The sequence below is a fragment of the Phocoena sinus genome, chromosome 9 (genome assembly GCF_008692025.1).
Source record: "Phocoena sinus isolate mPhoSin1 chromosome 9, mPhoSin1.pri, whole genome shotgun sequence".
NCBI classification, from domain to species: Eukaryota; Metazoa; Chordata; class Mammalia; order Artiodactyla; family Phocoenidae; genus Phocoena; species Phocoena sinus.
The window spans coordinates 100,093,182-100,381,539 of record NC_045771.1 but is presented as its reverse complement, the minus strand read 5'-3'; the positions used below and the strand labels follow the sequence as shown (position 1 = coordinate 100,381,539).

Here is a 288,358-nt window from a genome sequence, read left to right as displayed (position 1 = left end):
AACCGTCTCAGCACAGCCCCTGCTTTGGATCTCTCCTGTCCTCCCACTTTAAAAGTACAAGGGAAGGACTTCCCTGGTGGCACAGTGGTTAAGAATCCACCTGCCAGCTCTATTTACAATAGCCAGGACATGGAAGCAACCGAAGTGTCCATTGACAGATGAATGGATAAAGAAGATGTGGCACATATATACAATGGAATATTACTCAGCCATAAAGAGAAACGAAACTGAATTATTTGTAGTGAGGTGAATGGACCTACAGTCTGCCATACAGAGTGAAGTAAGTCAGAAAGAGAAAAACAAATACCGTATGCTAACACATATATATGGAATCTAAAAATAAAATTTAAAAAAAGGTCACAAAGCACCTAGGGGCAGGATGGGAATAAAGACGCAGACCTACTAGAGAATGGACTTGAGGACAATGGGAGGGGGAAGGGTAAGCTGGGACAAAGTGAGAGAGTGGCATGGACATATATACACTACCAAACGTAAAACCGATAGCTAGTGGGAAGCAGCCGCATAGCACAGGGAGATCAGCTCAGTGCTTTGTGACCACCTAGAGGGGTGGGATAGGGAGGGTGGGAGGGAGGGAGATGCAAGAGGGAGGAGATATGGGAACATATGTATATGTATAACTGATTCACTTTGTTGTAAAGCAGAAACTAACACACCATTGTAAAGCAATTATACCCCAATAAAGATGTTAAAAAAAAAAAGAAAAAGAAAAAGAATCTGCCTGCCAATGCACGGGACACGGGTTCCAGCCCTGGTCGGGGAAGATCCCACATGCCGTGGAGCAACTAAGTCCGAGCGCCACAACTACTGAGCCTGCACTCTAGAGCCTGCAAGCCACAACTACTGAAGCCTGCACGCCTAGAGCCCGTGCTCTGCAACAAAGAGAAGCCACCACAATAAGACCGCACACCGCAAGGAAGAGTAGCCCCCGCTCACCACAACTAGAGAAAGTCTGCATGCAGGAACGAAGACCCAACGCAGCCAAAAAGAAAATAAATAAATAAATTTATTTTTTAAAAAAAGTACAAGGGAAGAAGGAGCTGAGGACTTCACACAGAGCGTGGGAAAGCACTGTTCTGCTTACCTTGTTTTATATTCTCTGAAAAAAGGAAGGAAGCCTGCTTGGGTTATAACCCGAGGAGCCACTTTCTTGGCAGTGAGAGTCTCAAGGTAGCCATTAACATGACTTACAAGCTTATGTGAAACAAACGCCAGGCAGACTGGGTGCTTCTACAAAAGGGCAATGATTCTATGGAAATGCGCTCTATCATTTTCAAAGGACTCATCTCCAAGAAAATCAGGCTTTGTAATCTACAAGCCCAATTATTTTCTCATCAATTCAAAGCAAATATTTTATAGAATGCCTGTTCCCAAACATGAGGAAGCCATACGCTGTAAGGGGACCCCAATGGTACGTACAGGATTATGTAAAATGAGATTCTCTTCCTATAAGTTCGGAAGGTGTACAAGTTGAAAGAACACATAGCTATCTGAATGTCAATTTGGGGAAACAAATGTGTTCTAGGATGACGCACATTCTCGTGAAAAGTGATAACCAAGTTATGACAGCAGAACAGTGAGTCAAAATTGAGAAGAATAAGAGGCGATGGCTGCCTGCCCTGCTTTCCCTTCCCCTCCCTTGTTCCCCTGTCGTCTGGCCATCACAGACACACAGTAGCGGGCACAGCCGCAGACGCGGGCCTGGGAGGCGGGCCAGGGCTCAGCCCGGGCTTCCAGCGGGTGCCAGACCAAAGCCCAGGGCTCCAGCTGGGATTCTGGAACAAGGCTGAGTGTCATTAGCTGATTTCCTGAAGGCAAAAGCGTCTCGACGAGGTGACAGGAGAGCCAGGTGGCTCTGTCCGTGGAGGCCCGCTGGCGGCCGCTCAGCCTCCCTGGACTCCGGCCAAGGCCTCCCACCGCCAGCCTGAGGCCCGCGGCCCGCGAAAGGCCGCGGAGGCTGGTGCCGAAGGGCGGGCTTGTGGTGAAGAGGCGCTTTCTCAGAAGAGACTTCTTGCCCTTTTCTCCCACCCACCCGGGCTGCCTAGTTCAGGCTTTTCCCACGTCCCCTCCCCCCGCCACGCTCTGCCCTCCTCTCCTTCCAGAAGCACGTGCACCGGGGGCGGCAGCGAGGAGAGATCGCCAGGCACACGTCGGGGCTGGAACCCTGACGCAGCCCCGCGGAGGACGTGTGCTCGCAGCCGCTCGTTACGCATTTCAGAGCGCGCTCCTTGCTTCCAACAAACAAGGACGGCCGCGGCACGAGCTGCGGCCATTCGGTGCGGACCACGGCGGCCTCCCGCGGCCACTGCTGTCCTGGCCGCCCAGCCGCTCCTCCTTCGGACGCGACTGCACCGCTCTCCACTCCCCGGCTGGCCCAGTGGCGTCCTCACAGCTGTCCTGGAGCACGAGGGACAGACAGTGCCGGCCGAGGGCTGCCCGAGTCAGAACGGCCCGGCGTTGCCACCTGTGCTCGGCGGCCTGTCTTATCGGCCCGATGCCAGCCAGCTCCACAGGCCTTGGCCCCGTGCCAGCGCCCGTCCAGCTTTATCCATGCTGCAGGGCCTCGTCTTTGTGATGGAAAACGGTCATAAGCCGGGAGCCACCAGCACACACCTGGCAGGTGTAGTGCATGTGAACGGCCCAGAGCAAGACCTTGTCTGTACTCGCAGGTGCCGGGAACTGTTACTTTCCTAGTTTGTCATTACTTCTTCACCCTTGTCCATGTTCAAATGTCAATGAAAAGTAAATAATAAAGAAAAATAAAAAGAACAAAATGCATTAACCAAAAGTTCCCCTCTTTAGGTGTATCTGCCATGTCTCTTTCGCAACTTACATTCTGTGAAGACAGTGACTGGTTCATTTGGTTTGGCAAACATAGCCATTAATATATTATAAACACTCGGTCTGATGTCAATACGAAGGAGAATTTAGAAACATCACCTCTACAAAAGAAACTCTTCTAGGTAAGCAACCAGATCTTGTGCTGAGTCAATAACTGTGGAAACAAACTTTTTAGTAGTACCTGGGCTGAAATTCCAAAATAATATAAATATTGATGTATCTCCTGAAATGAAAAGATTCCATTACAAACTAATTCCCTTCCAGGCAAAGGCCACGTGAAGCTGAAGGTTGAAAAAAATACCGTAAGTGACAGAGAAAAAGACATCACTTTCAAGCTGAAACGCGAGGAGAACTTGTCATGGCCCAGAGTCCACGTGGTCTCGCAGTTTCAGAGCTAGTGGTGACAGGCACAAGACATGAAGACCACGTGTGATGGGAGTGTGGGGCAGGAAGAAGCAGATGAGAACCAGTTTCAAGAGATTTCCGAAGCTATAACAATTTGAACAAGAAAATAAGTGATGATCGTAACAGATTATAACTCATTGAATCAATAGGAGTTCATGAGTCCATAGCCATGTAAGACACATAAATAAGGAGAAGTGAAAGTTCTTCGTTAAAGTAGAGCGCCAACTCAAAATACAAAATAAAGATGGAAACCTCACAGCGTTGACACACTGAGAGTGCAAACACAGTGCGCCTAAAGCCCGCTGGAGTCTTCGCACGCGTCAGCGCACCGGCTGCAAACTGCCAGAAGCCATGTGCTCTCCCCGCCAGGCACGCACAGTCACGATAAAGAAACGTTAACACCAGCGACAAGTGATGTCAGTTTCTCTTAAGAATGTTCTAGATAAACCGGTTAAAAAAAAACCCTATTAATTTCATTAAATCTTGGCCCATTAATACATGTCCTTTTACTACTGTGTGAGATGAAATGAGAAGGCGCGTGTGCTGTGTGCTGAAGGGTGATGGTATGAGTTTTGTGGGCGGAGCTTGTCAGCTTTCTCATGGACACCAGTTTTACTTGAAAGAACAACTGATAGACAAATATGTTATTCACACGTGGGTATTAGGCAGACATTTTCTCAAAAATGGACAAACCAAGCCTGATGCTTCAAGGAAACAACTGAGAGCAAGTGTTGCCAGTGAGAAAATTCAAGCTTTTTAACAAAAACTAGAATTTGGAAAACTTGAATCTGCCACCATGAGCTTGACCATTTCCCATGACCTAGTAACTTCTGTTAACGAGATCAGTGGTGATAGTAACAGATGTGATTTTTCAGTACTGTATAATGAAATGTGTCAACATTTGATAAATTTCACACCTCAAGGATCCAGCATTTTCCAAATGGCTAATGTCACAAAATGTGACAAAATAATACACAGATAAAACATCTATCCAAACTGCAAGATAGAACAATGGATTTTAATGTAACAGAGTATGAAAATTTAACTGACATGTTTCAAATTCCACATTGCAACTAACCTTTAAGAAACTACTACTGTTGAGTTTTGGTGTAGTATCAAAAAAGAAGACCCATAATTATCCAAAGTGGATATTTAAATACTCCTCCTTTTTGTGGATTTTCTGCAAACATTTCCACCATAAGACCATACTCCAACAGATCACAGAGACGTGTAAAAATACGAAACAGAGCCACTTTTCTCACTAAACTTCCTTCTGAAAATATTATTTTTCATAAAGTTGTTCATTTATGTTAACATGTATTTGGTTTATTATTGTTATTTTTAAATGAATTAGTAAATACTTTTAAAGTTTCCTACCTCTAATTTCTTCTTCAATAAATATTGATAGATCTAAACCATATTAACAAAAGCTTTTTGGAGCCCTTAGTACTTTTTTAAGAATGAAAAGGAGTCCTGAAATTAAAAAGCTTAAGAATTGCTACCTTGGGAAAAAGTATGCTTGGGGAAAAGGTGTTTTCTTTCTTGCCAGTTCCTCAAAAACATTAAACTGCTAATGAATTGGAACTCTGCAAGGCGCCGGGAGAGAGAAATGGGCTATTTAGCACTGTTCAGACTTATCTGACCCCACGGACACCACTGCACCGTGTGGGCATCTCTCCACAGACAAGAGCCCTGGAGATGGGAACCCAGCCTCTGCCATGAACTTGCCATGTGGCCTCGGTCAAACCCAAACACTTTCTAAATCCAAACGTAACACCCTGTAACAGTGGCACATCAACATTCCCACTTGCATGTGGCTTTGGACTCCAAATTCATATGTGGAAGCCCTAGCCCTGAATGTGGTAGCATTTGGGGATGGGGCCTCTGGGAGATGACTGGGTTTAGATGAGGTCATGAGGGTGGGGCCCTCATGGTGGGATTAGTGCCCTTGTAAGAAGAGACAGCAGAGAGCTTGCTTCCTCTCCCCTACACGTGAACACACAGCCAGAAGGCAGCCATCTGCCAGCCAGGTAGAAGGCCTCACAGGGAACCGAATCTGCTGGCACCTTGATCTTGGATTTCCAGCCTCCAGAACTGTGAGAAACAAACGTCTACTGTTGCAGCCCCCCAAGTGTGCTGTTTTGCGATAGCAGCCTGAGCTGACAAAGACACACACACCTACAACAAGGTGGCACAGCTAAGGAAGCCTGGCAGTGCCGTGCAGTTACATACATGAGCCCCGTGGTCCCCACTCAAGCAAGGCTTCTAACCTGAGCTCTTTTCCAAATGTTTTAAATGTATTTTCAATCAGAATAACATGTACACGTTTTCTAAAAGTCAGCTAAGGAGAGACACTGATAAAGAAAACCACTTGTCCCTGCCTGCACCCCTACCCTCAGCCCTGCTCTCCAGAGCAACCTGATTCAATCATTTCTGATCTGCTTCTGTGGCTGCCTCTGAAGTTCCCAATAACAAGCTCACAGAGCTACTTCTGGATTTATCAGCTCTACCTATTATCCACTGTTATGCTGAATGATGGTTTAGTTTGCTTACACCCTCAATCTCTTTCCCCATAACACATTCGCCTACTACATACATATGTATATGAAATATAGGTGTATAATACCGTTTCAATTTATCTATTTGTGACCTTTATAATTTTTAAATTGCATCTTTACATCTCTATTTCTTTCTTCATTAATTATAGACAGGTGGTATTTCTTTTTTAAAACATCATCGCCAATGCTCATTTATTAATCAAAGTCAAATGGGAAATACATCTGCTCTGATTTACAAATTAGGATTCCTAGTTGTCAGAGATGGTAAGCGTCAGCTGGACATCTGGTTTTCTTTCCATCTTAGTGTTTTTTTAAGTCTACTGCAAAGTGTACATTATCATAGTGGTGTGAGCTTTTGATGACCCATATGCATAGACTGGCCATCTATGGCTCAGCTCTTTCATGGAATCCTTTGGGCATCTTCACGATCTCCATGGCCTGCATTTTGGAGAAACGTATGCGTGTACTCCTGGAGCCCCCTTCTTCCAAATCTGTGAAGACGTGCTCTTTCTAGGACTGAGAATTGCTGTCTCCCAGGAACTCTCTTCAGAGCGCTCCTGAGTTGGACCCACTGTTTCCTAGACCCCTCAGCTCCCTTTTTTTATTTTCTCCTTGTTTTTGCTAGAGTACCGCCTTGCACTAGTTTCCCAGGACAGACACAGGAGTTGAAGTGGATTTACTGTGCTGTTAATGAGCCTCTTCCAAGGGCCTGGGAAGGAAGGGCCTTTGCCTTAGAGTCACATGATTGTGTGTTTTTATAAATTCTTCAAAAATTAGACCCTTCGGGCTTCCCTGGTGGCGCTGTGGTTGAGAGTCCGCCTGCCGATGCAGGGGACACAGGTTCATGCCCCGGTCTGGGAAGATCCCACATGCCGTGGAGCGGCTGGGCCCGTGAGCCATGGCCGCTGAGCCTGCGTGTCCGGAGCCAGTGCTCCGCAACGGGAGAGGCCACAACTGTGAGAGGCCCGCATACCGCAAAAAAAAAAAAAAAAAAAAAAAAAAAAAAAAAAAAATTAGACCCTTCAACAGCAACCGCTTAAGGCAACGTCTCTCTCCCGCCTGCGTTCGGTCACATTCCCCACATTGCTGGGTGGCGGTGGAGCAGCCCCAGTGCGTGTTTGAAATCTGGCTGAGGGGAAGCTGAGTGGGGAACACACTGAGCTGCGGCACCTCCACCCCCATGCAGAGCTGGGTTCTTGCCAAGCCAGAGAAGGAACGGCTTCCACGAGCCACCCCACTCACCACGTCACCTCTCTCCCCAACAGGCCATGCCCCTGCAGGCCCTGAGGTCATATCCCAATATGAACACGGAGTTTCCTATACTATCAGTAAGAAATAACAAATTTTGACCAACCATAGCAGAGGAAGGACTGAATGCTTCTCTTCTCTCCACAAAAATACTATAAAACTGTTGTCATATGAAGAGGCAACAAAAAAGTATGGGGAAAATATATGATCAAGATATATGATCAAATCAATATATGATCAGTGAATCAAATTTTTTCTGGATTTTGTTTATAATACTTAAGGCTAATATTTGTATTTAGTTGTGATTTCTCATATGATTCTAAATAACTATTCACTTTGTATCTAATTATATAGTAGTAATTTTTAATGTTTTTCTGAAAGAGAGGCCCCCCCAGATTTTACAGGCTTCACGCCCCACCAAACCTGAACCTATCACTGTACTGCAAGTACGTTTCCTGAAGCCTTGCAATTCTGAAAATAACTTGTATTTGATAGATAATGCGGCTAAGTAAAAAATTCTAGTTTGAATTTTTGTTTCTCAGACACCCAAAGGCACTGAATCAGTACTGAGAATACCATTTTGATTCATTTCCCTGCTTTGGTGGAGTGGGGTGGGAAGCAGGCAGGACGGGTAGTCAGCTGGGCCACACGAAACACAACCACACCTGTTGCTAAAATACAGAAATTCTTCTGTACCAGTTGGTACATGGTCAGCATCCTATGACCCCCAGCCCCAGCCCTAGCCCTGGAATGTCCCAGCATCCTGTAGATGCTCCTCTTGGACCTTTAGACCTTTCCACCATCCAAACAGCTAAAGGGCTAATACCCAGTATAGCAAGACCCCACTGGAGAGCTACTTCCAGTGGCATCCATTCTGATGCGCCAGTGCCCAGGCCATACCAAGTGTTAAATATTTTGAATCCTGCCACCGGGTGGTGGGATTTTGTTCTTATTGTTGGTATTTATTTTTCTCTGGAAGCCATTAATATTTTCTTTTGTCGTATGAGTTCCGAAATTTCACAGTAACGTGGGCTGTATGAGCCTCTTCCCTTTCATTGTGCTGGGTTCTCCACCCTGGAGATGTCCAGTCAGTCTGGAAATCGCCCTGACCCCTCTTCCGCAGGAAGGCTTGCTCTGACTGTGATACAGGGGCAGCCTGAGATGGGAGTTTTAAATTCTTTCCTTAGGGAATTGCCCTGAGGCTGACCTTCCAGTTCACTTCCAGAAAACACTGGGCACAATTAGGCAGGAAGCTGCGTCCTCCCACGGGGCCCCCAGCCCTGCCTCATCTTCACCAGGCAGCACGCGCAGCACGCGCTGCCCCAGTTCACACCCCACCCTCTTCTCCCTCAGCATCTCTTGCACTGTGGTCTCCTCACGTCACCGCCAGGATGTGGGTCCTGTCACTCCTAAAGCATCTTTGTATTTTGCTCTTGCTTCTGACACACACAAGCTCATCCATCACTTTTTTCTTCCAAAATTATACAAAACTGCCCTTTGCATGCAGAATATTGCCTGTAGGAAGTAGCCCCTGTCTGGTGTCTCGATCTGTGTGACACCATCCCCCCCACCACCACTGCTGTCTCGTTGTTTTGTCTAAGTTTCATCAGGAATGAGTAGAAGACCCAGCAACGACATTCTGCCCAGACAGAAACATTTGACCCGCTCTCGGAAAAGCAGGAACATGGAAAAGAACTGACTTTCTTCTCCCTCTGGGAATAACCCCCTGCACCCCTCCACCCTAATTTCTGTCTCCTTTGCTCCTCACATGTTGCTGTCAAGGGAAGTCTCAGAGTTCAGTTATTTTACAGAAGGCTGAACGGAAGCCTCAGTTAAAGATCTGAACACCTAGAAACAAATCAGGTGTCCAAATCTGACCTCTGCTGCCAGCACTCCAATAACCTTTTTTATCAGAACAGTGGAATATTTTAAGACTCAAATTATCAATTATTTTATTTATTTTCTTTGATATGAGAAAATAACAGAAGTCTTAAGAGAGAAACTAAAATTTTAAATAGGCCTCAAATCATGGAATTTAAGGGTTTTTCCAATCATAATGTATGAGGGAAAAAATACGATAAAGAAAATTTTAGGAGTTACTTTTCCTGGGTCTCTCCTATGTATACATGTTATTAAACTTTGTTTTGAAAAGAAAACTTAAAATTGTTTTCATTTAAATAGAAGTTTTAATCGTCTATCGGGGCCCATTTTTTCTCTTTTGTGGCACCTGCTGTCCTCAGCACACAGCTTTTAACTCTTCCTCCAAGATTGCTGTTCTAATTCCAGCCATAACATCCACATTCCAGGCAAAAAGGAGACAAAGGCAGGAAAGGGTGCGCCTCCTGTCTTGGGGGACGCCTCACAGAAGATGTGTCCACACTCGCCTACATCCCCTTGGTGCCCTGTACTCACAGAGCCATGCTCACTGGGAGATGGGGTCTGTTGTGGTGGCCACGTGTCCAGCTAAACACCCTGAGTTCATTTACTGTAGAAAGCTGGGAGAACAGACATTGGATAGTACCAACAGCATCTGGTACAGGGAGTAAATCCCAAGGAGAATCCTTTTTAAATCAGCAAAGGGATGAAAATGAAGATACAAATTATGGAGATCACGCTACATAAGAAAAGAGATGGTGTGAAGAACTCTGGGAAGACAGGGCTGAAGCCAGCCCAGCCAGAGGGGCCCAGACACACTGCCTTCTAGGTGGAAAGATGAGGCTGCTGACTCCAAGAGGGAGAAAAAGAAAAAAGGTAGAGGATTTTGTAGTGAGGGGGTTTCCATGTAAACTCCCTACACCGCCGTAAGTGTTGACATGGAGTGGAGCTGGACCTGTTTGGGAGAAGAGGCACATCCTGCTTTTGGGGAGGGTGCAGTAAAGCACAGCTGCTGGAAACACCAGAGTTTGTATGTTTTCTTGCAGAGGGTGATGGACACGTGCAGGGAGAGATCCTTGAGTGGAGAGCTCTCTCGAGGGCTGGTCCGCGTGATGAAAACAGGGTATGGAGCATGTCTGCAGCCCACACTGTCCACATGTGTGTTGGGGGATTCCATCTGGTTGGGTACAGGGTTCCCGAACATGCAAGGTGGCTGCTGCCCGGCATCCTGGAGGGTGTGGCCGCCGTCCCGCTGCAGGAAGCCGGCGGTATGAATCCCCGTACTCTCCACCCCTCCCTCCTGCGCTGAGACACGTGGCGGGGGCGGGGGCGGGGGGGGGACACACAGTTCAGAATTAACTTCCTAACTGGCCTTTATTAACAGTGATGTGAGTCAAAGTTTCCCAGGAAATTGGGGTAGGGTCTTCTTTTGCTATCACCCTATAGAGCTGTTTTCCATTTCTGTCTGCCGTGGATGCTCACGAGTTTCCTATGAGAAGAAAGGAAAGCGCGTTCGTGTTGTTCACTGGGCATCCCACAGCCTGAGGGCAGGAATTGCTGGGCTGTGGGGAGAGCGTTCTAGGCGGAAATAACAACACGAGAAAACGGAGTTAGGTAGGCAAAGCCCCAAATCAGGAATTAAGAGCAAAGTGAGGACATGGGGTGCAGGAAAAGGCAAGTCTAGAAAGATCTCAGCCTTTGTTCAGGTGCCAACTCATCACCTGGAAGCAGCTGCCCTCAAGGGTCTGAGGCTTATGAAAAAGAACACGGTGCTCAGCTAACAATGTTGGCCCCAGGGGTTCAGAAGGAGAAGAGGCAGGGAAGGAGCACGGAAAACCTCATCACAAATCTGAGACAAGCGTGTCCAGGGCCTTGGAGCCCCACGAGGAAGTCTGCAGTCTGTCTGAGGGATTCACCTTAGAGCAAGGGCCAAGTCCCTCTAAGGACTGCAAGGTCCCGGGCTGCTCTGGCCTGACGATTCAGCACCAACACCCCTCTCTTAACCGTCAGCCAGAGGAGGCGGTGCGGTGAAATGCAATCCCTGGGACTGTCTTTGCCTCTGAGAAGCCGGCAGAAAGGAACTGAAGGGGCACAGATAAGAAGTCGCATTTCAGGACTCCCCCCAGCATCTCCTCCACTTCCCCATGGTGGTTACAGGGGAGCTTTCCCACCCAGGCTTCAAATCTTCAAGTGACCTCAGGCATTTGAAAAGCAGCTTTGTATTCCGGTCCACTGTCCTTTCTGTGAAAGAACTTAAGGCCCACTGGGGTTGGGCTGATAGCACGGAAGTGTCGCCATCATGTTTCCTAAGTGTTCTTTCCGAAAGCTGGTATTCCTGGATGAGATCCATGAAATTCCATGTATTCCTAGAGATTCTCCCTCACGCTCAAGGGTAAAGCAGCTTTTATTGCCCCACCCATGTCCATGGATCTTACATCAAATGCCTGTGAACCCTGACTGTAGGTCCTCACACCCCCCGGGCCGTTTCTCAAAGACCTCAGGAGCTGCCATAGAAAACCTTCCCCTGGCAGCTTCCCTGACAGCTCAGGCTTCCTGAAATGTATATTCAAAAAAGAACCCTTGTATATATGTGCCACATCTTCTTTATCCATTCATCCGATGATGGACACTTAGGTTGCTTCCATGTCCTGGCTATTGTAAATAGAGCTGCAATGAACATTTTGGTACCTGACTCTTTTTGAATTATGGTTTTCTCAGGGTGTATGCCCAGTAGTGGGATTGCTGTGTCATATGGCAGTTCTATTTTTGGTTTTTTGAGGAACCTCCATAGTGTTCTCCATAGTGGCTGTATCAATTTACATTCCCACCAACAGTTCAAGAGTGTTCCCTTTTCTCCACACCCTCTCCAGCATTTATTCTTTCTAGATTTTTTGATGATGGCCATTCTGACTGGTGTGAGATGATATCTCATCGTAGTTTTGATTTGCATTCCTCTAATGATTAATGATGTTGAGCATTCTTTCATGTGTTTGTGGGCAATCTGTATATCTTCTTTAGAGAAATGTCTATTTAGGTCTTCTGCCCATTTTTGGATGGGATTGCTTGTTTTTTTGTTATTGAGCTGCATGAGCAGGTTATAAATTTTGGAGATTAATCCCTTGTCAGTTGCTTCATTTGCATGTGACACATATATACAATGGAATATTACTCAGCCATAAAAAAAACGAAATTGAGTTATTTGTAATGAGGTGGATGGACCTAGAGTCTGTCATACAGAGTGAAGTAAGTCAGAAAGAGAAAAACAAATACCGTATGCTAATACATATATATGGAATCTAAGGAAAAAAAAAAAAAGGTCATGAAGAACCTAGAGGTAAGACGGGAATAAAGACGCAGACCTACTAGAGAATGGACTTGAGGACACGGGGAGGGGGAAGGGTAAGCTGTGACAAAGCGAGAGAGTGGCATGGACATATATACACTACCAAACGTAAAATAGATAGCTAGTGGGAAGCAGCCGCATAGCACAGGGAGATCAGTTCTGTGCTTTGTGACCACCTAGAGGGGTGGGATAGGGAGGGTGGGACGGAGGGAGATGCAAGAGGGAAGAGATATGGGAACATATATATATGTATAACTGATTCACTTTGTTATAAAGCAGAAACTAACACACCATTGTAAAGCAATTATACTCCAATAAAGATGTTTAAAAAAAAAAAAGAATCCTTACCTAATAGTGTGACCTTAGAAATGTAACAATTGGAACACTTCACATTTCAATTCCTCTATCCATCCAAAATTTTGTTTGAAGATCAACAGTGGCTTCAAAAGTTTGCCTACCTGTCATCAGACTTCAATCCAACTACCTGATACTGGCAGAGTCCCTAGAAAAGACACTGAAGACTTCTTAAAACTAAGATGTCTTTTCAAATGAAAAGATGAATGGAATTCCTTGTTTTTAGTGGAAGTCACTCCCCCTTTGCCAACAGTGCCCTGTGGGACCCATTCGGTATCCGGGTCCTCTTCGCCCGGGTCCTCTTCGCCCGTCTCCACAGTGACAGGATCCCAACTGACAGCAGCACCTGCAGGTCCACCTTGGGTCCCGAGACCCAGTGTGAACAGGAAGTGGTCTTTGCGCCCTCTGCGTGCTCACCGCACACAGAGCCCGAGGGCGGCTGGCTGGGCTCTGGAGCCGGGTCGCTGACCCCTGCACTGCCCTGTTGTCCCACCCTCGGCTGATCGGGGCCCTCCTGATCAATCACAAGACTGTACCCAGCAGGCCTCCCACGGTCCAGGCGCCGGGCCTCCTGACTCTGAGGTCACATTCCAATAATTCGTCAAACACCCCAGGGGACTGGCTGCCTCCAACCCAAGCTAGTCCCTAAAGGCCCTCACCTGAGCACAGGTCCTCTTCACTCGGTCCTCCCTGCAGTGGGCATCGCGCTGGGCACCTTCACGCAGTCTCGTCTTGTTCCCATGACAGCCCTGCAAGGTGGTCTTCTTGCCACCAAACTGAGAAGCTAGAAGGTGCAGGTCAGTTTCAGTCCAGATGTCTGCTGCCCTGCCCTGGGTGCTGCGTGGAAGCAGTGCCCTGTTTTAATGTGATGCATTGCTCTGGAGAGGGAGTGAGTCCGGCATGTTCCACCTGTTTTATCTCAGCACAAAGGGAAGTGAGTTTTTGTGCCTGGATGACAAGGACAGAACATTCAGTGACCCCCGAGGAGCTCAGCCAACACTGACGCTTCTCTAAATCTGGTTTTCAAAAGAGCTCCCCCTTGTCCCAGCTCTATTTATCTCCGCATTAGAGCACATCGTGATGTTTCATATCCTTTTGTAAAAGTTAGCGTCTTCAAGTAGTTCTTACAATCCATGAAGGCAGTATCCCCATATTACACAGTATTAAATCTTAACGCAGTCTCCGTAATGCCTGGACCGGAAACCTAAGTTGTTGAAAGCAGCCACAGACTAATGGTGCCCTCTGCTGGTGGAGCGCAGCAGTACAGCACAAGGGATCCAGGCCGCAGTCTAAGGATGCTGAGATTCACAGTGTGCTCGCTTCTTCAGCGAAGAAGCTGAATTCCAGCCCCAACTCTTCTGCCGACTGACTAATTGGCACCGTGTAAGTGATTCCCCCTCCTGGGCCTCGGGGGTCTGTTCTGGAATGAAGAGCTTGAGCCGCTGCTTTCACATTCCTACGTTCCTGGATGGCAGGAGAGCCAATCCAAGGTTTGGGAACCGGACCCTTTCACAACCTGGCGTAGAAGCAATAAAAGTCCCCGTACCACCATCACCTCCAATCAATAAAACATCACCTACTTCATCTTGACTTTTCAACTTCCTACGAGAGCAGAGAGAACCTGGGGCAGAGGAGACACAGCTGCTGAGACGTCCAGCTCACATGTGGCCAGCACACCCCCAGTCCTTCCCGCTGTCGGAATCCCACTCCCCTCCCCCAGCCACGGCTGGCCCACTGCTGCTCTCTACTTGTTGCACTTACAAGTGTGCGGGTTGTGCATTATCTAAAGCCTGAGACTCACCGCCGGTGAGGGTCACTGACAAGCTGTCCTGGAGACAGCACTGGGGTTAGTCTCTACAGGGGGCATGGTGATGCCAGAGGCCAGAGTCAGGCTCCACCTCTGCTTCTGCCACGTTCCAGCTGGGTCCTGTGTCTCCACTCCTGCATCGCTGAAAAATAGGGGTTTACTGAGGACCAAAAGAGAAATGAATACAAAACTGCCTCATCAACCCTGAAGAACTGTGCACATAGATGTGACCATTAGGCTGCGAAGCCATCAAATAACAACCTGGCAGGACTTCCTTGGGGGCACAGTGGTTAAGAATCCGCCTGCCAATGCAGGGGACACAGGTTCGAGTCCTGGTCCAGGAAGATCTCACATGCCGCGACGCAACTAAGCCTGTGCGCCACAACTACCGAGCCTGCGCTCCAGAGCCCACAAACCACAACTACTGAGCCAGAATGCCACAACTACTGAAGCCCACGTGCAGACAGCCTGTGCTCCACAACAAGAGAAGCCACTGCAATTAGAAGCCCACACACAGCAACGAAGACCCAACGCAGCCAAAAATAAAATAAAATAAATTTATAAAAATAACAAAAACAAAAAAACAACCTGGCATAGTTAGGTAGTAAAGAATGAATCGAAGGAAACTGAAAAGGAAAATCCAAATTTATGCAAAAAAATAAATTAGGAGGTCTTGAACTAATAGCAAGATTATCTCAGGGCATGATTTCCCAAAATAAAACTCCCTTGAGATTGCTCCAAGGGAAAATAACGATTGCATGGGCTTGATTCCCTCCTGGGAGATTCACCATGCCTGTCAGATTTTGCTACCAAATTTATTACTAAAAATGCTCAATTTTTAGAGCTGTTTTGGATTTCAGAATTGCAGAATTTTGATACTTGTAAACCTATATCAAAATCTACAAAAAAATTTCCAGTCTGAGTGGCTCCTATATCTCTGGTCTCGTCAGAAGGAATTATTTCAATCTAGTTTTAGTTTATATCGTTGTCAGTAACTTAGTAGTCAAAATAATCCCACCAGCTAGGGTTGATTTAGGACTAACTTGCCCAATGTATACAACGTGCTTATCTGTAAGTAGGCACAAGAGGGTTTAATACGTGTGCTATAATCACCATCTGTAATAAAAGCATTCCTTCTGGCTCCAGGTCACTAGGAAAGATACCGCATGTACCAGTGCCTCCTAAGAAAGGACCCAGGCTGCCACCTCATACTGATATTCTGAACCTCAAATCAGGACTAACGATCTGACAAGTATAACAGTAAGAATCACAGGATAGACTATTTGAACTCAGGACTGCCACAGAACACGTAGGATGCATAGATGACATAAGAAATGCATGAGAAAATGGGATCAATTGTCTAACAACTGACCCATCCTGGAATGTCAGATTCCCATCTGTCATATAATTCTTACTTATTACACAGGCTGAAGGAGGACGGAGAAGGATGGTTCCATCAGTGAATACAGTGAACGGCTCTAAACTTTCACTATCACCATGTGCTGCGTCTTATTCTACAAATCAGGGTCTTTTTTCAGCCAGCACACACTTCCTTGTCCTGAGAACACTGAATACAGGATCAGGAGAACCACTGTTCCCCAGTCAGGTCGTGGTCATACAGGCGTGGACCCAATGCTCAGCTCCCCATGTGCTCCTTTGGCCTGTTTGTGGTTTCTCACGCCTGTACCACACCGTGTTGATTACTGTGGCTTTATTAGTGAGTCTTGAAATTGGGCCATGTAAGCCCTCCAGTTTTGTTCTTTTCTTTTTTTCAAGATGGCTTTGGATATTCTAGGTCCTTTGCATTTCCATATAAATTTCAGAATCATTTTGTCAATTTCTACAACAAGCCCTGCTGGGATTATGATTGAGATTGCAGTGAATATCTATTTGGGGAGAATTGATATCTCAATAATAATTTCTTCCAACCCACAAACATGGTATATCTCTCCCTTCATTTAAGTCTTCTTTAATTTGTCTCAGCACCATTTTGCAATTTTCACTATAGAAGTATTGCATGTTTTTGTTGATTTATTGCAAAGTATTGTATGTTTCTGTTGTTATGGTATATGGTTTTTTTTTATTATTTCATTTTCCAACTGTGTACTGCTATATATTAAGTACCCGTTGATTTCTGTATATTAACCATATACCCTGCAATCTATTATCAGTTCTAGTAACTTTGTAGATTCCTTAGGATTTCTCTATATAAACAATCACGTCATGACTATAAATTAAAAACCAAGCCAAGCCATACCCATAAAAGTAAGTCTCTCTTTGGAGCCTAAGAAAAATGAGGAAAAGTAAAACTTAAGATACTTCATTAATGAACTAAAAGTTTACATCTACATGACCCACAGAAATGAGTGCAATAACACAAGAAGGTGGACCAGATTATCAAATTTTATGTCATTTGGTTGTTATTTCCTTTGATTTATGGAGGGGGAGAGAGAGAGAGAGAGAGAGAGAGAGAGAGAGAGAGAGAGAGAGAGAGAGAGAGGGAGAGGGAGAGGGGGAGAGAGAGAGAGAGAGAGAGAGAGAGAGAGAGAGAGAGAGAGAGAGAGAGAGAGAGAGAGAGATGCTACTCTCATCTACATTTGGGTAAATTCTCATCTACTCCCCAAACAGTGTTACTATCAGTAAAGATATCCAGAAAGTATTTGTCATACATTAAATAATGACCTGCATTAACTGCTGTAAGATAATTTAAAATATAGGGACTTCCTTGGTGGCACAGTGGTTAAGAATCCACCTGCCAATGCAGGGCACATGGGTTCGAGCCCTGGTCCAGGAATATCCCACATGCCGGGGAGCAGCTAAGCCCTCGCGCCACAACTACTGAAGCCCGCGCGCCTAGAGCCCGTGCTCCGCAACAAGAGAAGCCACCGCAGTGAGAAGCCCACGCACCGCAACCAAGAGTAGCCCCCGCTCGCCGCAACTAGAGAAAGCCTGCGCGCAGCAACAAAGACCCAACGCAGCCAAAAATAAATAAAATTAATTAATTAAAAAATAATAATAACCACACAAATATTTTTGTGATCCTGTAACACAACCTCTCTTCTTCCGTGCTCTTGCTTCCCAATCAGCTCTGACACCATGTGATCATCTCCACGGTGGTCCCACCCACGCCCCCCAGCAGGGGGCAGGAGCCTTATCTCTGACATCGTGTAGAATCTCCAGCCCAAGGTGATTATAAAAAGCATGCGGACTTCAGTCCTTTGCATTACTGTCTGTAGACTCTCTGAGGCAGTACACCCCATACAGTGTGTGCCGGGTGGGCTGTGTCCCTACCGCATCCCCGAGCAACTACCTCTCTACCACCACCTCCAGCTGGGTCCGCAGTTTCTTTGCTGTGGACAAACTACCAGTGCTCAGAACCCCTAACTCAGCCCTGGTCCTGTTCACCAAACATTCCTGCTGGCTCAGCTGTCTTTGAAAGTGTCCAGGGCAGATTCTGAACTCAGAGCCTTTCAGTTATGGAGAGAGGCGTACCACCTTGGCTCATTCAAGCGTTCAGTGCAGGTAGGCCTCTGGTTTCTTTTTTTTTTTTTTTTTTTTTTTTGGCGGTACGCGGGCCTCCCACTGCTGTGGCCTCTCCCGTTGCGGAGCACAGGCTCCGGACGCACAGGCCCAGCGGCCATGGCTCACGGGCCCAGCCGCTCTGCAGCATGTGGGATCCTCCCAGACCGGGACACGAACCCGTGTCCCCTGGCATCGGCAGGCGGACTCTCAACCACTGCGCCACCAGGGAAGCCCCAGGCCTCTGGTTTCTTATGTGTCTCGAGTAAAATGAGAAATATTACTGCTCCCAAAATAGACTAAACTTAGGCAAAATTTAGACTAAACCTCTGGCCGACAGAATAATAGCCCCCCGAAAGATGCTGCCCTAGTTTGCTAAGGCTGCCACACCACAGACTGGCACACGGAAATTATCTCGGGTTGGGTGATTACACAACAGAATTTATTTTCTCACAGTTCCGGAGGCTGGAGGTCAAGATCAAGGTGTCAGCAGAGCAGGTTTCTCGAGGCCCCTCCCCTTGGCTGCAGAGGCCGTCTTTCCCCCTCTCTCCGCCCCGGATCTTTGCATCAGCTTCCCTCTGTGTGTGTCTGTGTCCTGATCTCTTCCTCTTATGAGGGCCTCAGTCAGATTGCATTAGGGCCACCCTAAAACCTTCATGTTAGCTTAATTAACAGTCACAGTCTGAGGTACTGTGGGTTAGGGCTTCAACATATGTGATTTGGAGCACACAGTTCAGCCTGTAACAGATGTCCATGTCCAAATCCCCAGAAGCAGTGAGTGTCACCTTACATGGCAAAATGACTTTGCAGGTGCGGTTAAGTTAACTTAAGGATCTGGGGAGGAGGAGCGGTTCACTCTGAATCATGCAGGTGGCCTCACTGTGCTCACAGGGTCCTCAGAAGGAGGCAGAAGGGTCAGGGTCAGGGTCAGGGAAGCCGTGTGACAACAGAAGCAAAAGTCCAAGGGAGACAAGACAGACGTGAAGGGGTAGGTTCCACGGGCTCTGAAGACAGGAAGGGGCCGCGGGGATACAGGTGCCTCCAGAAACCAGAAAAATAGAGGACACGGCTTGTCCCCGAGAGCCTCCAAAGGAGCACAGCCCTGCTGACACGTGGCTTTAGCTCAGGGAGACGTCCCACCTCCAGAACTGTGAGATAATAAATCTGTGTTGTTTTGAGCCGCTAAGTTTATAGGAATTTGTTACAGCAGCAAGAGGAAAACTAATATAACTTCCCAGTCTGGAAATACTTTGGAAGCTGTGAAAATGAGGAAACAAAAGGATTGTTGCAAAAAATAATGAAAAACTAGAGTTCAAGGGAAAATACCAAAGGAAATGAGGGAGGGGGAGAAAGGGGGAAAGAGATATCCAGGAATGCGACAGCAGAGAGCATAGGATGCCTACAGTGGACATGTGCTGGCCTGGAGAAGATTATAATATGAAAGAATTTAAAACACTAAGCCCATAAAACCAGTTGTGGAACCCTGAGCCTCTAGGAAAAGCAGCCAGCCGTGTGTTCAGCAACTCTTTGCATCCATGACTCTGACCACACAGCCAACGCCCCCCGCCGAGCTGCCTCAGAAAGACCAGACCACGAAGCCAGTCAGCCAGATCTGGAAATGGCCCCGGGCGGGCACGCTTCGGAGAAGCCACAGACATAACAGGACCTGGTTCTGAGACCATCCGGGTGAACAATGTGGGCACCCGCCGTGGAGGTGACAATGATAACAACAGCTACTTTTTAGAAGCCTATTACTATGTCCACGTACTTGAGAGGCAGAACATACAAAGAGACAATGGCCAGACCATATATAAGCATAGAGCTCTGAACCCCCACCCGCTGCAGCCCGCACAGGGAACCGACCTCTCATCCACAGTCCTCCACAGGAACCAGCCCAGGAATCAGCCTGCTGTCTCTAGTGACAATGCAGAAAGTCAAACGGTAACCCCTGCGGCATTCAGCCCCAAATGCCCAGGACCTGATGAACGAGTGACAGCATACTTTTGTCCCTACTTCCAGCTTAGGACCAACCAGAGGAAGCCAAATATGTCCCTCTGACAAATCGCATAGGATGCCCCCGCCTAGTTGCCGCCTCCAGCCAGGGCATGCCTGAAACCTTCCTTTTTTTTCCAGCATGAAGCTTTCCCACTCCTCTGCTTGGCTTTGAGTCTCTGACCAACCAGGTGATGGGGTGGTCGCCGCCCTTGCTGCAGCCAGCTCTGCGTAAATAGCCTTTGCCTGTTTTCACATGGGTGGTCTTCACGTACACGCTTAGGACACACCCACAGCTGCCCATGCAGTGATAACTTCCATGAGGCTATGCAGAAGCTAGAAGTCCCTCTCTGCTTGGCACCTGAGGCTACATGCTCATCACCTGACACTTGGAGCCCAGAGAAGTTTGGCTTCTTTTCCCAAAGCCTACCACTAACCATGTTTGGGAAAGACTGAACTAGAGTTTCAGAAGCAAAGCCGTAATTTGGAAGCCAGAAAGATAAAGAGTTGAATGCCAGAGAAGAAGGATTACACAGGGAAAACCAGAGAATGACCAACATGACGGTCAGACGTGTCTGGCCCTCAGCACAGAGGCACTTCCATTTGGAAATTAACACGCTTCAAAATGTGCCCAAGTATTGCTGGAGGTTCCTCCAGGGTCTGTCTCGTGCTGTCCAGTGCAGTCCAGGCCACCACTGTGCCCATATCGCCCTGGGTCTCACAGACTCTGGAACCTGAGCACTAACGCGGGGGCCTGCCTTCAGAATCCCGCACTCTTGCCCCAGAGCTGAGACCACTGCCCCCGCGGGCCGGCCTGCCCCCCAGACATCCGAGGCTGAAGCATACACCCGCCCTGGGAGACCAGCACGGCCCCTCACTCCTGTCTCAGCGCACCTCCTCGACCGTGTTTTGTCGCAGCATCACTGTCACCTCAAATGATTGACAGGAGAACATTTACTCCTTCCCCCCATGATTCTTAAAGACGATCACTCATTGCTACATTCCCATAATCACCTGGTTGAACTTGCAACAGTCTTAAAGTTATTTTCACAAACACTATTCATGCATTACACTATTCCTCTTTTTTTTTAACATCTTTATTGGAGTATAATTGCTTTACAATGGTGTGTTAGTTTCTGCTGTATAACAAAGTGAGTCAACTATATGTATACATATATCCCCATATCTCCTCCCTCTTGCGTCTCCCTCCCACCCTCCCTATCCCACCCCTCTAGGTGGTCACAAAGCACCGAGCTGATCTCCCTGTGCCATGCAGCTGCTTCCCACTAGCTAGCTATTTTGCATTTGGTAGTGTATATATGTCCATGCCACTCTCTCACTTCGTCCCAGCTTATCCTTCCCCATCCCTGTGTCCTCAAGTCCATTCTCTACGTCTGCATCTTTATTCCTGTCCTGCCCCTAGGTTCTTCAGAACCATTTTGTTTTGCACAGCAAAGGAAACCATACACAAAACGAAAATACAACCCTCAGAATGGGAGAAAATATTTGCAAATGAAGCAACTGACAAAGGATTAATCTCCAAAATTTACAAGCAGCTCATGCAGCTCAATATCAAAAAAGCAAACAACTCAATCCAAAAATGGGCAGAAGACCTAAACAGACATTTCTCCAAAGAAGATATACACTATCCCTCTTTTGGGAGGATGATGGACACTCAGGGGACCCTTGGTTTTCATCCAAAGAGCAAAAAATATTTAAATTCCAAAAAACCTCTCCTCAAGCTCCATGAAGCCAAGGACGAGATTTCAAACAAACCAAGTCACCCCAGCTGCCACCTACCTGGGCTCCCTTTGCTGGGTGGGCTAGAATCTGGGCAGGGGCTGGGGGACATGATGGGGAACATGTGAAAAGAAAAGGGTAAATCGAGGAAGACTACCAGGAAATGCATTGGCAGAAGGCCAGCTCGTGGTAAGCACTCTAGGGTCACAGCCCACAAGCGCAGCCCTCTGGCGTGTGGGAGATGGGGTGTCCCTGGGCCTCGTCCTATACGGCCCGTCATTCAGGACAGAGCTGACCCACACCCAGAGGTGGCGCAGACGCCAGGAGAAATACGAAGAACAAAGGATGAGAAACAAAGCTGAGCTGTTTTCTGAATGGAGACTATGAGAACCAGGCGGAGGGGAGCAGAGCAGCCCCCTCCACCCCTGCCGTCCTGAGTGCAACAGGGGTGACCCTGGCCCTCTTGTTTGGGCCAACGCACCCTGCCATGCCTTCACTTCGGGGTGTGCAGTGGAGGTGTACTGACGCTGCCACACATGCTTTCTTACAGAAACTTCTGCACTCGATATACGTAATGCTGTCGGAGTCAAGAACAGAAGGTTGTAGCCTCGCCCATGACCAGGCTGGCCTATCACTGCCCCATCCCTCCAGATACTGCGAGGGGTTAAGGGGGAGATACGAGCCCAGCAAAACCAATCAGAATATTCAGGGAGATGGAAGAGGTCACTGAGAGACGAGAGCTGTTCCTTATCAAATTCGGAGCTGCAGGAATACTATAACCGGGAGCCCCTGGAAGGCATCGTCCCTGCCACCTCACAGGTGCAATGCTGACCTGCAGACGAGAGGAAGTGGCCCCTGACAGCAGGGGCCAAGGACCAGCAGCCTGCCGTTGCTGTACTTGGGCTTCTGCCTCTCTTCCCAGCTAGAACAAAGGGAAACTGGCTGAGCCTGTACCTGAAACTAGGACAGATACTGAGCAGCAGAGCCCCTGCCCCTCCCCAGTGCCCGCTGAACAGTGCGACCCGGGAGGGATCAGGGAGACAGAGCCTTCAAGAAGCGCGGCTCCCACCAGAGCTGAGCCCAAGATGAGGCAGTGACCTTACAGTGTGTCAGGACAGCCAGGAGAGCAGAAATAAGGCCTGTTCTCCTCCAAAGGGGCCGCGGCCTCGGGCCCAGGCACGTAGCTCTAAGTAGCAGAACACACTCACTCCCTGACCCTAGGGCGAGGCTGGTCCAGATGCCACTGAGTCAGAAACTCCTCCTCCAGGGTGCAAACCACCAGGAACCACCTTCACTGGCTCCTTTTGCTTCCAGAGCTGGGACTGGGCAATCCCGGCAGAGCCACACTGAACATGCCTGGCTGCAGCCTGGTTTGGGACCCTGGAAGGGACACGCCAGGTCCAGGTGGGCCCCTTGGATTGCTCTGGATGGCACTGTGCCCCCTCAAAATTCATATGGTGAAGCCTTAATCCCTCACATGGCTGTAGTGGAAATAGAGCCTTTCAGGAGGTGATGAAGGTTATATGAGGTCATAAGGGTGGGGCCCTAAGCCCATGGAACCAATGTCCTCAGCAAAGAGGAAGAGGCACCAGAGATCTCTGGTGAGCACAGGGTGGGAAGGCAGCCGTCTGCGAGCCAGGAAAAGAGTCCTCGTCAGAAACCACATCCTCCAGCACCTAAATCTGGACTCCGCAGCCTCTGGAACTGGGGAGAGAGAACTTTCTGTTAAGCCCCCAGCCTGTGGCATTTGCTTCGTTGCCCTGAGGTCACTAAGATGAGGACTACAAAGATCTCTGGGTAGATACGCACCCGCCCAACCCTGTGGTTTCCTGGACAAAACCTCAGTAATGCTGAGCTCCACGTGCTGAAGGACAGGGCTGCTGCCTGGAGCTCCCCTGCCCCGATGACCAGCACGGCTGGGCCGTGGAGCCTACAAACCCGAAGGGTGGACTCTGGCCAGGAGCTCCGTTTCCTCACTGAGGAGGTCAGGGCTGCTGCGTAACCTTGAAGAAAATGAGGGGTCAGGCGAAGTCCTGGCTCAGGGCTCAGTCAACTGGCCCCGCAGTTTGGACGCTGAGCGGACACAGAATGAAGCGGGCCTTCCAATTCCAGATGCTTCAGCTGCATCCGAGGCCAGGTGGCAGGGGTCTCCTACTGACGACTGGTCAGCAGAGCAGCCACCCTGGACAGTGTGCAAAACAGTCTCCCTGGGCTCCGAGCCCAGGGGGGGCAGGGCCGTGTTGGCTGTGCCCACCTTCGGAAGTGCTGGGGCCCACGGACAGTGCCCAGCCACTCCCCTGTCCTTGCCATCACGGCGGCTCCTTCTGAGCACCACGGGGCCGGCTGCCCTGGATACTCAGCACGGTTTTCCCACCCTGCGGCTCTCTCCCCAGGCCTTTAGAGAGGAGGAAATCCCCTGCCTGAGCTCCACCCTTGCTGCACAGCACGGCCGTCCATCAGGGAGAGGGGCTGAGCGGCAGGTGAGATCCATCGCACGGCCGGGCGTCTGCTGGCTCTTCCCCTTCACAGTGTTACCCAAGGTGGGGTCCGGCTGCTCGTCCCTCAAAAGCCAGTACTCAAGAGGCAAGGTTGGTGGAAAGAAAGATTGCTTCATTCCAGAGCCCCGCAGCTGGCAGGGAGGGCGGACTCGTGTCCAAAGGCCAACTCCCCCCACCAACTATCAGGAGAGTTGCACAGGCGGAGGGAGGGAGCTACACATGGAAACAGCACAGTCGGCTCTGACGGTCATCCTGAAACTGGTCCTGCGGTGCTCTGACCAGCGTCATCGTGGCCGCTTTAAGTACACTTAGTCTTCAGTTCCAGGCTTGGTTTGCTCCCATTTCCTTGAGGCCAATTCTCAGAATTGCAGCAGCTTATGTCAGGGCTACAGTCTGGTCATCATGTAGTTCACTCCTTCCACCTGGTGGCGGTTTCAGTGTCTACGAGACAGCTCACAGGATGTGGCTCAGAATGTTTATCTGTAGCCCTTGAGGAGGAACTAAAGGTCTCTGACTTTGCTTAACGATTACACTATTATTATTTGGTCTCATTTGACTGTTTTCCTTTGTTTTTGCATTTTCCCACTTCTCTGATTAAACTTATTCTTTGACTAAAGCTTTTATATAGACAAAAGGCATGCGGAGGTCATGGTGGGGAGGGACCCCAGGGTCCTTCAATTTCAATTCAATTTCAATTTCAATAACCATCCCGGGCAGGAGACTGGGGCCTGCCTCGCCCAGTGATCCCAGCACATTTCTGGAATCCTTTTGCTCTCTCACTTCCCCGGGAGGTAATTTCACGATTTCTCCTGGCTGGAACACCCCACACCCCTCCCCCTCCTCACTCTCCACCCACAGCATCCCCTTCTGCTTCCCTAAGAACGCAGAGGCAACGATCTCCCACAGCCTGCCTGCAAGACTGCCCGCACCGAGAACCACCAGCTCCCTGTGTCCTCCCCATGGCAGCTGGTGAACTGACCTCGCTCCTTCTAACGCAGCCCCTGCCCCCCGTTTGTGCTCAGGACCTCACCCCCTCATGTCAACTCAAGGACCTTTCTCCTACGGTTGTCTCCTCTCCCTCTGTTATCAGCGGTTTACCCTTGTCTCCTGGACGATCACCATAAACGTGCAACATGTTCTAGGATCTCCCACCTTTTAAAAACTTCTCTCTCTAGAACGCATGCTCCCCCTCGAGCTGCTGCTTCCCTCGGTGCCGGTCGCTTGCTGTCTACACTGAGCCTCTTCTCTCTTGCGTACAGCAGCTGCTCGTCCATGGCTTTAATGACACCAAAATGCTCATGACTATTAAATGTCTATTTCCGGCTCCAACATGTGCCCTGAGATCCAAACTCAAATATCTCAGTGCTTACTCAGATGTCTAGTAGGTGTCTCAAAATTAATACAATCAAAACAAAACTCTTCCCAACGCCCCTCAAACTTGCAGAAGCCCATTTCAGCAAACGGCGTGCACATTGCTCCCATTTTCAAATCAAAACCCCAGGAATCCTCACTAATTCCTCTTTTCCACACACTCTGGGATTCATCAGCGGGTCACACCCACTCCTTCATGAATCCCAAATCCAACCCCCCCCCCCAGGGCCTGCCAGCCCCAGGGGCCCAGCTTGGGACCCCTCTCTAAGCTCTTGTGCTGACAGCCGCCAGGCCATGGGTGCTGCAGCCCCTGGGGCAGGACAGGTGGTGAAAGATAAGCAGGGGCAAGGGACATCCCCACCAGCTACCACACTCAGGACCAGGGCCACAGAAATGGTCATTACTTGCCCTAAATCACAAGACAGTAAGTAGAAGAGGCAGGATTTGAACCTAGGAAATCTGGCTCCAAAGTCTGGACTCTAAAATACAGGCGAGGACTGGACATGCAGAGTGTCCGGCGCACCTAAAGAACTGCCCAGCTGGAAAGAGTTGGACATATTCAAACCCCACCCACACATTCCCACGGATACAGGCCATCCATGGAGTGGGCGGTCACAAGGCCATTTTTTCAGTCTTCAAAAACACTCTCCTCCAGGGATGAGGGTCTAGTTAAAGGTCTGGGTCCATGAAAGTGGCCAGTTGGAGAAGTGGTGCAGCAAGGGTGAGGATAACGGGAGCGTCCAGGGAAGGAGCGACGTACAAAGAGGCGGTTCCTGAACTAACATGGGGCTCCTTTCCTGGATTGCAGGGTCCTCCTTGTGGCCTGGCTTGGGGAACAAAATCTAACAGGGGCCCGCCTCTACCGGAAAAACTAAGTGCCGACACCGAACAGGCCATAGGTTCCCAGCGTGATCACAGGAATTGCTTTGGAAGACTGAAAATACAGATTTCTCGGCCTGAATGAAGCAAAACATCTCGGGTGGCATCTGAGGATCTTTACTTTTAGAAGCTTCTCAGATGAGCTCATCCAGGTTTGAGAACCACTGGTGCAGAGTGGAAGAAGGAAGAGGGGCTTGGGGCCTGGTGTGATGGCGAGCTTCCAGGCTGACCCCCAGCCACGCCCACTGTCTGGCGGGAGCTCCTCCCTGGGGCATCTCCTGCCATGCACAGGCCTAACCGGGAACAAGTGTCCTGCAACAGGGCAGTGCAAATGGTGCTGTGAGGTTTGAGGCCAGGTCATAGAAGACATCACAGCTTTTCCCCTCACCCTCTCAGGATTATTGATGTGATACATGATGTCACAGGGACACTCCGGCAACCCTACAGAGGAGCCCCCGTGGAGAGGAACCCAGGCCTCCTGACAACAGCAAGCACAGCCACGTGGGTGCGCCGTCTTGGAAGTGGATCCCCAGTGCCAGTCAAGGCTTCCTGACACAATGACTCTGCATGAGACAGGCTCCGAGTCAGAACCACCCAGCTAAGCCACTCCTGAACTCCTGATCCACAAAATATATGAAATAATAAACGTTTATTGTTGTTTTAACCTGCTGAGTTTTAGAGTGACTTGTTAAGCAGAAAGAGAAAATTAATAGGCCTGGAATGATCCGGACATTTTGTGAAGGAAACTGGACTCTGGGCTCTGATAAGAAGAGAAGAAGGGAAGGGCATTAGATTAAAGAGTAATCTAGGTCCGGAATGATCTATTTCACTGCAAGTCAAATGGAGAAGGATAAACTTATCCCTTACCCCCGGGCCCAAATTATCCTGCCTTCCCAGCGACAGTAACAGTACTCCTCCGGGATCTGGGGCGGGGCCTGGATCCTCACTGACGCCGTCCATGGGTCTCAAGCTGGGTTACATGTTAAGATCACCTGAGGAGCTTTAAAAAATATTGACTCCTGGGCCATCTTCCCAAAGATTCTGATTTAACTGGTCTGGGCTGTAGCCTGGGCAATGGTAACGTTAAAATCTTTCCAGGTGACTGATATGCAGCTCTGGCTGAGGACCACAGCTGTAGATAAAGAGCTTCAGCGTCTTCCTAGAGCTGGACTAAATATACGTGCAGCAAGGGTGGGCAGAAAACCGTGCACCTTTGTTCTAATGCAGCCCAGTATGCAGGGGTGCTGGGACCATGCACACTAAAGTCAGGGTCTTCTGAAGGGCAATAATTTTTTTTTTAAATGTGTTTGGGGATTTTTTTTGGTTTGTTTTTTTGTGTGTTTTTGTTTGGTTGGTTTTTTCGTTTTGTTTGTTTGCTGTTTTTCCAAGCTGCTCAGCTTGCAGGATCTTAGTTCCCCGACCAGGGATTGAAGACGGGTCCTCGGCAGTGAAAGCGCAGAGTCCTAACCACTGAACCGCCCCGGAATTCCCATGAAGGGTAATAACTGAACAGCCAGTGAGGATTGCTGCTCTGGTTATCTATAGTTGTGTGGCATGAACCACAATAACCACTGATTGTAATTATCATGCTTGCTCTGGGATCGATGGAATTCATCTAGATGGTGCTTACTGAACTCTCATGCAGTTACAGTCAGACAGTGGCTGGGCTGGAGTCCTCTCTAAGACTGCTTCACACGATGGTTGACACTGGCTATCAGCTGAATCTCGTATAGGGCTGTTGGTGGAACATCTACATGCAGGCTTCCTATGTGGCCTGGACCTCCTCACAGCATGGTGGCCAGTTCCAAAAGTAAGCTTCACAAAAGAAACCATCAGAAGCTACTGGACCTTTTCTAAGCCAGCCTTGGAAGTCACGCAGCATCACCACATCTTGTTTTCTTTTTTTTTTTTATTGAAGTAGAGTTGATTTACAATGCTGTGCCAATCTCTGCTGTGCAGCAAAGTGACTCAGTTACACACATAGAGACACTGTTTTTTCTAATATTCTTTTCCATATGCCTTATCACACGATACTGAATATAGTTCCCTGTGCTACACATTAGGACCCTGTTGTTTATCCATTCTAAACGTAATAGTTTGCATCTACCAACCCCAAACTCCCAGTCCATTCCTCTCCCTCCCCCCGCTCCCCCTTGGCAACCACCAGTCTGTTCTCTATGTCCGTGATTCTGTTTCTGTTTTGTAGATAGGTTCATTTGTGCCATATTTTAGATTCCACATGTAAGTGATATCATATGGTATTTGTCTTTTTCTTGCTGACTTACATCACTTAGTATGATAATCTCTAGTTTCATCCATGTTGCTGCAAATGGCATTATTTTGCTCCTTTTTATGGCTGAGTAGTATTCCATTATATATATGTACCACATCTTCTTTATCCATTCATCTTTCAATGGCCATTTAGGTTGTATCCATGTCTTGGCTATTGTGAATAATGCTGCTATGAATATAGGAGTGCATGTATCTTTTTGAATTATAGCTTTGTCTGGGTATATTCCCAGGAGTGGGATTGCTGGATCATATGGTAATTCTATTTTTAGTTTTCTGAGGAACCTCCACACTGTTTTCTATAGTGGCTGCACCAACTAACATTCCCACCAAATGTGTAGGAGGGTCCCCTTTTCTCCACACCCTCTCCAGCATTTATTTGTAGACTTTTTAATGATGGCCATTCTGACCGGTGTGAGGTGATACCTCATTGTAGTTTTGATTTGCATTTCTCTAATAATTAGTGATGCTGAGCACCTTTTCATGTGCCTACTGGCCATCTGTATGTCAGAAATGCCTATCAAGGTCTTCTGCCCATTTTTTGATTGGGTCGTTTGTTTTTTTGTTGTTGAATGGTATGAGCTGTTTATGTATTTTGGAGATTAAACCCTTGTCTATCTCATCATTTGCAAATATTTTCTCCCATTCCATAGGTTGCTATTTTGTGGATTTTTTTTTTAATGATTTCCTTTGCTGCACAAAAAGCTTGTAAGTTTGATTAGGTCCCATTCCTTTATTTTTGTTTTTATTTCTATTGCCTTGGGAGACTGGACTAAGAAAACATTGGTACAATTTATCAGAGAATGTTTTGCCTATGCTCTCCTCTAGAAGTTTTACAGTGTCATGTCTCATGTTTAAGTTTTTAAGCCATTTTGAGTTTATTTTTGTGCAGTGTGAGGGTGTGTTCTGACTTCACTGATTTACATGCAGCTGTCCAACTTTCCCAGCACCACTTGCTGAAGAGACCATCTTTTACCCATTTTATATTCTTGCCTCCTTTGTCAAAGATTAATTGACTGTAGGTGTGTGGGTTTATTTCTAGGCTCTCTATTCTGTTCCAGTGACTCATATGCCTGTTTTTGTACCAATACCACACTGTTTTGATTACTGTAGCTTTGTAGTATTGTCTGAAGTCTGGGAGAGTTATGCCTCCTGCTTTGTTTTTTTTCCTCAGGATTGCTCTAAAAATTCTGGGTCTTTTATCAATTTTTGGATTATTTGTTCTAGTTCTATAAAAAATGTCATGAGTAACTTGATAGGGATCACATTAAATCTGTAGATTGCTTTGGGTAATATTGCCATTTTAACAATATTAATTCTTCCAATCCAAGAGCATGGGATAGCTTTCCATTTCTTTGAATCCTCTTTAATTTCCTTTAGAAATGTTTTACAGTTCTCAGTGTATAAGTCTTTCACCTCCTTGGTCAGGTTTATTCCTAGGTATTATTTTTTGGTGAGATTTTAAAAGGTATTGTTTTTTTACATTCTTTTTCTGATATTTCATTGTTAGTGTAAAGGAATGCAACCAACTTCTGAATGTTAATCTTGTATCCTGCTACTTTACTGAATTCATTTACTTGGTCTCGTAGTTTTTGTGTGGAGTACTTAGGGTTTTCTATATATATTATCATGTCATCTGCATATGGTGACAATTTTACCTCTTCCCTTCTGGATACCTCTTATTTCTTTTTCTTGTCTGATTGTTGTGGCTAGGACTTTCAATACTATGTTGAAGAGAAGTGAGAGTGGGGTAGCATCACCACATTGTATCATCAAGGTAGTCACAAAGGCACAAGATAAAGGTGCTACAGACTGAATTGTGTCCCTCCCAAAATCTGTATGTTGAAGCCCTAACCCCCAATGATATTTGGAGATGGGGTCTTTGGGAGGTGATCTGGTTTATATGAGGTCATAAGGGTGGAGCCCCCATGGTGGGATTTGTGCCCTTGTAAGAGACACCAGAGAGCTTGACCCCTCTCTCTCTCTGGCTCTGCCATGTGAAGATACAGCAAGAAGAGAGCATCTGCAAGCCAGGAAGAAGACCCTAACCAGAACCAAACACACTGGCACCTTGACCTCAGACTTCCAGTCTCCAGAACTGTGAAAATAAATGCTGTTTAAGCTCCTGGTCTATGGTATTTTGTTATAGCAGCCTGAGCAGACTAAGATAAAAGACTCTACCTCTTGTTAGGAAGAGTGTTAAAGGACTTGCAAGCATATTTTAAAAGCACCTAAAATAGAATGAACATAAACAACACCTCTACGATACATCAAGCCTCATGCCGGTGAGTCTAAAGCTGAGAAGTTTCTGGGATTTTACAGATGATCAGTGGTAGAACTATTTTGTAATCCATAGATTTCCTGGAACTGCAGCTCCCAGACCCTTTCTAGCCGAAATGGGAGGAATGGAGGTTGACTTGGTGGTCTCACCAGGAAAGCAACAGAGGAGATTCTCACTTATTTTAAAAATTCCAACACATGTGCTCTGCCTAGTACATGGGAGGTGAAGAATAAACACTTGGTGAACGGATGAATTCGGTTCTCAATTACCACCTCAGTCACAGCCTTGACAGCCCAACTGAAAGGCCCTGGGCTCGAATCACCTCCATCCTATGTCTGGCATTGGTCTGCCTGTTGGGAAACAGAAGACATTAAGTGGGGCCTCCCTGATGGCGCAGTGGTTAAGAATCCGCCTGCCAATACAGGGGACATGGGTTCGAGCCCTGGTCCGGGAAGATCCCACATGCCGCGGAGCAACTAAGCCAGTGCACCACAACTACTGAGCCTGCACTCTAGAGCCCACGAGCCACAACGACTGAAGCCCACGTGCCACAACTACTGAAGCCCACGCGCCTAGAGCCTGTGCTCCGCAACAAGAGTAGCCCCCGCTCTCTGCAACTAGAGAAAGCCTGCACACAACAACAAAGACCCAGCACAGCCAAAAATTAATTAATTAATTAATTAATTTAAAAAAGAGAACAGAAGACAATAAGTGGACAAGATGTCCACCTGCCACCCAGTGACAGAGATGGGAGCCAGCAGCAGAGGGCTGAGACTGTTTATAAGCAGTTATTGGGATAGATTTCTGCTCTGAGGAGACAGCGTGGGAATCTGTGAGGGGGATTAGGCTGGGGCTGAGATGCTGGAATTCGTTTCAGATGTGGATGACAAGACACAGTGGGACTGGAACGCAGGCAAACTTTTCAAGGCTGCTACAGCCCTTCGGCTGCTGTGCCCTGGCTCTGTGACCAGACGTCAGATACTCGCTAGAGGTGCCGGCCCTGGGCACTCCTCCCCGGGGCTCCTCCAGCCCTCACAACAAGAGTACAACGTACGTGGAATTTCCACAGGCCACCCTGTTCTTGCGTCCATTAAACTGGTGTCACTTGGGAGGGCAGATGGGAGGACGTCCACAGGGTGGAGGGTGCAACCTCAGCTGTGGCTAGGGCAGCAGGACACAGCGCCCTAATGCTGCCATCAAGGTGCCAGCCAGAGGGATTTGCTAACTGGCTGAAGCATGACAAGGCCACGAGGAAGGTGACCTGAGATGAGGTGAGAGGGGATTCCCAAAGATCAGGAGGATGTCCCCACGAGGACCCTCAAGAGCAAAGAAGCAGCCCAAGTGATGACTGTTTCAAGGGGTTACTATATGCCTGGCAAGAAGCCAAAGCATGGGCCCGTCCGGGGCTGTGGCTTGGCTGTCAGATGTGCCCACACAGCCATTCATTAGACATCATATCCGTCAATCTCCCGGCAGCCTCTGAAGTGATGTCTTCCCCACTCTGCATCTGAAGAAACTAAGTGTACTCCTCTCCTGTGCTGCTGTAAGAAACGACCACAAACTGAGCAAGGTGTTCTCTCCCAGCGTGGGCAGGCCTGCTCCAGCTGAAGGCTTCAAGGAGGACCCTTCCAAGCCTCCGCCTGGCTCTTGATGGTGCCTATGGTCCTTGGCGTTCCCAGGCTTGTGGACGCACCTCGCCAGGCCCTGCCTGTCTCCCCTAACCCACCCCACCCCACGCCCCGCCTCCTGCCGTGTCTCCTCTGGCTGCATCTCTCCTGATCCCCCTCCTCTTCTCAGAACACCTGCCATTGGGTTAGGGCCCATCTCATCCAGGAGGACCTCACCTTAGCTAATGACATCTGCAAAGACCTATTTTCCAAATAGGAGCACATTCTCAGGCTCCGTTGAACATGGATTTCAACCCAGTGCACTGAGTTTTAAAGAGGTTTAAGGAATTGCCAAGTTTCCACAACCCATAAGAAGGCAGTTGGAACAAGGTTTGAACCCACAGAGCAAAGCCGCTTGCACGCATCCCAGATTTGCCTTTGCAACAGAGGGCTTTAACGCTGTGAAGCCCCCAAGAAACATTCCCACCGCTGCCCTCACTTTTGGGCCACGAGGTGGAATTGGAAGACAAGTACTGTGCTGTCACTGTGAACCCCTGTGCCCGCACCCCTCAGGGAGCTGAGGGAAATTCTGCCCAGATGCCTGACCTCCCGACAATGTTCCCAGCTGGCTTAGGGAGACCATACAACCTGACAGCCCTCACCCCACCCTCACCAGATCACTGGGTGTGGATCAGATCCCAAACTCTGCAGGAGGCCACAACCTCGAGTCCCACGCGGACTGCCGTGACCCCTGGTGGCCTGGAGGAGGGGCACTGGAGGGAGTGTCAAAGCCTGGACTGGGGGGAGGAGGATGCTTACAACTCAGGGAGGGACCCCGGAATCCCAGAATCCCAGGAGAGGGCCTGGGTGTTCTTGAGCTGGGTGGGGGACTCCTAGCGATGGGTGGGCCCAGGATAAGAAACAATCCTTTCTTGGTCCAAAGACTCTGCACTGCACCGCAGCACGTGATCAGAAAACAGGAACTCAAAGCAGCACAGGGCTCAAGGGGCACCTGCTCGTGCACTGGACACCACGGACCTTCCTTCCCGCGTGAGGGTGGGTTTGAGGGAAGGAATGACAGAGGCCCTCTCGATGACCAAAGCCCCCCTCCATCCCCCACCAGGCCTCAGGCCACTCCCGGCCCGTGCCTTACTTGTGCCATCGTGTGCCTGGTCCTCCACCAAGGCGCCAACCTGCGCTGGGCTTCAGTCCCTTCAGTTCCACCAGGGAACAAGGATGACCTGACAGAATCGTAGCCAGGACAACGGTACAGCAACTGACAGTGTCACCTGCAGCTCCGTTTCCAAAGAAAAGGAGTATTATCGACTTTTTTAATGTTCTAGATAGCCACCAAGCGGGTCAGAAGGGCTGGAGCTGGTTCTGCATGGCGGGACCCAGGGACCAGGCTTGGCTGAGCCAAGTGGGTGTCAGGAGCAGGGCCCGGGGCCTCAGAGCCGGCTCAGGGCCCTGCCCGGTCCCCCAGCAGCACTGTGGCCTCAGCAGGATGCATCCATCCACTGAGCGCTGGGCTGTGGTGGGACCCGGAGGAGAGCACGCCCGGCGCCCAGGCAGCCCTGACATTCCCGGAGTCTCCACGGCCTCCCCAGAACCTGCCTCTCCCCTGGTCCTAGATTCTGCCACCACCTCCCATTTACTATGACCCACTTCACACCCGTGAAGTGCCGCAACTAAGACCTGATGCAGCCAAATAAATAAATATATATATATAAAAAAAAAAAATATATATATATATATATATATATATATTAAAGCTGAAAGATTTTCCTCTAAATTCAGAAACAAGACAAGGATGCCCACTCTCATTACTTCTATTTAACATAGCATTGGAGGTCCTAGCCACAGCAATAAGACAAGAAAAAGAAATAAAAGGCATCCAAATTGAAAGGGTAGAGGTAAAACTATCACTATTTGCAGATGACATAATACTTTATATAAAAACCCTAAAGTTTCCACCCAAAAACAATTAGAATTAATAAATGAAATCAGCAAAGTTGCAGGATACAAGACTAATATGCAGAAATTTGCTGCATTTCTATACAATAACAATGAACTACCAAAAAGAGAAAGTAAAAAAAAAAAAAAAAAAATACCAAAAAGAATAAAATACCTAGGAATAAACTTAACCAAGGAGGCAAAAGACCTATACTCTGTAAACTGTCAAACACTGATGAAGGAAACTGAACGTGATTCAAAGAAATGGAAAGATATCCTGTGCTCTTGGAATGGAAAAATATTGTTAAAATTACTACTGTGTACTACACAAAGCTATCTACAGATTTAACTCAGTCCCTACCAAAATATGACATTTTTCACAGAACTAAAATAAATAATCCTAAAATTTATATGAAACCATAAAAGACCCTGAATTTCCAAAGCAATCCTGAGGAAAAAAGAACAAATGATATGACCGATAAGGAGTTAATATCCAACATATATAAATAGCTCTTACAACTCAACATCAAAAAAAAAAACTCAATTAAAAAATGGGGGGCTTCCCTGGTGGCACAGTGGTTAAGAGTCTGCCTGCCGATGCAGGGGACACAGGTTCGTGCCCCGGTCTGGGAAGATCCCAAGTGCCACTGAGCGGCTGGGTCTGTGAGCCATGGCCACTGAGCCTGCACGTCTGGAGCCTGTGCTCTGCAACGGGAAAGGCCACAACAGTGAGAGGCCCGCGTACCGCAAAAGAAAAAAAAATGGGCAAAAGAACCGAATAGACGTTTTTCCAAAGAGGGAAGGCTAATGGCCAACAAGCAAATGAAAAGATGTTCAACATTGCTAACCAACTGCAAATCAAATCCAGCAACATTTAAAAGGGAGTATATACAATGATCCAGTGGAATTTGTCACAGCAATGCAAGGTTAGTTTAACATATGAAAATCATTCAATATAATAGATCATATTAATAGACTGAAGGACAAAGTCCACATGATCATCTCAATCGATTCAGAAAAAGCATTAGACAAAATATAACACCCTTTCATGATAAAAATATCCAACAAACTAGGAATAGATGGTACTTCTTCAACCTGATAAAGACCATCTATGAAAAAAAGTTAATATCACACTTAATGATGAAAGACCAGATGGTTTTTCCCTAAGATCAGGAACAAGACAAATATGTCTGCTCTCACCACTTCCACTCAACATTGTATTGGAGGTGCTCGGAGGGCAATTAGGAAAGAAAAAGAAATAAAAGTCATAGAGACTAGAAAGGGTAAAATCCCTATTTATAGATGACATAATCTTGTATATAGAAAACCCTAATAAATCCACTAAGAAACTATTAATAAATGAGTTCAACACATGTATTAGTCAGAGTTCTCAAGAGAAACAAGACCAATGTGGGGGGGAGGGTGCAGAAGAGAGGAGATGGGAGAAGAGAGAGGACAGAACAAAGAGGAGAAAGATTGAGATTTATAAGAAATTGACTCACACGATCGTGGGGACCGGCAAGTCCAAAATCTGTAAGACAGGCCAGCAAGGAAGAGTTAATGTTGCAGTCTTGAGTCAAGGCAGTCTGGAAGCAGAATCCCTCCCCCCTTGAGAAACCTCAGTCTTTTTATTTCAGGTGTTCAACTGACTGGATGAGGCAGTCCACATGGTGGAGGATAATCCACTTTACTCAAAGTCTACTGATTTAAATATTAATAACATCTTAAAAATATCTTCACAGCAACATCCAGACTGGTGTTTGACCAAACAACTGAGTACCAAAACCCAGCCAAGTTGACACATAAATTTAACCATCACAGCAAGGTTAATATACAAAAGCCCATTTTCATACACTGGCAATGGACATTCCAAAAATGAAATTCAGAAAACAATTCCATTTATAGTAGTACCAAAAAGAATAAAATATTTAAGAATAAATTTTTAAAAGTAGTGCAAGAATCATACACTAAAAATTGTAAAACATTTTTAAAAGATATTAAAGATCTAAATAAGTAGAAAAATCCCCATGTACATGATTAGAAGACTCTAAGATGGCCACACTCCCCAAACTGATCTGCAGATTCAATGTCAACCCTATCAAATTCCTAGCTGGAAATTTTGATAAGCTGATTCTAAATTTATATGAAAACTCAAGGGATCAAAAATTATCCAAAATAAATCTTGAAAAAGAAAAACAAAGTTGGAATAGTCCCAATTTCAAAACTTATAAGTTTACAGAAATCAAGAGAGTGTGATACCAGCATAAGGATAGAAATATAAATCAATGGAATAGAATTAAGAGTCAGAAATGAACCTTTACATTTATGGCTGATTTTCAATAAGGGTGCCAAGATAAAATGGGAAACAATAGTCTTTCCAATAAATATTGCTGGGACAACTGGATATTCACATACAAAAGAATGAATTTGGACCCCCTATCTTACACCATACACAAAAATTAACTCTAAATGGATCATTAACATATATGTAAGAACAAAACTATAAAACTCTTAGAAGAAAATGACCCTGGGTTAGGCAACGGTTTCCTAGGTATGCCACCAAAAATGTGTGATGAAAAAAATATATAAATTAGACTTCATCAAAATTAAACCATTTGTGCCACAAATGATACCATCAAGAAAGTAAAAAGTCAACTCACAAAAAAAGAAAATATTTGTAAATCGTGTTATCTAAGAAGGGACTCTGATTCAGAATATATGAAGAACTCTTACAACTCAAGTAAGAGTTGTAAGTAACCCAACCGAAAATGGACAAAGGGTTTGAACAGACAATTCTCCAAAGAATATATACAAGACCACATGAAAAGATGTTTAGTATCATTTAGTCTTTAAGGAAATGCAAAACAAAACCACTTCACGCCTCCTAGGACAGCTAGAATCAAAAAAGATAGATAATAACAAATGTAGATGAAGATGTGGAGAAACTGAAACCCCCATACACTGCTACTGAGAATATAAAATTGAGTAGCCACTTTGGAAAACGGTGTAACGGTTTCTCAAAGGCTAAACATAAAGTTACCATACAATCCAGCAATTCCACTCCTGGTTATATACCCCAAAGAAATGAAAAGCGTTATGTCCACACAAAGGCTCGCAGGTGAATGCTCACAGCTGCATTACTGATAACAGAGAAAAGGCAGAAACAACCCGAATTGTCTATAAACTGATGCATGTATGAATCATATGTGTTAGATCCATATGGGGGAATATTATTTGTCAATGAAAAGGAATAAAAGTATTTATGTGCGACAACACGGATAAATAAAAAGGAATAGTGTACTGACGTGCTACAACATGGATAAATCTTGAACACATAAAAGAAGGCAGGTGCAAACAACTACCTTATGCATAAGCCCATTTACACTAAATCTACAGAACAGGCAAATCTTCAGAGCCAGAAAAGAGATTAGTGGAGGGGGGCGGGTGGAATTAGGAGTGACTACTAACGGGTAAAAGGTTTCTTTCGGGAGTGACGAAAATGCTCTATAATTAAACTGTGGTAATGGTTGCACAACTCTGTAAATAAACCAAAAACCACTGGATTGTACACTTTACAGGGAGGAATTTATGGTAAGGGAATAATATTTCAATACAGCTGTTAAAAATTTAAGAGAAAAAAAGATTCAGACAAGAAGGAGGAAAGAGAAAAAAAAGGAAAGAGAAGGAAGAAGTTATCTGTGTTGTCTTTCCAAAGTCATAAGGAAAGCTCTAAACACATCCTTGGAATGAGAGAGACCAACCTAAAATCACAAGAGGGGTCACAAGTCCAAATGCCTTAGACATGTGTATCACGACTGCGGAACACCACACTTAGGAAACCAGAATATTTCATTAATCTTTTATTTGTTTGTTTATCTTTTATTTATTATACAGGCTGCTAGCAAACCTGTCTGACTTTTACCTTGAAGGGAGACGTTATTATACTAGACAGCAAACAAAACCCTACTCTCTGCTCCACAATGACACGAGTTCTCTATTTTCCAAGGCTATTCGCCATACAAGTGTTACGGAGCAAAGGCTCGCAGCCTGACACGCATAGGAGCCCATATCATGGTACTGGCTTTTGAGAAAAGAAAGAGCTTTATTGCAAGGTCGACCAGCAAGGAGACAGGAGGCAAGGCTCAAATCTCTCTCCCAATCCAGGGTTGGGACAAAGGAGTTAGGAACAAAGGAGTTAGGGGAATTTCAAACTTGGAAGCTGATTGGCTAGTCTTGAATCGGGCCATATAAGCTACTCATGCTGCTGGAAGCCAGATTCTCCCCCCATTGAAGGACTTCTTGCTTCATAAAAGGCTCTGGTGGCAGCATTATTTTTTTTTTTTTTTTTTTTTTTTTCCGGTTCGCGGGCCTCTCACTGCTGTGGCCTCTCCCGTTGCGGAGCACTGGCTCCAGATGCACAGGCTCAGCGGCCATGGCTCACGGGCCCAGCCACTCCTGCGGCATGTGGGATCTTCCCGGACCGGGGCACGAACCCGTGTCCCCTGCATCGGCAGGCGGACTCTCAACCACTGTGCCACCAGGGAAGCCCGTGGCAGCATTTTTATTCTTTGAGTTCCGTAGACTGAAGGTTCTTGGTTCCACGATCATGCTGGAGACACGGGTTCCCATCTTGAATATGCACAAGGCTGTCATTCTCTAGTCCCTGGATAAATTCTCATTTGGGTACGTTTTCAGTCTTGTCATCATCCCGACTCTTGCGTCTATGTTCCAGATTATTTAGTTTTCCAAACATGTGGCTTTCGGAAATGAACACACTACTCCAGGTGTGGCTGACCAGCACAGAGTGAAACGGCCTATCACTTTCCTCTTCCCAACTTCTGGACTTCTATTAATGCAGTCTGAGCTCATTCTAGCGCTTCTGTTCTTTGTGGATTTTTTTGGCAGTCACTTCACAAACTCATGACTCACACTGAGATAACTTTTTAAGAAAGGCACTAAACATCCAAAAGTCTACTTGACAGGAGATGCCGCAAAACTACATAGTCCACATTCTGCACTTGAGCAAGTGGGTATATGGATCAAGACCAGGACTTTTCCTAACTGCTACTTGTCACGATTCTTCTGAGTCCCGATTTCTGTCCCACAGCTCAGTGTAACATACAAGTGTGAGAACTGTGCCTTCTTTGAGTCATACTGCAGGATTGGCATGAGACATCATGCTTCCTTACAGCACCCTGGAGCAGGTGAGATCAAAGAGGGAGCCAGGACCTGAGACAACCTTTATCAAGAGTCAGAGGAGTAGACGGAGCCTCTGCAGAGAATGCTGTGCCTGGAGGGGCAAGCGAGGTACGGCCAGCCAAAGGACACGACCAACGTGGTCTTCAATCTGGCCACTGGTGCTAGGATAGTGAAGACGGTGAAATCCTTTTCTGGGGGGTTACAATGGAAGGGGCTGAGAATCTGATGGGCAAAAAGCCATGGTCCAGGGCAGCTCTCCGAAGGGCTACAATTATTTGGAATGTGCAAAGAAAAGGCTTGGTCCCTGGAAGTAGATCTAGCAAGAACAGGACAAGAAGCACAATGGGAAACCCAGTCCTAGCACACAGGGCCTAAGGAGAGCTTCTGCTGGGCAAGGGCATGGGGGCAGGAATAGCACTTCCTGACCCGAGTCCAGGAGTGACAACCTGCTGATGGACCTGCCTGGACAGGACTGGTTTGGAGGCTGGGATGAAAGGGGGTGGTGCTGGGGATGAATCCAGCAGGAGACAGTTGCAAGTAACGGAGAAGGCAGAAACTGGGAAATGAGATATCCGTGCCATCACTGAAGCCCCCAGTGAAAGCGCAGCAGAGGACTGGGCTAGACAGGGTCCTAACACCCACATGCAGCCACGCCACTCTCATCCTCTTCACTGTGAATTCCCCTTCTATGTAGTTTTCTCCATTTCTTTCTAAAATCTCACTTCATTGAGAGCAATTTCCCCCGTACTTTTTCCTGATGCTACTTGGCCCTTAAATAGGAAGATATGTCTTTAAATAATCGGGCATCAGGTATCAGCACTTACACCTAATTGCATTAGCATTTAACCTGCATTTTCCTCTTATCCAAAGGGATAATGTTTTTTTAAAAAATTAGGGGCTTCCCTGGTGGCGCAGTGGTTGAGAATCTGCCTGCCAATGCAGGGGTCATGGGTTCGAGCCCTGGTCTGGGAGGATCCCACATGCCGCGGAGCAACTAGGCCTGTGAGCCACAATTACTGAGCCTGCGCGTCTGGAGCCTGTGCTCCGCAACAAGAGAGGCTGCGACAGTGAAAGGCCCGCGCACCGCGATGAAGAGTGGCCCCTGCTTGCCGCAACTAGAGAAAGCCCTCGCGCAGAAACGAAGACCCAACACAGCCAAAAACAAATAAATAAATAAATAAATTTATAAAATAAAAAAAAATTCTCTTCACAAGGAAAAAATCTTTAAAAAAAAAATTATATGCCTTGCTAAATTTCAGCAGCAACGTTGACCAGTTTGCCAATCTCTCAATTTTATAACTGGATCAACAAAGGAAATGAAGCTACTTCAGTATAGTTTTTAATTGAACCTACTGCCAAATTCTAGTCACCTCTTGCTTATGCAAGTATAGACAAGCAAGTCATTTGCTAACCTATTCTACAAGACTATAGTCTATAGAATGTAGGATGTACCTTCTTTCCCTTGGAGAAAATGGAAGCACCTCTTCATCTTTGTTCTTCTTACATACTCCAAATACCTGTGATGTGGTGAGTTCAGCTGCTCTGAAGTTCAGCTGCTCTGAAGTTCCTTTGGCTCAGACCTATAGAACAAGCAGATAATCTCTCAGTAGAGCTCACCAACCAGCAGACCTCGGACATATCCAGACCACAGCTGTATTTGATTCACTCAAACAAGGTTTTAAAAACTATGAATTAGTTGCCAATGTTGAACATTGAAGACATCACATAAAATCAGGATTCCTGACCTCTCTTGAAAATTTGCAAGCTATGACACCCCTGGGCCCTCATTTCCACATGGTACATCAGGTGTCTTGGGGTAGCACGCGTTTCTAGTTTGCCTCTCCACCTGGCCCACCTGCTCCTCCATACTGGCTTGCTGGCCCCTTCTGGTGTGGCGTTTGTGATCCCTGATTTAGAGTTTCAACATCCACCCTGGACTCGGTTTCCCCCTTCCAGTTACAACCTTCCTATCTGAGGTTAATACTCCCCAGATGAGTACTAAGATGCAAAATTTGAGTTGAGAGCAACGGTAAATACCAACATAGCACCTGCCAGGCACCACAGACACTGGAACTATTAGTTCATGTCACACTCAAAACAACCCTGTGTGGAAAGTGCTATCATCCCCACCCGCCCTTACAGGTGGAGACACTGAGGCTCAGAGCTCTTAGTCAACTGCCATGTCTACATCTTCTGCTCAACTAACCCTTACACTCCGGATGTTTTCTGCTCTGAACCTAATATTCAGACTGTTTTTTTTTTTCTTGACCTCAACGTTTTGGGCTTAGCCTCAGCATATCTGGGGGTTAGGGTGCTAGCCCTCCAGACACTATTCATCCAGCTCTGTGATACTTCAGTCTCCCTTCTCTCATGTCCTGTGTTTGCCCACTTTGAAACTGGAGCTCATCTGAGTATGACTCCCGCCATGTCTTCTTGGCTCAGGAAACAGGAATCTGTTAAACAAATGAAGTCATTGTTTTGGATACACCACTAAGAATGCTTAACAATAGAACTGTCTGATAGAACTGTGTGTAAATGGCCTGGGAAAATGAAGCGTGGATGAGAATGGTAATTATTTCTTATGAGTCAGGGAAGTTTTAAATTTACTTTCTGAAGTCGGAGGGTTAGAGTGTCACCATTGCAATCTGGTGAGTAAGTGGTTTCAGCACTTTTCACTTGTCATTGTAAATAAACCTGAAATTGAAGGGGAGTGAAGAAACACGTTTCAGAAGAGCATGGTGTCTTTGACCTGAATTACTAGGGCAGGAACTGCACACAGACTCCTAAAACCTCACCCAGTAAAGCAGGAGAGCATTTAGATTCAAGGACATTCACGCAGTCAGTAATTCATCAGGTATGTATTAAGTGCCTACTATGTACCAGAAACTGTGCTAGGTGGGTACCAACAGTTTCATCCAATCGTTAATACTCTTTTGAGGGCCTAATACGTGCAAGCACCACATTAGGCTCTGGGATGTAGCCCAAACTTTGGAGCTTATGTATTAGCAGAAGAGCCAGACTGTCAACAACCAATTACACAAAGTAGTTAATTATAAGTGCTGCAGAAAGAAAACGCAGTATGCTCCCCAACTTAGGTGTTCCCGAACATCTAGTTCCCGACAACTAGTCTGGGAAGTAAGGAAAAGCCCCCTGGTGAGGTAAGGTTTGAGCTGAAATCTGCAGGAGTTGGAAGAATAGTGAAGTGAAGTAAGAGAAAAGGGAATAGAAAGTGCCAAGGACCTAAGGAGGGAAGGAGCCCTTGACTTCAAGGAACTGAAAAAGGCCAGTAGCAGCACACGTGGAGCACAAGAAGTGAGAGGAGAGGCACGGAGTAGGACCAGTGACCTGGGCAAAGATCACACCAGCTACAGCTGGTGGACCACGTTAAGAATTTTGAGATTTATCCTAAAAGCACTGGAAAACCAGTAGAATTTTAAGCAGGATGGTGATAGGATCAAGTTAGCATTCCTAAAGTTCAGCATGCCATTATGTGAAGAAAGGTCAGAGGCATGGAAGAGCAGGTGCCGTGGGTCAGTGATCAGGCTAACTCAGCGGGGCAGGCAAGGAGTGCAGGGTTAGGGACTTCCCTGGTGGCGCAGTGGTTAAGCATCTGCCTGCCAATGCAGGAGACACGGGTTTGATCCATGGTCCAGGAAGATCCCACATGCCGTGGAGCAACTAAGCCCACGCGCCACAACTACTGAGGCTGGCACTCTAGAGCCCGTGAGCCACAACTACTGAGTCCGTGCACCACAACTACTGAGCCTGCGCTCTAGAGCCTGAGCTCCGTGACAAGAGAAGCCACGTTAATGAGAAGCCCACACACCGCAATGAAGAGTAGCCCCCGCTCGCTGCAACTAGAAAAAGCCTGCGTGCCACAACAAAGACCCAACGCAGCCAAAAATTAATTAATTAATTAAAAAATAAAAAAGTGCAGGGTTAGTGCTGAGTTTCTCAGCAGCAGCACCACTGGCATTCTACACTAGATGCTTCTTTGCTGTGGGGCTGTCCTGTGCATTGCAGGATGTTTAGCAGCAACCCCGGCCTCCATCCACTAGATGCCAGTAGCACCCTCCCTTAGTCATGACAATCAAAAATGTCCCAACACTGTCAAATGTCCCTTGGGGAGGAAAGTCACACACAGTTGAGAACCACTGGTTTAGACTAAAGTGGTGACAAGGGAGGTGAAGAAATGTGGAGAGATTCAAGATGTACCTTGAAGCTGAATCAAAAGTATTTAATGGGGCTTCCCTGGTGGCGCAGTGGTTGAAAGTCAGCCTGCCGATGCAGGGGATGTGGGTTCGTGCCCCGGTCCGGGAAGATCCCACATGCCACGGAGCAGCTGGGCCCGTGAGCCATGGCCGATGAGCCTGTGCGTCCGGAGCCTGTGCTCCACAATGGGAGAGGCCACAACAGTGAGAGGCCGCGTACAGCAAAAAAAAAAAAAGTATTTAATGATGGATGCATTAAAAAGAATAAAATACCTAGGAATAAACCTACCCAAGGGGGTAAAAGACCTGTACGCAGAAAACTACAAGACACTGATGAAAGAAATTAAAGATGACACAAACAGATGGAAAGATATACTGTGTTCCTGGATTGGAAGAATCAGTGTTGTTAAAATGACCATACTACTCAATGCAATCTATGGATTCAATGTGATCCCTATCAAATTACCAATGGCATTTTTCACAGAACTAGAACAAATCATTCTAAAATTTGTATGGAACCACAAAGGACCCCGAAGAGCCAAAACAATCTTGAGAAAGAAGAACAGAGCTGAAGGAATCATGCGTCCTGACTTCAGACTATATTATAAAGCTAAAGTAAACAAAACAGTATGGTACTGGCACAAAAAAAAAGACACATAGATCAATGGAACAGAATAGAGAGCCCAGAAATACACCCACACACGTATGGTCAATTAATCTATAACAAAGGCAAGAATATACAATGGAAAAAAGTCTCTTCAACAAGTAGTGCTGGGAAAACTTGACAGCTACACTTTAAAAAAATGAGATTAGAACATTCCCTCACACCATATACAAAAATAAGCTCAAAATGTACTAAAGACCTAAATGTAAGACCTAAAACCATAAAACACCTAGAACAGAACGTGGGCAGAAAACTCTTTGACATAAATCGTAGCAATATTTTTTGCACCTGTATCCAAAGGCAAAAGAAATAAAAGCAAAAATAAACAAATGGGACCTAATTAAAATTAAAAACCTTCTGCCCAGCAAAGGAAACCATCAACAAAATCAAAAGACAACCTATGAAATGGAAGAAAATGTTTGCAAATGATATGACCAACAAGGGGTTAATATCCAACATATATAAATAGTTCATACAACTCAGTATCAATAAAAAAAAAAAAGATGGCAGAAGATCTAAATAGACACTTTTCCAAAGAAGACATACAGATGGCTAACAGGAACATGGAAAGATGCTCAACATCCCTAATTATTAGAGAAATGTAAATCAAAACCTCAATGAGATATCACCTCACACCCATCAGAGTGGCTATCATCAAAAAGAACACAAATAACAAATGTTGGTGAGGATGTGGAGAAAAGGGAATGCTCATTCATTGTTGGTGGGAAAGCAAATTCCAGCCACTGTGGAAAACAGTACGGAGGTCTCTCAAAAACTTAAAATAGAACTACCATATGACCCAGAAACCCAGAAATTCCACTACGGTATATATCCAAAAAACCCAAACTACTAATAAGAAATGATATACGTACCCCAATGTTCATAGCAGCATTATTTACAATTGCCAAGATATGAAAGCAACTTAAGTGTCCATCAACAAATGAATGGATATGGTATATATACCACATCATATATATATATACACACACACACACACACACACACACATATACATACACAACGTACATGTTGCCATCTGCAGCAACTTGGATGGAACTGGAGGGCATTATGCTAAGTGAAATAAGTCAGACAGAGAAAGACAAATACTGTATGATATCACTTATACTGAAATCTAAAAACTACAAAAAGCTAGTGAATATAACAAAAAAGAAGCAGAGTCACAGATATAGAGAACAAACTAGTGGTTAACAGTAGAGGGAGGGAAGGGGGAAGGGGTAATATAGGAGTAGGGGATTAAGAGATACAGATTATTATGTATAAAATAAGCTACAAGATATACTGAACCACACGGGCAATATAGCCAATATTTTATAATAACTATAAATAGAGTGTAGCCTTTAAAAATTGTACACCTGTAACTTACATAATACTGTACATCAACTATACTTCAATAAAAATAATAAATAATGATAAAAAAGTAAGAACTAGAAAAAAAGAAATTAATGATGGGTTTGAAAATGGACAGAGCATGGGGTCAGGGATGACTCTAACTTAAGCTACCAGTGGATGGCATGGCACCCAATGATAGAAAATATGAAGACCAGGTTTGAAGGAAAAGAGAAAGAGTTCCATTTGGGGTATGTGGAATGTGCAGTGCCTCTTAAGACCTGCAAGGAATGCAAAGAAAAACAAACAAAAAGTGCCTGTCTTCCAGGAGTTTAGAATCTAGAGAGACTGACAAATACGTTAACAAGTGCAGTGCACCGGGTCAAACACTGTGTTAGCTGTGCTCACGTGAGCGGCTGGGAGTGAGACACACACAGACGCAACCAGATGTAACTAGAGAGGGAGGCCAAGGGTGGCTTCTTAAAGAAACGAACCTCAGGGTGGCTTTTAAAGGCTGGGTTTAAAGAAACTGGTTAGAGACAGAGAAGGGAAGAGGAAAGCAAATGTGAACAATCTGTGCGGCAGCGAGCAGCCTAATAAACTCAGACAAGGTGCAGAGCAGCTGAAGTGAGGGCCTCTGCTAAGACAGTGAAACGTATACGGGGTGACTCTGAGGGGTCTCCTGAGGTCCATTCCTCAAGACCTCAGACCGACTGGCCGTAGGGGCGAGAGGATGGGCTGCTCCAGCATGACCTCCGGCTGGTGCAGCGGGTAACACCACCAGGACATGTGCAATACGGGACCACTCCCCTGGACAGAGACTTCAGGGTGAGAACTAGATTTCGTGTGAGATATTAGTGTGAGTTTAGGAAAGGCAATTTTGAGGTGTGGGAGGGAGACAGGCAAGCGGCAGCAGCCTCTAGCGCACTGACCCCAGGCTCCTAGACCCCTGGCCTGTTTCAGAGCGAAGTCGGCCCCAGCAGCGGTCCTTCCAACAATCGTCCTCCCCCACCACTCCCCACGCCTGCCCCCGGGCTCTGAGGCGGGTGCTGCCTACATCTCACCATGTCCACCGCCGCCCTGGTACACCTCGGACTTCCAGTCTCCATGAGTAAGCAGCCGGGGTCCGGGCGGGCAGGCGGAGGGTCTGCGCGACGCCGAAACTGGGAGCGGGGACGCTTCCGGCGCCAGCGCCGGGGCCTCCCCTGGAGCCGCTTCGGGCCGGCGCCGTGGGGCGGGGCTGCACTCGGAGGGATGCTGAGCCTCTACCTAGCCGCTCACGCAGCCCGCCCAGGTCTCGTCTTCCGTGAACATTTAGTGCAGGTTTCCGGCACTTCCGCTGAGCTGAACTGCAAGCACCATGGCGTCGACCCCGTTCTGTGAGGCTCTGGGAACTCCTTACGCTGCAGACATGGCTCAGGGCGTTTCAAGGGATGAAATAAATTGGTAAAATGCGGCAAGCTGGCAACGCGTATGAAATGGAGATGAAACTAGGTCAATTTGAAAACTTATTTTAAAAATTTCTAAGAAGAAAAATGCTTCCCCCATTATAAACCAAGACTATACTTCATCCCTTTTCATCAATCCAAAAAAATACTGTTATGGCTCATCCACTGTCTCTTCTGTCACTTGGTCACAGCTGAATTGAAAAGTGAAAAAACTAAAACGTTTTGCATGGAGTAGGGTTGCCAGGTAAGATACAGAACATTCAGTTAAATTTAAATATCAGATAAACAGCCAAGATTTTAGTATACTTATGTCCCAAGTATTGCATAAGACACACACTAAAAAAAACAAAAATAGGCATCGTCTATATAAAATTGAAATTCAGCTGGGCACCCTGTATTTTTATTACTAAATCTGACAGCTGTACTGTGGAGCAGTCTGAAATTGGACCTTCAGCCTCCTAAAAGAGGTATTTAAATGTGTTTATTCACTTGTCAGTAAGTCCCTCCTTGTTCCAGAAAGGACGGGAAGTGCCTGAACAAAGTTATGTCTTTCTGGGTGACTCTGTTGCCAGCTGTAGTCACTTACTCTTGATACTGAAGAGAAGGTCCTCCTCAGACGGCAGAACAGGTCCCCCCCGGGGCAGTCAGAGACCCAGGCAGGTTCTGAGAGACCCTGACACCCTCCCTCAGTGCCTCCTGACTATCCTCTCGGCTCAGGGCATGTATTTTCCCATCGTAAAGCCGGCATTGAACCTACAGCAAACGTGATGAGAATCAAGGAGGTCTGTGTGCTGGTGCCACCTTCCTCTTCACCCCCTACTCTTTCATCCTGGGGGAAAGCAGAGCCTCTCACTCCCCACACAGTGCTCCGGTTCATTCTGTTCCCTGAGGATGGGTTCCCAGCGAGTCAAGAGGAGTGTCCTTCAAGTGCCAGGGGTCCTTTCAGACCTGTTAGGTGTGCCATGGAACCAGCATTCTGAGCTGATTCTGTTTGGGTCAGAAGCGAAACCAGGGAGAGGGACACTCAGGCAGTGGCATCTTCTTAAGAGTTATGTGTCATCGTGACAGACACAAAGGCCGTGAGGAAGACTGGAGAAGTCCGAAAACACCTGAGAGAGAGAGAGACCAGGAGTGGTGCCATTTTAATGTCCTCGCTCTCCCAACCGGGCTGACCACAGGCTTAGCCTTTTCAAAACTAAGAAACTGGTTGAAACTCTGTGGTCAGAAGTGCCCTCGAAAATCTACCTTTTCAGGCCTCAACTCGGTCTGGTTTTGCTGGGAAGGGAGAGAGGCAGGGACATGGACAGCAAGGCTGGCTGTCCCAAGGAAGAAGAGGCACGAGCTGGTGTTCAGAGGCACACACGCACAGGGCCTGGTCTGAACTCCAGCCTAGAGCTCCATGGCAAGTCGCAGCTCCTAGGATGTCATCTTTAGTCACTCATTAGAAAAGTCTGAACAAATACAGAAGTCATATGCCTGGCCTACTCCAGATGGCTCAGAGCTCTTCAAGGCCATTATTACATGAATACTTTTTAAGATTCGCAACAGTCATATTTGATAAGTGGCTGTAAATATTCCTTTTTATAAGAGAGACATAGGGGCACTAAGTTTACTTAAGATCAGGCCAGAGAATAGTAATAAGACTCCTACATAAAAATGATTTTTTTCTTTTTAAAAAATATTATTTAAAAGGTTAAACATATACAAAGTAGAGAGAATAATATAGTCAACACCCATGGACCCATTGCTCAACTACAACAATTATCAATTCATGGCCCATCTTATTTCAACATCCACTTTCCCCTCTCTCATATTATTTTAAAGCAAATCCTAATTATTTCATCTAGAAATGTTTAGTATGGCTCTCTGAATGATCAGAACTCTTTTTTAAACATAGCCACATTACCAATCTCATACCTAAGAAAGAGTTAATTTTCCAGTAGCATCAAATATCCAGTCAACGTTTAAATGTCCATTGATCTCATAAAGGTCATAAATCTGTTTTTGGTTTATTTGAATTAATAGGATCCAAATAAGGTTTACACACTCGGATTGGTTGACATATCTCTTAAATCTGTAACTTCCCCTTCTACATTATTTCTTTCCCGGCAATTTGCTTGTTGAAGAAACCAAGTCATTTGTCCCGTGGAGTTTACCATAGTATGGATTTTTCTGATTGAATCCTGAGATGTCATTGAACCTATTTCTCCGCCTCTGTGTTTCCTACAAACTGGTAATGGGGGCTTGATCCACCTTTTTTTGGGAAAACTTCTTCACAGGTGGTGCTGTCTACTTCCAGGAGGTTATCTCTCTTTCTGCATCTCTTTTTCTGTCTCTCTCTCTCTCTGAAGTTATCTGCCACTTACTATTTAAATATTCAAAGCCTAGTTCTTTTCATTCATCACTGGTTGTGAAAAGGTGACATTCTGATTCAGTCTTTCCTTCTTTTATCTGTTAGCTAAACTACATCCACAGAAAGAAACCACCCTCTTCTACTATCTGGTTACCCACGGGTATAGTTCATAGAGGAAAAGTAGGTCAACTGTTTGATTTCTTCCCTTATGTATCATTTTCAATGTACCACTTTTCAAAATAATGAGGTGATCCACTAGCATTCTGCAGCTGTAACCAGCGAAGTTTCTTTTGTGTTTGTGTCATGGTGATCACAAATTAAGATATTGATAGACCATGAAATCAGAAGGTAATAGAAGATTTGAAAAATAATTAACAAGCTTACATCCATAATTGCAGAAAAAATATTTTTAATTGAAATATAATTCAGACATAAAATCCACCCTTATAAAGCATAAATTCAGTAGCTTTTAGTATATTCGCAAAATCGTGCCAACATCACCATTATTTAATTCCAGAGCATTTTTATAACCTCTCCCAAAACACCCTATAATCATTAGTGGTCATTATCTACTCCTCCCTCCACCCAGCCCCTGGCAACTCCTAATCTACTTTCCGTCTCTATGTATCTGCCCGAAGATATATTCTTTACAATCACATTTGTAACGTTTAAGAAAAGTTACTGTGTGAAAAGTCAGAAAGCAAGTCTCAAGGAATGTCAAAGCACTGATAATATTCTTTGGCTACAGTACAAATAAATTAGAAAAAAATAACGAAAAGATACCACATAACTGGAAGATCAACAACACACTTATTTGACTCAGGGGTCGAAGAGTCAATAAATCATGTCAATATTTACAGTACCTAGGAAATTACTTCCTCTGCAACTATTTAAACCTAAATGGAAAAGTATTAGATATCCACTTAAAGGTATGGAGAATTTTTCAAAATCCTTCTATGGAAGCGTGAAAGAAAGAAGGAGGTTAGAAAGGCAGGAAGTTCGCTGGTTTAGAGACCACTTAAGGTGCCTGCCAGCGGGGGTGGAGCCCTGCTGAGTGAGGTGGTGCTGACCTGGTGGGCGGGGTCATCAGCCAGAGGTGATGGGCCATTCCTGGCAGTTCAGAACAGACAACAGATGTGCTCTGGCTACAGGAAACATCCCTTTAAGCCAGGCACTGCTCTGCCGGAAGTGAGAGTGCTTACTAAATTGGTCACTGGATCATAGGTGCTTCCCCAGTAGCTCCTTCACTTGAAATCCCCTGCAGTAAGGACATACATCCCCATAGCTTCTTCCGGTTACCACCCAGACAATTGCCAGTCACTTCTTCACAGGTTGTGCGATGAATGAGAATCCCTCTCAAAAGTGAAACTACTTCCACTTTGCTGCACACCTGAAACTAACACAACATTGTTAATCAACTATACTCCAATATAAAATAAAAAAATTTTTTAAGTCCAACTTCCAACAATCCTATATTTCTGATTTTACGCTAACTCATCACTCCAGTAGCTCCGTAAATGTGCCATGAAACTTCCATTTTCACTTGCATTTCAAGTGCCCCTGGCATGCACCTGGTGGGCACATACAGCAACATCACTTGAGTGCCTTTTGTCAACCACCATGGATCAAAGCCACTCAGGTGAACACACAGCAGTGGCGGGAAGCAGGACCACAGCAGTGGAATAAACAGATCGGTCAGCACTTGGGAAGATGAGGAAACAACACAGGGACCCGCACTGGCCACGGGGGCACATCTGACTCTGTGCCATCACATAGCGGCTAATGTGATATGAGGATTGTGTTAACTGTACTCTTCAGAATTCTAAAATAAAAAATATTTCCGAGGGAAACCGAGCCATGGTGCCTCAGCCTGCACGCAGTCGCCGAGTGGGCATGATGGGACGGCGCGGCCTGGAGACTCAGCTGCAGTGCTCAGGTCTCAGGGTTTCGCCGAGCCCAGCAGTGGTACGGGACTAGAGGGAGGCCTGGGGTTCCAGCAGTTACTGGTTTTGTTACCAAGAAGAGGAAGGTCCATTCCTCTTTGCTCTGTTGTCCTTTCTTAGACCTGCGGCCGAAGGAAAAAATGTAACTTGTGGAACTTGAAAGTTGCTTGAAAGTTCAATATAAAATAGTAGTTAGTGGGGTTTCCTTCATCCAAAACCATCTTGCTAAAGCACATATCAAGGGACGGTCAGTGACTGAAGCCAGGGTATAAGGGTTCACAGATGGACAGCTAGGAAGCTGTTGGCTAAGGGCCCAACAGGACATCTGTTAGCCAAGAAAGTCAAACCTGAGACTAAAATATTTTAAAATATTATTTTCCTCTGGACTAGACTTACAAAGCATAACACAAGATGAAGAGGAAATGTTTCCAAGATAAACAACGTGGAGTAGAGGGAGGCCTGGTTATCTTTGTACTCTTAGTAAATCTCCAAGCATGGAGTTCACAGAGGAGAATTCCTGATCCGCCCAGATCACAGAGAATTCGCATGATGTTAATTTTCATTATTTTATGCTAACTGTGCTACATAACATTTCAGTGAAAGTCTAAAAGTGCTGGCTACAGTACGCCGAGCCAGCAAGCAGATGCCCTCTGGGAAGACTCGTGCAAGAAGTCTGCTCCTGGCCCCTACCCTCTCCTCCGTCACTGCTCTCCTGCAGTTCCCTCCAGGGTAACGTACACATAGGCATTTACGAAGGAAAGCTGTCATGTAGCATTGCACACAGACTTCAGGGTAAAATCATAGATATTTAAAATAAATTACAGCTACACATTTTCTTAATCAACCCAGGTTCTAAGCATTAATCATATAGATTTTCCAATTAAGGCCCAGCTACTTTCTTTCTTGAATAAGACAGCTGTTGTTTTAAAAATACATATAATAATAATAAGTGCTAATCATCAAAAGTTTAAAAAATTAAGAATTCTAGTGTATCAAAATCCTACCACCAGTGATTACTGTAATATAACACTGACTATAATACATATACACATACGTGAGCACACACACATATACACACATGCTGAAATCTTGGCATTCACGAGTTAATCATTTGCAGTTTTAGTGATTCACGAGTAACTCCAAGTTCAACAATGTACGAATGTCACTTCGGTGTGTGAGAGAATGTCACTTTGGTGTTATCACTAAGCTAACGAGCTATCTTGCTGAAGTTCCTGCCTCGACTACCTGGATCTCTGGATGTCATAAATTAATGCATAAGAGAACCCGAATTCAATCCATGTGAGTACATTTATTTGAAAACCCTACTGATATCAATAGAGATGCATTCACACTAAGTGTATAAAGGAAGAGGGTGGGATTAATAAGCAGCAGCCTCACTGACATACGTGGAAAGAAAGGGACACACATGTGGAACTCACAGGGAGTAGAGAAGAAAATTGGGAAACCAGAAACCATGGCTATTCTCTCTGCCCTGTCTTAGGGATTTACTTGCTTCTAGTTGGTTCTTTCTGTGCCTGTGTTCCCCTCCCCAGTTTTCTTTGCTTCCTCCTCTTGCAAATGCCTAAAAATGGCCACCTCACCCCCCAAGGATAACTGAATCTGTCTTATGATCCAGAGAAACTGTCACATTTTCAGTGTCTTATTTTCAGCATCCCTGGAGTGGAATCAGAATGGCACAGTTCATCTTTGACTGCCAGGCCAAGGCCTGCTAGTCCTTTGGAAGGACTGTCTTTTTTTTTGCTTTGAAACCATGTTTATATAATTCAGTAAAAGATAAAAAGCGGATGCATTCATCCATCAGTGTACTTATTTAACTGAGTGATTTCATTCTAGTGTGAATATGCGAAACTATTACTTCTCTTGGACATTTACAGTTTAACCCATTTATTTAGTATAAGTATAGATTGAAAAGTTTTATGTAAAGACATCTCAAGCATCAGTAACTTTTCCTGAAGATTGGGGGGAAGTGGTGGGTTGAATAAGATAAAATTCAAACTATGGCCTTAGAAGTGATCTGACATTGTCCTTGTACATGGCTGGATCCAGAAAGTCTATTTCAAATCTCTCTTGTGGGAGATGGAGCTGGTCTATTCAGATGCTGGAGGCTTATTCCCACAGGTATTTAGAGGCTCAGGGGAACCAGGACTCTTCCCTGTCTTCCAGGCAGAGGGCAATTCAGCAAGTTTACATCTTCTATAGAAGGATGGTCTCCTTGAGTCCAATACCTATCCTGATCTCGTCAGCTGTCCTCCCTCTCGTGAAGGGCAGCCTCCCTTGGAAGGGGCCATGGCCATCTTTGGTGTACAGATGCTCAGACCACCAGAACTTAGCACTTAGTCTTTAATGTGACAGTGTGATCTCCTTCCTTTGTAGCTATAAAACAGATGAAACTTTATTTGGGTCTTTGCAGTTGATTTTGTATTCAGGGAATGATTTATCTTCCCGAATATGAATTCTGACAATAATCTCTGAAAAATTAATGTTTGGCCTTGGGAGATTGGGTATATGGTGTGTGTGTATATGGGGTGTGTGTGTGTGTGTGTGCGTTTAAGCAAATCATCTTCTGTTGGAAGACTGGGAATAATGGAAAGGGTTTTACTCTAATGGGAAAACCTTCAAGGTCTTTGACTAAAGTGCTGAAGCCCAGGTGCTTTAGCAATGTTTTACTGACAGCTCCTTGATATTGGTATAGTTTGATTAAATCAGACTTTAGGAAGCATGCTAAAGTGGTTATTATACAATAAGAATGTACCAGTGGGATAGGAATGTACCAGTGGGTGAGGAAATAGATCCAACACCCAGAGTAGGTCACTTGGTCTGGGTTCCCCAAAATGCAGTTTCATAGGTGCAGCTAGTTTATTTGGAAAGAGGATCTCAGGAAGCAGATGCAAGAGAGTGGGCAGAGGCAGGGAAGGGAGAAAAGTCAGCAGAGGCTATATTTTGAGCTGTACTTGTTGTAGGCGAGTGGAGCTTCATCCACCTGGGAGCCTCTGAAGAGCCTGGGGGGAAATGCCTCAGAAAGGCCTCACAGGAAGATGGGAACATCTGTCCACGGGTTTCCACCTTCCTGAGGCTTGGGTTGCCCCCAGGGGCATTAGCTCCACTGCTCCTGGGTAGGGGCTGAGTGTCCTCCTAGGCCTTCACAGCAAGCCCTGAGGCAGGGCGACTGAGAGCCACTGCTGGTTATAACCTGGAGAGCCCAAGGCCTGCGGTGAGGGCTCCAAAAGCAATGGCTGGAGCTGGGGATGGAGTTTCTCTAGAAGATGGTGGAAGTTCCCACTGTAGAGGCGCCTGCAGGGAAGCTGAGTTCTCAGGACAGGGAGCTAGTCTGGGACCTGGGAAGTATCCTGAGAGGATCTCCCATGGAAAGTTTACCTATTACTTTTGTTTTCCCAAGAACTGTGGGACTAGTTGTATTTCCCAGAAGTGCTCAACCTTTCAATATTCTCTAGCTAGCATCAAACATCTGCATACAGTTGCCTAACTCCATCTGCGGTTAGTGTTTTGCCAGGTTTTCATTAACCGTATGTATATATCTATCTGTATGTGTATATAAGTATGTAAATAAAACTTCTGGATGATTTGAAAGTAAGTTGCAGATGTTACGTCACTTCACTCCTAAATACTTCAGCATTCTTAAGAGCGGCATTCTCCTGCATGACCACAATACCATTCTCATAGCTACAGAGATAATTCAATAATGTCATCTAAGAGAGAAATCATTTTCAGATTCCCCAACTGTCTCCAAGATGTCATCTAAAGTACTGCCCCACCCCAGATCCAATTTGGTTCACACACCGAAGCCGTTAAATGTTAGTTTCTTTTAGTCTAAAACTTACCCCTTGCCTTTTCTTCCTTTTCATGATAATTGACTGTTTTTTTAAGAATCTGGGCCAGATTCTTAAATTAACCACATTCTGCATTTGTCTGATGGTTTCCTTGTGATGAGATTCAAGCCAAATTCTTTTGGTAAGAGTATAAATAGAAGATATTGAATATTTCTTATTGTATGCACCACGTCAGGAATTCCAAAATGTCAGGTTTTCTCACTGTTGGTGCTGTTAAATTAGATCACTTCGATAAGGAACCAACCAGTCTCTCAATTCTAAAACCCCATCTTCCCCCATCTAATTAGTAATTAACCTGTGTAATCTGTAAGTCATCTGTGGGATGAGGGTTTTTGTGTTTAACATCCTGTTCCCACAACATTTTATCTCATCCTTTTATCATCTATCTAATGATCACTAATGAATCAGCAATTAATGATCACTCAGGGGTGCTGTTTAAAATTCTACCATTCTTTCTAAATTTATTCACCGGCATTTGTAAATAAGAACTTGCCTCCTTCTGCCTTTTCTTTCTTTTTGCTTTTGAATTTTATATGGACTCATGCAATTTTTTACTGTTATGACTTATTATCGTCATTATTCTTTTTGACGAACTGACCCATTTTGGGGCAGTGGGAGCCCCTTCCAGACCATGTGTTTGTTGGTTTTTTGGGTTTTTTTGGTAAGTGTTATTGAGGTATACAATAAATATAGAAAAGCAAATCCTGTGTCCTTTGACCCTGTTTGTCCTCCACTGAATTCTTCCTTGATTTCTGGTAAAACAAGATGATATCCCAGGCTCACCTCAGACTCCCCCGGTCCCAGGCCTAGCTTCAGATACTTCTTCAAGGAGTCCCGGTTCCTTTTTGTAAGAAATGGGATTTAGAAAACAAGCTCTTGCAACTAGAGATTATCAGACTAAGTGAAGTAAGTCAGAAAGAGGAAGACAAATACCATACTATATCACTTAATGTGAAATCTAAAATATAACACAAATGAACCTATCTATGAAACAGAAACAGAATCACGGATATAGAGAACAGACTGGCGGTTGCCAAGGGGGAGGGATGGCGTGGGAGGTTGGGATTAGCAGATGCAAGCTTTTATATACAGAATGGATAAACAACAAGGTCCTACTCTACAGCGCAGAGAACTATATTCAATATCCTATGATAAGCCATAATGGAAAAAACTGTTTTAAAAATAATGTATATATTGTATAACTGAATCACTTTGCTGTACGGCAGTAATTATCACAATATTGTAAATTAACTATACTTCAAGATCTGGTGTTCGTTGCTTTAGATCATTTTGGTATACAGACCCCCCCAAAAAAAAGATAGTATTTTTAAATGTTGATAAGGGCTATAGAGAAAAAAATAAACAGGGAGGAGAAGGCAAAGATAGCAATTTCAAAAGGGAATAAAGGAATTAGGACATTAAGAAAAAATGGAAGAGTAGAGCATAAAGGGAGGTGCGCTCCCTCCCACATCCACCCTCCAGCCGTTGAAGGCGGCCAGCAGATGGACAGGAAGAGGCTGGAGAAGTGAGGACAGCTGAGAGGATGGCTCAGGCGCAGACTCAAGACTGAGCACCCCACCCCACCCCCGCTTCTCGGCACGCCAGCCACGCCAGGACGTCAGGAGGAGCGATGAGTGGTGGTTGGGGGGCAAGCTGGCGGTTGGGTTACAGAATCATGGCCATTTTTTTAAGTAATTAATTTTTTATTGGGGTATAGTTGATTTACAGTGTTGTGGTAGTTTCTGCTGTACAGCAAAGCCAGTCAGTTATACAAACACCAATCTCCACTCTTGTTTAGATTCTATTCCCATATACGCCATTACAGAGTATTGAGTAGAGTTCCCTGTGCTATATGGTAGGTTCTTATTAGTTATCTATTTTACATCTAGTAGTGTGTACAAGTCAGTCCCAATCTCCCAATTTATCCCTCACCCCTTGGTAACCATGAGTTTGTTTTCTACATCTGTAACTCTATTTCTGGTTTGTAGATAAGTTCACTTGTACCTTTTTTTTTTTCTTTTGCAGTATGCGGGCCTTTCACTGCTGTGGCCTCTTCTGTTGCAGAGCACAGGCTCTGGACGCGCAGGCTCAGCGGCCATGGCTCACGGGTGCAGCTGCTCCGCGGCATGTGGGATCTTCCCGGACCGGGGCACGAACCCGTGTCCCCTGCATCGGCAGGCGGACTCTCAACCACTGTGCCACCAGGGAAGCCCCTGTACCCTTTTTTTAGATTCCACATACAAGCGATATCATATGGTATCTGTCTTTCTCTGTCTGACTTACTTCACTTAGTGTGATAATCTGTAGGTCCATCGATGTTGCTGCAAATGGCACTATTTCATTCTTCTTTATGACTGAGTAATGTTCCGTTGTATATGTACCACATCTTTTTTATCCATTACTCTGTTGATGGACATTTAGGTTGCTTCCATATCCTGGCTATTGTAAATGGTGCTTCAGTGAACACTGTGGTGAATGTATCCTTTCAAATTATGGTTTTCTCAGGATATAGGCCCAGGGGTGCAATGGCTGGATCATATGATGGCTCTATTTTTAGTTTTCTAAGGAATCTCCATACTGTTCTCCATAGTTGCTGCACCAATTTACATTCCCACCAACAGTGGAGGAGGGTTCCCTTTTCTCCACACCCTCTTCAGCATTTATTGTTTGTAGACTTCTCTGATGGTGTCCATTCTAACTGGTATAAGGTGATAACTCACTGTAGTTTTGATTTGCATTTCTCTAATAATTAGTGATGCTGAGCATCTTTTCATATGCCTCTTGACCATCTCTATGGTTTCTTTGGAGAAATGTCTATTTAGGTCTTCCACCCTTTTTTTGTTTGGGTTGTTTGTTTTTTTGAAATTGAGCTGCATGAGCTGTTTGTATATTGTGGGGATTAATCCCTTGTCGGTCACTTCATTTGCAAATATTTTCTCCCATTCTGTGGGTTTTCTTTTTGTTTTGTTGATGGTTTCCTTGCTGTGCAAAAGCTTTTAAGTTTAATTAGGTCCCATTTGTTTATTTTTGTTTCTATTTTCATTACTCTAGGAGGTGGATTGAAAAAGATCTTGCTGTGGGCTTCCCTGGTGGCACAGTGGTTAAGAATCCGCCTGCCAATGCAGGGGACACGGGTTCAAGCCCTGGTCCGGGAACATCCCACATGCTGCGGAGTAGCTAAGCCCGTGAGCCACAACTACTGAGCCTGTGCTCTAGAGCCCGTGCTCCAAAACAAGAGAAGCCACCGCAGTGAGAAGTGTGTGCACCACAACAGAGAGTAGCCTGTGATCGCTGCAACTGGAGAAAACCCAACACAGCCAAAAAAAAATAAAATAAATAAAAATAAATACATTTTTTTAAAAAGCCTTATTAAAAATTTTTTTAAAAAACAAGGACTCTTTAAAAAAAAGAAAAGAAAAAGATCTTGCTGCACTTTATGTCAAAAAGTGTTCTGTCTATGTTTTCCTCTAGGAGTTTTATATTATCCGGCCTTACATTTAGGTCTTTAATCCATTTTCAGTTTATTTTTGTGTATGGTGTTAGAGAATGTTCTAATTTCATTCTTTTAGGTGTAGCTCTCCAGTTTTCCCAGCACCACTTGTTGAAGAAACTGTCTTTTCTCCATTGTATATCCTTGCCTCCTTTATCATAGATTAGGTGACCATAGGTATGTGGGTTTATCTCTGGACATTCTGTCCTGTTCCATTGATCTATATTTCTGTTTTTGTGCCAGTACCATACTGGTTTGATGACTAGCTTTGTAGTATAGTCTGAAGTCAGGGAGCCTGATCCCTCCAGTTCCATTTTTCTTTCTCAAGGCTGCTTTGGCTATTGGGGGTCTTTTGTGTCTCCATACAAATTGTAAAATTTTTGTTCTAATTCTGTGAAAAATGCTATTGGTAACTTGATAGGGGTTGCACTGAATCTGTAGATTACTTTGGGTTGTATAGTCATTTTGACAATATTGATTCTTCTGACCCAAGAACATGGTATATCTCTCCATCTGTTTGTGTCTTTGATTTCTTTCATCAGTATCTTATAATTTTCTGAGTATAGGTCTTTTGCCTCCTTAGGTAGGTTTATTCTTAGGTATTTTATTCTTTTCGATATGATGGTAAATGGGATTGTTTCCTTAATTTTTTTTTTGGTGGTACGCGGGCCTCTCACTGTTGCGGAGCACAGGCTCCAGACGCGCAGGCTCAGCAGCCATGGCTCACGGGCCCAGACGCTCCGAGACATGTGGGATCTTCCCGGTCCGGGAAGTAACATTTTGAAGACAGACAATCATTTTGCATTAAGTCATTCATCCAGAATGTAGGCCAATTGTTCACCAATATTTTGTACCAAGTGGAGGAGGCTTTTGGCATAACTACTTATTTCACTTTGAAAATCTTTAATCATTTAATCTCTTTAATCATTTTTTGAGGAAAATTTTTAGGAATAAAGTTAATTTCAGGTTTTCTTGAAATTTCCTGGGTCATTGCTTCTGTGAATGGGACTCAGTTATGGACTAAGTCACCCCATTTCAAATCCTCATAAGGAACCTACCCATTAATTTGACTGAGAAATCCAAGACCTAGAGCAATGGTCTCCTGATAGATCATATAATTTCCTCTGATGAAAACTAGGATTGTTTTACATTTAATTCACACCACAATGATTTTATTCAGTTGTTTACCTGCCCCCTTGAATGCCTAACTCATTAAGTTTGAGCTTTTCCTTGTTTTAAATGTGTATAATTTTCCTCCTAATATTGCTTTAGCTACATTTCACAACTTTTTATGTGTGGTATTTTCATTACCATTCAATTCAAACTATTTTCTAATTTTCATTATAAATCTAGACCTATGAGATTTGGAGGTTATCTTTCCATTATTGATTTTTTTATTCTTTTCATTGTGGCCAGGTAATGAAATCTGTTTTATTCCAATTCTTTGAAATCTCTTTAGCCTTGTGTTTGGAGATATATATACATACATACTTATGTACGTACATATATATATGGAGAGAGAGAGAGAGAATAAACATAGAATATACATGTGTATATATATATATATATATATATATATATATATATATATATATATATCTTCTATGTCAGTTTACTTCCTGGTCGCTTTACACTAAGAGTGGAGGACTGGAAGTCCAGCTTTGTGGGAAAGAATCTGACACCTGGTCAGGATCTGGGCTCATTTTTCTCTATCTTTTCCATGATGTTACTGAGGTTGTTTGGTGTGTGGCTCTACTCATGTCCCTTTCGCTGTGAAAATGGAGGGTGTGTTCTCCGTGTCCGCAAAGGCCCTTGCCCGTGGACTGGGTGCAGTGCTGCTTGCCTTTCCAGCTCCTGTCTTCATACAACACCAGCCAGAGGATGCCTAACTGCCCTGTCATCTCAAAGAAGCCTCTAAGTCCTGTAGACACAAGTTTATACAGGAGTTTTTGTTGTTTTCAAGCAATTGGGTAGATGTGGGCATATAGCTTGTTTTTACTGAAAGTGGATACCCTTGAGGCTGTGTTTTGCACAGTGACCTTAGAGGTTCTCGATTACATGTGAGTTAACAGAAAAGTCACAACCTGCTGGAGACTTCGCCTGGAGACAGGGGAGAACAGGGCCTAGAAAGGGGTTTAAAGGGGCAGAGGCACTCTAAACTAAAGCCATTTTATAAGAATTGTGCTGTTGAATGTAATGTTTGCACTGATTTTTATGATTAAGTGAGCATTTTCTAATATCAACTTTAAACATTTTTCAGGGAAAAATAATACAGTAATACGCTATGATGTATAACACTGGGTGTTTTTCTCCCCTTTTCTCTGTGTTTGAGCAAAACCAAAATTATTTCCCAAAGAAAATCTTTTGGAAAAATGATTCAAGGAGCTTTAAAATTTCACATCGTTTGGTCCACTGATTATACTTCTAGGAATAGTTATAGTGGAACAATCAGACATGCAGAGTTACAAATAGGAATATTTTCCAAGTGTTATTAATAATATGGAGAAATTGGATATAACTCAGAGTCCAAAAATAGGGGCCTCTGAAGAAGTTAGGGTGTTTCCTTTAGGTGGAATATTACACAGACGCTAAGATCACAGTTTGGCAGACTATAGCATAGTTTGAGGAAATGCTCATGATAAAATGCTTATGGGTAAAAGTCAGGGTCTATATCTATCTATCTATACATATATATATATAGGCATGTTTTTAAATAGATAATTAGAACATTGCCAGAAAAGGGAAGATAAGAATAGGCAGAAACCGAATTAGTAAAATGTTAGACCAATCATCAGGAATATTGCAGCCCTGAAATTCCTGGGCAAAACTGTACACACTTTCTCAAAGATTATTAAAGAAATAAATACAAAGTATCAGTTTTTCATCCAAATTATAATATCACCATCAGAAACAATCAGCACAAAATACCGGCAACAATTAATTCTACACATAGAAAAAACGTTTGTTAGAGACTTTGTAAAACTGACAGAAGAATCTTGTAAAATCCGGAAGTTTTGACTTGGTAGAAATAAGCAACAGTAGGTAAAGTCTGAATTTCTAGATTTTTGTCACAAAGAATCAGTTCCTTTTAAAATGTGGTAAATAAACTTTACCATGACCAATTTTACTAAAAGTTTATTCCCAAACTGACTTAAAAGGGTTAGCTAGTTTTATTTTATTTTATTTGTAGACCCTAGAATGGCAGGACCCGTCCTCCACGCCTTTGCTTTCCCTGGAGAGCTGGCAGGAGCTCAGAGAGGAACATTCACAGGGCAAACCTGAGGAGAATGGAGCTGGGGGAGCGGTCAGGGTGCCCCGCCTAGGCAGGAGCCCCATAGCACAGGATGAAGCCGAGGAAGCCCCACCTCCAAGGAACCACAAGGGCTTGGACAAGGGGCAAATGACAGTGACTAGTGTAATCTACAAACCAACGGGATCTTCCTTAATGGTCTGGAATGACCTGGATTCTTTGTGCTTCTCTAGTAGAAGGGACATCTGTGCTGGTTACACTCTATTCCTCCCCAGCTGTGACCCCTCAATCCATCCCCCCCGGCCTTCTGCTCTGGGCCTCAGGAGGCTGACCCTTATGGGCATGGTTCCTTGTGCTCTCTCACCTTCTGGCTTCCTGAAGCATTTGGACAGTGGAAGGCACTGACTAAAGGTCAGAAACGGGGAGGAGAGAGAAGTCAGAATATGCTTTCCTGAGAACGCAACAGAAGTTGAGAGAACTAATCCAAGTATCTTCTGAAATGATTTTATGTACCTTGGGCCAAATCAGAGTGTTGACTCAAGTGAGTCCTTCCAGGAAACCATGGAACTAGTGGATGATGATGGGGCATCACCCACTTGATCAGAAAAAACAGACTTGGCATGAAAGAAGAATTACAAATGACAAAAAAGCAAGTTTTGGGCTTCCCTGGTGGCACAGTGGTTGAGAGTCCGCCTGCCGATGCAGGGGACACAGGTTCGTGCCCCGGTCCGGGAAGATCCCACATGCCGCGGAGCGGCTGCACCCGTGAGCCATGGCCGCTGAGCCTGCGCGTCCAGAGCCTGTGCTCCGCAATGGGAGAGGCCACAGCAGTGAGAGGCCCGCGTACCGCAAAAAAAAAAAAAAAAAAGTAAGTTTTACCTGCCCAGTGTAACAACATAGATGAATGCAAGTAGAATGAGGGTTTATTATTCTCAATTACAAGTAAACTTTCAGGGATCAAGGAATATGAAGATAACTTGTTCCTCCAGTTACAACTATAGTTGGGGGTCCAACGAGACAAAATTATACAAGCTTATAAAAATATAGAAATTACCAAAGATTGGAGCCAATCTTCTAGTATTCTTAGATACTTCTGGGAGAAAGAATATTGCCTGCACACTTTGCTTGGACCCATCTTTTGAGTATTCTTTTATCTGCGAAGATTGGGGCAGTGGTCCTTGGGACAACAGATCAAGTGGGATTTTTCCACTTGCCCCAGAATTAGTGACTAAAGTCCAATACCAAGGACAGAAAGGTGCTGAGTATCCCCACTATAGTCAAGGTCATCTATAGCCTCCCCCCTACCCTGAACTAAAAAGGAGACCTGTAGCTTCCACCTGCCTCACCAGAGGAGGAGGGGGTGTGGGCAGGTCCCTGAATTACCTTGTGATCTGGCCCAGCATTCATGATGAGAGGCTTCTCTCTTCTCCTTCTACAGAGAAGCAGGAAGTTCTTCTCCCTTACCTATCCCCACCCAGAGCGCAGAGAGGAAGGAGGTGCTAGGAGAATTATTTAGGGGAATTAGGAGTGCCTGAAAAATAGGCCTCTCTGGAGCAGAGAGGTCACGGCGTGAGGTCGGAGCGCCCGGCTGCACCATGGCCTATTGCTGGCAGGAAGGGAAGGATCGAATCATAGTTGTGACCAAAGAAGACCATGAAACTCAGAGCTGGTGGCTGACAACCCCAATGATCCGTACGAGGAGCACGGACTGATCCTGCCCCACGGAGGCATCAGCTGGAACTGCCCGTGCCTTGGGGGCGGCCTTTCCCTGCTTCCACTGCAGCACAGAGGATGTCAAGGGGTCGGACTGTGTAGACCAGGTCCAGGCCATGCAGGAGTGCATGCAGAAGTACCTGGACCTCTATCCCCAGGAGGAGGAGGAGAAGCCAGCGGGTCGATTAAAGGAATCGGCTGCCTCTGAGGCCATGGCAACCAAAGAAGAGGAGGGGTCCAGCTAAGGAAGGCGCGGGGCACTGGGCGCATGAATCTCTCCAAGAAATTGTCTTTCCCTCTGTTGTTCTGAGCGCTGTAATGTACAAGCTAACTTACTGAGCTGATCAGGGGTCTTGGCCCCTTGACATATACACTGAAAAATGGGTCGTATGTATGTGTGTCTCACATAACCTATCAGCGAACGTAGCTGCGCCTTTTGAATTCTCTTTGAAATGATGTTCTGAATAATCTCAGCAAGCAAAAATCTTTATCTGGGGCTGTCTCTTGTGCGTGAGCTGATCTATTCTGATCCATTGTATCCCTTTCAGTAGATTTTATACCTACTTGGAAAGTGAAATAGAGACAAACATCTTCCTTTCAAAATGTTGGAGTAGGGCCATTCCTTGTAGAAGAGACGGGATGATCAGACCTTGAGTATATGATGAAGCACTCTGCTTCTTTTCTTTTCTTTTTTTTTTTTTTTGCGGTACGCGGGCCCCTCACTGTCGCGGCCTCTCCCGTTGCGGAGCACAGGCTCCGGACGCGCAGGCTCAGCGGCCATGGCTCACGGGCCCAGCCGCTCCGCGGCATGTGGGATCCTCCCGGACCGGGGCACAAACCCGTGTCCCCTGCATCGGCAGGTGGACTCAACCACGGCGCCACCAGGGAAGCCCTCTGCTTCTTTTCTGATATATTTTGGTTTCCAGTTGCATTGAGCTCCAGGTTTTCTACGTTTGGAAAACAGAGCTTTGGACCCTCTGAGGGACTCCCTTTGTAAGTGAAGAGAAAGGCTGTTTTGTCCTGTTCTTTTTATTCCGAAAGCCCTGGTTTGGGGTCTTTGTTCACACTGGCTCTGTCTCAGCCTGTTCAGATGCAATGTTCTTGAGAGGTGGGGACCTAATCATTACCAAAGTAGCACCCGAGAGAGGAAACGGTGTCAATTAAAAGAAAAACCTGGGCTTCCCTGGTGGCGCAGTGGTTGAGAGTCCGCCTGCCGATGCAGGGGACATGGGTTCGAGCCCTGGTCTGGGAGGATCCCACATGCCGCGGAGCAACTAGGGCCCATGCGCCACAACTACTGAGCCTGCGCATCTGGAGCCTGTGCTCCGCAACAAGAGAGGCTGCGATAGTGAGAGGCCCGCGCACCGCGATGAAGAGTGGCCCCCGCTCACCACAACTAGAGAAAGCCCTCGCACAGAAACGAAGACCCAACACAGCCAAAAATAAATAAATTAATTCATCAATTAAAATAAAAAAAGAAAAACCTGATTTAAAAAAAGAAAAAAAAATTGGCCTCTCTCTCCCCCGTAGATGCCCCCCATGCCAGCAAGATAAGATGGACCCACTGCGGGATGTGCCAGAGAACCAAAGGGAGTTACTCCTCCACCCAGCCCAGATCTCTGAAGCTCTTGGAGACATGAAGGGGGGATAAGGCATTCCAGTGTGGAGCTTAGATGCTGGGGGAGACAGGAGCCCTCGGGTCACCCAGGCACAGGACAAGAGATAGCAAGCCCTGCCCTGAACAGTTGCTATAGACCTGGACTGTTGGTGTGGCTAACGGGACACACAGTTGCCCCCTTTTGAGGGAATACTCTGTGATAAAGGGTAGGTCAGGGTGAAGCTGAACGCTGCCCCCTCCCAAATCAAACACACACACCGTCTACACAGAGAATGGCATAGCAGAGAAGCCACCAGCGTCAGATTGAAACAATCCAAGCCAAGGTAGGTCCAGAAGGGAGAGGGGATTAAAGAGCAGGTGCAGCTACACTCCCATCCCAGCCCCTGAGCCACAGTCTCTATAGAGACGATGGTGGGGAAGACACATCAGATGCCACTGGACCAGATTTCATTTAGTGTTTTAAAATAAATTTTTAAGTGAGACACGCATATAGAAAGTGCTTTAATTATAATTAAATTGTAATCAATTATTAAAATTAAATTATAAGATTACAGCTCAATGAACCATCACAAAATTGAACACAACCCTAGATGTAAAGACTGAACATCACTGAAGCCACAGGCACCCCTCATGCCCCTCGCTGTCAATGTCCCCTCCACACAGGCAACCACTGTCCTGACTTCTAACAACAGAGATGAGTTCTGACTGTTTTTAAACTTTACCTAAATGGAACTTATACAGTGGGTTGTCTTTTGACTCTGGCTTCTTTGGTTCAGTGTTATGTTTTTGAGATGCATCCAAGTTGTGTGTGAAGCCATTCATTTATTTTTATTGCTATATAGCATTCCATTGCATGGTGTATTCCTTTCCTGAACTGCTGTAACAAATTAGCACAAACACAGTGGCTTACAATAGAAATTTATTCTCTCATGTTTCTGGAGCCAGAAGTCCAAAGATAGTATCACTGAGCCTTAGTCAAGGTGTCAGCAGAGCTTTACTTTTTCTGTCTTATAAGACAGATCCATCCCTTGCCTTTCCCAGCTTCTGGTGGCGGCCGGCATTCCTGGGCTAGGGGCCACATCACTCAGTCTCTGCTTCCTGGGTCACACTACCTTCTCTTCTGTGTATGTGAAATCTCCTTCTGTTTCCCTCTTAATAAGGTTACATCTGATTGTATTGGTGGTGGTAACAATAAACTTTACTTTAGTGAGATCCATGATAGCCAAACTATAACTTTTCTTTTGCATCTTTCCTTATTAATCTGGATGGGTTCTATTGGACTTTCTCACTATCTTTATTAACCTGGTGCTAGGAGGAGGGTGAATGTTATATTCAACAGGACCAAGTACAGATGGAACCAATCTTAGTTAATCAATTCTTTTTAAGAACTGAAGCCTCCACTAGTGATATGAATTCTGGGTAGATATAATTTACTAAAAATAATAAGAAAAGAACATAGAGATATTTTTTGCCCAATCAGGTAGAATTCCATGATATTCATATTGCCAGAGAAATAATACAGGACTAGAAGAAATAACCAAGATGAGTCACCCCTACCCTTGCCAATTCTTTCCCTGACAGATGGAGAGATAAAAGATCTAAAACTGTGTATATAGTAAGAATTAACAGTCTAAAATGTAGTCACTTGTAGGAATATTATATCAATGATCATTTGAAAAGACAACACATCAAGCATTTTGCTTATGGGACCACAACTGGCTTCCCCCAGAAGGAGCTTTGATTTGAGAAGCCACGCAAAGTATTTCCTCCCCCTCACTCCACCCTCCACCCTTCTTTTCTCTTTTTTCCTTCTTGCTCTTTCCCCTTGCTCCCTCCTTCCTTCTCCTTTCTTCCTTCCTTCCTTTCTTCTTTCTTTCTCTTTCCCTTTCTTCCTTCCTTTCTTATTTCTTTCTTTTTCTTTCTTTCTTTCCAATAGAAAGTATTTTATTGCTCTATTTTATAGCCCTATATTTAAATTTCAGTCAAGATGTTACCCTAACCCTAGAAAGGAATATAAAGAAAAGTAAATGTGGGACCTCCCTGGTGGCACAGTGGTTAAGAATCCGCCTGCCAATACAGGGGACACAGGTTCGAGCCCTAGTCCGGGAAGATCCCACATGCTGCGGAGCAACTAAGCCTGTGTGCCACAACTATTGAGCCTGCACTCTAGAGCCCACGTGCCACAACTACTGAAGCCCGCACACCTAGAGCCTGTGCTCCGCAACAAAGAGAAAACACTGCAATGAGAAGCCCATGCCCTTGCTCGCTGCAACTAGAGAAAGCCAGCACGTAGCAAGGAAGACCCAACACAGCCAAAAGTAACAACTCATAGTTTCTTTGGGATTCTCTAGCGCTTCATATCCTCCTTCTCCCTGACAGCGTCCCTGGGCTCCTAGACATGGCCCCAGCACAGCACAGCTCTACAGAACTATGTGTATTCTAAGATGTGTTCCTACGGATGTCTCAGACACAATACAGTGTGAGTGGCGCCACCCAAAGCTGGGCAGTGCCGTGTACTGTCACATGATCACCTTGTTACTGAACTCAAGTTCAGCAGCTTGCCACTCAAAAGCCAATAGTCGAGAGGCATGTGTCAATAGGAAGGAAAGGTGCTTTAATCAGAAAAGCTGGCAATCTGGGGAGAAGGTGGGCTCATGTCCCAAGGCCAACTCCAAAGATTCTGCTCAGCCATTATAATTTTTGAGGGGACAGAATGAGGGCAAGAATCTCAGTGAATCATCGAGGCAGGAGGTTGGGTTCTGCATCCTTCTCCATTGTGTGCAGACTGGCTGACTCTCTCTTCATATGTTATCGAGGCAGGAGGTTGGGTTCTGCATCCTTCTCCATTGTGTGCAGACTGGCTGACTCTCTCTTCATATGTTATCTTGTCTGTGTGCTCTGCCTGCAGCATTACTAAGAGGGTCTCTTGAGGGTAGAGAGCTAGTCATTCTTTACTTAATTCTTCATTCTTACTTCTTATCTAGGAAAAGAATCAACAGGTTAATTAGGTTCTTTCAAGGTTAGAAGGGAACAGAAATGGGAAAACAGGAAAGGGGCAAAAGAGCTGCTTTCAGCTTTGGTGAATGGCCAGTGGCCATTAATATCTTATTATTTGTTACTCATAAAAACAAACAGAAACAACTAAACCTCTCATAATGATGTGATAAAATAAGTTCTGATAGGTCATACAGTGGGACACTATGCAGCCAATAAAATCATGTTATAGGAGATATTTAAGGACAGAGGTAAACATTCATGATTTATTGCTAAAGAAAAACATAAAATATATACAGGAGTTCTGGCTTCTATAACGGGGAAACGATTTCACCAAACTATCTGCAGGAGGTCAAATCCTCCCGTAGATAACACTGATAAAACCTGAAAAAAAAAAAAAGAGTTAGGGGCTTCCCTGGTGGCACAGTGGTTGAGAGTCCGCCTGCCGATGCAGGGGACACGGGTTCATGCACCAGTCCGGGAAGATCCCACATGCCGCGGAGCGGCTGGGCCCGTGAGCCATGGCCGCTGAGCCTGCGCGTCCGGAGCCTGTGCTCCGCAACGGGAGAGGCCACAGCAGTGAGAGGCCCGTGTACCGCAAAAAAAAATAATAATAATAAAGAGTTAAAAAGACAACAGTGTGGTCCATCAACAGAGGAATGGATAAAGAGGATATGGAACATATACACAATGGAATATTACTCAGCCATAAAAAAGAACAAAATAATGCCATTTGCAGCAACATGGATGGACCTAGAGATTGTCATACTGAGTGAAGTAAGTCAGACACAGGAAGACAAATACCATGTGATATCACATATATGGAATCTAAAAAAAAGGGAAAAAATGAACTTATTTACAGAACAGAAGTAGAGTCACAGATGTAGAAAACAACCTATGGTTACCAGGGGATAAGGATGGGGAGGGATAAACTGGTAGACTGGGATTGATATATACACACTACTATATATAAAATAGATAAGTAATCAGAACCTGCTGTATAGCATGGGAACCCTACTCGATACTCTGTAATGGCCTACACGGGAAAAGAATCTAAGAAAGAGTGGATATGTGTATATGTATAACTGATTCACTTTGCTGTACACCTGAAACGAACACACATTGTAAATCAACTAGACTCCAGTAAAAATTTTTAAAAAGGCCACAGGGTGTATATACTTGAGCAGGACCAAAAGCAGGCAGAAACTGGAGTGGAGTCAGTCCTTGAAAGTCAGGGAGCCTAGTGGGCAAGATTTGTGATTATGCAGCTGTTGGCCTGAAGCAACCTGGAGAGCTCCCCAGGCCATAGGCTGCTCAAGGCGGCTTGAAGTGTCAGGTGACAAAATTTGGGACCGGCAGAGCAGATGGAAAGTTTGGGAAGAAATCCTGGAAGGGAAGGAGACGCAGAGTGGCTAAACCCCAAAGTCTGACTGTAAACTCTGCCCAGATTCTTGGCTGATCTGCTAAACTACACATGCGTGGGGATGTTACCAAACCAAACTTGGGTCTGCTCAGCCTTGCCCAGTAAAGCCAGTCTCCTGACACTGGGTTACGGTGAAGGAAAGTGCAACCTTTATTGTAAGGTGCCACACACGTAGTAGTCCGGGACAGCTAGAGCTCAAAAACCCCGAGCTCCCCAATGGGTTTCGGTAAAGCACTTTTAAAAGCCAGGTGAGGAAGGGGTCGCAGGGTAAGCGATCAGCTTGTGCACAGCTCTCTGATTGGTTCACGGTGAGGTAACAGGGTGGCGTCACAGGGGTTCACATTATCAATCCTCAGGCTCTAGGAGACCTGGGGACTATGTGCTCATGGCCATCTAGTAATTAACGTCTTCCATTTGGTGGGTTTTTTTCACATCTGTAAAGCAACTCAGGGAACGTGCATCAGATACTATTATCTAGGTACTTCAGAGAGGAGCTAAAGCAGAGGATATGGGGGAGGGGTCTGTCCCGGGAAGGCCCCATAGGGTCGTGCTCCATCACAGGGAGACTTCAATGGTCCCAGCAAAAAGGAACAGCTGAAAACTAAAAGAACGGTTAGCTATTTCAGCTGCTGTCCACTGCAGGGGAAACAGTTTGAAGTTCTTTTTTTATTCTATTAATTTCTTTAAAAGAAAGATTAACACTGTGTTTGGATGTTTATGACGTATATACATGACATATATCTATAATAACACAAATGATAGGACATGTAACTGAACCATATATCTTTTTTTGTCTGTTTGCTGTTGTTTTTATTTTACTGTGGAATAAACACTTAACATGAGATCTACCCTCTTAACAAATTTTAAAGTGCACAATAGATTACTGTAGAGTATCGGTACAATGTGGTACAACAGATCTCGAGAGCTTATTCATCTTGGGTCACTGAAACTTTATACCCATTTCTCTCTCCCCCCAGTCTCTGGTAGCCACCATTCTTCTTTTCAATTCTCTGTATTTGACTATTTTATTCAAGCCCCACTTTTAAATTGAGTTGGTTTTTTTTTGTTTGGTTGGTTTTTGTTTTTGTTTGTTTTACTGTTGTGCTGTAGGAGTTCCTTGTTCATTTTGTAGATTAACTCCTTATCAGATATATGGCTTGCAAATATTTTCTCCCAACCCTTAGGTTGCCTTTTCACTCTAGTGATTTTTTCCTTTGCTGTGCAGAAGCTTTTTAGTTCAATGTAGCCCTGCTTGTTTATTTTTGTTTTTGTTGTTTGTGCTCTTGGTGTCATCTTTGTGAAATCACTGTCAAGATCAATGTCACGAAGTTTTTCCCTGAGGAGTTTTCCCTGAGGAGTTTTCTCTGAGGAGTTTTACAGTTTGGGGTCTTATGTTTAAGTCTTAAATCCATTTTGAGTAGATTTCTGTGTATGGTATATCAATGAAAAACAAAGTTCCCTCCCATATCAGTAAACAAAGGATCAAATCAAGCCATCACATTACAGCCCACCCTGTGGTGAGCCCTAAGGGAACTCAGGGTAGAAACCGGATGCCCACCATCAAGTAGTCAGCCACTGCAGCCACCCCCGGACTTGCACCCCGAAGAGACTCAGGACGAGAAAGCACACGACACTGGCCCCAGATAGCTGAGGTGCAGATCAAAGGGATGACTTCAGTGAGCCCAGACTCTTGCATCTTCCCACACATAGAAAAGCACTAAATTCCTTAACTTAAGATGTCTGGTTTTCTTTCATTAACAGTAATCTTTTGATGTCCTGACTACCTGGTCTTTGTTGCAAAAACTCCTCTGTATCCCGGTTTCCCCCTTACCTCTTCGGGTCAGTCCCTCAGAGCCATCTGAGAGGCTGTGTCCCGAGCTTAAACCCTCAGTTTTGTCCACCAAATAAAACATAATTCTCAACTTTTAGCTTGTGCATTTTTTTCAGTCAACAGGTTTATAAGGGTCCAATTTCATTCTTTTGGTTATAGATACCCAGTCTTCCCATCACCATTTCTGGAAGAGAAATCGTATATCCCTGTGTATTCTTTTTGTTTCTCATATTTTATTTTCTTTCTTTTTTCGTTGAAGTATAGTTGATGTACAATATTTTATCAGTTGCAGGTATACAATATAGTGATTCACAATTTTTAAAGGTTATACTCCATTTACGTTATTTAAAAATATCGGCTGTAGGGCTTCCCTGGTGGCGCAGTGGTTGAGAGTCCACCTGCCGACGCAGGGGACACGGGTTCGTGCCCCGGTCTGGGAGGCTCCCACGTGCCGCGGAGTGGCTGGGCCCGTGAGCCATGGCCGCTGAGCCTGCGCGTCTGGAGCCTGTGCTCCGCAACGGGAGAGGCCACAACAGTAAGAGGCCCGCGTACCGCAAAAAAAAAAAAAAAAAAAAAAAAAAAAACTATTGGCTGTATCCCCCATGTTGTACTCTTGTGTATTCTTGACCCCTTTTTGAAGAAGAGTTGACCATGCAATTGACTGTGACAGTCACAGGGGTGAACATGGTGTTCCTTCTTCTCTACTAACATTATTTCTGAAGTTGGGGGAGGTGATGAAATAAAATTTACATTTTAAGGCAAGACAAGAAAATGTAAGCATAAGATTCTCTCTGTTTGGGCCTCCTCCCTCCCCCTTTAAGGTGCAGTGTGTATCTGCGTTATACATTAACCAGACCTCCTCAAAAGTGGGAGCGCCTGCTCCATGGTAAAGATCAATTGTTTTCCTTTCTTCTGATGCTAGCAATGGAACGTCTTAAAAGGTTAGTGTTCTTTCCCAGGTCTGTAGGGGGTCATAGTGACCTGCTGCTCACTTTGACCATGATTACCTGGACTAGTGTGTCTTTGGTGAATTTTATGTAAAATATAAGTATGTCATTTTTATGTACGATCGTTTGTCTTGAAAATGTGTTTGACTGGGCCTTCAACTTCTAACAGGCGGAACGGTTCCCAGGTTATAATCCTCAATTTCAAAATTCTCAATTTTTCCTTCTTAGCTTGACGATGAATTGAGTTTTCGTTGACAAATACATACAGGAGGGTGTATAGGGCCCAAGGCAAATAATGTTTTGCAGGGCCATTATTTACACAAACAATTTGAATCACCCCAAGTCAGTGTATCAGCCCCATTCTGAGGCCTAATCATTCTCCAGACCACTCTCCTAGAACCTGGGTCCAGCCAGGGGGACCCTAGGGAGTCTCCAGAGGCACAAGTCCCAGAGCTTCTGGGGCATCTGGTTTGTACCCTGTAGGGAGCGAGTGCTCTGAAGAAAAGAAATGGGAACGGACCCTTGTATGTCCCGCCAGGGCCTGGGGCACCCCACCCAGAAGGCACAGCCAGTCTTCAAGAATCCTGGGCAGAGGAAAGGAACTTGGAAAATTCCAAGAAAGGGCCTAGGGTGTATTATGCCATCTCTCTCCTTTTCTCTTTATCCTTCTCTTTCTTCCTCTGGTCACCATACTAATTCTCATGGGGACCATATCAGAGCACATTTGAGTGATGCCATGTAATGTCACTCCCAAAGCCTTTTTATGGCCAATCATCAATAATAAATCTGTGTCCCAACATACAGCCTAGGTGTCTTGAGTTTCTCCACCTCACCTGGTGCAGGTGAGCTCCGTCCTGCCACCCACATGTGTTGGTGGAGAGTTGGATCATGGCACTCTTCTGCCTGCGTATTGGCTATCGGTGCCTCAACTGTTTTTTGTGTGTAACAGCTTTATTGAGGTATAATTCATACAGCATATAATTCACTCACTGGAAGTGTATGATTCAATGGTTTTAGTATATCACAGAGTTGTGCAATTGATTGTATCACCGCAATCAATTTTAGACCGTTTTCCTCACCGCAAAAAAATCCCTCCATATCTCCTAACCATCACTTCCTAATCCCCTCTCCCCAGAGCCCCAGGAAACCACTCATCTATTTTCTGTCTTTATAGATTAGCCTATTCTGGACAGTTTATATAGCACAATATGTAGAGTAGGAGGGGGATCTTTCCATGCCATTATCTGCTAAGGAGATCGGGTAGCTAGCTAGTAAGCCAGCTCTTTCCTTATGAATGGGAGGGCTGTCCCAAATGAAGTCCAGTTTGCATTAGGAGACGCCTATTTCTTTGCATGGAGAAGAGCTAAGGAAATAATTAGCTAGATGGAGGCAGAGCAGCCACCTGAGTAGAAAAGGTATCTTGTAGTACTCGTTACCGAAAAATCCTGTATTTTTTCCTGGAAAGAACTTATCTCTGCAACTGCTCTGTGCACCAGGTAGGCCAGGTTCCCCTAGCTTATGAAGAACTTCTCATGAACAGTTGGAAGTCACAGTTCACTGGCTCATTACCTGCAAACCACACCCCGCCACCAAATATTTATGGGAATCTTTATAGTGCGTCTCCTATGTTCTAGGGGGAGTCTGCTCCTCCGGCACTGCATCTGCTTCACAGGGCACCACGCTGCCTTTGCCTCCCTCATGGGCTGTGCCTGGTCTGGAGGAAGGAAGGGGTAGTGCACAGTTATCCATGAAGCCCATTCTTCCTTCCAGTGTTTTGTAGAGCACTGTTATTAATCAAAATGCAGAGGCATGGGTCCTCCCAGTTTTGCTCAGAGAGCAGTTCAAAGATATAGATATATAGATAGATTTGATTCAAAAACTCTCGTGGGAATAGAGATTATCCTTGTACTTGAGTGCCAGGAAGAAAAATTTAATCATTACAGCATGAGAAAAACTTGAAATCAGTTCTGTCACTAGAGAATTCTATAGATCGTGATATAGATGTATGTCTAATTCTTATTTTTAAAAAGTCAAATAACTGCATGTTTAGTAAACTGTTATATGCTAGGTGCAGTTAGTAAGAACCATGTCTCAAACGCAGTCTAAATTACTTATAGTTTACCTGTTTTCAGTTTCAGTTAAATTATTAACGTATCCCTTCATTTCATTTTTTACTTGAACCCCTACAATGTAACATCTAGGCAATAAATTTTGGAACAGACGTACAGTTTGTATTTACAGGAAATATAAAATTCTGTAGAACTGACATAATATAAAACTACGTTGTATTGCTAAATTAGAAGTTCATTCCTCAGTATTGCTCATTTAAATGTACAAATAACATCCTTATGTAATAAATTCATCATTTCCTGTGGGAGGGCGGGAAATGATGACATTCTCTTTTCTGAGGACCAATCCGGGTTGAGCTGGGGATGAGCCCCTGCCCCGCATTGTTCCCAGAATCCCACCATGTCTGCAACTGAGGCTTTGTTCCTGGGCCCGATGGTTGCACCTGGCCCTCAGAGGGTAAAGGAAGACACATTCCTTGCAAATAGGACTGTGCCAGGGCTGACTGCGTGTCCCCAGACCTTCTCAGAGACGGCTGACCTGAGTCAACCTTTCTGTCTCATACTTCGGGGCATTCCAGATGAGCTCGTGCTGAGAGCCTGTGGCCACTTCAGTGCTGTCTGCTCCTTCTTAGCCTTTTCTGTGATCTAACCAACTGCTGGGTTCACCCTTGCCTTCTTATCTATCTGTTAGTCTAGAACAACTTAAATCGTCCCACAGATTCCTGCAGAGATCTAGAAATCAAATTGGACATTTTGGGCAGTCATGATAGATTTTGATCTGATGTAGAAAGAGAGCATGAAATTGCCCATTTTGACTCAAAGACTTTTAAAGATCGACACGCCCTCCTCTGGTGAGAGCCGCTGAAGCATCCCCACGAGAGCAGTGGCCCTGTGCTCAGCACCCAGGGGCACTGCCACAGAGGACCGGTGCTGAGAGCTGCCACAGGGACAGGAGCAGGGAAAGATGCCTTCCAATCCACCACCACTTCTTCCTGCAAATGCTTGCAAAACCCAACATTGGTTACAATCTAAATTGTTTCTGGTTTCTACAGCTATCATGGAAGCACTAACATCCAGCTTACGTTTTAGATTTTGGCACAAGCTTTAAATCTATTGATACATCCGTGACTACACATGCAATTTGGGACAGGATCTCCTAACTCTCCTTTTACATGTTTGAATTGACACCTAGCCTTTCTTTGATCATAATTTTCCCATCACAAATTGAGTTCCACAAAGCAAGAAATTATACAAATGACATCAAAATACATTAGTGTCATAGGGAGACCTAGTAAAAAAGACTACAGGAAGTGGCAAACACGAGCAGGTGAGGGTGCAGCTCTTTGCAGTGCTTACCTACACATTGTACTGCTTTGAATCATGTCCCCGAAGTGAAATGTGCCTGATGCAACAGCTTGCTGAAGGCAGTGGTGCTCAAATGTCCGGCCTCAGAATCCCTTTACACCTTTACAATTTATTGAGGACCCAAAATAATTTCTGTATGAGCAATATCTATCAATACGTACCAAATTAGAAATTCAAACTGAAAACATTTTAATATTTATTCATTTGTCAATATATTAACGTAAACTACATGCTACGGATTAACATAAACATATTTTTATGAAAGATAACTATTTTCAAAACCAAAATAACAATTATGGGGATATAGGTATATGTATAGCTGATTCACTGTTATAAAGCAGAAACTAACACACCATGGTAAAGCAATTGTACTCCAATAAAGATGTTAAAAAAAAAACATGCATGAGAAAAGGGGCATTGTTTTATATTTTTGCGAATCTTTTCACCTGGCTGCTTCTCTACTTAATCCGCTATGACATCACGTATCATGTTGCCTCTGGAAAACCCCACGGTACACTCATGAGAGACGGTAGTTCACGGGTACTCCTCTCGCACATGACGCCAGCTGTCTGCGCAGGCCCACTCGTGCTCTGTGTCCTGTGCACGTGTATGAGTGACATGTCTGACTACCAGAGCACCAGTTACCGTTGCTGCTGGGACAGCTGCCGTTGGTTATCTAGCTTACAAAAGATTTTATGTTAGAGATCATTGCAGCCTTTCATATCCAGAAAAACAGCCCTGATCTGTACTCCTGCCATTGTTGGAGGTCCCAAAGGTTTCCATTCTGCAACGGATTTCACACAAAACACAACAAAGATGAGACAGGCTGGGACCCGGGACCCTCTGCTGCAGGGCTGCCGTGCTTGCACCTGGACAATCGGCTCCTAGAGCAACAGGATACAAAGAAACTATATGGGACTAAAAATAACTGTGTGCACGTGCAGTTGGGGCAAATTCTGGACAAAAGATACAAAAGACCAGAAAAAGCCAACTGTCACTTCTGAAGAGCTGGCAGCAAAAACAGGGTGTCAGGAGCAAAAGCAGGGCACTGCACGTGCCCCCTGCACTCGACACCACCTAAGGGGTGAGCAAACAACCTAAGCCACCCCTCTGGCCCGACCCCTGGATACACCCCTGCCCTCACCCCATGTAAGGAAACAGCTTGCACCTCAGAGCCCCCCACTCCCCAACCCCTCCGGAAGCAAGCAGGGAAACCTGTTACTTGTTCTCCCTCCTGCTGCAGCAGGGGCCCCAGTAAAGCCTTGACCGGCCTCTAGTCAATTTCTATTGTTTGGGGAAGGCCACGAGCCTTGGTCAGTATCAAAAAGACTGGAGACAACGTGGGACCTCTGATCACTAAGAGATAAGAAATCTAAATGAAGAGTTTTGATGCTGCACATCCATTTGTCATGATGTTACTTGATTGTCTAATTAGAATAACTACCCCTTCTGTCTCATGCACCTCCCTAGGTTCTAGATGTGGTATATTGTGAACTGCAGCCTTCATATCCACATTATTTGCCTTACTTGTTGAACTGGCCTGGTGAACATTTGTTTAAATTTTTTTTTTTTTTTTTTTTTACGGTACGCGGGCCTCTCACTGTTGTGGCCTCTCCCCTTGCGGAGCACAGGCTCCAGACGCGCAGGCTCAGCGGCCATGCATGTGGGATCTTCCTGGACCGGGGCATGAACCCGTGTCCCCTGCATCAGCAGGCGGACTCTCAACCACTGCGCCACCAGGGAAGCCCTGTTTAAATTTTAAAAAAAGGAAAAGGGAGAAACCCATCTTATGGGCTGTGTGTTATTTTGGTCTTGTAAGGATCTGTTTCTTCACATTTAAAATAATGACATTAAGATATAATAGTTTATGTTAAAGTTAACATATTAAATTATTCTCAAAATCAAAACACCAAAAACTAGTGTTGGCTTCTTAGCCACCCTAAAGGGTCTCTGATCACACTTTGAGAACTGCCAGCTTAAGGGATCAAATTTGTCTTAAATCAGGGCTGTAGAGCATACATAGGTCCTGTATACGGACTGCAGCTGGAAGGAACCGTCTTATGTATCAACAGAGAAAGGGGATAAAGCAAACCCCTCCCCTATACATACCCTGGGCTTGTTTCTTTCCCCAACTAGCTAACAACTTGGACCCTGATGGATGGACAAAGTGTAGGGAAATCTCAGAGAGGAATGCAGTGAAAGACAAAGGGAGTTTGCTGGTCTGCCTGCTGGGACTTCCCCTTGTACCATCCAAAGGAAAAGCCTTCTTAATGAAAGCCTGGGCAGCTCTGGCAATGGGACCAGAGGACTCACGGGTAGCTGAGGAACGTGGGCAAATCTAAAGCCTGTCAGATGACAAACGTGAAGGATAAATATAATAGAAAGAAAAACACTTAATAAATCAAAAACAAACAAAGCCTCAGGCCTGCATGTGTCATCAACAAATGTTCCTTCCCCTGACCCCCTGCCAACAGGCATGCCATCTGGAAGTTTCTCAGCCATGCAGCCCTCTGCACTCCCTCCGGAAAACCTGCTGTGACGGGGAGAAGTCTCACTCCCTGGGCCCTTTCAGAGTTCCCAACCTTGAGTGGTGCCCTAGGTTTCAGCCAGGGAACACAGAGGCGCCCCTCTCCCAGTTAGATTCCTTTGAGAGAAGGGACAGGTCAATTGCAAATTGTCCTTACCACTCCCGGGATTTGTTTCGGATGGGCATTTAGCTAATCCTTGTACTGTCCATCTCACTTACATAGAAGGGTTGGGGAGGATGCCCTCCCTGTCAAAGAATTTGGTTTGGCCTAAAATAATTAAAATGTTGTAATTCAAGGCACTGGTCGAATCTTTGTACTACTAAAGAGTGTACACCAAAGGAGGATGGTCCTGAGGTTTGAAAGGGCAGAACGGATCCCCATACCTCCTGCATTAAAAAGCCTCTTGGAGACAAGAAGGTGAAGAACGGAGACAGTCACTTCTTGAAAAATAATGTAATCAGTAAGTGAAATCTCCACTGAGGGCAGGAACCGGCAGATCGGACAGCGTTTAGGAAAATTTGCCAATTCCTTAAACTGGGTTTAGCTATTTCGGTCTCTGAACATACCGGTTGTCCTTAGGACAAGTTTGTGTACTTGCCAACAGTTGTCCATGGTTATGCCCAAGATTTTAAGAAGAATGAGAAAACCTGCCTTTACCTCGCACCAGGTTGTGGACACAATGTTGCCCTGCCATTTCAGTAAACGAGGAATGTTCTGACCGTCAAGCCCTCAGCCAGTGCGGCCGTTCCCAATGGTGCACCCGTTCCCGATGGTGCACGCTGAGGGGATTCAGGATGGAGAAAAGCAGGATACTGGCCCCAGACAGTTAAGATGCCAACCAATGGAATATTGTCAATGAGCCTAAAATCATTAATTTGCGATGTCTGGGGTTTTTGTGTGTGTGTGTGATTAGCAGTAATCTTTTCATATTCAACAACAGGGTTTGTTTTGTTTTGTTTTTTTCAGCAAACTCCTATATATGCTAGCCCCTCGGTTACCTCTTTGGAACAGTTCCTCAGAGCTATCTGAGGGGCTGCCATCCCAGGCTATAGTCCTCAGTAAGGCCACCGAATAAAACATAATTCTCAACTTTTAGGTTGTGCTTTTTTTTTTCAGTCAACAGGGGTGGAGAGAGATCAAAGGTCACCAGGCTTAACATAAAGCCAGCAGTGGTTGCTTCTGCTGCACCTACCTGCGGTGTTAGGGTCTACACAACGCAGGCTTTGGGAAACGTCTGCTGTGGGTTATTCTGTGTAGTAAAGTCCCTGAGGTGGGAGAGGGATGGCTCCTAAGACAGGTCAGCCTCAGTGGTTAGGGTGTCACCGTGTGGACTTGCGTGGTAACGAAGTAGCTTCAACCGAGGAGGTCAACGGAAGGCCCGGAGCAGCAATATCGGTTCACGATAGTAAGCAAAGAATTGCAAACTACCACGTTAAGCTTAAGCACAAAGCAAAGTAGGTACACTCTCAGAGAGGGAGAGAGAGAAAGAGTGAGCGGGCTGTTTCAGCGAAGTGAAGGAAGCCCAAAGCAAAGTTCATCGAAGCAAAGGGAGAGAGAGAGAGAGAGAGAGAGAGAGAGAGAGAGGGGGAGGGAGGGAGGGAGGGAGGGAGGGAGAGAGAGAGAAAGCTGTTTCTGCGAATTGAAAGCAGCATTCCTGTACAGGCTTAAGAGCGTTGTTTTTTTTTTTAATTTTTAAAATTTATTTATTTATTTAATTTATTTAAGAGCCCTTTTAAGGAGCATTTTGCAGGGAGGCGGGGGTGAGTGACAGGGGATCATTATTTGATTGACAGTCCCGAGCTATGGAACAAGTTTACTGCTGCGCATGCTCTCACCCTTGAATCGCTAAGAAACGCCCACTGCGGGGGCGGGGGGCAAAACTACCTGTAGATTTTATTATAATTATGGTATAATGAGTTCGGGTTCACTGTAGGTTATATGCCTGTGTGGTCTGGGCATGGGCAGCCCAGGGAAGTCCCCCTCGTATCACTGTGCCTCTCTTTATCAGGATAAGTTGCTCACCACACGACCATAGTTTCGCCCGTTCTGGGGGAGTCAGGGGAGAGTCCCCAGAAGGCTGGGTGTGTGACTCGATTTTTCCTTGTCTTTCTCGCCACTGTCACCTCCTTGCTGCTAATGTCTGACTAACTACCTAACAAGGGGACTGAATTTCCTATATGGTAAAGGTATCAGAATTCAGGAGCAGTTAGAAAATGTCCTTGACTGAGGGTGGGAGAAAGATGGACCCCGGGACAAACGAATGAAGCAGAAGAGTGGAGCGGGCCCCTCAGGGCATTCCGTTATATCAGTTCTGTTTCGTTGAACTCTAAGGATATATATTTATGCTAACCCCTTTATAATGATTTTTTCCAACAGTGGAATTTCCTATGGTCATCCTATAGGTAGGGGCTGTTTCACATGTGCATCCTTGTACAGTTGGGGGAGACAACAGGACAGACAGGAGTGGGAAGCCAGGCCACAGAGGCAGGAGGATGGAGCCTTTCCAGGGCTTGGTACTGTTTTCCTCTATCATGTCACTTTTTGACATATTAATGTATACCTTGCTTGGTTTCAGAAAAGTACCCACATCATGCTAAGCTATGCTTACTTTTCTCACCCACTAACTTGGAATCCCGAGGGTAGAAACTATCTTTTGTCATCACCTAGTACCATCTGGCATTCAATGTTTAAATGGAAAAAAAAAAAAAGGAATAATATATTTCCCTCAAGGGGGAGAAATCATTACATCTATTTAGTTTCAAATAATTAAAGAAACAACAAGAAGAACAAAGAGAACCAATAAAGGCTGCTAACTATGTTGTGATTACATAAACGCAGATGTACTTGCTTGTGTCCTTTTATTATTATCCATGTTATGCTCCTGGGCAATTAAACTAATATTGGACGAGCCTGGGGGGGCGGTCGATGAAATATTTAGGTGATTAAGGATGCTTTCACATTACATGCTGCTACCAAAGATACCCGTTTATTCAAAACAAAGGGACTTAAAACCTAAAAGGAAAAAAAAAAGGCGGTGGCTCCTCCTCCAGACCCCCCTCCCCCCCGACGGCGGGATGACTGGGAGGGACAGCGCCCTCCCCGGAGACGCTGCCCTTGCGGCGCCGCTGGCCGGAGCCTACTCCTCGGAGGGAACCCCGCTACCGCGGCGCTCCGGTGACTGCGAACCGCCGCAGCCTCCCCGAGGGCCCGTCTAGAGCCGGGCCGGGGCGGGGCGCCCGCCGCCTTCCTTAAGGCTTGCCTGAGACCCGCCCGCGGCCGGGCCCGAGCGCCTCGGAGGAGGCTTGTCCCCGCTCGCTCGCCGTACCGCGCGGCCCCGCGGAGGGCAGGGCGCGCGGCCGACATGGGCGAGACCATGTCCCGGAGGTTTAAGTTGCAGTTGGGCGGGGACGCGGATATGGAAGAGCGGGCGTTCCCCAACCCCTTCCCGGACTACGAGGCCGCCGCCGCCGTGCCGGCCGAGGAGCCGCCACGTGCTCGCCCCCAGCTCACTCCCGACGAGCTCGGCCTCCCCTTCCACAGCGATGGGAAGGTGAGTCGGCGACCGGCGGCCGGACTCGGGCCGCGCCAGGCGTTGGGGGAGGGGAGCGCCGGCGGTGGTAGCGTCCACCCGCCGCCCCCTCGCCGCGCGGAAGTCACCCACCCGCGCCGCGCGCTGTTCCTGGGTCAAGGCTCTGGGTTCCGCCGCTGGGCGGTCCGGGGCTGGCGAGCTCCCAGCGCGCGGGCGCCGAGCTTCGGTCCTTCCCGGGCGATGTGGCCCTGGAAGGCTGTGGAGCTCTGCGTTGTTAGCCGCTTTCCTCCTGGTAGGCGCCTCCTGGCCCCTCGTGCCTTTGAAATAGGCTCTTTCGGGGCTCTCGGAAGTGCGGGCCAGGTCTCCGGGGTCTGTTGAGGTGCAGATTTGTTTATCATCGAGGGCCCGCCCCCAGAGCTGTAAAGCGTACCCGCTGACCGCCTGTTGGCACTTTCCCTGGGGCCGAGGTTATCGTCTGCCCTGGCCTCCGGTCCCCTGTCCTTGGAATGTACGGCTTGGGAACAGCAACCAAAAGGCCTTGTTTCTACACAGTAGTGTCACTGTAATGGGTCTGGTATGTGCGCCCAGGAGTCGGCAGTGGAATACGTGTGAACAAGCTAACTCGGTAGGGGGAAGGTGGACAGGAAGGATTACGTGAAAATCGGCACAGCTGTTCTCGTTTTGGTAAAGCCGCGCGTTCACCGGTTAGGTTCCTGTGTTTCCACTGATCTCTGTTACAACTCCCACTTTACCTCCCTGGCTCCCCATGTGTTTTGTGTTTGAAAAGGCGTTAGTTCACCCCAATGAAGGCAATTTTGAAAGAGCTATTATTGGTCTGAACATGGAATCTTAGGCAAGTGACTTCTCTAAACTCGCTCTTCTTGTATGTAATTCAAATCTGGAGAACAATTCCTAACGCACAGGGATGTTAGTGATTGAATTAAAGTATATCAAGTGGTCTGTCAAACTGCCTTACGTGGTGCCTGGTAAGCCCCCCAATAAATGCATCCTCATTCTTCCCCTGGAAAAGTCAGTGCTCGTGGTTTAGAATTCATATGTCAGCACTGATTTTTCTCTGGATTTCTTATGTTTTCACATACATTTCTGTTTTGTTTGTGACTTGGTGTTTAAATCCTTTGTAGTAAAAATAAGTCTCTGGCAAACATTTGAAAAATCTGTCATTCACACATATTGTCAGTTGCTGTCTCAATATTATCTTTAGAGTAAGGAGGCTACTGCAGTTTAAAGATAAGTGAAAGGAACCACTCTTTGAGTCCCTGAGAACAGTAAAGAGGTGAGAACAGTTGAGTTTCATTTTCTACCTCAGAGAAGGAGTTAAACACTGGTTCTGAAATTACATGTTTTTCTTTTTAACCTTTTATATCCAGTAAACATAATGTTGACGTCAACTACATACCAAACGGGCTTATGTAAAAGAAAATTAAGCCACAAATAACTAATGGGGCTTGTGATATCTCCATGCAATTAAACAATTAAAATAAGTCAGGGTGGGGGACCCATGCCAGTGGTTGTTGTTATATACTAAAGGAAAGGGGAAGAGTTTTTTCATGTTCTTGAACATGAAAATGAGACCACATTAAAGGGAGAGAGGGATTCTGATTTTGAAAGGTGGACATGAAATGGAGCAGGACCCTGTGGTCCACACGGCCGCCCCCCGCCCATGTCCTCAGCCCACCTTTCGTCTGTAGAAAAACTGCAGCCAAATAAGTTGAATTAGAGAAGTGAGAAAATGCAGAAGCAAAGGAAAGCAATCAAACAGGACAAAATAATAGTAGTTTAGTCATGAAGCAAAGTGAAGGACCTTTAGTTCCTCCTCAAAGGCTGTAGATAGTATTCTGGGCCATGTCCTTTGAGCTGTTTTGTAGAGATGGAAAGCCCCACCAGGTGGAAGAAGTGAACTACATGATGACCAGACTGTAGCCATGACATCAGCTGCCACAATTCTGAGAACTGGCCTCAAAGAAATCGGAGCAAACCGACCCTGGAACTGAAAACTAAGTGTTCTTAAAACAAGATGATGTTGATCAGACCACCACATGACCAATTTCGAGACGCCTGTCAGAGCTGACTGTGCTGTTCTGCACGTAGCCCCCTGCTTCCACTTACACACTCCAGAAACTCGCCTTTAAAAGCTCTTACCCACTGGTCATCCTTGGGGGCAGGGGGTGTCAGCCTTTGGACACGAGTACCCCCTCTCCCCTCCCTTGGTTTGCCAGCGTCCAAAATAAAGCAAACTTTCATTTCCACCAGCCTTGCCTCTAGAGTATTGGTTTTAGAGCAGCAAGCAGCCAGACCCCACTTAAGGTAAGAGAATGCTTAGATTTAGGGAAGTAGTAAAATAAAATGAACATGAATTAAGTTCCCCTGCCTTCTGTATTGATAGATTGTGATTATTACATCTTTAATTCTCAGAATATTAGGAATGTAATTAAAATAGAAGTTGTCAAACTATGCATTTGTTTTGATAGACATGAAGTTTCATGAAAATGAGGGTGTTATGAGTTGAATTGTGTCTCCCCAAAAGATGAAGTCCTGACCTGTGGAATGTCAGAATGTGACTCTTGGGAATAAGGTTATGTTAGATGTAATTAAAGTAAGGTCATGCTGGAGTAAGGTAGGCTCTTAATATAAACTAGTGTCCTTAGAAGAGAGACAGAGACACACAGGGAGAGAGAAAATGGCCATGGAATGATGGAGGCAGAGATTAGAGTGATGCATTTGTGAGCCAAGGAATGTCAGAGATTGCTAGCAAACACCAGAAACTAGAAGAGGCAAGGAAGGATTCTGCCCAGAGTCTCAGAGGGAACATGGCCCTGCCAACCCTTGATTTTGGACTTATGGCCTCGAGAACTGTGAGACTATAAACTTCTGTTGTCTTAAGCCACTCAATTTGTTTCGGCACCCTAGGAAATTAATACAGAATGTAATTTGTAAATTAGTCATTGAGGAATAATTTTATCATGATGCTGTGTGCTGTTAGTGAGAAGAGATTACGTAAAATCTACCAACACAGTAACTTCATTGCTCAGTATTCTTTAAGTCACTTATTTGATCCCATTTAGGTTAGCTGTGTATATGTTGTGGTGTAATCAATCAGTAAAGTTCACCTCCAGTTCTAAAACCAGATCAAGTCTACTTCACTGAATTATGTTTCTGTAAGTAGGCTTTTGTAACATTTTGACAACATCGGTCCAGATACTATGAAAAGCAGTGAACCAGTGTAATAGTAGCTTTTTTTGTTTTTGTTCTTTAAATTCGGAAGGTATCTAAAGTCAGCACTGTTGGCTGCTTCTCTAATAGCCATTTCTTCCCTTCTTCTTTTTGCTTGATTTCCTTGTGGCCGTGAACTTCAGGAGCTGAATCATGGTTGATGTACACCAGTGTTTCTCAGTGCTTCTCCAATGAGCAGCGTCAGGTTTCTCTGCTGTATCGTCAGGGACGCACTCAGGAGACAGAAACCACACAGTGATTTGGTAGGGAAAGTTTCATATAAAGAATTATTCCTAAGCATAAAGAGATTGGAGTAACGAGAGGTTGCCTCATAAGAAGTAAAGAGAACTCTAGAGAATATAGGAATAGCCGATATGAGGAGCAGCCCCATTCCTGGGGCTAAGAGGGCACTCAAGGGAGAAGCCACTGTTACTATCCATCTATTGCTATGTAAGAAATGATCCCCAAACGTAATAATTTAATAAACATTTATTATCTCACATAGTTTCTGAGGGTCAGGAATCCAGTTGCTATAGCTTAAAGCCCAGTTGTGATTGGTTGTCCTTAGGTTTTGCTTTTGTAACCTTGAGGCATTTACAGGCTTAGGTTTTAGTTTGCTTACAGAGGCTGCCAAGGCAGTAGAGCCACCTCAGCCTAACGGTCTCCTTGTTTAGTTAATCTAACAATACCCTTTTGGTCACGCTCTCATATGTGAGAGATTGGTCTCGAATGGTGTATAAGTGCCACCCTCGGTCACCATCAGAGTTAAGTTGCTCTTGTCTCATTGTGAAACTCACAGGTTGTGGTGTCAGGTCCATGGAAGAATTGTTTTTGCTGTTCATCTCTTTGTTCACTTCTGTTTCTCCAAGAGCAGTGAGACCCCCTGATGTACTGCTGATGGCTGTGAACATGCGTTTAAGACAGTTGAGAGAATGTAGCCCACCAGGAAGACTGATGGCGACTATGAGGACGATAACACAGAGACTGAAGGCTAATCCTAAACCAGGGCCCCCATGAACGAAACCAGTTGGTATCAAATAAATCAAAGAATATACCTGAAGGGATATCAACCTGTTTTAGCCAAGTAGCTTATTTGCTAATTTCTTACATCTGCTAAAATATCAGAGGGGTTGATCCAGATACAGCAGGAAGTATTTGCTTTGGTGCACACTCCTTGTTTAGCTAGTAAGTGATCTAAGCAATTCTATTATCTAGAACCACCTTAGCAAGAAAGCCTAGTGACTCTTGTTGTGCAGCTATGGCCTTGGCAGTAGATTCAGTGATAGTTGCCAGAGCTAAGGAGCATTGTCTTCTTGTGCATTAGCAGAGAGAAAAAGCAAGTAGTGAAGTGGCGAAAGGAATGAAGGCTTTTATATTGGAGATGAAGATCTTGTTCTGGGATCTTGGGAGATGCCATCTGCTTCTGGGGAGGAACCTCCGTGGTCAATTTCACTTCAGATCTTCACCTGGTGTGCAGTTCCAAGAGTCTGGAGGAGCCCTTTTTATTTATTTATTTTTTAATTTATTTATTTATTTATTTATTTTTTATTTTTTAAAATCTTTATTGGGGTATAATGCTTTACAATGGTGTGTTAGTTTCTGCTTTATAACAAAGTGAATCAGCTATACATATACATATGTTCCCATATGTCTTCCCTCTTGCGTCTCCCTCCCTCCCACTCTCCCCATCCCACCCTTCCAGGCTGTCACAAAGCACCGAGCTAATATCCCTGTGCCTTGCGGCTGCTTCCCCCCAGCTATCTACCTTACTACGTTTGTTAGTGTGTATATGTCCATGACTCTCTCTCGCCCTGTCAAAACTCACCCTTCCCCCTCCCCATATCCTCAAGTCCGTTCTCCAGTAGGTCTGCGTCTTTATTCCTGTCTTACCCCTAGGTTCTTCATGGCATTTTTTCCCCTTAAATTCCATATATATGTATTAGCATACGGTATTTGTCTTTTTCTTTCTGACTTACTTCACTCTGTATGACAGACTCTAGGTCTATCCATCTCATTACAAATAGCTCAATTTCATTTCTTTTTAAGGCTGAGTAATATTCCATTGTGTATATGTGCCACATCTTCTTTATCCATTCATCCGATGATGGGCGCTTAGGTTGTTTCCATCTCCGGGCTATTGTAAATAGAGCTGCAATGAACATTTTGGTACATGACTCTTTTTGAATTTTGGTTTTCTCAGGGTATATGCCCAGTAGTGGGATTGCTGGGTCATATGGTAATTCTATTTGTAGTTTTTTAAGGAACCTCCATACTGTTCTCCATAGTGGCTGAACCATTTCACATTCCCACCAGCAGTGCAAGAGTGTCCCCTTTTCTCCACACCCTCTCCAGCATTTATTGTTTCTAGATTTTTTGATGATGGCCATTCTGACTGGTGGTGAGATGATATCTCATTGTAGTTTTGATTTGCATTTCTCTAATGATTAATGATGTTGAGCATTCTTTCATGTGTTTGTTGGCATTCTGTATATCTTCTTTGGAGAAATGTCTATTTAGGTCTTCTGCCCATTTTTGGATGGGGTTGTTTGTTTTTTTTGTTATTGAGCTGCATGAGCTGCTTGTAAATTTTGGAGATTAATCCTTTGTCAGTTGCTTCATTTGCAAATGTTTTCTCCCATTCTGAGGGTTGTCTTTTGGTCTTGGTTATGGTTTCCTTTGCTGTGCAAAAGCTTTGAAGTTTCAATTAGGTCCCATTTGTTTATTTTTGTTTTTATTTCCATTACTCTAGGAGGTGGGTCAGAAAGGATCTTGCTGTGATTTATGTCATAGAGTGTTCTTCCTATGTTTTCTTCTAAGAGTTTGATAGTTTCTGGCCTTACATTTAGGTCTTTAATCCATTTTGAGCTTATTTTGTGTATGGTGTTAGGGAGTGATCTAATCTCATACTTTTACATGTACCTGTCCAGTTTTCCCAGCACCATTTATTGAAGAGGCTGTCCTTTCTCCACTGTACATTCCTGCCTCCTTTATCAAAGATAAGGTGTCCATATGTGCGTGGGTTTATCTCTGGGCTTTCTATCCTGTTCCACTGATCTATCTTTCTGTTTTTTGTGCCAGTACCCATACTGTCTTGATTACTGTTGCTTTGTAATATAGTCTGAAGTCAGGGAGCCTGATTCTGGAGGAGCCCTTTTTAGTTGAGGGATGTGGATCTAAGGTCCAGGGTCCTGAAATTTGGCTTCCATCTGGGTTTGAGGAGTGGGCCCTTCAAGGAAGTTCAAGGGCAATCTTTGTTCTTAGTGATTCCAGATCAGAAAGGTGGGAGAAAACTGGAAATATTATTGATAGTTTGGAGAGTCATAGCCAGGTATTTGAAGAAGCTAGAAGAATTCAGGATCCAGTCCAGTTTACAGGTATATAGCAAACCTCAAAGACAATGAATGAACAGGACTAAAATCTGATATGCACATGGTTGTGTTACAATTTTCTACTGAAACATAATTTTTTTTCTCTACAATCACCCTCATTTCTATTAAAGATAATCAAAGTAAGGCTAATTTGTTTGCAAAATAAGTCATCTCATTAAACTTGGCCTGTTTTAATGAGGGCACCTCCTGGGGGCTGTCAAGGGTCTCCTTCGATTTCCTCTTCTGACAGCGGAACTGTCAAAAGGTAAACTGAGGCATATTACAAATGTTAAGAGTTTAGTGAGCACAAATGGATTTGAATCAGGCAGCACCAAGCTGGAAGTGGTTACGAGCATTTTTCCGACGAGCCAGGGGAACAGTGAGGGGGTTGGGGCACTGATCCTCCGAACAGTCGAATGTCCCCATAACTTAATTCTGCATAGGTCATTCCTCTGTACTGAATTTCTTCCATGTCTGTGGTTCCTTATCCCTGGATTGAACCAACTAGGGATTGTGTGGTACTGTAGTATTCACTGTTGAAAAAAATCCCCATGCGGGTGGACCTAAGCAATTCAACAAACCTGTCTTCTTTAAGGGTCAGCTCTGTAGAAGAAGTGTGGAAGCAAAGCGAGGACATTCTTGATTGGCTATAGCTTAAAGCCTAGCTGTTTGTCGTTGGTTGTCCTTGGTGTTTTGATTTCATACCTTGAGGCATCTACGGGCTCAGGTTTTGGTTTGCTTACTACACTGCCAGGGCTTTGGAGCCACCTCAGTCCAGTGGCTTCTGCTAATGAATCTAACAGTGGGACTTTGCCAGGCTAAGGGGGAGCGCTGCGTGAAGGGAAAGGCAGGGAGTAGAATCTGACTGCAGAGGAGGGAGCGTGAAGAATATTGGGTGGTAACGGGGCTGAAAAGGTAGATTGGAGCCAGTTCTGAAGGACTTGATGGGTCCTAAGGATTTTAAAACTTTTTCCATACAAAAATGAAGATAAAGAGAATTTTTACTTGGAATCTATAACTTGACATTATCTTGAGCTGTTGGAAATTCTTCATTTTATACTTTTTCACTTAATTTTCTGTATTTTTGCTTTTCACTTCAAAATTTGTTGAATGTCATAATATATCATGGAAGCATAAGGAAATAGCACTTTTCAGTTGCCCAGAAAATACATTGGGTTGGCCAAAAAGTTCGTTTGGGTTTTTCCATAAGATGTTACCAAAAAACCCAAACGAACTTTTTGGCCAACCCAATAATTTTTCTTTCGTTCAGATGAGCTAAAATGGGGGTGAGGGAGGGAATGTACTCTACAGCCTTTCTCCTCAAACTGAGATTTGTGGACCCAAAACATTAGCCTTTCCTGAATGCTTGTTAGAAGATGCGGCTTCCACCCTACACCTAAAGAACCAGAACCTGCGTTTAACCCAATTCCCAGGCCAGACAGTCCATATGCCCATTATATGGGAGGAGCACTGCTCTACAGCTTGTTGAATTTTCTTTTAATTTTAACCTTTAGCCAGTTTTCAATTCCTGATATGGAAAGATATTGTCATAAAAGCATAAGGGGAAGATTATGTAGGGGAGACTACAAAAATATTGCAAATCAGCATTTCCCATCGGTTGGGAATAACATGTGGAGTATAGAGCAGGTGAGAACTTGGATACACCTGGGTTTGACTCCTACTTTTCTGCCACTGTTTAGCTATAGCCTTTGGGCAAGTAATTTGGGCAATGATAGTACCTTCCTAATAGGTTATGACTATTAATGCATTTAAACACTTAGAACAATGCCCATTAACATAGGATAATAGCATTTATCTCATCAGCTTGTAGTAAAGGGTTAAGTTGAAAAGGTAATTGAAGTTCTTAATATATTGGTTGAAAGTTGATAATAATATAGTTGTAGAGTAACCCATTCCTCATTAGGTTGTTACGGTGTTTAAGTTAATACATTTAGAGCAGTCAAAAGGGTGCCTGATACTGATACAATTAGTACCTTGTTACACATAATTACTAATATATAGGTAAGTAGTTTAAGAGTTCAGTTAATGATAGCTATTAGCATTATTATGTATCCTATTTTTTGTCACTATAACATACAATGTGATAATGAAAAATTGCTTAAAGGTTTATATCTTTAGTGGCATATAAAAAAATATTGCATATCTCTTACTTTTTCCTTCTTAGAGAAATGCTTATTCTTGTGCCTTTTCCTTCTGAGGAAAATACAGGCAAACATGCAGTATTCATGTGGGTATGTTCTCAGATTTCTAAATTCCGTACCATACTTTCCTCACTCACGTCTCTGCAGTGGGGACACTAACACGCCTGCTGATGGTGGGGAAGGTGAAAAAGGATTATTGGATGTTGGAAAGTCAGCTAAACTCTCTGCCCACAGTTCTGTCAACTCATGCTCTTTTTATTGGGGCCTCAGCAAAATTGAAAATTGTTGTATATCATGACATAGGTCTTCAGATTCCCATGCTTATTCTTGAACCCCCAAACAGGAGCTCTGAAGGTTTAATCCGTGGTTAGTGAGGGCTGACTGATTCATTTTTGTTTCTCTTCCCCACTTGACTCTTTGAGACAGGAATTTTTTCTTACCTATGCTTGAATTATTATTATTATTTTAAAAACGATCTCCACACTTGATACTGAGCTAGGACAGAATAGATACTCAGTGAATGTTGAATGAATAAATGTACTGAAATAAAAAACTTTTTTTATTAGAATCATTTTTATATATTATTTATTAGCATCATTTTAAAATCTCTCTGTATCTAGAATGTTATATGAGTCATGACTTAGGTCCTCTGGACAATCTTCTAACCTAATATAAGACTCTGTAATATACTTCATGGGTGTCCCAGGTGAGGCCTATATTCTGTAGGGTGGCCACCTAGGAGTCTGCTAGGGCCAGAATAGGTTTGAGCAAATTTTACTTGAATAGAATTGAATATAACAAACTGAGTTTCCTTTTCGGAAAATGTTTCTCTTCCCTAGATTTTAGCTAATACCGTGCAACAATTGTTTAATCAAAAATGAAACCTAGTTTTTCACCGAGAGCTTTCCAAAAATAAATATAATTTGACCACAAAGTCCTATTAACCTTATAACTATAATTGTGTATGCTTTGAGCCCTTGTAATCAGTTTATTAATATACCATTACTAAGCAGCTGTCCTTGGTTCTTTATGGTAATTACAAACTTCTTTTGTGGTTATGATATATATATCCCCTAGAGAGTATACACAGCAGATTATCAATTAATTTTTATGACACAAAGTAAGTACATCAGAATTGGACAGATGTGTGTGTTTAGGATATGTGGTCTAGAATATTTTCTATTAATAGTGTTACTGAGTTTGAAACAAGAAAAACAGAAACAGACCTGATTATGTAAATATACACCTATTTTTAAAAGAATGAACTATTTTCAAACATCTAAACAAACAGCATTTCCTTGACACACATTCAGTATAGGTAATGATCCTTCTTCTGTTTATTGAAAATACTGCTAATGAGGGTAGATGTTCCCCCACCATCTAATTCTTTTTTTTTTTTTTTTTTTTTTACGGTACACGGGCCTCTCACTGCTGTGGCCTCTCCCATTGCGGAGCACAGGCTCTGGATGCGCAGGCTCAGCGGCCATGGCTCACGGGCCCAGCCGCTCTGCGGCATGTGGGATCTTCCCAGACCGGGGCACGAACTCATGTCCCCTGCATCGGCAGGCGGACTCACAACCACTGTGCCACCAGGGAATCCCCACCATCTAATTCTTTACTGTCAAAACATACAACTTTTTTCCCCTTTTCTCCTTTAGTAATTCAGTTTGAGATAATGATTGGGGTACTTTTGCTTATGCATTTTTGTTTGAAAATAAAGTGTTAGAAAACCAGGCCCACCTACTTCATATGTGTAAACTGTCACAGAGCATCTTCCCCTGGGAGATCTGAGATTACAAAATATACTTTCCTCAACTTGTGCCCTGGATTAAAAAGATTTGTTAAAACCTTTCCTATGAAAGAATTACTTGCTGATGTATATATATGTGCCTGTGTATACATATACTTGTAATTACTGGTGTCTATATATTTGCACATATTCTGGAGTGTATAATCTGTGTATCTCACATACACAAAATGTGGGTTAAAAAGCTATTTTTATTATCTTTAAAAATGTAGACAAGTCATTGTTAGCTTTAATTTCTTTGTCTATAACACAGGGAAGATAATGTTGTTATAGGGTTATCAGGATTGAATTAGATAGAGTGTCACAAGTGCCCACCTATGTGAGGAGTATAATAAATGATATTATTCACAAGCTCTCCTGATGCATTATTCAAACTCAGAAGTTTGGTTCACAAATACCTGTTCCAAGCATTACCTTTTGCTTTAGGAGTTATTTATTTGTGCATGTTAAACACCTATTTTGAGAGTTTCCACTCTCTATTTGAAGTTAAGATCATGAATTTTAAAGTTAATGATCAATCTCTTTTATGATTTCTGTATTTTTGTATTTTAGGGTTGTATTTCCTCAAACACAGCTTTCATTAACAAAATACAGAAAAACATGTAAGTATTAGAAATACCAACATCGTTTTGCTTTATAGCACTTTGGGGCATCCTTGTTTGGGAAAATTGCCTAGTATGTAGGAAAAGAATATTTTCTTTCTAATTGCAGTGCAATTACTAAAAATTAATCTTTGAGTCAGAGAAAAACCTCCCAAATTCTTTAGCTACTCGTTCTGTTTCTGTGCTTTGTGGAAGATGTGTATTGTATTCACATGGTGTGATTGAGTGAAAGCTGTAGTAAGCCTTTCAAAAATCTAAAGGTAGACTGTAAATAGAGAATCAAGCAAAGATTTTCACAACAAGGACTCGGCATAGGGAGGCCCAGGAACTTTCGAATTAGACAGTCTAGCTACAGCCCCAAAATCTCAGTCTCTTGTTGTCTCATGTGACCTTGGGCTGGCCTCAGGTTTCTCACCTAAGAAACAGAATCATTCAGTAATGTGAAGATTAATTGAAATGTCACATAGAGCACTTAGTGCTAGGCATATGGTAAAGTGCTCAATAATTATTAATTATCTTTATAATAATACCATTATTAAATGAGATTAACCAGTTAAAATTTCTCCAAATAGAATTACAGCATAATAAATTTTTTTCTTTGTTCTTGAGACTTTGGTTCCAACATCAACAAATAAGAAATCTCTTTGATGACAGAGAGTTAGAAAATTAGGGACTAGAAAAGATACCTTAAAGCGAAGGCAGAGAAATTATTTTCACAATGGAATTTTGTCAAGTATTAAAAGGAATTAGAGTGAGTAATCGTAAGCCTTAGAACTATACTCCAGTATCATTTGTGAGGAATAAAGCATATGCTTTGGAATAAAGTTATCATGCCAGAGCTAAAACTGTACATGAATGTGTTAGGCCTGCATTCAGCTACAATAAACAGAAGACTCAACTTGGAAGTATCTCAGTTAGATTATTTTTCCTGTATAATAGGAAGTCTAGAAGTAGGCAACTCTTGGTGTTGATTCATTTCAGGATTTCTGCAGTTATGTTGGTCTTTCTCTCATATTTTTTGTGCTATAGTATAAGATGGCTGCTCTAGTCCCAGATTTCTTGTCCAATTTTACAGTAGGACGAAGGGAGTAAAAAGAAGGGAGTACCAGCTGTATCTTTCTCTTCTATGAAGAAAAATGAGAACCTTCCAAGAGCCCTTAGAAGACTTGCACTTACATCTCACTGGTTAGAACTGTGTCATATGGCTGCCCCTGGTCATAAGGCAGTCTGGGAAAGCAAGTAGCTCTTCTGGGGTTGGATGCATGGCTGCTGTGAATCTAATCAGGATTCTGATAAGGAAGGAGGGTGTCCTGCAGTAAGTGTGGGCTAGTTACTACCTTATGGGTTCTGCCACACCAGGTAATGAAGTGGTAGTACTCTAGTTTTTTTCCTTCTCATGAAAATTATTCTGTATCTCTTTGATTAATGGTGGAAACCAAAGGTCAAGACACAGGAGGCTTACATTACTAACTTGGAGTCAAAAAGTTATTAAACAGTTGGATGGAGAATCAGACATCTATCCTCTTTGACACATAACAGCAGTACATGTTAATTTTTCTGACCCATGAAAACAGGATATCTTTCCATTTGTTTATCTCTTCACTTTCTTTCATCGGAGTCTTACAGTTTTCAGAGTACAGCTCTTTCACCTCTTTGGTAAAATGTGTTCCTAAGTATTTTGTTGTTTTTGATGCTATTGTGATGAGACTTTTCTTTCCTTCTCTGGATAGTTTGTTGTTAGTGTATAGAAACAACTGATTTCTATATATTGATTTTATATCCTGCAACTTTACTGAATTTATTGGTTAGTTCTATCAGTTTTTTGGTTGAGTCTTTAGGGTTTTCTGTATATAAGATCATATCAGTAAATATAAACGGTTTTACTTTTTCCTTTCCGATTTGGATGCCTTTTATTTCTTTATCTTGCCTGATTGCGCTAGCCAGGATTTCCAGTACTGTGTTGAACAAGAGTGCTTAGAGTGGCACCCTTGTTTTGGTCCTGATCGTAGGGGAGAAGCTTTCAACCTTTCACCATTGAGTATGAAGTTAGCTATAACCATATAGTAAGTATATGGCCTTTGTTATGTTAAGGTGTTCCCCTTCTATTCCCAGTTTGCTGAGAGTTTTATCGTGAAAGGATGTTGTATTTTGTCAAATGCTTTTTCTGCATCTTTTGAGGGGATCATATGATTTTTATCTCTTGTTCTATTAATGTGATGTGTCACACTTATTGATTTGCATATATTGAACCATCTTTGTATCCCAGGGAAAACTCCCACTTGATCATGGTGTAAGATCCTTTTAGTGTATTTTTGAATTCATTTTGCTAATATCTCGTTGAGAATTTTTGCATCCGTGTTCATCAGGGATATTGGTGTGTATTTTGGTTTTTTTTTTTTTGTTTCACATAGTGTCCTTATCTGGGTTTGGTATCAGGGTAATGCTGGTCTTGTATTTGGGAGTGTTCCCTCTTCAATTTTTTGAAAAAGTTTGGAAAAGGTTGGTGCTAATTATTCTTTAAATGTTTCATAGAATTCACCAGTGAAACCATATTGTCTGGGGTTTTCTTTTTTGGGAGGTTTTGTATTATTGATTCAGTCTCCTTATACATTATTAGTTTACTCATACTTTCTATTTATTCCTTTTTAAAGATATTTATTTATTTATTTGGCTGAGCTGGGTCTTAGTTGCGGCACGTGGGACCTTTAGTTGCAGCATGCAAACTCCTAGTTGCGGCATGAATGTGGGATCTAGTTCCTCGACCAGGGATCGAACCTGGGCCCCCTGCATTGGGAGCACAGAGTCTTAGCCACTGGACCACCAGGGACCACCACTGGGCCACTCTTTCTGATTTGGCCTTGGTTAGTTGTATGTTTCTAGGAAATTATCCATGTTTTCTAGGTTATCCGTTTTGTTCGCATATGGGTTAATCTGCATATAACTTACAGTCAGCCCTTCATATTCTCGAGTCTTCCACATCCCTGAATTCAACTAACCGTGGACCATGTAGCACTGTAGTATTTACTACTGAAAAGTATCTGCATATAAGTGGACTTGTGCATTTCAGATCTGTGCTGTGCAAGGGTCAGCTGTATTTCTGTGGTATCACTTGTAATATCTCTTCTTTAGTTTCTGTTTTTATTTATTGAGTGTTCTCTTTTTCTTAGTTTAGCTAAAGGGTTTGTCAATTTTTAAAAAAAAGCTTCTTAAAAAACAGCTCTTAGGGACTTCCCTGGTGGTCCAGTGGTTAAGACTCCATGCTCCCAATGCAGGGGCCCAGGTTCAATTCCTGGTCGGGGAACTAGATCCTGCATGCTGCAACTAAAAGAGCCCGCATGCCGCAACTAAAGATCCCGTATGCTGCAATGAAGATCCTGCATGCCGCAACTAAGACCTGGTGCAGCCAAATAAATAAATGAATATTAAAAATAAATTAACTAATTAAAAACAGCTCTTAGTTTTGTTAATCTTTTCTATTATTTCTCTAGTTTCTATTTCATGTATTTTTGCTGTGATCCTTGTTATTTCCTTTTTTCTGCTAATTTGAGCTTGGTTTATTCTTTTTCTAGTTCCTTGAGGTATAAAGCTAGGTTATTTATTTCTTTAAGACCTTTCTTTTTCCTTACTGTAGGTATTTATCACTATAAACTTCCCTCTTAGAACTGCTTTTGCAGCATCCTATAGTTTTGGTAATGTTGTGTTTCTGTTTTCATTTGTTTCAAGATATTGTTTGATTTCCCTTTTGATTTCTTTGCCTCATTGGTTGTCCGGGAGTATGTTGTTCAATTTCCTCATATATGTGGATTTTCCAGTTTCCTCTTGTTGTTGATTTCCATTTTTATACCAGTGTCAGTAAAGATACTTGGTATGATTTCAGTCTTCTAAATTTGGTTAAGACCTGTTCTGTGCCCTGTCATATGATCTATCCTTAAGAATATTCTGTGTGTACTTGAGAAGAATGTATACTCTGTTGTTGGATTGAACGTCTTATATATGTCTGTTGGGTTCATTTGGTCTAACGTATGGTTCAAGTCCAGTGTTTCCTTAGTGATTTTCTGACTGGATGACCTACCCATTGCTGACAGTGTGGTATCAAAGTCCTCTATTATTGTTGTATTGTTGTCTGTTTCTCCCTTTAGCTCTGGTATTATTTGCTTAATATATTTAGTTGCTCTGGTGTTGAGTGCATATGTATTTCCGATTGTTAATGTCTTCTTCAGAGGAGTTGACCCCTTTATCTTTATATAATGACCTTTGTTTCATGTGACTGTTTTTTACTTAAGGTCATTTTGTCTGGTATAAATACAGCTACCCCTGCTTTCTTTTGGTTTCCACTTTGTGGAATGTCTTTTTCCATCCTTTCACTTTGAGCTATGTGTGTTCTTAAAGCTGAAGTGAGTCTTTTGTAGGCAGCATATAGTTGGGTCTTGTTTTTTATTCATCCAGCCATTCTTTGCCTTTTGATTAGAAGTTCAGTCTACTTATATTTATAGTGATTATGGATATGTAAGGACTTACTAGTGCCATCTTTTTAATTGCTTTCTGGCTGTTTTGTAGTTTTCTTGTTCCTCTTTGACTCTTGCTGGATTCCTTTGTGAATTGGTGATTTCCCACCATTGTATGCTTCTGACTCCCTCGTCTTTATCTTTTGGGAGTCTCCTCAGATTTTTTGCTCTGTGATTTTCATGAGATACATAAAACATTTTATAGCTATAACAGTCTATTTTACTCTGATAACAGCTTAATTTTAATCTCATACGAAACACCTACCCTTTTACTCTTCCACCTTTTATGGTTTTTTATGTCACAGTTTGCCTCTTTCCATATTGTATGTTCATCAGCAAATTATAGTAGCTGTAGTTACTTTTGATACTCCAGTTCTAATCTTTATACTAGTGTTAAGTGTTAACACACCATCATATTGCAGTGTTCTGAATTTGATTTTATATTTATCTTGATCAGTGTATTTTTTATGTTTCACATTACTAGTTAGCCTCCTCTCATTTCAGCTTGCAGAACTTCCTTCAGCATTCCTTGTTAGACAGATCTAGTGATGATGAATTACCTCAGCCTTTGTCTGGGGAAGTCTTTATTTCTCCTTCATTCCGGAAGGATAACTTTGCCACAGGGAGTTTTTTGGTTTTGTTTCTGTTTTTTTTAAATTTTTGGCCACGCCGCACAGCATGCAGGATCTTAGTTCCGCGATCAAGGATCGAACCCGTGCCCCCTGCAGTGGAAGCGCAGAGTCTTAACCACTGGACCGCCAGGGAAGTGCCCACATGGAGTCCCCAAATGGAGTATTTTTTATTTTTTTATTTTTTGTTTCATCACTTTGAGTATATCATCCCACGTTCTCCTGGCCTGTAAGATTTCTGCTGAGAAATTCACTGATGTCCCATTGGACGTTCCTTTGTAGGTTACAGTCTTCTTTTTCTCTTGCTGTCTTTAGGTTTCTCTTTTTGTGTTTGATTTTTGATAGGTTTATTACAGTGTGTTTTGGAGAAGGACAATTTGGGTTGAAGTAATGGGGTAATCTGTTTATTAACTTCATGAACTTGATGTGCAAATCTCTTCCCAGGTTTGGAAAGTTCTCAGCCATTATTTCTTTAAATAAGTTTTCTGCCCCCTTTCTCCCTCACTTTTCCTTCTGGAACTCTAATGATTTGGCTGTTGGTTTTTTGAGGATGTCTCATAGATCATGCAGGCTTTCTTCACTCTTTTTTATTCTTTTTTCTTTTTTCTCTTCAGACTGGGTTCTTTCTAAGTTCCTATCTATATCGTTGATTCTGTCTTCTATTTGATCTGCCAGCTTTTGATGCTCTCTATTGCATTTTTCATTTCATTCATTAAATTCTTAAGCTCCACAATTCTATTTGTTTATTTTTCAGTGATTTCTATTTCTTTGTTAAATTTCTCATTTTTGTCACATACTGTTTTTTTTATTTCATTGAATTGTCTTTCTGTGTTTTATAGCTCATTGAGTTTCCTTAAAACAGCTATTTTGAATTCTTCGTTGTGTAAATATTAGATTTTCGCGTCTTTACGTTTGGTCACTGGAAGATTATTGTGATCTTTTGGTGATGTCATGTCTTCTTGATTTTTCATGTTCCTGGACCAGCAGGAGCTACATTCCTTTAATGCCCTGGGAATCTTATATGCTGCTCTCTGACTTGCTCCCTCTCCCCAGGCCTGGACTCCCTCTGTAATGCTCTGGATGCATTATGAGAAATGAGAGAAATAGGTCTCTTCATCAGAGTCCTGCCCAGATTTAGAAACCAGGCAGTCACTCAGTGGCTCTCCCTTTCCCCAGATGGAGAAATAACGGGCCATCTATTTAGCCATATGCTATACCTGAACATTAGGTGATGCCGGCAGAGACAAGCTGTTACTCTTACCCACTTGAGTGGACCCAAACTCCTTTTTTTCTTTTTCCTCCAATGGCGTGTTGGTACTTCTCCTCGGGAAATCTGGACTTCCACACAGGCTATCTCATCCGAAGGTGGCTGCCTGAGTCACTGTTCTGCCTGCACTCCCAGACTGTAGCTGAGGGGCTGGAACCGATTCAGTCTCCTGTAGGTTTCACAGCTGGTACTGAAGTCTCTCTGCTTATTACCTAGTTCTCTAGTGGGCTAGCTTTGCTGTGTGTCCCTTGGTGTATGGTGCTGCATTCCACAACTCACACGAAGGCACTTCCGTTGGGGAAAACAAAAACAAGGGATGTGTTGTACTGCCATGATGTTGATATTACCCTGGTTTAGGTTTTCAATATTTATACTTATTAATTTTTTCCTGAATGTACACAAGAGGTTTCTGGATCAGAGATTTCTTATTTACTAGACAGAAAATGACCAGTGAGTGGATCCCTCAGTCTCACGTCTTACCTCTCTGGCAGTGAAAGCCAGGTCAAATGTCCTACGTACACAAAGTCTGTATTGTAGGCAAAGAATGAAGAAAAACAAGTTTTCTCTGCTTTTTGTACAAGGGAAGGAGACAACTGTCTCTCCTTCCCTTTTTGAGAGAGTTTCATTGGAAATATCAAAGTCTTTGGAATATAAATAACTCTCTGTGAAAAGACTGGCCCGTTTGTCTTCAGTTCTATGACTGGGAAGGGTTTCCCTGCTCTAGCTTCTCATCCCTTTGAAATGTACACACAGCCCTCCGGGGTTAAGTAAAACCTCTCCGGGGCTTTTACAATGTATACTATTGTAACTTAATTCCTAAGGTTGCTTTTAGTCCAGAATCCCAAGTTTCAGTAAAATTTGGCCTGAAAACCCTAACTGTCCAGTAACATGAAAATATTTTCCCTGTAGTCCCACAGAGGGATGTTTCTTTATGATAAAATCTGTCAGGAAGATCTGGCATTCCTAGGTTTGTCTTTGCCAAATAACAGAACTACAAGTACACTAAAGAAAAAAAAGCAGAATTAAAGGGAGAAACAGACAATTTCACAGTCACAACTGGAGATTTTAATACACCTCAGCAATTGATGTAACAACTGGAGTCTTCAAAAATCATCAAAGGCAGAAAAATCTGGACAACACTGTCAACTACATGTTTAAGAATACTGATAAATTTCCCTTGAGAAAGATCACCAGCAGTGAATAAGAATACCTGTTATCTTAGCTCCTGGCAGCCTTGGGAGTTAACATTAAAATTTTTTTCTATTATTTGTTAATCTGATAGGTAAACCATAGTATTTGTACTTACTTGCGTTTCATTAATTGCTAAGTGATTGAACATTTTTGCCTACGCCTGTCGTTTGACTTTTTTCTTTTTATAAGGTGCATTGATAATTTGAAGTGTATTTCTGTATTGTTATATAGTTTTATTTATAATATTTTACATTGCACATATTTCCCCTTGTCATTGACTTTTAAACCATCTCATGTTTTTTAACTTAACGAAGTTAAAATGTTTGTGTAGTCAGATACATCTCTTTCCTCTTTTTTTGTTTTTTAGTTTTTTCCTTTGATTTCTGCAACTTTTTTTTTGTGGTTATACAATACTTATGACTTAGAGTCCATATAGGGCATTCTCTCATTTTAAAACTTACCTTGTAAAACCAAGGTAGACTCCCTCCAACCAATGAAACATTGAAATGGGCCAGGTAATATAATTTCTGTCTGTTTTTACAACTTAGACTGGTAGTTACTACAACATTGTCCTGTTCTTGTACAATTTAATTTTATGTCTTCTTTTGGTTCTCAGATTATTAATAATTTCACAAGGCGGATCCAGACCAAAATCAAAGATCTTCTACAGCAAATGGAAGAAGGGCTGAAGACAGCGGATCCACATGATTGCTCTGCTTATACTGGTTGGACAGGTAAGCCTCTGGGATATAAGTAATTGATATGTTTTATTTTTGGATTTTGATATGTAAGCCTTGGATCTGAATTCTTTTTCTTTTAAAAGTCAAAGGTTTATACCTTTTAAAAGAAGTCTTGAGCTATCTTCATTGATGAGATGCTTTGTAATTTTATTTCTAAAGAAATTCTTTCTGCCTGAAGTTTGAATGGCATATGAGTTTGTATGTCATATTTTTGTAACATTAATTATCTGACCTAATTTATGGCTGTTTTTGAAAATGTGTTAAGATCAGCTTTTTTGTTTGCTTTTGGGTCTTTGATCTTTGCAACAAGATATGTTTGTGTGATTTCTCTGGCCCGATACGTATGAACGATTTAACCTACTTTTTGTACTCATTTACATCATTTGTACACATAAAGATTTTGATTTTGATTCTGATAATAATAATTAAACAAGCAACCAGTAATACATTTCACATCAAAAAACAATTTCAAAATGAATTTGCCTTAACGAATCTTTACATTCTTTTTATTATTTTACCATGTAGCCATAATATTGTCGTAGCTATTTAGGGAATATAAAAGAAATGAGACAGACGTTGTTCTGAGGGATTAGACTGCAGTATGAGCATTGCTATCGTTATAGCCTTTTCTTGCTCAGTTTTTATAGTTTAGTCAGTGAACAGTATGGGCACAAGTGTACATGTTGGAGTCACCAAGAGCTGGCACTTGTCTTTGCAGTGCACGCTCAAACTTGATGGCCCTGATCTTTTTTATTATTTGTGTTTATATTTGTACTCATTTATGCGATGCTTTATTTATTATTTGCCTGTTATCAATACAGTAGTACATAGTAACATTAGAATTGACTTTTTCAAACTCTTATACCCAAACAGACATGGAGCTAGTTCTCTTACAGAGCCAAAGAAACTTATCCTAAATGTAATTTAAAAAAAAAATTTTATTTATTTATTTGGCTGTGTTGGGTCTTAGTTGCAGCACGTGGAATCTTTGTTGCAGCATGCGGGATCTTTAGTTGCAGCATGTGAACTCTTAGTTGTGGCATGTGGGATCTAGCTCCCTGACCAGGGGCCGAACCCGGACTCCCTGCATTGGGAGCGCAGAGTCTTAGCCACCAGACCACCAGGGAAGTCCCCTAAATGTAAAAGTAAATAGTTTTGGCTAACTTGAAGTAAAATACAGAGCATAAGGTTATCTTGAAAGAAAAACAGTTATTAGTAGCACAGTTTTCCCCCTGTAAAGTCTTTTACTTAAAGCATTTCTTCTTGTTGAAAAGGGGTTTTAACTCCATGATTGTTAGGTCCCAAATTGGCTATGCATCAGAATTATCCAGAGAGCTTTATAATAAACAAAGACTATCAGCCTCCACCCCAGGACAGTTACATCAGGAACTCTGGGGGGAGGATTCTAAGAATCACTATTTCTTAAAAATCCCCGGTTGTTGTCATTTTTTGGAATCACTGAGAGAGTCATCATGGAAGTCTTTGGTTTGAATAATTTCAAATAATATTTAGGACTTTGGGGTTCATGTAACTGTGTGGAATCCACTTACACCCCTACCTCCCTGTCTTTTCTCCTTAAACTGTACAATATGAGAATAAATGAAGCACCCCAAATTTATCCGTTTAGCAAAAAGTGAGATAGAGAATATACACAAATAATAAGGGGTGAAAAACAAATAGCATCCAGAGTAACTATGGAAAGTCATAGTGGCAGAGCCAGTGAAGAAAGACAGAGGATCCAGGGCTGGCAAAATCTGTCCCTCCATTCCCCACTTTCCCAATTAACGAGTAATTATTCCCAGAAGGAGTGACACACACCCTGAGGGGGATCTTTTGAGGGCATATCTAAGTGCAAAGTGGGCAAGTAATGCTGGACAAAGCAGAGAAAAAAGGTGTTTAGGTATACAGGGAACAGGTTTTATTTTAGACTTTCTATAAAAGCGCTATTCTGAAAAAGAGGGGATTAACTTACAAAGCAGAAGCTGCATTCCTGGTGGCACTGGCTAATGGTGTAGGTAAGGAGAGAAACAGCAATGATAGGGGCCCTCCTCAAACAAGAAAGAATATGAGACTCAAAGGAAATCTGGCTACCAAAAGTCATCATTTATTAACTAAACTGTTCATCACTTACTAAGAAGAGGATGCCTTTCAGATTACAACTACCCTAACCATTTTCCTCTTCCTGTTAATAGTTGATCCAGAAAAATCTATCTGTTTTGAATTTAAGAAAAAAAATTTACAATTATTTACATAATATTAGGAAAAAGAAAATCAGATTTTGTCAGCAGAAGAAAACACACCAGGAAAATTCTACTACAAGATGGAGAAAAAGGGCAGTACTTTCAACATTAATTTTGTAAGTTAATTATGCAATATAGTCACAATGCAGAAATAAAGTAACTCAGAGAAGAGATGGCAAGACAGAAAGGTGATGTGAAATAAGAATTGACAGAACTAAGGAAAGAAATTAAAGGAAAAGGCAAAATCACTTCAGAAATGAGGACCAAATTGCAAGGAGTTGAAGAAAGAACTGGCACCACAGAAAACACAGCAATACCGTAAAAGGGAAAAAATCAAACTGGAGAAAAACTTCCAGTTTCTGGTCTGATGTGTAAGGAGTTTAGAAGTCACCACTTTGTCCTAAAAAGTTAAAAGCTGAACTAACTGGAAAATCAATAACTTTTCTAAGATCCATCAGAGAAGTGGGGTTACATGACAAACGGCTACACCAAAAATAGCAATAGACAGGGAGATTCATAAAATCACAATTTACTGGAGCAGAGACCTGCAAGGAGAGATCTCCACAGGAGCCCAAACTGTAATTGATTAATTGCTAGAAGCTCAGTGTGGGCAAATATGAGAGTTAAAAAAACTCTAGGAGGACCCAATCATAGGGAGGCACCCACACTTTTGTGAGGTTAACTTTGGAGTTATCCCAGGTCCTCAATGTGAATATTGGAGAAAAATCCTCTCATGCCTCTGGTTGGGGGAGGGGAAAAGGAACCATTCTGAAATATGCTAGAGCATTCTGTTCTTAACAAGGCCAGCCTTCAGGAGAAACTGTTTTACCAGAGCCTCGCCTACTGGAGTTTTATCAGAAACTAACCTACCTGGAGGAAGGGTAGTAGCCAACTCCAACTCCCTCTAGCCATTCTGTCCAACCTAAGGGGAAGAAGACACAGAAGCACTGGTGGAGTACATGGTCCAGGGGCACATGTTCATCAAAACACTGAGACCTGGTCATAGGACCATAGAACGCTTCCACTCCCCCACTCCTTACCACTCCATTACTAGAGGACTATTTGTTGCAGTTTCTTTTACCCAGTACATTATGTCCACCTTTCAATAAAAAAATTACAAGACATACTGAAAGGCAAAAACAAACCAGTTTGAGGAGACTAAACAAACATCAGAACCAGAATGAGATATGGCGGGAATGTTGGAATTATCAAACCAGGAATTTTTAAATACTATGATGATATGCTAAGGATTTAATGAAAAAAGTAGACAACACGCAAGAACCCATGGATGATGTAAGCAGAGAGATGTAAATCCTAAGAAGGAATTGAACATAAATGCTAGAAATCAAATAAGCTATAACAAACGAAGAATTCCTTTGATGGGCTCATTTAGTAGACGAGACACAGCTAGGGAAAGAATCACTGAGCTTGAGGATATGGCAGTAGAAACTTCTAAAACTGAAAAAAAGCTGAAAAAAAACCCCCCCAAAACCAGTATCCAAGAACTAGGGAACAATGACAAAAGGTTCAACACTTGTGAAATGGTAATACCAGAAGGAAAAGAAACAGAAAGAATCAGAAACAATATTTGAAGCAATAATGACCAGGAATTTTTCCAAATTAGTATACACTAAACCACAGGTCCAGGAAGCTCAGAGAATACCAAAGAGGATAAATGCCAAAAACAAAGAACAAAAAAACAAAAAAACCTGCATCTAGGCATATAGTATCCAAACTTCATAAAACCAAAGATAAAAAATCTTGTAAGAGATACATGCTCCCCAGTGTTCATTGCAGCACTATTTACAATAGACAGGACATGGAAGCAACCTAAGTGTCCATTGACAGAGGAATGGATGAAGAGGATGTGGTACATATATATGATGGAATATTACTCAGCCATAAAAAAGAATGAAATAATGCCTTTTGCAGCAACATGGATGGACCTAGAGATTGTCATACTGAGTGAAGTAATTCAGACAGAGAAAGACAAATATCTTACTACTTATATGTGGAATCTAAAAAGAACGGGTACAAATGAACTTACTTAGAAAACAAATAGAATCATAGATGTAGAAAACAAATTTATGGTTACCAGAGGGGAAAGGGGGGAGGCAGGGATAAATTGGGAGATTGGGGTTGACATATACACACTACTATGTATAAAACAGATAACTAATAAGGATGTATTGCATAGCACAGGGAACTCTACTTAATACTCTGTAATGGCCTATATGGGAGAAGAATCTAAAAAAGAGTGGATATATGTATAACTGATTCACTTTGCTGTACAACTGAAACTAACACAACGTTGTGAATCACCTATATTATAATAAAAATTTTTTTTTAAATCTTGAAAGAACACAAAAAAACTGCCCTATTATAGAAAAGCAAGGATCAGAATTACACCAGACTTCTGTTCAGCAACAATGTAAGTGAGATAGAATGGAGTGAAATACTTAAAGTATTGAGAGTTTAAAAAAAAATTTTAAATCCTAGAATTTTGTACCCTGCAAAATTATCCTTAAAAGTGAAGGAGAAATAAAAGCTTTCTCAAACAAAAATCAAGGGAATTTGTTGCCATTAGACTTGATTTTCAAGAAATGGTAAGCCAAATCCTTCTGAGAAGGAAAATGGTATTGGTTAGATACTTGGATCTATGTTAAAAAAGGGAAGAACTTCAGAGTATGAATAAGTGAAGGCTAAATAAAAACTTTTATTTTTCTTATTCTCAGATTATCTAACGGATCAAAATGTGTGTTCAAAATAGCAATAATGTGTTCAATTACATATGCTTAAGTATATGTTTATATGTATGCATATATATATATGTTTATATATACATGTTATGTATAAGTAAAATGAATGACAGCAAGATACAAGAGGTAGGAGGAGGAATTAGGAATATTTTATTATTATAAGATACTTTGCTCTACCCATGACGTGGTACAGTAATATTTGAAAGTGGAGTGGGATTAAACAAGAAAAAAATCACATCATATAAATAGATGCAGAAAAAGCATTTGACAAAATCCAGTGGCTATTCATGATTAAAAATTCTCAGCAAACTATGAATAGATGGGAACATCTTCAACTTGGTTAAGAACATCCACAAAAAAGCGTACGTTGTATTTAATGGTAAAACACTCAGAGCTTTCCTGCTAAGATCAGCAACAAGGTAAGGATGTTCCCTCTCACCACTGCTCTCAGCATCATATTTGAAGTCCTAGCTAATGTAATGAGACAAGAAAAGGAAATAAAAGGTGTATGGATGGGGAAGGAAGAAATAAAACTACCTTTGCAGATCACATGCTGTTCTATGTAGAAAATCAGAGAAAGAATCAACAAAAAATAATCTCCTGGAACTAATAAACAGTGATAGCAGGGTTGCAGGATATGAGGTAAATATACAAAAGTCAGTTGCTTCATTATATACCAGCACTGAATAAGTGAAATTTGAAGTAGAAAACACAGTACTGTTTACATTAGCTTCCCCCCAAAATACTTAGGTATAAGTCTAACAAAATATATGCAAAATCTATGTGAGGTAAACTACAAAACTCTTATAAAAGATATCAAAGGGGAACTAAAGAGAGATATTCCATATTCTTGGATAGGAAGACTCAGTATTGTCAAGATGTCAATTCTTCCCAACTTGATCTATAGATTCAATGCAGTGCCAATCAAAATTCCAACAGGTTATTTTGTGGATATCAGTAAACTGATTCTAAAGTTTGTATGGAGAAGAAAGAGACCCAGAATATCCCACTCAATATTGAAGGAAAAGAACAAAGTTGGCGACATGATGCTATCTGACTTTATAAGACTTATTATAAGACTATAAGACTTATAAGCTACAATAACCAAACCAGTGTAGTACTGGTGAAAGTATAGAACAGAATAGAGAGCCCAGATATAGACCCACATAAATATAGCTACTGATATTTGACAAAGGAGCAAAGGCAATGCAGTGTAGTGAAGATGGTCTTTTCAACAAATGGTCCTAGAGCAACTGGGCATCCACATGCAACAAATGAATCTAGATACCTTTCAAAAGAATTAGCTCAAAATGGATCATAGACCTAAACATAAAATTCAAGACTATAAAAGTCCTAGAAGATAACACAGGAAAAGACATAGGTGGCCTTTGGTATGGCATTGACTTTTTAGATACAACACCAAAGATGTGATCTGTGAAAGAAATATAGGCATACCTTGGGGATATTGTGGGTTCAGTTCCAGACTGCCACAATAAAGCGAGTATCGCAGTAAAGTGAGTCATGTGAATTTTTTGTTTCTCGGTGCATATAGAAGTTATGTTTACAGTACATTGTGCAGTAGTACCATGTCCAACAAGAACAATGTACATATGTTAATTTAAAAATACTGCTAAAAAATGCTAACCATCATCTAAGCATTCAGTGAGTCAGTCTCTTTTGCTGGTTGAGGGTTTGAAATATTGTGAGAATTGCCAAAATGTGACACAGAGACACAAAGTGAGCAAATCCTATTGGAAAAATGACTCTGACAGACTTGCTCAATTCATAGTTGCCACAAGACTACAATTTGCAAAAAACACAACATCTGGGAAGTGCAATAAAGTGAAGCACAGTGAAACGAGGTATCCCTGTAAATGATAATCTGGGCTTCTTTAAAATTCAAAACTACCTGCAAAAGAGAATGAGACAAGCCACTGACAAGGAAAAAATAATTGCAAAAGACATATCTGGTAATGGACTTTTACCCAGCGTAAACAAAGAACTCTTAAAACTCAACAATAAGAAATGAACAACCTTATTACAGAATAGGCAGAATGCATGAGCAGACACCTCACCAGAAAAGATATACAGATGGCAAGTAAGTGTATAAGAATGTGTTCAACGTCTTATGTCATTACAGAATTGCCAAAATTCAAAACACTGACAGTACCAAATGCGGGTGACAACGTGGAACAACCAGAACTCTCGTTTACCGCTGGTGGAAATGCAAAATAGACACACTGGAAGACAGTTCAGAAGTTTTTAACACAACTAAGCATACACTTACCATATGTGCCAGCAATTGTGCTCTTTTTTACCCAAATGAACTGAAAACTTAGGCCCACCAAAAAACCTGCACATGAATGTTTATAGCAACTGTATTCATAATTGCCAAAAGTTTGAAGTAACCAAGATGTCCTTCAATGGGTGAATGAGTAAATAAATGGTGCATCCAAACAAGGAAACACTATACAGACTTAAAAGGAAGTGTGCCACAAAAAGACATGGAGTAAACGTTAATGTATATTTCTGAGCTTCCCTGGTGGCGCAGTGGTTAAGAATCCGCCTGCCAGTGCAGGGGACACGGGTTCGAGCCCTGGTCCGGGAAGATCCCACATGCTGCGGAGCAACTAAGCCTGTGTGCCACAACTACTGACCCTGTGCTCTAGAGCCCACGGTCCACAGCTGCTGAGCCTGCGTGCCACAACTACTGAAGCCTGCGTGCCTAGAGCCCATGCTCCACAGCAAGAGAAGCTACCACAATGAGAAGCCCACGCACTGCAACAAAGAGTAGCCCCCACTCACGGCAACTAGAGAAAGCCCACACACAGCAACGAAGACCCAACGCAGCCAAAAAATTAATTAATTAATTAAAATTTTAAATTGTATATTTCTAATTGAAAGAAGACATTCTGTAAAGGCTACATACTATGTGATTCCAACTATATGATATTCTGGAGACTATATAACTGTGAAGACAATAAAAATGGTTAGTGTTTTCAGTGAGCTAGAGGGTGAAGGACAGATGAATAGGTAGAGCACAGAGGATATTCAGGACAGTGAAACTGCTCTGGATCATTGTACAGTAGTGGATACATCTCATTATACATTTGTCCAGACCCACAGAATGTACACCACCACGAGTGTACCATAATAAAAACTATGGGCTTTTGGTGAAAATGATGTGTCAGTATCATTTCATCAATTGTAATAAATGTACCACTGTGGTGTGGGATGTCAGTAGTTGAGGAGGGAGGTATGTGACAGAAATATCAACAGGGAGAAAATCACATTGGTATCAAACCTCTAAGTGGCCACATTCAGAAGTTCACCAGCAGGGGCTTCCCTGGTGGTCCAGTGGTTAAGTATCCACGTTCCCAATACAGGGGGCCTGGGTTCGATCCCTGGTCAGGGAACTAGATCCTGCATGCCGCAACTATGATCCCATGTGCTGCAGCTAAGACCCGGCACAGCCAAATAAATAAATATTTTTTAAAAAAGAAGTTCACTGGCATCCTACAAGATATTCAAGGAATGAAAATATGAAGATAAGATGTTAAATCCAGCTAGGTTACTGCCCTCCAGGCATATGAAATATAACAAAAGGCATAACAGGAACCTAGGAAATATTTTTATCAAGAGCATTCCAAAGGACTCTACTAGTGTAGTAGTTGACAAACAGTGGCTCATGGGCCAAGTCTGGGATACAGCCTGTTTGTTCACAGGCCTTGAACCAAGAAGCGTTTTTATTTACATTCTTAAGAATTTTGAAATAAAAGAAAACCTGACAGAGACTAAATGTGGCCCTTGAAGCCTAACCTAAAGATGATTATCTGGCCTTTATGGGAAAAAAATTGCTGATTCCTGTATTAGAGGGCTAGCCAAGATATGATTGAGGAAATGGGCATAATTTTATAGTGACATTAATTAGGAACAGAAGTTTGCAGATGGGGAAGAAGGGCACAAAAACATAAATGAAATCGGGAAGCCTTAAAACAGAGGAAATTTTAGGGACTTCCCTGGTGGTCCATTGGTTAAGAATCTGCCTTCCAATGCAGGGGACACAGGTTCAATCCCAGGTTGGGGAACTAAGATCCCACGTGTCGCAGGGTAACTAAGCCCATGTGCTGCAACTCCTGAGCCCGTGTGCTCTAGAGCTCGTGCACCACAGCTAGAGAGCCCACACACAACGACTGCTGAGCCTGCGCACTCTGGAGCCCTCATGCCTCAAGTAGAGAGCCCACGTGCTCTAGAGCCCTAGCGTCACAACTTAGAAGCCCGCGCACCACACCGAAAGTTTCCGCATGCCACAATGAAGATCCCACATGCTGCAACTAAGACCCGACGCAGCCAAATAAATAAATAAATAGAGGAGATTTTAGAAATCACATGACTACTTTTCACTTCACAAAAATTTATTTCACAATGTAACTTGAAATGGATAATTCTCTGTGAATACATAATCTACCAAACCTGACCCTAGAAGACATAGGACATGTAAACAGACAAAATTCCAAATAAAAATTTGAGAATGTTGTCAAATACTTACCCAAAAATTTCACTGGGAAATTATACCAAACCTTTACCAAAGGACAGGAAATCCTTAGGAGTGACAACAGTAAAATGGTGGAATAGGAGTTTTCTACTGTCTTTCTCCCCAAAGAACACTGATTTTGATAATTATACACAGATGAGAGTACCTTTCTGGGATCCAAGAGTCCAGTGGAGGAGTTACACAATACCATTGGGTGGGGGGGGGGGGGGCGGGGGGACACAAAACAAAAACTGAGATTGGACACATTGAAAAGGGTAAGAGGAAAATTTTCACTTCACCTGTGTCACCCCATCCCCAAGGTGGCACAGCTTAGTGCCAAGAGACACATTCAGCCTGAGGTTTCTCCTACAGGGGAAAGTGAGAACATGTGAATGAGTGCCCGGCTTCCCCAGCTATGTGGGAAGCTACAAAGGATACCCACTTCTTTCTCATCCCTTTCAGAATACAGAGGAGATCTTCATGACCAAGGGGCAAGGAAGGGCTGAGAGCATAGCAACCAGGGCTCAGAATTCAACAAGGGATGCATGTCCACTAGCCACTTTGAGGACTCCATCTGGAAGCCTGCCTGTGTGCCACTGGGGACACCTCACCAGTGGATCCCCCAGTTAGCCCGTGGTTACCTCCAACGTTCTGCATTCCTCACCCACACACTGATCCACCCCATAGCTGTGTGAGCCCTTGAGGGCAGTGTGTGCAAACCTTAGTGGACAGTTAGCGAGCATGGGCAGAAAGCTGGCCCAACCCTGCAGAATTGGGAGAAGGCATAGACACTTGAGCATCCCTCACTGCCCTAGGAAAGCAAGCAGGAGACTGTCAGCCCTCAGCCTGGCTTTGTGGAACCAGGAGAAGGCATACAGTCTTAAGAATTCTCCCCTAACAGGGAACAAAAAGTGTGGAGCAGGCATATCCATAGAGAAGGCCTGAGAAAGCCTGAGAATCTGTAATAAGGCTGACAGAAGACATTTCATCCCTGAAGGCTGTCAGTAAAGACTGGAGGAGGTGACTGTGTCTTCAAATGCTAAGACAGCAACACAAGACTTCAAGGAAAATGAAAGATCAAGGAAATATAACAGCACTAATAATTGATAATTTTATAATAAAATAATTTGCCAGTAACCACCCCCAAAGAAATGGAGGTTTATGGTGTGCCTGATAAAGAATTCAAATTAGAGGACTTCCCTGGTGGTCCACTCGTTAAGAATCCGCCTCCCAGTGCAGGGGACGTATTAATGAAGTCAGGAAAACCATACATAAACAAAACAAGTTTAAGAGAGAGAACCAAGAGCGAAGTATAGAGCTGAAGAAGCTAAATGAATGACATGCAAAGTGCAGTAGAGAGCAGCAGCAGAATGAATCAACAAGAAAAGAAATCTGTGAACTTGAAGGCAGGTCATTTGTAATTAACCAGTCAGCAGAAAAATGTAAAAAGAATGAATAAAAGTAAAGAAAGCCTACATGAATTAAGGGACATAATCAAGTAAAGCAATTAATGCATTATAGGCGTCACAGAAGGAAAAACAGGGAGAAAGGGGCAGAAAGTTTATTTAAAGAAATAATGGCTGACAATTGTCCAAATCTGGGGAGAGAGTTAATGATGTCCATAATTTCCCATACAGACTCATCCCAAAGAGGACTTTACTGAGACACGTTATAATAAAACTGTCTAAAACCAAAGACGGAGAATTTCCAAAGCAGGAAATAAAAATCTACTTACGTACAAAGGAACCCCAAGAAATCTATCAGAAGATTTCTCTGCAGAGACTTTACAGGCGAGGAGAAAGTGGATTGATGTATTCTAGGTACTTAAAAAAAAATGCCAACCAAAAATACTATATACCTGGCACGCTGTCCTTCAGAAATGAAGGAGAAATACTTTCACAAGCACACAAAAGCTGAGGGAGTTCATCACAAGTAAACCTGCCTCACAAGAAATGTTGAAATGAGTTCTTCAAGCTGAAACAAAAGGATGCTAATTAGTAACATGAAAATATAAAACATACTGTTATAAGTATGTAGTCAAATCCAAATACTATAGTAATGTAATATGGTCATGTAGTGTTTAATTTTACTACAAAAGTTTTAACAGAAGTATTAAAATTAACTATAGCTACAATAATAATTTTTTACTGGGTATACAACATAAAATATGTAAATTTGTGCTGTCAGAAACATAAGATGTTGGGAGAGGGGAGGAGAGTTTTTGTACTAGCTTAAAATAGAACGTTGTAAGATGTTTTATGTAAATCTCATAGTAACTACAAAGCAAAAACCTGTAGTAGATATACAAGCAATTGTTAAAAAAAAAAGAAGGGAATTGAAGCATACCAATAGAGAAGATCGTCAAATTGCAAGAGAAGACAGCTAGAGAGCAAGAAAGGAACTACGGAACAGCCAGAAAAATAATAAGATAGCATTCGTAAGTCCTTACATTATCCGTAAGTACTTTAAATCTAAATGGCTTAAATTCTCAAATCAAAGACAGAGTGGTTGAATGGATAAGAAAAACTGTGTGCTGCTTACAAGAGACTCATATCAGCTTTATGAACATAGGCTGAAAGTGAAGAGATGGGAAATTATATTCCATGCAACTAGAAACCAAAGTAGAGCAGGAGTAGGTATACTTATGTCAGAACAAATAGACTTTAACTTCCAAAACTTTAACAAGAAGCAAAGAAGGTCATTATACAATGATAAAGGAGTCAGTTCATCAAGAGAATATAACTGTTGTAAATATATACACACCTAAAAATATAGCGAATACTAACAGTTCTGAAGGGGAAAATATACAACAATGCAACAGTAATAGGGGATTTCAAGATCCCTCTTCCAACATCAGACAGGTCATCTGCATTATCAATAGGAAACGTTAGAATTGAGCTATGTGTTAGACCAAATGGATCTAACAGACGTATACAGAATATTGCATTCAGTAGCAGCAGAACACATTCTTCTCAAGTGCATACAGAACGTTCCTCAAGATGATCATGTGTTACAACTCAGAACAAGTCTCAACGAATTTAAGAAGATAGAAGTTATATCAAGTATCTTTTCCAGCCACAGTGGTAAGAAACTAGAAATCAGTAATAGTAGGAAAACTGGAAAATTCATAACTATGTGGATATTAAAACAGAAAGCTCCTGAACAACCAGTGGGTCAAAGAATAATCAAAGGAATAGCAAAACATATCTTGAAACAAATGACAATGAGAGCACAGCATATTAAAACTTAACAGGATGTAGCAGAAGCAGTTCTAAGAGGGAAGTACCTTGCAGTAAGCAACTACATTAAGAGAAAAGAAAGGTCTCAAAGAACCTAACTTTACACCTCAGGGAACTAGAAAAACAAGAACAAACTAAACCCAAAGATAGCAGAAAGGAGATAAGAAAGATCAGAACAGAAATAAGTGAAATAGAGACCAGAAAGCAGTGGAAAAGATCAGTGAAACTAAGAGTTGGTTTTTCAGTAAATAAACAAAATAGGCAATTTATCAAGCCTAGCTGAGAAAACAAGAGAGAAGATCCAAGTAAATAAAATCTGAAGTAAAAGAGAAGACATTATACTTGATACCACAGAAATACGAAGGATCATAAAACACTACAGTGAACAATTATAAGCCAGCAAATTGGATAACCCAGAAGAAATGGATCAGCTCCTAGAAACATACAGCCTACCAAAACCAAATCATAAAGAAACAGAAAATCTAAACAGACCAATAATGAGTAAAGAGATGGAATCAGTAATCAAAAGCCTCCCAACAAAAGCCTAGGACCTGATGATTTTACTGGTGAATTCTGTCAGACATTTAAAGAATTAATACCAGTCCCTCTCACACTGTTCCAAAAAAGCTGAAGGAAAGAAGAAAACTAAAGGTCAGTATCTCTGATGAACCACAGATACAAAAATCCTCAACAAAATACTAACAAACACAATTCAAGAGCACATTAAAAGAATACGCATGATCAGTGGGTTTTAATCCCAGGGACGCTAGGATGTTTCAACATACACAAGTCAATAAATATGATACACAACATTTACAGAATGGAGGATAAAAATCATGATCATCTCAATAGATTCAGAAAAAGCATTTGATAATACTCAACATACTTTCATAATAAAAACTCTCAAATTTGGTACAGAAAGAATGTACCTCAACATCACAAAAGCAATATATGATAAGCCCACAGCTATCGTCATACTCAAGGATACTCGTACTCAGCTAACAATGCTCAGTGTTTCCTCTAAGATCTAGAACAAGACAAGGACGCTCAATCTTGCCACTTCCATTTAACATAGTACTGAAAATTCTAGGGGGGAGCAATTAAGGCCTGCCCCCAAATAAATAAATAGATAGATAGCATCCAAATCAGAAGAAGTAAAATTGCTTCTGCTTGCAGATGACATAATCTTATATGTAAAGAACCCTGAAGATCCACCAAAAAAATTTGTTAGAACTGATAAATTCAACAAAGTTGCAGTATATAAAATCAATATACAAAAATCAGTTTTCTGTACATTAACGACAAACTATTGAAGAGAGAAACTAAGAAAACAATTCTGTTTACAATAGCGTGAAAGAACAATACTTAGGAATACATTTAATCAAAGAGGTAAAAGACCTGTATACTGAAAATTATAACACATTGATGAAAGGAATTGAAGCAGCTGCAAATAAATGGAAAAATATTCTTTGTTCTTGGATTGGAAGCATTAATGTTGTTAAGATATCCATAGTACCCAAAGTGATCTATAGATTTAATACGGTCTTTATCAAAATTCTAATGGTATTTTTCAGAGGAATTGGAAATCAGTCCTACAATTCATATAGAATTACAAAAGACCGAGAATAGCCAAAGCAATCTTGAGAAAGAAGAATAAAGCTGGTGGCATTACACTTCCTGATTTTAAAGTATATTATAAAGGTATAGTAATCAAAGCAATATGTCACTGGCATAAAAACAGACACAGAGACCAATGGAACAGAGTAGAGAGCCCAGGAGGAAATCCATGCATAAATGGTTCATTAATTCTTGACAAAGAAACCAAGAACACACAGTGGGGAAAATTGCCTCTTCAATAAATGGTGAAAACTAGATTGCCACGTGCAAAAGAATCAAACTGGATCCCTATCTTACACCACTCTCAAAAATTAACTCAAAATGGATTAAAGACTTAAACATGTAAGGCCTGAAACCATGAAGCTCCTAGAAGAAAACAAAGGAAAACTCCTTGGGTCTTCGCAATGACTTTTTGGATATGACACCAACGGCACAGGCAATAAAATAAAAAAATAAGCAAGCGGGAGTAGGTCAAGCTAAAAAGTTTCTGCACTGCAAGGGAAACAGTTGAAATGAAAAGGAAGCTTTATAGAACAGGAGAAAATGTTTGCAAGCCATATATCTGCTAAGAGGTTAGTATCCAAAGTATATTGGGAACTTACATAACACAATAGCAAAAAATAAATAATCAATTAAAATATGGGCAAAGGACCTGAGTGGGCATTTTTCCAAAGAAGACATACATATGGCTGGCACATATATGAAAAAGTGTTCAACGTCACTAGTTATCAGCAAAGTGGAAATCAAAACCGCAGATGTCACCTCACACCTATTAGGAAGGCTTTTGTCAAAAAGACGAGAGAACAAGTGTTGGTGAGGGTGTGGAGAAGAGGGGACCCTAGTATATGGTGGGAACATAAATTGGTGCAGCCACTATGCAAAACAGTATGGAGGTTCCTCAGAAAACTAAAAATAGAACCATATAATCCAGCAGTCTCACTTCTGGGGAAGTCAGTATCTCAGAGACATCTGCACCCCCATGTTTATAGCAGCATTACTAACAATAGCCAAGATATGGGAGCAACTAATATCCATCCATCCTTGAATGGATAAAGAAGTCGTGATCGATTGATCGATCTCTCTAACTATATCTAATGGAATGTTATGCTGTCTATGAATGGAATGTTCAGCCACAAGAAAAAGTGAAATCCTGTCATTTTTGACAATATGGATGGTCCTAGGGGGTATTATGCTAAGTGAAAAGCCTGACAGAGAAGGGCACAAACTGTATGATCTCACATACATATTAATTCTAAAACAAACAAACAAAATGTCAAACTCATGGAAACAATAGAATGGTGATTACCAGGGGTTGTGTGGTTGGGGAAATGGTGGTCAAAGGGCATAAGCCTTCAGTTATAAGATATACCAGTTCTATAGATCTGATGTACAACCTGGGACTATATTGTATACTTGTAATTTGTTTACTTGTGATCTGCTAAGAGAGTAGATTTTAAGCATTTTTATACATACACACAGTGTATTGTATACTTGTTTACTTGTAATCTGCTAAGAGAGTAGATTTTAAGCATTTTTATACATACACACAGTGTATTGTATACTTGTTTACTTGTAATCTGCTAAGAGAGTAGATTTTAAGCATTCTTATACACACACACACACACACACACACAAAATGATAACTGTGTGTGATCGATGTGTTAACCTGATTGTGGTAATATTTCCACATTGTATGTCAAATCATCCTGTTGTACACTTTAATATATACAGTTTTGTCAATTATACCTCAATAAAATGGGAAAAAGAAACAATAAACTAATAAAAAGAGACAATTTTTTTTAAAGAACAGGAAATCTCAGTGCTCCTCTTACAGTGTTTTAGAGAATAGGAAAATAAGGAATACGTCCCATTGTTTTATGAAGCAAGGTTAATACCGGTACCAAAACTGATACAAAGATCTACCAAAAAGAAAAAACACAGCTCAGTCTCACTAAGTATTAATTTTGATAGTTATGATGCTGTTTTGGCTTGTAAGAAAAGGTTCATATATTTTAGATTTTCATACTGAAGTATTCAGGGGCAGAATGTCATGATGACTTTTTTTTTTTATACTTTATCCATCATCATTTACTTTAAAATACTTAAGCTTTGAATGTGTATAACCATAGGTTTTTAGGTTCACAGGTTGACCAGATCATCATCCTATTTTTAGGGGTTTCTGAGTCAATCATGAAGTACTTGTAAACCTTTTATAGTGATTATTATGTTTGAAATTTGTAGGTATTTAACTTCTAACTTGTTTTCTATATGTTTATCATTTCAATTATTTGAATACAGAAGACACTCAAGGAGGTCATAAGCAATTCATATGGAAGGATTTTTTTCAGGGCTTACACATATGCTACTTTTATATCTGTTTGACTTAATGTCTTTAAAAGAAAAAATGGATAATGACAAAAGGACTTCTCAAAAAATATATGTAGGTGTTAAGAATTATTTTGAAAGGCAAGTAGGATACCCTGAATAGGAGAATTAAAGAAGAAGCTACCTATTTAGAGAAATTTGAAAAGCAAAATGAAAAATATTAAAAGTGAGAGTAGGATATCAGACAAAGAACAGAATATTAGAGAACCTCAATTCAAACATTAATAGATTTTTTTGCCTTTTCACCATCATATCATTTCTTTAAGTATTTTTTCCTACAGTATACTTTATTAGGTATATATTTATACAGATTCCTTTGTTACTTATCTGTCACATTGACTTCTTGAGCCCAGGAATAATAGCATGCTTCTTTTAGAAGTCATATAGGTCATCCTCCATAGATTTTCAGAAAAAGACCCCTCTCTGGTTCCCTTGAGTAACCAGCTCTGTTCTTTAATCTAAAGTCGGAAGTTTGGATAGGTATGTCTTTGGAATTCACTACCTTACTCTGTGTCATGTAGCTGTTCTATAAACGGTGAGTTGACTCACTGGTTGGTTGGTCACTAAAGAAAATTGAAAAATTGTGAGAAATAAATAAATTAGAAAGAAGATGGTATAAAACTCAGAAGAGCAATCATGTAATTTGGCATAAGATAGGAGGACATTATTATATGAGAAGTAAGAAGAAAAGGATCCAGATTAGCTTATAATACAAAGGAGAATAAGTACAACCTGGAAATGAATGAAAATTAAAGGGGAATGAGTGGGAAGTCTTGTATTTCCCTTATCTAGGAGGTAGTGAATCATTGTGTCAGAACAGTTAGCAACATTTTCACTTGCTTGCAATTTTTTCTACACTGGGTTCTTTTTTTTCCCCATTTTTAAGAAACATATCGTGTAATTTGTTTGATGTTACTCCTTCAGAAACGTAGGCTTTATGTAGGTTGTTCACGTAATCATGAAATAATGTCCTGACAGTAAAAAGGAAAGACAATAATGCTTTTCTTTTGCGGGGGGGGGGGTGGTGGTGATTGTTCCAGGCATAGCCCTTTTGTACCTGCAGTTGTATCGGGTCACATGCGACCAGACCTATCTGCTCAGATCCCTGGATTACGTAAAGAGAACACTTCGGAATCTGAATGGCCGGAGGGTCACTTTCCTCTGTGGAGATGCTGGGCCCTTGGCCGTCGGAGCTGTGGTATATCATAAACTCAGAAGTGATTACGAATCCCAGGAATGCATCACAAAGTGAGTTTTTACAACTGGAAGTATTTTCTCCAAATTCTCAGTCTTGATGTAGAAAGAAACTCAAAAAACGAAAAAGAATTTATCTTTTAATTCACCTGCTCTTGCAGACAGTTCTCTCCAATAAGCCAAGAGTTTGTAGTTTAATCTTGAGCGTAATGGTGGGATTGTATGCTACCTTTCTATCCAAGCATGCGTTTGCCTTAATTTGAGGGAGGAATAAACATGTTTTTACCTAAATAATTTTTGGTTGCCTTCAATGCATGAAAATTACCTTATATGCCTTAGATTCTCTATAATAACTCAGTTATTTTTAGGTTCAATTGTTAGGAAACAATTAGAGAATGTAAGCTTTTATGGTACCTTTTGGTTTATATTCTCTTTTGAAGCAGCAGAAATCAGAGCTCTTGGCCATGGTCTGGTGGAGTGTCTGGCAGGTGCTGGTCGGTTAATGTTTGTTAAAGATGGGGTGACTCAAGCTAATTTTCAAGCATTGGCTACATTTTAGTAACATTTTTGTTAAAATTTGAAATCACTTTCTTGTAATTCTGGATTACAGAATTGAGTATCTTCTCGTATATGGTTTAGAGTATCTTCTCTTATGTGCATATATCCTATACATGTTAGATATAAATGTAGAACTTTTGAACAGCAAGGTGTTTTATCATTCGTGTTGATGATATCTGAGAGAGAAGTTTTTGTTTGGTTTTGTAGTGGGGAAGTTTTCGTTGTTTTCCCTCTTTTTTGGTATTTTTAAAAATTAGTTTTAAATTAAAAATAGTAACAGATGGTTCCTAAAGTGACAGGGTTCCTTGCAGTTTCAGGAAGAGGTATGTTAGACATTCTCTCTCTGGGAAAGCAGGATGTTTCTTGTTGGGTAGACTTTTGCAGCTCCAGAGAGCCATCGTCTGCCGAGATTCAGACCTTCCCGACGAGCTGCTTCAGGGCCGGGCAGGCTATCTGTACGCCTTACTCTACGTGAGCACGGAGATGGGGCCGGGCGCCGTGTGTGGGTCAGCTGTCAAAGAGGTACTGTGGGGTCCCGCCCCGGGGCGTCCTCTCCTGTCTGCCACGCAGCCTGTCTGCTAGCAGAAACTTGCAGTAGTGGCTGGACTCTGCTTCTAGGTAGGAGTAACTTCCCAAGGCCACTCATAAAATTAATAAATTGCTCCTTTTTTCTCTTCCAGGGATGTTTTTAAAAAAACTTTAGGTCTGTATTAATTTAGCTGTCTTTACTAGAATCAAACAGCAGCATCAGGAAGATAGAATGTTTATTTCTCTTTCAGGAGGTATCAGAACTGGTAGGCAAACCAGGCAAATATGGCTAGGCACCAGCTTCTGTCTTGTTCTGCCTTATCCCAGGACCGTGCCCTTATGTGCACCCAGGGCGCGGTGAGGAAGTGGGAGACGAGCAGCTTCCTTTTCAAGCCTGCGAGCTAGAAGTTGCCCACCTCACTTCTGCTCCCATCCCGCTTCCAGAACTCAGTCAGATGACCGCGTCCAGCTGTTTGTATCTCTGAGGCCAGATGCCTCGCTAAAACTTGGGGCACTGTTACCAAAAGTGTGAGGGGAGAGAGGATATGAGGAAGCAATTACTGTCTTTCCGCATAGTCATTCTAAAGTCCTGCAACAGACCCCACTTCCTCAGCCTTTCGTAAATAAAGCCAGTTCCTCCAGCCTTGGGAGATGTACAGTTATCCTTCAGTACCTGTTAGGGATTGGTTCCAGGACCCCCCTTGGATACTAGAACGCCGGGATGCTGAAGTCCCTTGTATAAAGTGGTATAGTATTTGCATATAAATTGTGCACATCGTCCCATGTACTTTAAATCATCTCTAGATTACTTAGAATACCTAACACCATGCAAATGCTGGGTAAAAGGTTGTGCACGTGCAGCAAATTCAAGTTTTGCTTCTTGGAACTTTCTGGAATGTTTTTTTACCAGTATTTTTGACCTGAGGTTGGTGAACCCATGGGTGTGAAACCCGCAGCAAATATGGAGGGCCGACTGTACTTGCCAGTGTTTGGGGGAAAACATTGAAGCTACAAAGCAACTAAGTCTAGGATAATTTTTATTGGAAGTTTGTCCAGGTTCTAGTAAACTGTTCATGGAAAGACCTTTTGATCTCTTGGTTCTACTTCTTAGTATCTTTTTCTACTCTGAGATTGTCTTCTGGTTTCTCTCTGCCTGTATGTATTTATAAAATAAAGATAACAGTGTTGGCTACTAACTGCTTAAAGATTTTTAGAATAAGTAATCTATATAAAGACATGTTATTGTTAATTAGACTAAAACAGATTACATGTAAGTGTTTTAGACTTACGCTGTCTCATTATGTCTGTAGGTAGTCGATGCTATTATTGAATCGGGCAAGGCTTTGTCAAGGGAAGAAAAGAAGGCTGAGCGCTGTCCCCTGTTGTATCAGTGGCACAGGAAGCAGTATGTTGGAGCAGCGCATGGCATGGCCGGAATCTACTACATGTTAATGCAGGTGAGTGAAACTCTGGAATGCTAGTGCAGTGACCGTATTATAAAATTCTAGATCAAATCGGAAATGTGTACTGAAATTTTACTACAAACCAGGCAGGCTGAAATGAAATAAGGATCCTGCTTTGAACCATGGATCCCCAAGCAGTGGCCTCCTGAGAGCAAACTCTGTGTGCAGTTACGTGTTGGATTAGTTGTCTGTGGCCCACACTTTCTTTCTGTCCATGTCCTCCTGCTCTTTTAATAGGGGAAAACCTTCGGGGAGCAGAGAGGGCTTCCAGAATGCAGACTAGGGCAGAGACTTTTCATATTCAGATACCCCCAACTTCCTATCAGTTGTGTTCAAAATTTAACTAGTTTATTGCTGCGGTTATGATTTTGTCTCTGAATCATCCCTGGCATCTGCTGAATTCAGTACTGACTCTTGCGTCGGGCAGTCAAAGACCTCACCCCAAATATTGCTTCAGCCTGCTTCCAGCCTTATGGCCTGTGGGTCCCTCTTCCGCTCTGTATGCAGCCTGCAGGCAGACCTCGGCGACGCTGCGGGTTCAGTCCCAGACTGCTGCAGTAAAGCACAACGTCGCAGTGAAGCAAGGCTATGCTGTGGTCTGTTAAGCGTGCAATAGCATTGTCTAAAAAAGTGTACTTACCTGAAATTCAAAATATTCTGTTGCTAAAAAACGCTTCACCATCATCTGAGCCTTCAGTGAGTTGTGATCTTTTTGCAATAGTAAGATCAAAGATCACAGATCACCATTACAGACATAACAATGAAAAAGTTCGAAATATTGTGAGAATTACCAAAATGTTTCAGAGATACAAAATGTGCGAATGCTATTGGGAAAATGGTGCTGCAAGCCTTCAATTTTCAAAAACCGCAAGTGCAGCACAGTAAAGCAAAGAACAGCAAAACAAGGTCCGGCTGTGCCTCTTGTTTGTTTGTTTTTTTCCCCCAATTAAGCCTTTATTTATTCTACTACACCCATAACAGAGTACTTCATAAATTTATTCAAAATTGCAACGCTAGTAAGTCAAGGAGCATGGATTAGAGTTTAGATCTTTTTAACTAAAAGCCCGTGTATTCCTGCTTTAAATTTTCACTTACAAATTCCTGTTTTATTTTTACATGTTGCATCGTGCTGCCCCTCACTAAGGGCAAACAGGAGATTCCTGTCTGCGCAGGACTAGAACTCCCTTCTCTGGTGATTAGTAGGTGTCCTGGGTTATCCTTGTAGAAAGTAAAACACGTATGTATTCCAATTTGTGAATCTAGGTGCAGACATGTTTCCAAAATAATCAATTCCATGTCTCATTTTAAAATGGCAGTGTTGTTCTAGACAGTTGGTAGATTGTCCGTTTTTCTCTGTTTTCCCAGAAAAAGGTTTTAAGTGGCTTTTGAACCCTGTTTCAAAAGTGATCATACCTTTAAGGGAAACATAATCATATGAGAATCACACCAATAAAAAATAATTTAGATTTAGGTGTTCAGTTTAATTTTGCTAGATACTGGCGGGTTCTTTGAGAGAATCAGGAATCATAAAATTTACAGCTCATCTGCTTTTAAAGTGAAGAACGTGGAAACACTCTTTCGTGAGGATCCTATTTAGAAACTGGTGTCAGCGTTCTCCTGGTGGATAGCAGCGGTGTGCCAGAGCTGGGCTCACGAGGCCAGCCGCACACGCCGCTCCCCAGCGGTGCCGGCCTAGCTGTGCGGGGGCTCCATGTGTGGTTTCATCTGGACAGCTGTCAGAACGACATACACAAGAACTTTCAAAATATCACTTAAAGGGAACTCCGCTCTCACGATGAAGAATAAAAGCACAGTTCTCCTCTGGAAAAATCATTTCAAAACCTCAAGGAAAACGGAAAACAGACACCCAGCTTCTCTGATGAGACTCGGAGACTTCTGGAGCCCTGTGCGACAAGTGGACTGAGAACGGACGAAGGAACGAAGGAACGGCAGGGGACCCGACGGGACAGGGATGCCCGCACAAGGTGCCTGAGGAGGAGGGTGCCAGCAAGAAGCCAGCCAGGTGTCCTGCAGGACCCTGCACTCGGGAGCTTGCGGCGCCCTTGGTGTCGGCGCCACACGTGTGATCAGGCGGGAGTGAGGTCTGGGCTGCAGGGGAGCTTCTTTGGAAATCCTTGTGTGGCCCAGCTGGACCTGTGCAGTGAGATCACTGTGCAGGGTGAGGTGACTGCAGGAAACAGTACGTGGTCTGGAGCAGTCAAACCAGTTCTTCTGACTCCAGAAAAGCAGGTGGAGAGGAGAGTGGAAGTGGAGCACAGACCTGAAAGTGGGGCTTGGTGACTGTCCACACGGTCAGCGGGAGACCTCCCTGCTGCCACAGCCAGCCTTGCACCAGCACCTTTACCCGCCCCAGCCAGCAACACGGCCACCACCTCACCTGGGGAGTGAAGTCTCTCTTTTGGAGAAACAGCTCAGATAAAAGATGTGTAGGTATAGGTATATGGAAGTCCCCATTAAAAAAGGTGGCTAGCTGTCTGTGGTGGTTAATTGTATGTGTTCACTTGGCTGGGCTGCCATTGCCCAGCTATTTGGTCAAACATTATTCTGGGTGTGTCTGTGAGGGAGTTTGGGTGATACTTACATTTAAACACGTGGACTTGTAGTAAAGCAGTTTGCTCTCCGCTTGTGGGTGGGCCTCATCCAGTCAGTTGCCTCCCCCGAGCAAGAGGGAATTCCCCAGGGGATGGCCATCAGTTTCATGCACAGCATTGGAAAGGGTTGATGCAAAGGTCTGCCCAGGCCTTAAGTAACCAGAGAAGTGGATTAATTCTAATTTTATGTGTTCCTCAGTATTCTGGGTAATTGATGCTTAACTATATTAGCCACAATGCAGAGGTTTAAAAAAAAAGCTTATGGAAACATAAATGAAATGTTTTATATTTGTTTGTTTAAAAGCCAGCAGCAAAAGTGGACCAAGAAACCTTGACAGAAATGGTGAAACCTAGTATTGACTATATGCGCCACAAAAGATTCCGATCTGGGAATTATCCGTCATCCCTAAGCAATGAGACAGACCGACTGGTGCACTGGTGTCACGGGGCCCCCGGTGTCATCCACACGCTCATGCAGGCGTACAAGGTCAGTGCTGCAGGGCGTGTCCTTAGCACCCGATGTGCACAGACACGGTTTCCACCGCCAAGTTTTCAGTTTGGTTTTGGTAGGCACATTTGCTTGCAAACTAAAAGCATTTTAGAGTTAATATTTTTACTAGTAAACAGAAAGTCTTTTTATTTCACTGTTCATCACCACTATAATCAGAGTTGTAAGTATATGTGTGTGTGTTTTAACAGGGATTATATTCATGTGTAAAAGAAAACCTAGATGACATAAGTGTGAATATCCAATAAGGCAGGAGGCAGTATTATAACCAAAATGCTTTTTATTTGCCTTCACATCATTTGATTTCCTTGCTTGAATAAGCCTTTATTGACGGGTGATGATGATTCAGGAGCTTTTAAATTTGAGTTTTAAATTATTATAAAATTATTTACAAAAGATCGATGTGGCATTCAAATTTTTACACATATGAGGTATTGTTGGAAATTAGGCAGTACCTTTACTGATGAATTGTAGTAGACTCTGTAGATCCATCTGGGCACAGTATTAAGAATACTGTCGATTTCTCCCCTGGACTTAGAATTATCATGTAAGTTGAAAGCAAGCAATTCTTCTTCTGCAATTTTGTTTTTCTTTTAATGCATCTTTGTTTGTAATAGTTGATGTTGGAGATTGTTGCTTATATACCAGAGTATACAGATGGAACCACAGTGATTAATCTTAGTGTTTTGGCAAGGTCTCTTAGTTTTGCAGAAATAGGCTTACTGGAGCAGAATTCACATGTCTACCTGAAAATTACAGAAGAACTGGTCCCTGAATCAATTTTATTTTCCTTTTGTCATTAACTGTAATAAATTATTTAGAAAAATTGTGGGGAATTAACCTTTCATCAGTCCTTCAGGAGCGCTTAGGAAGGCATAAGGTGTTCAAGTATTTTTAAAAAATATTAATATCTTTCACAAATAAAACTATAATTTGAGTCCAGATTCACACTAAGTTTGTCTTCCCTTCCTATAGATGCTAATCACATTTCACGTAGGGTATATACTCTTCTTGGTATGAACATGTGTTATTCGCAGTTATGTAGTATTGTAGATGGTCTTGGAAAAAATGTCAAGATTTTTAACAATATTTCTGTGCTGTATTAGGAATTTTGTTACTTGCAAATGATTTCCTAACAATTACGTTTGTGGACCTCATAGCTGGACTCCATTCTGATGAATAGTTACGATCAGTTCTTCATTATCTGACAGTAAATTACAGGTTACGGTAACAAATCCTACCACCTTCTAACCACACATTTAGGCCCTAGGGCTTTAGCAGTTTGTGTGGACTCAGCCACTAATAAACAAATGCTAGCGTTGGTCAAATAAAATTATATTTGGAAAAGTAAATATGTTGCCCAGGAAAACTAGGCAAGTCATACCAAAGTGATATCAAAGTAATCCTTTGATTCTGGGCCAGATGTGTGAAACAACCATACCTTCGCCTCCTGCACCCACAAGCCTGCTCTGAAATTCCCAATGTAGACCTGGGTCAGAATGCGTCCTCACGGTCGACTCTTCACTGTCCATCAGAAAATGTTTTCATATGAATTATTTTCCAAAAGCTCATTTGTAAGTTGATTATTTCTAACATGGAATGTCTTTCTAGGTGGTGTATATCAGGATCACCTGCAGAGATTATTTTCAAGCTATGTTTTCTTTCCTTCTTCCTCAAGATTCTGGTACCTTCCTAACATGAAGCATCATTTATGAACGTACCACAGTTTATGCCTTTGTTTTTCAGTTGTTTCTAGTTTTTTGCTATTGTGAATAAGCTATAGTGAACATTCTTGTACAGATCTTTTTGTAGGCATATGTTTGCATTTCTTTGGGGCTAATAACTAGGAGTAGAATTGCTTGATCAGAAGGTAGCTTTTTTAGTTTCATAAGACACTGCCAGACCTTTTCTCAAAGGGCTATACCGGTTTACATTCCATCTGCAGTGTAAACAGTTCCAGTCGCTCCGCATCTCTGCTAACACTTGGTGTTGAAAGGCATCTTGATTTTATTCCGGTGGGTGTTTCATTGTGGCTTTAATTTGTGCCTTCCTGATGGTTAATGATGTCGAGCAATTTTGCTTGTGCTCATGGGTTGTTTGTACAGTTGACCCTTGAACAACATGGGTTTGAACTGCGTGGGGCCACTTATACATGGATTTTTTCAGTAAATACAGTACTGTGGTACCACACGGTATGCAGTGTGGTGAATACGGGGATGCAGAATGGCATACAGAGAGAGCCCATTGTAAAGTTACGCGAGGGTTTTCAACAAGGTGGGGGCCGGCACCCCAACCCCCATGTTGTTCAAGGGTCAACTGTGTATCTTTGCTGAGTGTCTGTTCATACCTTTTACCCACACTGTTTTATGTATTTATTGTTTTCCTTTTATCATGGAGTCATAAAACTTCTTCCTATGTTCTGGTTGTAAGTCCTTTTGTCAGATACGTTTTGGAAATAATTTCTCCCAGTCTGTAGTTGGCCTGATCATGTTCTTTATGGCATCTTCTAATGAATAGAGTTTTAAATTCTGGTAAAATCTGCCTTATCAGTGTGTTTTTTGTAATGGCAACTACTTTCTGTATCTTGTCTGAGAAATTTTACTTACTCCCAGGTTATACAGATAGTATTCTCCTACATGCTTCATGGATTTAGATTTTACGTTGAGAACTGTCTCAAGTTAAGTTTTGTATATTATATTATGTGAAGCAAGGAGTGAAGAACTTTTTTTAACCATAGGAGTATCTGATTGTTCCCACATCATTTGATTTCCCCATTGATTGATTTGGTACCCGTAGAGGCGCTAGTTCAAAAGTCAGATGACCTAGTAAGTGTAGGTTTATTTCTGGGCTCTCTGTTCTGTTTCTTTGGCTTCTTTATCTGTCACTGTGATACCGTGCTGTTTGGATTACTTCAGCTTTACTCTAAGTTTTGACATCAGGTAATTTAAGACTTCAGCTTTGTTCTTCTTTTTCAAAATTGCTTTAAATATTCTAGATCCTTTGCATTCCCATGTAAGTTTTAGAAATCAGTTTGTCAGCAAAAGAGGCCTAGTGGGATTATGACTGAGATTGCATTCAATCTGTAGAACAGTTTTGGTAGAATTGATACCAATATTGAGTGTTCTTATGCCCAAATATGGTATATCTCTCCACTTTTTACATTTTCTTTCATTTATGTCAGCAATGTTTTATAGTTTTTGATGTCTTTATATTTAAAGTGTGTGTCTTCATAGTTGGGTGTTGTCTAGCAATGCAGTCTAACAACCTCAGCCTTTAATTTGGAATGTTAAGTTCCTATATAGTTAATGTAATTATTTATGTGGTTGGATTTAGCTCTGCCATTTTTCCATATGGTTTCTGTTGGCTACATCTTGGAACTCTCTTTTCCTCCTCTGTGTTTTCTTTCTTGCCTTTTTAGGGAGGTAGGAGAGAGTAACTGAATATTTTCTGGAATTCCATTTTAATTTCTCTGTTGACTCTTTTAACTATACCTATTTGAACTTTTTTTTAGTGGTTGCTCAATATATATCCTTAACTTTTCACAGTCTGCTTAGAATTAACATTGTACACTTCATATAAAATGTTAAGGAGACAGTAAGTGCCTAGTTCTCCTGACAGCAGTTCTGTACATCTTTATTACATCTGTCAAGATGTATCAACAAATGTTATAAACCCCCGGTATAGTTTTATAATTTTTGCTTTTTAAATAGTCCTATGTATGTTAAAGAAATTAAGACAAGCAAAGAAGATGGTCTTTGATATGTATTTGTATATTTCCTCTTTTCAGTGCTCTTCATTCCTTCTTGAAGGTCCAGATTTCTATCAAGTATCATTTCCTTCAGCCCAGAGAACTTCCTTTAGCATTTCTTATAGTCCAGGTTTGGTGACAACAGATTTATCACTTATCTTAAATTTGTCTTTATTTCACTTTCATTCATTTTTTTTTTTCTTAATGGAAAATAAAGGACGGTATATGTTAGTTGTAATGCATGCATTTGGATCCCAACTCCTTGCTAAACAGTCCCGTGCCTCCGGCTCTGCCTCGGGTGGCGAGTGCCATATGGACACCATGTTCTGCCTGACGCCACCCACTTGAATGCACCAGTCGGAACTCCTTTGGCCTGGCTTTCATTGCTTCAGCAGATCACTTAGAGGATGGTCCATTGTCAAAGAGATGATTCTTGCAAGGAATGCATGTCTGGCAAACAGCCTCTAGCTTGTAGATCGTTGTGGAATCTGTGATAACGAGGACTCTGTATCTTCCTCTAATTGAAGAAAATTTCTTGCAGTTTTGTGTGATGACGATGTGTGGTTCTTGACATCGGAATGAACTGATACAATTCTAACAGTAGAATTCCTACTGTTACATATTCCTGTGGCACTGGTGCAGTTTGTACCGAATTGCTTTATAGTTTTCAAGGTGAGCTTGACATTTTGGGATTACTAGTACATCTGCTTTACATACCAGGGAACTTTTCCTAATATGGGTGAAAGTTTTGGTTACTTCCTGGTTGTTCCTACAATGGTGATTTCCATGGGCAAAATCTGAAACAGTCCCTCTGGGGGTGGTGCTTCAATCTTCCTTCCACATCCTGTGGTGGTTTGTGAAGAATGCTATCCTTACTGTGAACATCTAGATCAATTCTGTGGACGTTTCTTTATTATCCCCAAAACTGCAGAGAACAGGGGTTTTGTAATAACTGATTCAGAAATTCCCTTGCACTTTAGGAATGCCTAATAATAAGCAAAAGCAATGAGAGAGGTGAATATTACCCTGTACTTAAGAAAACTCAATTCTGCTGCCCCATCAGATTGGCTACTAAGTCTAAATGGAAGATGTAAAAAAAAAATTGAAGTGGAAAATTGTGAAGGATTCCTTCTCTCCAAGACCTACAGTGGAAATGCCTCTTAGGAATTAGTTTTTTAATTAACTACTAAAATATTGTAAGTTTAATCTCCTAATAAATTGAGTATTGTTACTGGAAGAGGTCTTGTAAACGAATCAGCTGAAACGTCACTTCTACTTATGAGAATAAAAAAAAAAATGTTAAGTAGCGTTATTAACTTCCTGTCATGTTTGTTTCTTGGCAAGTCCAGACCCTCTTACCAATCCAGTTTCACTGAATATGAGCTCATTTTTCCTGTTTTGATATTTTTCTTGAAGGCTTTAATTTTAGTAGTTGAAATCATCTTAAAGAAGATAAAGGACATATTGGATAAAAAGATGAAAGCATTAAGAAGGAAGGGAAAAAACCCTTCATTTCCTTGGAGCAGACATTGTTATTCACAGTGTTTAGGAAGAAATGGTAAACACCGTGGCAGTAAGACAAATAATGATCTGCATCCCAAAGGCTGTTGCATGTAGTCATGTATTAAGCCATAAGAGAAAAAAATCAACCCAGTTTTCCCTTGGAAAAGCTTAAGAGGCAGAGGGAGTAAGGTCAGAATCTTATAGCTCAATGGAAAATTACACCAGGTATTAAAAAATTCTGAATTCTACTTCATACCATGCAATCCACAACAGGGTTATACCGAGGAGAGGTCTCGGTGACCAGGTCTGAAAAAGGGACAGGGTGTGTTCTAGTCCACCGTGGTGCAGAAGATCTAGGTTCACTCTACGAAGGGTTAGATGTGAAACAGTGTGTGGTCTCAGAGGGCTGTGGTACTCTTCACTCTCTTATTTTTTTTATTGAAGTATAGTTGATTTACAATGTTGCATTGGTTTCAGGTGTACAGCAGAGTGATTCAGAGATATTATATATATCCTTTTTCAGATTCTTTTCCCTTATAGATTATTACAAGATATTGACTGTAGTTCCCTGTGCTATACAGTAGGACCGTGTTGTTTATGTATTTTATGTACAGTAGTGTGTGTGTGTTAATCCTAAACTCCTAATTTATCTCTCCCCCCTTTCCCCTTTGGTAACCATAAGTTTGTTTTCTATGTCTGTGAGTATGTTTCTGTTTCATAGGTAAGTTCATTTGTGTCATATTTTAGGTTCCACATATAAGTGATGTCATGTGGCATTCGTCTTTCTCTTTCTAGCTTCACTTAGTGTGATAATGTCTAGGTCCATCCGTGTTGCTGCAAGTGGCATTATTTTCTTATTTTTTTATGGCTGAGTAATATTCCATTGTATGTATGTACCACATCTTTATCCATTCATCTGTCTGTGGACATTTAGGTTACTTCCATGTCTTGGCTATTGTAAATTTCACCTTCATTCTTTGAAGATATTTTTGCTGAATATCTCGGCTGACAGTTTTTTTTATTCCTTTCAGTTCTTTAAAGATAACTGCTCCACTGTCTTCTGGCCTTCACTGTTTTTAGGATGTTAGTCATTCTTTATATTGTTCTCTTATAAGCAGTCTGTGTTTTCTCTGGAAGCTTTTGGGATTTCCTCTTTTTGGTTTTCAATATTTTTATCATGTACCCATGTGTATCTGTTTGTGTTTATCCTGCTTGAGAGCCTTTAAGCTTCTTGAACTTGCATGTCTTCCACTACATTTGGTAAACGTTAGGCCTTTACTTTCCAACAGGTCTCTGAGGCTTTTGTTTTTAATTTCTTTTCTTTTCTGTAATTCAGATTGTATAATTTCTATTTATTGAGCTTCATATTCACTAATGAGTTCTTCTCTATTAAGCCTTACTCAATAAGTTTTTAATTTCATCTATTGGTGTTTTTTCAGTTCCTGAATATCTATTTCTTTTTATAGTAATGTTTCTCTGAGATTTCCAAACCATTCATTGATGATGTGTTTAGTTTCTTTTTCATCCTTAAAGATTTTTAATAACTGCCCCAAATGCTTGTCTCTGTTTTCAACATTTGGTCATCTCAGCTATCAGTTCATTTTCTAATATGAGCAGACAGAGTCAGAGGAGTTACGATGACTCACCCAAAGTTACTCGGTCAGTTGTAGTGGAAGAGGGAGTCCAGCCGTGTCTTCCGACTCCAGATCTCTTACGTCTTCCTCTGCATCGCACTGTCTCTTCGAACTTTGTGTCATAGCATTTCCCAGGGAAATTTACGATTTGAGAGAGAGAATGTGGATCAGTAAATAGATTTTCTGGCCAAGTTATAATGGCTACAATGTAGAGAAGATAAATCTGGGAGCTTCAGTGTGCATTAAATTTTCACATGTCCCACTATTTTTTTTTTAAAGGAATATTTATTTATTTGTTTGTTTATTTATGGCTGCATTGGGTCTTCGTTGCTGCACGTGGGCTTTCTCTAGTTGAGGCGAGCGGGGGCTACTCTTTGTTGCAGTGTGTGGGCTTCTCATTGCGGTGGCTTCTCTCGTTGTGGAGCACGGGCTCTAGAGTGCAGGCTTAGTAGTTGTGGCACGTGGGCTCAGTAGTTGCAGCTCACGGGCTCTAGAGCACAGGCTCAGTAGTTGTGGCTCGCAGGCTCTAGAGCGCAGTCTCAGTAGTTGTGGCTCGCGGGCTCAGTAGTTGTGGCTCATGGGCTCAGTAGTTGTGTCGTGGGCTCTATAGCACAGGCTCAGTAGTTGTGGCGCTCGGGCTTAGCTGCTCCGCGGCATGTGGGATCTTCCTGGACCAGGGCTCGAACCCACGTTTCCTGCATTGGCAGGCGGATTGTTAACCACTGCGCCACCAGGGAAGCCCCTCAAGTGTCCCGCTATTCAGAGTAGCTCCTCACGTGGAGCATCAGTGTGTGACGGTAGTGGGCGTGGTGGGCGTGCTGCGGGCATGCGCCGGGGAAGGAAGGTAAAGCTCGCTGTGTGGGGTGCCTCTAGCAGCTTCAGTCTCACCAGGGGGACAGGGACAATGGGAAAGAAGTCTGATTGATTTCACGTACCCCTGGGTGGCCATCAGAAAGGAGCCAGTCAGGTTTTCTTTAGGACTGGCCTTACTCTCAGTGTGATGTTATGACAGAGCCTCCAAAACAGTGTCCTTTCACCTGTCAGCTTTGACCTAATCTTTTGCAGGATGGGAACGAGGTTCCTTTTATAATTCATTTTAAGAGGCTTAAGATGCAAATGCGAGGATGACATGTCTGTGCTGGCGGCATAACACAGAAAGGATGGTGGTCAGTGACAGCTCGGAAGTAGCACTGACCGTGTGCCAGGCAGTGTTCTGAGAGCTTCTTGTGTGTTATTTCATTTTAATACAACAAGCCGCTGAGATGAAGAAAGGGTATCTTTTTATAGTACATTAAGACGTAAGAGGCGCCTTGTCCTCGGTCACAGTTAAAAGGTGACGGAGCTGAGGTTGACACTCAGGGGCCCCAGAGTCCACGTCTCAGCTGCTTTTATGACCGAGAAGCCTGCTCCTGCCCCTGGCGAGGCCCTGCACCCGGAGCGGTGACTGCGTGCGGATCTGCCTCCATCCCCTGCTGGCCACGGCAGGCGCTGGTCGCAGTTCAGGCACTTGGGTTTTCCTGCACCTCAGAGCCTCCTCGGCGGGTGCCCAGGAGTCACTGCTCAGCAGTCACAAGGAGGGTCCCCTTTGCCGCCCCAAGGAGCTCTTCTCCAATGACCCTTTGCCTCTAATCCATGGTCCAAAGCGCATTTGCACTAGAATGGAATGAGCTAATAAGCAGGGGAGACTGCTAATAACGGATTCAGAGGAGAGGACCAGGGAAAGAAAATAAATGAAATGAGAGGAGACAGAGGAGTGTCAAGGGGAATCTGGGGGGGCGAAAGCTTCCTCATGCTGGCGCACTGGCCTCCACCGAGCACGTTTGTCCCTCCGTCCCCATAAACCATTGCGTGGAGATGGTGCCGCCTGCCGCTGGGGCTGAGGACACTCTTTGCGGGGTTCCTTGTGACGGTTTATGACAGCTCGTCGGGTGCGGTGGATGTGTGGCTAACCTAGGACGTGGAGTGTTCCTGACCTGCATGACGGGACAGTGCGGGATCCTCGACTGCCCTCTGCACGAGTAGGAGTGTCACAGCTGCAGCCTACAGGTCCCAGGAGGCACGGTACCTGGTGCAGGGCTGCTGCCTCTGCGCTTGGTTTACCCGTCATTTCAGGTTTCTGAACGCCGTGCAGTTTTCTAAACAGAAAGGGGAAATATTTCGCTAACTCATTGCATAAGACGTCTGTTTAACACTGCTTTGTTTCTCATTGCCCAGGTGTTTAAGGAGGAGAAGTACTTGAAGGATGCCATGGAGTGCAGCGATGTGATTTGGCAGCGAGGTTTGCTGCGGAAGGGCTATGGGATCTGCCATGGGACCGCTGGGAACGGCTACTCTTTCCTTTCCCTTTACCACCTCACGCGGGATAAGAAGTACCTCTACCGCGCTTGCAAGGTAAGGACATCTCTATCCAAACCACTTCTGAACCCTCCAGGGCACACACAGAGCCCACATACAGCTCTCTCCTCCTTCAGACGTGTTTCTCCCAGCTCTGTGGTTCCTTCTGCAGAGCCTTGTCCCTGGCGGCCACGTGCCTTGGCCGTTCCATCTGTACAATGGGACTAAGGGGTGGAAATGCATTCTGGAGTCCCATGACCTGTTAGGATGCCCTCCTGTGCATTTATTAGCTTCATGACTTTGGGGCGCCCCTTCTTCAAGCCTCAGTTTCCTCATCTGTAAAAATACTACCCGCCTCCTAAATTTGTTCCAGGAAGAATTAATTGAGGTAACGGGCAGGTCGTCGGTAGTTGCCCCTGCTTAAAATCCTCCAGTGGTTTCCCACTGCCCGTGAGCGGCACCCACAGCCCCGAAGTGGAGAGCCCCGTGCGCCTCGGCCCCTGACTGCCTCTCCCCCGCCTTGTCCCATGCTCTCCACGGGGAGCAGCGTTCCTGGGACTTCCCCGAAATCTGCCTGGTGGAGGCAACCTCTGAGGTCTCCCCGGTGATAGAGTCACCAGAGCACTCACCGTGCGCTTCTGCTTGTTCTTGAGTGTGCCGCACCCTAGACCACGAGCTGCGTGATCTTCCTAGTCAACGTCCCAACCCTACCCAGTACCTAGGGCAGCGCCGGCACCAAGGACAGGCTTAATAAATACGCATCGGATGTGCGAAAATGGACGCACAAAACAAGACTCAGTAAATGTTTGCTGGTGTTTTTATTACTATACACACTTCACAAAATAAAGTTACAGGAACACAGAAAAAAAGATTGGAAGAAAATGCACCAAAATGTCCAGTGACCCTTGATAGAGGCATTCGGGTGGCTTATTCTGTATATTTATTACTGTTCTGAAGCCTTTTCTCACACCAGATGGAACAGAGCCCTCCGACCCGGTGCCCCGAGACACGCACGCGGTCGTGGTGCCCACACTCAACAGAGGCCACGCAGGGTATTGTGGGGATGCAGAGGGCAGGTGCCTGACCCGGGCGTCAGGGGTGCCATGTAGGCTGAGACCCAGAGCAGAGCTGGAGCGTGAGCAAGCGGGTGGGAGTGGTGCCGCCAGCCAAGGAAGCTGGCGGGGTGAGCACCCTGGGGCCCGCAGCGTTCCCTTGGCCAGAGCAGAGCAGGACAGGAGCTGGGGTCAGTGAGGCGAGGGGCAGTTCGGTTGGACGGCAGTCACAGTAGCATATGGGGATTGGGGAAGGCTTCATGGGGGCTGAGGCACAGCTAGTTTTCTAAAGATGTGGAGCTTTTCAGGTGGGCCAGGAAGGCAGGGCATGGGGAGGCGAAGTGCACCCCAGTAGGAGAAGAGCCCCTGCAGAGCCGCAGAGGCAGGCACGGCACAGTGAAGCCTGACCCCGAGCGCTCAGCATGGGAGGGTGCAAGGCCGAGGGGTGAAGTCAGAGGGGCCGAGGCCAAAGAAAGCTGGTCCTTCCCCTTAGTCAGTAGATCTGAGCCTTGGTTACACCTTAGAATCACTGGAGCTTTAAAAGGGTGCCTGGGGCTTCCCTGGTGGCGCAGTGGTTGAGAGTCCGCCTGCCGATGCAGGGGACACGGGTTCGTGCCCCGGTCCGGGAAGATCCCACATGCCACGGAGCGGCTGGGCCCGTGAGCCATGGCCGCTGAGCCTGCGCATCTGGAGCCTGTGCTCCGCAATGGGAGAGGCCACAGCAGTGAGAGGCCCGCGTACCGCAAAAAAAAAAAAAATATGAGTGCCTGGACCCCACCCTGGGCCCGGTTCTGTGGGAGCCCAGGCCCCCAGGTGCCAGCTCCTGGGTGGTTCTCATCTGCAGGCGGGGCTTCCCAAAGGTTTGTGATTCATGTCCAGACTCCTCTCAGAAGGATCGCCGTGACCACGGTGGAATGGATGAGGTAGAGGTAAACAATTTGGGTTTCTCCAAATTGTTGTTTAATAATTAATGCAAGAAATGTTGAGTTATAAACCCAAGGGTTGGCTGTGATACTAAAGAGGAGAGATTCAGAAACACTTAAGGTATTGATACAGCTGATTCACTTTGTTATAAAGTGGAAAGTAACACACCAGTGTAAAGCAAGTATACTCCAATAAGGATGTTAAAAAAATAAATTCCTCTTGATAGACACTAAAAAAAAAACAGGTATTGAGCTGAGCCCACAGAATTCAGTGGGTTTTTTTAATGTGGAGAAGACAGAAATGTATGAATGTCTCTCTGATCTCTAAGGAAACCAGATAGATGGTGGTGCATCAAACAAGCTAGAAGAGTGAGCAGATTTGGAGGGTAGAAAGTTTTATGGTATATGTGCTGAATTTATGATTCTTTATATACATATGACAAAAAATAAGTTACCTTAAGCAAAGAAGGGAAATTTATTATAATGTTATAAAAATCCATTGAAGAGGTTTAAGAAGAAGGTGGTCGGGGGAGCTCAGAGGAAATTGCTGATAAAGCTAAGGGATGAGTTTTCAAGATGAGCAGGGTGGGCAGTGGGCAGTGGGTGGGCCGGCCGGGGAGCAGTGGGGAGAGAAGGGAGGGAGGGCTGCGTGTTCAGCAGAGGGGCTGGCGGTGAGCCCAGAGAGCGCAGCCAGGCGAGCGGTTTCAGAGCCAGTGTTTTAATCTGGACGGAGCGCCTGCAGGGGCAGGAGGCGGTGCTTAGAAAAGACCGGAGGTTGTTGGGTTGTGAGATTTCTTACTTCAGCCTTCCCAACAACCTTCCTAGGTAAATTCCCCCCCCTACGGAGGAGGAAACAGGCCTAGGCAGGTGACAGAGCTTGCCAGGACTCACCTGCTCAGAAGAGGTGGTGCCGAGTCCCTCCGAGCTCACACTCCTGACCACTCTGTTGCCTGGGAGTCTGCTTTCTTTGATTCTTGGTGAATGCACTGCAGTGTCTTAGGCGTTCCATTTTCACCAAGTGAAATCCCCACGCTTAAAAAGAAATGTCTTTCTCCCTAGTTTGCAGAATGGTGCCTAGAATACGGAACACATGGTTGCCGCATTCCTGACAGACCCTATTCTCTCTTTGAAGGTAAGAGTGAGGGAAAGCTCCGGGTTTAAGTATGTGGGTGTGTGCATTTGGTTCTCCTGACTCTGCACCATCACAGTTGATCTTAAATCGCTGCACAGCTGGTAAATACCGTGAGCAGAGTCGTTCATTGCAGAAAATTCTATTGAGCCTCTTTACCTTGCCTGTTTTGTGCGTGAACTTCCTCCAAGTAGTTTTAGATCTTTTGTGACCCGGATAGGCATAGGCTGTCTGCTGCTCAGTAATGGAAGAAAGTAACGTTTACTCCTGTGCGTTTCATCGGTAATGTGCGTGGAGTATTGATCTGTTCACAGCAGACTTGGTCAGTTACTTAAATGTATTAAGTCATGTAAAGAAGTACAAATAATTAATATTAGTAATTTTAAAGTATTAGTAAATACAAGTATTAGTAGTTGGAAAAAATAATGAGAATATTGAAGACAGTTCTGAAAAACAAGAGCAATGAAAGAAACCAGCAGACACATTGCGAGTCTGCTCCAGGCACACACGATACATAGCATTAATTCGGGAAAACAAAGCGGAAGTCCTACAGAGACTCAGATATTCTTTGTTTAGTGTGTGTGTGTGTAATGGTAATTTGGAACATAGGCCACAGAAACCAGAGGGCAAACGTTAATGGTGTTACGATAAATGGATGGTGACTTTTTAATTACTTTAGAAATCATCTTAAAGTGTCAAGATACCTTTTATAGTAATTCCAAAATAAATTTCAGAAGGAATAAATGAATACTTTTTAAAACATCAGAAAGTAGATGGGTGTTGCATTTTGTCAGGTGCCTTTCTTGAATCGGTTGATAAGATCACGCGGTTTTTCTTCTTCGGGCCCCTAGCAGTGTGGATCACATTGGTTGATTTTCAGATATTAAGCCAACCTTGCATCTCGGGAATGACCCTTACTTGGCCATGGTGTACAGTTCTTCTTATGTATTGCAGAATCATATTTGCTAATTGTTGTCGGTGAGTTTTGTGTCTATGTTCATGAAGAATATTGGCCTGTAGTTTTCCGTTCTTATACTGTGTTTGTCTGGTTTTGCCATCTGGGTGATACTGGCCTAATAAACTGTGAGAAGTACCTTCTCTGTTTTCTGTAATAGATTGTATATTAATTGGTGGAAGAATTCTCATTTAAATGTTTGGTAGCATTCTTCAGCGAAACCTTCCTAGCCGAGAGATTTCTTTTCCGGGAGTCTGAAGTTTACAAATTCAGTTTGTTTAATAGGTTACAAGGCTGTTCGAGTTATCTGTTTCATATTCAGTGAGTTTTAGTAGTTTGTATTTTCAAGATATTGCTCCAGTTCACCTGAGGGGTTAAATTTCTGTGCATAAAAAGCTTTGGTGGCAGTCCTTCGTTATCTTCTTTTTTTTTTTTTTTTTTTTGCGGTATGCGGGCCTCTCACCGTTGTGGCCTCTCCCGCTGCGGAGCACAGGCTCCAGACGCACAGGCCCAGCGGCCATGGCTCAGGGGCCCAGCCGCTCCACGGCATGCGGGATCCTCCCGGACCGGGGCACGAACCCATGTCCCCTGCATCGGCAGGCGGACTCCCAACCACTGCGCCACCAGGGAAGCCCCCTTCGTTATCTTCTTGATGTCTGAACTGTCTGTCGTGCTAATGCCCTGTTTTATTTCTGCTACTGAGATTTTAATTATATAATAGATAAACCAGCAAAAATTAGAGCATTTGTCATTATCTTTTGCAGAATAAGATCTTTTTAATATTCAAAGAAACTGTAACGAAAAAATGTTTCTCAGAATAAAAATTTTCGTCTTCTGGGTCATAAAAATGAGGTGTATTTGTATCAGATATAACACAGTTAATACCTGAACTCTAAATGGAGTTGATTCAGGTTCATAAATTCAAGTTGATCATGGCAAATTCAAAGCCCCAGCGGGTGAAAAAGCTTGGAATGTACCCTCCCGAGAGGCTGGGAAGCTCTTGCATTCTTCTGGGCCCCTGTGCCTCACAAGTGCCTGGCAGGAGACACTGACTAGGTTCTCGTTGGATGGGTGAGTGTCGGTGTGGAGGCCACTAGGCTGGAAGGGCCCACAGCGCCCAGGACCCTTTGTGGAGGAGCTCCCTCCTGCCAAGGGATCCTTCGGGTAGGCTGCTGAGCTACTGCAGTGATTGGTGGTGGGGATTTTGACCAAGCAAGTAAAGTTCGTTTTAAAATAACATTTTTGAAACCCAAAATGCAACCTTCCGTTTGGAATAAGAACGTAAAGGCTCTGAGAGGACGTTTATGTGTTGGAATATCACCGTAGCAGCGCGCTTAACCTTTTTGTTAGCACTTCTGTGAAATCATCTCAAAGTGTCAAGATACAAGATTAAAGCTCAGAAACCAATTTTTAAAATTAAGAGAATGAAGAAAACTGGTATTACCTGCTGGGTGCTGATGTGAAGATTTCCTTTTTGTGCGTGTGAAGTTATTTTCAAAGTCCTCCCCACCTTTCCCACATCCTTACAGCCCCAGTAAAGGCAGCCATCAGAGGTCACTCGGTTCTGGACCCCGCCACGCACCCTTTCTCACGAAGGACCGCGTTTTGCGTTGCAGGTATGGCTGGCACTGTTCACTTCCTCTCCGACATCCTGGCCCCAGAGGCATCACGGTTTCCAGCATTTGAACTCGGCTCTCCACAGAAGGATACAAAGGTGCAAAAAGACGACTGAGAGATCCAACTGGACCAGAAGCCACCGGCTTGCTTAGTGCCTGACACAGAACCAAGTGTGAATCCTGAAAGAGGGAGAAAAAGGAGAAGCAGGCACCCTCCCAGAACCCTGTGTCAGAATGTGATGACAGACCATCCCATCAGCGTTCTGTAACAGTGTCCCCTCACTGGTGTACAATATGAATTCCTCGTGTCCAGTTCTCTGTAGTGTGTGCATGTCTCTTGGTGTTTGCTGTCTGTAGGTGTAGGTTGTTCTAAACGGAAGCCCTTCTCTGTCCATGAGCCCGAGCTGGCTGTGCATGAGGGCACGCGGCAGCCTCTTCTCTGTACATAATATTTAAAGTGGGGTGTTTTCTGTACTGACAAACAGGAAATAGGCAGGTGGTGTCTCTCCTATGTAACAGAAGATTCTCCGCAGTGATGTCCCAGTCATAAGACTTTTCAGCATTTTCTGTGGGTACCTTTCAGATCAGCACGAGAGAAAGACCACTCCAGAAATGAAAAAAAATAGAACAGGTAGAGGGAGTTTGCTGGAGTAGGGGTTGGTGAGCCTTTCCACCAGGTAGAATGCTCCCTCTTTGTGTTTTGTGCTCACCTCAGTGTTTTTAAGAAGCCAGAGGGGGTGCATTGCAGCTCTGCTGGGGCTCCCATTCTCAGGCTCTTCGTGTGAAGTTCCGGACCCTGCTCGCAATCCAGGGCAGCTCGTGCCCTGGGGGTGGACTCATGACACCAGGGCCACTCGAGGGAGCCGTTTTCGTGGCCACATTGTAAATCATGTAGCCGTGACTGGGGGTTGGCCAGTCTAGACTCAGTGTGTGTTAGTAGAGTAGGCTGCACCTCAGTTCTGTCAGCGTTGCGACAGTGTTACAAGCACAGCGGGCACAATCCCAGACGCACGATGAGCGGAAGGATATGCGTCTCTTCCATGTCCCTCCAGCTGAACTCACTCCAGAGTTTGCTAAGTCGTCCAAATACAAATTTGGAATGAATTTAGTCCTTATTTCTGTCTACTATTTGGGTGATAAAAGTCTCACCTTTGATGAAACGTATTAGGCATAAAGTACTAGTCTGCATTTATGCATATGGAAAACAGTCTCCTACCCAAGAAAATTACGATTCTGTCTGTCTGACAGTTTTTATTTTAAAACTGGGCATTAATTTGGCTTAGCATACCCTCAGTAATTTTACCTTGTACATCTGTTTTTAGAAGAGTTTTGCTGTCATGGTATGAGTGGTCTAGGACTTTGTACAGACTTCTCATGAGCTAAGGCCAGTTCATAAAAGACAAGATAGGTCTCTCTGATGGTCTGGTCCTTATCTACAAGGGACTGTCAGATGTTTATCAGCCTCGTTTCCACTCCTTTCATAAAGGTGAGAGAGTGTCCATGTAGAAGACAGATCCCTTCACACGTGTGTAATTCTGTGCAGTCCTCAGGACCCTGCTGAGCCTTGGCGGTGGGGCCGACTCCCGAACACGTGCCCTTCGGTTTCTAAATGACGCCTCATGAGTCTCCGTCACGACTGTTCAAGTTAGGATGATGACTTCCATGGGTATAAATCCTCACGGTTGTGTTGTAACCGTCTTCCCGGGCCTGCTCATGTGCGTCCCCGGGGCCTGCAGGCGGGACGTGAGTGAGCCGAGGGGCTGTTTGTCCGAAGAGCTCCCCTGGTGTCGCAGCTCAGCCCAGCTGCACTGCTGCCACCTCGCGGGGCTTCGGCACGGAGTTTTACCCAAGCCGCCTCATTTCTCAGGGGGGCCAGTGGGGCTGCACAGGGTTCACCCCCCTCAGCAAGAGGGGGCAGCGTGTGGAGGCCCTGGTCCTGGCCACGTGTCTCCTGACCGGAAGCAGTGAGGGTGACCCTTCGTGACACCTGGGCGTCACGATGCCTTGTATGTTCGGCTTGTTTCTGCCTCGCACACTGAGGGAAGATGGAGTGCTTGTGAGGTAAACGGAGGAGATTGTATTTGCAGGGTTTTTTTAGAAGCCAGCTGGATTGACCCCTCCCGCTGGCCCACCAGATGTCAACAGAGACGCAGTCTGTGACTCCACAGTAACCCGCTTCCTGGGGCGCGACACGGGCGGCTGCATGGTGCCAGGTCCAGCTCTCAGTCCCCAGAGGCAGCGGGACAGAGGAGTCCCAGAGCTGGTTTAGTGGTTGTGATGAGTGCAATTTCGGACCTCAGAGCAGCTCACGGTGATTTCTTAGTTTGTGTATCCAAGATGTGTCTAAGTGTGTAAAATAATGTGTACGCACAATGCCATTTTAAAATAAGAAAGAGAAAACGTTGATGTCCACAGAAACTCTGTGGGGTTCCCTGTTTCGGTACTTAGTAAAAACATGGTTTTGTTGTGACACTTGCGGGGTCTTCGTCTCTTCTCACCTCTGCCTTTGAGAGCGACGGTTGGAAGCCTTGGCCACTGTTCTGAAGATGGCCTTCCTCGTGGAAAACGTGGCCGTTGCTCACGTTATGGCGTCCTAGGTGCTTCACTAGAATGACGGCTTTCTCTCTCTATCCCAAGGGCCTCCGAGCCCTGGGCAGTACCAAGAGAAGCCTGTCTTGAGCCTGCCCATGTGACAGGCCTTTACACTCACAGTCACCGTGAATGGCCCCAGCACGGCTGGGGTCACGGCGTGCATGGCGGTGGGCACTTTTCTCATCACTGTCTTACAAATGAGAAAGCTGATGGCCTTGACCAGGGTCACAGCCCAAGTGAGGGACAGTCAGGCTTCCGACCCGATGGTTCTTGCCAGTGGCCATACTTCTGACTTGTACTCAGTACCTCTTCCCCTACGTGCCCAACACGGAAGGTGAGAAATTGAAACCCCGGAGAGGCCCTGTCATCTGTGCTCCTGCCCTCCTGGGTCCCTCGAACCATTCAGTGCAATTCCATACTCTTAACTTCGTAAGGCAGTTCTCAACCGCTATTACTCATTTGCTAAATTCACAAAAGCAGGACCCAGGCGTGAGGTCCAGGTCCCCCAAACGTTTTTACAGACTGTCTTTACTCCTTCCCAGTCTCTCTGCTGAGCTTCAAGGGCCCCTTCCTTTCAGGTCTCTGTTTTTCCACATCATGTTTTCTGGAGGAGAGCCAGGTGTCCATTCCAACCAGACGGTCACCCCCAGCGCCTGTCAGCCTTCTGTCAAACTGGCCGGTGGCCTGGAAGGCTGTGCTGCGTCGTCGCTTCTCCTGATCAGAGGAAGGCCGCAGGCTCCTCCACGGCCCCTGCTCCCTGGGGTGGGGTCGCTGGGTGACGGAGGCTATGACGCGTCCAGTCGGCCTCACAACGCGCCCCTGCCCCCATTTCCCTCTCCAGTTTGCTCAAGTCCTCCACCCAGCATGCCAGCCAGGCCTTGTGCTCTGTGCTGAGAGTGACGGCGACAGCCACCCTCCTGCAGCTCGCCCGGCCCCGCGACGGACGCCTGCGGAAGGGCGCAGCCCCGCTCAGGCTCAGGGCCGGCCTGCCTGTGTCAGCACCTCGGACAGCTCCTCCGCCGCGCGGGCGCGGCGGCGGGCCTCCGGGCGTGCACTTCTGCCAATGGCGGGAGGGCACCGCGGCGAAGTGTGACCGGTTCAGCCTCGCGGCGCCGTGACCTCTGGCGTGAGGCTGCGGCTGGCCCCTGTCGTCAAGGAGCCTGTGGAGTGGGCATCCAGCGCAGAGGCTGGAGCAGCCTGTGTGAATTTGGATCAGCCGTTTCCTAGAGTCTGTGTAATCAGGACCTTATTTGGACTAACCAACCTTATTTGGTTAGTGGAATAACAAATGGAGAAAGCATCTAGCACGTGGAAGTGCTCTGTGATGGGGGAGTTGAAGGTGTGCGTGTAGTGCTTGTGTGTGAAGAAACGGGCTCACTCTCCTGAGTAATGAAATGAAAAACCAGGTCTGCCCAGCTCCAAAATCCCAGGCCACGCCACCATCGCGCACCACTGCTCTGCCTAGCATCCCCGAGCTTTCGGCCATCGTGGGCATGGGCGTGTGTGTGCCCAGCCGCACCAGGGTCCTTCAAGGGGAAGAGTCTGCCACGGGGGCAAGGAGGAACCAAGCCACAGTTTCAGGCTTACACAAAATCTAAAAGTTCAGAGAGGCTGGGTGTTCCGTCCTCCAGCCTGATCTTTGTTCAATGCCCCTAGAGGTCTTCCCGCTTCTGCACCAGGTAGATCCTTGTGGCTTTCATAAGATCATCATCAGATGCAGTGCTGGTCACATGTTAACAGGGACCTCACGCCCTCCTTAAAGTATTGTTCGCGAGAGAATGAAACATGCAGCAAGCAGCATGATCACATATCCACCCATAATCATACAGGTGTCTCCCACGGTCCCACGAACTGAGGAAGCCAGCTTTTCAAACCGTTTCGTCAGAGAGGCCACAGGGTTATCCAGCGCTTTATGCTTGGCTGCTGGGAACTAAAAGGGGGGTAACGAACAGGACGGTGCTGCCTCCAGAGGCTCTCCGGTAGCAGGAAGGGCCATGCTCCCTGCAGCTGAGCTGAAAGTTCTGAGAACTTGCCTGCTTGAAGGGCGTCATTGTTCTGCCCTGACACTTGAATCAGAGATTGTTTAGAGAATTCTGCACTGGAAGCCACTTTCCTCCTGAAATTTCGAGGCATCATACTGACTTCTAGCTTCCAGTGTTACCTCCGAGAACCTCAGAGCCGCAGTGATTGTTTCCTTGTGCTCAGATGTTGTGTTTTGATGTGAGCACTTTGCAAATTGTACAGTTTTTTCTCTGTCACGATGATGAGCCTAGTCCTGGGGTTTTTTTTTTTTTTCTTTAACATCTTTATTGGAGTATAATTGCTTTACAATGGTGTGTTAGTTTCTGCTGTATAACAAAGTGAATCAGCTATACATATACATATATCCCCATATCTCCTCCCTCTTGCGTCTCCCTCCCACCCTCCCTACCCCACCCCTCTAGGTGGTCACAAAGCACCGAGCTGATCTCTCTGTGCTATGTGGCTGCTTCCCACTAGCTATCTATTTTATATTTGGTAGTGTATATATGTCCATGCCACTCTCTGGCTTCGTCCCAGCTTACCCTTACCGCTCCCCGTGTCCTCAAGTCCATTCTCTATGTCTGCATCTTTATTCCTGTCCTGCCCCTAGGTTCTTCAGAACTTTTTTTTTTTTTTTAGATTCCATACATATGTGTTAGAATACGGTATTTGCTTTTCTCTTTCTGACTTACTTCACTCTGTATGACAGACTCTAGGTCCATCCACCTCACCACAAATAACTCAATTTCGTTTCTTTTTATGGCTGAGTAAGATTCCACTGTATCTATGTGCCACATCTTCTTTATCCATTCATCTGTCGATGTAGTCCTGGGTTCTTGGTAGGCCCTTCCAATCTGGGAACTCGTGTGTTTCAATTCTAGGAAATTTTCTTGAATTATTTCTTAATGTTTTTTTCCCCTCCACCTTTTTGCTTTCCTTTCCAAGAGATTTCAACTTTATTTTCAAATCCTTCCATTGTGTGTTTAGTTCCAGGAGTTTTTCTTGTTCTCAGGGTATCTTTTGTGTATATCCTCTTCTTGTTGCAATATTTTATCTCTTTGAGGATGTTAATTTACTCAACACATAGTCATGAAGGGCTTATTCAATGCCACACATTATTCTGGGCACTTGGAATCCATCAGTGATCAAAACAGTCAAAAAGTTTTATCTTGTAGAGTTTGTGTAGCAGCGAGAGACAAGCAATAAGGCTAAATAGACAGATTTTCTCCTATAAGGTAATAAATAATATGGAAAAAAAGATAGAATAAAACAAAATAAGAGGGACTGATGGTGGAGAGAACACAAATTACTGTTTTAAACAGGATGGTCAGAGTAAGACTAGAGACGGTGACATTTGAGCCAAGACTTGAAGAAATTAAAGGAGTTGGCCAGATGAGTATCTGTGGAAAAAGCACCTGACAAAGGCCGTGCCCTGTTCAAGAGTGGAGTGAATGACCACGCGGGGGAGGGGGCGGGGAGGAAGGCAGGCCCGGGCCTGGAAGGCCATTCGGAGGAGTTTGGCTTTTGCTCTGGGTGAAGTACAGAGCCACTGGAGGGTTTGAGCAAAGGAAGGACGTTATCTGATTTACGCGTCGAAGGGGACATCCTGAGAGAATGCCTGGTGGACCTAGGGAAACCAGAAGGCTGGTCCAGGAGAGAGATGATGTGGGCTTGGCGAGAATGGTCGGCCTCTTGCTGTGTCCTAGAGCCAGTAGGATTCCTGATGGCCAGTGCAGAGCACGAGAGAGCAGAGTTAGCCTTGGAAGGGGCGTCGCCAGCAGCTGAGATGTGGAAGAGGCCAGTCGGGGGTCCGGGCATGTGGAGTCTGAGGTGACCGGGACGGCTGGAGTTTGGAGAGAAATCTGGGAGGGAACTGTCACTTTGGAGTCATTTGCATATTGATTATTTACAGCTGTGAGCTGAGAGAGCTCACCCAGAAAGTGCGGGGAAAGGGAATAGGGAAGGAAGGGGCTAAGGCAGAGCCTTGGCCACATAACACCAAGAATCGGGAGGAGTTTGCTCCAGCAAAGGAGGATGAGAAGAAGACCTCTACCTCATTGGGTAGAGGTCTGTTTTCCTGGAGGCCAGTGAGGAAATTTTACGTGTGCAGAGGAGTGACCAGCTGCTTCAGTCGATCCTGATAAGTGAGAGAAATGCTAGGAGTTGGCCATTGCATCCAGCAGCCTGGAGGTCCTTGGTGAATTGGTGAGCAGGACAGACAACGCTAAAGGGAGTTTGGTTGCAAAAGAGAGGAAAGAAATGGGGCCATAGTTGGTAAGAGAAATAAGATCAAGAAAAAACTTTTTTTTTTTTTAAATAACAGCATGTTTGTAAACCAATGTGATCCAATGGGAGCTTTTAAAAAACGTGATGTAGGGACTTCCCTGGCGGCTCAGTGGTTAAGAATCCGCGTGCCAATGCAGGGGACACAGGTTCAATCCCTGGTCCGGGAAGATCCCACACGCTGCAGAGCAACTAAGCCCGTGTGCCACAACTACTGAGCCCGCGTGCTGCAACCACTGAAACCTCTGTGCTCTAGGGCCTGTGCTCCCTCCGCAACAAGAGAGGCCACCACCATGAGAAGCCCGCGCGCTGCAACAATGAGCAGCCCCCGCTCGCCGCAGTCAGAGAAAAGCCCGCGCGCAGCAATGAAGACCCAACGCAGCCAAAAATAAAATTATTATTATAATAATGTGCTGCGTAATCAGTACCAGTGTCACACCTGAGAAAACTAACAATGATCCTGTAACACGCTGCATCCAGGCCACGTCCGGTGCCCCGACCGAGCCAGGAGGGCTTTAAGTCTGTATTGTTGTTGTTTTCCGTCAGCATCCAATCTAGGTTCCTGCTTCCTATTTTGTTAATCTTTTCATAACCTAGGACACTCACCTGCTTTTTTGTTTTGTTTTTAACGATATCAACTTTCTGAAGACACCAGGACTGTTGTCTTATAAATCTCCCCCATGAGTTTGTCTGATTCTTTCCCCACGGAAACTTGTCCTGCCGTCTCCCCACTTCCTGAAACTTGGAGGTTCAGTTTGGACTCTGGAGCTACACTGTCCAGTATGGTAACCACTAGCCACCGATGAGTATCTGAATGTAAATTAGTTTCATGAAGATTAAGTTAAATTTTAAAATCCAGTCCCTGCATCTCCCTAGCCTCATTTCTTTTTTTTTTTTTAACATCTGTTGGACTATAATTGCTTTACAATGTTGTGTTAGTTTCTGCTGTATAACAAGGTGAATCAACTATATGTATCCTAGCCTCATTTCAAGTGCCCAATATCCACATTTAGCCCGTGGCTACTGTACTGGACAGTGCAAGTATTTCCATCATCATAAAAATGTCTGTCAGACAACACTGCTCCAGATGTGGTTATATCCTGGTTGGACATTTTTGGCAAGACTGTTTCTTAGGTGGTATTTTGTACTCCGTACTGCATCACATGCAGAGGCCTGGTTGGGAGTCCCAGGGTGTCCTGAGGGACTTGTAAACTGCACTAGGAATATCACACGCCCTCCACATCCTTCTGTGGTCGTCAGTCGGGATGCTACATCCTGTGATGGAAAGATTTCTAGGGAAAAGAAAATAAAATCAAAGAATTTTAGAGCTGAGAGGGAAGTTTGATTATTTTATAAGCAGCTAAGGAAACTGAGGCCCATAGAGGTTCAAGACTTGCCCAAGGTCACTGATGCTGATTGGAAGCAGAGAATCACCTTTGACAAGCATCTTCTTACTCCTGGCCATTCATGTATCAGAGTTGAAAATACCCTGTGGCAACTGAGATCACACTACTAAAAAAATCACAAAATACCTTTTGTTGAGTATCAGTGTTAGGTACTGTATTTAGTCCTTAAAAAAATTACTTCTCACAACCACCCCACAAGGAAGGTTACTTACAGAAAATCTCTGATTCACAGGAATTTATTGTTTCAGGTAATAAACCTAGAATTGGTTCAACCCTATGAAAGCTGGTATCTCTGTGATCATCATGGCCTTTCCATCATGGTCACAAGGTAGCTGCTGCAGCTCCAGATATCACATCAGTGTTGAAAGCAGGGTGAACCTGCATGTGGCGGTGCCAGCAACTCCAGTCTCATTCATGACAAAAGTGAAATCTTTCCCAGAGGCCCAGAGTAGACTTCTGTAGTATCTATCATTGGCCAAGACTGGGCCCGTTGCAAAGAAAATGTGTGGCTCTTCTGGCTTCTACAGAAGAAACAGGGAAGGGAATGGGGGTTGGATTAAACCAAACAACATGGAGGTGTTCCTGTCCTCACGGTTCGGTTGAGGAAGCTGAGGCTCAGAGTGCAGAACCCCTCACGGGGGGCTAACCAGTGAGTTTAAGCGGCAGAGATGCTTTGACTCCGGAGCCCACGATGAGTGCGGTGTGCTCACTGAAGAATGAAAATGAGGACTCGGGTTGCCAGGTCTGGGCTGGTTCACACACTTCAAGGGGTAGGATGTGTGTGTCCTCAAAGAACAGGGGAGAGGCTGCCCCAGACCGTGATGCTGCCACCCGAATAATAAGCTGAGGAAGGACATTGAGGAGAAGAGTGCCGCAGGTATCTGGGGGTGGACAGCTTACAGAAGTCTTACTTACTCCACTCGTAATATATACTTAAAGCTACATTTCATGTATCTATATACTTAATGCCGTATATATTCAGTGCTATGTTTCTATATCATAAATATTTCATAAATATATTTATTTAATATATGCCATATTTCATGTTTTCTCCCCAACCTTCTCTCTTCCATGAGAGCTTGGTCTTTCCAGCCTTGGTCTTGCCAACCACACACCTCTCGAGAAGGTGCTTCTCACAGTTGGTGAGAGATTCATGTAATAAATGATACAAACTGAACAAAAATGGGGCTTCCGGCCCCTGCTCAAGTTGGCAGCTATGCATGGACCGTGGCTTATACTCAGTGCCTGCCAAGCCTGGTGGGACACGTCAGTACAATCTTCCCAGTGGGAATATTTGCCGAAAGCCCGGGAAAATAAATGTACAGATGCTTCGAGCCAGCAATTTAAGCCTCAGGTTTTATTCTGAGGAAATAAATGTGGATGAACATTTAAAATGGTCACAGGCTCGCTCAGCACAGCATTGTCCATAATAGGGGAAAATGAGCAACAATTTTTGCAAAAGAAGCAAGTTGGAGAAATACATTAATACCGAAAAGTGAAACAAAACATATATGTGGTAAAATTAGGAAGAAAGGCAGGCGGTGGTAGGCGGCGCAATGGAGCCGCTGCGCGGGGCACCTCCGTCCTGCGTCCTGAGTGGCTTGCGTGTTCACGTGAGTACATCTGCTCTGCAGCATCCGCAGTTACGCCAGCAAACTGAGAGGCGTCACCAGAAAGCCTGGTTTTCCACGGCAGCCACCGTCCTGGGGGTTTGTAGGCGATCTCGGCCCGCACAGTCATCCGGGACTAGGCGTCCACGGCCCGGGGTCCGGACTGGCGCGGGAGGGAGCGCCTCGGGGCCCGGCGGGAGTTCAGGGCGACTCGGGTCCCCTGCGTCCTCACCCCACCACCGGCCCGGCCCCTCGCCGCTCGCTCCCGAGCGTCCGGCCGGCATCCACCATACGCCTTAGGCAAAAGTTACACTCATTATTCTGGGTGTGTAGAATACTTTGCTGTTTAAAGATGAAAAATAAAATGGAGCGACCCCCAAATTAGATCGGAGTGTGTGGGTTAAATCACCTGCGGCGCAGCCGTGTGGTGGGGCGCTGTTTAATCATTGCAGGGAAGAAGCAGGAGACTATTTAAATGCCAGGAAAAATGCTAGAGGAAAGTGGGCTACGAAGGATCCCGCGGTGCACCTGTGTCGTCAGAGCGAGGGACCTAGAAAGCGACGGAAACACGCCCAGCCGCAGTCTCGGGATACTGGGGTCGCAGGTGATTTCTGTTTACCTTTTGCTTTGTGCTTTACTGTACGGTCTACATTTTAGATTAAAAATAAAGGCACGGGTTGGGTTTTGAGTAAAAAAGTATCAGCAGGGACTTTGCCAAGAAGGGCTAAGCAGGGTCCCCTCCTGGAGCCTCCCCGGGGCCGCCCCACCCGCTTCGCGCAGGTGCCGCGCCCCAGCCTGGCTCGGGGCGGGGCGGGGCGGGGCCCAGTCTCCCGTCCCCTCTCTGGGCGGGCGATCTGGGCGCAGAAGCCGCGGTCCCCGGTCCCGGGCTCATCGCGGGGTGTCGCGTGCGTCGCTGGCTGTCCAACTCGCACCACACCCTGGGCGCCTCCGTAGCCCCACTTTCCAGATGGGGAAACGGGGACACCAGGACGTCCCGTGCCCCCAGTCGTCAGGGCGACTCCGAGGCGGGGCGTCCGGAACGCCCGTCCATGTGCGCGTATGGTCTCTCCGTGCCCACCCGGCTCCACCGCGAGCGCTAAGCCAGGGCCCTCACCACAACACAGGGCGACGAGGACGGCCGGCGAGAGCAAGCGCAGAAGGTGGGCAGAGGGAGCCGGTCTCCAAGGTCAGCGCGCCCAGAGCGTCCTCCCCAGGCTCTGGGGGACTCGGCTGGCCGGGCACCGGCCTGAGCTAGGCGCGGACGTGCCTTCCCAGGGCTCCCCAGAACCGAACCACACGTGCCGGGCACTGGGACCTTTGGGTACTTGAGGACGAGACACACGGACCCTCCCCGCTCCGCCGCCTGGAGGGAGGGACCGGGCTTCGCATCTCCCCAGGGGAGCGCAGAGAAGGGGCGTGGAGAGCGGGACTGCCTGCCCGGGGACCTGGAGACTGGAGGCCTCCCGCCCACCAGACTCTGCCCTCGGTGGATCCTGTCACCTTCTTTCTGCCCCCCTCACCCCTCCACCCATCCAACTCCTGCACCTGCATCCTAGGGCCCAGCCCTAGACTCCGGTGAGAAAGGTCCTAGCAGCCTGTGAGTACAACCTCGTCACCTCTGAGGGGAGAAACTCATTCAAGGGCACGAGTGGGTAGCAGGTTTTGGGGGATGGGGCTCTGGCGAGAGGACACGACTTCTGCCACCCGTATCCGCATCTCTTCTGCACCCACACGGGGGCACGCTGCTAACTTCCTCCTGACCATGACAGGCGTGAAGAAGCCAACTACCGCCTTTCCCTCCCTACCCTTGCTTGAGAGCAACTCACCTTCTATTTCAGAAACTACAATTTCTGATCTCGCACTTTTTTGCCTTGATAACTATCATGGACTTTTGGGAGTTCAGTGAAATTTGGGAGGGACAGACAAGAGTGAGTACTGTTTACCATCTCCAGTCATGACCTTTGATGTGTAAATGACCTGCTCCCGTTTCACTGGGGGAAGCTGAGGACCAGCGGGTTGTCCAGTGAGGCGTCTAAATCAGCTCTGCGTTCCCCACCAGCAGGCAGGCTGGCCTCTTCTACCTTATTTCCTGTCCTGTTTTAATATAGTAAATTATAAGACACTTTTTGATAAACATTATCTCAGTTGGTGATTCATCTAAAATACAGCCTAACTGTAGCAGCTATAGATCTGTGAGAGAAATACAGTTTCTGACCAAATAAAGTTGGATTCTTTCTTTTTTTAAATAAATTTATTTATTTATTTTTGGCTGCATTGGGTCTTCGTTGTTGCGCGCGGGCTTTCTCTAGTTGTGGCGAGCGGGGGCTACTCTTCTTTGTGGTGCGCGGGCTTCTCATTGCAGTGGCTTCTCTTTGTTGTGAAGCATGGGCTCTAGGTGCACAGGCTTCAGTAGTTGCAGCACGTGGGCTCAGCAGTTGTGGCACACGGGCTTAGTAGCTCCGCGGCATGTGGGATCTTCCCGGGCCAGGGCTCGAACCCGTGTACCCTGCATTGGCAGGCGGATTCTTAACCACTGGGCCACCAGGGAAGCCCTAGAGTTGGATTTTTAAAATCAAGGCTCCCCTACCTATGCAAAGTACACTCAGGCCCCCAGATAATTAATATCAGTATTAGCTGTGAGTCCACATAATTAATGCTTCTGTCTTCCTATTCTGAGAATTTTTTCCTTAGCTAGATATTTTAAATGTGTTGGTGAAACAAAAGTTCCTTATCTTCTTGGATCGCATCTAATTTCCAGTTCTCCTGAGACTGGGTGCATTCCTCACGCACTCCATCCACCCCACCCAGCTGAACTGAGAGCCCACTGTGCATCCTTCTTTAGAAACTTCGTCTCTCCCCTCTTTCCCACTCCCCAGCAAAAGAGTCAAAGCACACACCCAAATTTATTTTTATTTTGCATACATAGGAAACATGACCCTATCAAAAGTACAGAAAAGAGAAATAAGCCAAGTGTTACAAGAGGAAAAGCACGCACGGATCTGCTCCCAGCTCCTCCTGGCCACACCTGCTACGGAACTCTGTGGAACTTCACACACCAGGAACTGGACCGGCTCCAAGCGGTGGGCACTGTCCACCGACAGCACGGGGGGAAACAGAATGGGCAGGAAATGTCACTGCGAGTGGAATTTCCACACACAGTGTCAGTGCCCACGGTAGTGGGTTCTCACCCTGGTTCAAGGGAAAACAAAATTTATCTCACACAAACATGAATATAAAATTGTTGAGTGCTACGTAAATCACTGTCTCAAGATCATTTGCTATCAAAAAGATAAACAACATTTCGTCACGGACATTTGGGTGGCTACTCAGCTGCACCCAATCCAACTCGGGAGAAACTGGACCTGAAGATGCAAAACGAATGACCTGGAGGAAGAGGACCTTCCGGACCCATGCAGCTGTCCTGGGTTGTAAACAGCAAATGTTGCGCTTCGTTGTCTCATTCGAATCAAGGACTTGAGTGCGGGGAGGTACTAAGTTGGGCACAGGAGTTCGGAGGTCACACTCGGTGGTCAAAGACACCGGCAGCAGCATCCGTGTTCACAGACTGTTTCCAAGGGGTTCATCTGGCTCCAGGAGCGTCCTGTGGAATTCCCGGGGAGGCTCCCAGATTCCCCACCCTTAGAAAAGGTAAGTCAGTGTGGCCCCATCCTGATTCCTCACTCCTACGCCACAGACGTGTCCCAGTAGAGCAGGGACACGGAGACTAGGGCTAGGGAATGAAAACCCTCAGTATCCACTCGGTGAGATGTCCTGACGCTCAGGTTCAATGAGTGACAACTCCTCAAGAGGCTCTGTTGAGTTCATTTCAAAAATAAGCACTCTGGGCTTCCCTGGTGGCGCAATGGTTGGGAGTCCGCCTGCCGATGCAGGGGACATGGGTTCGTGCCCCGGTCCCGGAAGATCCCACATGCCGCGGACCGGCTGGGCCCGTGAGCCATGGCCGCTGAGCCTGCGTGTCCGGAGCCTGTGCTCCGCAACGGGAGAGGCCACAGCAGTGAGAGGCCCGTGTACCACAAAATAAAAAAAAAATGCACTCCACCCCACCACTACATATACAGGGACCTACATGTCTCGGCTATGCGGCTTTGCCCTTCCTACACGTGACCTGTCAGGTCTCACTCTGGGTTTAAATACGCGACCGTGGGCATTACTCACTATGCAGAAGAACAGGACCCCGGCCCCCTGACAACCCCAGGACTACCTGTGATCCCAGGGCCAGAGAGGTTTCTGAGCCAGGCTTTGCGTTTCCAACCAGATCTTCTTTATTCTAATTTTGATGAATTCATCATCAGTGAAGCCTTTCAGTCCTTTCTGAAGAGATCGCTCTGCAGTCCTGGGGTCTTGCGTTCCCGTCTCTTTCTTAGCAAGCTCCTCCCGTTCGGAGCCCGGCGCACACCTGCTGAGGCCAACCAGCCAGGGCCCAGGCCTGCCCAACCCAGGCTCGAGCCACTGACTGCGCCCTGCTGGGACAACTCTCTCCAGAGGCTGACGTGGCTTCCCAGCCGGATGCGCCTGTCTGCTTTGAAAGTGTCCATCACAACGCACCGTCAGAGCGACCTCAGGGGACGGCGCAGAGCTGTCTGGCTGTGATCACAGGCCAGAGAGCTGCCGATGTCCAGGAAAGACTCCGAGCCTGACCTCAGGACAGGACTCCACGCCATCTTCCACAGGACACACTGAAAAGGGCTCGAACACTCTTTTCCCCAAGTCAGACCAAGAGCTCATCAAATGCAATGTCTGGTTGGAGGCAGGGGGCAATTTCCCATGAATTTAAATAACGTTCCTTAGTGACTTTCAGGTAACTATAGACAGCAACTTGGCCTGATTCTAGATCCCCATCTCCTTGAGGTGCAAGCCGTGCCCAGGGCTCTCCCAGCCCTGGCTGTGCAGAGGGCAGCTCTGGTCTTCAGGAAGGGGATGGAGAAGACGGGGCTCCGAGGCTGCGCCACCAACGCCTGTTTTCTCTGAGAGCCTTTGGAAGAGGAAGACTGATGGGCAAGGGGCTCACACAGCTGGCCCTGTGGTGCCTCGTTTCAGACGGGCCGCCTGCCGTGTGTGGGGCCTTCCGGGCGCCCTGGGCCCCTCCTCGCGTTCACGCGTACTCACCTGCACGCGCCCTGCCTCACCTTCTGCCGGGGTCTCTCCCCTGAGGGTCTGGATGCGCCACCCTTGGGGGTCAACCCTCGGGACTCTCCACTCGGCCAGAGCACAGATGACATTGGAAACAGAAGCAACAGAGGAGACACGGGGTGAATTCAAATACTGGTCCTCCAAGGAAAACTTGAAAGGAAGCTGTGCTTGCTTTGAAGATATCAGAAAGGAATTTGCCCTTAGTGGCTCAGAAGACCATTCCTGGAGGTGAACAGTGATGGGGCACCAGGGAGGGCGGGTGACAGCCTCCCCCGGCTACTTGGCCTTCACCACCTGTTCATATGGGGGCGGTGGCGTGTTGCAGTAGGAAGGGGGCGGTGGGTAGGCCATGCTTCCCTGGGGTGAGTTGGGTTGGACCTGGAAAGCCATCGCCACAGGGTTCCCAGCAGGGTTCATCCCTGGTCCTCCAGGGTCGGTGTAAAACGGCAGCCCCAGCTGCTGGGCTCCTGAAAGACAGGCAAGCAGATGTGAGCACAGCAGAAAAAACCCACAGCCCATCACAGCCAGGGCCCAGACACAGCAGGGCACCTGGGATCAGGTGACGAGCAAAGGGGACATGCCAGCCCCCGCCTCCTGGAGCTTCTCCTCTACTGGATGCAGACAGCCAGAAAGCTCCACAACCCAAGAGGGTGTCTAAGTGATGGAGGGAGGTCAGCGGGATCAGGTGTGGCAGGGACCAAGCCGCAGCCGAGTGACACACCAGGGCAGCTCTGCCAAGACCTTGGGGAGGTGCACCCAAAAATTACCGACAGAGAGGGCCGAGTGTCCCTTAGAGCCTAAAAAGCCTGGGCGTAGAAAGGTGAGTCAACTCAGAGAGAACTGAAAAGAGGACCCTGTGTTCCCGAATCTCGGCCAGAATCATCACCGGCACCTCCACGCACTTTTTGAGAACAGTTTGCTGAAGTACCAGCTCCACTCCCACCTGCTGGATTAACGTTTAATCAGGGCAGATTACCTGTCATCCAGGTGAGCCCAATTCCCAGATAAGGCGACGACCTACGGGGCGGATGCCAGCGGGGTGGGCTGACATGTCTGTGGACTCTCTCCCTGCCCTGGATGCTGCAGGAGAAGGATGCTCTTGTCTCAGGGAGACTGTAGGATGCAGGCTGAGCCCTGCTGCGGGCCAGGGTGCAGGGCACGGGGGTCCAGAGAGCATAGACGGTGACAAGAGGGAATATACTGGTCACCCTGCCCAAAATCTAGCCCTAACTCTCTTTTTCTTTTTTTTTTTTTTTTTTTTGCGGTACGCAGGCCTCTCACTGCTGTGGCCTCTCCCGTTGCGGAGCACAGGCTCCGGACGCGCAGGCTCAGCGGCCATGGCTCACGGGCCTAGCCGCTCCGCGGCATGTGGGATCTTCCCGGACCGGGGCACGAACCCGCGTCCCCTGCATCGGCAGGCGGACTCTCAACCACGGCGCCACCAGGGAAGCCCTCTCTTTTTCTATTTTAACAGTAGAAATACCTGAGCTGCTGCTTTGGAGCCTATTCCTTTGATCTGCTTTTTCTGATCGTGTTGACAACATGACAGGATACTGACTAAACAATTAAAGAATCGAGAAGAGAAACTGTGGGCTCCGGGTTTTATGTGGGCTGGGCTAGGCCTCATTCAACCCAGGAGACACTCGGGCACAGAGAGGTCGTCTCTGTGTGTGTATCGTTTAGGGTCTTTTTTTGTGCAAACCTTCCTCTGCCACAGTTTAACTGAATAAAGGTCAGATTCCCGGAAAGATGCCCACCAAGGTGTGCAGGATGTCTTGGAAATCTACAAGTGTGCTGAAGGAGAGCGTACAGGACAGAAACACCTGGCCAGAGATGCACTCAAGGGTGTCGGGAGGACAGCAGTCAGCCACGGGTGGCACCTTAATCAGCTCCTGCCTCATCTCACACCTGTGTGGCCCAACAGACGGCACCTGCTTCTACTGGTGCATCTTGCCTGCTGCCAGGAGACGCGCTCGTTTACAAGACATGTTTGTATACAAGCCCGTGACCAGCCAGGACCGTGTGCTTCTCAAGGGCAGAGATTATATTTTATTTATCTCTGAATCCCTTTATATTTTATACAAATAAAAAGTTAAAGATGAATAAAAAGAAGCTAATGTAATAGTCTGGGAAAGACACAATAGAAGCCTCTGAATATGAGAGAAGAAATGGGGAGGAGAGAATGAGAGAGGGGCTCTGGAGGTGTATCCAGGGACCTGGGACCAGCTCAGTGTGGAGCGTGTCGGGAGGAGGAGAGGCCTGCATCGGAAAGGCCCGGCTTCTGGCGTTGATAAGGGGCTCACCAGGCGAGAGAGGGGACAGAGGAAAAGGGCAGGGCCCGCGGGAGCCCAGGCAGCTCTGGGGGCCTTCTTTGTGGAAGTGGCAGCACAGACGTGGCCTTGGCCGAAACCTCCCAGGAGGAGTGTGTAGAAGGGACAGAGGACGGCTGGGGAGAGCAGCGCAGACAAGGCCAGCACTCAAACGAGGAGAAACACAGGAGGCGTAGGCGGCGGCAAAGACTGAAAGGAGAATGCGAGCAAAGAGTGAAGCAGTGAGGTGGGAGCTGTGTCACCGAGCGGGGTTCGGGAGGGGACAGGGCAGCACCGCGCCTTCTCAGCCCACCGGACATTTGGGATTTCTGGCCAACAGTTTCAGCACCATGGCTGGCACAGGAGCCCAGCTGCCGGGGCAAACAGCTGCTCCAGGGTAAGGGGTGAAGACCAGAGGGGAGAGGTGGTGGCTAAAGGGATGCACGACAAGGGCAGACGTGTTTTTTTTTTTTTTTTTTTTTATTTAAAAAACTGCTTTAAGGGACTTCCCTGGTGGCGCAGCGGTTAAGAATCCGCCTGCCAATGCAGGAGACACGGGTTCAATCCCTGGTCCAGGAGGATCCCACATGCCGCAGAGCAACTAAGCCCGTGCGCCACAACTACTGAGCCTGCCCTCTAGAGCTCGCGAGCCACAACTACTGAGCCTGCCCTCTAGAGCTCGCGAGCCACAACTACTGAGCCTGCGCTCTAGAGCTCGTGAGCCACAACTACTGAGCCTGCCCTCTAGAGCTCGCAAGCCACAACTACTGAGCCTGTGCTCTAGAACTCGTGAGCCACAACTACTGAGCCTGCACTCTAGAGCCCGTGAGCCACAACGACTGAGCCCGCGTGCCACAACTACTGAAGCGCATGTGCCTAGAGCCTGTGCTCCACAAGAGAAGCCACCGCAATGAGAAGCCCGTGCACTGCAATGAAGAGTAGCCCCGGCTCACCACAACTAGAGAAAGCCCACATGCAGCAACAAAGACCCAACAGAGCCAAAACAAAACAAAACAAAACAGAAAAAAACTGCTTTAAATTAAGGTACAGTTGATTTACAAGATTATATTAGTTTCAGGTGTACAACACAGTGATTCTAAATTTTTATAGATTATACTCCATTTAAAGTTATTACAAAATAATGGCTATATTTCCCTGGGTTGTACAATATATCCTTGTTTATTATTTTAGACATAGCAGTTTGTACCTCTTAACCTCCTACCCCTATCTTGCCCCTCCATCCTTCCCTCTCCCCACTGGTATCCACTAGTTTGCTCTCTATGTCTGTGAGTCTGCTTCTGTGTTGTTATATTCATTCGTTGTATTTTTTAGATCCCACATAAAAGTGATAACAGACAGTATCTGTCTTTCTCTGTCTGACTTACTTCACTTAGCATAATACCCTCCAGGTCCATCCACATTGTTATACATGGCAAAATTTTATTCTTTTTTATGGCTGAGTAACAGTCCATTGTGTGTGTGTGTGTGTGTGTGTGTGTGTGTGTGTGTGTGTGTGTGTGTGATGCAGTATATATATATATACACACATATATACACCAGGTCTTCTTATCCATTCATCTGTTGATGGACACTTAGTTTACTTCCATATTTTGGCTACTGTACATAGAGCTGCTAAGAATACTGGGTGACATGTACTTTTCAAATCAGTGTTTTCATTTTCTTTGGATGTTTTACCCAGGAGTAGAACTGCAGGATCATTTTATTTCTATTAGTTCTATTTTTAGTTTTTTGAGGAACCTCCATGCTGTTTTCCACAGTGGCTGCACCAACTTATATTCCCACCAACAGTGCACAGGGTTCCCTTTTCTCCACATCCTTGCTAACTTGTTGATGTTAGCCATTCTGACAGGTGTGAGGTGATATCTCGGTGTGACTCTGATTTGCATTTCCCCGGTGATCAGTGATGCTGAATGTCCTTTCATGTACCTATTGGCCACCTGGATATCTTCTCTGGAAATATGTCTATTCAGGTCTTCTGCCCATTTTTTAATCAGGTTGTTTGGTTTTTTGTTGTTGAGTTGCATGAGTTCTTTTTTTTTTTTTTTTTTTTAATTATTTATTTATTTATTTTTGGCTGCGTTGTGTCTTCGTTGCTATGCGAGGGCTTTCTCTAGTTGCGGCGAGCGGGGGCCACTCTTCATCGCGGTGCACGGGCCTCTCGCTGTCATGGCCTCTCTTGTTGCAGAGCACAAGCTCCAGATGCGCAGGCTCAGTAGTTGTGGCTCACGGGCCTAGTTGCTCCGCGGCATGTGGGATCCTCCCAGACCAGGGCTCGAACCCGTGTCCCCTGCATTAGCAGGCAGACTCTCAGCCACTGCGCCATCAGGGAAGCGCGCATGAGTTCTTTATATATTTTGGATATTAACCCCTTACATATGATTTGCAAATCTTTTCTCCCATTCAGAAGGTTCCCTTTTTGTTTTGACGATGGTTTCCTTCCCTGTTAAAAGCTTTTTAGTTTGATGTAGTCCCATTTGTTTATTTTTGCTTTTGTTTCCTTTGCCTTAGGAGACAGATCCAAAAAAAATATTGCTATGACTTATGTCAAAGAGTGTTCTGCTTTATGTTGTCTCCTAGGAGTTTTATGTTTCAGGGCTTACGTTTAGGTCTTTAATCCATTTTGAGTTTATTTTTGTATATGGTATGAGAAAATATTCTAATTTCATTCTTTTACATGTAGCTGTCTAGTTTTCCCAGCACCACTTACCGAAGAGACTGTGTTTTCCCCACTGTATATTCTTACGGCAGAAGTATTTTTAAGGATGGGAAATGCTTGAGTGCATTTATAGAGGTAGGGGCAGAAATACAGGAAAGAGAGAGGATTTCTACAGAGAATATAAGCTCAATGATGGCAGGGACCTTATAAGCCTGCTTCAACATTTGAACGCCACTGTCTAGCAAAGAGCCTGGTACACAGGAGGGCACCCAGCACGTCCTGTCAATTGGGCAGAGAGAAGCAGCACACAGGGACCCACAGTTCCGTGCGTGGGAAGAAGGACCCGGCGCTCACACAGGCAGCCTCTGTACTGCATGCCACTGCGGGTCGGTGATTTGAGCAGACACATTCCAAAGTCCTCAAAGAAGAGATGCTCACAGACAGTAGCAAAATGGTGACAAAGAGCGGCACAGCCAACTGGCATGGCATTCAAAGTAGCCGGGACTGTAAGGGTACAGAAGTGATGGCCAGGAGACAAGGGGACACCTGCACCATCTCCCTGACTTAGCGGGGGCGGAATGTGGGAGAAGAGAACTTGCCCTTCAGTTCTGAAGGCTTACGGTGGATGGTTTAGTTAGAGAAAGAAAAGACAGAGTGTCTGTGAAGAAGTTGGAGTTAGAGGAAGACTGTTTCTCCAGGAGATAGAGAGGAAAGGACCAGGAGAAGTGGGCAAAACAGCTGCAGCCACACCGCTGCCCCGCTGTTCCCTCATCTGCATTGCATCTCTACCCTATGCAGAGGGCGCGGTGGGGACAGCAAGGGTATCGGCATTGCATCCACTTTCCTGAAGACACGGAGGCTCAGCGAGACAAAACTTCCCAAGGTCACACAGCTGCCATATGGAGGCACTGGAATTTGAACCCAGTAGTGTACTGGCAAGCCCAGGCTCTTTCCACTGTGACGTGTGTCTCATAACGGGGTGAGGAAACGGGGGAAGAAGTTCCGGCTAAAGAGGGACGGGCAAACCCAGAGAAGGCTGGTGACGTGAGGGACCTACATTCTGGGCGCCATCCCAGGACTAAGGGCTTGGCTGAGGGCTGTCACGGCCCAGGCTCCCCGGGCTCCACCACCCGCCCCGGGCTGCGCTCTTAACCCGGCCACAGCCTCCTTCTCCAGAGACTTGAAGTTATTCCACCCCCTGCAGCCATCGTCTCTTCCTCCTTGAGAGTCTCTGTGCGATTTGAGGGGGAGCCCTAGATTCAGCAGAGATGTGTTGACTGACAGGCGCCCCACCCGAGCGGACACACTGTTTAATTCAGTTGCCCAAGATTTTTGTATTTATGATCATTAAACATGATCCAATATAACTTTACTTTGGTTACACTAGGTTTACATGTTATACTAGCTTTACAAAACAAATTAGGTAGATTTTCTATACTTGTAGTAATTCATAAGCATTGACGTGAACTGTTTCTTCAAAGTTTCAAAGATACCATCTGCCAAAGGAGGGCCTGGCCGCCAAGCTTTCTTAACGACGACCCTGCCGCCACTCGGCCAAGCTCACCGGCCAGTAAGTCATGAGGAGATAAGCTAGGCCAACCTTTTCTTGGGATGCAGAAGAACCTGGCTGGCCGCAGAGAACGGAGTGGGAACGCAGGACAGCCGATGGCCACCTGAGAAAGACCGAGTGGTCTGCCAGCAGTGGGTCCGCCGGGTCCCAGGGCCCTGCTGTCTGACTCCATCGGTTCCCCGCGCCTTTACAATCAGCCCAGCTCAGAGCTGGCTCCAGTGTTCTCTTCCTCCACACGCTGCCTGTGTTCTCACGGTTTAATCAGAGCCCAGGCGCTACACCCACCTCCTCCAGCGAGGCTGCTTCTCAAGGTTCAGGCAGGTTTCTCAAACACATTCCAGCAGACACAGAGCTCACCCCTCCACCTGTGACTCGAATGTCCTGTATTCGTCCCCCTCCGTGTCACCACAGCCACCAATCCACTCACAGGACAGTAAGCCGAGTTCCCGTACGAGAGATAAAAAGCCCTCCGTCATCAGGTTCTTACCTGTTTCGAAGTCTCATTTCTCACCATCCTGCCTCATTCTTTACCTCCCAACAACAACCCAATTGCTTGCACCCTGCCCACCTCTCCCTCACCCTCGTCAGAGAGCAGCTCCTGGGCATCCAACGTGCAGACCACTCCTCCTGGGAAGTCCTTCCCCATCTTCACACCACTGCTCCCCGGCCTCTCATCGGGTCAATTCCCATTTATCTTTCAAGTCTCAAATCAGAATCACAGCTCACTGACTCCCACCCCCATCCTAGCTGGATTAGGTACCCTGTCCTCTTGGCACCCAGAACAAAACCTGCATATCGGCACCGCAGTGCAGTAGAATACTTTGAGTCTCTGCACTTGAGGAGAGGATTCCACTCACCTGGGAACCCTCGGAGCCCAGAGCAGCCCCTGGCATTGCAGCAGACATTGAATCCATATGTGAGATGCACAATGGAAGAAGGGACGAATAGTGATTCTGGTCTGGACTTTGCCTCTGCCACACCATGCTGGACACACACGGCAGCTTCCTGAGACAGGCCTCTTCCTGATGTGACGCGAAGAACTGGCTGCCCCAGCCCAGCAAGCCTGCACCAACCCCACCCGTTGCCCTCGAGGACAGAAGCATCTGAAGGGATGACCCCCAACTCCCTATCACGAGTGATGGGGGGTCTGGGGCTGTGATCTTTGTACCAGAGGTGTGCTGCAGGCGTGTCTGGAATATTCACGCAGTGTGGTCACTCACACCAGAGGGTAACGAGAAACAGTGGCAAATGGGTCCAATTTAATTGTTATTTTTATGTTAACGGTCACAACTCATGGATATTGCTGGGAACTGGAAGGATGGGATCAAAACATCTGAGCACCTTAGAATATTAAAGAAATAGAACAGATGGGAGGTGGATAAATTAGGTACTTGTCAAGAACATAGACCCTGAGGTGAACAAACACAGGGATGGAACTTGCTAGAGAGACTGGTTGAGGGCACAGGCAATAGGAACGGAGCCTGTACCCTCGTGGTGAGTGTGACGGTTACCCGGGCTAGATGGGGCACCAGCTGGCACAGAGGACGAGGGGGTCCCAGACATTCAATACGCTTGGCTCATTTGGCTAAAGCAGAACCCTTGACAAGACACTGACCTGGCTGGGCACTCAAGCTCCCACAGAGAAGAGAAACGGAGAGGAGACAGACTCAGTTCTGACTCACTCAGGGAGGTGGAGGGAAGAAGACACCATCGTATGTGTGAGAACCACAGACAGGGGAGGCCAGGCAAGAACGGGTATGTGCCACAGACTTGAGAGAGATCATTTCAAAAATGTCCCCCCAGATCTACACATGGTTGAATGGCAAAAGACTCTAGAGTCCAAAGCATTTTAAAATCATAGTCAATCAATGGAACAGGACAGAAAGTCCAGAAATAAACCCACACACCTATGGTCAATTAATCTACGACAAAGGAGGCAAGGATATACAATGGAGAGAAGACAGTCTCCTCAATAAGTGGTTCTGGGAAAACTGGACAGCTACATGGAAAAGAATGAAATTAAAACATACTTTCACACCATACACAAAAATAAACTCCAAGTGGATGAAAGACCGAAATGTAAGGCTGGATACGATACAACTCTTAGAGGAAAACAGAGGCAGAACACTCTTTGACATAAATCGAAGCAAGATCTTTTTCAATCCACCTCCTAGAGTAATGAAAATAAAAACAAAAATAAACAAATGGGACCTAATTAAACTTAAAAGCTCTTGCACAGCAAAGGAAATCATAATCAAAATGAAAAGACAACCTTCAGAATGGGAGAAAATATTTGCAAACGAAGCAACCGACAAGGGATTGACCTCTAAAATATACAAACAGCTCATGCAGCTCAATATCAAAAAAACCAACAACTCAATCAAAAAATGGGTGGAAGATCTAAATAGACATTTCTCCAAAGAAGATACACAGGTGACCAAAAAGCACGTGAAAAGATGCTCAACACCACTAATTATTAGAAAAATGCAAATCAAAACTACAATGAGGTATCACCTCACACCAGTCAGAATGACCATCATCAAAAAATCTACAAACAAGAAATGCTGGAGAGGGTGTGGAGAAAAGGGAACCCTCCTACACTGTTGGTGGGAATGTAAATTGGTGCAGCCACTATGGAGAACAGTACGAAGGTTCCTTAAAATACTAAAAATAAAACTACCATTATGACCCAGCAATCCCACTCCTGGGCATGTACCCAGAGAAAACCATAATTCGAAAAGACACATGCACCCCAATGTTCACTGCAGCACTATTTACAACAGCCAGGATATGGAAGCAACCTAAATGTCCATCAACAGAGGAATGGATAAAGAAGCAGTGGTACATGTATACGATGGAATATTACTCAACCATAAAAAAAGAATGAAATAATGCCATTTGTAGCAATATGGATGGGCCCAGGGACTGTCATACTGAGTGAAGTAATTCAGACAGAGAAAGACAAATATCATATGATATCGCTTATATGTGGAATCTAAAAAAGGGGTACAAATGGGCTTATGTACAAAATAGAAATAGAGTTACAGATGTAGAAAACCAACTTATGGTTACCAGGGGGTAAGGGTGGGAGGGATAAATTGGGAGATTGGATTGACATGTACACACTACTGTATATAAAATAGATAACTAATAAGGACCTGCTGTATAGCACAGGGAACTCTACTCAATACTCTGTAATGGCCTATATGGGAAAAGAACCTAAAACAGGTGGATATATGTATATGTATAACTGATTAACTTTACTGTACACTTGAAACTAACACAACATTGTAAATCAACTATACTCCAATAAAAATTTTTTTTAAATAATAAAATTATTATTTCAACTCCATAATCGCAAATAAGCAGGGTGATAAGAAAAATTTCAAAGGTCCCAGGGCTCCCCTGGTGGCGCAGTGGTTGAGAGTCCGCCTGCCAACGCAGGGGACACGGGTTCGTGCCCCGGTCCGGGAAGATCCCACATGCCGCGGAGAGGCTGGGCCCGTGAGCCATGGCCACTGGGCCTGCGTGTCCGGAGACTGTGCTCCGCAACGGGAGAGGCCATAACAGTGAGAGGCCCACGTACCACAAAAAAAAAAAAAAAAAGGTCCCAAACCAAGCCAATATGACTGATCCTACACAACAAAATTGAAAGTGGGAATATCCTCAGAAACAAACGCAGAATGGAATCAGGTAAAATAAAGCCCAACAGAGCTGAAGCTTGGTACAGACTCTGAACCAAAGAAAGAACCTTTTAAGTATATGCATGGGGGGTTAAAGAAGATTCAGAAACAAAGCAAATGGGCCAGAGAAAGGCCTCCAATCTTATTCTCTGTCAAAGCGAATGATTTGCAAAACTGAAACAGAGATTGAAACATGAGTGAGAGAAAATGAAACTCCGAGATAAGTCAGAACTGACTGGGCTTTGGGGAGAGCATTCAGATGGCCTGACTGACACAGTACCACACTGTAGAAAGTGAGAAAGGAAACCCGTATTTAAGCCCTATAGTAATACTATGAGGTATATATTATTTATTCCCAATTTATAGATTCAAAAGCTGATGGCCAAAGATATTATGTAACTTGCCCAGGGATCTTCTCCCACTGGACACTGCCGGATCTGTAAGCCCCGAAGGGTCCGTCCTGCATCCCAGGATGTGTAGAGGCAGCAGTGAGGACAGATGGCAGCGGGGGGACCGGCCTGAGCTCCAGCAGGCTGCTAAGCATGAAGGTAAACCAGGAGCCTCCGTCTTTGTGATTTTTTGTCACAAGAGATTACTCTCAAAAATAATTTTAGGCTGGCTGAATTAGGGTGTGTGTTACTTGCAGCCAAAACACCTGAGCTAATTCTTGGAGAGCACATTCTCATGACCAATAGACAAGTGTCCCCCCTTCATAACTTGCCCCCTTTCCTCTAAGCCTTCTGGTTTAATTTTGTTTTATGTTGCATCTATTCATGTTGCTAATTGTCTCAGCTACTAAAAATACTTTTTCAGTTCATCCTCCAGGAATTATTTTTAGGTATATAACGATACACTGTTTACAAAGAGAGTTTTGTTTCTCCTTCCTAATGATTAAATATTTTCATGTTAATACTTAAGCCAAGAATTTCTAGAACAGTGTTAAATATTGATACTAAATATCCTAATTTTATTACTTTTACTGTTACACTAAGTATGTTGTTGGCAGCAGGTCTACAGTACAAAGTGAATTCATTAGAAAATTACTAAACATTCCCACTGGGACTTCCTTGGTGGTCCACGGGCTAAGACTCCGTGCTCCCAATGCAGGGGGTCTGGGTTTGATCCTTGCTCAGGGAGCTAAATCCCACATGCAGCAACTAGAGGTCATGCATGCTGCAACTAAGACCCAGCACAGCCAAATAAATAAATAAATAAAATTTAAAATATACATTAAAATAACGTCATTGCTGGTAACACTGGGCTGAGCGTGTATCATTGAGGACTTGGTCCTCACCTCCGAGGACCCCAAACACACACTCTAAGTCTCTGTTGTATTAAGAAAGAGCCTTACGTTTCTAGACGTACTACAGTTTACATTACTACTTTTGAGTTTTGATAAGAAATGTATATTGAACTTTGTCAACAGCCTTTTCAGCATCTACTGAGATACTCACTGATCTTTTCAAAAATTAAAACAAACCTAGAGAATGTATATTGGTTATAAACAAATGACTCAAACCTGAGATCAGGTGATGGACATTTTAGGTTCAAGCAAAACAGCACTTTCACCGCTCCCTGTTTTCTACACCACAAAGCACTCACCATAAGTCGTTTCCATCCATCACCATACACTTGGCCCCTTCACCCATTTTGCCCACACTGCTTCCCCTCTGGAAACCACTAATCTGTTCTCTGTGTCTATGATTTGGCTTTTGTTTTGTTCATTCATTTGTTTTATTAGATTTTACATATGAGTGAAATCATACAGTTTTTGTCTTTCTTCATCTGACTTATTTCAAAAAGCATAATACCTTCAAGGTCTTCCTATGTTGTTACGAATGGCGGGATTTAATTCTTTTTTATGGCTGAGTCGTATTTCACTGTGTATATATACCACATCTTTCTTCATTCATCCACTGATGGGCACTTAGGTTGTGTCCATGTCTTGGCTACTGTAAATAATGCTGCAGTGAACATAGGGGTGCATAATCTTTTTGATTTAGGGTTTTCATGTTCTTTGGATAAAAACCCAGAGGTGAAATAGCTGGGTCATATGATAGTTCTATTATTAATTTTTTGCGAAATCTCCATACCGTTTTCAATAGTGGCTGCACCAATTTACATTCCGATCAACAGTGCACGAGGGCTCCCTTCTCTCCCCATCCTCTCCAACATTAGTTATTTTTTGTCTTTTCAGTAATAGCCACTGTAACAGGTGTAAGGTGATATCTCATTGTGGTTTTGATTTGCATTTCCCTAATAATTAATGATGGCTAACATTTTTTTTTTTCTTGCGGTACGCGGGGCCCTCACCGCTGTGGCCTTTCCCGTTGCGGAGCACAGGCTCCAGACGCGCAGGCCCAGTGGCCATGGCTCACGGGCCCAGCCGCTCTGCGGCATGTGGGATCCTCCCGGACCGGGGCACAAACCCACGTCCCCTGCATCGGCAGGCGGACTCCCAACCATTGCGCCCACCAGGGAAGCCCCCGCTAACATTTTTTCATGTGCCTATTGGCCATCTGTATGTCTTCTTTGGAAAAATGTCTGTTGAGATCTGCCAACTTTTAATCAGATTTGTTTTTTTGTTGTTGGGTGTATGAGTTCTTTGTATATTTTGGATATTAACCCCATATTGGATATATGATTTGCAAATATCTTCTCCCATTCAGCAGGTTGTCTTTTTGTTTTGATGATAGTTTCCTTCACTGTGCAGAAGCTTTTTAGTTTGATGTTGTCCCATTTGTTGATTTTTGATTTTGTTTCTCTTGCCTTTGAATTTAGATCCACAAAAACGTCACTAAGATAGATGTCAATGAGGTTACCACCTATGTTTTCTTCTAGGAGTTTTATGGTTTCCTCTTATATTCAAGTCTTTAATAAAATTTGAGCTAATTTTTGTATATGGTGTAAAACAGGGGTCTTTTGCATGTGGCTGTCCAGTTTTCCCAACTGCATTTATTGCAAAAGATTATCCTTTCTCAATTGTATGTTCTTTGTCATAATTTAATTGTGCATATATGTGTGGGTATATTTCTGGGCTCTCTACTCTGTTCCATTCACCTATGTGTCTGTTTTGACTACTGTAGCTTTGTAGTATAGTTTAAAACCAGGGCACATGATACGTCCAGCTTTTTTCTTCTTTCTCAAGATTGTTTTGGCTATTTGGGATCTTTTGTGTTTCTATACAAATTTTAGAATTATTTGTTCTAGTTCTGTGAAAAAATGCCATTGGAATTTTGATAGGGACTGCAATGAACCTGTAGAGTGCTTTGGGTAGTATGGACATTTTAACAACATTAATTCTTCCAGTACATAAACATGGAGTATTGTTCCCTTTATTTGTGTCTTCTTCAATTTCTTTCATCAGCATCTTATAGCTTGTAGTGTACAGGTCTTTCACTTCCTTGGTTAAATTTATTCCAAGGTATTTTATTCTTTTTGAGGCAATCATAAATGGGGCTGTTTTCTTAATTTCTCTCTCTGATAGTTTATTAGTATATCATTGAGGACTTGATCCTTGCCTTCAAGGATGCTCAAGGAACACATACTCTAAGTCTTTATTATATTAAGAAAAAGACTTACATTGCTACTTACATTACTAGTTAAAACTACCTTATTAGTTTTGAAAGAGTTTTGGTGAGGAATGTATATTAAATTTTATCGACAGCCTTTTCAGCATCCACTGAGGTACTTGTTGCATTTTTCGTTGCCTTTTTGTTATTGTAAAATACACATAACATAAAATTTACCATCTTAACCATTTTTAAGTATATGATTCAGTGGCATTAAATACACTCACATTGTTGTGCAACCATCACCAAGATACATCCCCATAACTCTCTTCATCTTGTAAAACTGAAAATCTACATCCATTAAATAGTAACTTCCCCAAAATCCACTCCCTCAAGCCCTAGACAACCACCATTACATTTTCTGTCTTTATGATTCTGACTACTCTAAGTGCCACATATAAGTGGAATCATACAGTATTAGTCTTATGATTGGCTTATTGCACTTAGAATAATATCTTCAAAATTCATCCATGTTGTAGCATATCAGAATTCCTTCCTTTTTAAGGCTGAATAATATTCCATTGTGTGTATTTGCTTATCCGTTCATCAGTTGATGGACACTTGGGTGCTTCCACAGTTTAGTAATTGGGAATAATGCTGCTATGAACATGGGTGTACAAATATCCCTTCGAGATTCTGCTTTCAATTTCTCTGGGTATGTACCCAGAAGTGGAATTGCTGGATTGTATGGTAATTCTATTTTTAATTTTTTGAGGAACCTGCATACTGTTTCCACAGTGGCTGTACTATTTTACATTCCCACCAGCAGTGCAAAAGGTTCCAATTTCTCCACATCCTTGCCAACACTTGTTTTCTGCTTTTTGATAGTAGCTATCTTAATGGGTGTGAGGTGGTATCTTGTAGTTTTGTTTTTTTTTTTTTTGGGCTGCATTGGGTCTTCGTTGCTGCTCATGGGCTTTCTCTAGCTGTGGCGAGCAAGGGATACTCTTCGCCATGGTGCGTGGGCTTCTCATTGTGGTGGCTTCTCTTGTTGCAAAGCGTGGGCTCCAGGCACGTGGCCTTCTGTAGTTGTGGCTCCCAGGCTCCAGAGTGCAGCCTCAGTAGTTGTGGTGCACAGGCTTTGTTGCTCCGCGGTACGTGGGATCATCCTGGACCAGGGCTCGAACACGTGTCCCCGGCATCGGCAGGCGGATTCTTAACCACTGCCCCACCAGGGAAGTCCCTATCTTGTAGTTTTGATTTGTATTTCCCTAATGATTACTGAGCATCTTTTCATGTACTTGCTAACCATTCGTATCTTCTCTGGAGAAATGAGCATTCAATTCCTTTGCCCATTTTTGAATAGGGTTGTTTTATTTTTTCATTGTTGAATTTTAGGAGTTCTATATTTAATCTGGATATTAATTGCTTATCAAATATATGATTTGCAAATATTTTCTCCTATTGTGGAGGTAGCCTTTTAACTCTATTCATAGTGTCCTTTAATGCACAATTTAAAAAATTTTTCATGAAGTCCAATTTGCCTGTTTTTTTATTTTATTACCCACACCTTTGGTATCATGTCCAAGAAATCACTGCTGACGCTAATGTTCAGACACTTTGTCCTTGTTTTCTTCTAAGAGTTTTATTGTTTTAAGTCTTACATTTAGGACCTTGATCCACTTTGAGTTAATTTTTGTATATGGTGTTAGGTAAGGGTCCAACTTGATTCTTTTGCATGTGGATATTCAGTTTTCCCAGCACCATTTGTTGGAAAAGACTGTCCTTTCCCCATGGAGTGGTCTTGGTACCCTTGTCAAAAAACATTTGACCATACATGTGAGGGTTTACTGTTGGGTTCTCTATTCTATTCTGTTGGTCTATATGTCTGCCTTTATGCCCTCACCAGACTGTTTTGATTAATGTAGCTATGTAGTAAATTTTGAAATCAGGAAGTGTGAGTCCTCCAATTTTTTCTTCTTTTTCAAGACTGTTTCGGCTATTTGGGGTCCTCTGAGATTCCATATTAATTTTAGGATGGGTTTTTCCTACCTGGAAAAAAATCACTGGGATTTTAATTGGATTTGCATTGAATCTGTAGATCATATCGGGTGGTACTGACATTCTAACAATACTGTCTTACAATCAATGAACATAAAATCTGTTTCCATTTATTTACATCTTTTAAAATTTCTTCAGGCAATGTTTTATAGTTTTCACTGTACAAGACTTTCACCTTCTTGGTTAATTAATTCCTAATTATTTTCTTCTCCTTGATGTTATTACTAATGGAGTTTTTGGGTAATTTCCTTCTCACATTGTTCGTGTATAGAAACTTAACTGATTCTTGTGTGTTGACTTTGTGTCCTGCTACTTTGCTGAATTCATTTATCATTTCTAACAGTTTTGTTTTCTAGAATCCGTATGTTTTACTACACACAAGATCATATTAGCTGCAAAGAGAGACAATTTGACTTCTTTCTCTCTAATTTTGATGTCTTTATTTTTCTTGATTTATTCCTTTGGCAAGAATTTCCAGCACTATGTTGAAGAGAAATGGTAAAAGCACGTATCCCTTGCCTTGCTCCTGATCTTTGAGAAAAAATTTTCAGTCTTTCACCATCAGGTATGATGTAAGCTGTGAGGTTTTCATATATGGATTTTATGAGGTAGTTTTATGAGGTAGTTTCTATTCCTAGTTTATTGAGTGTTTTGATCATGAAAGGGTGTTCCATTTTGTCATTTTTTCTGCATCAATTGATAAAATCATTTCTTTCCTTCATTATGTTGACAGGATGTATTACTCCAACCAATTTTTATATGTTGAACCAACCTTACATTACAGGAAATGTTTGCTACTACTTTGTTGAGGATTTTTACATCAATGTTGATCAAGGACATTGGCCTGTAATTTTTTTTTTTTTGTAGTGTCTTTGTCTGGCTTTGGTATCAGGATAATGCTGGCCTCACAGAATGAGTTAAGAAATGTTCCTACCTCTTCAATTTGGGGGGAAAGTGTGAGAAGGATTGATATTAGTTCTTATTCAAATATTTGGTAAAATTCACCACTGAAGCCATTAGGTCCAAGGCTTTACTTTGTTTGGAGTTTTCTGATGACTGATTCAGTCTCCTTACTAGTTATAGGTCTATTCAGACTTTCGATTTCTTCATGATTTAGTCTTGGTAGGTTTTGTGTTTCTAGAAATTTGTCCTATCTAATTAACCCAATTTTTTGCTGTACAATTGTTCTCTCGTATAATCATTTTTATTTCTGTAGAATTGGTAGTAATGTCCTACTTTCATTTCTGATTTTAGTAATTTATGCCTTGTATTTTTCTTCCTAAGGGAAAAAAAAAAAAATATATATATATATAGCTACCCAGCTCTCTTTTGGTTACTATTTAAAGATAAGGAATATATTTTCCTTCCTTTCATTTTCAACCTGTGTTTTGGGGTCTGAAATGTACGATGCAGTGAATGATACAAATTCAGTAGAAACTATACTTGGAATTTTGATCTTTTCCTGGGCTAGTGATATGTGATAAGATCCTCTCTCATGATTCTGGACAGTGGCAGCTAACCACAGCTCCCAGTCAGCCATGTGATCACAAGGGTAAAGAGCCGGTTCACTCACAACCATTCTGTACCCAGACAACCATTCTGTTTTTCACTTTCTGTACAGTATTCAATAAATTACATGAGTTATTCACACTTTATTATTAAATAGGCTTTGTGTTAGATGATTTTGCCCAACTGTAGGGTAGTGTAAGTTTTCTGAGCACATTTAAGATAACTAGGCTAAGCTATGGTGTTCAATAGGTTAAGTGTATTAAATGCATTTTCAACTTATTATATTTTCAATTTAAGATGGGTTTCCGGGGGAATTCCCTGGTGGTGCAGTGGTTAAGAATCTGCCTGCCAATGCAAGGGACATGGGTTCGAGCCCTGGTCCAGGAAGATCCCACATGTCGCGGAGCAACTAAGCCTGTGCGCCACAACCACAGAGCCTGCAAGTCACAACTACTGAGCCCATGCACCACAACTACTAAAGCCCGAGCGCCTAGAGCCCCTGCTCCGCAACAAGAGAAGCCACCGCGGTGAGAAGCCCGTGCACCACAACAAAGAGTATCCCCCGCTCATTGCAACTAGAGAAAGCCCACGCGCAGCAACAAAGACCCAACGCAGCCAATGATATAAATAAATAAATAAATAAATAAATAAAACAAAAACAATAAGATGGGTTTCCAGGACCCTATCATAAGCCGAGGAAGATCTGTGTTTGGATCACGTGTTTATCCATTCTGCCAATCTCTGTCTTTCGACTGGAGAGTTTAATCCATTTACATTTGAAGTATTTACCAATAAGGAGGGATTTACTTCTGTCATTGTGCTATTTGTTTTCTATATGCTTTACAGCTTTCTGGGCCCTCATTTTCTGCATTATTGACTTATGTTTTTAGTGGCTTTTTTGAAGTGCAATGTTTTATGTTTAGTGGAGCTTTTGAAAGCAATGTTTAATTCCTTTCTCATTTCTTTTTGTGTATTCTATAGCTGTTTCTTTGTGGTTAACATCCTACTGTTAGACACTGTTCAGTCATCCATCAGTTCCAGGACCCCCTGAAGACATGAACGTCTGTGGATGCTCAAAGTCCTTTATAGAAAATTATATAGTATTTGCATATAACCTATGCACATCCTCCTGTTTACTTTAAGTCATCTCTAGATTACTCATAATACCTAACACCATGTAACTGCTATGTAAATAGTTGCCAGCATGTGTCAAATTCAAGTTTTGCATTTTGGAACGTTCTGAAATTGTTAAAAAATATTTTTGATCAACCGTTGGTTGAATCCATGTATGCAGAACCCGTGGATACAGAGGGCTCACCGTAATTTGAATTTATACCAGCTTAACGTCAATAACATACAAAAACTGCTCATTTTCCGTTCTGTCCCCACCCTTTTCAGTGGTTGCTGTCACAAAATCACATCTTCATATGTTGTGTGCTCTCCAAAACATAAACTAATAATTCTTTTAAATGTATTAGTCTCTTAAATTATGTAGAAAAGAAGATTTGGAGTTACAATCAACATTATAGTAATACTAGCTTTTGTCCTAATAACTATTTTTTTCTTTAAACGTAATAGTCTATTAAATCATGTAGAAAACAAAAAGTAAAGTACAAACCACTGCTCCAATAATACTGGCTTTATAATTGCCCAGGTATTTACCTTGATTGAGATCTTCATTTCTCCATACAGCTTCGAATACCTGTCTAGTGCCCTTTCATTTCACTTGCAGGTCTCCCTTGAGCATTTCTTGAAGGGCAAGGTCTAGTGGTCATGAACTCCCTTGCTTTGATTTATCTGGGAAAGTCTTAAGTCCTCCCTCAATTTTGAAGGACACTTTTGCCAGATATAGGCTTCTTGGTTGACAGTTTTTATTCTTTTATTTGAATGTATTGTCCCACAGCCTTCTGGCCTCCATAACTTCTGATGAGAAATCTGCTCATAATCACATCAAGGGTCCCTTGTTTGTGATGACTTGCTTCTTCCTGCTACTTTCAAGCTTTTCTCTTTGTGCTTGGCTTTTGAAAGTTGATTATGTGTCTTGGTGTGGGTCTCTGAGTTCCTCTTACTTGGAGTGGTTGTTTATATTCATGTCTTCCATCAGATTTTGGAAGTTTTGGGCCGTTATTTCTTTAAATAATGCTCCTTTTATCTCTTTTCTCCTTCTGAGACTCCCACCCCACGATGCCTAAGCTGATCTGCTTGATGAAGTCCCCCAGGTCTGAGGCTCTGTTCACTTTTCTTCAATCTTGTTTCTTTCTGTTCCTCAGACTACATAATTTCCATTGTCTTATCTTCAAGTTTGCTGATCCTTTCTTCTGTTTACTCAAATCTGCCTTTGAATCATGTAGTGAATTTTTCATTTTGGTTATTGTACTTTTCAGCTCCAGAATTTTTTGTTCATATCTTTTTAGGGTTTCTGTCTTTCTATTGATATTTCTATTTTGCAGACACATTTTTTTGTTTTTGTTTTGATTCTCTCCACATCTTACTTTCGTTCTCTGAGCATCTTTAAGACAGTTGCTTCAAAAGATTTGTCTAAGGCTTCCCTGGTGGTGCAGTGGTTGGGAGTCCGCCTGCCGATGCAGGGGACGCAGGTTTGTGCCCCGGTCCGGGAAGATCCCACATGCTGCGGAGCAGCTGGGCCCGTGAACCATGGCTGCTGAGCCTGCACGTCTGGAGCCCGTGCTCCGCAACAAGAGAGGCCGTGATAGTGAGAGGCCTGTGCACCGCAATGAGCGGTGGCCCCTGCTCACCGCAACTGGAGAGGGCCCATGCGCAGAAACAGGGACCCAACGCAGCCAAAAATAAATTAATTAATTTTAAAAAAAAGATTTGTCTAGCAGATGTGCTGTAGGTCTTTTCCAGGGACAGTCTGTTGGTTTGATTTTTTTTCCTTTGGATGAACCATATTTTCCTGTTTCTTTCTATGGTTTTTTGATCACTGGACATTTGAATCGAATAATGTGATAAGTCTGGAAATCAGATTCTCTCCCTTCCCCGGTGTTTGCTATTTTCTTGTTTTTGTTTCTGCTTATTGTTTTGGGTTTTTGTTGCTGTTATTGTAGGCTGACTCTGTGCAGAGGAAAAGCCTGAGGTGTAAACTTGTCTTCTCAAGTCTTTTCTGAGCCTTTCACTGGGGATGTGCAGTCACTTACTAATTTTTCCTGTATACACAGTTGTTTTGAATGTTCTAGTATTTAATGCCTGGCTCCCAAGAGGGGAAAAAGTGAAAAATAAAGGGGTATGGGGAAGGGCACCAGACATTTAAATCCCCTGGAGGTCACTTCAGCTGGAAGGGGAGGTGCAACAACAGTGGCTGCCTCCTCTTTCCTCAGAAGCAGCAAACAGCAATCAGAGCACAGATCCCCAATATCTGGAGGACAGAGTCCTTTCTGCCGCCTGTCTCCTGCAGGCTGCCCCAGAATCCTCTGCACAGCTGCCTGCCATGTGGCCTAGGGTGAGGGACAGTTAGCTGCTACTGTGTCCAGAGCGGATACTGACCAAAATTAGCTGCAATTTACCCTCCAAGCTTTCCCCTGGAAGTTACAAGCCTTCAACAGATTTCAGAGTTCCAAAACAGTTACGTCAGATAGATTCTGCCAGGACAGTTTTTGTCTAGGTGAGGGGAAAGAATCCTGGTGCTTCTGACTCCACCTTCTTCCCAGAATTTGCTGCCAATCATTGCTTTTTGATATAACTTGCAATGTTAACAGCTTGCTCTCTTTGGACATGGTAGTTTACTTCTCTGACACATTGTTTAATTCAGTTTCCCAAGATTTTTGTATTTATGATCATTAAACATGATCCAATATAATTTTATTTTGGTTACACTAGTTTTACAAGTTACACTAGCTTTACAAAACAAATTAGGTAATTTCCATAACTTTCTATACTTGTAGTAATTCGTAAGCATTGACATGAACTGTTTCTTAAAAGTTTCAAAGATACCATATGAATTTGGAGCCATTCTGAGAGCTAACTCTTTGAAAACATCCTCAAACTCTTGCTTGCTTTGTGGACCACTGAAATTTTCAATATTCTAAGGAATCTTTGGTAATGTACACTTTCCTATCTGACCAAAATTTTCCATTTCAGGAGTACTTCTTTGTAATTTTTAATCTCCTCTGGATATGTAATGTTTCAATTTATGATTTTACTTTTTCTTTATCCAGCTTTACTAACTAGATTTATCAGGGATGGGATTGGCAATGTCATTTACTTTATTTAAAATTTACTTTATTGAAGTACAGTTGATTTACAACGTTGTGTTAATTTCTGCTGTACAGCAAAGTGACATATATATATATTCTTTTTTATATTCTTTTCCATTATGGTTTATTACAGGATATTGAATATAGTTCCCTGTGCTATACAGTAGGATCTTGTTGTTTATCCATTCTATACATAATAGTTTGCATCTGGAAATCCCAAACGCCCACTCCATCCCTCTCCCACCCCTTTCCCCCTTGGAAACCACAAGTCTGTTCTTTATGGCTGTGAGCCTGTTTCTGTTTTGTAGAGAAGTTCACTTGTGTCATATTTTAGAGTCTACATGTAAGTGATATCATATGGTATTTGTCTTTCTCTTTCTGACTTACTTCACTTAATATGATAAGTCCACCCATGTTGCTGCAAATGGCATCATTTCATTCTTTTTATGGCTGAGTAATATTCCATTGTGTATATATACCACATCTTCCTTAGCCACTTCTCTGTCGATGGACATTTAGGTTGCTTCCATGTCTTGGCTATTGCAAATACTGCTGCTGTGAACATAGGGGTGCATGTATCTTTTCCAATTATAGTTTTTTCTGGATCTATATTAGCAATATCGTTTACTTTTATTGCCTTTCACCAAGCACTAACTTTTAGATCTGCAAATCAATTTTTCTTTTTCCTGTAATTAATTTTTATTTTTTATTATGTACTTCTTACTGCTTTCTGTGAGTTTATTAATTTCTGAACCTCTTTCAAGGAGAGGTCAGCTAATTCACCTTCTTATTTTAAACTTGTAACAAAGAATAAGGCTATGAATTTACCTTTAAATGTCAGTTCACTTACATTGCATATGTTTTTGTATTAATTTTTCATTGATACGTCATTCACTGAGCCTGTGCGTCTGGAGCCTGTGCTCCGCAACGGGAGAGGCCACAACAGTGAGAGGCCCGCGTACCACAAAAAAAAAAAAAGAAAGAAAGAAAAGAGGCCGCCGTGTGCAGGCAGCTCAGCTCCCGGGCCCCAGCCCAGGCCTGACGCTGTGGGCCAAGCACACGTGGCATCTTGCATCTGTGGCCACACGGGCCACTAAAAATCCATGTCATGAAGACAGAAGGAAAAGGAAATTCATTAGTCTTTTACCCATTTCTCTGATCTACTGTCTGCTTCTTGAAAAAAAAAAAAAAATCAAAGGACTGACAACTCAGACTAAGCCAGATAAAATCTAGGTTTGGCCTCCCATTTTAACTGAAAATTTGCACTTTGCCCTATGCTGGAGCATAGATTTGAAGCTATTCAAATCTTTCCAAATATGAAAGAATAAAAATCCACTTATGCATGAAAAGTGGTACTAACCCTGAGAGAAAGTTTAAGCTACAGCAACCTCGGAACTGTTGTGGAAAACACATATTCAGATTTTTAGCAACGTTTTAAAAAAATAATAAAAGAAAACCCGGTGGAGTGTTTGGTGGAATAAAACTATAAAAACCAGACCAGCAAATGCCCATCTCAGCATCTCTGTGTCTAAAGGGCAGATGAGAGAGAGCTCTTCCCACACTCGATCCCCCAACTTCTTTCTTTTTTCTTTGAGGTGTGATCGACATACAAAAAGGTGAACATATGTAACGTCTACAACTTGATGAGTTCAGAAATCCATATACACCGTGAAGCCATCCCCACAATATATGCCATAAACCTATCCATCACCTCCAAGCATTTCCTGCTGCCCTCTGAATTTGTGATGACACAACATAAGACCTCCACTCAGCAAAGGCGTGTGTATACGACACAGTGTTACTAACTATAGGTCCCACGCTGTACAGCAGATCTTAGGACTTATCTTACAGAACCGGAACTCTGTAAAAACTGGAACAGAACTCTAGATGTCCGACTGTCTCCCTATGGCGTGTGATGAATAGAGGGAGCCCGCCCACACTCTGGAGGTGGGAAGCCTGACGGGGCAGGTGGCATGCAGGGAGCCACGCGGCCACTGGCCCACCACACAGGCCCAAAGACAGGAGCTCAAGGAGCAGTGCCTCCCCAGCCCTGCAGAGTCCCTGGCGCCCCCTGCCCCCAAAGGGAAGGGAAACATCTCACATGTAATTTCAAAACAAGGAACGGGCCCATGTCCCGAGGGAAACTTGAATTCACCCACCACAGTATGTCTGAGGTTTAGGTAGTTAAAGCAGTGTTTTATAAGAATTAGGAAACCACGAATTCTTTTTGACCCTGGGGCACCACTCTGGGTAATGTTCCCTACATAGGCCAAATGTAACTTGTGCAGACATGTCTATAGCAGCACAATTAATAAGTACTCACAATACTCATAAATGCACAGCAAACGCTTATTGAATGAACGAATGAAAAGCAAAACAAAAGAAAACAAATGATCAGCAAGGACAGACTATCTAAGCAAATCACCATTTAGTAACACGATTAATATTTAGTCCAGAAGCATTAAGAATGTCATGGACAGTACAGTTTCTACATAAAAATTTACACATGAAATAATGTTTAGGAAAAAAAGAGCAAATAACGTGCTGCATAAACATGCATAAAAGATGCACCAAGAATTAGGTAAGAACAAGAGGTGACAGACATACAACACAGCAGACATTGCACTTATTATCAGCACAAATGCACAGTAAGGTTGATCATCAGAACTTAAATGAATGAACATGGCCTGAATTTTTTCTTCCAGCATATTCCGTGGCAGAGAACATGCTTACAGAGAACATGTAAACTGAAAGGAGGAGAGACAAGGACAGAGGGCTTGGCTGACCTGGAGTGGGGTTCGGGGGCTGCCTGGTGTAGGACACGTTGAACGCCGGCTCCTCGATCAGCGGCGGGGGGTACATGCGCCTCCGGATGAAGAAGCCGGCTCCACAGCAGAAGAGCACGCCCATCATCAGGAGGAACCTGGGCGAGAGCACAGGGTGAGGCCCCAGGCAGAGGCCTGGGCAGACGGCAGGGCTCCCTGGCTGGTCCTCCCCGACCACCTTCCCCCGGGACGGGCCCGGTGGAGCACACCAGGGAGACAGCTGGCTTGCAGAGCTCTGGGTGGCCCTGGATGGAGGCCACTCATGCTGAGAAGCTCTCGAAGTGAGCTTTCTGCTTCAAAAGCTCCAAATGGCCGTTGGCTTCAAAGGGCTGGTGCAATTACCTTCCTGACCTCAACTCGATATTTTAGTCAAAACGGGAGATGCCTTTTCAATCCAGTTTGAACACTACTGCTGGTCTTCACTGTCTATTTCCCCCATTTTTCTTTACTGTCAAAGCAAGAAGAGTAAGCACGTGATCCTTTCTAGCAGTTTTCTCTCCATTATTATATGAACATCCATAAAAAATATTTTTTTAAGCGCCCTTCCTAGAGCACTTCTTAATTATAGAGAAACTATAGGAATAGAGAAAACGCTCACAGTCAATAAACAGGCTGTTTTTCAATCTCTAGGTTCTAAGTATGGCTGAACCTTCTACCATGACCCTACAGTCTAACGGACACAGAGCGGAGGCTAAGGATCGGACCTTTGTTCAAATCATCTAAGAATTCTCAGATGTATCACTGGCATTCAATAAATAATGAATGAATGAATGACTCTTCCCACCTCACATTTGCACTATACCCATTTTTCTAGAAACAGGGGGAGTCATTCTGAGAAGGGCCGAGTTGTCTGTTCCACACAGACATAACTGAGAAACTTGCCCATCTCTAAACTGATATGACGATGGGACTCACAGAACCTTCCAGAACCTCACTCAACATGCACACACACTCTTGTAAAGGATGCACACACAGCAGAGCTGGCCACGTCATGGTCTAAAGGCACCTGTCCACACACAAATGAAATTTAAGAAAAGAGGAGACAATAAAGCCTTCAAGAATAATTAACATAATGTTAAGGGTTAAATTAAGTCCATTAGTCAGTCAGTAAGCGTTTACCGGACAACCTTGGAACGCTGAACACGAACAAAGATCAGGGGCACCAGACAGGAAATGATTCAGGAAAAGGACTGAAATTGTGGCTTTCTGATCTCTCATCTAATTCATTATTCATTCAACAAAAATTTTAAGCACCTGCCATGATCCCAGCACCAGTCTGTGCATTCCAGGGCGTAAGACAGGTGGGGTCTCCCCCTCACTGAACTTGAGTTCTCATAGGGGAGGGGGACAGTAAACAACAAATTAACAAAAGTGTTTATTTACAACTCTGACAGTGCTAAGAAAAGCAAGGATGCAACATAGGTTCGGGGTGGGAGTGGCGGGTAAAATATACATAACACACAACTCTGTTCATCATTTCAAGGGTACAATTCAATGCAACAAGAGGGTTAACAAGGGCATCTGTCAGAGTGAGGAAGCTTCTTTTCCTTCAAAGCAACATCTGAGCTGAGCCTGAATGATGGAAAGAAAGAGACAAATTGAAGGGAAGGGAAGGAGCTTTCTTTCTGGGTGGAAAGAACAGCACGAGTGCTCCCACACGAAAAGCTGGGTGGGTGACAGACCCGGAGAGGACAGCTGTGAGCTGCAGATGGGGAGGGGGGTCAGAGGGGCGCAGTCTTGGGGAGCTAGAGGAATCCAAGGTGTGCAAAACAAGGCCCTCTCCGAAGTCAGATGCTGGAATCCAAAGGGGACAGCTTCATTTGGACTCCATGATAATCTTACGTTCAACCCTGGGTCCAACTCTAAACACCTGAGCAGAAAGGTAAAGCACAGGGAGGCTAAATGCACAAGAGGGTTTCCCTTCTCAGTAACACTACTGCTCACTCCCAAGGGACCAGGCTCTCTGGATTAGAAATGCAGAAGCCATACGAGATCTTGGTCTCTTCCATGAGACAAGCCAAAATGTTGGTTACACCATCAAATGGAATACATATTTCTTCCTAGACAAATAAAAGTGATACACACCTCACACCGTGGACTGCTGGAGAGCACACAGGTGCAAGCAAATAAGAACAAAGTCACATGGCAGGAGACCAACTCCCGGCTTAGGGGGCAATCATCAGACTCATTCCTTACTGAAGCAGTAGTCTGAGAGAAACTAACAAGGGTGCAGGGGAATGAGCTTCTGGGAACAGCGGGAGGAAGCAGGGTGTCAGTGAGGGAAGGCGTGCCACGGTAAGAAAGCAGCTCTTGGAAGTGCTGTTACAGGACGATTGTTTCCTAGACATTCTCTTCCACTGCTGAGCGGGTCTGGGGAGCTTCCCTGGGATCAAGAGAGGAAGTTTGTGCCTTTTCTGTCATCAAAAGTAATCCGGTTTCTTCAATTCAATTTGTTTTTCCAGTCCCTTCCTGCCTCCCCCCCGCAGCACTTGGAACAGCAGTTCTCAGCTCCCAATGCAGGCCCCAGGCAGCAGCAGAGCCCCTGCAGATCCAGGGCCGACCTGCCCCAGCCCCCAGCCCCGTGGGAGCCCTGGCAGCAGGGCTGCACTCACCTGCCAGGCTGCACTCTGTTGCAGTGTGCTCTCCAACTCTACACCTTTTCTGATCCTGGGGATTTCATTAGACTATCCTGGTTAAAGATTACTTAAGATTTTAGAGCTGGCAGGGACTTCTGAAAGCATTCTCCTCCAAAACCTCTTGTGTTATGGTAAGGAGCCCAAATTCCTCCAGAGTCAAGTGGGACCAGCTTGGAGAGCCGCCCTCCTTCCACGCGATGCCCAGCTCCATCCTGCCAACCTCCTGCCTGCCCTGCAAACCTGCCCCCACACCAGCTCCCCATCACCCCCTCACCAGGGGCATGCCTACGTCCCTGCCCTGCAATGTGCTGGGCCCTTCGCAGGCAAGGCCCTCTCTGAGTGCAGTGTGGTGGGCCCTTCGCAGGGAAGGCCCTCGCTGAGGCCCGGTCAGAAGCTGTGCAGCTCTCTCCCCAACGTCTGTGGCATCAGAGGCTGCACGCTTTGTTTCCAGAACACTGGTCTAAAACTCTCCATGTGTCTAGATATCTGTCTGTTTCAGGAGCCCGGCTGCCATGGGGCCTTCTCCATACCAGACACATAACTGAGAGAAGGAACCCATGGAGCGGAAACCCTGTGTCCTCTGACTTCAGCTGGGGCACCTCAGACTTGCATCTCAAGGTACTCTCTGGCTGTATCCCCAGTTTAGAAGCTGCTATCTGGTATCAGAATCTCAACTCAGAGAACTCAACCAAACCTTCTGGTATCTGGCACCCCGACCTTGGAGACCTGCCCTCCTTCCATGGCTCTCATGAGATGCCTCTGTGTAGGGACCCACTGGCTCGCTGAGGTGCCCTGACCCTGACAAGTGACGCTGGCCAACAGCTCAGAAGCACCGGCTACCAGCTGAGGGAATGAACGCTTCCAAGGAAGGTCGACAGAAGCTGCTCTAGCAGCCAGGCCCTCAGAGCTCTCCTGGACTTTCCATTTTTCCTTCTTTCTAATCACGTGATGTCTAAACTTTGACACGTTTTCTTATTTTTAAGGAGCATTTCCACAATCTCATCATCATTCGTCTGGTGTTTCAAGCCAACCTGAAGCACGGCTGATCCCTTTCGGGACCCTCGACCACAAGGCCCCGGAGAGGCAAGTTCTGAGGGGGCGCGTGTGTAAAGCCAGGCAAAGCTCTGAAATGCCCCCTCCCCCGGCCCTCCTCACCCCAGCTTTGGTACCCGTCCCTTCCACCTTGATAGGTACACAGAGGTGTTAACATGTGGAAAATCTCAGGGTAAAAAAGTTCTCCTTCTATTACAGAGTTTGAGGCACTAGCAACTAGGAGGTGGGGAGAAGCCAACACCAGCGTGGCACTGTTCAGAGCCCGATGTGACAGGTGAGTCCAGCCCCCAAATGGCCAAAGCCCCATCAAGGAGGTGGTGATGGTGAGAACGAAAAGAGGGTCTCCTATTAAAGAAAACGTGGCAGGTGGAGTACCCACTTCCTGCTGACTTCCCTAATCAAACATTAGGAACAGCTGTCAGGAGGCAAAGGCAAAAATCTCACCAAAAATGCAAGTGTCTGCCACCACACGCTCTGGAAAGGCCTTAAAGTCTTTAGACGTCAGGAATGTCAGAACCTGAAACCCATGAAGAAGCTTAAACCTTAAAGCTGGGTCCTAATCCCTCACGGGGTTTGCCTCGAAGACTGTACCTCTGCAGTGGTGCAGAGGAGAGCGCGGCAGGCACAGGAAATGCCCTTTTGGTTTTAGGCAAATCCTTTCCCACACGTACTCTGCCATCTCTGTCATCTGAAGCCTATCTCTTATCTACAGAGTCAAATGAACCTTCAGACAAGCCTCCAAACCATCCTCTGAGGTTGGCCACTCACGGGAGGTTCCTCTCCTTAGTGGAAACTCTGCATCCTATCCTTTTAGGACTCTGTCAGCTTTACTCCCTCATTCTCTCCCGAGGTCCAATCTTACAGACTCCAGACAGCTTTTCCAACTTCCCCCAGTAGAGCTGGAAGATGGGCAAGGATGCGGGCTGTCTGTCTGGAAAGTCAGGACTCAGCGGACACAATGCGAATACGGAAGATTTCCAGGCAGTGGAAACTTTGTAACGAGATGGGCTGATTCTCTGATTAACACAACTGGCCTCAGCTCCGTTTCAGAAATCGGTGGAGGAGCCGCTGAAGGACCAGGCTTCTGTACAGTCCAGCTTCCAAAAGAGTAAGTCTTCTTTCCGAGCCACAAGTCTGTGGAAATGGGGACGAGTTTCTCCAAACTCCGTGAGCAGAAGTGCTTGACGTGAAGCCAGCCCCAACGTACCTGCTTTCTTGAGGCCACCCGGAGACCACGGTGCCTCAGGGGGAGGTGATGTCACCTTGGCTGTGACAAACTGACCGGGCAGAGCCCTGGGGGAGGGCAGGGGGAGCAGATGAGACCAGGAAGAGTCGTGACCTACCAAAAATACCAGAGCCTCTGTATGGAGAGGGCACGCACACAGCACCTGGAGCCACAGCAGTCCTCGTAAGGGCGGCATCTGCGGGAGAGAGGGCACAGGCCGTCAGCATCCTGCGGAAGAAGGGCCAGAGCAGTCGGGAGGTCCAGGCAGACTTCAGTGCAAAGGACAGAACTGCCACCACTGCATTTTAGGAAACTAGCGGAGCTGTGGTAGTCCAAACGGGTGGCCCAAACGGAAGGCGCTGAGAGGGACAGTGTCATGCAAAGCACCTGTCTGCTACATATCCTGTGGGCAGAATCACAGTGGTTTCCTTCCGGGGAAGCCCTGTAACTGGATGACCAAACACCTGCATGAAACCAGAGGGGAGCGTCAGAGCGCTGTAGACCCTGCTCAGCGCTGACCCCCGTCAGAAGATGGGAATCTGTAACGACAAGGCCAGCGAGGTCGAGGGCAGAGGTTACGAAGTTAGACAAGTCAGGTGGTTTAGTCCTGGTCTTGCCACTTACCAGCTGCAGGACTTCTAGCAAGTTATTAAACCTCTGTGAACCTCAGTTTCCCCATAAGCAAAAGGGGTGGGTGGGCAGGAGCTCCTTACAGCGTTGTTTTAAGTCTGAAGGCCAGCGTCCTCGTGTGAACTGCTGACAAGGGCCAGGGCTCCTCACACCTGTCCTGCCCCCGCGATGCTGACGCTCACAGCGCTCAGCACCTTCCCTCCCCCAGAAGATCCCTGAGAAAGGCCCTCGCCCTCCGAGGGCAGGTCCAGAGCAGCCAGGGGCCAGGCTCCAAGCGGTTATTTTGGCCTCCTTCAATATTCCCACTCCTCTCCAGCCCCGCCTTCTTTATGAAAAGAGAGGAGCTGTGAAAACATCTGCACTTTGGTTTTCACAGAGACACTTTCACTAAAGCAATTTCAATCCAAGTGGCAGTGGACTGGGTGTGTGCGAGGGTGGGCAAGCCTGTTTCTCAATCATATTAAATGATCACAGAATTGTGATCTAGGTTCCCGGCAATTTTTTTCTTTTAAAAACAAAGAAGTAGTTGGGAGAAATGCACAATTTGATCCAAGACCTTGGACACAATTTGTAGGTAATTCCAGTACAAATTGACTTGTTTTATGTAGAAAATAGCTCCCTATAAAACATTAGTTAAGGGTTTCCCTGGTCCCTGGTGGCGCAGTGGTTGAGAGTCTGCCTGCTGACGCAGGGGACGCGGGTTCGTGCCCCGGTCCGGGAAGACCCCACATGCCGCAGAGCGGCTGGGCCCGTGAGCCGTGGCCGCTGAGCCTGTGCGTCCGGAGCCTGTGCTCCGCAATGGGAGAGGCCACAACCGTGAGAGGCCCGCGTACCGCAAAACAAAAACAAAACAAAACAAACAAACGAACAAACAAAAACATTAGTTAAGATGGAGAGTTATGAGTTACAATGGAACTCGGCACACCTGAGCTCCAGCGCTGCTTTTCCTTCTTTGGCTCCTAGGGCTTTACCTCTAGGTCTTTAAACATCCAGCACCCAATCACTGCTAAATCCTCTATCCTTTCAAGGACAAACTGAGCTGAGAGACCCCCACTGAACCACTGCCATCACACACACACACACACACACACACACACACACACACACACACACACGCTTCTCCACGTGATCAGAAGTTTCCCGCCCATTCCTCCCACAGTCTATGAATATCTCATGATTTTGACGAGATGCTCCAATAAGCTGGTGACACAAGCTAATCTGCTTAACTTGACTTAACCAACGAAGATCTAGCAGAGCACTGAAGTGTGCACTTCAAAACACTACTGGTTCCCACAACCCATGCATCTAACAAAAAGTCACTGAAGTGCCACTCTGAACTCGGTCTGTGCTGGGTCCTGGGGGTGGAGCAATGAAAACCCAAACAGAAGTCCCTGCCATGGAGGAGCTTTCTTTCTAGAAGAGGGAGACAAACGACAAGCAAGAAAAACATGAACTGGGTTAGATGGCAGTAAGTTCCACCGCGGTGAAAAATAAAGCAGAAGCCGGCGGATCAATAGCGCAGGGGAGGGAGTGGTGGATGATACAGTTTAAGACCAGGTGTCAGGGATGATTCACTGAGAGGGTGACATATGACCACTCAGAGATCCAGCCTGGCTATGATGTGGGCCAGCACAAGGGCCTCAGTGCTGGGAGAGGAGAGCTGGCTCCAGGGTGGCTGGTCCGCTGGCCCTCCAGCTGCATTGTGGAGAGGAAGGCTAGGTACAGAGTGGAAGACAAAATGAAATGCCCGGTGTAGGGCAGTCAGGGCGTCTAGGCCAGGGCTGGACCAGCAGTGCATGAACCACTAACACCACGTACAGCACCGTCCACAGGAACTCCTTGGTGTGTGCGGGTGTGTGTGCATGTGTGTAGAGGGAGTGGGGGAGCGCTCAAGGGAGATATGGACTTCTCCCTTTTAGCTTATGTGGAGTTCGGACAATTAATTGTAAACAAAAAGAGATGGGACTGTTTCCGATCATGAACTTGCAAAGACAAGCGTCCTTAGCAACTATGTTAGATTCATGATAAATGTGATAATGTGGTAGAGAGAATTCAAAGAGGGCCCCCAGATTCCTGCCCCCGCTAGAGTACATGGCCTGCATGATCTCCTGCCCTTAAATGTGGAGGGTCCTGTGAATATGATGGGATGGCCACTCCCATGGTTATGGAACATTACATAAGGTGGTATGTTGTGTAAGACGGCTGTAGCAGACCGGGGGCTCTCCTGCTGGCTTGAAGAAGAGAGCTGGGACTAAGGGTGATCTCCAAGAGTTGGGTGCAACCCCAGCCAGTCAGCAAGGAAACTGGGACTTCAGTCCTACAACCTCAAGGACAGGAATTCTGCCATCAACCTGAACGAATTTACAAGAGGACCCTAAGCTCCAAAAGGGGGCACAACCCAGCCACCTCCTGGTTTCAGCTTTGTGATACCTGGAGCAAGGGACCCAACGGTGCTGTGCCCAGACTTGTTATCTATAGGACTTGTAAGATAATAAATACATGTGGCTTCAATCTGCTCAGTCTGTAGTGATTTATTACTCAGCAATGGAGAACTCATACAAATGAGAACGAAGGTTATAGGCTTTGGTCACATCCTACATTCCAGATGGCAGGTCAGTGCTTCACAACTGTCTCATTTAACACACAAGGTAAACATTATCAACCCCATGTTTGAAATAAGCTCAGAAAACAAGGCGCTAGGGATGTCACGCCTCCTCTCAGCCCAGGTCACTGTCTGCTGAAGCCAAGAAAGGATTTGGTCAGTATTTCAGGAAGGCATTTTGCATAGACACTGCCTCTTCAGTGACACTGAGTCTTCTGTCGCCAAAGGGCCACTTTCTCAGATCCCACCTGGTATTCCTGTTCTTCCAGGGCTCTGCTTAACAAGCTGCTGTGGACATCAGCACGAGGGTGTGTCGTGACTGTGCTCATGAACGGTGACCGTGTAAGACTCCACAACCATTTAGCTCATGCGAATAAACCAACTGGAGAGGACTGAGAAGGGCAGTGGAGGGATGCCTACGAAAGTGAAAGGGGGTGAGAAGGTGTAGAGGGGAAGGTGATGTTTAATGTGGCAGAATTTAAAGTTTCCCAGAAAGCAAACCAAGCCCAGAAGAAACAGGAGGGAAAGATGGGAATTCAGCAAGACCATGGTAACAGACAATGTGAAGGAAGCATAGAATCCTTGGGTAAATGGCAGGAGGTCCTTGGGATGGAGCCACAGACAGAAATTCAGCAACTTTTTTTTTTTGCAGTACGCAGGCCTCTCACTGTTGTGGCCTCTCCCGTTGCGGAGCACAGGCTCCAGACGCACAGGCTCAGCGGCCATGGCTCACGGGGGCCCAGCCGCTCCGCGGCACGTGGGATCTTCCCGGACCGGGGCACGAACCCATGTCCCCCGCATCGGCAGGCGGACTCTCAACCACTGCGCCACCAGGGAAGCCCCAGCAACCACTCTTTAATAATGCCTGAAGGGGTTCTTGCTTTAACTTGGAACTGCATATTGGCCAAATCGCCTACACCGTTCCATGCCAAGAACTCTCTACAATTAGTAGACGATAACGTAAGCATGAAGACAGAACTAACTTAGTAAGATGTGACATCGGGTAAAAGTATGGTGTTGATTTGGGAAGCACTACCAAAGTTCCCACAATATTATACAACAGAACAGTGTTTTCAACTATCGTGACCCACTAGTCACGATATGATTATGAAATCAAGTTATTGGGTTGTGACACGTATTTTACAAAGGTAAAGATCTTTTTTTAAAAATCAGAGGGCAATCCCACAAAAGAAGTGTTCTGTGAAACGTACGTTTTGGTCACACATACAGCCACACAGATATACGTATTCCTTCAAAGCTACTGTTGTGGAGGCCCCAGGTCAAAAGCGGACAGGCTCAAATTTCTGTTGTACCTAGATGGGCTTCTTTCATCCTCCTGGTAGGTTCTGGGCAGCTGCAGGTCCAAGTCCCCTGACTAGCAGATCACTTCCTGATGTCAGTGGTGCTGGGCTAAGGGTTCTTTCTGGTCCCCCATGACTTCTGCCTGGGTGACACTGGGTCAGACGGCTGTTGCATTTTTGCTCCTAATTCTACTAGATGACCTGCAGTGATCAAATTCTAGAAGCTGCAACTCTCGTTCCCTCTCCGGTGGGAATGCCCCCACTCATCTGCCGACTATCAACAGCTCTCAATGAGGGCGGGAGGTGGCTGCAGGGGATGGAGAACGCGGATGGCAGACATTTGCAGCTTAGGGGCAGAGAGACTGTGATCTTCCCAACTCAGAACAATTTCTCTCCCATTGTTGTACCACTTTTACTACCAAGATGTTTCCCAGAGAGTAGCCTGGCCCTGACTATGATTAGAGCTGCCCAGCTCTGGGTACAGTGAGGGCTGAAGGGCACCTGGAGTCCATTCCAGCCTGGCAACTGTGAACTTGGTATAAAACAGGAAAGCAGATACAGGGATAAACATTTAGTGAGGTTTTCTTTTCTTTTTTGTATGTGGGAAACTCTGGAGACCACGCTCAGAAGCTTTGGGAGGTGATGGGAGACACTGGTGATGCAGAGGGATGTTTTCATGACTGAACTGTGTCTCCTCAAAATGCCCGTGTTGAAGCCCTTACCCTCAGTGTGACTGTATCTAAAGATGGGACCTTTAAAGAGGTAAATAAGGCTAAATGAGGCCATAAGGGTGGGACCCTAATTTGTTAAAACACGTCCCTTCAGAGTTATATTCATAAGGAAATATCTGCTGCTTTGAAACCTAAGCCCCTGCAGCATACTACAGTGTTCCCATGTTAGAAGAAGCACACAACACAAGGATCTCCACAAGCTTTTAAACGTATGTAGAGCCTCCTGTCTCGAATTACACACACACACACACACGCACCTCAGCCTAAGAATGAAGATTATAAGTATGCTGATTTTTATACAATGGAATACACTCAGCCGTAAGAAAGAATGAAACAATGCCATTTGCAGCGACACGGAAGGACCTAGAGATGATCATACTAAGTGAAGTAAGTCAGACAAAGAAAGACAAAAATCATATGATATCACTTATATGTGGAATCTAAAATATGACACAGATGAACTTACTTATGAAACAGAAACAGACTCACAGACATAGAAGACAAACTTAACGGTTACCGAAGGGGAAAGGGGGTGAGGGAGGGACACAGTAGGAGTTTGGGGTTAGCAGATACAAACTACTATGTACAAAATGTAAACAACAAGGTCCTACCATACAGCACAGGGAACTATATTCAATATCCTGTAATAAACCACAATGGAAAAGAATATGAAAAAGAATATGTATATGTATAACTGAATCACTTTGCTGAAACTCACACATTGTAAATCAACTACACTTCAATAAAAAAATGAAAAAAATAAAAACATTTTTTAAGAAAGTATATCGATTTTGAGTTCCTAATTCAAATTACTTCCTGCAGGCAAGACTCAACATCTAAGTGCTCTACCTCTCACTTTTCTGGATCCAAATTTGGAACACCAGCAGAAACGTGCGTTGTCAACTGGTTATCCGCTTTCTTTTCTCAAAACAGAGTGTCCTTTACGCTCTCTTGTTTAGCTGAAGACCCATGCACCCCAAGCACACTTGTGGCCCATGTGCAGTCCTGGCCTGGCCCCCAATGTGGATGCTGGGCAGTGCCAACCACTCGAAGGGGCACGCAGTTACCCGTGGGGCGACACTGTCACCCCCCTTCTCTCTGCTGCTTTCTTCCAATGAACCTGTTGGTAAATTGGGGCCCTAAGCACACACCTGCTGACATTCCAAACAGCTGTAATTCTGAAAAGAATGTTAAAAGTAGCCAACATTAGCAGGCAGTCTAGCTACTAACTAAGTCATCATCCAACACACCAGGTCTATTGCTCCCAGTGCCCAAGCCTTGAGATGGCACTGGTGTTCCAAAGGACGGCTGAAGACTGACTAAGCCCGTGACCTTCACTGTACTGCATGCAGAACAAATCAGGACGGAGACAACAGAACTGAATTTTCCTTCTCGTTCTACTCTGTGTGCCAGACCCTCAAACTTGCAGTAGAAAGGACATTGCTTTTAACTACTAAATCTACTCCCGGACATATCTAATTATAGGTCTAGGAGTCTGAAACACACACGCCTGCTTTAGAAGAGTGAAAAGAGCATGTACATTAGCAGAAATGGGTCCCTGGAGTTGCTTCCTGTTAAGCAAGTATTCTCCACCGTATCCCAGGATCCAAACACACACTTCTGATAAGGTAAGAAAACGAACGGTCCACTCTGAGCAGGTGTGAATTTGTAATTGGGTACATCACACAGGTAAAATCAGGGTGTGTAGCCTTTCCCCCCCAGGATATGAAAGGTGATGTGGTTCTGACGATGCTTGTGTCTAGAAGTATATCTGCCACAAGTTAGAGATTAAATGCAAATATAACAGGATGGCCCCTTTGGCAGTTTACGGAGCCTAAGAAGTAAGCACATGCCGTCTCGGCACTGCCCAGGAGGGGAGCGGTCTGCCCACCACACACATCCATTCTTAGCCTTCGAGTCACATAAGTCTCAGGAATAGAGAAAGACAGCGCATCAAGTCAGGGAGTGTCCAATGTTAATAAAGTTACAAACTCTCTTAAAAAAAATGGCCAACTGTTGCTAAGTAGAGTTTTTCATGTGGCGTAAAATGGTCACTTATATTTAAACCGATTCATGGAAAATCAACTCAGCATCTAGTAGAGCAACTAAACTATGAGTCGAGTCTTCAGGGTGGAAGCCTAGAGATGGAGTTTATGGGGGATGGATTTTTTTTTTTTTTTTTTTTTGGTGTTAAAGAACGGGACATGGCTGAAACAGAAAACTTCAGGGTTCTAAGTAAATTCCCATCAACCCCATCTCATGCACGAGGCCAATCCTTCCTGCACCTTCTGGGTTAAGTCTCAGCGGACCATGCTCTCCCTTCTATGTATCAGCCAGGACATTTTTTTTTTCCTGTCCAATCCCCAGTTTCTTAGCTTGATGGTTGGTCTGGTCTCCTCAATTATATACCGTATGGATCTTGATACCTGGACCCGCTTCTTACGCTGCTTTTATTGTCATCTGCCTTTTCCAAGGCAGGTGCTTAAAGAAGGCTTCCTGAGTTAGAATCAGGAAGTATATTCAAGGTTATCAGAGATTTCCAATTAATCTGTGAGAAACTGGGCTCCTTGAAAAAACTAAACACAGCCCCACAAGGTCAGAGAAAATTCCAAAAGGGAAGTGAAATTCAGGGGCAGCGCCGAGGTTGGCCAGTCCCTCAGCCATACAACACCCTTGGCAGGTGTCCCCTGAGAGCCTGAAGAGCTCTGTCCCTCCTGCCTTGTAGGGAGGAACTCACCCCCAGCACATCCTTGACTCACCTTCCCTCTTGACCACCCCACCAGAGGCTGCCCACACCTCCCATGGCCGTTCCAGCAAGAGCCAGTCCTTCAACATCAGAAGTGGTTCTCATGTTTCTGGAACCTTCTCTCCTCCAGGAAAGCATGCCCAGTTCGGGTAAAATCTTGGTTCCCCATGCTCAGGAAAAATGCCCATTCACTCTCACGACTGCAGCCTTAGACAGTACTAACATTTTTAGCAACCATAACACAGCTGAGTCAGAAGGAACTTTCTGTCAACTAAACTTCCAAGCTTTTCTGAGCCAGTAAGTTCTATCTTCCCATCCTGGACTGGTACAGGGCTTAGGGATCTAAACAGAGGATCTTACAGTTATCCATTGTAACATTTAAACGTGTGCAATCTGGCTCATTATTTTAGCCAGTCAGAATGGGATCCTCATTCTGTCACTCAAGGCACTCCTAGCTTTCTGTCACTTAAATGAAGAATCAAGCTTTGTTGGGACCCAGGAGTGCCGAACACATCCAGCCAATTCTACTCCTCCTCTCTGCAATGATCACATGGCGATGACTTAGCACGGCAATGTCCACAGACAGCCCCACGGTAAGGTCAGGTGCAGAACGAGGCTTGGGCCTGAACAGAAAGTGGAATCTTTTCACATCCTGAACCATAATCCGGAATCCGAGATCTTCCCAAAGTCTGACAGGCTGCCTGGAGTAAGCAAATCAACGGAAGAGAATGAGAGGTCACTCCACATAGAGAGTCCTGGCCTAGCTGCATGGCAAGTCAGAGAGGAGACAGCCAGCAGTGTAGGCAGAAAGGGAGGGCCCTGCAGCAGGAGAGGGGGGACATGCACCCAGGCACGTGGCCCAAACACCACCAGGTGCCCTCTGATCAGCTGTCTCGGACAGATCAGTTCACTGCCTGGATATAAAGAAAGCAGAAGTGAATCTTATGGTATTTGAATTATATATTAATTTTAAAAGAGGAAGGAAGGGGCTTCCCTGGTGGCACAGTGGTTGAGAGTCTGCCTGCCGATGCAGGGGACACGGGTTCGTGCCCTGGTCCAGGAAGATCCCACATGCCGCAGAGCGGCTGGGCCCGTGAGCCATGGCCGCTGAGCCTGCGCGTCCGGAGCCTGTGCTCCGCAGCGGGAGAGACCACAACAGTGAGAGGCCCGCATACCGCAAAAAAAAAAAAAAAAAAAATGAGGAAGGAAGGAAAGGAGGGAGGGAGAGGGAGAAAGAAGGAAAGGAAAGGTAAAGAAAAAGAAAAGAGATGGAGGGCTTCTCTGGTGGCGCAGTGGTTACGAATCTGTCTGCCAATTCAGGGGACACAGGTTCGAGCCCTGGTCCAGGAAGATCCCACATGCCGCGAAGCAACTAAGCCCACGCGCCACAACTACTGAACCTGCGCTCTAGAGCCCGCGCACCTGGAGCCCGTGCTCCGCCACAAGAGAAGCCACGCACCGCAACGAAGAGCAGCCCCCGCTCGCCACAACTAGAGAGAGCCCGTGCACAGCAACGAAGACCCAATGCAGCCGAAAATAAATACACAAAATAAATAAAAATTTTTAAAAACTTTGAAAAAGAAAGAGCTGGATGCGATACCCCTCTCTCTACAACCTGAGAATGTGACTGCTACAGCATGCCTTCCATATTTTCATTCAAATCAATTATAAAATAGTGATGATGAAGCCAATGGTCAAAGACCTTCCTTCCATGGTGGTGTTTTACTAATTGTACTTTTATAGGTACGGCTATTACACTAGCCACAAATCTACCTAACTGGCCTGTCTGTTTAGACCAGACTTTCTACCTTATCAGCTGAAATACGGAGTGAGTTGCTACTAAATGTCTTCATGTACCTCGGGCACACTGTCAAGCCACAGATCTCCCCGTCTCACGGTCCCATCGAAAACATGAGCCCAACCTCACAGGACATTAACAGGCAAACCCAAATTAGTTCCAAATGATCACAAAAGGCCCCTTTACTAATCTCTTTTAGATGATTCTCCCGAAGCCTTCACGGAGGTTCCCTACCACTCTGCGCTGGGTGATGAGCCCGCTTTTCATCTTTCGCACGTGCGCTGTTAAAATCTCACCCCAGTAGGCTGCTTGCTTCCTTAGCGTACTGACATCCTGGGAATTCCCGCCTCTTCCCTCCTTAAACTAGGTCTCTGTGATCTTCATGACATTTCGGGTTTCCCACTAATTCCCCGAAGCACTCTTCCCGTTCAGATGGATATCAATGTGCCACAGCCACCTCTTTCCCAATATTGAGTCTATCGTCCTAAAATATACTACTCACCACCAATTCTACCTTCCTATAACAAGCTTTTAAAATATTATTTAATGTTTCAATATTTATTTATTTTTAGCCTTATTACGGCCTAACATGGCAGACCATCTCTCCAGCCTTTCCTTAAGGGCCCAAACCTGCCATGGGAAAGTTCTCCGTTTGAACGAAGTAGCAGAACCCTCCACCTGTGGGCGTATAACAGGAAAGGAGGCAGCCCGGGAGGAACCTCTGCAGCTTCAGGTGGTCACTCTGTGACGAGCACTCTGGAAAGCAGTGGTTCTCGACCCTGGCTCACACCCCAATTACTGGGCAGCTTTAAGACACGCCTCTGCCTGTGGGTTGGTAATCGCTCCTCAGGTGAGTCTAGGACACAGCCGGGACGGAGAACCACCCGCCTGTCGGTGTTTCCTCTCGGGGCACCCGGCAGGAACATAGCAGGGGAGGAGACGCTGTTTTGGCTTTCCTGATCGTTTTTTTTAAAAAACAGTTCTACTGATGTATAATCGATATACAAAGAACTGTACGTATTTAATAGGTACAGTATGTCGTGTTTGGACACACACAAACCCGCGACACCATCATCACACAAGAGGTAATAGACATATTCTCATAAGTTTCAATATTGAATATCTGTGAGAAAAAGTCATTTCAAAAGAACTTTCGGGCTTCCCTGGTGGTGCGGTGGTTAAGAATCCGCCTGCCAGTGCAGGGGACACGGGTTCGAGCCCTGGCCCAGGAAGATCCCACATGCCATGGAGCAACTAAGCCCATACGCCACAACTACCGAGCCTGCGCTCTAGAGCCCGTGAGCCACAACTACTGAGCCCACGTGCCACAACTACTGAAGCCCATGCGCCTAGAGCCTGTGCTCCACAACAAGAGAAGCCACTGCAATGAGAAGCCCACGCACCACAACGAAGAATAGCTCCCACTCACCGCAACTAGAGAAAGCCGGCACGCAGCCACAAAGACCCAACGCAGCCAAAAATAAATATATTAAATAAATAAAATTTAAAAAAAAAAGAACTTTCATCTCTCCAATCACAGGTTTTAGACCTTATACGTGTCTGGCTGTCAAGTCAAAAACTTCACAGATCTGAGGATGAATTGACGGTTCTTTCTGTCAATCTCAGCTGACAATTCTTATGTCAGAATATTTTCCTTCCAGTCTGACTTGATTTCCCTGACAGGCGGGGATGTGCCCGTCTGTGGAAACAGATAGTTAGAGTTTGATGACCTTTTAACACTTCATGGCAAAGTCACACATCTATGGGCTCTAAAGAGGGGACCACAGTGGCTCTGATGAGAACTGACCTTGAGCCTTTGGGGGTTGGGAGGACAGGTGTTAGAGTTTGATGACCTTTTAACACTTCATGGCAAAGTCACACATCTATGGGCTCTAAAGAGGGGACCACAGTGGCTCTGATGAGAACTGACCTTGAGCCTTTGGGGGTTGGGAGGACAGGTGCCCTGGGAGTCATTCCTCCAGAGACACATCTTTTACCAGAAAACATCTCAAACTGGAATAAACCTAAATTGCTTGTACTTATGGGATTTACATAGGGAAATTCCACTCTACTTCTTCCACGGAGAAAGTATTATAAGTGGTTATTATAAGCCCTAAAATTAAAAGACCAAATGGGTTAGAAAGTGCTCATTTCCTTGCCATTTTAACCCTTGAAAAGCTGCTGCCTCCAAGTCCAGCTGCCCCCGGAGCTGAGTGAGCGGACGAGGAAAGATGGCCTAGACGCTTTCCCATGACTGCTGACCTTGGCTGGCTCCAGATTTTGAAACTCTGCCCTTGTGTTTCTGGGGTAAGGGTTTCTCCTCTTCCACCTTTCAGTAAATTGACAATCATTTAATATCAGTTCTATTCAACTCTAACCTGGAAAACAAGAAACTTATCCTTCTATAGCTTGGGTTGATTAAGCCTTAGGTTAAAAAATAAACGCTGGTCAGTGAGGTAATAACTGAACATGAAAAACAGAAGTCCTCCTGTGGTCTTATAGAATTGAAACCTGACACTAGGTTTCATTTCAGTGAAATAACACAAGTAAGGCAAACATAAATGGCATGATGAGTGTGGCCATGAGCTCTGGAAAGCAGACAGATTCCAGTCCCCGTTAGCTCAAAAATCTAGAAACCTGGATTCAGGCTGACACCCGGCTGACTTTCTCAGCTTGACTTTTACTTGAGTTGGTTTAACTTTCCTTACCTGCTCAGAACTCTCAAATCTACATTCTGTCCGTGGACCCTCCTGAGCTGCAGAAGCAAAGCCCCACTGCCTGGATGCTCTGCGAGAACTTCAACCCACCGCCCCCCTCTCCCCCTTCTGCGAAACCCCTCGCTGAACCCGTTCTCTGCACCCTCTCTCACTGTCTGCCAAGCAGAGACCACTCTTCAGCCCCACACTGATGCTTCTGAGAGACACTGGAGCCCACCGACTGGTCTCTCAGCCCATCTTCACTGAAAGAGACCCTCCACACTGTGCCCTTACTACACAGCAACCTCCTTAGCTCCAGTCTCCACCTCCCAGCCCAGTGCTGTGCCAGCAGCCTTCTGAGAGGCCAAGCTGGTGCTGTCGCCTTGCTTTGTGCAGAAGGAAGTCTCAGCTGCTCAGAAGGACATTCAAGGCCCCTCCCCGTCCTTATTCATCTCAGCCCCTGCCGCAGGCAGGGCAGCCTACACTCCAGCCTTGTGCTGCCCCAAATACACTCTCACTAGAGCCTCTGAAACTGCTCGTCAGTCGTCAAAGGTCAGCTCTGTGAGGTCTTTCTCAGCACCATCCCCTCGTCCTCCCCGCCAGGCCAGGATCCTCCCTTTGCTGGGTCTCCAGCTCTGACCATGTACAATATTTGTTCACCGTTAAAGATATCTATAGATCCGCCACCAGACCATGAGCTCAAGAGCAATCCTATCTCATTCCTCTACGTATAGCCCAGGTGCCTACCGTGGTTCCCGGCACATCATATGTGTTTGCCTTCAGCGGAAGTGATGTCGTAGCAGGAAGAGACTCCCTAGGATGAGACAACACATAACTAACAAGAACCCAGAGAACAAAGCGTCCTCTGATTACGGTGTTACACGCGGTGGTGCTGAGGACGGTAGAAAGCAGCCACTCTCACACCCTGATGGCCGATTATATCATGACAACGTTTGGGAAACTAACAGCATTTATTAAAATACGAGACAAGCATAACCTTTGCTTCAGCAATTCTATTTCTGCAAATCCATCTCACAACAAAATGAGTTCTAGTACGTGTAGGAAGATGTTTAGTGAGTACGGGGACGTATCAGAATCCTTTCTCCAAGCTCCGGGGACCAGATATGTGGAGACTGAGAACTGTCTGGACTCATGAAGTATAAGATATGTAACCACGTGCTATATAACATTACCAGCAGAAATCTGCACTGAAATACACAAAACATCTGTTAAAGTTCTCAAACAAGAAGGCCGTTAGCCTGAGGGGGCTCTGACAGGTGCGTTGCCTTTGGAAGCAAACTGAAACCTAAGGCAGAGTGGAGTGTGAATGCCTCACATTGGGAAGGAAACCAATGACCAACAGCCAACAGGACTTTCCCAGACTAGGCAATCTCTTAAACTGTAGCCAATCAAATCACTTCCTCGTTTGATTCTCTATAAACACCTCGCCCCTGGCTTCTGGTGGTGGAATGCTCGTCACTGCCCAATGTGAATTGATGTCTCCTCAGATAAACTCCTGAAAACGTTAATATGCCTCAAACACAAACGTTAATATGTGTTTTAGCACATCCTACTAAATGGAATTCTAAAAAGAATTTTAAAAGCCTCGTGTTGTCCAAATCCATTCCTGCTGCCAATTATTAAAAAATTTGTTTATGATCACTGTCCCAAATTCTGGAACAACAGGTAAGGATATGCAGACCTTCAGTGGTAAAAACAAAACAAAAGTGGCACTACCTGAATGTACAATAATTGTAACGGAATGTGTAAATGAACTATGGTACCTCCCCAGGGAACACTCTGTCATTAAGAAAAGCAATGAGGTGGCTGTGTATACTGATTTAGAAGCAGATTTATAATCTATAGTTAAGGAAAAAAAAATCCAGTTACAGAATATATAGAGAAACATGACATTTTAGAGGCTGTCTTAGTCTGTTCCGGCTGCTGTAACAAAATACCACCGGCTTACAAACAACATAAATTTACTTCTCACAGTTCTGGGGTCTGGGAGGTCCAAGATCAAGCTCACGGTCGTGTTTTGGTGAGGGCCCCCTTCTGGTTCATAGTCTGTGTCCTCACGTGGTGGATGGCGCAAGGGAGCCCTCTGGAGGCTCTTTTACAAGAGCACGAATCCCATTTACAAAGGCTCCACCCTCAGGACCTCAGCTCCTCCCAAAGTCCTTACTTCCTAGTACTATCACCTTTGGGGGTTAGGACTCCACATGTGAATTTTGGGGGGACACAAATATTCAGACCACAACAGGAGTCTAGCGATCCGAAAGGGGGATGACGGCGAAACCTTTCTCTCTGTTCTAAGGACACGAAAATGCCCCCAACTTACACCAGCAGTCTTCAGTGAGAAGCCCAACACAAGGAGTGAGGGAGGAGAAAAATTCTTCTTTAGAGTATCTGTCCCCAGACCAGACACCTCCCCCTCCCCAGGCTGCTTCCAAAGGCTGTGCTCAGCTGCTTCACCAGCTGAAGCCTCCCCTCCCCTGCCCCACCCTGCACACACCTCAGGCTCCCCAAGCTGCTGGGGAGCTGGGCACAGAGGGCGCAGGGCACCGGGCCCAGGTCACAACACAGCCTGCTACGGCTCGGGGCGACCTTGTGTCGCAGGGCCCCTGAACTGACCTTGGCACCAACCTCCTAGCTGGGTGCGGGCTCTGCAAAGCCTGAATCTGGGATCTTGATCTGACACCTGCAAACACTTCACCCATTCACACCATTAATTATTCACAGCCGAGAAATGAACCCAGAAAGAAAGACACGATAAACCAGGGTAATGGGAGTACTTTGAAAGAAGCTTCAACACTGCAATGGTAAACTTGGGCACAGGGCCTGAGAATGGCCTGGTCGAAATCGATAGCCAGGGGAGGGCAGTGCTGGAAGGAACGGCCCTTCCTAGAGCTGCAGGTGGGCCTGAGGCCTGCCTCTATGTCTCTACTCCCAGGGTTGGTACACACTCACTCCCTCCCCCGTAGCGGTGGTGTGCACGTAACAGGTACTCGACAAAGCACACACCAGGGTCATCAGTGCATGACCCTGATGTGTGTCCTCACTGTTTCAGGCATCCTATCTTCCTTTTATATGTCTGACCAAAGTGCTTTCCAACCATCTGTTCCCTTTCACTCTCTCCCTTGAGCTGGGCAGTTGGGGATTCCCTCAAGCCTCAGTGGAGATGATTAAGACAAGCATCCCCACATTCTCTCCTTCAGTGGTACTTAGAGCTGAACCAGAAACTAGAATAAGTGTGCAAACACAACACCCAGGACCCAAATGCCCTGCAGCTCTGTTCCATCCACGTGGCGGCCAGAGGTGTGACCCAGTCAGACAATAAGACCCCTGAAGACACTGTGGGCCCAGGTGGGTGCTTAGCATCTCCTGCGGTCAATTACCTCATTTGTAAAACTAGGTAGGGAGGGTCTTAAGGTTTCCTTAGTATTCCAGGAGAATATAGGTAAATCAAGGACCCACTTTGGGTCCCTTCCCACTGGCCAGCTCTACAGAGCGCCACTGGTTCATCTTGTTTTTAAATCACTGGTGTCTAGTTAAGAAGACCCAACCCATTTCTAACTTACTCTCAATTTTCTGGAAGGAATTACCAGATCCAATTCTATTCATAAAGAACAGGAAACAGGCACATCTAAATCACCAGCTTTCTCTGGCTTGTTTAAAATCAAATGAAAACAGTCATGGTTTAAGTAAGCATCCATGTACCTGACTGCCACGAAGGCCCAGTTCAGCACCTAATAAGACGTCTCAGGAACCTCACAGTCTGGAGCAGGGAGTGGTCACAGGCTCCCAGATCCATTCCACCATCTGACTGTGTGATTAACATCTCCTCCCCACTGTTGTGTCAATACTAAGACCTGCAGAAGAAAGATGACTCACTGCTTAGAAAGGAAATGTTAGGTGATTGCTTTGTACTTGGCAAGCAAGGTTGGACCCTTAATGCGCTAAAATCCATCTCTTATCTGTACCCTTGTCTCTGCTACAACACACAAGCCTGCTTGGTCGTTCACTGTTTGTTCTCTATGCTCTAAGTTATTCCGCACAGCCAGCCAGAGGGTGTCATAGAATTAAGCAGTATAAGACCTTGGAGATTATATAGCCCAGGAAGTTGGGGCCCAGAAAGGTTAGGAGATTTGATCGAGATCACAGAGCAACCTAATGGCAGAGCAGGGCTAGAGGTCTCTTGACATTAGGTCCCTAAAACAATTTCCATCACTGAAGAATGACAGTGAGTCACTCTTTCCTTCCCCAACCCTGCTCCAGGCCACCACGTGTGAGTTACTAAATGAGTACCGAGTGCTTTCCATGTGCCTGACAGTGTGTCAGCACAGAAGATAGAACTCGTGCCCTCAACGAACCCCCAGTCTAGGGAGGAAACAATGGATGTTTTATTTCAGCAACAGTAAGTCCGAGGATGGAGCGTGGTACCAAAGGACGAGAAGGACACAGGTCCCTCAGCTGAAACGGAGGGAAAAGAAGGGAGGGGAGGAGAGATAGGGCCACCCTCAAAAGCTCTCGGAAGAGTATACACGTAGCGTGCTCAGAAAAGTCCACTGCATGCCGTAAGCACTCAATGAATGTCAGCTGTTATTACTCTTAGTCTTTGTATTACGATTAATTCCTGGACAATTTCCTCGCCGCCGTGGAGGGCTCCACCTCAGCTACAGTCTGGGAAAACTCAGGGACACGCTCTGCTCTGTCTTGGTCTGAGGGAGACACGGAAGCATGGGTGGCTCCCAGTGAGTGCTGGCGGGTGTGACAGGGCACTGACGTCCTTCCACCACCGTGAACTTCGGAGAAGGCCCTGAGGTCCCTGGGCCCCATACTTGGAGACTCACACGAGTCCAAGCGGCCGACACAGACTCAGCAGCCTCCGCCTTCCACCTGGTTCTGCCTCCCACCTCTGCCCTTGGACACTCACATCCTTCCGTGGACGGCGGCTGTGGGCAAGCGAGCCTCGGGGCTACAGATCTCAGCAGAAAGTGTGACATTTCTCATCGACAGAGAGACACCGCTCCTGGTCTGAGAGGCCCCCTCTGCCCACAAGGGGGTTGACTGTGGCCGTGGTGGTCCACCAGGGCCCCTCTGGACACTGGAGACAAGCGGAAGGGCCCTCCCAGAATCACCAGGAGCGTACCCCACAGTGAGACGGGTTCGCCCAGCCCTCCTGCCTCTCTCTGGGGCAGCAGTGCCCATATCTAAAGTCAGGGGTCCCATCTGGTCACCTCTGGACACAGACCCACTGACCCTCTCCAAGCCACCAGGAAACTGCAGAGATCAGTGATGATTATAGACGCTAGGGACGCGCAGGGCAGTATCTACCCTCTCAGAAACTGAATGTGGTAGTGACCATGACCACAGCCACGGGACCCCAAGAACCAAGGTGTAGAGGCCAAGGGGTCTGCTGGCGAGAGCAGCTGAAGCACAGCCAGCCCCGTGCCCCGTGCCTGCCCTCCTGCACATGCAGGAGCGGAGCCCTGGGTGCACCTCCCAGCAGGACAGGCGCTCCCGCCAGCCACCAGGGCATCGAAGTGCTCCAGGATGTGACACTGCACTGGGACTCTTCCCTGACAACTGCCACCTTGGTCTGCAGTGCCCTCTGGACTCTGAACACACAGGAAGGAAGCCAGGCCCTACAGATGTGTGTAGCCCTGCGCGGCCAGCGGCAAGGACTCCTCAGCAGGCCCGTCCCCATCTGCTCACCTCGCCCGCCCCTGCAGCAGACAGAGGGGCTGAATGAGCAAGTCCTTGGCCCAAGAACAACTCAAGTCGAGAATGAAAGCAAAGGGACGGGACTGGTGAGGCCACGTGACCCCCCTGCTATTTTTAAATCACACTGTTGCTAAGAGGACGTATCCAGTAAGCCCAGAACGAAAGCACAAAAAACGTACATTTTAGGACTTCCCTGGTGGTGCAGGGAATCTGCCTGCCAATGCAGGGGACACGGGTTTGAGCCCTGGTCCGGGAAGATCCCACATGCTGCGGAACAACTAAGCCTGTGCGCCACAACTACTGAGCCTGTGCTCTAGAGCCCACGAGCCGCAACTACTGAGCCCACAAGCCGCAACTACTGAGTCCACGAGCCACAACTACTGAAGCCTGCACTCTACAGCCTGCAAGCCACAGCTACTGAAGCCTGCACTCTAGAACCCATGAGCCACAACTACTGAGCCCACGAGCCACAACTACTGAAGCCTGCACTCTATAGCCCACGAACCACAACTACTGAACCTGTAAGCCAAAACTACTGAGCCCCCATGCTGCAACTACTGAAGCCTGCACGCCTAGAGCCTGTGCTCTGCAACAAGAGAAGCCGCTGCAATGAGAAGCCCACGCACCGCAAGGAAGAGTAGCCCCCACTCGCCGCAACTAGAGAAAGCCCGTGCACAGCAATGAAGACCCAACACAGCCAAAAAACAAAAAAAGGTACATTTTAATTAAAAGCTTTTGAGGGCTTCCTTGGTAGCGCAGTGGTTGAGAGTCCGCCTGCCGATGCAGGGGACACGGGTTCATGCCCCGGTCTGGGAGGGTCCCACATGCTGCAGAGCGGCTGGGCCCGCGAGCCATGGCCGCTGAGCCTGCGTGTCTGGAGCCTGTGCTCCGCAAGGGGAGAGGCCACAACAGTGAGAGGCCCGCGTACCGCAAAAAAAAAAAAAAAGAAGCTTTTGAAAGCTCAGCCTGTAGATAGGAAAGAAAGGTAGTGAAGGACAGATGGAAAGAAAAAAATCATAGGAAAGAGGGTTGAAATATGTGTTGCTTCTCTGTTCAGATTCCAAAGGGACTTTTTCTTCAAAAATGAAAATACATTTTGCTTGTACATATACATATTCCATAAATGAACAAATTAAAGAAATCAAAAACCTTGATGAAGGGAGAGGGCAGACAGAGATACAGTTTGGATCAACAAACCAATCAGGGGAGAGTCATTTTACACGTCCAGGTAGCTACAGTGGAAACCTAATTATCTTTTTAAAAAATTAGCCTCTAGTAGCTTGATGAGTACAATGCTAGAATGAAATTCAGGAACATGAAGACAGACAAAGGAAGCAGAAGGAGTGTCTACTTCTGGGACTTTTGGTGAGTCAAATGAAATTAGATTTCAAAAGCAAGAGTAAAATCTGTCAAACAAGTGTGTGACCTGCACGTTCTCCCCAGTGTGCTCCATGGTAAGTTATAAGCACAAAACAGAGGTGTTGTTTGTAACATGTTTTTCCACAGGGGGAAACCCTCAAACAGAATAAAAATACCATCTTGAGTCAACATATCTTTCAGGAATTATCTATCTAGGAGAATCTTACACAAAGCACTTTGCCCAGAAGAAATGGAAGGTAGAATATACCAGGAATATATTTGTTAAATGAGATCTGTCATAACTCATGATTTTTCAATTTAATGTTAAAGGTGCTTCAAAATATTAACTGGTCGGTCACACATTATTGTGTCCCAGCTCCCTGGGGCACAGCACCACCCCTGACCTGCACCACCGGACCCCAACAGCCGGCATGTGGCAGACACTCAACAGGCATTGGGGGACTGAATGAGGGAGGTGTAGCATCCGGCTCCTCGAGCAGTAAGCACATGGCACCAGACGTGTGTCCAGAGGCAGGTCTGGTGTGCCATGCAGACCACAGTGCTGGACCTTGATGCCCGGGCCCCCAGCAAGGGCAAGCTTGGGCTGTAAGCGAGTCTCCTTTACCTGCACCACCATCTGTGCCACGTCCACAGAAACCACGATGGGGTTGGCTTCCGGGAACGACACACAGGCGCAAGTGCTTCTAGCCTAGGTTGTGATCGGTCTGCGGCTGGTATCTAGCCTGCAGCAAACCGATCCTTGAGCAACGAAAGCTGGGACAGAGTAGAATACATCTAAGTCACTGCTCCTGACTCCCCTTGGATATAAGCACTCCATTGCCCCAGCTTGATGGAAAGCAGGGAGATGAGTTTTCACATGCTAAATGGAGCGGACGGTAAAAAGCAGCTCTTCTGCCAGCAGCACACTGAGCCCGTGGGTGTGTCAGGACACCAACACGCCTCAAGGGTGGAGGCAAGTGGCAAGGTCGGTTTGTGTAAGAACCAACCTTGTGTGCATACACAGCACAGATGCAGGCTACGCTTGGGTGTGTATACATCTGCATATGATTTCCGTGCTGACCATGCACAGGCCCTGAACTACAACCCAGAAGGTCAACACTCATGTTCACAGTTCACGAAGAAGCTAACTGAGGAAGGTCAAGGGGCTAGGAAATGATGGAGCAGTGATGGAAACGTCCGGAACTGGAAAAAGGTAGTGACCTCACAACACTATGACTATACTGTATGCCACCACGCTGTTCACTTCAAAATAGTTAATTCTGTGATGTAAATTTCACCTGTATTTTTTTTTAAATTGAAGTATAGTTGATTTACAATGTTGTGTTTCAGGTGGACAGCAAAGTAATTGTTATGCATATATGTGTGTGTATATATATATATATATATATATATATATACACACACACACATATATATATACACATATATAAATATATATATATTCTTTTTCAGATTCTTTTCCCTTATAGGTTATTGTAAAGTATTGAGTAGAGTTGCCTGTGCTATAAAGTAGGTCCCTGTTGTTTATCTAGTTTATATATAGCAGTGTGTATATGTTAATCCCAAACTCCTAACTTATCCCTCCCCCTACCTTCCCCCTTTGGTAACCATAAGTTTGTTTTCTAAGTCTGTGGGTCTATTTCTGTTTTGTATATAAGTTCATATGTATCTTTTTTTTATATTCCACATATAAGTGATAATCACATGATAGCTGTCTTTCTCTGTCTGGCTTACTTCACTTAGTATGATAATCTCCAGGTCCATCCATGTTGCCACAAATGGCGTAATTTCATTCTTTTTTATGGCTGAGTAATATTGCATTATATATGTGGCGTGTGTGTGTATATATATATATATATATATATATATATATATATATATATATACAACATCTCCTTTATCCATTCTTCCGTTGATGGTCATTTAGGTTGGTTCCATGTCTTAGCTATTGTAAGTAACGCTGCAACGAACATTGCGGTGCATGTATCTTTTAAATTAGAGTTGTCATCTTTTCTGGGTATATGCCCAGACGTAGGATTGCAGGATAATGTTGTAGTTTTATTTTTAGTTTTTAAAGAACCTCCATACTGTTCTCCACAGTGGCTGCCCAATTTACATTATCAGCAACAGTGTAGGAGGGTTCCCTTTTCTCCACACCCTCTCTAGCATTTGTTGTTTGTAGATTTTCTGATGATGCCCATTCTAACCGGTGTGAGGTGATACTTCATTGTAGTTTTGATTTGCATTTCTCTAATGATTAGTGATGTTGAGCAGCTTTTCATGTGCTTCTTGGCCATCTGTATGTCCTCTTTGGAGAAATGCCTATTTAGGTCTTCTGCCCATGTTTCGATTGGGTTGTTTGTTTTTTTAATATTGAGCTGCATGAGCTGTTTATATATTTTGGAGATTAATCCTTTGTCCGTTGATTTATTTGCAACTATTTTTTCCCATTCCGAGGGTTATCTTTTCGTCTTCCTTGTAGTTTCCTTTGCTTTGCAAAAGCTTTTAAAGTTTCATTAGGTCCCATTTGTTTATTTTTGTTTTTATTTCCATTACTCTAGGAGGTGGATCAAAAAAGATCCTGCTATGATTTATGGCAATGAGTGTTCTTCCTATGTTTTCCTCTAAGAGTTTCATAGTGTCCGGTCTTACATTACGTCTCTAATCCATTTTGAGTTTATTTTTGTGGATGGTGTTGGGGAGTATTCTAATTTCATTCTTTTACACGTAGCTGTCCAGTTTTCCCAGCACCACTTATTGAAGAGACTGTCTTTTCTCCATTGTATATCCTTGCCTCCTTTGTATAGATTAGTTGACCATAGGTGTGTGGGTTTATCTCTGGGCTTTCTATCCTGTTCCATTGATCTATATTTCTGTTTTTGTGCCAGTACCATATTGTCTTGGTTGCTGTAGCTTTGTAGTATAGTCTGAAGTCAGGGAGTCTGATTCCTCCAACTCCATTTTTTCCCCTCAAGACTGATTTGGCTATTCGGGGTCTTTTGTGTCTCCATACAAATTTTAAGATTTTTTTGTTCTAGTTCTATAAAAAAAAATGCCATTGGTAATTTGATAGGGATTGCATTGAATCTGTAGATTGCTTTGGGTAGTAGAGTCATTTTAACAATGTTGATTCTTCCAATCCAAGAACATGGAATATCTCTCCATCTGTTGGTATCATCTTTAATTTCTTTCAACAGTGTCTTACAGTTTTCTGCATACAGGTCTTTTGTCTTCCTAGTAGGTTTATTCCTAGGTATTTTATTCTTTTTGTTGCAATGGTAAATGGGAGTGTTTCCTTAATTTCTCTTTTAGATTTTTCATCATTAGTGTTTAGGAATACAAAAGATTTCTGTGCATTAATTTTGTATCCTGCTACTTTACCAAATTCATTGATTAGCTCTAGTAATTTTCTGGTGGCATCTTTAGGGTTCTCTATGTATAGTATCATGTCATCTGCAAACAGTGACAGTTTTACTTCTTTTCCAATTTGGATTCCTTTTATTTCTTTTTCTTCTCTGATTGCTGTGACTAGGACTTCCAAAACTATGTTGAATAATAGTGGCGAGAGTGGACATCCTTGTCTTGTCCTGATCTTAGAGGAAATGCTTTCAGTTTTTCACCATTGAGAATAATGTTTGCTATGGGTTTGTCATACAGGGCTTTTATTATGTTGAGGTAGGTTCCCTCTATGCCCACTTTCTGGAGAATTTTTATCATAAATGGGTGTTGAATTTTGTCAAAAGCTTTTTCTGCATCTATTGAGATGATCATATGGTTTTTCTTCTTCAATTTGTTAATATGGTGTATCACATTGATTGATTTGCATATATTGAAGAATCCTTGTATCCCTGGGATTAATCCCACTTCATCATGGTGTATGATCCTTTTAATGTGTTGTTGGATTTTGTTTGCTAATATTTTGTTGAGGATTTTTGCATCTATATTCATCAGTGATATTGGTTTGTAATTTTCTTTTTTAGTAGTATCTTGGTCTGGTTTTGGTTTTAGGGTGGTGATGGCCTCATAGAATGAGTTTGGGAGTTTTCCTTCCTCTGCAATTTTTTGGAAGAGTTTGAGAAGAATGGGTGTTAGCTCTTCTCTAAATGTTTGATAGAATTCACCTGTGAAGCCATACGGTCCTGGACTTTAGTTTGTTGGAAGATTTTTAATCACAGTTTGAATTTCATTACTTGTGATTGGTCTGTTCATATTTTCTATGTCTTCCTGGTTCAGTCTTGGAAGGTTATACCTTTCTAAGAATTTGTCCATTTCTTCCAGGTTGTACATTTTATTGGCATAGAGTTGTTTGTAGCAATCTCTTATAATCCTTTGTATTTCTGCAGTGTCAGTTGTGATTTCTCCTTTTTCATTTGTAATTTTATTGATTTGAGTCCTCTCCCTGTTAATGAGTCTGGCTAACGGTTCATCAATTTTGTTTATCTTCTCAAAGAACCAGCTTTTAGTTTTATTGATCTTTGCCATTGTTTTCTTTGTTTCTAATTCATTTATTTCTGCTCTGATCTTTATGATTTTTTCCTTCTACTAACTTTGGGTTTTGTTTGTTCTTCTTTCTCTAGTTCCTTTAGGTGTAATGTTAGATTGTTTATTTGAGATTTTTCTTGTTTCTTGAGGTAGGCTTGTATAGCTACAAACTACCCTCTTAGAACTGCTTTTGCTGCATCCCATAGGTTTTGGATCGTTGTGTTTTCATTGTCATTTGTCTCTAGGTATTTTTTGATTTCCTCTTTGATTTCTTCAGTGATCTCTTGGTTATTTAGTAACGTATTGTTTAGCCTCCATGTGTTTGTGCTTTTTACGTTTTTTTTCCCTGTAACTGATTTCTAATCTCATAGCGTTGTGGTCACAAAAGATGCTTGATATGATTTCAATTTTCTTAAATTTACTGAGGCTTGATTTGTGACCCAAGATGTGATCTATCCTGGAGAATGTTCCATGTGCACTTGAGAAGTGTAATCTGCAGTTTTTGGATGGAATGTCCTATAACTAACAATTAAATCCATCTGGTTTATTGTGTCATTTAAAGCTTGTGTTTCCTTATTAATTTTCTGTTTGGATGATCTGTCCTTTGGTGTAAGTGAGGTGTTAAAGTCCCCCACTATTATTGTGTTATTGTCAATTTCCTCTTTCAGAGATGTTAGCAGTTGCCTTATATATTGAGGTGCTCCTATGTTGGGTGTATATATATTTCTAATTGTTATATCTTCTTCTTGGATTGATCCCTTGATCATTATGTAGTGTCCTTCCTTGTCTCTTGTAACATTCTTTATTTTAAAGTCTATTTTATCTGATATAAGTATTGCTACTCCAGCTTTCTTTTGATATCCATTTGCATGGAATATCTTTTTCCATCTCCTCACTTTCTGTCTGAATGTGTCCCTAGCTCTGAAGTGGGCCTCTTGTAGACAGCATATATATGGGTCTTGTTTTTGTATCCATTCAGCAAGCCTGTGTCTTTTGGTTGGAGCATTTAATCCATTCACATTTAAAATAATTATCAATATGTATGTTCCTATTATGAGTTTCTTAATTGTTGTGGATTTGTTTTTGTAGGTCCTTTTCTTCTCTTGTGTTTCCCACTTAGAGAAGTTCCTTTAGCATTTGTTGTAGAGCTGGTTTGGTGGTGCTGAATTCTCTCAGCTTTTGCTTGTCTGTAAAGCTTTTGATTTCTCCATCGAATCTGAATGAGATCCTTGCTGGGTAGAGTAATCTTTGTTGTAGGTTCTTCCCTTTCATCACTTTAAGTATATCATGCCACTCCCTTCTGGCTTGTAGAGTTTCTGCTGAGTAATCAGCTGTTAACCTTATGGGAGTTCCCTTGTATGTTATTTGTCATTTTTCCCTTGTTGCTTTCAATAATTTTTCTTTGTCTTTAATTTTTGCCAATTTGATTACCATGTGTCTCAGCGTGTTTCTCCCTGGGTTCATCCTGTATGGGACTCTGTACTTCCTGGACTTGGGTGGCTATTTCCTTTCCCATGTTAGGGAAGTTTTCGACTATAATCTCTTCAAATATTTTCTCGGGTCCTTTCTCTCTCTCTCTTCTCCTTTTGGGACCCCTATAATGTGAATGTTGTTGCGTTTTTTTTTTTTAATTTATTTTTATTTTTTTTGTGGTACGCGGGCCTCTCACTGTTGTGGCCTCTCCCGCTGCGGAGCACAGGCTCCGGACGCGCAGGCTCAGCGGCCATGGCTCACAGGCCCAGCTGCTCCGCGGCATGTGGGATCTTCCCGGACCGGGGCACAATCCCGTGTCCCCTGCATCGGCAGGTGGACTCTCAACCACTGCGCCACCAGGGAAGCCCTGTTGTTGCGTTTAATGTTGTCCCAGAGGTCTCTTAGGCTGTCTTTATTCCTTTTCATTCTTTTTTCTTTATTCTGCTCTGCAGCAGTGAATTCCACCATTCTGTCTTCCAGGTCACTTATCCGTTCTTCTGCCTCAGTTATTCTGCAATTCCTTCTAGTGTAGTTTTCATTTCAGTTATTGTGTTGTTCATCTCCGTTTGTTTGTTCTTTAATTCTTCTAGGTCTTTGTTAAACATTTCTTCCATCTTCTCGATCTTTGCCTCCATTCTTTTTCCGAGGTCCTGGATCACCTTCACTATCATTATTCTGAATTCTTTTTCTGGAAGGTTGCCTATCTTCACTTCATTTCATTGTTTTTCTGGGGTTTTATCTTGTTCCTTCATCTGGTACATAGTCCTCTGACTTTTCATCTTGTCTATCTTTATGTGAATGTGGTTTTTGTTCCACAGGCTGCAGGATTGTAGTTCTTCTTGCTTCTGCTGTCTGCCCTGTGGTGGAGGCTATCTAAGAGGCTTGTGCAAGTTTCCTGATGGGAGGGACTGGTGGTGGGTAGAGCTGGCTGTTGCTTTGGTGGGCAGAGCTAAGTAAAACTTTAATCCACTTGTCTGCTGATGGGTGGGGCTGAGTTCCCTCCCTGTTGGTTTTTTGGCCTGAGGCAACCCAACACTGGAGCTTACCTGGGCTCTTTGGTGGGGCTAATGGTGGAATCTGGGAGGGCTCACGCCAAGGAGTACTTCCCAGAACTTCTGCTGCCAGTGTCCTTGTCCTCACGGTGACATACAGCCATACCCCGCCTCTGCAGGAGACCCTCCAACACTAGCATGTAGGTCTGGTTCAGTCTTCTATGGGGTCACTCCTCCTTCCCCTGGGTCCCAGTGCGCACACTACTTTGTGTGTGCCCTCCAAGAGTGGAGTATGTGTTTCCCCCAGTCCTGTCGAAATCTTGCAATCAAATCCCACTAGCCTTCAAAGTCTGATTCTCTAGGAATTCCTCCTCCCATTGCCAGGCCCCGAGGTTGGGAAGCCTGACGTGGGGCTCAGAACCTTCACTCCAGTGGGTGGACTTCTGTGGCATAAGTGTTCTCCAGTTTGTGAGTCACCCACCCAGCAGTTATGGGATTTGATTTTATTGTGATTGTGCCCCTCCTACTGGTGTCTCATTGTGGCTACTCCTTTGTCTTTGGATGTGGGGTATCCTTTTTGCTGAGTTCCAGTGTCTTCCTGTCGATGACTGTTCAGCAGTTAGTTGTAATTCTGGTGTTGCTACAAGAGGGAGTGAGAGGACGTCCTTTTACTCCGCCATCTTGAACCCAGTGTATGATCCTTTTAATGTACTGTTGGATTAAGTATGCTTGTATTTTTGTCAAGGATTTTTGCACCTACGTTCATCAGTGATATTGGCCTGTAATTTTCTTTTTTTGTGGTAAGTTTCATCTCAGTTTTGTAAAAAAGTAATAGAGCAAATATTTGACCCCTGATCTTCTGGACCTCAGAAAACTTAAAAATCTATTTAAGTACAAGGTTCCAGAATATGGGAAATGAAATCAGGGCAAAACAAGCTGGTAGTAAACAAACTGCAAACGTGAAGACAAGCATCGAGTGCCATGCACTGTGCCATGTACTATGCCACACACTGAGGCCAAACAGATGCACACATCAAGGCCCAATCTCAGAAGCCCTCAATGGACACACAACACTGTGTGAAAACCCTCTAAGATGCTATATCAGAGCCAACTAGGAAGGAGGAACTTAGGACTCTGCCCGGCAGAGAACAAGGAAATGCCTGAGAGGAACCAGCAGAGCCAATGCTGACCAGTGGTGGTGACTGGATGGAAAAGCATCCACTCAAATCCACTTAACATTCAGGGATGTCCCCAGTGTGCCAGGCACTGTCCTAGGCATTGAGAGTTCATTTAAAAGTTGTGGGCCCTAATAGGGACATGAAAAGAAGCTCAATATTGCTAATTATTAGAGAAATGCAAATTAAAACTACAATGAAGTGCCAGCTCACACCAGTCAAGATGGCCATCATCAGAAAGTGTACAAACAATAAATGCTGGAGAGGTTGTGGAGAAAAGGGAACCCTCCTCCACTGTTGGTGGAAATGTAAACTGGTGCAGCCACTATGGAGAACAGTGTGGAGGTTCCTTAAAAATCTAAAAATAGAGCTACCATATGATCCTGCAATTCTGCTCCTGGGCATATATCTGGAAAAGACAAAAGCTCTAATTCAAACATGCACCCCAGTGTTCAATGCAGCAGTATGTACAGTAGCTAAGACATGGAAGCAACCTAAATGTCTCTCACCAGATGAATGGATAAGGAAGATGTGGTACATATATACAATGGATTATTACTCAGCCATAAAAAAGAATGAAATAATGCCATTTGCAGCAACATGAATGGACCTAGAGATTATCATACTAAGCAAAATAAGTCAGAAAGAGAAAGACAAATACCATATATCATTTATGTGTGGAATCTAAAACACAACACAAATGAACATATCTACAAAACAGAAACAGACATAGAGAACAGACTTGTGGTTGCCAAGGGGAGGGGTGGGGGAGGGAAGGGTTGGGAGTTTGGGATTAGCACATGCTATAATATACAGGATAGGTAAACAACAAGGTCCTACCATATAGCACAGGGAACTACATTCAATATCTTGTGATAAACCATAATGGAAAAGAATATGAAAAGGAATATATATATGTATAACTGAATCACTTTGCTGTATAGCAGAAATTAACACAACATTGTAAATCAACTATACTTCAACAAAAATTTTTTTAAAAGAATGAAATAATGCCATTTGCAGCAACGTGGGTGGACCTAGAGATTATCATACTAAGCTGAAGTAAACCAGACAGAGAAAGACATATATCACATGACATCACTTATATGTGGAATCTAAAAAATGATACAAATGAACTTACATAAGTTCATTAATGCAAAACAGAAATATACTCACAGACATAGAGAACAAACTTATGGCTACCAAAGGGGGAAGGGGGTAAGGATAAATTAGAAGTTTGGGATTAACAGGCACAACTACTAGATAAAATAGATAAACAGCAAGGACCTACTGTTGTACAGGGAACTATATTCAATACCTTGTAATAACCTATAATGGAAAAGAATCTGATAAGAATATATATTCTTTATATATATATATATATATATATATATATATATATAAATAACTGAGTCACTTTGCTGTACACCTGAAACTAACACAACATTGTAAATAAACTTTACTTCAATTAAAAAAAAAGACAAATAAGAAAAATTTTTAAATAAAGCTGTGGGCCTTGCCTTCATGGGACTCACAATAAAGAAGATAAAACCAGCCAAGTATCATGGAAACCTGTTTACAGTTGGCTAAGGATTTGAACTTTGTTCCTGATGTTTTTAAGTAGGAGAGTGACACAAAATTTTCAGTAATTTAGAAAGAAGTGAGAACTTGATGGGAGAAGAGAATGAAAGGAGATCCATTATAAAGTCATCTAGAGCATCACTGGAATTCCTATCAAAATTCCAATGGCATTTTTACAGAAATAGAAAAAACAATCCTAAAATTTGTATGGAATCACAAAAGACCTTGAATAGCCAAAGCAACCCTGAAAAGAACTAAGCTGGAGGTATCACACTCCCTGACTTCAGATTATACAACAAAGCTACAGTAATAAAACAGTTTGGTACTGACATGAATATAGACACACTAACCAATGGAACAGAATAAAAAGCCCAGAAATAAACCCTACCATAAAAGGTCAACTAATATTTAACACAAGAGCCAAAAGCATCCAATGGGGAAAGATAGTCTCTTTAACAAATAGCTCTGGGAAAACTGAAGAAACACATGCAGAAAAATGAAATTGAACCCTTATCTTATACCACTCACAAAAATTAACTTGAAATGGATCTAAAACTCCTAGAAGAAACTGTAGGGAAGAAACTGAAACTCCTCAACACTGGTCTTGGCAATGACTTTGGACATGACACCAAAAGCACAAACAACAAAAAACAAAAGGGACTGGGACTACATCAAACTAAAACACTTCTGTTCAGCAGAAGAAACACTCAACAAAATGAAACGGCAGTCTACTGAATGGAAGAAAATATTTGCAAACCATATATCAGATAAGGGATTAATATCTAAAACATACAAGGAACTCATATAACTCAACAGCAAAAACACCAAATAATCCAATTAAAAAAATGGGCAGAGGAACTGAACAGATCATTTTCCAAAGAAGACACAGAGATAGCCAACAGGTACATGAAAATGTGCTCAATCATCACGGAAATGCAAACCAAAACCACACAGAGGTATCACCTCACACCTGTTAGAATGGCTATCATCAAAAATACAAGATAAGTGTTGGTGTGGAAAAAATGTGAACCCTGTGCACTGCTGGTAGGAATGTAAATTGGTACAGCCACTACGGAGAACAGCAAAAAATTAAAAATAGAGCTGCCAATTCTACTTCTGGGTGTATATGCAAAGGAAGTGGAAACAAGATCTCAAAGAGGTATCTGCAATCTTATGGTTCATTGTAGCATCATTCACAATAGCCAAGACATGGAAACAACCTGTCTGTCGATGGATGAATGGATAAAGACGATCTGGTACATATATACACAATGGAATTTTATTCAGTCCTGAGAAGGAGGGAAATCCTGCCATTTGCAACAACATAGATGGACTTTGAGGGCATTATGCTAAGCGAAATAAGACAGAGAAAGATAAATCGTTATGATCTCACTTACATGTGGAATCTAAAACAAGAACTCTTAGAAAAAGAGGGTAGGACTTCCCTGGTGGCACAGTGGTTAAGAATCCACCTGTCGGGCTTCCCTGGTGGCGCAGTGGTTGGGAGTCTGCCTGCCGATGCAGGGGACACGGGTTCGTGCCCCGGTCCGGGAGGATCCCACATGCCGCGGAGCGGCTGGGCCCGTGAGCCATGGCCGCTGAGCCTGAGCATCCGGAGCCTGTGCTCCGCAACGGGAGAGGCCACAACAGTGAGAAGCCCGCGTACCACAAAAAAAAAAAAAAAAATCCACCTGCCAATGCAGGGGACACGGGTTCAAGCCCTGGTCCAGGAAGATCCCACATGCCACGGAACAACTAAGCCTGTGCGCCACAACTACTGAGCTCGTGCTCTAGAGCCCGCGAACTACAACTACTGAGCCTGAGTGCCACAACTACTGAAGCCCGTGCGCCTAGAGCCCGTGCTCCGCAAGGAGAAGCCCGTGCATCGCAATGAAGAGCAGCCCCTGCTCGCCACAGCTAGAGAAAGCCCGTGCGCAGCAACGAAGACCCAATGCAGCCAAAAATAAATAAATAAATTTATTAAAAAGAAAAAGAGGGTAGCATGGTGGTTACCAGGGACTGGGGCAGGGGGCGTGGAATGAGGAGACGTGTTAAGGAGTACAAACTTCCAGTTAGAAGATAAATAAGTAGTTCTGGGGCTCGAATGTACAGCATGGTGATTATAGTTAATAATACTTTATTATATACTTTAAAGTTACTAAAAGAGTACATGTTAAATGTTCTCATCACCAGAAGAATGTAATTATGTGATGTGATGTAGGTGTTAGCTAACGCTATTGTGGTAATCATTTTGTAATATATAAGTGTATCAAATCATCACGTTATATACCTTAAACCTATACAGTGTTATACGCCAATTATAGCTCAGCAACACTGGGCGGGGGGAGTTTATAGAGTGCTTCAGATGAGCATCGACAGAGGCATGGACTCAGGTGGAGGCAGTGGGAACAGAGAGGAGAGGAATGGCTAGGGGATTAAGTGATATAAATTCATGTAAGGGACGTAAAACTGCCTAGCCTATATTAAGTGCTCAATGAATGCCACCTGTTGTTACTTTTATACTGAGCTTCAGTACTCTAAAAGCAGAGTGACTTTACTTTTTAATTTTTAGGACCCTTCCCCTCACCATCAGCAGAGAAGAGAGGTGAAAGGAATCCAAACCAGCAGGTCTGAGTGACAAAACAGGGCTTGTCTCTGTATTTTCTGTCAATGCAAAAACACTTTCAAAATATGTAGTGAATAAATAAACGTATAAAGGAACAAACGAGCAAGTAAGTACGAGAACAGCAAGGACCTCTGACTACCAACCTCTGAAAAACCAGGAAATGGTTCATCAGCTGATCTACAAAACAGCTGGAGAAAGAGCTCAAAGGAAGACACGGTTGATTCACACCTGCCACACCTGCGTAAGAAGTTGAATCAAGAACTAAAGCTTCCCAGGGAAAACCCATTGTACTAAGAACCAAGTTTTTCCTCTCCCTTTTATCCCACAACCATTTTTCTTCAACCTGACAACTCTGTAATTAGAACCGAAGCCCTTTTGCTGCTGCTTTACCTTCCAAGTGGATTTTGTCTTTTTGCAGTTGCAGAGGATTTCTGCCAGGACTCCCACCATGTAGGGCAGTAAGGACTCCTGCTTGTTGATATGAAGCCAAGGCTGGAAAACTGCCCATTTCCCTGTGCTTCGTCCCAATTCACAGCCCAGCAACCTTCCCCACCTACACTGGTCTCTCTGAGATTAAAAACTCCCCAAGAATGCCAGGTAAGAAAAACATACATCTTGGCCAATTAAGAACTAATCCTCTTTGTGTAGTATTTCCTGTCCAATCTCCCTATATACTAGAAAAGAGAGTGTTTCTTCTATAACACAATTATATGCATTACTGAAATTTCTCGTGTTTCACAAAATTCAATACAAGAGTTTCTGGGAAAAATTAATTTGGCTTATTCCACTCAAAACTCACAGAACTTCAAAACACTATCAAAAATAATAATTAATAATCTAGAGAGTTAATCTGGCCACCTAGGCAGGTGGCTCAGCAGAGCTAGTGGCTAACACAGCAGATATTAAAAATACAGAAAAACAATAGGGAGAAAATATGGCAATGCTTTAATAAGAGTAATATTGGCAGGTGCTGAGGGCACAGGAAGAGGCATAACCTGCCCTGAACCAAGAACCATACAAGGCTGACTGCACCTGCCTGGGGAGGAGGGGCCCGGCTGGGTGACCCTTGTGATCACTGTTGTCTCTCTCTCTCTCTCTCTCTCTCTCTCTCTCTCTCTCTCTCTCTCTCACAGTCACAGCAGCTGAGCTAAGTACTTTGTCCTGTCCTGCTCAAGTTCAAAATTCTTTCCCACTACCTTTGCTCCCTTTGCCTAGGGAGATTTGTATAAACCAGCATAACTCTGGCCTTGTTCAGACATTTTGCCCTTTGTGACCAATCATGTACAAGCTAACATGCCTCACAGAACAGAGCACCCAGAATTCCAAGCTGTCCTCAGAGCAGCTGGTCAGGGCAGGGAGATTATCCTTAGGGAGGTCGCCTGCTCATTGTGGGGTGGAGGCAGGTGAAACCAGGGGTGGAGGCCTCGTGAGGCTGGGCATGCCCCATCCCATAACCAGTCCTGTGACCTAGGAAAGAAATAATTCCCAGAGAAAGATGTGACCACAGAATCAAACCAACAGATAAGTGCAAATACTTACATATAATAGGTTGGATAGAGTCCTTCAAAATACCAGCAATGCTTTTTGGCCTCTGTGCACTGGAAATAGAAGAAAAGCTTTGTCAGTGAAAAGTAGTTTGCATATTGTTGAGAAGATCCCATGAAAAGAAACAAGGAAGGATGAGTGAATGCAGCTTAAAGTGTGAGAAGCAGGGGTTGGGGGGACGATGAACTAGAGGGAGATCCACCCCCAACATGACTTGTTATTTCTTCAAATTTTTTAAAAAAGAGGAAAACATCTATTTCCCTATCATTTTGATAGCTTTTCATAGCTCTAAATACAAGGGGTGGGGGGACTTCCCTGGTGGTCCAGTGGCTAAGATTCTGTGCTCCCAATGCACGGGTCCTGGGTTCGATCCCTGGTCGGGGAACTAGATCCCACATGCCGCAAGTAAGAGTTCGCATATCGCAACTAAAGACCCAGCAGGCTGCAACGAAGATCCTGTGTGCCACAGCTAAGACCCAGCCCAGCCAAATAAATAAATAAATAAACGGGGATGAATAATTCACTAAAAATGCAGATTAAAAACAATCCATTCTAAAAAAAAAAAAAAAAAAAAAACAAACCATTCTTAAAAATTCACATGGTATGATACTTCAAATATCTAAAGAATGATAGAAGTAAATTATCACAAAGATTTCCCCCAATATTTGGTTTTGAAAGACATTTCCCAGAGTCTTAACATTTCTAGACCTTTATATTTCAGAATACAGCTGACCCTCGAACAACGCGGACGTTCGGGACACCCACTGTCCACACAGTTGAAAATTCGCGTAGAACTTTGGTCAGCCCTCCGTCCCCACAGATGGTGTAGTGCTGTCGTATTTACCACGGAAAACAATTCAGGTATAAGTGGATCCACGCAGTTCAAACCTACGTTGTTCAAGGGTCCACTGTCTTCCAAAAGCCATATTCAAGTCATTGATTCCCCAGTGGGCACCCATGTCTGCCAGACTCCGTGAGGCAGAACTGACCTGACGCATCCGCGGGGGCCCTGCCCTTGATCATTCCCAGGGAGGAGAAAGACGGAAGAGGGGGACAAGGAGAGACTTCCCTGTGTTTTCCGAGGAAGTTGATGCTGAACTTTCTGGAGGGGAAGGCAGGGCAGAGCAGGTGCGATGCCACCCTGGAGGCTTCAGTATCTCAAACACCTGACAAGTAAGAGGAAGCCAGCTGCACCAACTGTAAGTGAGCGCTCCGAGCAGAAACGCTCTGACCTAGCTGAGCAAGGCTCTTCTAAAATTAATCCACTCATGCCATCACTTTAAAAATACACAACTTCCTACCTCCATGATCCACGTTCATCAGTCCCTACCAGCAGGAAAAGGCACAGTGAAAACAAAGCTTTCTTTGGGCAAGACAGGGACGAACTGTCTCGTCCAGCGCCTACCCCTGCGGGAGTATGGTGATGCCCTCCTGCCTCAGTCTGCCTGACAGCTGTAGAAGTTCAGAAACAGACCCCAAATCTATTGCAGAATGCCAAGGGAGAGGTGAGTTCAAATGTTATGTGTTGGACTTCCCTGGTGGTACAGTGGTTAAGAATCCACCTGCCGATGCAGGGGACACGGGTTCTGAGCCCTGGTCCGGGAAGATCCCACATGCTGCGGAACAACTAAGCCCGTGCACCACAACTTCTGAGCCTGCGCTCTAGAGCCCACGTGACTAGTGCCCGTGCTCTGCAACAAGAGAAGCCACCGCAGTGAGAAGCCTGCGCACCGCAAGGAAGACCCAACGCAGCCAAAAATAAATAAATAAAATTTAAAAAAAAAACAAAACCTCCCTTCCTGCTGCCCTGGCCACCCCAAAAGGCATCTCAATGGAGACTCAGGGCAATGCACCCAGATTTTTTTTTAAATCCACTCTCCCCAGCCCAAAGAGATTCCCTAAGTGCCATCACGGAGCTCCTACACAGGCCACCCCTTTGCCAGGAGTAACCACATGGAGGGAGGTGGGATTAACACTCACACGAAACTTACAAGAACACCCTCTCCTCCTGGGCCCTCAGATGCCACTAGCTCCACCCACTGGCGCTCAGACCTCCCAGTCTCTTCCCAGCGTTTGCTGGGGTATCCAGTAACTCCACTGGTGCTTGTTTGTTACTCTTTCTCAGTTCTTTGCTGATAACCTTTCACCATTTTTCACTAAGCCACTCAAGTGAGACCAATTTTTAAAGTATGAACCCCGTTTGTTCCTTTATTAGAGATTCTCTTAAGAAAATGTTGCGGCCATATTTCCTGAGAAGAGAAAAATCCCTTTTAAACTGAGCTGCCTAGAAGTTAAGTTCTTGAAATTTGCTAATATCCAGGCAACGTCTTCACTACTTTTGGACGCTGGACTTTTTACAACAGCTTTCCTGTAAGGAATGTCGATACCGTAGCAACAAGTATATATGGTACCTCACAAAAGTTAACACATTATTATATCATTTTAGAGCTGGAGAATAGGAAGAACGCAAGTCACATTTCATGAATCAACTGAAAAACACTGAATGAGGACTGGGGAGCTCTGATCCCTTCCATTGCTGAGCCTCTCCTCCAGTAAACGCTGGTTAACTGCACACCGGTGTCAAAGTCGGTTTGCACAGCATCCGAGAGGCCTCGTGCTAAAAATGGAGATGAGCTTCCACAGGTAGGAAGTGCAGAGGGAGATTCCAGCTGGAAACCACCCAGGATGAAGAGCCAGTTCCTGCCAAGTGAAAGTCCACCAGCAGAGCCACAGTTAGCCTACCGATTGCAATTTCCAAATCAGCATAAACACCAGGATTCAGGGCGGAGCCAGACAGCTGGAACTTTGCAGATGTGGTCAAAATGGGAGTTTGTAAAGGATGAGTGAGACGGGGCTTTCCAGAATACTGCCCAACAATGCTGGGCTGTCAGAGGCAACCCCACAGGCAGGCAGATGGCAGCATGGGGAAAAGCAGACAGAAGCACTGTGCCAGGTTCCACGGCACAGGGGCCCAGATGAATCCACCCGATAGAGGAAGGATGGATTAAAGCCTAGAAAATTGGGTTCCAATCCTGACTGCCACTCACCAGCCATGTCGCCAGTTAGTCCGGATCTCAGCTTCCTTACTTCTAAAACAGGACAGATCGGTGCTTTGTGACCACCTAGAGGGGTGGGATAGGGCAGGTGGGAAGGAGACGCAAGAGGGAGGAGATATGGGGATATATGTATATGTACAGCTGATTCACTTTGTTATAAAGCAGAAACTAACACACCACTGTAAAGCAATTATACTCCAATAAAGATGTTATAAAAAAATAAATAAAACAGGACAGACTGTCCTCCCTGCTGAATGTATAAGACGGCTTTATGAGGTAACTGAGACCGCACATATCTAAATGCCAGACCGGGGTGTAGCTGACTAAATGCCACAGCCACAGTTAGCAACTCTATCCCGAAATGCGCACCCTGAAGCCAGCTTTCTCAATTCTCTAGAACAAATGACTTCCAAGGCTCATTTTTCCCGCGATCATCTATCATTTAAGCAGAAGCCATGCTTCCGAACCTCTTGAGAACAAAGATTCTAAATATGTAATACCTTACATTTTGGAAAACTCTGTGGTATGCAGTTTTCCAAAATCTCCCTAAAAACAATAAACCCTTCTCCAAAAAGACTTTGAAAAGTAAATACGGGGGAAAAAAAAATCAATTTCAGGGTTTTATGTCTACCCCTAGAAGTAGCTGTATGCATTCTGCAAAGATACTACCGTGATTTCTCAAAAACTGACCATCTACTGAAACAGAAAATACACTTGTTAGGAGAGGTCAGGTCGGCTACTTTCTGTCACTGACTGGGCGCCCACAATAGCCAAGATGCTCTACCAGGTTCCGGGCAAACGGCAGGCCTTCCAAGAGCTCATGATGTGTCTACTGGAAGCACTGATAGCACAACCATCTATTTCCTGAAGAGAGTGTAAAGAGTAGCGGCATACAATTTATAAACTATTAACAAAGCAGAATCTGTGGAACTGTGAGAGAACATCCAGTGTCAGGAGAAATCCAAGTGAGGAATCTAAGCTTTAACCTGGAAAGGCTTGTAAGACATCTGTACTCAGGAAAGAATCCCAGTGGTCTGTTATTGAAGGACTAGGATATCTATAAATGTAGTTAAGCCCTCCTAAATATAGTTATCCATAGTTAGCCAAGATCTAAATAAGCCCCAAAGAACAAATCCTTGATAATCCCAAATAATAACCCTCATACTGACATAAATTATTCTACATCTATCTCTACCGCCTATAGGAAGAACCAGGATACCACCGTTTAATAAAATAGTACATCCTTTTTCCATTCCAAGTTCAAAGAATAGCTCTACCACAATTCTGATCGACTCTGAGAGAAGTGAATCCACCTGTGACTTTGGGACACGTGGTAGTCAAGAGCAAAGTCGAAGGGATTCAAAGCGCTGAGGATCTTATCTAAATCCTACCCCTCTTCCTTCTGTTCAGTGGCGGTTTAGGTGGGATCTTTAAATGAACAGCAAACTGACAAACGAGGGCTTCACCCACAGAACTAATCCCACCCACACCTGGAAAGTAAGGATCCTTATTTTACTTATTGTGGTAATAACTTTAGCCAGTCTGTCCGTGGGCCAGTAAGCCCACAATCTGCTGTGCCCCAAGAGAAATCAGCCCGACGACTCTCTCCGCGCTGTGCTGGGACAAGGTGCTGCTTTCACGTTCGTCAAAAGCTGAACTCAGATGCGCCTTGAGATCCGGCTGCGTCCAGTTCAGCCCAGTTAGCATGGGCTCCACACTCTGCGGTCTGAAGGAGGGAGCCTCCCGGACGCTGGCGGGTTTTGTGCTCAGAACCAGGGAGAGAGGCACGAGGCGTGGAGAGGCCTTGAAGTCTGATCAAGAATTTATGGAGGGAGTGACAGTTAGTTATCTCAAGGTCTCTGAATTTCAAATAATAAATAGGAATGATCATGCTTTAAATTCCTGTACTGGAAATTAAAACAATTCCCTAAGTGTTTATTACTTAATCCTTGGGCTTCTGGACATTCTTTTTTTTTCAGGAACACATTTCCAAGGAACCTTGGTTTTTTTGTGTTTGTTTTTGTTTTGTTGTTGCTGCTGTTTTTAGAAATAAGAGTACGAGGCTGCTCATAAACATCATTTATTAAAGGGAATAAAAGCAGAGAAACTCAAGAAAACAGAAATAAAAAATCTCCCAGTTTCTTACAGAAGAAACCACCTCATATATGGCCAGCAAATAACCAACAGAGATGTAGCGCTATCTACTAATATCCTGAAGATCTTAGGGTCATGGAGACTATAAGACATAAGTAGTCCCTGCTGCATATCCCTGGGAAAATTCTGTGAACTCCCATAACATACTCTAAATAAAGTCTATTTGCTTTATCTGCTTTGGTTTTTCATAATAGAATGGTAGGAGAGCAGATTTCCTCAAGTTCAATTAGATCACCAAAATTAAAAGGAAAATAGAGGAAAGCATTCAAATAGAATAAGATTAATGCCCTTAAACAATAAAGAGCTTATATAATTCAATAAGAAAAGATAAAAACCCCAATAGGAAAAACATAAAAGTAATAGAAGTGAGAATTCTTCAAAGAAGAAAAGCAAAAGGTCAATAAACCTATTTCAAAAGATGCAGTTCATTATTAATCAAATAAATGTAAATTATAATAGTATGGATTTATATATCAAATTATTTAATGAAAAAGAAAAAGACCTAGTATCTACAGTTGATGAGGGCATGAAGGAAAATACATATCACATGATACTGTTGGGAGTATAATGTCTCAGGAGGACAATTTTTCAATATATGTCAAAGAACCTTTGAAATGTACATAACTTAAACAGGGTTATTAACATTTATCCCTTGTCCATCATCGGATGAATGGATAAAGAAGATGTGGCACATATATACAATGGAATATTACTCAGCCATAAAAAGAAACGAAATTGAGCTATTTGTAATGAGGTGGATACACCTAGAGTCTGTCATACAGAGTGAAGTAAGTCAGAAAGAGAAAGACAAATACCGTATGCTAACACATATATATGGAATTTAAGAAAAAAGAATGTCATGAAGAACCTAGGGGTAAGACAGGAATAAAGACACAGACCTACTAGAGAAGGGACTTGAGGATATGGGGAGGGGGAAGGGTGAGCTGTGACAAAGCGAGAGAGGCATGGACATATATACACTACCAAACGTAAGGTAGATAGCTAGTGGTAAGCAGCCGCACAGCACAGGGAGATCAGCTCGGTGCTTTGTGACCGCCTGGAGTTGGGGGGGGGGGGGGATAGGGAGGGTGGGAGGGTGGGAGGGAGGGAGACGCAAGAGGGAAGAGATATGGGGATATATGTATAACTGATTCACTTTGTTATAAAGCAGAAACTAACACACCATTGTAAAGCAATTATACTCCAATAAAGATGTAAAAAAAACACATTTATCCCAAGGAAATAATATTAACAATTGTGAAAAAATGTTATTAATAAATATTGGAACTAACCAAAATTTTCAGAATATGGGTTTGGCTAACAGTATTATAACACATCCAAAAGACATTGTAGAGAAGCATACAATAGCACGGGAATATTTTGCTAAGAAAAATAAAGTCAGTAAAATAGTATATCTAAGATAGTATATTTTTGTTATAAATCATAGGAGAGAGAAAATAATATGAAAAGATATATTTCAAAATACTGATGATAAATGTCACTTTAAAAAGCAGATCATTTGCGGTCCAATACAGAATTCGAGAGTGGATATAAAGAGATATTGAAATTAAGGAAATATAATTGGTTGACAAAAGTAAACATTATCCAGGTAGGAATTAAATAAGAAGTAACAGATAAGCAAAGTTTGTTAAAAAGAATATACAAGGCCAGAAGGGGTTACTGAAACAAATACGTAGTCAGTAATTAAAACCGTATTTATAAAAATTTTAACATCATGGAAAATGCTCATTTTATGCAGTCAGTCTTAAACACATTACATATACTTGATTTTAACAATATAAAAATAAATATTAATGTATATTCATAGGAAAAAGAATGGGACTATATATAAGCTTAACTTTATAGTGTTATTTTTTGGACAGTGTGATTTCTTTCGGGTTACTTGACAAATGTCTCTCTGTTGAGTCTTAAGTTCCTCTAACAATAATCAGAAGATGTCGTGGTAACAACAGGCACATAACCCTAAATTAGCGCAAAAGACAGGATCCCCTGGAGCACTCGCAACAGGCATGCAGCATTCCTGTTCACCTGAGCACAAGAGTTCTGAAAACCACGTTATTCTGTTAACATAATTATCAATAGAAAGCGTAATTTATGAGACTGTCATGTCATCCAAGTTCTAGCTCAACGTGAGGTTTAATGTATACACCACTGCGCTGGAAAAGCCACACTCCCCCTGTGCTTCCCTCACACACAATGACCACACTCACGGCACATCTGATGCCCGATGTGCGTGGGCTTCCCCCTCACCAAGCAATGCTCCGACACCAGCCGGGGGTCCTACAATTCAACTCCATCTGACACTACCTGGAGACAGCGTCAGAGCCCACAGGTCAAGGGCTCAGTCCTCCATGACTGCCCTACTCCCCTCCCCTCTCAGACGTCAATCGCAAGTCCAGGTTGTCACCTGTGCTCCTGACCAACCGGCTATAGATTGGAGGTTCCCACGACCCCCTCCTTGGGTTCCGTTAATTTGCTAGAGCAGCTCACAGAACTCATGGAAACATTTTACTCACTAGATCACTGGTTTATTGTAAAGGGATATAACTCGGGAGCAGCCAGATGGAAGCAATGCATAGGGCAAGGTCTGGGGGAAGGGCAGGGCACAGTCTCCATGCTCTCTGTGTACCGCTCTTCCCGAATCTCCACGTGGTCACCCTGGAAGCCTGTGAACCCCATCCTTTTGGGTTTTTATGGAGGCTTCATTACACAGGCATGATGAAACCATTGGCCATTGGTAAACAGATTCAATCTCCCGCTCTTGTCCGTTCCTCTGGAGATCTGGGGGTGGACTGAAAGTTCCAATCATCTAATCACATGGCTGGTTCCCCTGGAAGCAGCCCCCATCCTTAGACTACCTATGGGCTTTCCAAAAGTCACTTCCTTAACCTAACAACAGACACCTTTACAGGGGTATATATTTCTCACTATAAGTCACAAAATCACAACCATAAAAGTCACTCATTTTCTTTCTTTTCTTTCTTTTGGGGGGCTCGAGCTGCACAGCTTGTGGGATCTTAGTTCCCTGACCAGGGATTGAACCCAGGCCCTCGGCAGTGAAAGCATGGAGTACTAGCCACTGGACCACCAGGGAGTTCCTAAAAGTCACCCATTTTCAATGCACAGCTTGCTGAGTTTTAGAAATTTACGCAGCTGTGCATTCAACACCACAATCAAGTTTTAGAACATTTCCATCCCCCGTAAAAGTTCTCTCATTTCCTTCTGCAGTCAAGTCCAGCTCCCACTGCAGCCTAGGCAACACTAACCAATTCTCCATCTCTATAGCTCTGCCTTTCCTACAAGGTTCAATTAAATAAGAATCATACAACTTATAGTCTTTTATGTTTGCATATGTCCATCAACCTTGCATTTATCAGCAGTTCACTCCTTTTCAGTGCTAAATAGTATTCTCTTGAATGGATACACCACAATTTGTTTATCCATTCATTTGGGTTGTTTCCTCGTTTTGGCTATTATGAATAAGGCTGCTATGAACATTTACATGCAGGTCTTTGTGTGGACCTGTGTCTTCATTTCTTGGGTAGATACCTGGGAGTAGAATTGTTGGGTCAGGTGGCAACTCTACATTTAACTTTTTGAGGAACCTCCTGTTTTCCAAGCAGCCGCACTATTTTACATTCCCACCAGCAATGTATGAGGTTCCAGTTTCTCCACATTAATCATCTGGTATTGTACTGGTATCCCACTGTGGTTTTAACTGGCATTTCCCTAATAACGAGGTAGAGCATCTTTTCACTCCGGATCAATTGTAAGGTAAAAATAGCAGCCGCCATTTATGGAGAACCTATTATCCTCCAGGGGCTTTTCATATGAAATCTCATTCAACAGCATAACAGCCCTGGGAATTAGGCAGCTTATGTACTTACAGATGGGTAAACTGAGTACGGGAGAGGTGAATGAACTTGGCCAAGGTTAACACAAGAAGCAAGCAGAAAGTTGGGTTTGAATGAGGTCAGTCGGTTTCTAACGTCGGGGCACTTTCTCTGGCAGTATATAGACGTTGCCGTTTCCTGTGCCACAATCTCATTCTTTGGGATGTCGGACACATCTCTCACAAGGGGTCAGAAAGAGATTTATTTTAGGCATCACTTCACTGTCTAGAAGAAAACTAAAATGACAATTGAAACCACACGGAAGAGCCCACCTCCATCTCCTTTTACGGGTTCTTAGGGATTATACTTCAGCTATGTCAACTACCAACTACTGCATCTCTGAGAGCAAAATCAAAACAAAGGTACTCAGAATGGCTGACCTGCCACGAACAACCACAAACCAAGGGGGCCCAAAGACCGTCTTAGAGGCAAACCACAAAACAACCCCTCGTGCCCTTAGAAGAGAGTTCTTAGCTACTAAAAATACTCAAGAGGTGCAACTTTGGGGCACAAAACAACATGAAGTGAATGCACGGGCTGCAGCCCAAAGAGTTTATGTGACAAATTTTCCAAATGCCCCAAAACATAATTCATTCAGAAACTGACGACTAGGAGATTTAATTAGAATGATCTGAAAGCAGTGATAACAGATGGAAACAGCAGTGCCACTGTTATCTGCTGGCAACAAATGAATATAATCAACCTTGGTTATGGGCTCAATTCCAACAGAAGCACTACAGAAAGACCAGACTTTCAATACTCTCCCTAAGGGCCTAATCCAGGAAAGGCACCCCTTTCAACGGCACTGCCTGGAGCTCAAGAGCTGCAACGTGAAGAGGCCAACAGAGCAGCTCGGCAACCGCGGGCCGGGGGCCAGGGGACACGCTGCTTTAATGACCTCATGGGGAGTGAGTGAGAATGTGAGAAAGATACGTTGTTTCCAACCACATCACACAGTCCCCCCAAATGGGATAAGAGATATATACTGGGCCTAAGTCTTTACCAGCAGACCCAAAACTTAACCACCAGACAGAGGAGAAAATAGCAACTTCTCAGCTTGTGTGGAGAGGAATGCCTAGAAAGACTGATTAGAAACAGCAGCAGCTTTGAGAGCAAAAATGCCAGAGTAGGTAAGGATTCCCTAACTTAGGTTGTGTACTGCCCTCCCTCCCTATTCGATTTATGTTCTGGAAGGAATGTGTGTCAGATTGTGTGATGACAGATAGGTTTCTAAAAGTCTGGATTCTAACTGTAAAGAGGACAAGAGAGTGACAAGAGCTGAGGTTTGACGTGGCTCCCCATGGTCAGAGGCGATGTGACCTACCCCTCACCCTGGGGCAGGAACCTGCAGCCCTTTGCTTATGCCCCGCAAATCCCATCCTGCAGCTTCGACTTACCAGGGGCATCCCTGTGCCGACTCCACGGCAGCCGCCACTCCTCCTTCAGGTCTCAGCTTAAACATGAAGTTCCTCCTAGATCTGAATCTACCCAGGAGGACTCTGCTGAACTGACCACCCCAGTGCCGTCTGAGCCCCATGCGTGCATCTCCTGGACTCTCGTCTCTCCAGGAAATGCACAGCGAGCGCAGTGCTTGGCGTTACCTGCTGTCACCACCCTTGCCCCTCCTAAACGGGAGGGCAGGGACACATCGGCATGACCTCACACTTGGCCCTTGCAGGTACACGGTGCATAATATCTGAGTTTAAAAAGTGAAAGGAAATATGCCCTGAAACAGTCCAGGGCACGTAGTCTGAATGACCTGCTGGCCCACATCTGACAGCGGCTACACTCAACCGATCTCATGGGGACATCACCGTCTTGATGCTCTGTTTTGGGTGCCGCCTCACCTTTTCTCCTACTGAGGAAGTGGGCTGGGGTGGGCTGGGGGAAAACACCCACAGGGAGGAGGACAGCAGAACTCGGGTCAAAAAGGAAAGCAATTCTTTAAGTATCGTAGACAGCCATGGCTTTCCGCCCAATGCAGCACATTTCTGGAAGAATGTCAGCAAACTTTTTATAGCTCTGTCTCCTAGCTTGTCAGCTATCATTTCTAAGAGCTGTCACTGTGTCCTGCTTATTAAAATCTGTGACAGAGATTGTTTTGTATGGCTTTTTTGTCCTTAAGGGAACGGGGGATGGAGAGAGAAGAGGAAGACCGTCTGGTGGTAAAAAAGCAAATGCAAGCAGATGACAAATTCCACTGGTGGACTCAGCTTCAATTCTCATGCAGCTTTCTCCTGTGCAGTCCTGGCAAGGACAAGGTCCCGCAACAGTTACCTGCGGCACGTGCCGATTCTACTCCCAGGGCGGGCAGCTGTTTGGGAAGCTGGGGCTGCCCACAGCCTCACGCTGCATCTCTGCCTCCGTCTGTCATTCAGAGCCCAATGTTCAGTATTGCCCCCACTGGCTTTCTGCTTCTGAGTTTGCTCTGCAGTTTCCCCAAGTCTGACCTCAAGTCCCCCACGTGTCTCCATTGTGGCCCTCTTGCGGGTGTCCTGAGCACAACACATGCCAGAATGCGATGCTGTGCGGGGTTCTCTACTGAGCCGGGGACCTCTCTCCACCTGCCGCCTGGCACCTTGACCCCATGCCTGCTGGAACCTCACGCTGGCATCCCAGCAGAGAGCCTCCGCCGCCTCTGGCCCCTCGGGCTCCTAGCTGGGAGCAACAGCGCCACCCAAGACAGCATTCCAGCCCGCCAGGGCCAGCTCCGCCCCACGCACCTGGTCAGCGAGCCTGGTCCGGGGCCGGGAGATGAAGAGCCAGCGCGTGTGGGCTTGCCCGTGGTAAAGGAGGGGATGCGGAAGACGAGGAGAGGCAGGTGGAGACCAGTGGGGACAGGAGAGCCCAGGGCCGCTCCTGCACCCCGGGAGGCCAGGCTCGGGGCGCTGCTGGCACTGCACCTGCCTCCCTCCCTTCTCACGAGACTTTACAAGGCTCAGGTGGCTACACAGGGCTCTGCAGAGGACAGCCCAGAGGGAAGCAGAGCAAGCACACCCACTCCTTGCTTGCGGTTCTCCAGTGGATCCCCATTCATTGCACGTTTCTCTTTTCTTCTTTCCTGGAGATCACAAAACCCTTCCTTCTGAACATAATTTGAGCCTAGACAGGACTGCATACATACGGAACAAGCAAAAGTGGTGGGGCTCAGAGAGCCTGGCCTGTACCGGTTTCCCCAGAAACCCTGAAAATGCCTCACTGACAGATTAAAATCCAGACAACCAGGGAAGGTCCTGGCCACGGCCCCCAGCCCGCTAGAGCTCCAGTCTCTGCCACTCCACAGCCACCTTCCATCCCCTGCCATCCACCGCCTCTAGAGGGCGAGCTCCTGAAGGCAAGTCTAGGTCTTCTTTATCTCCACCTGCAATGCTCTTCCCTGGAGCTCCCATGGTTTGGGGCCCGGCTCAGTGTCACGTGGGTGAAAATTTCCTGAACTTTCAGAAAAGGAGATGTTAGTTTTCTCCTTGGGGCTCTAAATTTTACTAAAATCATTAGCACAAAAAGTTTCATTTGCATTATCTTATTTGGTCCTAAAAGTGTTGTACGAATGGGCAGGCTGCTGAGGCTGGAGGCCTGCTTAGCGTGGGGTGGGCCGTCCCATGCTGTGATCGGGGGGACCGTCCCTCTTACATCAGGGAGCGCGTCGCGCCCACCCGGCAGCTGGTAGGAGGCTGTCTCCAAGTGCCTGTGTGCTTTCCCCGTCAGGCCCACTCTTTCACACCCCTGCCCACCCACTGCTGGGGTGCTCTCCTCCCGCAGACCAGGCGTCTCGGGAGTTTAGGGGTCCTGTCACATCCGCCCTGTGACCGCCAGTGGCCGCCAGTGTCTGGCCCAGGGCAGGGGTTCAGGAAACGCTTTTGTGGAAATGCTCACGTATCCTCCCCCTCTTGTGTCTGCTCAAAAGTTTTAATTTGAGGGCTTCCCTGGTGGCGCAGTGGTTGAGAGTCCGCCTGACGATGCAGGGGACGCGGGTTTGTGCCCCGGTCCGGGAGGACCCCGCGTGCCGCGGAGCGGCTGGGCCCGTGAGCCATGGCCGCTGAGCCTGTGCGTCCGGAGCCTGTGCTTTGCAACGCGAGAGGCCACAACAGTGAGAGGCCCGCGTACCGCAAAAAAAAAAAAAAAAGTTTTAATTTGATTTGACTAAACACACTGCAGTTTGGACCCCGGCCCTGCTCACTTTCCAGTTAACACCGAGGCGACACTCCGCGCAGCGAGGACAGACAACTTGAAAGCCCAGCGTGCTGTGAGGGCTGCTGAGGGAACGAAGAGGGACAAGGTCCCGGCGCGTCTCCAAAAGAAGGTAGAGAGTGATGGGAAAGCACGTGACATGCGCAGGATTGAACAGTAAGACTGATCTGAAAACAAAACACCGCTGGTGGAGGACACCGGCCGGGGTGCTGGGGAGAGTGACGACAGGGAGGCAGTTCTGACGACTGTCGGGGCAGGGCGTCAGCAGCAGGAAGGGCACGCTTCCCCCCAACCCCCGTCCCGGGTCAAGGCAGGCACACCGCGCTGCTCCCCGCAAGACGGGAAATGCACTAACTCCCCAGAACTTTCACAGAAAGTGAACAGAATAGATCGTACAGTGTGAAATCCATAGCTCTTGCAGCCGGACTGCGGACGGAGGCAGAAGAACTGGCGGCAGAACTGGATTTAGAGTTGTGTCTAAGAAGTTTGGAGGGTTTAATAGAAACTCCGAGTAGTCAGAAACTTGTGGAGGGAGGGGACTGGCCATTTTCTGACAGCCGACCGAACGTCGATGGTGAGTCAAAGACCTTTCCACCTAACCCTGTGTAATTCCCTAACTGGGAAGGGCTGTCAGGACCCTCTTCCGGAGCCAGCTGGACCTGTGGGGAGAAAGGCTGCTCCCCCATAGTCCATCTGTGTGCCCTGAGCACCCACAGTGCTCAGCAAAGCCATGAAAGACAAGCCACGCACCTCTTGCAAGCCTCTCTAAGGTGAGGCAGCTAGCACTTTTGCTCGCACATCATTCCTGAGGATGCTTTCACTACGAGAAAATCGAGGGACTTCCCTGGTGGTCCAGTGGCTAAGACTCGGCGCTCCCAATGCAGCGGGCCTGGGTTCGATCCCTGGTCAGGGAACTAGATCCCACATGCTGCAACTAAGAGTTAGTTAGCATGCCGCAACTAAAGATCCCACGTGCGGGAACGAAGATCCCGCGTGCCGCAACTAAGACCCGGTACAGCCAAATAAATAAATATTTAAAAAGAAAGAAAATCGACATGAACCACACCCAGCAGGGAACAGCCATCAGGCCATCCGCTTTTGAGCAAGTAGAGGCATACTGTACGTCAGACAAAGTAACCTTACGTTAGAGTTTTGGGGAAGATAAGGTACAACGTCCGAACAACACTCTTCTTTCTGAGAAGAGACGCCCCAGCTTTGCGCCAGGCTTCGGCAAACTCAACCATCCGCCCTACGACCACCTGAATGGATAAGGATATCCTGTGTTCAGTTCAGCGTCACGCTGGGTGCCAGGAAAGACACAGAGCAAAGAAGCACAGTCAGTGGCTGGCCCACAGTTACCTGCCATCGACAGGCCACACGAACGAAACCCATTACAGATCGACCGTAAATAAAACGCTGACTCCGCTCATATCCTCACCCATTAAATGCAGATAATAACATCTCCCTCACTGAGGGTGTTATAAAGACTCTATGAGCTAATATGTGTAAAAGCAAGAACATGGGACTGCCACCCTTTCCCTGGCCGTCAAGAAACAACCAACCTTCCTGTATCTTCCAGGTCTTCCCACTCCAACTGCTCCAAACCATTTCATGAAACTCCAACTCCCAAACTATCCACAAAAGTTCATCCTCCCAAAACCCACTTAGTAAGTGCTAGTAAGTGCTGACTGCCACGCCAGGTACTGGGGGGGGGGGGGGGGGGGCAGGGGTTAGATGGACCAGGGCCATCTCCTGTCTACACCCTTCGTTTCTTTTGCTAGCTCTTCACAAGCCAACGAGGAGGTCAAGATCTCTGCTTGGAAAACTGCAGGTGTGAGCAGGGAGGCTCGCACAGCCAGACGCAATCGCCCAACCCCTGTCCAGCTCAGTCAGGCCAAGCTACCTCCTGCCACATCCCCACATTCCCGGACCCTGGGCTTCAAGACACCTGTCCTCACCAGCTGACATGGCAGAGAACTTTTACCGCTGATCCACTCTGCAGACTATACCTCCATCTAACTGTGAAAGTGCTTCTAGAACAGGAAATGTTGCGAAGTCTATTACTGTAGACCAGAAAGAGTAGGTGCTCATCACCCATTCTGCCCCCATGCTCTCCGCACTCAGGACAGCTGCCTGAGTCCTGCTTGGGCCTGTATTCTCTAACCAAGCTACTTCCTCCAGTCCGTCTGCAAATCCAGGCAAAGATTTAGCCAAGGCTCCTTGCAGCCTCCAAAGTATTACAAAGACGCAAAGTGTTAAGTTCAGCACCCCACAATAGACCATATGTTTGGGTCCTTTTCTAACTTAATGCTCCAGTATCTTCTCAAAAACAAAATCTGAATACAAGTGTCTCCTACCAGGCTGCACCCAAACCATATACAACAAATCAGCCTACAATCCAAAGCCTCACGATTCCACGGCCCAGCTGGGAATCACTGTAAACCGGGACCTTTCATGGTTTAAGGGCAAACATAACAATCCATTAATGTAAACTTGCAGAAGAGCAAAAGACAGACACTTGCCCAAGAGTTTCATGGGGCACTGTAGTAACGAAAAGCTAGAAACTACCTAAATGCCCATGAAAAGAGAGCAGATGAAGAGAGTCATGTCATTCATATAAAGGAACACTCTGCCATTCTAAGGGGAATGCAGTAGGTCGGTGCATGCCAACGTGGAAATAGCTCCAAGCGATATCCCTTATGAAAAAAGGAGAAACAAGATGCAGACCACTGTGTGTAATATGATCCCATCTGTGTCCCTTTAACAAGGTATCTAGTATATACATTTTTTAAAAGTTCAGAGGGCAGCAAAAGAAACTTAACAGTAGCTACCTCTGCAGGGAGGCTAGAGTTGGGGAGGAACTGGGGAGGCAGAGAGGCCCTCGCATTCCGTTTCATACCCCTTTTTAACCATATACGTGCATTCATTTTGTTTAAAAAAAACCATCAAGTCAGTTATCTATGAAACTATAGAACAGGATCAACATAGATGAAATCCCCAGATCATTTAAGAATACCATGTCAGTTCATATCCACCACTTTTTAAAAAGCTCCAAACTGAATTCACTTTTTCCCTATTCACCTCTCTCTGCCCGTCCTTAAAACTAATGAGCCATGAAACGGCCAAATGTGAGTCTGAAAGGCTCGAATTCACATCTGGATAATCATCAGCTCTTCATGAGCAAGGGCCACAGCCCACTCAGACCAGCCTTGGGCACAGCTCATGTTCTCCCTAACAGACTGCAGGGTCTGAAGGAGGACGGCCGCCCCGGGCACGCCGCCTTGGTCCTGGGACGGTGACGCTCGTAGGCAGGCTCAATAAATGCACATGGAACTGTACACACACAGCCCCCATGTGGTGGAACAGCTACTGAAAAGAACACTGATGAATGAGCACAGGTACAGCCCAACTTAGAAAGCGATCGCATCTCACAAGTCTATTTCTTTTTTTTTTTTTTTGGTACGCGGGCCTCTCACTGTTGTGGCCTCTCCCGTTGTGGAGCACAGGCTCCGGATACGTAGGCTCAGCGGCCATGGCTCGCAGGCCCAGCCGCTCCGCGGCATGTGGGATCCTCCCGGACCGGGGCACGAAGCCGCGTCCCCTAGCATCGGCAGGCGGAGTCTCAACCACTGCGCCACCAGGGAAGCCCCCAAAAGTCTATTTCTAAACCGATGGCTTAGAATTTAGGACCCATTTTCTCACAGAAATAATGGTATACATGTGGCTAAACTTCCTGGCTAGCCAACCAATTTCTTCTTAGCTCATGAAATAAATGAACCCCCCTCTGTCGTTGTGATTGGCTCAGAACTGTCTGCTGGGGACCCCCGCCCGTGCTTCCTCAGCCCGCCTCCCTGCAGGAGTGAAGCACCCCCGCACTGGCTACAGCACTGGAGGTTGATCAGCCTCGAGGACCAACTCTCTTCCAGGTCCCACTTGCTGCCCCACACCAGCCTGAGGCAGAGGCTGAAAAAGAAAGGTTTAGGGATGCCCGGCTGAAGGCAACGGATCCCTCCAGACACTGGAAAGGTCCTTGCCTCCAATGAGGCTTCGATATTGAAAACTCATTACTGATTTCCCTGCCAAGATGCATTTGGACAGAGTCTATGCCGTTGCCACACAGCTTCTGTCTTATTTACTTTTATGTCTGACTTTGATCTCAAAAAAGGTCTGAGGAGACTATAGAAATAAATACCAATTAAAAACACAAGGCATGGGCTTCCCTGGTGGCGCAGTGGTTGAGAGTCTGCCTGCCAGTGCAGGGGACACGGGTTCGTGCCCCGGTCCGGGAGGATCCCACATGCCGCAGAGCGGCTGGGCCCGTGAGCCATGGCCGCTGAGCCTGCCCGTCCAGAGCCTGTGCTCCGCAGCGGGAGAGGCCACAGCAGTGAGAGGCCCGTGTACCGAAAAAAAAAAAAAAAAAAAACCACAAGGCAAAAACACCAAAGGCAAATGTATTGAAAGAAAAAATAGATAAATAAACGGGACTACAGCAAAATTTAAAACTGTTATGCTGGGACTTCCCTGGTGGCGCAGTGGTTGAGAGTCCACCTGCCAATGCAGGGGACATGGGTTCAGTCTCTGGTCCGGGAAGATTCCACATGCCGCGGAGCAACTAAGCCCGTGCGCCACAACTACTGAGCCTGTGCTCTAGAGCCCACAAGCCACAACTACTGAGCCCGTGAGCCACAACTACTGAAGCCCACGTGCCTAGAGCCCATGCTCCGCAACAAGAGAAGCCACTGCAATGAGAAGCCCGCGCACCGCAACAAAGAGTAGCCCCCGCCCGCCTCAACTAGAGAAAGCCCGTGCACGGCAATGAAGACACAACGCAGCCAAAACAAACAAACAAAAAAAAAACTGTTATGCTGCAAACGACACCATCAAGAAAGTACAAAGGCAACCCATAGAACGGGAGAAAATATTTGCCAGTCCTACAGCTGATAAGCAACTTCTAAAAAGAAGTCTTAAAACTCATCAATAAAAGGACAACCCATGAAAAAAGGACAAAGGAATGACTGTGGTAATACATTTGCACAACTCTGTGAGTGTTGAAAACCACTGACTTGCACACTTTAAATGGTGAATTGCATGTATGTGGATTATAACTCAATAAAATTGTTCTTCTTTAAATGGGCAATTATTTGAATAGATATTTCTCCAAGGAAGAAATACAGATGGCCATTAAGCACATAAAAAGATGCTCAACATCATTAGTCATTAAGAAAATGCAAGTCAAAATCACAATGAGACACCACACTCACTAGGATGGCTATGATAAAAAGGACACAATTAAAAGTGTTGACAAGGATGTGAGAAACTGGAGCCCTCGTACATTGATTCTGAGAGTATAAAATGGTGCAGCCGCTTTGAGAAACAGTCTGGCTGATTTTCAAAAGGCTAAACAGTTAGCATATGACCCAGCAATTTCATGCCCAGGTATGCACTCAACAGAGATTAAAACATACATCCATACAAAAACTTGTACACAAATGCCCAGAGCAGCATTATTCATTAAAAAAAAAAAAAAAGTGGAAACAACTCAAAAAGTACATCAACGGATGAATAAATACTTTGGCCTATTCCTGGGCAATAAAAAAGGAATGAAGTACTAATACGTGCTATAACAGGGAAGAAGCCAGTCACAGGAGACCACATATTGTACGCTCCATTTACATAACATGTCCGTAACGAGTAAATTTAGAGAGACAGAAAGTAGATCAACAGTTGCTTAGGGCTGGGCACGGGGTGGGGCAGAATGGGGAGTGACTGCTAATACGCATGGGGTTTCTTTCAGGAGGTAAAACATATTCTAAAATTAGATCATGGTGATGGTTGCATAACCCTGTGAATATACTAGAATATATTGAACTGTACAATTTAAGCGGGCCAAGTGTATGGTATGTGAATTATATCTCAATTAAACTGCTTTAAAAAAAATATAAGAGCACCTAGCATGTATTCGTTTGTGTTAATTTCTAAGATACATTTTTTTTTTTAATGACAGCTGAGCAAAATGGAAACAAGAAGAGGAAGATATCAATATGATGAAACTGGAATGAACTACATACATGAAATAACACAACGTTGGTGATCTGGGGCAGTATGGCTGGTGGAGGTGGGTGCCCAGCTTCCAGAGGCCAAGGCAGACAGAAATGTGATCGGCTGGAACATCCCATGATCCATCAGATGGGAAAAAAGTCAAAGAGGATCAGTCATCTTTCTGATATCGGAATGTTCTTCCCAAGGAGAACACAGTGTGATTGGCATGAAAGAGAGTTCAGGGTTCCCGGGAGGGCCTCCCCAGAGGGCAACTGCAACTGACAAATGTCATCTGATGTTAAACTCTGGAAAATGCTGTTGAGGATTTCTACAGAGCTGGTAGAGACCTTGGGAGCTCAGCCACACATTCTAAATAAACTAAGTTAATGAAAACATGAGGCCTCTTTGAACTCAAGGAAAAACAAAAAACTTGTACAATAAAAGAGGTAAAATGTTAGTGTTCTACATGGCTCAACAGTCAGCAAAGTTTAAACAGTCATAATAATGAGGATCTGGGTAGGGATTTAGCCAAATATTGTGTACAAACCGTGTCGTGCGTGTATTGCTATAACCGAATACGCTGAGAGGACAGAGGGAGAGAGACTGAATAGATAATGTCCAACACCGCTGAGTCTACAGCTAGAAGTATATGTGTATTATTTTTAAATCTGGAGGCAAATATTAAATGAACCAGCTAAAAAAGTTGAACGTCGTTGCCTTTCAGAAGCAGACCACCATAGCAGAGGCATAAGGGGGCTACTCTTCTTAGTTTTAAGCTCTGGCACTATTCAGCGTTTCCACTGATATGCATATGTCACTTTCTTAAAAATAAAAAATAATAGGGCTTCCCTGGTGGCACAGTGGTTAGGAGTCCGCCTGCCGAGGCAGGGGACGCGGGTTCGTGCCCCGGTCCGGGAAGATCCCACATGCCGCGGAGTAGCTGGGCCCGTGAGCCATGGCTGCTGAGCCTGCGCATCCGGAGCCTGTGCTCCTCAATGGGAGAGGCCACGACAGTGAGAGGCCCGCGTACCGCAAAAAAATAATAATAATAATAAAATAAAAATAAACCAGCTACATACAGCAAACATCATTTATAGTCAGTATAAGCTGTGAACATGGCTTCTAGCAAAGAAGGTACCGGGTGAGACCAGGTGAGGAGCCCCTGGTGCTGTGGTGGAGGAGCTCGCCCACCTGCCGGCACCTGGCCGGGGCCTCCCGCCAGCCCCAGCACGGCCGACACGCATGGGTGCAGTCCACACTGTGTCCTTTCCTGCTCCCACCTTCTAGCCAGGTGGGCATAGCTGACTTTACCCAGAGAGAAGTGCAGGTATGATGACACCCTGGTGTGACTGGAAAAATAAAACAGACATGACTACAGCTGGAGTCCCAGCTTGTGGGCCGCACTGGTTACACGTCCGACAGAGCTCGGGGTGGCTGTGCCCCTATTCTGCTTCCAAGGCCCCTGAGAAGCCCCCCACGTGGGTTTGTGTTAGCTGTACCCCTTCCCAGGAGTGCCCCAGGTTGAGAATGGTTACACAGAGAGAACCTAGAAAGAAAAGGGAAAGCGAGGCAGGAAGCTAGGGTAACACTGAGCTAAGCCTAAGTTCAACATGGAATCCTGCAACAGGAAAACACACAAGTGGGAAAACTAGTGAAATTCAAATAAAGCCAGAAGTTTAATTAATCGTAACATTATCAATGTAGGTTTGTTTTTTTTAAGCAAATATAGTGCGGCAATATCGGATGTTAAATTAGCGGAAAATGGGTAAGAGGTATACAGGAACTCTACATTAGCTTTGTAACTTTTCTATAAATCTAAACTCTTCTCAAAGTTCAAAGCTGACTAAAAATATACATATTGTGCCAAAAAACAAATAGACAACAACAACGTCAACAAAACCTGAAGTAAGGCTCCTGGCTTTCAAGTGCAAAGAGCAGAGGCAGGCGGGATGGGGAAGGACTGCTCGGGGTGACCGTCCCTCAAGCCTCGCCCTGAGGCTTCATCCTGAGCGTGAGGGGAAGCCTCTGGGACACGGGCTGATGGGCAGGCCTCGGGGTACAGATGAGTGAACCCGCAGGTAAGCACAGAAGTGAGCTTGGCGAGTCAGCTCTCCTGACCCACAGGATGCCAAGCGTCCAGCGTGGCAGAAGGCTGGGCCCTTCATACTCCCTGGGACCTGGATTTCAGCAGCCCCAGGTCAGTGGTAAGGACATGGGGGCAGCTGGCACGGCTCTAGGAAGCAGAGCGGGATGTTGGTGCGCTAGATATTTTTCCAATCCTCTCAGCTCATGCCTGCTAACATTCCTGTCAAACCCTGCCCCCCGCTCTGAGGCTGCGGAACAAGACACAAGAGACTCCAGGGATTTCACAAATAGAATCCCGCAGGAGGACGGTCACCCCGTCCCCCGGAGGCCCGAAGAGGACGAGGGGCGCCCAAGTGACCTCTGAGGCTCCTCCTAACTGTCATGCCACGTGGAGTACTGAGGTGGGCATGTTGGCCAAGCTTACAGTGAAGTCCTGTTCTGCGACATTTAAGTGCAGGGATCCATAACTTATACTTAGGTCTCTGCATACCAATAAATCTTGCCAGCTTCTCGGGAGTTACAGAACCATGTAAACTCGAGAAACAGCAGGAAAATTCCTTTACAGAGACCTCTGAACGCCCAGAACTAAATGCACCAATCATTCAAGCCCTTACCGGAAGCTGGGCTCGGAATGGTCATCTCCAGCTAGCCACCCACGGATGCGTTTTGTTTGGTCCACAGCAGTTTTAAGATAAGGAAACTTTACAGAAAGAGCTAGGTTTTCAGCTTTTTGTGACAAATCCAAGGCCCCGTCAATCACCTAGACCTTGAGTGGTACCTAACGTCTCCCTCCCCCTGCCCCCCCCCCCCCCCACCGACATGCCTTTCGCGTGATGGAATTGCTCTGGATCACCACCTTCCTTCCCATTACTTGGGATGAGATGAAGCTAGGAGTAAACGAAATATGAGGAAAAGCTGGCAAATGTTATGGGTTCTGCAACAGGTACTACAGGATAACGAAAAAACAGCGTCTCCCAGTAACCAACAAGATCTACAATCTTAGGAGGGAAGGAGGGGCGCCTTGTTTTATCACCATTTATGTCTCGGAACAGCCTGGAGTGACGACAGTGGGGCCGGTCACATACAGGGCCTGGTGTCAGCACTGGAGGAGGGTCACATGAGGTCCTGCGTGGCAGGGAGAAGGCACATCTGAGAGGTTTCCCAGCCGACAACGGACAGTCCAGGCAGCGGGAGACCAGGTATTCCAAATGGACCCGAAACTACCTAAAGGCTTGATAAAGGAGACAGGACTAACTCATCATAAACCATTCCCAAGCATTACAAACACCCAGGCTCTTAAAGCAAAGGCCCATTTCTATAGACATCAGGGGACAAGAAGGTTAGCAAGGGACCCAAGTCTTTTACCATCTGCCTTTCCCTCAGGGCAAGTGGCCCCCAGATTAGGCATCCACAATCCACGGAACAGGAGTCTTGGTGATATGGCTTAATTTCTACCAAAACCCCCAAATCTGTGACTCATCTGGACAAAAGCTGAGAAAGGCAGTGACCCGCAAACATCATTTTTGCAACTGGGACAGAACCAGGGCCCCATGTGCTTAGAGACCTTCTCACTTTTCCCAACATTCAAAACACTCTGCTCTACCTTCACATCCTCCCCAGGGGGACTGGTAGAGTCAGGGCTGCACGGGCGGATACTCTGCACTGAACACCTACCCTGAAGACAAAACAAAGAGAGGAAGCATATGCTGACGCGTGCAAGGCTTTATCGACTTCCTTTACCCCAAACGCTACATTCTAGACAGACACATACCCAACTATATGAAGAAGACTTTGCCTGCTTTCCAGACAAGAGAATGTGGAACTATTCTCAAAGAAATCCCCCGGGCTTCCCTGGTGGCACAGTGGTTGAGAGTCCGCCTGCCGATGCAGGGGACACGGGTTCGTGCCCCGGTCCGGGGGGATCCCGCATGCCGCGGAGCGGCTGGGCCCGTGAGCCATGGCCGCTGAGTCTGTGCGTCCGGAGCCTGTGCTCCACGGTGGAAGAGGCCACGGCAGTGAGAGGCCCGCATATAGAAATCCCATATATTTAAAAGCTTCCACTTTCTGAAGGAAAAAATGGTGCTCTCAAATCAGGAAAAGGTTCATTTTCAGCCACTCCCATCAGGGTGACTGCAGGGACTGACTGCCCTGACCAGGAAAACAGCCCCTGGGTCATCCACATCCAGACTGGGCTGCTTTCCAGGATGCTCCCAGAGCCCAGGTCCCTGAGGACCACAGGGCGGGGGTCAAAGAGCCAGAACAGGAGAGCAGAATGAAGGAGGACACCGGAGAACACGGTGCTTGGGAGAGGGCACGGCATCAGTCCAAGAACTCCCGGCAGAATCCCACTTCCTATCACTGCGTAACTCAGTCCAACCCAACACCAGCAGAGAGGCCAATCTACCTGGCGTGAGAGCGGGACAAAAGGGTGGACTCTTGGTCCGCCTCCGAGAGGACACCAGCCAACACCCAGTGAACATACACACGTGCTAGTGTCTTAAACCTCTGCGTCTTGTAACATGGGGAAAAAATATTTTTATTCAAATAAGCAAACATATAATATTTGACCCTGTAGTCATATACACTGCAGGAAGGAGTATAAATTTGGCTTAAAAAGTAAACTTTCTGGGGCTTCCCTGGTGGCGCAGTGGTTGGGAGTCCGCCTGCCGATGCATGGGACGTGGGTTCGCACCCCGGTCCGGGAAGATCCCACATGCCGGGGAGAGGCTGGGCCCGTGAGCCATGGCCGCTGAGCCTGCACGTCCGGAGCCTGTGCTCCGCAACGGGAGAGGCCACAACAGTGAGAGGCCCGCGTACCGCAAAAAAAAAAAAAAAAAAGTAAACTTTCTGAAAGTCAGTCTGGTAAGACATATCAGATGCCTTTAAATCTGTCAATAGGGACTTCCCTGGCAGTCCAGTGGTTAAGACTTCACCTTCCAATGCAGGGGGTGCAGGTTCGACCTCTGGTCAGGGAGCTAAGATCACATATGCCTCGCAGCCAAAAAAACCAAAACGTAAAACAGAAGCAATATTGTAACAAATTCAATAAAGACTTTAAAAATGGTCCACTTCGGGGTCGTTCCTGGTGGCCCAGTGGTTAAGAATCTGCCTGCCCATGCAGGGGACACGGGTTCGAGCCCTGGTCCGGGAAGATCTCACATGCCACGGAGCAACTAAGCCCATGCGCCACAATGACTGAGCCTGGGCTCTAGAGCTTGTGAGCCACAACTACTGAGCCCATGTGCCACAGCTACTGAAGCCCACGTGCCTAGAGCCCGTGCTGCACAACAAGAGAAGCCACCACAGTGAGAAACACGCACGCTGCAAGGAAGAGCAGCCCCCGCTCGCTGCAACTAGAGGAAGCCTATGCGCAGCAATGAAGACTCAACAAAGCCAAAAATAAATAAATAAATAAGTTTATTTTTTTAAATAAAAATGGTCCACTTCATTCTTTTTTTTTTTTTAATTTATTTGTTTTGGGCTGCGTTGGGTCTGCTGCTGCGCGTGGGCTTTCTCTAGTTGCGGTGAGCGGGGGCTACTCTTTGTTGCAGCGTGCAGGCTTCTCACTGCGTTGGCTCCTCTTGTTGCAGAGCACGGGCTCTAGAGTGCGGGCTCAGTAGTTGTGGCGCACGGGCTTAGTTGCTCCATGGCATGTGGGATCTTCCCGGACCAGGGCTCAAACCCATGTCCCCTGCATTGGCAGGTGGATTCTTAACCACTGCGGCACCAGGGAAGCCCTCCACTTCATTCTTCAAAAAAAAAAAACTGTCAATGAGCTCTGGTCTGGTTATCCCATTTCTAGAAACCTATCTTAAAAAAAAAATCCAAAATGCACAAAGATGCTTATCTTAGGATTCTTAAAACACAGGAAAATAAGGAACGAGCTAAATATTCAACATCAGAAGAACGATGAGTCAATCAATAGCGACATCATGAAATATTATACAGCTACTACAATGTTTACAGGTAATTTAAAACGGAATGGAAGGGCTTCCCTGGTGGCGCAGTGGTTAAGAATCCACCCGCCAATGCAGGGGACGCGGGTTCGTGCCCCGGTCCGGGAGGATCCCACATGCCGCGGAGCGGCTGGGCCCGTGAGCCATGGCCGCTGAGCCTGCGCGTCCGGAGCCTGTGCTCCGCGACAGGGGAGGCCACAGCGGTGAGAGGCCCGCGTACCGCAAAAAAACAAAACAAAACGAAAAAAACGGAATGGGAGTGATCATGACAGGAGAATACAAAACTTTACACATGTTATGACCACTGTATGAAGAATGCAAAGAAAATGGCTGGAAGGAAAACGTCATTCGACATTGACAGCTCCTGTCCTGGTGAATTATGAGACGTGGTTTTGTTTCTCTGTGTATTTCTCTAGTTTAAAATTATTCCATGATTAGAATGCATTAGTTTCATTTTCATAATAAACATAGCAATGTTTTAACTATGAAGTTGGAAAGTCAGAGATTACACTGGCTTGAGGCATCAGGACAGGCTTCCCGGGGTAGGCTGTATTTGAAGTGAAAACAGAAAGACAAAGAGAGAGGGCGTTCCCAGGGTGGGGAACAGCGCCACCAGAAGCAAAGGGACAGGTTCTTCTGTGGCAACACTGATCAGTCCAGTTTGGTTGGCAAATTACCTACAAATTTCCTAGCAGGCTGAAACAGCACAAGACGTGTTCGGTGCCAAATCAGATTCTGAGCACACCTCACATCTCCAAGGTCAATTTTCCCATCCAAGCGAATGTCTAAAGTGCACAAAAATAAATGGAGACGAGTCGTCTTATTCATTCCTCCCAAGGGAAGCCCTGAGTGGGGAGGGTCCACGAGGCAGAGAAAGAGGGCTTGGATTCCCTCTGGTACAGGAAGAAGGCAGGCGGAAACACAGCGAAGGAGGGAATGGAAGTTGGAGCACACGGACAATACAAAGTGGGTGCTGAACTGATAAAGGGCGGAGAGGTGGAGGGACGGCACTGGAAGGCAAGTCAGAGACCAGCGACAGGACCAAGGCCATGGTGGGACCCGCTGCCGTCGAGGCCCGGGCCTTCTGCTGGGTTTTAACATGCATTGCATGGGTAAGGCAGTCCATTAAAGGACTAGACGAGACGGACAAACACGATCGACTTTGGGATTTAGGAGCAGCAAGGAAAGAAGTTAGGTGATTTCAAAAGCTCTGCACAAAATGCATCTCCCCGCAAGAAGCTTTAGTTGCCTTCACAGGCTGTTCTCTCCACACCGTCTCTAGAAATGGGGTGGCAAGTATTTTCCTTCCCACCTTACATTGAACGGCTGTTCCTATCAGAAAGCATAAGACATTTTAAGGACATAAGGCACGGTCTACTAAATGTCTCTTACCTGGCAGACTTCACACTCACACACCCCCGGCAAGAGTTCCCCTGGGTTACAAAGGAAGTCCACGAAAGCTAAGCGACACGCCCCAAAACGAAATGCTAGAAGTCAGTTTAAAACTCAAGTCTGCCTGGCTCCAAAGTTGCCCTTTTTCTACCACATCACGTCACCTCCCCAAACTGGGGGAGACCTCAGGTCATGGAGTCTGACCTACCAAGCAGCTTACGGAGATTCACTCATAGAAAAAAGTGATAAGGCAGCCGGTGGAGCCCTGTTCTCCCAGGAGAATGTCCAAGTGCCAACTGTGCTAAACTCGGAAAGTTGACAGAACGCTGTGAAGAAGAGACACAGGATTCCCCAGACTGTACCCTTGAACCCAAAGAAAAAAGTACACACAGCACTGGCTGCAAAGTGCTGATCAACGATGACATACTTTAGGAAAGACACGCGACCAAGACCTGCGCCTCGCGCTAGTCAAAGTCAGGGCGGAGCTCTCTGTCTGGGTGTCAGTGTTGCTACAGCAAAAAAGACAAACGCTTGACAACATAATTACAACTGTCAATCTTCCTACAAGGAATTAAACTTGGAAACCATTCAGGGAGCAACAGTAGGTACAGGAGTTAACTGCATCTCATAACCTTATTCCCAGTGTGCATTACACCGCCAGGAGGTTATTGCTGGAAAGGAACCATCGTTCATCTGTCGTACCGGCTAATTTTAAATTTTCAATTCAAGATTTTTTTTTTTTCACAAAAAGGAGAGGTTTGGGGAAAAGTTTTTGTTTTTTTTTTTTTGTTTTTTTTTTTGCGGTACGCGGGCCTCTCACTGTTGCGGCCTCTCCTGCTGCGGAGCACAGGCTCCGGACGCGCAGGCTCAGCGGCCGTGGCTCACGGGCCCAGCCGCTCCACGGCATGTGGGATCTTCCCGGACCGGGGCACGAACCTGTGTCCCCTGCATCGGCAGGCGGACTCTCAACCACTGCGCCACCAGGGAAGCCCTGGGGGAAAGTTTTTAATGCCTCTAGTCCCTAGCAACTATAGTTCCACCACCTAGCATAATTTAATGGGGATATATTTTCATTTCCACTTTTGTACCACTTGGGAGGAAGAGTCAGGGCAGGGCTGGTGGCGTTCTCACCAGTGAAAAATCTTTGTAAGAGGCCTGCTTTCAAAGTGAGCGAAAGAAAAGACTAGCCTGGGGAGCCAGAGGCTGTTTACCTATAACATAGACCCTAAAACAAGGTTCCTAGGCTTGGCTGTAAGCGCCAATTCACCTCCTGCCAGACAAACAATATTTAGATTACAGACCTAGGCCTAAAGGTTTTGGTTTTGCTTTAAATATTTCCCGAAACAAAACCAATGAGACACACTGGGGCTCCCCTTAGACCTACCAGACGCCCCCAGTCCCTATATCCCCAACCCCAGCAGCTCCATCCCTGCACACACCACAGCTGCTTACGTCATTCACCACCACGTAAGAAGCCCTCCCAACCTCTGATCCCACTGGTATCACCGTGCTCCATGTCCTGCACACACACACACACACACACACACACACACACACACATTCACTCCCACTCTTCCTAAGCCGCACAGCCAGGCGTCGTTTCCTTCCAGACCCTGGAGCCTCACAGCAGGGCTGCTCCCAAGTCTGTCCTGGTCGGCACCACGGACGGCACACTGCACAACACGGTGGGCGCCATTTAGAAAGACTCTGCTCTGACAGGCATATCCTGGTTGCATCTTAGCAACGCTGCCCACCCTGTTCAAAATTTACAATCTTGGATCTCTTTCCCTCCAACCCGTTGTGATTTCCAAAAAGTGAACCCTTATCCGGAACTGTGATCACGGGTAAAGAGAGGCGAGGCAGAAAGAACAAGCCATTCAGAGGCCCTCCTCCCCCATTTACTGCTGACGAGACAGGCTCTAAAACTCGTACAGTGATCAGTTAATTCTCGTAAGATAAAAAAACACACTTAAAAATGTGTGACGTCTGCTGCCTCACTCTTAGACACAGCACCTGGTCAGGGCAAGGGCGTGGAGTCAGCAAGGCTTGGGACAGGACAGAAACACCACACATCACCTAAGGAATGGACGGGGCACCGATGGGCCTTTGAACTAAGCTAAGGGTGGGTGAAATTTTAGGTTCATTTATGGATTTCAAATAAGGAAGTGACAGCTTGGATTAGGGTTTCAAGAGATCACACAGGCAGAAGGAAGAGGGCCGTCCACAGGGAGAACAGCCAGGACTGAGGCAGGCGCACAGAACGGAGGCCTGAGAGAGGTGCATTCTAGAACCTTGGAGGAGGAGTCAACAGGACTGCGGAGAATGCAGAGGGGGCGGGGCTGGAGTGGTCCAGGTTTCTGGAGCAGCCTCCTGGCTGGGTGGCGTGGCCACTGACCAAGATGAAAACGAACGGGGGCCACTTGGAGAAAGGATGGGCTCTGTTTCAGATACAGGGTCTGAGAGATTTCTATTAGGCAACTGGATCAATAAGGGCTGTCACTGAGCAGGGAATTCTTGGGCTAGAAACATAGATTCTGGAGACATTGGCGTAAATATTGTGATTGAAGATTTAGATGTGAATGAGATTCCTCGGGATCTTTCAGAGAATGAGAAGACGAGGAGGTGCTCAACCAAGCCTAGAAGACATGAGCATCGAAGGTGCAGATGAGAGGTCAGGACGGGGATGGTGAAAGAAGCGCCCCTGAGGAGGGATGCTGCTGTGTGCTGGGAAGAAGAGTTTCATGAACTGGTGCTGCTTCCAAGTTAGCCCATTACACTGAAACATGCTTGTAAGCCAAAGGACGGTCACCTGAAACTTAAGGTACACAGAGAAATACACCTTTAAAAAGTCTTTTTAGGGCTTCCCTGGTGGCGCAGTGGTTGGGAGTCCGCCTGCTGATGCGGGGTACGCGGGTTCGTGCCCCGGTCCGGGAGGGTCCCACATGCCGCGGAGCTGCTGGCCCCGTGAGCCATGGCCGCTGGGCCTGCGCGTCCGGAGCCTGTGCTCCGCAGCGGGAGGGGCCACAGCGGTGAGAGGCCCGCGTACCACAAAAAAAAAAAAAAAAAAAAAAAAAAAAAAGTCTTTTTAAAAAGTATCAGCCTGTCTGCAGACTTGGGGGAAGTAGCAAAAAAAAAGGGGAAGGAAAGCAGCGAAACGCGGGGCTGGGATAGAAGGTGAGGGTGCGGGGGATTGGGCAAGGCGGGGGCCCTGTGTCGACACCCCCCTCACCCGTCAGCACTGCTGCCCCCTCCCTTCTCCCCGGCTCAAACCGCAGCCCTTGAAGGACAACATGTATAACAGATGCTGACTTGCAACAACCACTAAACTTTAGTGCCTCAGTTTCCCCACACGGGAAAGCTGAAAAGAAAGCTCCTACCATCTTCTTTGACTGCACACGTGACCTTTAATAAATCACTTAACTTCTCAACCTTAGTTTGCACCCTGTAAAGTGGAGTGATGACATTTACAAGGTTCGCGTGGGGAACACAAGTAAGGCACACAACTAAAACGGTGCGCGGCACACTGAGCGCCGGTGAGATCTGGCTCTTACGGGTGGGAGTGCCATCTTAGCCCAGTGTATTGTTCTAGGTGGCCCTTTCCCTAAGTGTCCAAGTAGCAAAAGCTAAGTATGGGCCCTTCATCTCCCTGCCCCATACCTCATTATTAAATACAGCAGTAGTGGCTAATTATTTTCACAGGAGTGGCATGCCTTTGGCTGAGAACATAATTCTTTATGATGAGTTTTAAAAAGAAAACCAAATTTCACTCACATAATTTCTACTTACCAAGGCCTTTCAAGGATTATAATCCCACTGATTTAAAGACTATTTGGGACTTCCCTGGCGGTCCAGTGGTTAAGACTCCGCGCTTCCACTGCAGGGGGCACAGGTTCGATCCCTGGTGGGGGAACTAAGATCCCATATACTACGCAGCCAACAAAAAAAAAAGACCGCTTGCACTAGAATTCCTTCAGTGAGCTCTACTAATGAAAATAAAGAGAGGAAATAAATACAAATTAATGAATAATGCCAAAGAGTTCGTAAACCAAAACCCACTCTTTTGTTTGTTTTCTTTTATATGTGCTCTAAGATATTTTGCAACAGATTTTCATAATAATTTCTACATGGCAATGCCACAATGGGTATGTGTGCAGGGACCAAGCAGTCACATTTACGAATACAAGGCGCTCGCCTAGCACCTCTGCAGCCTGCTTCTGGAGTCTTCCACTCCCACAGCGCCTGTCAAGCCCCCTTAAACCTTCGCTAACCCGTGGTGGCACAAAGCGCTGGGCCCCTGACTGCAGCCTACCTAGCAAGGTAGGGGTTCGGGGGGGCTGGTGGGGGGCAGCTCAGCAGGAGATATGACTCAAAGGCCACAAAGACAACCCAATGAGGCACTCTGGTTCCTGAGCTACCTTCCAGATCTTAAGCTTGTTTATCTGTTTCTGGATTCCGTGAACCAAAATTCCCATATTCCCCATTTCCATATACTATTTACAATAAAGATATATCACTTAGGGTAACACGGCTGAATTTCTCAGACTCTGAGAATGAAAAAGTCCTAAACGTGAACCATCTAGCAGGAACTCCTTCCAGGGCAGCCCAGACAGGACCCGCAGAGAAGAGAACATTATTATTATACGCACGTAAACACCTGGGGCAGGGGAACCAACAGTATTTAAGAACAGAAACCCTGAAGCCAGTCTGACGAGGTTGGAATCCTGGCTCTAGCTAGGAAACCTTGGACAAGCTTCTTAATCTCTTGTGCCTCACCTGGTTCACCTGCAAGATGGATATAACGCAGCACTAAACTCAGAGAAGGGTTGTAGAGATGAAACGTCAAGTGTTTAAAGCCATGCTTAGCAGGATATCAGCAAGATGTCTGAATAGAAGGTGCCCAGCTCACATCCCCCACGTAAAGAACAAACTGACATCCGTCCACAGACCAAAGGGTCCTCATGGGAGCTTTGGGATCCAGGTACAACGCTGCAAAACCCTGGTGGAGCCCAAGACCGAGAAGAGTCGCTTGGAGAAGGCAGGCTCACTGACAGTGGCCCTGGCTACAGACCGAAAGCAGCCCTTCCCCCATGGACTCGGCTGTGGCCCAGCTTGGCCATGGTCCTGCACAGAGCCATGCTGCCTAGGGACCAGGAGGTGCCACCCTGTCTATGCCCCTGTTAACAGGATCTCCAACCTCAGACCCGACTGCAGATCTGAAGTGGTCCTGTGACCTGGCCCCAGCCCCACTCTAAGGTGGTTTAGAGTCACTCCTGCCGGCCCAGGGACCCAGCAATACACACCTTTGCCCCTGGTAGCAGGACTGCTGACTTCAGTCCCAACTGCAGACCCTCAAGGGGCCCTATGACTTGATTCCAGGCCCAATATGCCATGGTCCAGGGGCAATACCGCCCACCTAGGAAACCAGTGTGAGACACGCCTGTCCGAGCCCCCACTGGCAGGTCTGCTGACCTCAGTTCTGATTGCAAATCCTGAAGCAGCCCTGTGACCCTATTCTAACCCCACTCTACCCTGGTCCCAGAGGCAGTGCTGCCTACCCAGAGACCTGGTGGGAGCATGCTTAGGGATACAGCGGATGCCACCCTCATCCATGACCCTGGTAACAGGCCTAGAAATGGCACCATGACCAGGCTGCTCAACCATAGTCCTGGAGGCAGGCCCATCACCCAGGTGATAGGATTCAAACCATCTGCATCCCCAGTAACAAGCCTGCCAACGGTGAACACAACTGCAGACCTGGCAGCAGCCAAGTGAACAGGCTCTAGCCCTGCTCAAATGCAATCCCTGAGGCAGTCCCATCAGTCTGGGGACAGAGCAGCAGAAGGTCTTTACCTACTAAAATCCAGCCTGTAAAGACAGGAAGAGGTGTTTGCTCCTTCAGATGCACAGACATCAACACAAGGCTACACGGATAACAATGAATCAGGCAAACATGCCCCACCACAGGAAACTAATAAAGCTCCAGTAACCAACCATAAAGAATTGGAAATCTATGACTTGCCTCTCAAAGAATTCAAAATAATTGTCTTAAGGAAGCTCAATAAGATACAAGAGAACATAGATAGACAACTCAACAAAATCAGGATAACGATACATGAACAAGATGAGAATTTCAAAAAAGAGGAATCATAAAAAAAGACCCAAACAGAAATTCTGGAACTGAGGAACACAATGAATGAAATGAAAAGTCCAACAGATTTCTTCAACACTACCTGACCAAGAAGAAGAAAGAATCTGTGAACTCAAAAACAGGTCATTTGAAATTATCCAGTCAGAGGGGGGTGGGAAATGAAACATAGTGAAGACAGCCAATGGGATTTATGGGACACCATCAAGCAACTCAACAGATGCACTATGGGACTCTGAAAAGGAGAAAAGAGAGAGAAAGGACCAGAAAGTTTAGTTAAAGGAATAATGGCTGAAACTTTCCCAAATCTTGAGAGGGATATGCCCATCCAGGTTCCTGAAGCTCAAAGGTCCCCAAACAGGATCAACCCAAAGAATGTTACACAGAAACACATTATAATTAAATTATCAACAGTCAAAGACAAAGAGAAAATTTTAAAAGCAGCAAGAGAAAAAAGGATTTATGATATACAGAGGACCCCTATAAGGCTATAAGTGGATTTCTCAGCAGAAAATTTACAAGCCGGGAGACTGTGGGAAAATATATTGAAAGTGATGAAAGAAAAAGATGACCAATGAAGAATACTATACCCAGCAAAGCTGCCCTTCAGAAATGAAGACAAGACAAAGACTTTCTCAGACAAACAAAATCACCACTAGATGATGGTGGTGACTAGGGAATCATCACCACTACACCTGTCTTACAAGAAACGCTAAAGGGCATTCTTCAAGAGGAAGAAAGGAACAAAGAAACTACAAAAAAGTCAGAAAATACTGAACAAAATGGCAAGAGTAAGTTCTTACCTGTCAATAATGACTTTAAATGTAAACAGATTAAATTATCCAATCAAGAAAACAAAGTGGCTAAATCAATGAGAATACAATATCCAACTATATGCTGCATGCAAGAGACTCAAGCCTTAAAAGTACACATAGGCTTAAACGGACGGAAGAAGATATTCCATGCAAATGTTAACCAAAAGAGAGTGGGAGTGGCTACACAGTTGTCCCTCTTTTTTTTTTTTTTTTTTGCGGTACGCGGGCCTCTCACTGCTGTGGCCTCTCCCGTTGCGGAGCACAGGCTCCGGACACGCAGGCTCAGCGGCCATGGCTCACGGGCCCAGCTGCTCCGCGGCATGTGGGATCTTCCCGGACCGGGGCATGAACCAGTGTCCCCTGCGTCGGCAGGCGGACTCTCAACCACTGCGCCACCCGGGAAGCCCCAGTTGTCCTAAGCTGTCTTAACGACACTGCGCCAGTGTTGAACTATGCTAGTCCACTTTTACGCAGATGTTTTTTGATAAATACGTACACAGTACTACACGGTCCACAGTTGGTTGAATTTGTGAATACAGAGGGCTCACTGTAGCGTTACATGCAGTTGGCACCCCTAACCCCCATTGTTCAAGGGTAAACCCTTCTTATATTAGACAGAATTGACCTTAAGTCAAAACTGTCAAAAGAGACAAAGAAGGTCATTACATAATGATAAAAGGTCAATTCAACAGGAAACTGTAAGTTATAAATATATATTTACCCACCATCAAAGCATCTAAATATATAAAGCAAATACTGACAGATCTAAAGGGAGAAATAGACAGAAACACAATAATAACAGGAGAGTTCAGTATCCCACTCTCAAACTGGGTAAGTCACCCAAAGAGAATACCAGTAAGGAAACAGCAGAACTGAACAACACTATAGACCAAATAGACCTAACAGACATATACAGAACTTTCCATCAACAACAGAAGAATACACACACTTCTCAAGTGCGCACAGAACATTCTGCAAGACAGATCACATCACAGTTCACAAAACAGGTTGTAAAAATTTCAAACAGATCAAAGCATTACCAGTTCAAAGCCTTAAATGTTAAGACCTGAAACTGTAAAACACCCAGAAGAAAACACAGGGAAAAAGCTCCTTGACGTGGGTCTTGGCAGTATTTTGTTGAATATGACACCAAAAGCAGAGGCAACAAAAGTAAAAATAAACAAGTAACTAAATATCTAACTAGATAACTTCTGCACAGCAAAGGAATCAACAAAATGAAAAGGCAACCTGCAGAGGGGTATAAAATACTTGTAAACCAAACCTGATAAGCGGTTAATATCTAAAATATATAAGAAACTCATACAACTCAGTAACCAAAAAATAAAACAAACAAACAAACAAAACAATAAATAACCCAGTAAAATTGGGCAAAGTACCTGAAAATACATTTTCCCAGAGAAGACGTACAGATGGCCAACGGGTACCTGAAAAGCAGCTCAACATCACTAATTATCAGGGAAATGTAAATCAAAACCACAATGAGATATCACCTAACACCTGTTATAATGGCTATTATCAAAACCACAAGAGAACAAGTGCTGGCAAGGATGTGGAGCAAAGGGAACACTTACACACTATTAATGGGAATGTAAACTGGTGCAGCCATTATGGAAAACAGTATGGAGACTCCTCAACAAATTAAGAATAGAGCTACCATATGATTCAACAATCCCGATTCTGGATACGAATCCAAAAGAAATAACATCATTATCTTGAAGAGATATCTGAACCCTCATGCTCACTGCAGCATTATTTGCAGTAGCTAAGATAAGGAAACAACCCTGGTGTCCAACAATGGATGAATAAAGAAAGCATTTATATATATATATATAAACATATTAAACATATTGATATATAATACATATTTATGTAAAATAAAATTTAATTTATTTATATATTGATTTAAATTTTACATATTTATATGTATGTATTTATTTAAATAAAATAAAGTAAATAAATATACATGTATTTAAATAAAAGTAACTTATTTAAATAAATTTATTTATTTAGAAAATATGATGTTATATGTATAACGGAATATGATTCAGTCTTAAAAAAGAAGAATATACTGGGACTTCCCTGGCGGTCCAGTGGTTAAGACTTTGCCTTCCAATTCCAGGGGTACAGTTTGATCCCTGGTCAGAGAGCTAAGATCCCACACGAGTTGCAGCCAAAAAACCAAAAAACATAAAACAGAAGCAATATTGTAACAAATTCAATAAAGACTTTAAAAATGATCCACATCAAAAAAAAAAAAATCTTAAAAAAAAAGAACACCCTGCCATTTAACAACATAGATGAACCTGGAGGACATTATGCTAAGTGAAATAAGACAACTCACAAATACTACATAATCTTACTTATATGTGGAATGTAAAAGAGTTAAACTCATAGAAGCAGAGGGTAGATGGCAGTTGCCAAGAGTTGAGAGGATGGGGAAATGAAAAGGTGTTGGTCAAAGGGTACAGAGATTCAGTTATGTGGGATGAATAAGTTCTGGAGATTTAAGGTACAGCATGGTGACTGTAATTAATAAAACTGTACTTGAAATTTTCTGAGAGAATTGATCTTAAGTGTTCTCACCACACATACACAAGGTGACGTGAGGTGTGAAGTATTAATGAGCTTGAATGGGGTGATCATTTCACAATATATACACATATCAAACCAGCACATTATACTCCTTAAATATATATAATTTTAATTTGTCAAGTATACCTCAGTAAAGCTGGAAAAAAGAGAAAAAGAAAATTTGAAAGTATGAAAAAAAAATAGTCTTCCGCACATAGTAAACACACAGTAAGTGCTAGTTATCACATCATCATCATCTCTTATAAATCAGAGAAAGTAAATAATGTTGGAGAGTTTTAAAAATACTCTAAGATGTTTCAAAAAAGTAATTGGGCTTCCCTGATGGTGCAGTGGTTGAGAGTCCGCCTGCCGATGTAGGGGACACGGGTTTGTGCCCCGGTCCGGGAAGATCCCACGTGCCGCGGAGCGGCTGGGCCCGTGAGCCATGGCCGCTGAGCCTGCGCGTCTGGAGCCTGTGCTCCGCAACGGGAGAGGCCACAACAGTGAGAGGCCCGCGTACCGCAAAAAAAAAAAAAAAAAACGTAATTAACGCCACATACTAGCAAGGTCTCTATATATGTTTATATCTGAAACACTGGATTGATTTTTTATTCGAAAATGCTGGTCCTTGAGGACCCATCTAACACCATCCTCCTCCAAAACGAGTTTCCCATTGGGAAATATTGAGTCGGAGCGAGGGGAACCAAGTCATACTGCTAGGCCAGGACAGAACAAACACATCTATGTCCTAACAGAGATGCTGTGGAGGTTGATTTATTTGCACATCATGAAGGATTGTCGCGACCCACAATGCAACCACAAGGACAGAATCCTGTGACTGAGGGCAGAAAGCCTTCTAGTGGATACACAGTCTCATGAGTACTCCATAATTAGAGGCACACAAGAAAATCCTATTTTTTCACATGTTTACTTTAAACTTTTCCCAAGAGAAATAAATGTAAACTCATACAACAATGTGAATGTTTCACACCTGCTGACTTGTTTACATGTGCACAACTGAATGGACGATACCGCTTTCATCAGTGGGGGGACTCTGCCACCCTATAAATGCTCTGCTGATACCAATTCCAACCATCTCTGCTCAGGAGACGGCTCTCCCAGGAGCCGTGATCTCCCTGTACAGAGGTAGGGTGATAGCCAAAGACCCCGCAGAGTAAGGACTTCAGACCATGGCCTAAAACACAGCAGGCTAAAGGAACAACACCAGACCCTGGCATCACAGGTGAAGCTGACTATTTTAGCGTCCTCAGACCTTTTCAGCAATAAAAACGCAGACTTGCTAAAAACCAGAGGAGAAAGCAAAGGGAAGGTCAGAGTTCAAGGTCAGAGAGGAGCCAGCTTCGATGAAAAGCTTTAAATCACTTTAAGTTTCCTTCTGAAGACTTACCTGTATTAATTATATCTGTGCTCAAAGTACATGGACAACTTAGGTCAGGTGGATGTCAGGTGTTAGGTGGACAGTAAAGGTTTCCTTTATTCTGGTTCCCTCACCTCTCTGAGATGATGATTTCAATGAGATCCTGAGTCAACTACCAAAAGAACTAGACACACAACCAATTCTGATCACAAGGGAGGGATCCACAAAAGGTCTCAATTCTAGTTGTGACAATCATCACTAAATCAACCTACTTCTACTCTTGGCAGCTGTACGAAATACGTCACCACCAGGTCATGCTGACACTTGGAAAGGGACCAGATGGAGGCCTAATGAAGAGGCTGACCCCTCTAGTCTTATGGGAGAAGTATGATTCCTGTCCAGGAGGAGGTCTCCAAGAACAGCCACTGCCCACAGAGCTGACCACATGGCAGCCGGACCAGCTGCCACAGTGATGGCCTCTCACACCCGGTTCAGCTGACCAAAGCCCAGGTGTCATGATTTTGAACACCAGTTCCTTTCCTGCAAGAAAGTGGTAAAAGCACCAAGTACATCAAGTAACCTGTGGTCTCAATTCCACATACTGTTAAAAATGCAATTTCTAGACCTTAACCCCCACAGGCCCTCTTTCCTAAAACTGACCTGCCTGGGAACACAGGCTCTGGTGAAGATGCTGGTCAAGTGGCCATGCTAGTTCCCCTTTCACAAACACCCTTCATCTCTCTACAAAACAAAGTACACTTCCCACCCATTCCTACTCTTACAGGATGTGCTGGTCTAGAACTGAAAACTGTTCAGGGTATCTTTCTAAGGCCATTGCAAATACTGGTATCAACTCTGTCAAAGAGACATTACTCTGCCGCTTGTTAAAATGGTAAGGAAGACTTTATTCAAGACTATGGCACCAGGGCTCCCCTGGTGGCGCAGCGGCTGGGAGTCCGCCTGCCGATGCAGGGGACGCGGGTTCGTGCCCCGGTCCGGGAGGATCCCACATGCCGTGGAGCGGCTGGGCCCGTGAGCCATGGCCGCTGAGCCTGCGCGTCCGGAGCCTGTGCTCCGCAACGGGAGAGGCCACAACAGTGAGAGGGCCCCGCAACGTGAAAAAAAAAAAAAAAAGACTATGGCACCAGGGGAGAGTGTGATGAGCTCAATCCCAAACTCAAAAAGGACAAGTGGGGATTTACAGCCAAGGAACAGAGTGAAGGAATCAAGGGACCGAACATCACTAAGAGGACATATCAAGGGGAGGGGCATTCTTGCTAAGTTGATTTAACAGAATTCTTGCTGAAGGCAGGTCAAAGTAATCGCATATCAAGGATAGGGGGATAATTTAGCAAGATTCTTGCTAAACGTGGGTCAGTGCAGACAGACGAAGAAGGCCAGGGAGAGGCCCAGTCAAGAAGACAGAACAGAGGAACCTCACTGAAGTTCCGTCAAGGAGACTACCTTTGTCAACACATACTTTACACCTCAGGCGCTCTCAAATTCTTTGCTTTAAATTAAATTGAAAAATGACCTGATCATAGTTTACTGTGAGGTTTGGGCCCATGACTCAGAATAAGTTCAATATGAAACTTCTTCCATTGCTACCAGTGATACATGATCCAGCTGAAAAAATAAAATCCTCCCCCACCGCACTCAGAAAATTATTGCCAGTGAACTTTTCTGTTTACTAATATTCCGTTGGTAATATATTTAGTGTTTCCATCGAATGTGTAATAGCTGTGATAACTCTGTTAGTAAATTTTTAATCTTTTAATCCTTTATCTGAGGAAACGTTTTAAAAATTAACTCGATATATATTTTTGTGACCAAGAAAAGGATGGCAAAAACAGACTTTCAAGCGTAGATTTCATTAAAGTTCTGTGTGGGAAGCAGAATGGAAGCAGATCAAAGAGAAAAGGAGGTGATGTAAAATTTCCAACTGTTAAAGATGAGCTTGTTTGCATATTTTTAAAGGAATAGAATGCCTAAAAGTTGAGAATTATGTTTTATTCAGGAGATACACTGAGGACTTAAGCCCTGGAGACAGGCTCTCAGGTAGCTCTGAGGGACTATTCTGAAGAGGTCGGGGAGGAGGGAAGAGATAGATATATAGAGAGAGAGATATCTGTATCTCTCTCTTTCTCTAAAAACAACAACAAAAACCTCCCAGGTAGTTGGAATATCAAAAGATTACTGTTAAAGAAAACCAGGCATCTCAAGTTAAGGAATTTAGCACTTTTCTATGTATGGGAAGATGCAAGAGTCTGGGCTCTTTGAAATCGTTCCTTTGATCTGCATCTGACTACTTAGGGCCGGTAACCTGTTTTTTTTTCTGTCCTGAATCCCCTCAGCGTGCACAGTCTGGGGAGGCTGCAGTGGCTGAGGGCTTGATGGCCGCAACAACCTTTGTTTACTGATGTGGCCGGTGACATCCTTCCTCTACAATAATCAGTATCAAATTGCTCCTGGTATTTAAATTCCACCGTATACACTGAGCGCTCTTCTAGTTCAATTTTAAATAGTTAATTTTCACAACACACAAGAGATCAAATCCAATAATCTCACTGGATCCAATTCATTCGTCATTTAAAATCTGTAATAAAAAAGATTGCAAGTCAACTCGAAAAATATGTGCAGGGGTATACAGTTTTTGAAAATTCCTTAAGAGAGCATACAAACAAAAGGTTTGACACTCTATGAGCTAGAGAAAAAACGGTCGGGAGGAAAGTGACAAGAAATAAGTAAAAAAGAACAAAAGAAAGAAGCCAGGGTTCCGGAAAAAGAATCCTGAACTGCTTGGAATGTACCTTGAAGTCAGTAGAGAGCAGCTGAGGTTGCAGAGATTTTAACCAAGTGGAGAGACCCTGCAGCAGTGTGAGAATGAGGCCCTGAGGCTGTGGAACTTGCCTCACACACCCCACCCCCTTCTCATCCGTTTGTTTTCTATACAACCCCTTCTCATCCGTTTGTTTTCTATACAACTAAGGAAACAAAGTACCACAACTAGGAACTTTCACAAACTCTCACAAGCAAACTAACTCCCACACTCCCTGCCCCCAGCCCCCTGCCCCAGGCCCATAAGAGTTTAAGATCTGTCCCCACCCTCTCCAGGAAGCCATAGTTTGATTCTTTGGACAACACGGGCATAAATCACAAGATACCAAGAGACGGAGACCAGCCACAGAGCCAAAGGGTTTCACTCAACTTTACTCCCAGTTGGTTAAAAGTCAAGGTGTTACCTTTGTGGATGCTGCCTTCTGCTCCGCTATCCAAAAAGCATCAAAGGGGAAGGGCATTCTAGTTTGAACCCTTTTATTGCTTTACCCAGAGCAAAAATTGAGAGCCAAAGACGGTAGTAATCACAATCTCCCTTTCCCTTGTTTTGGACACTAATGACCAAGTTTCTTTTCAATCTAGTCACAGATATACTAAAAAGGGAAGAAAGCACAATTTTTAAATAAAAAGGTATTTTTGGAGCCATCTCTCCATTTTGGCAGGGAACCTGGGCAAGGCACCTTGCTTAGAAACAACTGACAATGTTCACAATCTGTTGGTCCAAACTGTGCAGAGCTAAATTCCAAGCGGTGGATTTTTCCAGAGCTTCCCTCTACCCTGGGGCACTTCTCTTCTCACAGGTGACTCAGTTGAGTCAATGAGAGCCTAAGTAATTTACCCAAAAGGCTCCCAGCCAATACACAAAGGGCTGAGATTCCACAAAACATCGCTATGTTGCCATCTGCTATGGTCTGAATGTTCGCGTCCCCTCAAAATTCACGCTGAAATGCTAACGCCAATGCGGTGGGATTAAGAAGCAGGGGCACTTAGGGTGTGATTAGATCGCAAGGGTGGAGCCCTCGCGAGTGGGATAGATGCTTTTATAAAAGACGCCCCACAGAGACTGCTTACCCTTCCACCACCACGTGAAGACACAGCCAGAGGTGCCAGCTTTGAACCAGGAAGAGGGCCCTCACCGAACGGGACCTTGCTGGTGCCTTGACTGACCTCCCAGCCTCCAGAAATTCTGCTGTTTATAAACTACCCGGTAGGTAGTATTTTGTATTTTGTTGTAACAGCTCAAATGCACTAAGACACTATCTAAACAAGAAACTTAACTACCATCAGGGGTCTTCTGTGCCTCAAGGACACAATCGATCGATTTCAAACCTGATTTATAAGATACTACTTCTTTGTTCTGGTCTGAGGATGTTGGGCTCTAATCAAGAGCTTCGAAGTATGCAGCTACACTTCGTGAAAATATATATATTCATATTCATTGCCTCCCTGTATTCGCTGACCACTTGACTCCTTAACCCCAACCAGCAAAGGTCACTGTGTCCTACTCACCAAACACAATGGCCTTGCATAAGGCTCTCAACCGCTCTACAGCATGGGCGCAGATAACTCCCAAATTTAGATATCTCGCTAGACTCTTGATGGATCTTTCCTCACAGAGGGCAGATGATCAAACACTTCAGAACACTGCACGTTTAAAGCTAAATTCTGACTTTTTAAAATTAAGGACATCAGTATTCTCCAAGTCAAAATCTCAATCAGGGACTTTCCTGGTGGCACGGTGGTTAAGAATCCATCTGCCAATGCAGGGGACACGGGGTCGAGCCCTTGTCTGGGAAGATCCCACGCGCCACGGAGCAACTAAGCCTGTGAGCCACAACTACTGAACCTGCGCTCTAGAGCCTGGGAGCCACAACTACTGAGCCCGCAAGCCACAACTACTGAGCCCGTGCGCCTAGAGGGCATGCTCCACAACAAAGAGAAGCCACTGCAAGGAGAAGCCCGCGTACCACAATGAAGAGTAGCCCCCGCTCGCCGCAACTAGAGAAAGCCTGTGCACAGCAACGAAGACCAAACGCAGCCAAAAATTAATTAATTAATTAATTAACTTAAAAAAAATCTCAATCATCTACTTCAACCCAGATGTAAGCCTCCATCTTTGACTTGGCTCGATTTAACATTTGTTTTACTCCATTGGGCAAAGCCGACAACGGGACGATAATCAAATCTGTATATGGCACAAAACCATAAAGGGTACTGGATTTTAAAATATAGTATTCAAACAGAGGTTGACAGGCTTAAGAAGATGAGATGAAGGAAGTAGTGTAAAATAGGATTAATATATAGTTCTCAATTTAGGTTTTATAATACTCAACACTCTACAACTGTTATGAGGATTTGTGGGTTACCACCAGCAGACGTTAAAAACATCTGTGTCACTGCAAACTCAGTGTAAATCTCTTGGCTTATCTGCATAATGCAAAGGTCCAAACAAGGGCTGTGACAGTGCCAGTGAGACCACATCTACAGAACAGAGTGTCCTTATTGTTCAAACAAGTCCCAATGGGGAAGAGATGGGAGGCAGGCCAAAGGCTGCACGACAAAATGCACCCAACACTGAACTCATTCCTTCTAAAACAGTGTACCAACACCGCAGCCCACTGAACACAAGCAGCTCCATAATCAGCCTCCGGTGTCAGGATCACAGGCAAGTACAACACAAATACCACACAGATGGACAGCAAAGTGACCCTGCAGATCTCGCAAAGATACATGAAGTCTATGGAAGAGGCAAAAGGCTCTGGCAGGTACCCGTTAATAATGACCCAACAGATGCCCCAAAACAGAATGATGTGAATAAAAAAGACCAAGAGAAGCTAGAGGTGGACGTACGGCGGGGTTTGATCACTCGAGCAAATAATTCTGGGACAAAAAGAAAAGTCCCTTACTATTATCATGCCACTCACTTTCAAGGTCAAGGGAAGGCTACGCTATTATGCACCACAGACTTTTATCAGAGAAATTAATCTCCCCCGCCCACACTGATTCAATCCAAAAATGGGTACTTGGGATGGAATTAACTTATTTTTATTATCTGGGCTTTGTTTTTCCAAATTAAGCTGAAACTTTTTCCTCACTATTAACTACGAAATTTTGATCCCTGTTTTAAGTGGATTCACTTTGAGTGGCCTTTTTCTAGGACCATTTTTTTCAGACAGTGATGATTTCCTGACCACTGTTCATCCAGTTCGGCAGTTTTCAGAGGGCAGCTGTGAGGACGGTGAGATGATTCAAAACCACATCTTGTGAGAAATAACAGAAGGAAATGATGCCTGGAGAAGAACACGGGGCGGGGAACAGGGGGTGCGCGGAGACCAGCACAGCTGTGTTCAACTGAGGGACTGTCACTGTGATCATATTTATTCTGAAAAGCCCAAGGGGTACAAAAGTAGAACCAGGTAGAAACAATGCAGACATTTCTACTCAGTATAACAGAAAACTTTAACAACTAAAATTGTCCAAAAAGTTGATGCCTTGCTTTGAGATAGTGAGTTTCCATCACTAGAGGTGTTCAAATAATGATTAGCTCTAAGTCCTAACACACAAGGCCCCCTTCAGAGTCATAGCTAATCAGCTACCTTCCCCTCTCCTACTGTAGACCTAGTCAGCTCCCTCCCGCAGGGTCATTACCACGGTTCTTTGTACTCATTCAAATATTTACTGAGTCCTTACTGTGTGCCAGGCACTGTTCCAGGAGCTGGGGATATTTCAGTTAACAAAATGGATCAAAACCTTTGCTCCTACAATGTGTAGATTGTGGAAGGTAAATTCCATCATGTTTTGAAGGTAAGAGATACAGAGAAAGGAGAGAATTGGTCAGAGCCAGAGTGCTGGGAGGAGAATTGGGTTGGAATTTTATATAGGGTGGTCAAGGTAGGCCTCATCAAAAGGGTGACATTTGAGGCCTCACTGAGTGGATAAATGTACGTTCTAAGAAAAGGACTTGCCATCCCATGGCTAGATAATCCAGTGGCCAATAGCCTAATCCATGTGCTTCTAGAGTCACGGCCCCCTCGTTGGTCTTTATAGGTTTGCACAAGCCACAGGAAAGCAAGGGCCAAGGAGGGCCCCAAGTCAGGGCCCAGAGCCCCAGGCCCTCCTCACACACCCGGAGCCAGCTTCCCCCAGTTCAGAGTGGAGCCCTCGCCACCAGGCTCACGTATCACTGCCACCCCTCGTCCTCGGCACCCAGCCTCCGTGGAGCTTCCATAGATAACAAACTCCCCCACAGTCTTCTCTTTCACTCAAACTGCATGTTGCTCAGATTCTAAAAACTCTAAAGAGTGGGAAGGTGGCAGTAGTTTATTTCAGAAAATTGGCGTCCAAGGGCTGCCACATTCATCGCAATTCCAGGGTACAAAAAACATTTGGCATGAGACAAAAAACACCCTTAAACATGACTTGGTTCTAATTTCAAGACTCCTGGGCATCAAAATACAAAGGACTTTAGAAAAATACTCAGTAATCCCGTGAATTTCCCTAGTTTCAAAAGACAATGTTCCCTTTCCAACCCTCTCTCTCGAAGAGAAGACCACTCCTTTTTCTAGCCCAAGAAGGGATGTTCTTTGGCCGGAATAAGTTTGAAACGCATGGCGGCCTCACTTAAAGGTTTCCAGCTTTGGGTTCCAGGGGAGGAGCAGAAAGATACTGATGCCGGTCTCTTGAATAAAATAACCTAGTAGAGTTCTTTCCCCCACGGATGGATGCAGCAGAACCCCAAGCCCTGGCACAGGGGGAATTTATACTAAATAGTACACTACACATTTCTGGGCTCATTTCAGTAAGGACAGAACGCGTAACAAATACTGCTCAGTATATTACAGAAGTGTCAACGACCTGACCTCTAGAAAGAGACTGCTGTGACAATATCCAGAAAGCCACGTATTCTGACAAAAGCCCACGGGGGGCGTATATGCTCAGTACCTAACGGCTCCCCAGGTTGTACTAAGCCATACTCAGGCTTAGAACCGCTTTTCTTCTTCAGTTTCTATGCTGCGGCTGCCACCCAGCGCACTGGCAGACTAGTTCACCAGGGGTACTGGGAGACGGCGCAGCACCGTCACTGTTCCTGCAGCCACCGTTCACAGGGCCTCACACAGACCAGTGGACGGGAGGACAACACACAATTTTAGAATTTCATGACCCAAGAAGAGCCGCGGGATTCCCCTATTCTGTGGCCGCCCCGTGGCCCACGTGCCTGGGATATCTACCCAGCCAGCACGGAGCGACTGGGGAGGAGGGAAGATGACATAAGGGTCCTCGCCGGCTTCCGATGCGATTCACAGGCAAGTCCAGGTTAACAGAAAGGAAAGGTCACTTCAGTGATGAGGTCCCCAGAAGCCTCCCTGGGGAAGGGATGATGCTGCCCCCCAGCCTGTTCCTACTTACAGCTCCGCCTGGGCTTTGGGGTGAGCACACGCCGGGGCTTCCAGGACAGTCCTACTGATGCGTGCTGTGCGGGCACGACTGTTAACAGTCCCCAGCGTCACTCTCCAGTGTCGTCGTTTGCATGCTAAATTATATGGTCCCCTAAATGGAGCTGAGTTCCCAGAGGGAATTTTGCTGGTTTTCGTGGGACCATACCCGTCCAAGTCTACCACTGGCCTCGGGACAGACCGAGTACAGATTCTCTCCACGTCTCTGTGTCCAGCAGTGGGAGAGGCTGAAGCACAGGACGCGGCGGTCGGAGCCCCTCTGCCTGGGTTAGCATCTCAGGCCCTCACACGTCACAGCAGTGAGACTGTGGACAAGCTCTTTAACATCCCCATTTGACACAAAAATGGGACTAAAAGTAATTGCTAGGAAGATTAACGAGTTAATATTTGTAAAGTGCTTAGAACACCGGGGAAGCACTCTGTCTGCTAAGTGAAAAACCAACACGCAGTCCAGCTGTCTAACAGGTAGGTGAACTTCTATAGGAGGATGTGAGGCAGGGGAGCAAAGCCCTTCTTAAACAACTTTTAGACCCCTCCATGCGCAAGGACTTCTCCCGAGCACACCGCCCCCGCCCCAAGCCCGCCCCACACAACCCTGAGCGGTTGCTGCCTAGGAACGGGATGCCAGAGGGCCAGGGCGGCATAAAGGCTGCCAGGTGGTTTATGGTCAACTACACGACAGCCACAGTGAAACCAGCTCAAGCAGAACAAAGACAAGTATTCCAGGTTGCAGCTGGCTGTCAGAAGCCTTCAAACATCTCCCCCAGGTGTCTTAGGCCCTCAAATTGAAGAGAGCTCTTTGCCTCATCACATACTCGGCAACGGAAATAGCACATTTAGGTATGTGATTCAGGACCTCAAAAGCATCAGAGGCGTACTGATAACAACCAATATTAGATGAAATTCAGAGCAACCCACTCAAGATGAAAAGATCTCAGATATATAACTCACGTGTAAGATTCCATGTGATACATTAGAAAGAAATCTCCTTAATTCCTCAGAGAGACACCTCTCTACCACAAACAAAATAGGTGCTTGGGACAGTCGTGCAAAAGTGGGCTACACCACACCATCCCATGAAAACAAAAATTACCAATCATCTAGATATCTGACTTTGTGAAAGCATCAATTTACTCCTTTAAATTTTAGTGTATGGGCTTCCCTGGCGGCGCAGTGGTTGGGAGTCCGCCTGCCGATGCAGGGGACACGGGTTCGTGCCCCGGTCCGGGAAGATCCCACGTGCCGCGGAGCGGCTGGGCCCGTGAGCCATGGCCGCTGAGCCTGCGCGTCAGGAGCCTGTGCTCCTCAACGGGAGAGGCCACAGCAGTGAGAGGCCCGTGTACCAAAAAAAAAAAAAAAAAATTTTAGTGTTGTCACAGTTCTGCTTAATATCATTTGCACCTTTCAGGCCTGATTTGAACTCTCTCTTAAGATGATAAATTCCTGAAGAACGTCGCGTCTCCCAGACTGTGCACCCAGAGGGGATTCAGGATGAAGAAAAACAGGATACTGGCCCCAGATAGCTGAGGTACATATCAAAGGAATGATTTCAATATGCTCAAACTCTTGCAACTTCCCATACATAGAAAAGTGCTAAATCCATTAACCTGAGATGTCTGGTTTTCTTTAATAGTAATCTTTTGATGTTCCAACTACCTGGGGTTTTTTTGCTTGGTTTTTGTTTTTGTTTGGCAAAAACTCCTCTATAGGGGGCTTCCCTGGTGGCACAATGGTTAAGAATTCCCCTGCCAACGCAGGGAACACAAGTTCAAGCCCTGGTCCGGGAAGATTCCACATGCTGCGGAACTACTAGGCCCGTGCGCCACAACTACTGAGCCTGAGCTCTAGAGCCCGCGAGCCACAACTACTGAGCCCGCGCACCATAACTACTGAAGCCCGTGTGCCTAGAACCCATGCTCCGCAACAAGAGAAACCACTGCAATGAGAAGCCATGCACCGCAACGAAGAGCAGCCCCCACTCACCACAACTAGAGAAACCCCACGGGCAGCAACGAAGACCCAACGCAGCCAAAAATAAATAAATAATTTTATATTAAAAAAAACCTCCTCTGTATCCTGGCTCCTCCCTTAACCCTTCAGGGCAGTCCCTCCGAGTGATCTGAGAGGCTGGGTCCCAGGCTTAAGTACTTTGAAAAGAACTGAGTCCTTGACGCAGTCTAGGCTACGTACAGGGCACAGCACCACACACACTAAAGACGTGCAGGAGGCAGAACCAACGAAATGCGAGATAATTTCACCAAGTGCTGATTTAAAGGTGGGGGGATCGCATGTGTAGGTACAGATGCATGCGTTTTTATGTGAATAGTGGTCTCAGATTCACTTCTCCATTATCTGTCTGGTGATCACCCAGGAGATGTGATACCTAAGGTCATAAAATTATGAATCAACAAAAAGGACGCAAGTGGAGGGCACTCCACAAAAACATGAACCACTCAGCCAGGGAGACAGAAGAACAAAAAGAGTAAGTCTTTGCTATGGCGGGGCCGGGGGCAAGAAACTTTTCCATCAACCTTCTTTTCAGGAGAGCTCAGACTCTCCCTCCCATTTTGTAACACTGATTTCCTTATACATGAAGAAAACCAAGGAGTCGTTTCCAGAGTTTTACTACCTAAAAGAGAAAACGTAAGAACCTCATCACTCATTTACTTTGACTTCATTACTTTAGTAAAATTTCATTCAAAATAATGGAAGTGAGCAGGGAATAGAACAAACCTTAATCCAGACTGCACCCTAGGGCCCCACTAGCTCCCATTTTAAAGAACCCGCTTTAGCAAGAAGGGGGTGGCCGCCATCCGAGGGCGCAACTTCCCGGCCGGGGGCGGCCGGGGGCAGCCGAGTTCCCCACGAGGTTGCGGTCACCAGCAATTCCTCCGCCGTCGCTTCAACAAGTCCCCTGTCTCGGCTCCAAAAGACCACACCCACCCCGGCTCTTCGGGGGTTTTCTCTCGCTTCGGAAGACGGCGCTTCATCCTCACCGGCGGGGACATTTCCTCCTACTCAGTCCCGCCATCTCACTCGGGGACCCGTGACACCTCCCTCATCCACGTCTCCGCGCGGTCGCGCCCCGACCCGGCGGCGCCCCCTCCCCAGCCCCAAACCGCTGGTCGCCCTGACTCTGCGCCTGCGCCGCTTCAGGGACCACCCGCCCGCCAGCCCCACCAGACCCGGGCCCCCGGGGGAGGGGAGGGGAGGGGTCGGGCGCACAGCGCGCAAAGGGTTCTCCCGGGTCCTCCCCACGCGCGAGAATCGGTAACGCGGGGCGGGGGGACTGAGGGGCCGTCGGAGGAAGCGAGGAGGGCTGGGACGACCCCGTCACCAGGGCGAGGACGCCTTCCGTACGGGGGCTCGTGCGGGGTCCGTGAGGCCGTGGCTCTCGGCCCTCAGCCTTCAGGGCTCCCGCACACGGTCTCCCGGGCGCCTCGGTGCCGCTCCCGCTCAGCCCCGCCCGGCCCGGCCCTACCTCCACGAGCAGCCCGAGCAGCAGCGCCGCCGCACTCCCGGCCAGGCGGCCCATGGCTGCGCGTCCTCCTGGTCGCAGGCGCGGGTCAGCAGCACGTCCCCTACGAGGGGGCCAGCCGGCTGGCGGGCGGGATCCCGGCCCGGAGTCACAGGGATTCGGGCTGGCGGGCGGGGAGCCGGGCTGAGCCGCGAAGCCCTCGCCGCGCGCGCCCCCGGCTCGCGCGCCCCCGGCTCAGCTACAGGGTGTCAGGGTCAGCCCCGCCGGAGTGCGCGCGCCAGGAGCTGGGAGATGAGTCGCGGAGGCTGGCGAATGGGAGGGGAGGGGCCAGCTGTTTCCTCCCTCCTAGGAGACCGCCCAGTCACCCCTGAATAGACCTGGTTAAGGGTTTAAAAAGAAGCAAAGTCTCCGCGGAGTGGGGTTCGTTCCAGAGGGAGATACATGAACCCGTTGTGTGCCTCCAGGTTCTACACCGTCCCTCCCATCCCTGCACACCGTGGGGCGGTGCACCCTCCCGACGTGTGACGGCGAGGACGGCCAAAGGATGAGGCAGACGGAGAATGGAAGAATCCCTGCGCTTCACCTCTCGCTTAGATGTGGTGCTTTCATGCCCGCATCCTCCTGTGCTGGCCCTGCCTGTACTCCCCACACAATTGGCCCACATTGAAGCCCACCCTCCCGCTAGTAAGTTTGCGATGTCCTTGCCTCTGCTGAACTGACTTTCTTCCCCCCACTACCTCGTACCTACCATGGTTTTTTCACAACATGGCTCAGATTCCATCTCATTTATACAGTTATTCAACAAGCATTTATTGAACTTGTAAGTTGTACCAGACCCTGAGCTGGAGAGCCAGTACATAGAGGGGGGCAAGAAAACTCTGTCTGGTGTCTAAAGGGAGAGATAGTCACTTACACGAATAGGATGCAAAGTGCTGGGTGCACACACCAGGAGGTACAGGATAATAAAGGACATGAACCTACCGGTGACTGGAGGTGAAGGGAGGGGTCGGGGAAATAGATGTTACATAACGCATGTCCCAAACGCTTTCCAGACTTCAACATATTTACTCATCTGATGACTCTAAAACATGCACCACCAGACAACACCTGTTGGAACCAGAACTTGCAAGTCAAGCAGAAAAGACGCTTGGTGGCCTTCATTGTCATGGTAATACAGTATCAGACAAGACCACCAAGGGTCCTGCCTGGGATTTTAGTAACTTTGACTTACTATTTTATTTTATTTATTTATTTATATTTTTTTTGCGGTACGCGGGCCTCTCACTGTTGTGGCTTCTCCTGTTTCGGAGCACAGGCCCCGGACGCGCAGGCTCAGTGGCCACGGCTCACGGGCCCAGCCGTTCCGCGGCATGTGGGATCCTCCCGGACCGGGGCACGAACCCGTGTGTCTCCTGCATCGACAGGCGGACTCTCAACCACTGCGCCACCAGGGAAGCCCAGACTTACTATTTTAAATGAGGGCATTTTATTACTCCTTTAAGGGTAGAAGTTAACTTGTAGAAAACCAAACACAAGCTTTGTTGTGTAATAGAGATGCAAATTTTTTCCTCCAGTGGTGATGTAAATGATTTTATCTGGTAAAAATGCAAATGACCTCTGCCAGCTCAGAACATTAACCAGGTTTCTGCTTGATTTATCGATCTCATCCCAAGAGTTTCCTTTTCTCCTCTTTTTCACTGGCTATGTACACATAGTCAGTTGCCTGCATTCTCCTTTGAAGCAGCCTTGTCATCCTCTGGTTCCCTCATTAATGGGTTGTTGACCTGAAACAAATAAGGCTGCCAGTTATTTCTACGGCAAAGATGGGTTTATTTGGGATCCTTAACACAAGTTTGTGTGCCCAAAGCACAGTGAGGCCAAACAAACTAAAACGTCGGAGTTTGGAACAGAGAAAGGTTTATTGCAAGGCCATGAAAGGAGATGAGATGACTCATTCCCTGAAAAGCCTTGAGCTCCCCGAAGGGTTTCGGCAAAGCATTTTTAAAGGCCAAGAGGGGGTAGGGGTGGGGTCGCAGGGTAGATGATCAGCTTGTAAAGAATGCACAGCGTAAACCAATTACAGTAAAGAATTGGCTTCTGGTGGGAATGGATGTTAGTAACATCTGAGGATTAGGAACAACAAGGTGTTAAAAAATAAGTTGTTTAGGGCTTCCCTGGTGGCGCAGTGGTTAAGAATCCGCTTGCCGATGCAGGGGATAGGGGACCGAGCCCTGGTGGGGGAAGATCCCACATGCCACAGACTGACTAAGCCCGTGCGCCACAACTACTGAGCCTGCGCTCTAGAGCCCATGAGCCACAACTACTGAGCCCACGTGCCACAACTACTGAAGCCCCCACGCCTAGAGCCCGTGCTCCACAATAAGAGAAGCCACCGCAATGAGAAGCCTGTGCACCGCAGGGAAGAGTAGCCCCTGCTCGCGGCAACTAGAGAAAGCCCGCGTGCAGCAACAAAGACCCAACACAGCCAAATACAAATAAATTTTTTTAAGTTGTTTATTGCTTGGGGGTCCTGGACAGACCTCCACCCATGGTCCTTAGATTTTCTTGCCAGTAAAATGGGGGTGTTACAAGGATTAGTGCAAGGGACTATGAGGTCTTGAGCCTTGTAATCTTCTATTATGGGCTTTATACCTTTAAGGGCTTCTTCACTTGTAGGACATTGGTTAAGAGGATTTGAGGGGTCAGCTGGAGATTTTGCCCATAAGGAGGGTGGTAGCTGACTCAACAGGGACAAATGATTAGTGTTTCCAGAATCAGCTCTGGTACCATCAGAGATGGGACAAATAAAAGACGTCAAAGGGTCATTTAATTCATGTGGTACGTTACTTTGATGACCACTCTCAATTTCTAGAATCATTTTCCCCTTTGGAGAGAGAGAAATTCCAGGAGAAAAGGGTGTGTCTCTCTCAAAGGGCCTAAATAAAGCGGAATACGTTCAGAGACAGGAACCTCTTGAGGTTCATTAGAGATCCCTACTGTTTGAACAGTTGTAGTCCTCTGATGCAGGGGCTGCTTTATAGTAGTGGGGCTGAGCTCTGAGAGTGTGGCCCTGGGGTCAGTTCGTACTGGAAGAGATTCATCCCCCATCTGGAGAAACGTTTCTCCCAGCCAATTAAGAGGGAGAATTGGGAAGAGCCCCGTCTACGGAGCCCCATCTTTGAGAATTGGGAGTACATTAGAAAGGCTGGTTAGAGGGCTGCAGGTACCTGAAGCGTTTGAATTTGTAACAATTTCTTTTCCAATGTCCTGGCTCTGTGCGATAACAGCAGCAACAAATAGGAAGGTTTTGTTTTTGTTTAGGGGCCTTCATTTGCTGGCGTTGAAGATTATGAATTTTAGCAGTCTTCCTTTGCGATGACTCATCTGGAGTGTGAGAGGGCTGGTTTGCCGGTCTAACCAAACCTGGAGTGGACATGGTTTCCCTTTCCATCCTGGTCCTTTGTACTAGAAGGGAAAGCTCCTGGTTTGGCCAATTAATAAGCATAGAGTTAAAAGCTACTCAGTGGAGTCAACATCTGGAAGACCAGACTTTTCTTTCTTTCTTTCTTGTTTAATTCTTTTTCAAATTCTTTTCCCATTTAGGTTGTTACAGAACACTGAGCAGAGTTCCCTGTGCTCTACAGTAGGTCCTTGTTGGTTATCCATTTTAAATATAGCAGTGTGTACATGTCAATCCCAAACTCCCAATCTATCCCCCGTCCCTGCCCCCCCGGTAACCATAAGTTTGTTCTCTACAGACATTTCTTTAAAAACAACCTGAACTCAATTATAATATTCATGAACAGGTTCATCAGACTTTTGTGCCCAAGACCAAATTTTGTTCCAACCAACAGACTTTGGAAAAGCCCTAGGCATTGCTCAGTGAAGTCACCTAGTGATTGCCTGAGCTTGATTGTATAATAAGTTAGCCTATTGTAGCCAAGAGGGTTGGCCTCCCAGCTGTAACTCTAGACATCTTTCAGGATTTTCCCAGTTAGCGGTTTTCATCCAGTGCTGGGCCTGCCCTTCGCTGACAAGCATGTGAACAAGAGTAAGTCAGTGAAACCAGGCTGATACATTTGAATGACTGTATTGAATTCCTCAGTAAATTTCTGAGGATCTGCATTACTCTGGGAAATTTTTGACTGGCTCACAGTTCAGCTTTAGTCCAGGGAATGTAAGAAATTAAGAGTTTAGCCTTGGGATCCTCAGAAGGCTTAGTATTAAAGGGACAGATTCTGATAGTTTCAGAGGAGAAGAGAGTTTCAGAGAAAAGTAAAAATTTGGTGAGAGAATTAGTGTGAGGGAGCTGAGGGTGTAGAGGAGGCATAGGCAGCATAGAAGAGAAGGAGGAAGACGGTGCTGAACGTGGAGTCTGAGCACAGGAGTCGAGAGAGACAGGACAGCCCAGGACGCAAAACCTGAGAAAAAGAGACCAGGAAGAAAGGCCCGCAGCTTCAGGAGCCCTTTGATCTTTCTTTAATCGTTTGTTTGCCCCAGTTAATCTTAAAATCTTATTTTGAAGAGAGGCCATTTTAGACCACTGATGACCCTGGGAAGACTCAAAATACCAATCAAAATGAGCATTCCAGTCAGTTCTGGAAAACTTTGGTCTATTGTAGTCCAGTTTAGTTTTAAGGAAATTAAGGTTTGAGATTTCAAAAGTTTCCCATAGTGGCCACTGATATTCTAAATTGCCTTTGGTCCCATCAGTCCATTTAGTTAGAAATGCACATGAAGAAGGGCCACGTGTTTTTTATTTTTTCAAATAGTGTGTGCATAACTAAGATTCAGTTTCAAGCCAATTGGAACATAGAATCTGAATTTTAATAACTCTTTTTTCATATACATCTTTATTGGAGTATAATTGCTTTACAATGGTGTGTTAGTTTCTGCTGTGTAACAAAGTGAATCAGCTATATATACACATATCCCCATATCCCCTCCCTCTTGCGTCTCCCTCCCACCCTCCCTATCCCATGCCTCTAGGTGGTCACAAAGCACCGAGCTGATCTCCCTGTGCTATATGGCTGCTTCCCACTATCTATCTATTTTACATTTGGTAGGGTATATATGTGCATGCCACTCTCTTCACTTTGTCCCAGCTTACCCTTCCCCCTCCCCGTGTCCTCAAGTCCATTCTCTAGTCTGCGTCTTTATTCCTGTCCTGCCTCTAGTTTCTTCAGAACCATTTTTCTTAATTTTTAGATTCCATATATATGTGTAAGCATACGGTATTTGTTTTTCTCTTTCTGACTTACTTCACTCTGTATGACAGACTCTAGGTCCATCCACCTCACGACAAATAACTCAGTTTTGTTTCTTTTTATGGCTGAGTAATATTCCATTGTATATATGTGCCACATCTTCTTTATCCATTCATCTGTCAGTGGACACTTAGGTTGCTTCCATGTCCTGGCTATTGTAAATAGAGCTGCAATGAACATTGTGGTACATGACTCATTTTGAATTATGGTTTTCTCAGGGTATATGCCCAGTAGTGCGATTGCTGGGTCGTATGGTAGTTCTATTTTTAGTTTTTTAAGGAACCTCCATACTGTTCTCCATAGTGGCTGTATCAATTTACATTCCCACCAACAGTGCAAGAGGGTTCCCTTTTCTCCACACCCTGTCCAGCATCTATTGTTTATAGATCTTTTGATGATGGCCATTCTGACTGGTGTGAGATGATATCTCATTGTAGTTTTGATTTGCATTTCTCTAATGATTAGTGATGTTGAGCATCCTTTCATGTGTTTGTTGGCAATCTGTATATCTTCTTTGGAGAAATGTCTATTTAGGTCTTCTGCTCATTTTGGGGGTTGGGTTGTTCCTTTTTTTTGATAGCTTCATGAGCTCCTTGTAAATTTTGGAGATTAATCCTTTGTCAGTTGCTTCATTTGAAAATACTTTCTCCCATTCTGAGGGTTGTCTTTTCATCTAGTTTAAGTTTTCCTTTGCCGTGCAAAAGCTTTTAAGTTTCATTAGGTCACATTTGTTTATTTTTGTTTTTATTTCCATTTCCTAGGAGGTGGTCAAAAGGATCTTGCTGTGATTTATGTCATAGTGTTCTGCCTATGTTTTCCTCTAGTGTCTGGCCTTACATTTAGGTCTTTAATCCATTTTGAGTTGATTTTTGTGTATGGTGTTAGGAAGTGTTCTAATTTCACTCTTTTACATGTAGCTCTCCAGTTTTCCCAGCACCACTTATTGAAGAGGCTGTCTTTTCTCCATTGTATATTCTTACCTCCTATATCAAAAATAAGGTGACCATATGTGTGTGGGTTTATCTCTGTGCTTTCTATCCTGTTCCACTGATCTATATTTCTATTTTTGTGCCAGTACCATACTGTCTTTTTTTTAATGATATTTTATTTATTTATTTATTTAATTTATTTTTGGCTACTTTGGGTCTTCGTTGCAGCACACAGGCTTTCTCTAGTTGTGGCGAGAGGGAGCTACTGTTCATTGCGGAGCATGGGCTCCAGGCGTGCGGGCTCAGTAGTTGTGGCTCACGGGCTCAGTAGCTGTGGCTCGCTGGCTCTAGAGTGCAGGCTCAGTAGTTGTGGCACACAGGCCCAGGTGCTCCACAGCATGTGGGATCCTCCCAGACCAGGGCTCGAACCCGTGTCCCCTGCATTGGCAGGTGGATTCCCAAACACTGTGCCAGCAGGGAAGCCCCATACTCTCTTGATTACTGTAGCTTTGTAGTATAGTCTGCATTCCAGAAGCCTGATTCCTCCAGCTCCGTTTTCCTTTCAAAGATTGCTTTGGCTATTTGGGGTCTTTTGTGTTTCCACACAAATTGTGAAGTTTTTTGTTCCAGTTCTGTGAAAAATGCCATTGGTAGTTTGATAGGGATTGCATTGAATCTGTAGATTGCTTTGGGTAGTATAGTCATTTTAACAATGTTGATTCTTCCAATCCAAGAACATAGTATATCTCTCCATCTGTTTGTGTCATCTTTAATTTCTTTCATCAGTGTCTTATAGTTTTCTGCATACAGGTCTTTTGTTTCCTTAGGTAGGTTTATTCCTAGGTATTTATTCTTTTTGTTGCAATGGTGAATGGGAGTGTTTCCTTAATTTCTCTTTCAGATTTTTCATCATTAGTGTATAGGAATGCAAGAGACTTCTGTGCATTAATTTTGTATCCTAATACTTTACCAAATTAATTGATTAGCTCTAGTAGTTTTCTGGTAGCATCTTTAGGATTCTCTATGTATAGTATCATGTCATCTGCAAACAGTGACAGCTTTACTTCTTTTCTGATTTGGGTGCCTTTTTTCTTTTTCTTCTCTGCTGTGGCTAAAACTTACAAAACTATGTTGAATAATAGTGGGGAGAGTGGACAACGCTGTCTTTTTCCTCATCTTAGAGGAAATGGTTTCAGTTTTTCACCATTGAGAATGATGTTGGCTGTGGGTTTGTCATATATGGTCTTTATTATGTTGAGGTAAGTTCCCTCTTTGCCTACTTTCTGGAGGGTTTTTTTCATAAATGGGTGTTCAATTTTGTTGAAAGCTTTTTCTGCATCTATTGAGATGATCATATGGTTTTCCTCCATCAGTGTGTTAGGGTGCTTTATCACATTGATTGATTTGCATGTATTGAAGAATCCTTGCATTCCTGGGATAAACCCCACTTGATCATGGTACATGATCCTTTTAATGTGCTGTTGGATTCTGTTTGCTAGTAGTTTGTTGAGGATTTTTGCATCTATGTTCATCAGAGATATTGGCCTGTAGTTTTCTTTTTTATGATCTTTCTCTGATTTTGGTATCAGGGTGATGGTGGCCTCGTAGAATTAGTTTGGGAGTGTTCCTCCCTCTGCTATATTTTGGAAGAGTTTGAGAAGGATAGGTGTTATCTCTTCTCTAAATGTTTGATAGAATTCACCTGTGAAGCCATCCGGTCCTGGACTTTAGTTTGTTGGAAGATTTTTAATCACAGTCTCAATTTCAGTGCTTGTGATTGGTCTCTTTATATTTTCTATTTCTTCCTGGTTCAGTCTTGGAAGGTTGTGCTTTTCTAAGTATGTGTCCATTTCTTCCAGGTTGTCCATTTCATTGGCATAGATTCACTTGTAGTAATCTCTCATGATTCTTTGTATTTCTGCAGTGTCAGTTGTTACTTCACCTTTTTCATTTCTAATTCTATTGATTTGAGTCTTCTCCCTTTTTATCTTGATGAGTCTGGCTAGTGGTTTATCAATTTTGTTTATCTTCTCAAAGAACCAGCTTTTAGTTTTATTGATCTTTGCTATCATTTCCTTCGTTTCTTTTTCATTTATTTCTGATCTGATCTTTATGATTTCTTTCCTTCTGCTAACTTTGGGGTTCTTTTGTTCTTCTTTCTCTAATTGCTTTAGGTGTAAGGTTAGGTTGTTTATTTGAGGTGGGATTGTATTGCTATAAACTTCTCTCTTAGAACTGCTTTTGCTGCATCCCATAGGTTTTGGGTTGTTGTGTTTTCATTGTCATTTGTTTCTAGGTATTTTTTTAATTTCCTCTTTGATTTCTTCAGTGATCTCTTGGCTATTTAGTAGTGTAGTGTTTAGCCTCCACGTCTTCGTATTTTTTACAGAATTTTTTCCTGTAATTGATATCTAGTCTCATAGCATTGTGATCAGAAAAGATACTTGATACAATTTCAATTTTCTTAAATTTACCGAGGCTTAATTTGTGACCCAAGATATGATCTATCCTGGAGAATATTCCATGAGCACTTGAGAAGAAAGTGTATTCTGTTGTTTTTGGATGGAATGTCCTATAAATAGCAATTAAGGCCATCTTGTTTAATGTATCATTTAAAGCTTGTGTTTCCTTATTTATTTTCATTTTTGATGATCTGTCCATTGGTGAAAGTGGGGTGTTAAAGTCCCCTACTATTATTGTGACACTGTCAATTTCACTATTTATGGCTGTTAGCATTTGCCTTATATATTGAGGTGCTCCTATGTTGGGTGCATAACGATTTACAATTGTTATATCTTCTTCTTGGATTGATCCCTTGATCATTATGTAGTGTCCTTCTTTGTCTCTTTTAATAGTCCTTATTTTAAAGTCTATTTTGTCTGATATGAGAATTGCTACTCCAGTTTTGTTTTGGTTTCCATTTGCATGGAATATCTTTTTCCATCCCCTCACTTTCAGTCTATATGTGTCCCTAGGTCTGAAGTGGGCCTCTTGTAGACAGCATATATACAGGTCTGTTTTTGTATCCATTCAGCCAATCTATGTCTTTTGGTTGGAGCATTTAATCCATTTACATTTAAGGTAGTTATCAATATGTATGTTCCTATTACCATTTTCTTATTTGTTTCGGGTTTGTTATTGTAGGTCTCTTCCTTCTCTTGTGTTTCCTGCCTAGAGAAGTTCCTTTAGCATTTGTCGTAAAGCTGGTTTGGTGGTGCTGAATTCTGTTAGTTTTGCTTGTCTGTAACGTTTTAAATTTCTCTGTCAAGTCTGAATGAGATCCTTGCTGGGTAGAGTAATATTGGTTGTAGGTTTTTCCCTTTCATCACTTTAAATATGTCCTACCAGTCCCTTCTGGCTTGCAGAGTTTCTGCTGAAAGATCAGCTGTTAACCTTATGGGGATTCCCTTGTATGTTGTTGTTTTTCCCTTGCTGCTTTTAATATTTTTTCTTTGTATTTAATTTTTGATAGTTTGATTAATATGTGCCTTGGAGTGTTTCTCCTTGGATTTATCCTGTATGGGACTCTATGTGCTTCCCGTACTTGATTGCCTATTTCCTTTCCCATATTAGGGACGTTTTCAACTATATTCTCTTCAAATATTTTCTCAGTCCCTTTCTTTTTCTCTTCTTCTTCTGGGACCCCTATAATTTGAATGTTGGTGCATTAGTGTTGTCCCAGAGGTCTCTGAGACTGTCTTCAGTTCTTTTCATTCTTTTTTCTTTATTCTTCTCTGCAGTAGTTATTTCCACTATTTTATCTTCCAGGTCACTTATCTGTTCTTCTGCCTCAGTTATTCTGCTATTGATTCCTTCTAGAGAATTTTAAATTTCATTTATTCTGTTGTTCATCATTGTTTGTTTGCTCTTTAGTTCTTCTAGGTCCCTGTTGCACGTTTCCTGTATTTTCTTCATTCTATTTCCAAGATTTTGGATCGTCTTTACTATCATTACTCTGAATTCTCTTTCAGGTAGACTGCCTGTTTCCTCTTCATTTGTTTGGTCTGGTGGGTTTATTCCTTACTCCTTCATCTGCTGTGTGTTTTTCTGTCTTCTCATTTTGTTTAACTTACTGTGTTTGGGGTCTCCTTTTCACATGCCACAGGTTCATAGTTCCCATTGTTTTTGGTGTCTGCCCCCAGTGGGTAAGGTTGGTTCAGTGGGTTGTGTAGGCTTCCAGGTGGAGGGGAGTGGTGCCTGTGTTCTGGTGGATGAGCCTGGATGTTGTCTTTCTGGTGGGCAGGACTGCATCCGGTGGTGTGTTTTAGGGTGTCTGTGAACTTATTATGATTTTAAGCAGCCTCTCTGCTAATGGGTGGTGTTGTGTTCCTGTCTTGCTAGTTGTTTGGCATAAGGTGTCCATCACTGTAGCTTGCTGGTCATTGAGTGGAGCTGGGTCTTAGCATTGAGATGGAGATCTCTGGGAGAGCTTTTGCTGTTTGATATTACATGGAGCTGGGAGGTCTCTGGTGGACCAATGTCCTGGAATTGGCTCTCCCACCTCAGAGGCACAGGCCTGACACCTGACCAGAGCACCGAGACCCTGTCAGCCACACGGCTCAGAAGAAAAACGAGAAAAAATTAATTAATTAATTAAATTTAATTAAAAATTTACTATTATAAAAAAATTATTAAAAATCAAAAGAATTTAAACATAAAAAGAAAGAAAGAAGAGAGCAACCAAACCAAACAACAAATCCAACAATGATAACAAACACTAAAAACTATACTAAAAAAAAAAAAAAGAAATGGACAGACAGAACCCTAGGACAAACGGTAAAAGCAAAGCTATACAGACAAAATCACAGAAAGAAGCATACACATACACACTCACAAAAAGAGAAAAAGGAAATATATATATATATATATATATATACATATAAAATAAAAAGGAAGAGAGCAACCAAATCAGTAAACAAATCTCCCAGTGATAATACACTCTAAATACTAAACAAAGATAACATAAAACCAGAAACAAATTAGATGCAGAAAACAAACCCCAATTCTACAGTTACTCCCAAAGTCCACCGCCTCAATTTTGGGATGACTCGTTGTCTATTCAGGTATTCCAGAGATGCAGGGTACATCAAGTTGATTGTGGAGATTTAATCTGTGCTCCTGTGGCTGCTGGGAGAGATTTCCCTTTCTCTTCTTTGTTTGCACAGCTCCTGGGGTTCAGCTTTGTTATTTGGCCCCGCCTCTGTGTGTAGGTCGCCCTCTGGTGTCTGTTCTTCACCCAGACAGAAGGAGGTTAAAGGAGCAGCTGATTAGGGGGCTCTGGCTCACTCAGGCCGGGGGGAGGGAGAGGTATGGAATGCGGGGCGAGCCTGCAGCGGCAGAAGCTGGCGTGACGCTGCAACAGCCTGAGGTGCACCGTGTGTTCTCCCGGGCAAGTTGCCCCTGGATCACGGGACCCTGGCAGTGGCAGGCTGCACAGGCTCTCGGGAGGGGTGGTGTGGATAGTGACCTGTGCTTGCACACAGGATTGTTGGTGGCTGCAGCAGCAGCATTAGCATTTGATACCTGTCTCTGGTGTCCGTGCTGAGAGCCGCGGCTTGTGCCCGTCTCTGGAACTCGTTTAGGCTGTTCCCAGAATCCCCTCTGCTTGCACACCCTGAAACAATGTCCTCTTGCCTTTTAGGCAGGTCCAGACTTTTCCCAGGACTCCCTCCTGGCTAGCTGTGGTACACAAGCCCCCTTCAGGCTGTGTTCACGTAGCCAAGCCCAGTCCTCTCCCTGGGATCTGACCTCCAAAGCCCGAGTCTCAGCTCCTAGCCCCCGCCCACTCCAGCAGGTGAGCAGACAAGCCTCTCGGGCTGGTGAGTGCTGGTCAGCACTGACCCTCTGTGCGGGAATCTCTCTGCTTTGCCCTCTGCAGCCCTGTTGCTGCGCTCTCCTCCGTGGCTGTGAAGCTTCCTCCCTGCTACCTCCTGTCTCTGCCAGTGAAGGGGCTTCCTAGTGTGTGGAAGCTTTTCCTCCTTCACAGCTCCCTCCCAGAGAAGCAGGTCCTGTCCCTATTCTTTTGTCTCTGTGTTTTCTTTTTTTTTTTTGCCCTACCCAGGTACGTGGGGAGTTTCTTGCCTTTTGGGAAGTCTGAGGTCTTCTGCCAGCGTTCAGTAGGTGTTCTGTAGGAGTTGTTCCCCATGTAGATGTATTTCTGATGGATTTGTGAGGAGGAAGGTGATCTCCATGTCTTACTCCTCTGTCATCTTGAAGGTCTCTCCGACATTTTGTTAATTGTTTTGAGGTTATTTTTCTAGTTCTTTGTTGTTCCTTCTTTTACTCTCTTCACTTGTGATTTGATGATTATCTTTTGTGTTATGTTTCAATTTCTTTCTCTTTTTTGTGTTTATCTATTATAGATTTTTGGTTTGTGGTTATCATAAGATTTACACATATAGAAAAACAAAAAAGATATATATATATACATTATATTTATTATATATGTGATTATTTTTAGTTGCTGTTCCCTTAAGTTCAAACGTAGTTCAACAATCTGCATTTTTACTCCATTCTCACCACGTTTACTGTTTCTGACATCATATTTTACATCTTTTTGTTTTGTGTATTCCTTAACTACTTATTCTTGATAAAGATGATTTGACCAGTTTTTTCTTTTAACTTTCCTACTAGTTTTGTAAGTGTCTGATCTACTACCTTTACTATATGTTTGCCTTTACAAATGAGATTTTTCCTCTTGTAATTTTTATATTTCTTCTTGTAAGCTTTTCTGTTTAGAGAAGTCTCTTTAACATATCTTGTAAAGCTCCGGATGCTCCGGACGCACAGGCCCAGCAGCCATGGCTCATGGGCCCAGCCGCTCCGTGGCACGTGGGATCCTCCTGGACCGGGGCATGAACCCGCGTCCCCTGCATCAGCAGGCGGACTCTCAACCACTGCGCCACCAGGGAATCCCCAATAATTACTTTAAATGTCAATGGACTAAACGCTCTGATCAAAAGACATAGAGTGGCAGACTCGATTAAAAAAACAAGAACCTACAATATGCTGCCTACAAGAGACTCACTTCAGGGCAAAAGACACACGCACAGAGATTGAAAATGAGGGGATGGAAAAAGATATTTCATGCAAATGGAAACGACAAGAAAGTGGGGGTAGAAATACTCATGTCAGACAAAATAGACTTTGAAAGAGAATCCATAAAGAAAGACAAATGAGGACATTATATAATGATAAAGAGATAAAGACAAAAAGAGGATATTACACTTGTTAACATATGGGCACCCAATATAGAAATACTTAAATGTATAAAGCAAATACTAACAGACAGAAAGGGAGAAATGGACAACTGTACAATAATAGTAAGAGACTTTAACACTCCACTAGCATCAATGGATAAATCTTCCAGACAGAAAATCAATAAGGCAAGAAAGTCCTAAATGACACTATAGACTGGTTGGACCTAATTGATATCTACAGGACACCACAAACAAATACACATTTTTTTCAAGTGCACATAAAAAATTCTCTAGGATAAACCACATATGAGGTCACAAATCAAGCCTCAACAAACTTAAGAGGATGGAAATCATATCAAGCATCCTTTCTGACCACAATGGTATGAAACTAGAAATCAACCACCACCGAAAGAAAAACGGGGAAAGAACAAACACATGGAGCCTAAATAATATGCTACTAGAAAAAACAATGGGCCAATGATGAAATCAAAAAGGAAATCAGAAAATACCTCAAGACAAATGACAATGAAAACATAACCTTACAAAATCTGTGGGATGCAGCAAAAGCATTTCTAAGAGGGTAGTTCATACAGGCCTTCCCCAAGAAACAAGAAAAATCTCAAATAAACAACCTAGCCTACCACCTAAAAGAAAATACCTACCACCTAGAAAAATAAGAAAAACCAAAAGCCAAAGCCAAAAGGGAAGAAATAACACAGATCAGGAAATAAATAAAGTAGAGACCAAAAGACAATAGAAAAGATTACTAAAACTAAGACCTTGTTTTTTGAAAAGATAAACAAAATTGACAAACCTCTGGCCAGGCTCACCAAGGAGAAAAGAGAGAGGACCAACTAAACAAAATAAGAAATGAACAAGGATAAATAGCAACTGATACCATGCAATACACAAAAAAAATCATAAGAGAATACTATGAACAGTTATATGACAGCAAATTGGACAACCTAGAAAAAATGGACAAGTTTCTAGAAACATACAGCCTGCCAAAACTGAGTCAAGAAGAAACATAATTTGAATGTCCCAATCACTAGAAGTGAAATGGAATCTGTAATTAAAACAAACAAACAAAAACTCCCTGCAAACAAAAGTCCAGGATGAAATGGTTTTACTGGGGAATTCTACAAAACATATAAGGAAAAGCTTATACCTATCTTTCTCAAACTATTGCAAAAGACTGAACAGGAGGGAACACTCCCAAATTCATTCTATGAAGCCACCATCACCCTGATACCAAAATCAGATAAAGACATTACCAAAAAAAAAAAAATTACAGGCAAATATCTTTGATGAATATAGATGAAAAATCCTCACCAAAATATTAGCAAACTAAATCCTACAATACATAAAAAGGATCATACTCCATGTTCAAGTTGGATTCATTCAAGGTTTGCAAAGACAGTTCAACATACAGAAATCAATCATTATGATACAGTAACAAAAGAAAAGACAAAACCCACATGATTATCTCAACAGATGCAGAGAAAGCACTTGACAAAATTAAACATCCATTCATGATAAAAACTCTCACCAAAGTGGGTATAGAGCGAACATATCTCAACATAATAAAAGCCATTTATGAAAACCCACAGCCAACATAGTACTCAAGGATGAAAAGCTGAAAGCCTTCCCATTAAAATCTGAAAGAAGACAAGGATGCTCACTGTCACCAGTTCTATTCAACATAGTATTGGAACTCCTGGCCACAGCAATCAGACAAGAAAAAGGAATAAAATGTATACAAATTGGAAGGGAAGAGGTAAAACTGCAACTATTTGCAGATGACATGATACTCCATATAGAGAACCCTAAAGTCTCCACACAAAAACCATTACAAAAATGAATTCATCAAGGTAGCAAGGTATAAGACTAATATGCAGAAATCTGTTGCATTTCTTTACACTAACAATGAAATATGAGAAAGAGAAAGCAAAAAAAAAAAAAAAATCCCATTAAAAATCATGTCCAAGGGCTTCCCTGGTGGTGCAGTGGTTGAGAATCCGCCTGCCAATGTAGGGGATACAGGTTTGAGCCCTCGTCCAGGAAGGTCCCCCATGCCATGGAGCAACTAAGCCCATGTGCCACAACTACTGAGCCTGCACTCTATAGAGCCTGCGAGCCACAACTACTGAAGCCCACGCACCTAGATCCCATGCTCTGCAACAAAAGAAGCCACTGCAATGAGAAGCCCGTGCACTGCCACTAAGAGTAGCCCCCACTCACCGCAACTAAAGAAAGCCCACACGCAGCAATGAAGACCCAATGCAGCCAAAAATAAATTTAAAAAAAAAAGGAACAACAGCAACAAAACATTGTGTCCAAAAAGAAAAATACCTAGGAATAAACTTAACCAAGGAGGTGAAAGAACTATAAACCTAAGACTTTAAAACATTGATAAGGAGAACGTTCTAAGAAATGGAAAGATATCCCATGCCCTTGGATGGGAAGAATATTGGTAAAATGGCAACACTACCCAAAATACCCATGACATTTTTCACAGAAATAGAACAAATCATCCTAAAATTTATCTGGAACCACAAAAGACTCAGAATTGTCAAAGCAATCCTGAGGAAAAAGAATAAAGCTGGAGGCATAACCCTTCCAGACTTCAGACTATACTTTAAAGCTCTAGTAATCAAAACATTGTGTTACTAGCACAAACACAGACACATAGATCAATATAACAGAATAGAGAGCCCAGAAAGAAACCCACACACCTTTGGTCAATTAATCTATAACAAAGGAGGCAAGAATATACAATGAAAAAAAGACACCAACAAGTGGTGCTAGGAAAGTTGGACAGCTACATGTAAATCAATTAAATTCGAACACTCCCTTATACCATACACAAGAATAAACTCAAAATGGTTTAAAGGCCTAAATATAAGACATGACACCAACAAATTCCTAGACAAAAACATGTGTAAAACTTTCTCTGACATAAATTGTAGCAATATTTTCTTAGATCAGTCTCCCAAGTCAAAAGAAATAAAAGGAAAAATAAACAAATGGGACTACATCAAACTTAAAAGCTTTTGCACAGCAATGGAACCATCAACAAATGAAAAGACAACCTGTGGAATGGGAGAAAATATTTGCAAATGATGTGACTGACAAGGGAGTTAATATCCAAAATACACAAACAGCTAATACAATTCAATATAAAAAAAAAAAACTCAAGAAATGGGCAGAAGACCCAAATAGACATGTCTCCAAAGAAGACATATAGATGGCCAACAGCACATAATTAGCACATCTAATACTAATTATTAGAGAAAAGCAAATCAAAACCACAGTGAGGTATCATCTCATACCTGTCAGAATGGCTATCTTTAAAAATCTACAATAATAAATGCTGGAGAGGGTACAGAGAAAAGGGAGCCCTCCTACACTGTTGCTGGGAATGTAAACTGGTGCAGCCACTATGGAAAACCATATGGAGGTTCCTTTAAAAACTAAAAATAGAGCTACCATATGATCCAGCAATCCCAGTCCTGGGCATATATCTGCAGAAAACCATAATTCAAAAAGATACATGCACCCCAGTGTTCATTGCAGCACTATTGACAATAGCCAGGACATGGAAGCAAACTGAATGTCAACAACAGATGAATGGATGAAAAAGATGTGGTACGTATATACAATGGAATATTACTTATCCATAAAAAAGAACAAAATAATGCCATTTGCAGCAACACGGATGGGCCCAGAGATTGTCATACTGAGTGAAGTAAGTCAGAGAAAGACAAATATCACATAATATCTCTTATATGTGGAATCTAAAGAAAGGGTACAAATGAACTTATCTACAAACAGAAACAGAGTTACAGATGTAGAAAACAAACTTATGATTATTGGTCGGGGGGGAAGGGGGAAGAGGGATAAATTAGGAGATTGGGATTGACGTGTACACACTACTGTATATAAAATAGATAACTAGGGAGATTTGATCAAGATGGTGGAGGAGTAGGAAGTGGAGCTCACCTTCTCCCCACAGATACATCAGAAATACACCTACACGTTGAACAACTCTCACAGAACATCTACTGAATGATGGCAGAAGGCCTCAGACTTCCAAAAGGAGAAGAGAAAAGGGGATGTAAATGTATTTGAAAAATTATGGCTAAAAATGTCCCCAAACTTAAAGAAGGAAACAGATATCCAGATATAGGAGGCACAGAGGGTTCCAAAGAAGATGAACCCAAACAGACCTACACCAAGACATATTATAATAAAAATGGCCAAAGTTAAAGATAGAGAGAGGATTCTAAAGGTAATAAGAGATAAACAAAGAGTTCTTTACAAGGGAACCCTCATAAGGCTATCAGCTGATTTCTCTACAGAAACACTGCAGGCCAGAAGGTAGTGGCAAAATATATTAAAAATCTTGAAAGAGAAAAATCTTCAACCTAGAATACTCTACACACCAAGATTATCATTTAGAATAGGAGAAATAATTTCTCAGACAAGCAAAAACTTCAAGAATACAGCAATACTAAACCTATCCTAAAAGAAATATTGAAAGGTCATCTCTAGATAGAAAAGAAGCAGAAGAAATAGGAAGGAGGAATCACAATTGGAAAGTAAATCACTTAAATTAGCCAGTATACAGATCAAAAAGAAAAGAATAAAAACCTATTTGGGAAAGCAATGATAAACACAAGGAACAGCAAAAGGATAAACATGAAGATGTAAAAAGGGACATCAAAATCATAAAATGTGGGGAAGGAGGGTAAGAAAAATGCAAATTCTTTTTTCTTCCTTTTTTTTAGAATGTGTTTTTTAGAATGTGTATGGCTATCATCTAAAGCCAAGCAGATTATAGGAAGGGGTTAACATACTGAAAACAGGGCAACCACAAATCAAAAACATACAATAGATTCACAAAAACCTAAAAGAAGAGAACACAAGCATAAAATAAAAGGGAATCATCAAACCACAAAAAAGAAAAGAAAGAAGAAACAGAATCAACTGGAAAACAAGGTTTTGAAATGTCAATAAATACATATGTATCAATAAATACCTAAATATCAAAGGGACTGGATGCTCCAACTGAAAGACACGGAGTGGCAGACTGGATAAAAAAACAAGAGCCTACAATATGCTGCTACAAGAGACCCACCTTAGGGCAAAGGACACACATAGATTGAAAGTTGAGGGATTGGGAAAGATATTTCATGCAAATGGAAATGACAAGAAAGTGGGAGTTGCAATACTCATATCAGACAAATAGACTTAAAGCAAAGCCTATCAAGAAAGATAAAGAAGGACACTATATAATGATGAAAGGATCAAAACAAGAAGAGGATTTTACACTTATCACCATATATGCACCTAATATAGAAGCACCCAAATACATAAAACAAACACTAACAGACATAAAGGGAGAAATTGATGGTAATACAATAACAGTAGGAGACTTTAACACCCCACTCACATCAATGGACAGATCTTCCAGACAGAGAATCAATAAGACAACAGAGGTCCTAAATGATACAACAGAACAGTTAGACTTAATTGATCAATTTAAATATTTTTTTGCTGTGTTGATCTTCATTTCTGTGCAAGGGCTTTCTCTAGTTGTGGCAAGTGGGAGCCACTCTTCATTGCGGTGCGCAGGCCTCTCACTGTCGCAGCCTCTCTTGTTGCGGAGCACAGGCTCCAGATGCGCAGGCTCAGTAGTTGTGGCTCATGGGCCTAGTTGCTCTGTGGCATGTGGGATCCTCCCAGACCAGGGCTCGAACCCATGTCCCCTGCATTAGCAGGCAGATTCTCAACCACTGAACCACCAGGGAAGCCCCTAATTGATCATTTTAGATAGTGATATTTTCAATCACTATTTTTGTAGTGACTTTTGGACATTACATCCAAAAAAACCAGAATATATATTATTTTCAAGTGCACACGGAACATTCTCTAGGACTGACCACATCCTAGGGCACAAAACTAACCTCAACAAATTTAAGAGTATAGAAATATTTCAAGCATCTTCTCTGACCACAATGTCATGAAACCAGATATCAACCACAGGAAAAGAAATGAAAAAAAAAAAAGATTATATGGAGACGAAATAACATGCTACTAAAAAACCAATGGGTCAACGAGGAAATCAAAAAGGAAATTAAAAAATACCCTGAGACAAATGACAATGAAAACACAACCACACAAAATCTATGGAATGCGGCAAAACAGCAGTTCTTAGAGGGAGGTTCATAGAGATACAGGCCTTCATAAAACAAACAAACAAACAAAAAAACCAAGAAAAATCTCAAGTAAACAAGCTAACCTACCACCTGAAAGAATTAGAAGAATAAGGACAAACAAAACCTAAAATCAGCAAAAGGAAGGAAATAATAAAGATCAGGGAGGAAATAAATAAAATAGAGATTAAAAAACAATAGAAAAAAATCAACAAAACCAAGAGCTGGTTCTTTGAAAGGGTAAACAAGATTGACAAACCTCTGGCCAGGCTCACCAAGAAGAAAAGAGAGAGAACCCAAATAAACAAAATAAGAAATGAAAAAGAAATCTCAACAGATATCATAGAAATACAAATAAAATAAGAGAATACTATGAACAATTATATGTCAACAAATTTGACAGCCTAGAAGAAATGGATAACTTTCTAGAAACATACACTAAAATTGAATCAAGAAGAAATAGATAATTTGAACAGATCCGTCACTAGAAATGAAATAGAATCTGTAATTTAAAAAAACTTCCTACAAACAAAAGTCCAGAACCAGATGGCTTCACAAGAGAATTCTACCAAACATACAAAGAAGAACTTATACTGATTCTTCTCAAATTCTTCCAAAGGACTGAAGAGGAAGGAACACTCTCAAAGACATTCTATGAAGCCACCATCACCCTGATACCCAAACCAGACAAAGATACCACCAAAAAAGAAAATTACAGGCCAATATCTTTGATGAATATAGAGGCAAAAATTCTCAACAAAATATTAGCAAACTGAAGCCAACCACACATAAAAAAGGTCATACACTACGACCAAGTGGGATTCATGCCAGGTTCACAAGGATGGTTCAACATAACACAAATCAACCAATGTAATACACCACATTAACAAAAGAAAAGTCAAAAAACACACGATCATCTCAATAGATGCAGAAAAAGCATTTGACAAAATTCAACATCCATTCATGATAAAAAAAAAAAACTCTTACCAAAGTGGGAATAGAGAGAACATATCTCGACATAATAAAAGCCATTTATG

At 44.6% G+C, this 288,358-nt stretch overlaps 2 protein-coding genes and 1 pseudogene across 7 annotated transcripts; 2 read left to right on the top strand and 1 right to left on the bottom strand.

The window, feature by feature from the left end:
• Nucleotides 1-63,947: 63,947 nt before the first annotated feature.
• On the top strand, nucleotides 63,948-64,310 carry LOC116759884 (annotated as a pseudogene).
• A 17,589-nt stretch (nucleotides 64,311-81,899) lies between these two features.
• On the top strand, nucleotides 81,900-179,925 carry LANCL2 (LanC like 2). Of its 5 annotated transcripts, XM_032643414.1 has the most exons (10): nucleotides 82,256-82,390; nucleotides 93,490-93,539; nucleotides 101,748-101,865; nucleotides 119,686-119,893; nucleotides 120,772-120,919; nucleotides 122,236-122,382; nucleotides 125,305-125,487; nucleotides 134,608-134,784; nucleotides 137,762-137,834; nucleotides 140,403-142,874. In XM_032643414.1, the coding sequence occupies exons 3-10, from the start codon at nucleotides 101,805-101,807 to the stop codon at nucleotides 140,516-140,518; spliced, it is 1,113 nt and encodes a 370-aa protein (XP_032499305.1). In that variant the 5' UTR covers nucleotides 82,256-82,390; nucleotides 93,490-93,539; nucleotides 101,748-101,804; the 3' UTR covers nucleotides 140,519-142,874. The 5 variants fall into 5 exon arrangements, with proteins under 5 accessions (XP_032499301.1, XP_032499304.1, XP_032499303.1 ...); XM_032643410.1 differs by lacking the exon at nucleotides 93,490-93,539 and having other exon boundaries at nucleotides 81,900-82,390; nucleotides 140,403-142,872; XM_032643411.1 differs by lacking the exons at nucleotides 93,490-93,539; nucleotides 140,403-142,874 and adding an exon at nucleotides 179,707-179,925 and having other exon boundaries at nucleotides 81,988-82,390.
• VOPP1 (VOPP1 WW domain binding protein) lies at nucleotides 153,208-267,998 on the bottom strand. 2 transcript variants are annotated; one of them, XM_032643416.1, is made up of 6 exons: nucleotides 267,712-267,978; nucleotides 218,220-218,278; nucleotides 197,992-198,058; nucleotides 184,859-184,936; nucleotides 179,788-179,924; nucleotides 154,339-155,933 (listed from the first exon to the last, which is right to left on the bottom strand). In XM_032643416.1, the coding sequence occupies exons 3-6, from the start codon at nucleotides 198,009-198,011 to the stop codon at nucleotides 155,743-155,745; spliced, it is 426 nt and encodes a 141-aa protein (XP_032499307.1). In that variant the 5' UTR covers nucleotides 198,012-198,058; nucleotides 218,220-218,278; nucleotides 267,712-267,978; the 3' UTR covers nucleotides 154,339-155,742. The 2 variants fall into 2 exon arrangements, with proteins under 2 accessions (XP_032499306.1, XP_032499307.1); XM_032643415.1 differs by lacking the exon at nucleotides 197,992-198,058 and having other exon boundaries at nucleotides 153,208-155,933; nucleotides 267,712-267,998.
• Between the last annotated feature and the right edge of the window lie 20,360 nt (nucleotides 267,999-288,358).

Bases quoted from the DNA above. Each gene is read 5' to 3' on its own strand.
- LANCL2 (XM_032643410.1), top strand. From the start codon at position 82,202: ATGGGCGAGACCATGTCCCGGAGGTTTAAGTTGCAGTTGGGCGGGGAC. The intron at 101,866-119,685 runs GTAAGCCTCTGG...TGATTGTTCCAG, and splicing joins TGCTTATACTGGTTGGACAG to GCATAGCCCTTTTGTACCTG. The intron at 122,383-125,304 runs GTGAGTGAAACT...TTTGTTTAAAAG, and splicing joins TCTACTACATGTTAATGCAG to CCAGCAGCAAAAGTGGACCA.
- VOPP1 (XM_032643415.1), bottom strand. From the start codon at position 267,765: ATGGGCCGCCTGGCCGGGAGTGCGGCGGCGCTGCTGCTCGGGCTGCTC. The intron at 184,937-218,219 runs GTAAGTATTTGC...TCTCTCCCGCAG, and splicing joins CTCTATCCAACCTATTATAT to ATGCCGCCCTTACGAGGACT. The intron at 179,925-184,858 runs GTAGGTCACGAC...GCTCTCGCCCAG, and splicing joins CAGAGGCTCTGGTATTTTTG to GTTCCTCCTGATGATGGGCG.